The sequence below is a fragment of the Oncorhynchus gorbuscha genome, linkage group LG14 (genome assembly GCF_021184085.1).
Source record: "Oncorhynchus gorbuscha isolate QuinsamMale2020 ecotype Even-year linkage group LG14, OgorEven_v1.0, whole genome shotgun sequence".
Taxonomy (NCBI): Eukaryota; Metazoa; Chordata; class Actinopteri; order Salmoniformes; family Salmonidae; genus Oncorhynchus; species Oncorhynchus gorbuscha.
Genome location: NC_060186.1, coordinates 49672716 through 49913065, shown reverse-complemented (window position 1 = coordinate 49913065; position 240350 = coordinate 49672716). Strand labels below are relative to the sequence as shown.

At 44.0% G+C, this 240350-nt stretch overlaps 4 protein-coding genes across 11 annotated transcripts; 2 read left to right on the top strand and 2 right to left on the bottom strand.

The window, feature by feature from the left end:
• The first annotated feature begins 11556 nt into the window (after positions 1-11556).
• On the top strand, positions 11557-32160 carry arhgap18 (Rho GTPase activating protein 18). The gene is given in 16 exon segments (XM_046298283.1): positions 11557-11580; positions 11582-11676; positions 17261-17457; positions 21672-21907; positions 22229-22289; positions 22968-23134; positions 23813-23978; positions 24091-24182; positions 24545-24622; positions 25041-25200; positions 25476-25558; positions 25657-25863; positions 27420-27566; positions 28026-28153; positions 30094-30149; positions 30701-32160. Coding segments are annotated over 16 exon segments (1989 nt in total). The 3' UTR covers positions 30793-32160.
• LOC123995038 (enoyl-[acyl-carrier-protein] reductase, mitochondrial) lies at positions 31811-45394 on the bottom strand. Of its 2 annotated transcripts, none has more exons than XM_046298284.1 (10): positions 44572-45394; positions 38831-38928; positions 35534-35665; positions 35204-35347; positions 34909-35011; positions 34718-34820; positions 34544-34617; positions 34331-34391; positions 34133-34205; positions 31811-32352 (listed from the first exon to the last, which is right to left on the bottom strand). In XM_046298284.1, exons 1-10 carry the CDS (start codon positions 44724-44726, stop codon positions 32189-32191), a joined length of 1107 nt encoding a protein of 368 aa, XP_046154240.1. In that variant the 5' UTR covers positions 44727-45394; the 3' UTR covers positions 31811-32188. The 2 variants fall into 2 exon arrangements, with proteins under 2 accessions (XP_046154240.1, XP_046154241.1); XM_046298285.1 differs by having other exon boundaries at positions 31811-32349.
• A 140-nt stretch (positions 45395-45534) lies between these two features.
• Positions 45535-198205, bottom strand: lama2 (laminin, alpha 2). 7 transcript variants are annotated; one of them, XM_046298275.1, is made up of 66 exons: positions 198055-198205; positions 172461-172631; positions 168831-168943; positions 160896-161138; positions 159244-159423; positions 158583-158672; positions 158223-158340; positions 157721-157899; positions 157413-157512; positions 157133-157293; positions 155010-155150; positions 141627-141803; positions 127096-127197; positions 122103-122314; positions 121703-121814; positions 119529-119642; positions 115172-115299; positions 114433-114519; positions 104303-104514; positions 102697-102803; positions 102118-102381; positions 99534-99714; positions 99168-99304; positions 98535-98771; positions 96314-96457; positions 93841-94017; positions 93159-93344; positions 89455-89573; positions 89127-89244; positions 88257-88391; positions 87087-87211; positions 86919-87005; positions 86572-86765; positions 78319-78461; positions 77187-77285; positions 69241-69352; positions 66124-66286; positions 65167-65377; positions 64919-65035; positions 64386-64549; positions 64149-64287; positions 63218-63320; positions 62933-63049; positions 62317-62499; positions 62058-62063; positions 61195-61349; positions 60534-60677; positions 59769-59902; positions 59407-59566; positions 59187-59311; positions 58829-58991; positions 58506-58650; positions 58205-58343; positions 56569-56689; positions 55453-55647; positions 53735-53886; positions 53388-53564; positions 52169-52376; positions 50850-50927; positions 50132-50244; positions 49792-49981; positions 49295-49453; positions 48896-49049; positions 48521-48660; positions 48060-48282; positions 45535-46379 (listed from the first exon to the last, which is right to left on the bottom strand). In XM_046298275.1, exons 1-66 carry the CDS (start codon positions 198119-198121, stop codon positions 46189-46191), a joined length of 9741 nt encoding a protein of 3246 aa, XP_046154231.1. In that variant the 5' UTR covers positions 198122-198205; the 3' UTR covers positions 45535-46188. The 7 variants fall into 7 exon arrangements, with proteins under 7 accessions (XP_046154231.1, XP_046154236.1, XP_046154235.1 ...); XM_046298280.1 differs by having other exon boundaries at positions 86710-86765; XM_046298279.1 differs by lacking the exon at positions 198055-198205 and adding an exon at positions 191182-191314.
• A 774-nt stretch (positions 198206-198979) lies between these two features.
• On the top strand, positions 198980-201353 carry si:dkey-126h10.1 (vesicular inhibitory amino acid transporter). The gene is made up of 2 exons (XM_046298002.1): positions 198980-199283; positions 200205-201353. The coding sequence occupies exons 1-2, from the start codon at positions 199017-199019 to the stop codon at positions 201351-201353; spliced, it is 1416 nt and encodes a 471-aa protein (XP_046153958.1). The 5' UTR covers positions 198980-199016.
• The last annotated feature ends 38997 nt before the right edge of the window (positions 201354-240350 follow it).

The window sequence follows — 240350 nt, the reverse complement described above, 5'->3', positions numbered from 1 at the left end:
GGGCCAGAGAAGCAGATCGTTCTGAAGAACTGTGTGTCCTATTTACATTTAATTTACCCAGAGTCAAGTCTGGCTTGCCTCCTGGTGCTCCAGCAGCTGTTACAGTATATACACCCCAACAGGCCAACAACACATTAATATTCTAAACAAAAATATGGCCCGGTGAATATGCATGCACTGACATCACAGTGTGTGAAGACAGGTTGGTTGTCATACCACTCAGGTGTATTTCTAGCCATTGTGGGCTGGCGCTGCTGTAGAAGTGGTCCGGGCCTTGGGTCGGGCTTTATCCAGAATGGATTGAGATAGGAAGCTTTTTGCATGTGTTTAAGACCATTAAGAACAGTCCTCATCCCCTGCTTTGTTTGCTCTAGGTAGGCTACCTTTTAACAACTCCAATGATAAAAGATAAAGGCGGCCATTCATGTTGTTGGACTGCTGTTGCAGGTATTGTGGGTATTGAGGTTATTCTCTGAAGCGCTATAAACCAACATCAATCAAGATCAAGACCAATGTCAGTTAAACATGGGTAAATACGTTGGACTCCAGTTTTGGATACCACAGGAAGTGGAGTAGTAGGGAACTAAATGTACGTGTTTACCTGTCAACTTAGTGTGGTACTGTGTACAGTCATAACCAAAATTATTAACAAGTATATATATATATATATATATATATATATATATATATATATATATATATATATATATATATATATATATATTATTTATACTAATACAATCGCTCAGAAAAAATAGATTTTGTTTAATAAAATAATATTTGTTTTTTTCTCAAAAAGATTGGGGTCAAAATGATTGCCACCCCTGTTTTCAGTCAGTTTCAAGTCCTGAGACTGAGACGGTTCTGTGGCCAAGTAACCATTTATTTTTGGATTTTGTTGTGTGCTTGGGGTTATTGTCTTGCTGGAAGATCCACTTGCAGCCAAGTTTCAGCCTCCTGGCAGAGGCAACCAGGTATTTGGCTAAAATGTCCTGGTACTGGGTAAAGTTCATGATGCCGTTGACCTTAACTAGGCCCCAGGACCAGTGGAAGCAAAATAACCCCATACCATCAAAGATCCAGCCCCATATTTTACAGTTGGTATGGGGTTCTTTGCATCGATCCTTCATTCGATGCCAAACCCACCACTGGTGTGTGTGGCCAAAGATCTCTATTTTCATGTCATCTGATCATAGCACTGGTTCCGATCCAAGCGCCAATGCCGTTTATCAACCTTCAGGCCTTTACATTTGTTGAATGACATGAACATTTAACTCATTGGTCACGCACACCAGTAGTGGGTTTGGCGTCGAAAGCAGGATGCGAAGAGCCCCATACTTACTGTAAAATATGGTGGTGGATCTTTGATGTTATGAGGTTATTTTGCTTCCACTGGTCCTAGACTTTACCCAGTACCAGGACATTTTAGCCAAAAACTTGCTTGCCTCTGCCAGAAAACTGAAACTTGGCCGCAAGTGGATCTTCCAGCAAGACAATAACCCCAAGCACACAACAAAATCCACAAGGAAATGGTTTGTTGACCACAAAAACAACATTTTGCAATAGCCATCTCAGTCTTGACTTGAACCCCCTTGAAATCCTCTGATTTGAATTGATGACGGCAGTCCAAAGATTCTGTATGGAGGAATGGTCTAAGATCCCTCCCAATGTGTTCTCCAATCTCATAAAACATTTTCGAAAACGTGTCAGTGCCGTTATGCTCACAAAGGAAGGGCACCTGAGTATTGAAAACAGGGGTGTCAATCATTTTGACCCCTATCTTTTATAGAATATTTTTAATTACTTGTTAAATAAATAATTTCTCACTGAGTAATTGTATTAGTATACAATAATATAATTTCCCTTTTTTTTAGCACCCAATATAACTCACTATTTTTGTATTATTTTTTTATACAATCTTTTTGCTCATTTTTATCAAGGGTGCCAATCATTTCGTTCATGACTGTAGGTCATGTGCTGCTGCTGCCTATTGTAAATATCACAAAACAGCTGACTAGTCAATTTAGGGCATTTGGTATGGACTTCTAAAACCTCCCATTGAAATTATTGAACCTATCTGAGTATAGTTTAAGCAAGTATTTTAGTGTGTAATGCCTACATGGCTTTCCTTTTAGTAGTTTTGTGGTGACAGCAATGGTTGAATGACTCCATATTATTATGGATCATATTATAGGTTTCATTAGGAATGAACGACTGAACTTCTTGGGGTCTTGTGTGATGGAGTCTTATATAATGTAAAAATTGTTCTCCAGAAGTTGCTGATGATGTCCTTCTATTCTGTTTACTACATTTTGGTCAGCCTTCGCATTGGTATTTTCAGGGTCTAAAATAATAGATATTTTCCACAATATTCAAATGAAGTATATCCTGTCTTTCATATATAGTAGTTCCATTGTCATATGTTGTGGTACATGATTGACTTGTACTTCCTTTCTCGTGAACACAGAAACTACCCACAAAAACATGCACGATGTCTGCATGGAACCCACATTTTAGCTTTCTGCCAAAAAGCATCACATATTATGTCCCTAGTCCTACCTCACACATTTACTGTAACTACAGTTAATGGCAAATGTATCATTTATGACTTAAGTTTCACTTGATTAATATTCAGGGTACATGAGGACATGAGGTTGACAGCCTTTTAGCACACTTTGACTACACAACAAAACCATCATGGCAAAGTCCAAAATAGGTGAGTTGATCCAAGGCTTTATTCTTGTTATTCAGTAGTTGGAAACATTACCCTTTTTCAGATTGACTACCAATTATGTGTGCTCATGTTGGTAAGCATGTTGGCTGGGTTTCTTTATAGCACTTTGTGACATCTGCTCAGTGGTGTACAGTACTTAAGTAAAAATACTTTAAAGTACTACTTAAGACGTTTTTGGGGGGTATCTGTACTTTACTTTACTATTTATATTTTTGACAACTTTTACTTTTACTTCACTTACATTCCTAAAATAATGTACTTTTTGCTCCGTACATTTTCCCTGACACCCAAAAGTACTCGTTACATTTTGACAGGAAAATGGTCCAATTCATACACTTATCATGAGAACATCCCTGGTCATCCCTACTGCATCTGATCTGGCGAACTCACTAAACACAAATGATTCGGGGTTGTAAATGATGTCAAAGTGTGCCCCTGGCTATCCATAAATGAAAAAAATAAGAAAATGGTGCCGTATGTTTTGCTTAATATAACGAATTAGAAATGATTTATACTTTTACTTTTGAAATGTAAGTATGTTTTAGCAACAACATTTACTTTTGATACTTAAGTATATTTAAAACCAAATACTTTAAGACTTTTACTCAAGTAGTATTTTACTGGGTGACTTTCACTTTTCCTTTTCTATTAAAGGTATCTTTACTTTTACTAAAGTATGACAATTGAGTACTTTTTCCACCACTGCATCTGCTGATGTAAAGACGGCTTTATAAATACATTTGATTTGATTTGTTAGTCCAGGTGTGTAGTTTGGATTCCCTGCACAGTGACTGTGATCTCCATGGAGCTGACTTATCTTTCGGGAGGCTTGATATTTGCGTGGATTGTGGAGGAGTGGGTATGGGACTACGCCATCCCAGTCAAACTAATACACATCGATCTGACGGTAGAAGGTAAGCAGCAAGAGATTGAGGCAAGGGGAGAAGAATCTCATTGTCCAAGGGTTCATAAATGTAAGCTTTTCTGAACAAACCTGACATGACCCAAACCATCAATGTCTTATATTTGGCATATTTACTCTTTAGTTAAATCGACAGATTATTACAATTATGTATCTATGGACAGCCCACTGCCTGCTGTCTACTTTGCATTCAAATCTGTGTCAAGCACCATGCTTCAAAGGTCCCTCTTTCTATTGTGTGACATCAATTGGTGTTGATATTGTATAGCAGTCAGCCCACGTACTGTAATGATATCTGGGTGCCTGGTGCTGCCTGTGCTCTACAGTAATGCCAGGTTTGATAATAGCAAACACATTAATGACTCCACATGAGTCTACTCCGCACCTGAGCCACATTTTTCACTGCATGTTTAAGTAGGACTTTCAGTAACGGATTTCACTAATGGATTTGATTAGAAGAACAAACAATGTCCATGTTAATTCTATCGCTGAATTGATGGGATTTCAATCTAGGTTATGTTAGGCATGGTTGTAAGGCTGCTTTAGTATAACGATGGCTGTCACAATAACATCATGTTCATACATGCTGGCTCATTAGTTTCACAAGCTGACAGAAAGCATGATTTTATTGATTTATTTGTTTATTATGGTTGAAAATGTGTCATATTCAATTACTATCCTGTGCGTTTCTTTCATCCAGTTGTTCCATCTCTGGATTGCTATTGGTAAGAAATTATACTTGATGTCAGGCAATTGGGAGCCAATAAAAATATAATTAGCTGTCGTGTATTATCGCATGAATTAGTCATTCTACATTTATTTTGCAAGGGATTCAATATTTAGGTTTATGATTAAAAATGGACTCTCTCACTAATCTTATCCATTCTGTGTTTTACAGGTTCTGAATTGGTAATGGTGATGGAGGCCAATGATGATGGAGGCTAACTTCTATCATACAAGCTTTTCAGGAATCATTTTCTGTATCGGGAAGAGCTCCAAGATTTCTGGCAAAAAAAAACATTTACACTAGCTTTTCATCAACAACAAAATATACAGTTGAAGTTGGAAGTTTACATACACCTTAGCCAAATACGTTTAAACTCATTTAATCTTAGTAATCCTAGTAAAAATTCCCTGTCTTAGGTCAGATCGGGTCACCACTTTATTTTAAGAATGTGAAATGTCAGAATAATAGTAGAGAGAATGATTTATTTCAGCTTTTATTTCTTTCATCACATTCCCAGTGGGTCAGAAGTTTACATACACTCAATTAGTATTTGGTAGCATTGCCTTTAAATTGTTTAACTTGTGTCAAACAGTTCGGGGTGCCTTCCACAAGCTTCCCACAATAAGTTGGGTGAGTTTTGACCCATTCCTCCTGACAGAGCTGGTGTGACTGATTCAGGTTTGTAGGCCTCCTTGCTCGCACATGCTTTTTCTATTCTGGCCACAAATTGGGATGGTGTTCTTCGGCTAGCAAGCCTCCCCCTTTCTCCTCCAAACATAACGATGGTCATTATGGCCAAACAGTTCTATTTTTGTTTCATCAGATCAGAGGACATTTCTCCAAAAAGTACGATCTTTGTCCCCATGTGCAGTTGCAAACCGTAGTCTGGCTTTTTTTATGGCTGTTTTGGAGCAGTGGCTTCTTCCTTGCTGAGCGGCCATTCAGGTTATGTCGATATAGGACTCGTTTTACTGTGGATATAGATACTTTTGTACCTGTTTCCTCCAGCATCTTCACAAGGTGCTTTGCTGTTGTTCTGGGATTAATTTGCAATTTTCACACCAAAGTACGTTCATCTCTAGGAGACAGAACGCGTCTCCTTCCTGAGCGGTATGACAGCTGCGTTGGTCCCATGGTGTTTATACTTGTGTGCTATTGTTTATACAGATGAACGTGGTACCTTCAGGCGTTTGGAAATTGCTCCCAAGGATGAACCAGACTTGTGGAGGTCTCCAATTGTTTTTCTGAGGTCTTGGCTGATTTCTTTTGATTCTCCCATGATGTAAAGCAAACAGGCACTGAGTTTGAAGGCAGGCCTTGAAATACATCCACAGGTACACCTTCAATTGACTCAAATTATGTCAATTAGCCTATCAGAAGCTTCTAAAGCCATGACATAATTTTCTGGAATTTTCCAAGCTGTTTAAAGGCACAGTCAACATAGTGTATGTAAACTTCTGACCCACTGGAATTGTGATACAGAGAATTATAAGTGAAATAATCTGTCTGTAAACAACTGTTGGAAAAATGACTTGTGTCATGCACAAAGTAGATGTCCTAACTGACTTGCCAAAACTATAGTTTGTTAACAAGAAATTTGTGGAGTGGTTGAAAAACTAGTTTTAATGACTCCAACCTAAGTGTATGTAAACTTCCGACTTCAACTGTACAGTCAATGATATTGTTTTATGTTCAGTTTTTTTACTGCACACTTTTGGTACTCTATGAATCTACATATTATAGTTTGCAATTATAGTCCGTTTGGAAGGAATTGTTTAGCATTTTAAACACTTCTTGCAAAAAAGGCTTTTTGTTTCGTGAGTCTGGTCCATATCCTCTTCCATGCCATTGAAATTAATAAGGAATCACGTGATCTTTTTTATTTTTTTTATTTCACCTTTATTTAACCAGGTAGGCTAGTTGAGAACAAGTTCTCATTTACAACTGCGACCTGGCCAAGATAAAGCAAAGCAGTGAGACACGAACAACAACACAGAGTTACACATGGAATAAACAAGCGTACAGTCAATAACACGATAGAAAAAATCTTCACACAGTGCGTGCAAATGAGGTAAGATTAGGGAGGTAAGGCAAAAAATAGGCCATAGTGACGAAGTAATTACAATTTAGCATTTAAACACTGGAGTGATAGAGGTGCAGAAGATAAATGTGCAAGTAGAGATACTGGGGTGCAAAGGAGCAAAAAATAAATAACAATATGGGGATGAGGTAGTTGGATGGGCTTTTACAGATGGGCTATGTACAGGTGCAATGCTCTGTGAGCTGCTCTGACAGCTGATGCTTTTTAGAGGTGAAATAAACACAATTGTTATTACTGTATTATTACTGTAACAAAATGTTATTACAAAGTTATTACTACTGCATTATTACTGTAACAAAGTGTTATTACTGCGTTATTAATGAACCGAAGGGTTATTACAATGTGTTACTACGGCATTATTACTGTAACAAAGTGTTATTACTGCGTTATTAATGAACCAAAGGGTTATTACAATGTGTTACTACGGCATTATTACTGTAACAACGTGTTATTACTGCGTTATTAATGTACCAAAGGGTTATTACAAAGTGTTACTACGGCATTATTACAGTAACAAAGTGTTATTATTACTGTGTTATTACTGTAACAAGTGTTATTACTGTGTTATTACTGTAACAACGTGTTATTACAAAGGGTTATTACTGCATTATTACTGTAACAACGGGTTATTACCGCATTATTACTGTAACAAGGGGTTATTACAAAGGGTTACTACGGCATTATTACTGTAACAAAGCGTTATTACTGTAACAAATGGCTATTACAAAGTGTTACTACGGCATTATTACTGTAACAAAGCGTTATTACTGTAACAAAGTGGTGTTACTGCATTATTACTGTAACAAAATATTATTGGAAAGTGTTATGACTGCATTATTACTGTAACAAAGGGTTAATACAAAGTGTTATTACTGCGTTATTACTGTAGCCAAGTGTTAGTACTGCGTTATTACTGTAACAAAGTCTTATTAGAAAGTGTTACTACCACATTAATTACTGTAACAAAGGGTTATTACTGTAACAAAGTGTTATTAAAAAGTGTTATTACTGCATTACTACTGTAACAAAGGGTTATTACAAAGTGTTACTGCTGCATTATTACTTTAACAAAGTGGAATAAACAAGCGTACAGTCAATAACACGATAGAAACAATCTTTACACAGTGTGTCCAAATGAGGTAAGATTAGGGAGGTAAGGCAATAAATAGGCCATAGTGGCGAAGTAATTACAATTTAGCATTTAAACACTGGAGTGATAGAGGTGCAGAAGATAAATGTGCAAGTAGAGATACTGGGGTGCAAAGGAGCAAAAAATAAATAACAATATCGGGATGAGGTAGTTGGATGGGCTTTTACAGATGGGCTATGTACAGGTGCAATGCTCTGTGAGCTGCTCTGACAGCTGATGCTTTTTACAGGTGTTTTATGCATTATTACTGTAACAAAATCTTATTAGAAAGTGTTATTACTGCATTATTACTGTAACAAAGGATTATTACAAAGTGGTATTACTGCGTTATTACTGTAGCCAAGTGTTAGTACTGCGTTATTACTGTAACAAAGTCTTATTAGAAAGTGTTATTAAAAAGTATTATTGCATTATTACTTTAACAAAGGGTTATTACAGTGTTACTACTGAGTTATTACTGTAACAAAGTGTTATTACTTCGTTATTACTGTAACAAAGTGGTGTTACTACATGATTACTGTAACAAAATCTTATTAAAAAGTGTTATTACTGCATTATTACTGTATCAAAGGGTTATTACAAAGTGTTATTACTGCATTATTACTGTAGCCAAGTGTTAGTACTGCGTTATTACTGTAACAAAGCGTTGTTACTGCGTTATTGCTGTAACCAAGGGTTATTACAAAGTGTTATTACTGTGTTATTATTGTAACAAAGTCTTATTAGAAAGTGTTATTACTGCATTATCACTGTAACAGAGGGTTATTACAAAGTGTTACTACCACATGATTACTGTAACAAAGGGTTATTACTGTAACAAAGTATTATTAAAAAGTGTTATTACTGCATCACTACTGTAACAAACGGTTATCACAAAGTGTTACTGCTGCATTATTACTTTAACAAAGGGTTATTACAAAGTGTTGTTATTGCATTGTTACTATAACAAAGTGTTATTACTGCGTTATTACTGTAACAGGGTTATTACAAAGTGTTACTACTGCGCTATTAATGTAACAAAATGTTATTGCTGCGTTATTACTGTAACAAAGGGTTATTACAAAGTGTTATTAATGTAACAAAGTGTTATCACGGTGTTTTCACTGTAACAAAGTGTTATCAGAATGTTGTATTACTGTCTTATAACACATCACCTCATTAACACTAAGAAATCTTTGGGATAGCATAGTGATGAACGTGATTAAGCCTGAGCATCTGTTGTCTGTCAAAGCGCTTTGGATTAAGCATGCTTAGAATTACCGAGGCAGTGGTGAGCAGTCAGTCAGTCACTCCTCCTCGTTACCTTGATTGGTGTCATTTCAGTACAGAAACCAACATCCTTCAGTCTGCTGATCACTCCATTCTGCAATACTGACCCACGTCACAGTTGTAATCCCAGTGACCCCACATTTACACAGGCACACCCCAGACAGGGAAGAAAGACTGAGAGTAAAACTAAAATGATTGAAAAGCTACATCAGGAAGTACAAAATCTGCCCCTATATATGGTTGATTTGCATCACACAACAAACACAACTGTCAGACCCACAGTTTGATTTTCAACTGTCCCCTTCCATTTACTTTGAAGACATGAATAGCAGCATGTTCTTTGTAATGGATTTGTAGTTGGAATGAGAGCACAGGAAAGAAGGGCATTAATCATTTAATGAGATTACGCAAAGGTGCTGGAGGGTGTATGGGAGGGGACCCAAGGGCAGGTCTTCGGGGGCTGATTGCCTACAGTGTGTATGCTCTCTGTGAGTGTGTGTGCGCTGTGTGTGTGTGCATATGTTTGGCTGTGTGTGTGCGTTAACACCACTCTGCAGCACATGGCAAGGTGAGCCATGGAGTCGAAGAGGTCCTCCCCTCACATGGGATAAGGGGGTTCTCCTCCTCTCTGCCAATAGAGCGTTGGACCTCAACAAAAAATGGTTACCATGGTTTCCAAATTCGTCTATTATCTTCATCTAAGGTATGGAACCGATTTTAGGGCTTGCTTTACTGAATGTGTGTCACACTATCTATTATGGGATATGGACTTGAGTGACTTATGTGTCGACTGTGTTGCAAGATCTCTGCAAACACATGCGACCCTCTTTTTTTTCTGATTTGGTTCTGTGCGTTGAGACAGGGCAGCTTGGTAAACGCTGGGACTTTATAGATTATAGCTACTGAGGTCATTCTTGATAGTCCTTCAGCCACGGGAGATATAAAGTTGACAGAGCTTTCAGAGGGAAATGCTCTCAGGAATAAGAAATGTAAATAATCAGGAATAACAAAATAGTAATCTATGGGTGTTATATCATATGAAGGCTGACTGTTCCGACAGAATAAACATCTGAAACCTCGTCACCAAAGAACATGACAAATATTGTGTTGACGTTCCTAAGCTTGTGCAGGAAGCCAAGCAAAAACACCACTGTCATGTGCAGATTCAGTTTCACTCCATTCTTGTACCTGCTGGTGTACATTTCACCTTGGTAAGAGCTTTTCTCATGTCATAGTCCACACCTGTCCAGAAGGACTGAGGTGGGGTGTTATTCGTCTAATATCAAATTTATATAAGGGCTAAAGTGTAACATGCCAAGAACATAAATTTGTCTGTTTAGTGAATTCTCACAAGGTTTTGTTAAGTGTTCTCACAGCAATGGATCCAGTCCCTTTTGAGCATCATTGCCAGTGATTCTTACACAAAGGGAATTCCTCTGCTGCACCTGACAGACAGAGAACATTGTTGTAACTAACCACCAGATGGCAGTATAGAGGTAGCCTACTAATTTGCTGTTGTGTGGGAGGCCTTTGTTGTAATGGCCAGTGCTGCTCAGATGTCAAGCCTATGAGGCGTGTTGGAGCTGGTCTGATAACTTTCCACACCATTATAACCAGAAGAGAGGTCTTCCGATTCAGCCTGCCAGACTAATAAATATTCACTAATTGATTGGAACAGAATCTAACCGTTTTTAAGTGTAACATAATGTATTTGTCTTCTGGCACGCGCCAACCAGCGGCCCACATGTAAATATCTAGTTCTTCAACAAATAGTCATTTGGAATATGGACATTAACATAAATCTCACAAAATGTTGTACTGCCACTATTACCGTGTTACTACTACATTATTATATATTATATTATATATTAGGTATAAGATCAACGTAATTCATGAGTCCATATTATTAGATAGTCACAGAGGACCTCAGATCAATAGTGATTAGACTAATGCATTTTAATTCACAAAGTACAGGTGAAATGACAGGGAATAAGCTATTGTTGTGCATTATAATGCATACTACATCATGGTTCATAACAATATAGGCCAAATATGAGCTATAACATACTGTAACTTGGAATATTACGGTAGCAAAACATTGTGCTGTTTTCAGGTTTATGCCTAACATATGCCATTTAGCAGACGCTTTTATCCCAAGCGGTTTACAGTCATGCGTGCATACATTTTACGTTACTCGACAAATGTATGACCCAGATAGGATATCAGTTGTGCTGGGGCCAATGGTTGGGGGACCATATAAAGTAAGTTGATAAGATAGATGGCTAAAACAAGAAAAAAAGTGATCTTTCATACAGTCTTACAGGTCTGGCCCGCCCAAATTACAACGCCCAACAGCATTCTGGGCGGTGCGTTCAGGCAGCTGTTGATTATCCATGTTTGAGTTCGTTTTGCATGGCTCGGTGCACCGGGTGTTCAGAGTTGATATATTTTAGACCATTACATTGGTGCTTAAGAAAATGTACACCCGGAGCACCGGGTCATGCAAAACGAACTCTCCCCATGTTATTAGAGGAGGCGGTGAGCTCATTGAAAAAGACAACTCCCTCACACACAGAACAGCTCTCCTATTCCTGGAGGCTGTACATTCAAAGTTAACTGCGAACTTACAATAATAAGGCATGAGTCGAGCAACATGAGTCGCCAGCAGGACCCCAAGGGGAGTCATCTTGACCGGTTATATTAGCAATATTGAAGTTGTATCGCCTGCCTCGGGTGTCAATAGTGCCGAAGAGATCGAGTCTTCATCGCTGAGGTGAGCGTATAGTCTGTTATTGACCACAGCCCACACCCTACTGTAAGTAACATTGTAACATTGCCGCTTGAATAGTTAAGAAAAGGTGCAAAGGTCTTCCAGTTGCCCCGCATGTAACCTCTAACAGAAAGAACACTCCGTGTAACGTTAGTCCCCAAGTCGCCCCTGACTTTTCCATGTGTTGATACATTGTTACCATGTTGACACATTGTGTGAAATGAAATAAGCTCTAGACTAAACAGGCAGAGGAAATACAGGCGTGCGTATGATTAAGACGATAGGTTTTCTGGATTCAACTTATTTTATTTTTAAATATCGTATGTAAATCACAGAAGTAGAATATAAGTGATTTTTCATATGTAGGCTACGCTACGTCACCGTGCCGAAATTAGACTGTCCAAAAACACCTCGTTTTGTTAGGGTTAACGCTCAAGTTCTCTAGCCTAACGCAACATATATATTCTATTTACACAAGCTTTGTTTGTTCTGCACATGTTTTAAATAACCGTAAACACTATCCAAGAACAAACCCCACGCATACAGGGTGAGGACACACACACGAAGACCGCACTGGCCAGTTGAAACTCGACGCTGGTTTTCCAGTTCAAGTGGCCATCTGTAAAAGCCCGTGTCTGTTCTAGGCTGCAGCTACAGTGGAGGAGCCCCTGGCTTGTATGCAGGTGCCTCCACTCACCAGCTGGGTCCGAGGGTCCCCAGTGGCCCGACAGAGGGCTGTCCCGGCCAAGGCTGTTTTGGATACAACGTACAGGGGTCTGTCTGTACTACTGTGCCGTAGTAGCACCATCCCTATTTGGCATGGTGTGGTAAATGTGGCACCTACATCCCTTTGTTGGTCTCATGTGCCAGTTGAGTTGGTCTTGCTTCTGCATGGGAACAGAGAGATAAAAACCAAAGTCCAACTGTGTGCATGTTGTGGTCAATGAATGTTGCCCAGTTTGTTGGAATAATGGCCTCCAGTTACACGTGTTTAAGTTCTGAGAGATTTTGCCACCAGCTTACAGAGTCATTTTGGTTTTACTGTACAAACAAGTCACCAGCGGTACATGGTGAACTACTCGCCACGGCGCTTTTGTCTTTCCACTTGTATTGACTTATTACATAACTATTCATTCCACGGAGGCAAATAGAAAGGACAGAGTGCAGCACTTTAAATGAGTTGATAACGACACAGTTTGTACAAAGAATGTGGTATGCAGGTAGGTGTGTTGGGTGTTTGTGCCTGCATGTCTTATTGAGTTAGGATGTAGGTATTCGTGTTTTGCCCGGAAACATATTCTTTGACTTGTTACATACATGCTATATAGAAGAGGCATTAATTAATAATTGATCAAGTCATTTTTGTATTCTTTACATCATGTGGTGGGTCAGGTTGTACCCAATCAATAAGCTCCACTGGTAGTGTGTTCGCTGTTTACTCTGACTGGAGTTTCTAATGTTCAAAGCATTTCAGTAACTTAGCAGATGCTCTTATCCAGAGTGGCTGTATACACATTCATACTGGTCCCCCGTGGGAATCAAACCCACCACCCTGGTGGGTTCAAGTGCCGCGCTCTACCAACTGAGCCACGGAACAGTGGGGTTAACAGGTACAAGTCAAGGCCAAGTGAACAGCCTGTGTTATGATTTCCATCGAATCGGGTGAGCCGCTGAGCTTTTTGTGAGTGAGGTATAATATTGACTCGGGGACGACCTACCTTTAAAATGCCTCCAGCAATGTAAACATTATGATGTTACCACATGGAGTCGGTGCACAAAATCAACACGGGTTATCATCATGGTGTTATTGCTGCTGTTTGTGTTTTTATTGTTTTTCCATTGACACAGCAGCACTCTTCACATTCCCTGTTGTTTCCTGGTGTTGAAAATGTATTTCCACTTCGGGTCGAGATTATTCTGACTTGTGTTCATTTTTAAATCCTTTATCACTAAACTGCCAACGACGTCTTTTGAACGTTGTATGTAATGAACATTCCGACCTAGACATTTCCTAAATAAGTATAATTAACACATTGACGTTTATAGAATTTTGATTGACACAAACATTTGTGTTATAGGCAGTTTTAGGAGAACCCCCCCCCCCCCCCACACACACACAATTGTGAATAAATAGACTGACGCACTGTGCAGTCTCTGACAAACACAATAACTCTTCTTTGAACAGGGTACGGTTTGAAAAGTGTTCTTGACCTTCTTTTTTTTCTATACGGAGGAACATACACTATCTCAAATCCCAGAACCCATCACTGGGGGCTTTCCCATGCAGTCTGTCCAATCCAGCTGGCCCATATGACTACAGAACGTTGGCCTCAGTTCTTTGGAGCTGTCACCATTGTGGATACATTCATCAAGGACCACCGTATCTGCCCCCCACATCTTGTACACGTGTTAAACCCAGCCTATTCTCCAGTCAATGACATGTCATTTGAGAGTGTACTCAGGCAGTAAGTATTATACAGGAGAATGGAGGGTCAGACAGTCAGACTGAACCCCCAGCAGTAACGGTCCATGACTCTGTTGGGGTTGTCACAGCATTCAACCGGCTTGGGCCCATGTGTCGCTGTATTACATGTAGTGGATGTTTGGAATGTGCCTTATGAGTTAAGTCAAACTTGATTGCTAGTGCATGTGATTAACAGTAGTGTAATCCCCTGTTTCCGTTGCGGTGCTAAACCATGCATGTTCTGCTATGTATTTTAGACACCTGTTGTCACCACACTTTGCCCCACAGTACCACACTCAGGTTAAGGTTTAGTAAGCCTTCGAGAAGGTATAGTATGCCACAGCCCCTGAACTGCACGGCCAGTTCTTCTGTCTGAATGCATCTACATGATAAACTGGGTGGTTCGAGGCCTGAATGCTGATTGGCTGAAACCTGAGGTATATAACACTGTATACCATGGGTATGACAACATGTATTTTTACTGTTCTAATTACGTTGGTAACCAGCTTATAATAGCAATAAGACGCCTTGGGGGTTTGTGGCATATAGCCAATATACCACAGCTAAGGGCTATATCCAGGCACTCTGCGTTGCGCCGTGCATATGAACAGCCCTTAGTTGTGGTATATTGGCCATATACTACACCACCTCATGCCTTATTGCTTAAGTATACTATGACCCCCTCTCCTTTGTGTCTGTATGCAAAATGACCAGGCACTAAACAGCAGAGAAAGACTGTTTACCTTTTTGTCCTTGAGCACTGGCAGTTTGTCACTCTTGGAGCCAGCAAGATAGCTGACCTTTCCATGCGACTGGGTCTGGCTGTGGGGTAACGTTGGTGGTGTGTACATTGCTGGGATACTTGACTTTCCTTGTTCTCTTGAGTTCAAACCTTGCATGTGCTCCTAATGGGGGAGATTGTGTTTGCATTTCTCTCTTGGGATGGAATACAAACTAACATTGGCGCACATTCCGCTTTTCTCCTTTATTGGCAGTCTATTCCCCTCTAAACCAAATGTTTGTGCCGTGTTTTAGCTTGTTCCCCATAAAGGTTTGAATAAATATAATGTTTTCCAACCCTCGGATTCTTCCAGAATTGTTCAAACATTGTGGCAATATTATCTAGAAAACAGACAGCGATTGATTTGTGAAAGCATTTCCTCAACAACCTCTCTGAATTTGCGATGGCGTGTTGTTTATCCAGGGCCAGAAATGTCAGGCGTTACTGATACCCTGTGTATTTCCTGTGGCTGGGAAGGAGCTGAGGGCTGACTCATTTTACAACCTCCACAGACCTCAGGTGAGGCCTAACAGGCCTGCTGCTCATTTATATTCTGTCCTGTCTATGACCATGGAGGGTAGTGTGTACTGCCAGTACATTACTGGGGCCACGCTTCCTGCCATCCAGGACCTTTATACCAGGCGGTGTCAGAGGAAGACCCTAAAAATTGGCCAAAGACTCCAGCCACCCTAGTCATAGACTGTTCTCTCTGCTACCGCACGGCAAGCGGTACCGGAGAGCCAAGTCTAGGTCCAAGGGGCTTCTATACAGATTCTACCCCAAGCCATAAGACCCCTGAACAGCTAATCAAATGGCTACCCGGACTATTTGCATTATGTGCCCCTGCACATTGACTCTGTACCGGTACCCCCTGTAATATAGCCTCGCTACTGTTATTTTATTGTTGCTTTTTAATTATTTATTTTTCTATTTTACTTCAGTTCATTTTAGTAAATACTTTAACACTTATTTTTCTTACAAGCCCTTAATCAACAGTGCCTTTTAAGTAAGCATTTCACTGCAAGGTCTACACCTGTTGTATTCGGCGTATGTGACAAATACAATTTGATTTGAACTCTTCACTGCGAGAAATGGACCAGGAAGCCATGAAGAACACTCTGTAGCCCATAGAGCTGGTATTTAAGCTCATTTGTACTCTTTAGTTTGAGGTTATTATTTCTGTCACATTGGTTGTGTAAAACAAACCTTTTACCCCTAAGCTAAGGTGTACGTTAGCCTGGCCTGGCTTGACCCAGATTGACTGTGTTTAGTATCAAGTGCGTAAGCAGAAACCGTCATTTGGGAGTGTGGAACCGCTGAGGTTTCATGATTTATTTTTGCCACTCTAGGTGTCCCTTTAAAGTTCAAATGCAGCAGTTTTTATCTCAATATCAAATCATTTCTGGGTAACCATTAAGTATCTTACTGTAATTGTTCTCAACTAAATTGGTCAAAAAGAAGCAACAATAGCTTCTTAGCGAAGAGCAATTTCTCAAGCAAGTATTTTGCTAGTACTGTCTGTGTGGTTTGAGTGGGAAGGGGAAAACTCAACATTACCTATTATTGGCAGAGGTTTGTAACTGTCTTATTGGTCTAACTAATTTACTATGTGGTGATGTCACTGTGGAAGGCCCAAACTCCCTCACACCAAAACAGGATGAAATGTCAGGCAGTCTTTTCAAACAGCTTTTACACTAAAGGGCATTATCATAATTTCCACAGTACTATTCCAACCTCATAGCATTGGAATGTATATAAAACACAAGCAAATCACATTTGTTGACTGCACTGGCCCTTTAAGTGCAACCACCATAACTATTTTGCGGGGGGGAGTGTAGCAGCTTTCTGATGCCCATCAGGAGTCCTCTTTGTGCTTTTCCCAGGGTTCACTCACACGGAGAAGCCGATCTGGAACAAGCCTTCGCCAAGCCTGCAAGCCCACACATGCGTTATCCTTAAACAAGTAACTTGGCGTTCCTGTAAAAGGGTCTAGGCTGTGGCCAGCGAACAGCAGCTGACAGCAGGGGTTTGCACAGAACTACGTGCTGTAAGTGTGACGCGGCCAGAGGAAAGCAGAACTGCCGCACTGACTGACTGACATGAGTTAACCCTTCACGTTCATGCTAATCCAAGTCCTATGTGGAACATACAACCACACTCTTGTGAAAACACCGCGTTCGTAGAGTTCCAATCCTAAAATGAGTACCAGACAGCCACCCAGTTTGTTTACTCATTATTAGTATGGTCTGACTTCTGGTCTGACTTCTGGTATTTATAACTCCCTTTAACCCTGATAAAATGATTGAAATAGTACTCCTCATACTCTCTCCTTTGTCCACCAGCCGCAGGACAGGCCACTACAGTGTCCAGAACCGGGCCAGAAATGCACCAGGAAAGCCCCCGTACCACCGCTGCAACTCCCAGGACTCGTTGGATGAGCTGGCCATGGACGACTACTGGACCGAGGTGGAGAACATCACCCTGAGTGGAGAGGGGGACGCAGAGCCACAGGAAGAGGTGCAGCTGAAGGTGCCTGATGGTATGGAGCTCTACTCTATAGCAGGAGTGTCCACTGAAAGTAGAGAGGACCCTTAAGTTGTTGAACAACTGCTTCAGGGTAACATTTTAGTCTGAGATTTAAGGTGTAGTACAGAATTCACTATGTACATTATATGACTAGTGATTTACCTAGATCACTGTCTGGCAGGATTGTTTTTTTTTACTATAAACGCAAAATGAAGTGTTGGTCCCATGTTTCATGAGCTGATTCCAGAAATGTTCCATATGCAAAACATTTCTCTCATTTTGTGTAGAAATTAGTTTACATCACTGGTCGTGAGCATTTACTGCAAGATGGCACCAGAGAGGAGGGCTGCAGTCTTAACGGCTCTTAACCAACCATGCTATTTTGTTTTTTGAAGTTGTTCGTAACTTATTTTGTACATAATGTTGCTGCTACCGTCTCTTATGACCGAAAAGAGCTTCTGGACATCAGAACTGGGATTACTCACCTCAAATTGGATGAGGAGTTCTTCAATGAGTCAGACTAAAGGGATATACTATAGACACCTGACCAGGCCCAGATCCCTGTGATTCGCTGGAAAAGGAAACGTAGGTTTCGCGAGAGACCAGGATGCCTTGTGAGGATCAGGTGGTCAATCTGCGCTTGCCTTCCGTCTTGCTAGCTAATGTTCAATCGCTGGAAAATAAATGGGACGAACTGAAAGCACGTATATCCTACCAATGGGACATTAAACTGTAATATCTTATGTTTCACCGAGTCGTGGCGGAACGACGACATTAAGAGCAAATAGCTGGTGGGTTACAAACTCAATAGGCAGGATAGAACAGCAGCCTCTGGTAAGACACAGGGCGGGGGCCTATGCATATTTGTAAACAATAGCTGGTGCACAATATCTACATTTACATTTACATTTAAGTCATTTAGCAGACGCTCTTATCCAGAGCGACTTACAAATTGGTGCATTCACCTTATGACATCCAGTGGAACAACCACTTTACAATAGTGCATCTAAATATTTTAAGGGGGGGGGGGGTGAGAAGGATTACTTTATCCTATCCTAGGTATTCCTTAAAGAGGTGGGGTTTCAGGTGTCTCCGGAAGGTGGTGATTGACTCCGCTGTCCTGGCGTCGTGAGGGAGTTTGTTCCACCATTGGGGAGCCAGAGCAGCGAACAGTTTTGACTGAGCTGAGCGGGAACTGTACTTCCTCAGTGGTAGGGAGGCGAGCAGGCCAGAGGTGGATGAACGCAGTGCCCTTATTTGGGTGTAGGGCCTGATCAGAGCCTGGAGGTACTGAGGTGCCGTTCCCCTCACAGCTCCGTAGGCAAGCACCATGGTCTTGTAGCGGATGCGAGCTTCAACTGGAAGCCAGTGGAGAGAGCGGAGGAGCGGGGTGACGTGAGAGAACTAAGGATCTAAGATCTAAGGAAGTCTCAAGGTTTTGCTCGCCCGAGGTAGTGTGGTCTACAGCTTATCATGAGATACTCTATCTACAGTTGAAGTCGGAAGTTTACACACACAATTAATAAGTAAAAATTCCCTGTCTTAGGTCAGTTAGGATCACCACTTAATTTTAAGAATGTGAAATGTCAGAATAATAGTAGAGAATTATTTCAGCTTTTATTTCTTTCATCACATTCCAAGTGGGTCAGAAGTTTGCATACACTCAATTAGTATTTGGTAGCATTGCCTTTTAAATTGTTTAACTTGGGTCAAACGTTTCAGGTAGCTTCCCCAAATAATTTGGGTGAATTTTGGCCCATTCCTCCTGACAGAGCTGGTGCAACTGAGGCAGGTTTGTAGGCATCCTTGCTCGCACACGTCTTTTCAGTTCCCCCATAAATTTTCTATGGGCTTGAGGTCAGGGCTTTGATGGCCACTCCAATACCTTGACTTTGTTGTCCTTAAGCCATTTTGCCACAACTTTGGAAGTATGCTTGGTGTCATTGTCCATGTGGAATACCCATTTGTGACTAAGCTTTAACTTCCTGACTGTCTTGAAATGTTGCTTCACTATATCCACATAATTTTTCTAGTCTATCAGAAGCTTCTAAAGCTTCTATTACATCATTTTCTGGAATTTTCCAAGCTGTTTAAAGGCACAGTCAACTTGGTGTATGTAAACTTTTTTTAAATACAGATTTTTTATATACCTTTTTATTTAACTAGGCAAGTCAGTTAAGAACACATTCTTATTTTCAATGACTGCCTAGGAACGGTGGGTCAACTGCCTCGTTCAGGGGCAGAACGACAGATTTTCACCTTGGTCCTCCAATAATCAGTATCGGCGTTGAGAAATCATAATCGGTCGACCTCTAGTCCAAGCACACTAAGACAGTCGTGAAGAGGTCACGACAAAACCTATTCCCCCTCAGGAGACTGAAAATATTTGGCATGGGTCCTCAAAAGGTTTTACAGCTGCACCATCGAGAGCTTCCTGACGGGTTGCATCACTGCCTGGTATGGCAACTGCTCAGCCTCTGACTGCAAGGCACTACAGAGGGTAGTGCCTATGGCCCAGTACATCACCGGGGCCAAGCTTCCTGCCATCCAGGACCTCTATACCAGGCGGTGTCAGAGGAAGGCCCTAAAAATGGTCAGACTCCAGCCACCCTAGTCATAGACTGTTCTCTCTGCTACCGCACAGTACGCGGTACCGGAGGGCCAAGTCTAGGTCCTAGAGGCTTCTAAACAGCTTCTACCCCCCCCCCCCCAAGCCGTAAGACTCCTGAACAGCTAATCAAATGGCTACCCATACTCTTTGCATTGCTACCCATACTCTTTGCATTGCTACCCATACTCTTTGCATTGCTACCCATACTCTTTGCATTGCTACCCATACTCTTTGCATTGCTACCCATACTCTTTGCATTGCTACCCATACTCTTTGCATTGCTACCCATACTCTTTGCATTGCTACCCATACTCTTTGCATTGCTACCCATACTCTTTGCATTGCTACCCATACTCTTTGCATTGCTACCCATACTCTTTGCATTGCTACCCATACTCTTTACTGCTGCTCTTTAATTCTTTGTTGTTCTTACCTCTTTCTTTTTTTTTGTGTGTGTATTTTCTTAACTGTATTGTTGGTTAAGGGCTTGTAAGCATTTCACTGTAAGGTCTACACCTGATTTTTATTTTATTTCTCCTTGCCAAGATGGTCCATCCACCTTACAGGTGTGGCATATCAAGAAGCTGATTAAACAGCATGACCATTACACAGGTGCACATTGTGCTGGGGATAATAAAAGATCACTCTAAAATTTGCAGTTATGTCACAACTTGACACATCTATGGTATTGTGTTTTGAGGGAGCGTGCAATTTGCATGCTGACTGCAGGAATGTCCACCAGCGCTATTGCCAGGGAATGTAATGTTCATGTCTCTACCATAAGCCACCTCCTACATTGTCTTAGAGAATTTGGCAGTCTGTCCAACCGGCCTCACAACCGCAGACCACTTGTAACCACGCCAGCCCAGGACCTTCACATCTGTCTTCTTCACATGCGTGATCATCTGAAATCATCTGATGAAGCTGAGGAGTATTTCTGTCTGTACTAAAGCCCTTTTCATGGGGAAAAAAATGAATTCTGATTGGCTGGGCCTGGCCCCCAAGTGGGTGGGCCTAGGCTTAGATTAGGGCCTAATTAACTTATTTAAATTGAGTGATTTCCTGATATGAACTGTAACTCAGTAAAATTGTTGCATGTTGTGTTTTATATTTTTCGTTCAGTACATACAGTAGAGCTGAATAGGATAGCCTGGTCTGTTGTCCAGCCCATGTTATTTTGCAATACCACCACATAATGATCTCTTAATGCTTTCATCCACAGAAGACAATAGACTTGCTTGATCCTACAGGATCAGGAAATGCCTATAAAAAGCACTGCAAAAGTGTATTGTTTAAGTTGACATTCATTGTTTTGTCTGGAGAACTTAAAGCAGGAACTTCCTTTTTGTTTCCGTTCCTTTCTATAACAAGATGGTTGGTTAGGAGTGAGGTCCTTCCCTGTTTCATGTCTTTCTCTATTCCCACACCTCCGTACATAAAAATGGCATAATACTAATTGCACAGTAATAATCTATGAATTACTTGTTTGTTTCTTTATCATTCAGTAAATGACTGTCCTCTCACTAGTCTTCAGGCCTACGCCCATGTCTTTTCCATTAACATACCACTGCTCTTTTGGTGCAGCATCAATTCATCCCTAACTCGTCTGTCTGTAGAGGGGGAACAGGAGGAGGCGTGGCTGACGGAGGCTGGGCTGGCCACTCTGTTTGACGAGTCTGCGTCGGACCCCGAGGACATGATGGGGCTGTTGTCCACGCTGACGCGCACCCAAGCCGCCGCCGTGGAGAAACGTGTTGAGAAGCTGCAGCAGACCCTCAGGAAGAGGAACAAGCAGCACCAAGTACCTGACGTCAGAGACATCTTCAAACTCCCGGGCACGCCAGAGTCAAAGGTCAGCCTACCACCGGTCCCGTTTCACTTGCCAGCCATGCCTGAGATGCCTCGCTACATAACAAACCCAGTGACTTGTTTACCGTAGTTGTTAATATAATTACTAATCACAATATCTGTTAATGGACACCTGAATGTGAAGTAATACTTAGCTGTATATCTTAATATTATGCAAAAGGTCTTATACTCACAATTGGGGTGAAAAATATGACTTTCTACAATATCAGCAGTTACTCTTAGTAGTTTAAATCATTAATTGATAAAAAAATGACCTATATTAAATTCTGATGAGAGCCTGCTTCTGTTTTATATTATGTTGCAGGAGGATGAAGCCAAGTCACCAGAGAGAAGTGAAAACAGGAAAAAGGATATTACGACAGATGGCATGTACCACAAGTTCTACTCACAAAATCTTTGTCTGGGCATGTTGGTCTATACCTATAGAAAACATCACTGACTCGCCACAAAAATGAACTGCTATTTCTATCCACTGTTTTCATGTGATACTGTAGATTTCCTGAAATGGTTCATGATCACAGGATGCAGAAGTGAAGATTCTACGGAAGAGCTGTTGAGTTGAGAAGATAACTCTGCAGTACACGCGCGCGCACACACACACACAGGAAGCAGGGACATTGCCTATCTTGTCTGTTCGCGCCACCCCTCTGACCTTAACACGAAGGCTGTCAGGAATCCGCTCCCTATCTTCCATTATACACTTGCCTGTTTTCCTATTAGTGGAGATGGCAGGGTGGCACTGCAGATCTGTGTCAGGGCCAAGGCCTTACATGTCTGTTTGACATGTCTGTCTGACATGGGTCACAGAGGGCAGACTGGCTCTCTGGCTGTTGACTTCCACAGGACTAGTCGTTGTCCCTTAGTTTCCCTTCAGTGGGCAGAACAGTCACCACCACCTAGTTCTAATCTCCCACCTGCTGACTTTGTCCCATCTGTGGACTTTCACACATCTCATGAATTGCCTGTGTTATCTCTTGCTATAGGTGTAGCTTACAATATGACCCAATAATGTCCCAATAATAACTCTGTGTGTGTGGGTACAGGTCAGGCGATGGGGCTGGGGAACAGGGCAGGCCCTGCTGAGCAGAGTGTGTCTGAACCTGAGACAGACATCAACCTAGAGGTGTCCTTCTCTGATCAGGCCCTCAGCTATAAGGAGGGTTCAAAGGGCAGCAGCGAGGCTCTGACGGACGCAGATGACAAGCTACCTGTGAGTACCCTTTTTAAACATTAACACAGCCAAACGGATTGACTGAGCCGCTCATCCAGAGCAAAGTTTATATGCCAAAACAGGAAGTGTCACTCGTCAAAATAGCAGGATCCCATAGGCCAGTTTGGGACAAAGGATTTCAAATATTTATGTTTTTTTGGCAGAAGCAAGAACTTTGCCCTGTGGTGTTTATGGATTGAAACATGTTTCTGTTTTTACTTAGCCTACATCATTAATGATTGACCAAATTCTGATTTGATATTTATATGGGCCATTATTTAAAGCGTTATTGAAGGCCTAGACCTGCTGCTTGTGTACTAGTGTAAGTTATGACGTTGAATGATGTCATTTGCACTGATAACATTATCTATCAATCAACCTTTTTGAATAGAGTTTTTGCATCATATAATACATTTCAGTCAAAATACTGTTCTAGACTCCTGGTGTATCTGAGTTCTGTCTCTGGTTCTAGGGCCACCTAGTGGTTACAGATACTCCAATACTATGTCAGGGTCATATTCAATATGCATCAAACAGACCCTGTTTTTGTTCTGACAAGTCCAATAAGAAGCGCTTGTTTTCATCTTCCATTGCAAAATGTTTTGCTACGGTGTGCAATAATGAATATAACCCAGTTTTACTAACTCCTAATGTAACCTGTGCTTCGCTGTATGACAGAACTTCAAGTTGAGCAGAGACAAGACAGGGCTGACCAAGGTTGGGGACCTGTCCCCCCATGACATGAAGAAGGTGCACCGCCTGGTGCTGATAGAGATGACCGCTCTGTTTGACACGGCAGGCATCGACCTCAAAGCCCACAAAGCAGTTAAACTCAAGGTCAAAGGTAAGCCAGTATGCTAGAACTGGAACACAACTGTATAACATTATATCTAAGAACCCTGAGGACTGTCCCATCAAGCTCTGACACAATTAGGTTTGTTGTGTTTGTGTTCTAGAGTCTGGCCTGTTTGGAGTTCCCCTGGCCGCCCTATTGGAGCAGGACCAGAGGAGACAGCCAGGGACCAAGGTGCCAATCATACTGCAGAGGGTGAGCAGCACAACCTCTCATTAACCACCGATCCTGGTTCTCTTTAATCATACAGTACGTCTGAATGCTCTGCAGTAGGAATCTCCTCAGTTTGCTGTAGTGGTAATGGCATTGTCATTTTGGGGCGGCGGGTAGCCCTGTGGTTAGAGCGTTGGGCCAGTAACCGAAAGGTTTGTAGATCGAATCCCCGAGCTGACAAGGTAAAAGTCTGTTGTTTTGCCCCTGAACAAGGCAGTTAACCCACTGTTCCTAGGCCGTCATTGTAAATAAGAATTTGTTCTTAACTGACTTGCCTAGTCAAATTAATATGTGCTGTTGATTTTGGTGGTTTAAAGCTTATAAGTGTGTTCTCTTTTTTCCAGCTAATCTCTCACATAGAGGACGAGGGTCTGGACACAGAGGGGCTTCTACGGATACCCGGAGCAGCCATAAGAGTCAAGGTCATTGTTCGTCATTGTTGATAGATGTAGTCCTGCTTCATTCAATGTCTGGGGAAGTATTTGCATGCTGTAACAACAGCTTAATGTAGCCAAATTCTTATATCCCTAATGGAAAGGTTAGTGTGGTGACCGACTGTGGAAGATATGATTAGTGTTGTACTGTAGGATGGTGTGATAAAGCCTCCAGTGTGGATGTTTAACTATGCTTGTGGGCACCAGAAGTCCCCACAAGAATAGTGAACAAACAAAAATTGGGGGACATTTTGTTGGTCCCTACAAAGTCAAATGCTATTTCTAGGGGGTTAGGGTTAGAATTACGTTTAGGGTTAGGAGTTAAGGTTTAGGGAAAATAGGATTTTGTGCCCCCACCAGGTTTGTGTGTGTGTGTTAACATGTGACCTATGTGTTCGGCTGGCAGGCGGTGTGTGTGGAGCTGGAGGGGAAGTTCTACGAGGGCCTGTTCCCATGGGAGAGTCTGAAGCAGCACGATGCAGCCAGCCTGCTCAAGCTCTTCATCAGGGAGCTGCCCCACCCGCTGCTCACTGTGAAGTACCTCAGCGCCTTCATCGCAGTGCTTCGTCAGTCCCCCTATACATTATGAACCACACTTTCTATACATACAGTGGTGCACTGACTGTATACTCGTTTAGAATGTTGTCTCGATTCTGTTTGATTTTTGTCTCATGTTGACTCATGTTGACTCATGTTGACTCATGTTGACTCATGTTGACTCATGTTGACTCATGTTGACTCATGTTGACTCATGTTGACTCATGTTGACTCATGTTGACTCATGGATTAGTAAAGCGATCCCGTTGAGGTTGGGTTTTTTGTTCGTTTGCCTTCCTCACAGGACTGCCCACAAAGAAGCAGCAGCTGCAGGCTCTCAACTTGCTAGTCCTGCTACTTCCGGAGTCCAGCCGTGATACACTAAAGGTAGGTTGGCTCTTTCCCTGTGCTCGTTCTCTAGCCAATACAGTATAGTCTCATGTTGTCTGTTGGACACATTGTAATGTATTTTGTGGTGGTTTCAGGCACTGATGGAGTTCTTTCAGAGGGTCATAGACCACAAAGAGCAGAACAAGATGACCTTGAACAACGTTGCCGTGGTGATGGCGCCAAACATCTTCATGTTTAAAGGCTTCCGCAACAAGATCAGCGAGCAACAGGAATTTTCCCTGGCCACGGAGACGGCCAACATCGTCCGACTACTCATCAGATACCAAAACCTGCTCTGGACGGTAGGCTCAAGTCAATATTGCGTAGAAACTAAAATACTACTTTTGAATGGAGTTTTTGAATGTTTGTATGAATATAAAAAGTGTGATTTAACAAGCAACACACACACACACACACACACACACACATTGATAAATACCAATTGTTCTCAGACCTTGGCTATTCTAATTTTGAAACACCTCTAACCATGTATAGTCAAAATCATAAAGCCTGTGGGGAAATTCAGCTCCGTGTCATGAAATACAACGTCGCAACCCAAAAAAGTGCGGTGCGAGTGTCAGAGATTGAGTACAACCAAAATGTTTTATTTGGTTGCTCAGCTGTGGCTTGACCAGTAAAAAATGAAAACATGGCTACAAAGAGAAGACTGTTAAGACCATTAGTTTCTTTTGCAATGGCAAATGTACTGCACATGAGTAGGCCATCCATCCTCAACTCCCTCCTGTAGGCGTTATAGGCCAACATTACTGTTCCGCCAAATGAACGAGTCGTGCGTGCCACCTCATTCAGCAGCGTCTTTTGCGAATCACATAACCTATCCTTAAGGGGGGCAGAGCAGTCAGCCCCCTGAACATTTAAAAGTGGAGGCCTTTTCTGTTCAGTCTTTTTGGGATATTTTTTATGGCGACGTGGGTGCAGTCTGTTGCTTCGTTAGTATTGGATGTCAGTGGAGGCTGCTGAGGGGAGGACGGCTCATAATAATGGCTGGAACCGAGTCAATGGAATGGTATCAAACACATGGTTTTCATGTGTTTGCTAGCATTCCATTGACTCTATTCCAGTCCAGCCATTATTATGAGCCGTCCTCCCCTCAGCAGCCTCCACTGTTGGCTGTGCATCTGAATGTCATGTGTTTACTTTTGATTTAATTTATTTTTTATTAAGTGGGTCTTAAATCCTGTCAAAAATCCTATAAGATTTGAGAAATGATATCTGATGAGCCAATCTGTGCATTCTGGAGAGAAAAGAAAGCCCCACCTGTCTCTAAAAACGTGCTCTCTGCCAAATGCAGCGTTTGCCAAATCCTCCAACAGAGCAAGATCATTCGATTTCCCCATTGTTAAAATACTATAAAAGACAATGGTTTCACTTGAACTTTGTGCCTATAATTTAACAAATGACTGTACTTTGTATGGATTGTTATCGTAACAAATGCGCTGATGTGGTCAAATGATATGCCTGTCAAGATATGTTGCATGATTTCACATTGGAAATACAATGAAATTGAAAATTATTTATTTATTACTCGCATAAATTCAGACATTTTCAACATGTATTTTCCCCCATTCTATGCTTGACAGGAAGTTTCCTTATTCACCAAGTGTGCGTACGCATGTTCATAGCTGTGCGTGGATTTACAGACACTCGAGCAAATGTTCATATTGAAAAATGTCACACTTTGCGTGGAAATGATCCCACGCATGGTTTACACACAGATTTGTGCCTAGGCATGATTGGTAAATGAGGCCCCTGTACTTGATGTATCGGGCAACTGTATGTAATTGGTATGGCTCTTCAGTGGCACAATTTGTAATTGAATCAAACATTTTTTTCACAGATTCCTAAATTCATAATGAATCAAGTCAGAAAACAAAACACGGAGAACCAGAAGAAATTGAGCAAAGACCGCGCCATGATGAAACTCTTAAAGAAGATGGCCTATGAGAGAGAGAAACACGAGAAACAGGAGAAATCCCTCTCTGAGGTGAGGGCAGCAGTAGCAAACAAAGGTGTCTGTCTGTCTGTAGCACCTGTATACAGTATTCCAATTGGCTCTGCGACTGTACTGAAAAGCAGTTATAGCTGAGGGCAATACCCATGCTGTTGAATGAATCAAGAGGAGAATATGTGAATGACTCGACTCAAATGCCTTCTGCTCTTCCTGGTTCAACTGATGAAAGAGGGGGAGTGGCACCCCTGTGACACCTAGTGGCAATATGTAGAACTGCAACTCCGTTTTTTATTGTTCGAAAATGACTAAATGAAAGAAATTGCATAATAGAATTTAAATACCTCAAATAATATTTATATTGAATTTTTCAGTAAATGATTTTTGTATAACTGCTGTACATTTTGTATTGGTTTTGTATGGAGTACAGTAGCGACCGACACTAGTATTATGTTGGTTAGCTGAGACATGTCTGTGTTGTCTCTCCCCATGCAGGTGGACAGTAGTTCTCAGGGCTTCATCAGGGTCCAAGCCCCTCAGTTCTCTAAGGTCTCCATGGCTGTCCAGCTGACTGAAGAGTTGCAGGCATCTGATGTCCTCAGCCGCTTTCTCAGCCAGGACAGGTGAAAACCTCAGAGGGTCATCCCGTTACACACAAAGCTTGCAGTCACCTAATGATTACTCTCAGCCCACTCTCTCACACCGGGTATTCTGAGTGCAGTTAAATTACACTACAGAGACATTTACACCCTGGGTGTGTTAGAAATGAGCAGCGTATGGGAGCTGTTATTTCTGTGACACTGCACGGCGTGGCTCTGATTTCTCTGTATTTGTATACTGCCCTAGAAAGGCAAAATGATGCTGATTTTGACTGGCTCAGAAAAGCTGTCAGCCTGTCTGTCTGTCTGGTCCCGACTCCCGACACGGTCATTACCAAAGGACAGTTGGAGATCTAATTTCAATGTTGCAAATGTCGGCGAGACAGACGGCAGTGTTATTACAGATCTCTGCTGTTGAAACCCAAATGCTACTCTTAAAAAGAATTATGAGATAATGTCTTAATGCTTTTTACAGTGTAGCTCTAGTATATACATTGCCTGGCTGGACTGAGACAGTGGATTGTGTAGTCACATGGAACAGAGTCTATAGGCATTTCAACATCATAGATTTAGCCGGTACTAACTTGTGGAATAGACATCGTCTGCAATGCGGTTTTAACCAATCAATGGCCAGGATTAGACCCAGCCGTTGTATAAATAAGTGATAATGCATTATCTTATTATGACGTAATTTGATTTGACCTACAGTGAGCTCCAAAAGTATTGGGACAGTGACAATTTTTGTTGTTTTGGCTCTGTACTCCAGCACTTTGGATTTTAAATTATACGATGACTGAGGTTAAAGTGCAGACGGTCAGCTTTCATTTGAGGGTATTTTTATCCATAACTGGTGCACCGTTTAGAAATGACTGCACTTGTTGTACATAGTTATCCCCCCTCCAGTTTAGGGGACCATAAGTATTGGAACAAATTCACTTATGTGAAGTAAAGTAGTGTAACGGTAAGTATCTTGTCCCATATTCATAGCACGCAGTGACTACATCAAGCTTGTTGGATGCATTTGCTGTTTGTTTTAGTTTATTTGTATTTTGTGCCCAATAGAAGTGAATGGTAAATAATGTATTGTATCATTTTTGGAGTCCCTTTTTATTGTAAATAAGAATAGAGGTTTGTTTCTTAACACCTCTACATGTATGTGGATGCTACTATGATTACGGATAATCCTGAATGAATCGTGAGAAAGTGTCAGATGCACTATTATCATACCCCCAAGACATGCTAACCTCTCATTATAATAACAGGGTAAGTTAGCATTTTTTTTTTTGGGGGGGGGGGGTGTATGATATTTGTCCCAATACTTTTGGTCACCTAAAATGGGGAGACTATGTACAAAAAATATATAACTAAAGGGTTCACCCGATATGGATGAAAATACCCTCAAATGAATTCAGACAGTCTGCGCTTCAACCTCATAGTCATTGTATCATGTCAAATCCAAAGTGCTGGAGTAGAGCCAAAACAACAAATTGGTCACTGTAACAATACATTTTTTTGGACATGGGTCATAGGTCAAATCAGTGGTCATGGTTGATATGCAGAAAAAAATGACGTAATAATAAGATAATGCCCCGATGTATTATCACTTATCTACCGATGACATATTTGGCTGGACAGCAAATAAACGTTAAAGCCATTTTCTCCTGTTTGCGTAGTTTACTGCTCTTTGCAGTGAAAACATGGTGGAACACAGCCAAAGTGCAGTAACTTCACATAATGCTATTTGCCTTGGTTTTTACTTGGATTTTGTAGTTACTGCAAATGTCACACTCAATTTTCTCTAAAACGGAACATAATTGAACCAGGACACTTTGTCACAAGATTTTAACAGATACTACAAAACCTTTTGTAGGGAAGTATAAAACTCAACTGTTTTGGAATGTTACTCTTTGTAATTAGTTTTTTTGTTTATCCCTCAGTATGTTGTCTGTGTGTGTGTGTTCTAGCTCTGTGTCTGTGAAGAGGGAAGATCTGTGCCTTTATGAAATCGGAGGGAATATCCGTAAGTATTGCACACAGTCATTTAACACACAAACCATCTCGTATATCTTAGGTGGCTTTTCTAATTTCTCAAACAGGATGATTCTATTACAAAGTTTTATCTGGAAAAAAATAAAAGTGGGGGGGGGGGGAGAAAAGCGAAATGTCAACATCCTGCAGTAGACTATGTATTCAGACTATATTCTGCTGTAAATTCATAGTAGTACCATCCAGTAAGTCATTAAAGGTGTTTTAAGGACATGGTTCAAATCCCACTTTCCCTTAATTGGAGCCAGTTTCCTGCAGCAACAGGAAATGTTAGTTATTATGAGTATTATAATTAGAGGGCATTTTTGTAGAGGTTGATACAGTGAAAATCAAATCATAAATGTCAAAGTAGGAATTACAAACTCCAGAAGCTTCTTTTTTATGTATTTATTTTAAACCTCAAATACACTACAAGTTTTGAATTTCCTCATGCAACAGGGTGATCACATTTAAGAACCTAGATCATATCTGTATGTCAGACATGACCCGATTTGAGTTATTTTGCTGTGTGTTGTTCCTGAACAGAGGAGCGCTGTCTGGATGAGGAGACCTATATGAAAGACCTGTTGGAGCTCAACCCCAGTGCAGAGTGGTTCATCAAGTGCATCCAGAGATAAGATATCCTGACTACTCGCACCCTGCAAGGAGAACGGACGGACCGACGGGGGGTACCGCAAGAGAAAATATTTCTATCTACTTCACCATGACATGCTAATGTTAAGGCTGACCACTGGACCAAAGGACAGGTATTAGTGTTAATGTTGTCGTTTGTGGGGCTGTAGTTTAGAATGCTACTGGAAGTCCAACTGTCAACGCATGAGGAGTTGGACAGTTATGACTGAGGAGAGCCACTGAACAATAGTCTGTGATACGTCTGTGTGTTGGTGACGATAAGGGCAATTTACTATACCGTCAAGGTCCTAGATTAGTTGATCGTAATGATCAATACAGTAAATGGTCAACCCAAGAACAGTAGTATTATAATGGGTATAAAAATGACAGGTTTGTCAGACATTGTATTTACATTAAATAATAGACATGCAAACACTAATATGATTTTTTACTTTGTAGCTCATTCTCTCTTGTAAGATGGTGAGTGCATGCCTCCCCTAACTCAATTTGTGTTTTTACTGTAGTTCTTTGTAAAGGTTATATTCACTGACTCATTCCATTTCACCCAAATACTGTCCAGCGATGTCTGTAATCAGCAATGTCAGTGCTCAATATTGCAGATAAATAGGCAAGTTACTAATTTTGTGATATTTCTAAACAATTCTTCCCTGTTACTACTTTTAAATTCACTGCCAAATCATAATGTAGGGTGAGCTGAAGTAGTTGGTGGATATAACACTCCTAGAAGGTATTCTAGCCCCAGTTTGCTCTTCGCCACTTATCTGTGGCGTCCCTCTGAGCAATCCCTCTCCACTGTGACTTCTGTCCGTTTCATGTTGACCATGTAGACCGAATATGACCAGTGAACGAGACAGCCAATGAGAATCAAAGGGATAGCGTTAAGTCCATTATTTAAAATGTTTGTTAACATCAGTTCTCAAGCTGTGGTCCTAAACTAGCATTTCAGGTTGCTTCCTAATAACATTTAAAGTGTGGTTCTCAAAAGATGCTTTCAATGGAGGAAACGGTTTAAAATAATTTAATGTGCATGTCTGAACATTTCAATGTAGAGAGCAAAAATGGTGAAACTACAGATATGACTGTGCTGTATGAGCTGTGCTAAATGATGTGCTGTGTATACTCCCTGCCCTTATGTCGTGCTTTATACTGTAAATATGACTGTTGAAAGATGTCCCTTTTTGTTGTTGTATACTATATGTTCTACAGCTTCTAAAATGACCACTAAACATTTTGTAAATAATTGCGTAATTACTCCTTTTTGGTGTGTGTGCGTGCGTGCTCATTTGGTATAATGCAACGGACACAATAAGATAAATGACAAAAGGAAGCAAAATAAAGTTTCCCCGATGGAGGATACTGCGTTTTTGTTTTTGCTTGTGACTACATGAGCAGTACATGTTTCCTTTGATGCGCCTGTATTGTGGCCTGGAGGGCTTGGCTGTAGTGGTGGAAGGGAACCTGGACACAATGAGGTGGCTGGAGCTGGCCAGACTTCACGAGATCACACACAGAGGTCACCATGGCCTGTAGCTGCGTCACATCTGCTGGGGACAGAGAGACACACCCATATGGGACAATATATAGATGAATGAAACAATAGTCTGCTGTTCTACCTGGAACTTGTAATGCATATGGCAGCAAATACACTGCGAAGATTCATAGGTTCTTGTAATATCGGACCGTTGCTTAACATTTAGACGTAACAAATGTTGCATGTCTTGTTTATACAGACGAGACAAGCTGAGCCTTCTAAGGTCTCATACATAGGACATACACATTTCAAAGCTCTTGAATACCACTGTCTCACATCACTTATTGAAGAACGTCTGCCATGAGTAGGTGGAAAGGGAGAGGTGAGCATGGTGTTGGATGAAGGAGAGGAGGGTGAGGAAGATAAGAGGAGAAGGAGGAATTACTTTTATAGAAGCAGTGAATCAATTTCGTTATAAAGTGGAGATCCCTCAATCATTCTCACAATAGCACATTGGTAGCAGCATCCAGGTTTCCATCCAACCATTTCATGGGAATGAATTATCTGACACGTGAAAAAAGTCACGACCGGGCTTGATGGAAACATGAAATGCCGACAATTTTATAAATGCCGACAATTTGTTCGTTCGACATGATGGGATCTGTTTGTGTTGGTCAAATTAATTACGCTACAAATGGCGGTGGAAACGCCTATATTGATATAATAACCATAATATCGATTTAAACTTGAAGCCACGCGAGGATATGTTGTGAGGATATGTCTGTGGTCCTCCCACTACGACTAGGGAAAGCATGCAGTTTATTAGGATCAGATTAAATAAATCATGAGCTTGATGCTCCTTTCCAAATAAAATCGGGGGTCTAATTCTGTTGACATGATGATCGGTGCTTGACTACCGTTTTACAAATACAAATCATATCGCTCGTATCCATAATATGTAGGTAGCCTACCCGGACCGTATCTGCAAGCTGTTGGCTAGAGCGCATGTACCAAGACCGGAGTGGGCCTATTTACTATATAACGCAACAGCTTTTATGACAAAAACATCAGTTGAGTTGAAAAAACGATACGAAACCCGTTTAATTGTATTTTTAATTTGGTACATGGGAATTTAACAGCAAAAGTGAGTTATGTGCACTACGTCATCACGCACAGCATTTTATCCACACAAAGTCAGTTTGATGGAAACCGCTCTGGTGCGAAAATGCGCATATTGTTTTATAGAGATTTTTGAATGTTCGCATGAAAATCTGTTGCAAATTGGATGGAAACCTAGCTAGTGACAAATATCAAGGGTTTGGTTAAAACCCTGAATGGAAGACCAAAGGCATAGCTGTATATAAATGAACTGTCCAGTAGGTGGTGCTGACCAGCCTTAACCATAAAAACTAAAATCTGAAAATGTATAGTAATGCTCATGTTTTTGACTTGTAAAAACAATGTGAAACCTATATGCAAATAATTTATTTTGTCGAGGTTACATTGTCAGAACATACACACTTTTATTATAAGATTCATAGATGACTGATATAATTCATATATTCTGCCTCAAATATGTCACAATCATGTATTCAATTGTGTATGTCATATAAGGAATATACTGTAAGTCAACACATATACACCGTTGACATATAAGGACAAATATACAAAATCTTACCAGATACTATGTAATTACATTAATTATTTTATTTTATTATTTTCTTCTGCCATACAAGATTCTTATTTGTTTTTCATGATTCTTTTCCATATGGAGACATGGTTCAGTCTTTTGAAAGTTGGATAAAGTGTTCACTCGAAGGTTAAAGTGAGTGAGCTTTGTGCAGCAAGTTTACCTTTACTGTTGTTTCTTTTCCACTGCGTCATCCAGAATCCTTGTAATGTTATATTCTTAAAAATGAGAGATTTCTTTTTTCGGGAGCCAAAGAAAACAGAAATGTCAAGGATGTGCTGTCAGCAAGGTTACATATGGTGCAATTTACAGTGCAATTTGAGAATCATTTGCGATTACGTTAAACAACATATGAACTCACAGCTGGAATCTGGAGAGGCTTTTTGGCCATCCCACCATATGTCACTAAAGTTGCCCCATCACTGTGAGGGCATTCAAAAAGAGGGATTAGCTTTCACAGAGAATCAGTCCTTTCAAAGCCTAAGTTAACATGATGGATTACATTAGTTATGCAGACCATGTTGCAGTAAAGATTTTGTCTAGAACCCCCCCCCCCCTACCCCCAGAAACCTACCAAAGACTAGAGAGGACAAGTCCACCACTCCGGCCTCCCACACAGTTCAAACCCAGGATGGGCTTTGGGAGCTCCTAAAATGACAATACATTAGTGTAGTTTACAGTTGACTGTTGGAAAGAAGCCAATACCTCTAATCTCATCATACATTTGATGGTGTATCTATTCTCTTACCTGAATTACGTTATCCAGACCCAGACATTGCAGCTCTTCTTCAGTGATAACAAAATCAGCTCCCATCGATTTTAGTTCCTCCTCCAACTCTTGTCGATTGGGTCTGAGAGAAAACATGAAAAATGTACTCATTGAATTTGAATACGAACACTATTGTTATGGTCTGGGTCGATACTAGACAGAGTCCCCACCTGTCTCTGATGATGTTGATGGTCTTCACCCCCAAGGCAGCAGCTATTTGAATGACAGCCTGACCCACTGCACTGTTGGATCCATTCTGCATCACAGTGGCCCCTGCAGACAATGAATAAATGATTGAATTAAGTAATTATTTATTCATGAATTAATACTTGTTTACTGCTTTCGAAGCACCATTTCATACAACGTTTCCCACTTGAGTAACAGTAGCTTGTACGGGCAACAAGAATAGACCAAAAGGACAGGGTGTCCCACAGAAATAATGTTTATCGAACTACTGTTGTCTACCTGGTTTGAGTGTAACAAAGTCCTGCAGCATCCTGTAGGCAGTGCAGGGGTTCACCCCGATGGTAGCAGCCCCCAGCAGAGGGATGTCCTTGGGGACCTGGAGAAGGTCATCAGCCTCACACACTGCCTCTGTCCTCCATGTACCTTTAAACAGAACCCCACCCAAACGCTGTCTCACAACACACATACAACAAGTAGTTTGAGACTCTTGTCTCAATCATTTCATATCACTAGGTCTGGTCAGGGTAACACGGAAGGTATCCACATGGCCCTCCCATCACTGTGGTTTTACAGACAGAAGAGGAATGTACTGATGTACTGTTTTCTCACCAAAGCCAGCATCCCACGGTATGGCCCAGTCTCCTGGTCTCAGAGAGGTGACCTTCCGACCAACCTCCACCACCACCCCCACTCCCTCATTCCCACCCACAGCAGGAAATACTGGAAGGATTGGGTATGTGCCTGTGGATAACAATGCAAATAACTGTTTTATACCCTGCGGAGTCTTGAAAACCCGATCCCTAGGCAACAGCAGTGGGAGGCGAACTGAATGTCTAGAGAGAATCTATGGTAACACGAGGTAACCGGAGCCAGGCTCCATCACTTTATGGGGGCAAAAGGAAAAGTAGGATAATCAGCAGGATAAACCAAGGTTATGCCAAAATTAGGGTGGTTGAGGCTGGGGTTAGGGATGAACTGGAATGTTGACACGCAGGTAGGGTTGTGGTTGAGGCTGGGATTAGGGTCGTGGTTCAGGCTGGGGTTAGGTTTGAATCAGGACGTGGACATGAAGCTAGGGTTAGGGTTGTGGTTGAGGCTGGGGTTAGGGTTGTGGCTGAGGCTGCGGTTAGGGATGTGGTTGAGGCTGGGGGTTAGGATTGTGGTTCATGCTGGGGTTAGGTTTGAACCGGGACGTGGACATGAAGCTTGGGTTAGGGTTGTGGTTGAGACTGGGGTTAAGGTCGTGGTTGAGGCTGGGGTTAGGGTTGTAGTTGATGCTGGGGTTAGGGATGTGGTTGAGGCTGGGGTTACGGATGTGGTTGAGGCTGGGGTTAGGGTTGTGGTTGAGACTGGGGTTAGGGTCATGGTTGAGGCTAGTGTTAGGGTTGTGGTTGAGGTTGGGGATGTGGTTGAGGCTGGGATTAGGGTTGTGGTTGAGGCTGGGGTTAAGGATGAACTGGAATGTTGACATGAAGGTAGGGTTAGGGTTGTGGTTGAGTCTGGGGTTAGGGATGTGGTTGAGTCTGGGGTTAGGGATGTGGTTGAGTCTGGGGTTAGGGTTGTGGTTGAGGCTGGGGTTAGGGTTGTGGCTGAGGCTGGGGTTAGGGTTGTGGCTGAGGCTGGGGTTAGGGTTGTGGCTGGGGTTAGGGTTGAGGCTGGGGTTAGGGTTGTGGTTGAGGCTGAGGTTAGGGTTGTGGTTGAGGCTGGAGTTAGGGTTGAGGCTGGGGTTAGGGTTGTGGTTGAGGCTGGAGTTAGGGTTGAGGCTGGGGTTAGGGTTGTGGTTGAGGCTGGGGTTAGGGTTGAGGCTGGAGTTAGGGTTGTGGTTGAGGCTGGGGTTAGGGTTGAGGCTGGGGTTAGGGTTGTGGCTGGGGTTAGGGTTGTGGTTGAGCTGGGGTTAGGGTTGTGGTTGAGGCTGGAGTTAGGGTTGTGGTTGAGTCTGGGGTTAGGGATGTGGTTGAGTCTGGGGTTAGGGTTGTGGTTGAGGCTGGGGTTAGGGTTGTGGCTGAGGCTGGGGTTAGGGTTGTGGCTGAGGCTGGGGTTAGGGTTGAGGCTGGGGTTAGGGATGTAGTTGAGGCTGGGGTTAGGGTTGTGGTTGAGGCTGAGGTTAGGGTTGTGGTTGAGGCTGGAGTTAGGGTTGAGGCTGGGGTTAGGGTTGTGGTTGAGGCTGGGGTTAGGGTTGTGGTTGAGGTTAGGGTTGTGGTTGAGGCTGGGGTTAGGGATGTGGTTGAGGCTGGGGTTAGGGTTGTGGTTGAGGCTGGGGTTAGGGATGAGGCTGGGGTTAGGGTTGTGGTTGAGGCTGGGTTAGGGTTGTGGTTGAGCTGGGGTTAGGGTTGTGGTTGAGCTGGGGTTAGGGTTGTGGTTGAGGCTGGAGTTAGGGTTGAGGCTGGGGTTAGGGTTGTGGTTGAGGCTGGGGTTAGGGTTGTAGTTGAGGCTGGGGTTAGGGATGTGGTTGAGGCTGGGGTTACGGATGTGGTTGAGGCTGGGGTTAGGGTTAGGGTTGTGGTTGAGACTGGGGTTAGGGTCATGGTTGAGGCTAGTGTTAGGGTTGTGGTTGAGGTTGGGGATGTGGTTGAGGCTGGGATTAGGGTTGTGGTTGAGGCTGGGGTTAAGGATGAACTGGAATGTTGACATGAAGGTAGGGTTAGGGTTGTGGTTGAGGCTGGGGTTAGGGATGTGGTTGAGTCTGGGGTTAGGGATGTGGTTGAGTCTGGGGTTAGGGTTGTGGTTGAGGCTGGGGTTAGGGTTGTGGCTGAGGCTGGGGTTAGGGTTGTGGCTGAGGCTGGGGTTAGGGTTGTGGCTGGGGTTAGGGTTGAGGCTGGGGTTAGGGTTGTGGTTGAGGCTGAGGTTAGGGTTGTGGTTGAGGCTGGAGTTAGGGTTGAGGCTGGGGTTAGGGTTGTGGTTGAGGCTGGAGTTAGGGTTGAGGCTGGGGTTAGGGTTGTGGTTGAGGCTGGGGTTAGGGTTGAGGCTGGAGTTAGGGTTGTGGTTGAGGCTGGGGTTAGGGTTGCGGCTGGGGTTAGGGTTGTGGCTGGGGTTAGGGTTGTGGTTGAGCTGGGGTTAGGGTTGTGGTTGAGGCTGGAGTTAGGGTTGTGGTTGAGTCTGGGGTTAGGGATGTGGTTGAGTCTGGGGTTAGGGTTGTGGTTGAGGCTGGGGTTAGGGTTGTGGCTGAGGCTGGGGTTAGGGTTGTGGCTGAGGCTGGGGTTAGGGTTGAGGCTGGGGTTAGGGATGTAGTTGAGGCTGGGGTTAGGGTTGTGGTTGAGGCTGAGGTTAGGGTTGTGGTTGAGGCTGGAGTTAGGGTTGAGGCTGGGGTTAGGGTTGTGGTTGAGGCTGGGGTTAGGGTTGTGGTTGAGGTTAGGGTTGTGGTTGAGGCTGGGGTTAGGGATGTGGTTGAGGCTGGGGTTAGGGTTGTGGTTGAGGCTGGGGTTAGGGTTGAGGCTGGGGTTAGGGTTGTGGTTGAGGCTGGGTTAGGGTTGTGGTTGAGCTGGGGTTAGGGTTGTGGTTGAGCTGGGGTTAGGGTTGTGGTTGAGGCTGGAGTTAAGGTTGTGGTTGAGGCTGGGGGTAGTGTTGTGGTTGAGGCTGGGGTTAGGGATGTGGTTGAGGCTGGGGTTAGGGATGTGGTTGAGGCTGGGTTTAGGGTTGAACCTTGACATGGACATGAAGCTAGGTTTAGGGTTGTGTGAGACTGGGGTTAGGGTTGTGTCTGAGGCTGGGGTTAGGGTTGTGGCTGAGGCTGGGGTTAGGGTTGAACCGGGATGTGGACATAAGCCTAATGTAACCCTAGCCCTGTTCAACCACCTCTACATGCTTTAGTCTTAGTTATTATGAAGTGTTATCAAATCTCTTAAAGATACAGTCTCTATTAACTGTTTATCTATCATGTATGATTGATTCATGCAGTATGAATGTTACCTTGTAGCATGTTAATATCAGCTGGATTCACTGGTGCTGCCAACATCCTCAGTCTGACACTGTGTTGACCCAGGGCTGGCAAGGACATCTCCTCCATTCTATTATACGGACAATAACACAATCACGTAAACTACAAATTGTCAGCCACATTGATGTTAATGTGTTTCTTTATTCATATTGAAGAATCAAGTTTATAGCTACAGCAATGATAGACTTAAAACTGGGGAAACAGCACATGGCCATAATGTCTTTGACAATATTTTTAATGTATTTTTCAATTCGCTTTAGGGCTATTTTCACAAGTATGTGGTGAATTTTCAAAACTCTTAGTACAAAACTACAAACGGGTAAAACTTGTAACGCAGCAAGTCTTATATGCAAATCCTTTTTATTGTGCCCTCATTGATCCAGTACACAACCATTGATCCAGTATACAGTGAAACATTGGTTTAAATCACCCAAAACACAACGTAATGACATCTTCTCAATTGAATTGTTTTAACGCCCAGTTAATCCAACGAGGAAAAATGCAATTTCAAAATAGCCCTGTGAATGTAATTTGCTACAGCACTCTAAGTTACAGTACATTACACTGTTTTCACATTAGGAAATGCACTTGCTTTAGTCCTCAAAATATCCTCTTTCTAGCCCCATGTCTGATCAAAGGCGTGATCATTGAAGGTGTGATCATTTCACAATCATTGATGAAAAAATATATATATATTGTTCCGATATAATTACAAAATAGGTGTACTGTAATCAAATGAAATAAATTGAATTAATGAAATAAACATAACGTTTAGTATGGCACTAGTTTTCATCATGCCGGTCTTGAAAATTTGGCCATAGGCTCTCATTGACATCACAGTAAATATTCTCACTGTTTATGCACCTGGGGGGAAAAAACTTTTGGCAAGGCAAACTCGACTTGAGTGGGTTGAGTCACTGAGGTTATCTTCCTGTCCGGTCTTGTGCCCCCTCGGGCTCGTGTGGCAGGGGAGATCTTCTCTGCCTTGTCTCAGGGTAGTAAGTTTGTGGTCTGTTCATATCCCTCTGGTGTTGTGGGGGATACGCTTTGACAAAGTGAGTGGGGTTATATCCTGCCTGGTTGGCCCTATCCAGGGGTGTCTTCAGACATGGCCACAGTGTCTCCCCACCCCCTGTCTCAGTCTCCAGCATCTATGTTGCAATAGTCTATGTTCTCACTCTCACTCTCAGCCCTAGGACCATGCCTGATGACTCCTGGCTGTTCCCATCCCCAGTCCACCTTGTCGTGCTGCTGATCCAGTTTCTACTGTTCTGCTTGCGGTTATGGAACCCTGTCCTTTTCACCGGATGTGCTACCCTATCCCGGGACTGCTGTTTTGACCCTCTCTCTCCCTATCTCTCTCTACCACACCTGCTGTCTCGACCTCTGAATGCTTGGCTATGAAAAGCCAACTGATATTGACTCCTGAAGTGCTGGCCTGTTGCACCCTCTGTAACCACTGTGATTATTATTTGACCATGCTAGTTCTATGACCGTTTGAACATCTTGATGAACGATCTGGCCTTAATGGCCATGTACTCTTATAATCTCCACCCGGCACAGCCAGAAGAGGACAGGCCACCCCTCAGAACCTGGTTCTCTTTAGGTTTTTCCGAGCCACCGTGCTTCTACATTTGTATTGCTTGCTCTTTGGGGTTTTAGGCTGGGTTCTGTACACGACCTTTGTGACAATCTGTTGATGTAAAAAGCTTTATAAATACATTTGATTGATTGATTGATTGAAGTGGATTTAACAGCTGACATCGATAAGGGCTTTCACATGGATTCACAGCAGTCTCTAAGGTGCAGGGTTGAGTACCGGGATGTAGCCGGCCAGTAACAGTGATTAAAGTTCAGGGCATGGTACTGGGCAGAGGCCAGCTGGTGGTGACTATTTAACTGGAGATAGAAGCTGTTTTTCAGTCTCTCGGTCCCAGCTTTAATGTACATATACTGTCTCCGCCTGTCAGATGGAAGCGGGGTGAACAGGCCGTGCCTCGGGTGGCTGAGGTCCTTGATGATCTTCTTGTCCTTTCTGTGTCACTGGGTGCTGTAGATGTCCTGGAGGGCAGGCAGTTGGGCTGACCGCACCATCATCTAGAGAGCCCTGCAGTTGTGGACGGTGCAGTTGCCGTACCAGGTGGTGATACAGCCCGACAGGATGCTCTCAATGGTGCATCTGTAGAAGTTTGTGAGGGTCTTGGGGGCCAAGCCACATATCTTCATCCCCCTGAGGTTGAAGAAGAGCTATTGGCTGTATAGAGAAACCATTTCAGGTTGTCAATGATGTGCACGCAGAGGAACTTGAAGCTTTTCACCCTCTCCACTGCAGCCCTGTTGATGTGGGGGAGTGCTCCCTCTGCTGTCTCCTGAAGTCCACGATAAGCTCCTTCGTTTTGTTGACATTGAGGGAGAGGTTATTTGAGGGGGAGGAGTTATTGTCCTGGCACCACTCTGCCAGGGCCCTCACCTCCCCCTGTAGGCTGTCTCGTCATTGTTGGTAAATAGGCCTATCACTTTTGTGTCATCTGCAAACTTTATGATTGATTTGGAGGTGTGTGTGGTCACCGTATGACCTGGCGAAATCCTGCACGGAGCCTTCACCGTGCTGCCACTTTAAGAGCGCATCAGCAGTAAGGAAGGAGGAAATAAAGATAGCTCCGCCGGCTCTCTGTGCGAAGCGCTCGGTTGGCGCGCAGTTTGACAGTGTGTGCAACTCTGCAGAAGTCTTGTTTATTTTCAGCTTGCTTAGTTGTATAGTCGATCCGCCGGTGTTAGGTTGTAATATTTTGGCACCGCTCCTGTCATTGTTCGCATGGCGTAGTAGCAACATTGTTGCGAAGCTTTTAAAAACAAACAGTCTTGTGTATCAGACGGACAGACAGTGCAACTTCAAGCCTGAAGTCAACTGCTAAGAACACCCCCTCTCTCTCTTACTCTCATTTCCCCTCTATCGCTCCAGTGCTTTACTCTGCAGCAGACTGTCCTTTTTTGTTAGGGCGCTCCCTTTGGTGTTTAGTGTGACGTTTTAGTTAAGAGAGTTTCCGCGAGTTTTTGTTTATTGTTGTTTGAACTGTATTGATTTTGTGTGGGACTATTTACATTTGGCCGAGAATATTTTTTGATATTTTAAGGCCTTTGTTTGGTCTGAACCCCCCCACCCCACACATCCACTCATATCTCCTGCACTCCTCCCCTGGGAGGTAAATGCAGATTATTACAAATAATTTTATGTTGATGACTGGGTTCTTGTCAATTGCTTCTAAGAAGTTGCAGTTAAATTGTTCTGCCATTAAAATTGTATAAGGTATTATTGATTGGGTTACTGGCAAACAGGCAGTGTTGCCAACTTAGCGACTTATTCAAAACCCTCTAGCGACACATTTTTTTTTCAGCAGCAGCCCCTCCCAGCTGCAGTCAGAGCAGTAGATGTTCACCCCTCCGTGTCCAGACTGCAAATGAATCAGGCATGCGGGAATCCGCCACTGGCTGATCCCGCCCTGGCTTACATTCAGGGCGGGATGTAAATGTAAAATGTTCTTAAAAAAAAAATCCCTGCACAAAAATAAATCACTTTATTTGACTCACACAGCCTCAGTCACTTACTCACCTTGTCCACTGCATCTCTGTGACATAAGCTAAACATCTAGCTGGCTAGCTCATCATGTCTCAGTCTAAACTGTACACTAAAAAATACAGAAAGGAGTGGGAATCAAACCCTGAATTCAAAGGCTGGTTGAAGCTGTTTATTGGAGATGATACACGGGCATACTGCCTGTATTGTAAGGCTGATTTCTACACCAAACTTAGTGATGTAAAATAAACACATGACAACTCAAAAACATGCTCAAGGCAAAGCCTTATAACAGTTCCACCCAAAACAAGTTGGCATTTATGGTTAAAAATTTGACTCTGCAAAAAAGGCGCTATCGCTGAACATTGTTCCATGCTGTCATGTGATCACATTGGAGAAGCAAGCTGCTTTCTCAGACTCCACTGCGGCTACCCGCTTCAAAATGCACAGGACAAAGTGCACAGAAATTATTAATGCTGTTCTAGCACCATACTTTCTGAAAAAGTTGGTCGCAGATGTGGGTGAGCAGCGTTTCAGCCTCCTCCTTGATGAGTCCACGGATGTAAGTGTTTCTAAGTACCTGGGGGTTGTGATATGGTACTTTAGTGACACCAAGCAGACAATTGTATCAACATTTCTGGGGCTTGTTGAGTTGGAGGGAGGAGATGCCAAATCTATAGCCCGTGCTGTTGTGGCTTTCCTCGAGAAGTGTTGTCTTAAAAAAGAGAAACTCCTGGGGATAGGGACTGACAATGCCTCTGTTATGACGGGGATTAACAATGGGCTCCATAAAGTGATGGAGGAGGAGTAAAGCCTCAAATATCTGGTTCTTATTCGCTGTGTGTGCCACTCTCTGCAGCTTGCTCATTTACAGTTCTAAACATATTTAGGGTGGTTTTTTTACTCACTTTTTTGTCTCTCCCACAACGTTATTCCTCTCTCCTACAGCGTCCATCACAATTACATGCACATGGCCAATTATGCAAATTAGGCGATGCAGTCATTTCGCGACTTCTTGTGACGTTTAGGACAGCCAATAGCTACTTTGCCTTAATGAGGAGGTGGCAACACTGCAGGCTACACTCAGTCTCTTCTGCAGATAGATGTGTGTGCGTCTGGTAGTGGGTCTCTATCTATCCTACTCTTTTCCTTTCGGCAGGGTTAATACCTGCCTGGAGTCCGAACAAAAATCTTTATCTTTACCCTCTCTAACAATACCACTACAACCTTAAACAACTATATGGGTAATGCAAAAGGAAACTGCACTAAAATCTAAACGTGTTCATCCAACTGTCTTGGCTGTCTCATGGTATGTTATAATCAGGAATGCCTGAACTTGGAGTCCGATAGAAAACCAAGGCAAACTGCAGTAACTGCAGTCAAAACACAGTGGAACAAAGTGCAGTACATGCATTTTTTAATGCTATTTGCCTTGGTTTTTACTAGGATTTTGTAGTTACTGCAAATTTGACTCTCCATTTTCTTTGAAACGGAACATAATTGAACCAGGACACTTTTTGCCACAAGAAAAAAAAACATACAAAAATTAAAAAATATAAAATAAATGGTCACAAGATAAAAATGACACCGAGCCTGATTTCAGTCTTAACTCAATTTGACCAAATGCGATGTTACTGCTGTTTTCAATTGTATAGCAGAGTACATCTATTAAAATTAGAATAGTCATTATAATAGTACATTACAGTATATATCATACTATATGATATACTTTACAAATGTACATTTTCATTATGTAGTTCTTAATCTGTAGTAGAAAAAAATTTATAAGTAATTCTAATTTTAAGTAATTATAAGTAATTAAGTTTTAAGGATTAAGTAACAGTAAAATGTATTTTAACAAATGAGAAGACAATCATATTGAAAGTAATGTCAGCATTGCAATGTGAAACATGTATTTCTAGATGAAATACTGATTAGGTTTGGTGAAGAAGTGACTATGATTTTGTGTGTTGTACTGCACTTAGTCAATTGAAAATGTGCTTAGAGTTTTGAAACATGTACCTTTTAATGATCTGTTTTGAGCAGAACTCTTTTCATTTCACAGTGATCATCTCGAATTCCCTCGCAGGTTGTCTTCCAATCGACACACAAGTATGGCAACATCATATGATCCCTTACCTGACTGTGTCGTAGTGATGTCCGTGCTTTCTGTAGACCAGTGCTGAGCAGGAGTGGAGTTGCCGTAGAGCACCAGGGGCCAGGGTGGTTCTGCTCTCTCTCTGCCACAGGGGCAGCACTCTCTTCTGGGTCAGTCTGAACAGAGGCCTCCTCATGACGATTGATGCAGCAAAGGCCACACTATGGATGAACAAGTTCTACTTCTACATGGCATTAATGGGACACTGCCTCTCAGTAATCTCACTTCCTTAAACCTGAAAGTCCTAATGGACTGGGAGGGTGAAGAAAGTATGTGTTTTCCCGTGTCTCATCTTCACTGTGGTGGTGACCCTGAAGCGAAATATTTCATGATTGTGTAACAGCCTTCTAAAAATCGTAAATTCCCAATGTTCCTCATAAGAACGAAAGTCGGGAAAAGGTCAAATTGTAATAGCACAGAAGACATTCGTAGAGCTGAATTGAAGTTCAACCAAATGACAAAATGACCCACTGGTTGGTTTCCTTACCTTGAAAGCAGTCTGTGTACAAGGTATGGTTTGGTTTTGGTTTCCAATTGCAAACGTTTTAGCATTTGTGGCACAAATCCCATTCAAGTCATGGTACAGATACTAGAATTTTTCGCTCATGTCCAAATCATCCAATATTATCTAAAATTGAATGTGAAGCTCAACAAAGTCACTCAAAGATGATTTGAACATGATGCACAAAAAATGCTAATATCGGTACCATGACTTGAATGTGATTTGTGCCACAAATACACAAACGATATATTTGGAAACAGTGGCAGGGAAACTAAACCAAGGCATGGATTGCTGTCATACCTTGTCCATAGACTGCTTATAGTGTGAGGAAACCAATATATAATTTTGTAATTTGGGCAAACTATCCCTTTAAGCATTTATACATCATGGTATTATAAAAACATTCTATTTAAATGCACTTCCAAATCAAATTGCAAACATATCTGTTGCTTTGCATTTTATTGTCACAATTCTTCCCATTTGAGTCCAGTTCACTGTTTGCTGCAAAGATAATAGACATAGACTACTGTAAAATAATTTATAATAAAATGTGTGTGTGTGTACCAGATTGATAGTAAGTGTTCCTCTGTTTCTAGAAGGTTAGGCAGAGCGGTAGACTAAGGCAGAAATGTTGCTAAATGAATCTATGGGAAATGAATCAGATGACAACGTGTGGCAATCCTCAAGATCCCGAGTGTAAGTTAAAAGTCATGGTTTGACATTGTAATAAAAGCCGAGAAAATGATTTGAATGCCTTCAAAGCATATATTTGAAAATGCTGCCTGTTGTTAAACAGTACAAATTCCCACCACACCATGCATACGGTGTGCTAAATCACCATGTAGTTGAGACAGACAGGGGGCTTAAGCCATACAGGAGAACAGAAGGTGATCCGTAGTTCTCTAAATGAATCATGGTTGTATACTATGTCATCCTATAGGTTCCACTCACTTTGGAGGGGGTCGAGATACTTCATACTCTAAAAAAGCTATCCAAACTCTGGGTATAAAGCTGGTTGGCCATCTGATTTAGCATGAGGGAGAGGTTACAGTCCGGTAAATTGTGTTTCCATGTGTTTTGGTGCTGCTGCTGTGCTTCAGGCAGTGACAGGCTTTGGTAGTCCGTGTTTAGGCTGCATTGGCTGGGCAAGTGAGGGGTTGAACCCCTTGAACTCCAGGCCCTTGTTGAATTGAACCTCCAACACCTTGGATGCCTTGGTTATCTTCAGGTTGCGCATGCAGCCTTTGAATGAAGTGCTGGAAGTAAGGCCAAACTGCTTGAGCCCCTCTGGAAAAGGGAAAAAAGAATTGATTTATGACTGCTATTTTCTGCCCCACTAAGCACATTTATGCTTCTATTTCATAAATCAGAAAGCCGATGACTGCTTGACGTTATAACTTTGATTATATCCCGAGGTTTAAATAGGAAGTAAATCATACATTTCCAACATCATAGTGGAGCACGGTTTGCTACACAATATCCAGGGTCGTGTATCCAGGGTCAACTGTGTTTCAGGAGTTATACAGGAAACCTGATTCCACAGGCATCCCACGATGCACAGACATCAATTAAACGTCTATTCCACGTTGGTGCAACTTAATCTAATTGAAATGACGTGGAAATAACGTTGATTCACCAGTGTGTGCCCAGTCAAATCAAATCAAATGTTATGTTCACATGCGCCGAATACAACAATGCAGTTTTAAGAAAAATAAGTGTTAAGTTAAAAAAAATAGATAAGTAAGAAATTAAAAAATAAAAGTAACAAATATTTTTAACCTTTATTTAACTAGACAAGTCAGTTAAGAACAAATTGTTATTTTCAATGACGGCCTAAGAACAATGGGTTAACTGCCCGTTCAAGGGCAGAATGACAGATTTGTACCTGGTCAGCTCAGGGATTTGAACTTGCAACCTTCCAGTTACTAGTCCAATGCTCTAACCACTAGGCTACCCCTAAAGAGTAGCAGTAAAATAACAATAGCGAGGCTATATACAGGGGGTACCGGTACATAGTCAATGTGCGGGCACACCGGTTAGTCGCGGTAATTGAGGTAAAATGTACATGTTCTACATGATACATTTCTAACTGAATATTCAAGGTTTGATAATGTTGCCTCTACTTAATGTGTTCCAGGTGTGAAACGCTTGGTGGGTGGTGTCCAGGGGAGAACGACTGGCCGCTCTCATCGAAGCCATGAAGTTCAAGGTCAACTGCGGTACTGCAGGCATTGTTTACAGAAAACAGGGTCCCCCATTATAGGGGAAAATGGCAATCTTAATAGCAATGAAATATATTTTTAAAGACAATCATAATTGCTTCTATTACACTAGATGTATGGCCTTGAACCGATTATTTTAGAACTTCTTCTGTGTGAGGTGAGATTTTAAGTGTAATTTAGTAGCTCATGGCAGCCTGCAGTACCTCGGTCGGCCTTCAACTTGAGAGGGGGCAGCACTGAGCTAGCCTGCAACGTCACTTCCTGGGCTAGCTCAAAATGCACATGTTATGTCTACATAAATCTCCCACTAGACGCCATCTTAATTAAAGGGATACTTCGGAAATTTGGGATTTTGGCCATCTACTTCCCAAGAGTCAGATGAACTTGTGGATACAATTTCCATGCCTCTTTGTCCAGTATGAAGGAAGTTATGTTGTTTTGCGAGCCAATGCTAACTAGCATTAGCACAATGCCTGGAAGTCTATGGGTATCTGCTAGTTAGCAATTGCACTAGTTGGCAACTTCATTCCAGCTGCCCGCAGAGACTTACAAATAATATCCACAAGTTCATCTGACTCTGGGGAAGTAGATAAAGGGAATCATTGTCAAAATCCCAAAGTATCCCTTTTAACCGGCTTCCTGGGATTCAAATGCGCTATTGAGTCTTCACATAGGAATGAATGGTGTCACGTGATCGATGGCTTTGTCCATTCATATATGCAGTCATTGGTGGTGTTGTACGAACCTGGGTATCCACCGACGTAGATGGGGTCGTTGGTGTCAGCGGTGTTGGACCTGGCGTTGGGGCTCTCTGCTTCCTCCTTCCTGCCGTCCACTATGATCTCCAGCCTGTGGCGAAGCTTGTGGGCTGTGACCGAGTGCCACTGACCATCACAGAGGCCTGCCTCTACTTCAGGCTGGTACTCCGCTGTGATCCGGCCCGCTCCGTTGTCCACGTGGAACAGCAGCTAGGGAGGTAAGAAGACATACTCAGAATACACCTGATCAATCAGTAGTTTGTAACAAAACATGACTGTTGGTTATGAGCAACCATGATTCTGTTGAACCCCATTCATTCATTTATACAGTACAATAGCTTTGCATGCTCATGGTTGCTATGCTTTACAGTAAGAGATTGTAGAGTCTGGTTAGAATGAAATGTGTGTGGGACAACAAAGCAGTATTGTATTCTGTGTTTGTGTGTACCTTTCCATTGTGCAGTTCGATGCCCAGGCCCTCCATCTTGGTGTCCACCTGGCTGCTGACCGCCAGCAGAACCCCGTTGCTCTGGGACGTACGGAACTCCAGCTCCAGAGACACGTCTAGACCCACCCTGTAGGAACCCACTGGACCAGAGGACAGGAGATACAGGAAGCAGTCAGAATTGATACAACAACTGCCATGAGATTGAAAAATAACTTTGAAAAGTTGGTGTACCATTCGGCATCAACGTGTATTGTTCCGCGTTATTATATTACGTGATTGTTGGGATATATTGCATTGTGGGGTCAGGAGTTTTTCCTGGTCAGGTCACATGTTCAGGAACAACTCCAGTTCTCCGTTTCGAGTGTCAGAATGTACCTGCTTTGACATATCCAGAGCCATCAAAGTAGGTTCCCTTCTCAGTGCTGATGAAACAGCTGCCCACGTGGTGGCTGGAGGTGGGCGCGTCCATGTCCAACACATTACCCAGCATCTTGAAATTCCTGATGCAGCCATTGATACTGTACAAGACCTAGTAGTGGAACACAACCAACACTATACGGTCACACATGACTTCTACACCGAAACCACTCATTGACCTTTTGAATGAGTCCCACAACTTGGAAATGATTACTGTTAACGTCAGCACTTTAAGCTGATCGCATGTAATACAAAACAATTGCAGCAACACAGAGTCCACAGCGAGGCTCGTGTTTCACTTCCTACAAAATGAAATACAACACCAGGCCAAATGTGAGGACGCGGGTATGAACGTACAGGTCCGATCCTCTTGGTGGTGTAGTTGACGGGCAGGCCACCTATGTACAGCATGCCAACCACATCCAGGATGTCAGCCTTCTTGGGGCTGGTGGTGTGCTTGGTGTAGCGGTTGTCTATCACCAGTACACCTCTCTGTTTCTCTCTCATCACCCGGATCTGAGACAGCAGAAAGGAAAATCATTTTTCGGGGGGGGGGGGGGGGCAACAAGGACAACAACAATCTTTAATACACGATGAACATAAAGTACTGTAGTTTCTGGTTACTTTGCTTGCTTCCTGTTTTGGCCAATTAACTAGTCAGAGTGGTTTTATAGTGTCATTGTGACAGAGTATTTAGCTGTCTGCTCTCACCATATAAACTCACTCAGTGAAGTAGACCCGATGGTAACTGCCTACAGACTCTGTACACCATGTTAGGGGTTATACATGACGATTCATATTGGCTTCATTGTTGCTATGAGGATTGTTTCACCAGCTGACTCGAGATCCCAGACCTTATGCCAGTGTCCGTCGTTGATGATGCGTGGCACGCTGACCGAGGTGTTGCCGTGGCCCAGGTCGTAGCCGAGGTGGGCCATGCCCTCCTTCACCTGGACGGTGGCGAAGTCGGCGTGGTTGATCCTCGCCATGTAGAACACCAGGCCGGACTCTGCTGTGGTCCGCAGCTCAAACTCTATGATCAGTCTGCAAGCAAACAGATTCACAACACTCTCAGTCCAACATGACGTGTACAGATGTTACCCATGTCTTTGATAACATTACTATGTGTACGTTAGATAAGAAAAGGTCTCATTTGGGCTTTACTGTTATCAAAGCCATTCGAAGTCGACATACCTGTTCTTAACCTTGGTGTCATCGAATTCAAATGCAACATGGCTGTTTTTGGAGAGCCCAAACTGTTTGGCTTTCTCTAAGACCACTGGAGATGCCTCGGCAGCACAGGAAAGCTGTTGAAATAGGGGGGGTAGCAGTCGTCTTAAAAACATCACATTAACATGATCTCATTCGCAGAGTGCATTAAGCGACAATGCAAACCTTCCATTTAATATGAATATACAGTAGTTGACTTACTTTTTGTCTAAAGTGCTATTTTAACATGTGCCACTAGATGGCGCTAATGAAAAAGACATGGAGTTGCTATTATTAAGACCACCTGAAAATTGACATTTGTTTTTGAATCTGAATCACTTATTTTGTACACTTCTGTACATGAATACATTTCTATGCCATTTTCTTCTATATTTTTGTTTAGACACAAAGGCTCCCATTGCTTAAAAGGGTATTTATTTAACTTATGGACTTACTTAGAAAGTACATCTCATCTAAAATAATCCCTACTGAAAGTAAAATGTCAGCTGCCAATACTAAGAATATGGACATGGAATGTATATTTCACATGAGCAACACATCTTCACACAGGCGGCATGGTGTTGAAGGTCTTTGGCTGAAATCCAATGGGATGAAGGTTCAGCAGACACGTACTAAGACGGCTCGGGGGGGGGTAAGAACGTGGACACGTAGGGAGAAGTGAGTGAGAAGTGTAGAGTGGTACCGGTGGGACTGTGACAGCACCGTGGTCAGGTTCCTCTGTGGCGGGGCTGAGCTCTGGAGGTACGACAGGGGGCGGGTCCTAAAGCACCGGCGGGGGGGGTTGAAAGGGTTAAGCTGTGTTACACACTGCCAATTGGCTACAGCATTCGTGACACAGGCAGTCCACCAATCAGGCTGGGGCACTGATGTTGTGAATGGCTAAAGTCTGCACAGCAGGTAGCTAGAGGAACAGTGCTAAGGAAAGCATCACAGTAGTATTATAGAAATGCACATTGTTTCTGCAAGCCAAGAGAGCTACTACCAGTGACAATACTGTCGCAATCTATACATTTGCCTACGATGATGCATCCATGGATATGTATCATGAAAATATATGAGGAAAATACAGGTGGGGTAGGCCAATGCAAGGCAACTTGGTTAGATATGAGAGAGAGAGAGAGAGAGAGAGAGAGAGAGAGAGAGAAAGAGACAGAGAGAGAGAGAGAGAGAGAGAGAGAGAGAGAGAGAGAGAGAGAGAGAGAGAGAGAGAGAGAGAGAGAGAGAGAGAGAGGACAGAGAGAGCGCTGCTACACTACCTCAGCTGTCAGCCAGAGAGGATATATTGAGCACAGGAGCTATAAGAAAGAGCCCTGTCAACACTGCAGCTTTACCTATAAAGCAGACCTAATGGATTGGAAAACGACCCATTCTTTATTCCAGCCACATCAACCTCTCTGATAGTGTATTTAGACTCAGGGCCAACCGGCCTGCCTGGCTGAGCATTGCTGGGGATGGATGTCCACTCTGTATGACTCATGGGGAAAATGTATCACGCCATCATAGGGTGGGAAATGAGTAATTTAACCTGATACCCCTCAAGTGGGAGTGGGATATATCACTAGCCACTTTAAACAAGGCTACCTAATATAATGCAATATAATGTTTACATACCCTACATTATTCATCTCATATGTATAAGTATATACTGTACTCTATCATCTACTGCATCTTTATGTAATACATGTATCACTAGCCACTTTAACTATGCCACTTTGTTTACATGCTCATCTCATATGTATATACTGTACTCGATACCATCCACTGTATCTTGCCTATGCTGCTCTGTACCATCACTCATTCATATATCTTTATGTACATATTCTTTATCCCCTTACACTTGTGTGTATAAGACAGTAGTTTTGGAATTGTTAGTTAGATTACTTGTTGGTTATTACTGCATTGTCGGAACTAGAAGCACAAGCATTTCGCTACACTCGCATTAACATCTGCTAACCATGTGTATGTGACAAATACAATTAGATTTGATTTGATTTGACCTACAGTGGGAGGTGGAGGGCTCTGTCTGGGTGTCGGGGTGGGTGGTGGTACAGCAGGAGCCTCAGGTTGGAGCGGCTGGGACACATCTTCTCCCTTGGTCCCCTCCTCCTCTTCTTCTGGGAGGGGCAGCGGGGGAGGGGGAGGAGCCAGGTCGGGACACTGGCCGATTTCTGCGTTCTTAAAAGCCACGGGCTGGGAGAAGTCTGTGAGGCTGTAGGGCATAACCAAGCGGTCAAGAAAACATACACACACAAATGCACAGACGTGCGCGTGCACACACAGACACGCAGGGCGACACAGACACACAGACACGCAGGGCGACACAGAAACACAGACACATAGGCACGCAGGGCGACACAGACACACAGACACGCAGGGCGACACAGACACACAGACACGCAGGGCGACACAGGCACACAGGGCGACACAGACACACAGGGCGACACAGACACACAGACACGCAGGGCGACACAGACACACAGACACACAGACACGCAGGGCGACACAGACACACAGGCACACAGGGCGACACAGACACACAGACACGCAGGGCGACACAGACACACAGACACACAGGGCGACACGGACACACAGACACGCAGGGCGACACAGACACGCAGGGCGACACAGACACACAGACACGCAGGGCGACACAGACACGCAGACACACAGGGCGACACAGACACACAGACACACAGACACACAGGCACGCAGGGCGACACAGACACACAGACACGCAGACACACAGACACGCAGACACACAGACACGCAGACACACAGGGCGACACAGACACACAGACACGCAGGGCGACACAGACACACAGACACGCAGACACGCAGGGCGAGAAAGAGAGAGTGTGTAAATGGGTGATGATGGGGCTTGGCTATCAGTGTAATCAGTTGAATTATGATCATGGTTATCAGAAAGGACAGCCCCATTAAAGCCAACTAAATATGGGTCAAATGTGTTTAGCCCACTGGCGAGAGAGAAAGAGCGAGAGAGAGAGAGCACTGATTCCTAATGATAGGATTGTATTATCATCTGTAGAGAGAAACAGTTGAGTGACAGCATTTACAACCTCTTTAACTGGGAGAAACAAACTCGCCATGAAACAGCAACTACTGCCTTCCATCAATAATATCTACGATCAGGATAACGAATGGTGGTGGTAGATAGACATAGATGTACTAGGGAGATAACAGGAGATGGTGAGAGACGTACATAGTATTGATCATGAGGTTCCAGATGCAGCCTTCGAAGGGGTCGTTGGGTCTCTGGGAGCTGAGCTCTACATCAGGGGGGATACCCCCGATGAACAGTCTCGTGATGCCCATGGGTTGGTCGTTGGGAAGGGCCTGCTCCCTCTTCAGCTCCTCGTCCACCTGGACGGCAAACGACCTGGACAGAGAACCACGCAGGTCAGTGAGACACTTTGAGCCAGCTCGGGCTAAACATGAATGGCTGGGAACTCGTTTTTTTAAGACACCAGTTATTGTGCTGAACTGTTAGGACGCTGTTGTTCAGTGTATAGCAATACCAATGTGCGTGTGTCGGTGTGTGTTACGCACCTGCCGCCCAGTCTCTCGATGCGCAGTGTGTGTTCTCTCCCGTCGTGCAGGATGCCCTGGTCAGGCTTGCGGACCACCCTGCGTGGGCTGTGGCTGCCTGTGAACACCAACACCTCCAGGGACCCCTTGTTCAGCAACACGGCCAGGAAGGGCTGCAGGGGAAACGAGAGGAGATGAAAGGGGGAAGAACCACAACAACATCCAATCTCAATGACCAACACCACCTCAGGACAGACTCAGGGACACAGGGTTATACATGATGGCATTATCGCACATAAACACCATGGCTATTAAACACGGGCTTTATGCGCTATCTGGGACAAGTCAGGACAGGCTTCATGGGCTATCTGGGACAAGTCAGGACAGGCTTTATGCGCTATCTGGGACAAGTCAGGAAGGCTTTATGCTATATGGAGCCCTGAAGACAATTAGAACTGTATACCCTTTGCACAGAAACATGAACAAAAACAAATTCATGATGAAACCTCACAAACTTTGAGAACGGAAGTAAACTTCATGTAATTGCATAAATGATATGCTTTTCAACCCTGAGGGCCTATAGCATTTATGTAAGTCCTCTATTTCTCTACACGGCTTGATTCGATTCTGTCTGGGCAGAACTTCAGAGAAACTGCGTCCCTCTCTGAAACATACCAGGCAAGAAATAGATAGATTTAAGTGCCTCTTGTTATGATTAAATTCTCTGTAATCAGTCCAGCGCGATGGTGAGCACATCCCTCGACAGCGTAGGAATTGCAGACTAGCATGCACAGAGGGAGTTTGCCTGGGGAGAGCGAGGAAGCGCTACCGTCACAATACCTCTGGTCTGATTCAGCACGCGCTCTTCCTGTCCCCCTGCGCAAATTGGCAGAATGAATGACGCGGACACGGAGACCCGGCGAGGCCGACTTGTACTCATTCGAAATGACATCCACTTCATTTACCAGGCCCTAATGATTTTCAAAGGTGACGGTCTGGACCTTTCCCGAGGGTTATCGCCGAATTGGACGTGATCCATCAGAGGCCTGTTGTATAATCTATTTCTTACTAACGGCACATGAAGGGGGAATGCTAGAGGTTAGACCCACTATCATTTCCTGCAGCCACGGGCCATAATTGATGTGCTGGCCCACAGAGGTCTGCAGGCGAAGAGAGAGGGAGAGATTGAGAGAGAGCGAGACGAAGAGTGCCCTAAAAGAGACGCAGAAAGCCATATTTTAATCAAAGCTGTCGTCGCAAATCTCCCAAGCCTTTAGCCCTCTGTGAAAGATGATCAACTTTTGTTTGCTGTCGGGCGAAGGCATAATGATTACAGCTTACAGGCAATCCATCTCCTTTATCGTTCATTTAATAAGGAGCCGTGCACACAGCAGGAGTTGATTATCAATGTGCTGTTAGTTTTTCAAAGCAACTCAGCCAGACAGCACAGAGCCCCTTATTAAATTACAGAAATCTAGAAACACCTCCAACAACCACTCCAATTCTACTGGGAAATAGGATGCAATGACTTATAAAGAACATGGAGGCGACATTATAGAGGACTAGGTGCCTAGTTAGGAGGCAGTGAGAGTGTGTGTGTGTGTGTGTGTGTGTGTGTGTGTGTGTGTGTGTGTGTGTGTGTGTGTGTGTGTGTGTGTGTGTGTGTGTGTGTGTGTGTGTGTGTGTGTGTGTGTGTGTGTGTGTGTGTGTGTGTGTGTGTGTCATCGTCCTCCTCTTACTTCCCCAGACTGCCTGCGTCTCCTCTTGGGGAGTTGGAACTGGGAACTGGCTCCATTGGTGCTCCCACTGCCAAACAGGATGATCCCCTTATCGCTCTTGGTTGCGAAGGACAGGCTGATCTCTGTGCCGACGTCGAAGGACATGGACCGTAGCTCCATGTGACCTGGTTTGGAGAAGCTCACTGTGTGGAGGTTCTGTTGGGGAGAGACCAAAGATCCCGGTCATTCCCAGCACAATCAATTGAGAGTCATCAGTCATTTTCAGGGTTCTTTTTTATCACCTGAATACTGTATAAGTGTACAGCAACAGTATGAAGCCTGTTGCTTTCTTTATAATGTTCTTATCAATTTCAGACTTATGTCAAACATAATAATGAACCTTCTTTGTTAAAGTACAGTTTGTTAGAGTACCACAGTGTGCATTTGCATCATCTGCCATTGACACAGCGTCCACGACAAATGAAAATGCTGAATTGAGCGTGAATTCTTGCAAACATCTTCCAAACGTACAAACCGGCCTTTGTTGAATTCAAAATGACCTCTCTCTCTCTCTCTCTCTCTCTCTCTCTCTCTCTCTCTCTCTGTCTCTGTCTCTGTCTCTGTCTCTGTCTCTGTCTCTGTCTCTGTCTCTGTCTCTGTCTCTGTCTCTCTCACTCTCTCTCTCTCTGTGTCTCTCTGTCTCTCTGTCTCTCTGTCTCTCTCTCTCTGTCTCTCTCTCTCTCTCTCTCCCTCTCTCTCTCTCTCTCTCTCTCTCTCTCTCTCTCTCTCTCTCTCTCTCTCTCTCTCTCTCTCTCTCTCTCGGCATTGTTAAACTCTTTTGCGCTCCGTGTCTGCATAAATATTCTTTCCCGAACAAAAATAACACTTTCAGAAGCAAGCGATTCCTCTTCTTTGTGTGCCCTATCAATCTCTCCTTATTCCGCTTATTCTTTTTCAGTTTCTTCACTTCAGTTTTCTGACCTCACTCATTCATATTCTCCCTCGTGTTTTTTTTTCGGGATGTTCGGCAACGTGTCGGGGCATGTTTCGTGAGCAGGCCTCTAATGTGTAAGTAGTTAAAGGGGGCGGAGGAAAGAACAGGAGTATGAAAGAGGAGGAGGGCTCATATAAACTGACCTCCACAGCGCAGCCTTTGGTCAGGCCGGTGTAGTCGGAGCTGCTCAGCAGGTTATAGGGTGTTCTGGAAACCTCTATGTCTCTCATACATCCAGCATACCTCTTCTTGGTAACCTCTGACCTGCAAAGAGAAGAGAGCGCTGTCTCCATTGCCGTTCTGACCTCCATTCTGTTCATTGTGGAAGTGCTGTCCTCCTCTCAGGAGCCAATGACTTTGAGACGTCGACCAAATTGAGACTGCGTTCACTCTACATGAATAAAGTCGGGCTTCTTTTTTTTTTGAAGGTGTTTGAAGAACATTCCTTTGGCATACCTTTTATCTGGGGTTTATTCTAAAGTCATGAAACAATTTGATAGCAGCGGCTGCATAGCAGACGCAAATGCTACCGAAGAGTACCACATTGTTAAAAGTTTATTTCAAAATTTGCAACAAAAGTGCCAGCAAATTCCATTTCCATGAACATGCAAGACAAGTGGTGGGGGTGACAACACAGCAGCTATTGAATAAAAAGGAGCTATTGAAGGGGCTATTAAAAAGGAGCTAATGAAGGGGCTATTAAAAAGGAGCTATTGAAGGGGCTATTAAAAAGGAGCTATTGAAGGGGCTATTAAAAAGGAGCTATTGAATAAAAAGGAGCATCCTGCTGGTCTTCAGAATTTAGTTCTCACGTTCAGTTGGACTAATATCTCAGACCTCCATTGAGAAATGGAGGGCTCTATACCGGCTCCATTCTGGTGACCAGCTTGCTGCGTTAAAGCATCGACAACTTAAGAGCATATGGTTCTGAACTAAATGCATGGTAACTTGCATGGTAAAAGCCAAGTCACAAGAGAGGCTTTAGAAAGTCAATGGGTATGCTGGTGCATGCCGAAAGGTGATACAGTAAACTTTAACAGTACGCGTTTTACCTTGACTTGATACTGTAAGAACAAAACATAAAAAGCACATGAGCGTTAGCACAGCGTACGAACCACAAATGAAACACTGTCAAAACAGGTAGACAGGAGTCACAATCACAAGTGAAGAAAGTACATTCAGTTCTCCCTGTGCGTGTTGAAAGGGCCTATAAAGGCCTTTAGAATATACCTTGGATGCTGCCGGAGACTGTGAAGGTCTAACATTCAACGTTCACAATGACAGATCTATATAGCCCATTGCTAGCGTTCATGTTATCTATTGTTAGAGCTCAAACGGGAGCTGACACCAGAGAGGGCAGTGACAACGTGACACACTGACTCGAGGTCCGGCAGAAGACAGTGGTGTTCTAATGGAGACTGTCTGTCTGTCTGCCTGGCTGCCTACATCCCTTGTCAATCCTCAACTTTCACCGCCAAATGTGACAATATGAGAAGAATAGGAACAGTGGGTAACAGACTGTACAGTACTGAGTGTCTGAGCAAAGAACAGAGCAAAGGTGTAAAGACAAGCTATCCGAGGTGTACTTTAGTGTGTGTGTGTGTGTGTGTGTGTGTGTGTGTGTGTGTGTGTGTGTGTGTGTGTGTGTGTGTGTGTGTGTGTGTGTGTGTGTGTGTGTGTGTGTGTGTGTGTGTGTGTGTGTGTGGGTCCGCATCATAAACAGACATGTAGCATAAAGGCCTTACTGTGGAGGTGATCGACATCCTACAGAGTACATACCTGTAGTTTCCAATAGTTGGCAAACCCCCGAAGTAAATCCTCTCCCCCTCCTTGAGGTTGAGCCCGGTGGCAGAGCCTTGGGATGACACCACCAGCTTCTCCTCTTCATTGGTGTCTATGTCCACGATGGTCACCGTGGCTGGGGTGGAAGGAGGGTAAACGGCTGTTCCGCAAAAATCTCTGATCAAGCTACCAAGGCTGTAAGGCTCTACAAACTACGCAGTCTCTACAAACTACGCAGTCTCTACAAACGTCAGCTGGAGTGGAATGTTGTGCGTGTTATGATGAGTGTGAGGGTCACCTTGCTTCTTCACGCGGGCCATAGTGAAGGACTTCCACCTGCCGTCGTTGTGTCTCTTGATACTGAGCACTGAGCCGGTGCCTGAGCCCAGGTCAAAACTCACCTTCACTAGACCATCACTCAACTCAGCACTCATGAAGTCCTTCTGTCTCAGAGAGAGAGAGAGAGAGAGAGAGAGAGAGAGAGAGAGAGGGAGGGCATATTGAGTAACATTGGTAACCGATCAAAATCTAACACACATTTCACCGTTTTCATCACTATTGAACTTGAAGCGTTTGCTAGTCCTCGTTACGAGACAGGTGTGTGTATATGAGTGAGGTTACCGTATCCTTGGTGGCGAAGTACATGAGCAGGGAGTCGGTGGAGAAGGAGCGGAACTTGAACATGACGGTGGAGACGTTGGGGTTCCATCTGGTGGGCCGGCTCACAGCAGCATAGCCCTCCCCATCAAACTGTACCGTCCCCTCTGTGTCTGATGGCTGGGGGCTGGAGAACACCCCCCCCCAAACACTCAGCGGCAATCACACAGCCAAGTGAACTTTTAGTGCATACAATAGTGTATGGTGAGCTTATAGAGTAAAACATTTGTGAACGTTCACGAGATCGACAACAGAAGTGAACCGAGTCCGTACACTTACATTCATATCAGGTTCTCAATGTGATGTGAACATGCAGGCCTACCTAACCACACATCCTTTGCAGTCTCCTTCTCTCTCTCTGTAGTTCCACAGGCCAATAGGTTTGTTGTCCAGGTATGTCTCTCCCATACACCCGGAGAAAGTAGTAGTTTTGACCGCGTCCGCTTTCTGCAGGACAAACATTGATACATAAACAACGGTACGAATAAATCTGGCAAAAAAAAAGAAAGAAAGAAGCATCAAAGGCAAAAAGGTGATACTACCTTCACACTGCCCAACATGCCGCCGACAAACAGGTAGGCATTCTGGTCCACATCCAGGATAGTATAGCCCTCAGGAGAAGTGCCACTCTTAGAGGTGGGCATGATGCCAGCTTTGGGACCCTCCAGTGCATGGACAGAGATAGTGCCATTGATACCATTCCTTGGGACCAATACAGAAATGATCAGATGAGGAATTAAAACTTTGTGAACTTTTCAATGAGGAGAGCCCTTCCTGGCACAATCAATGTTAAACGAGGAACTAATGAATAAACTCATAGACGAATCCCTTTGAATAATCTTTGCTCTGGAAAAAAAAAAGAAGGAAGATCTGGTGTAGAATATGTATAACAATGGCATTCTACCGTGAGGCCTCGATGCGATGCCAGTTGCCGTCGTTGACAGTCATGTCAGGGTACTCAACCTTGCCCACTCCAGAGCCCACGTCCCACAGGAAGTTGACCTTGCCCTTGCGCATCTCAATGGCCAGGAAGTCAATCTAGAGGCAGACAGATGACGAGCCAATAAGATGCAGTGCCGCAATCTCCTATCTGATACCATTACAGGTCCATTACCATTCTCTCTCTCTCTCTATGGGTCTAGGCTGCTGTAGTGTAGCACAGTGCAGGACACATTAGAATAGGATCGCGAGGAATTAAGAGTCACAGGAAAATCAGGAGAGGAGCAACAGGACTGTGATTTCCCCAGGGAAATCAGTGATGAAACCAGATGAAATAGTCTGATTTGAGCGGCCCGGTTAATTGCTGCGCTCGCTGTTGCAGTACATAGACGCAATATCACCCACTCTCTCCTGAGGATCTCACAGGGAAACAAATAACCTTTTATTATTTTCTCTCTGACTTTAACATGATTGGTATTTATCTTACATGTTGAGAAATATCCACTGGTGGAACGATTTCCAGTGAATTGGTCAACAACACATTACACATCCCAAGCTAAAGACAAGCCCAACCGAAACAGTGAGAAATGGCCCTAATAATGTCAAGTTCCATACACAAATGTATTAGTTGCCCAGAGGTTTACCATATTAGGGTTAAGTGATTTACTTAGTGATTGTATCCACAAACACACACATCCATCCCAGTGTGGTGCTATCTCCTCTGACTCACGTATTTGGCACTGCCCAGGTAGAAGAGTAGGTTGTCAGGGGAGGTGGTTTTCACATTCACAGTGATGGTGTTGTAACGACCTTTCTTGATTTCTGGTCGATAAGCACGGATACAGTCTCCCCCGGAGGACACGGACACTTTAATCTTTATACGGAGACACCACATGGATCTTTCACCAGACAGACTGAAAAGGCCCAACCCACTGGGCACACACTGGTAGAATCAACGTCCTTTCAATGAAATGACAGTTGAACCAAAGTCGAATAGACGTTGAATTGACTTCTGTGCCCAGTGGGAAGAAACGTTCAGGAAAACACAACTGTGTAGTAACAGAAGTACACGTGCAAGAGCAACAATTTGTTATTTTACTCTTTTTGTACCGAAAAGAAAATAAAAAAAACTTTATCAAAAAGCCTTGAGTGTAAGAGACTGTGTGTGGAGGAAGGAGCAGAAAACATTTTCTTTGATAGAATGTTCTTTGTTTTACAGAGGCTTCCCTCAACCTGTGGCGATGCATGTGCACCGCAGGCTAAAGAGAACGAGTCGTAGATCATGGTTCCCGTGATGATGGCACAATTAGCCGAATGGCCGGCTTAGAAGCCACTGATCAAAGCAGTGGAAACAGAGGAGGTGGGAACGAGAGAGGAGGAGTGTGACTCACAGAGTTGGCCTGCTTGCGCGCCTGGTTGATCAACTCTTTAATCTGAGAGATGTTCCTCTTCAAGTTGTCCTGCAACTCCTTGATGGGCTTCAGCTTATCCAGCAGTCGGTCTGCCTCGTCCTCCAGGTCTTTCACCTTGGCCCCCGCTGCATGGACTGACACACACACACACACACACACACACACACACACACACACACACACACACACACACACACACACACACACACACACACACACACACACACACACACACACACACACACACACACACACACACACACACACACACACACACACGCACACACGCACAAGAACAAACACACACACACACGCACACACGCACAAGAACAAACGCACACAAGGGACGGACAGACACGCACACCAGGGTAGAGGGAACGTCAGTCTAAAAACGCCAAAGATCGCACTTCCTTGCTAAGTGCTCTAGAAATTCCAGAGCCACTGCTTTCTGTGAGCCAGGCCTATTAGTTAGAGAGATCAGCGGAGAGATGGCAGCATCATAATCACTTATTGAAAGGTAAAGAGCTGAAAGCGGTTATGCAAAAGAATAGGATGACATCGTAAACGGCTTGCCACGCGCTCATAATTAGCCACCGGTAATCATTCCAAGGCATACATTAGGATAACAGGCGTAGTGAAGCTCTAAAATACACGTTTTAATCCCGTTGAAGTGAAACAAAGAGATGGAACGCTGAGGAAGACAGAACGAAAGGAAGAAAGAGCCATTTAAAAAAAAAACTATTTTTCCCGGCAGCTATGGTACAGCCCATGCAGCACTACTGGGTACTCTCTCTTGTCGTCATGCAGGAGCTTTAATCAGGTAATATGAAAGGTATACATACTTATTGCTGTTGGGGTTCAAAAGAAAAATGGGACAGAAAGAAAAACATATGTGAGGTACATAATTATACAATGCCATTGTGTGAGACAGAAATGAGCCAGAGTAATAGCTTTCTACACTAAATTGAACCCAAACCCCCCCCCCCGAACAAATGCATTTTAAGTCATGACTTGGCGCAGACAATACATTTAGTATAGAGTAGATACTACAGCTATGGCTTGCCTACCCTTAAGAACTACAACACCCAGAGGATCTCTTACTGTTTTTTTCAGGGTCCTGGATCATGTTGTTGGCCTTGTTGACGTCATCCTCCAGCTTGCTGTAGTTCTTCTTCAGGCCCATCAGGCTCAGGTTCATGTCTCTCAGTCTGGCCAGAACATCGTTGGCTGTGTCGTTGGCATCTCCTGCCTTAGCCTTGGTGGCCTGGAGCTTGGCTGCGGTATCTGGACAACACAGTTGGTATCCAGTATGTAGTAATCTAAAGTTTCAGAGAGACTAGTAATCCAACATGGAACGGACTATCGGAGGTCGTCTGTCCTACATGATGTCTTAGCAGCCTTACAGAAAGCGTCACGTCAACTCTGCTGTCAACCTGTCAGATGATTTAAACACCCCCCCCCCCCGCTGCCTCGTCTGCCTGATACCTTCCCATATTTAACCTGGACTGTGCCGCATTGACTTCTGTCACGGTGGATCTACAAGAGCGGGTGGCCTCTCACCTCCTAGCTACACCACTATCGATCCATTCTGTTCCAAACATCCTGGGCTCCGCCTGACAAAATTGCTCCAGCAGCAACACACATCAACCAGACGTATTTCATTTGCAGCTTTCTTTTTAAACAAAGGTCATTCCCTACTGTTGTTCCGGTGGTTTACCATTGGGGATCGCGTTCAGCTTCCGTAGCGTATCGTCCAGATCCTTGAGCAAGCCCTTGTTCTTCAAGCCGCCAGCTTCCACCCTGGCCTGGAGACGGCCCACACTCTCAGCGTTCTCTGAAACACAAAGATGATCCATTTGGGTTCCAAAACACATATCCACGCCAATTCTCCTCAGGAAAAACACAGCTCTTTGAAATATGTCTGCCGCTTATTATCACAGTTGGTGGGTGTTGTGTGGGGAGAGGATCAACGTGATTTTTGTCTCAGTGGAACTGGGTTTACCTTTCACATCGTTCTCTAACTGCTTGGCTTCGTTCCACAGTTGAGCGCTCTTCCGAACAGAGTTCTTGGCGTTATCCTTCAAAGAGCCTTTGGGTCCTGATGCCTGTGTGTGTGTGTGTGTGTGTTTGCACCAAGTACGTAAGCTTGAATAGCAGAACAGTGCATTCTACAATGACCGAATAATGTAGTAGAAGAATTACATAGTGTACATACAAAAATAAAATAGTACAAGATACTCATATGTATCTTGTACTACACAAACACTGTTTAATATAGAACTTATAATATATTTTATCCATAGAGAACCTTAGGTGCACATGACTTAAGATCGTAACTTAACACATTAAAGTGCATAAATTAATATTTTGTATATATTTTTTATATATTGTTACAGTACAGTAATAGTGTATGGAGAGGAAAAGCAGTGTTATTGAACAGAGGACACACGGGCTGAGGAGCCTCTCAGCCAGCTGAGCCTCTCCCTCTCTCTTTCAGAGAGAAGAAGGGAAGAAGAAAGAGAGGGCGAACAGGTTTGTCGCCACCTCTGCTGGCTGCTGCTGCAAGAGGCAGAGTCATGATCATAAGGACGACAGTGCTGGAACTTTGATCTCTCCAGCGTTACAAATGGAAATGAATAAGGAAATGCAAAACGTTTAAATGCCAAATCTCTGCTGCTCAGCACATTAGAGAGAGAGGTCCTCTTCGAGTCCTTGTACGCACACACACACACACACACACACACACACACACACACACACACACACACACACACACACACACACACACACACACACACACACACACACACACACACACACACACACACACACACACACACACACACACACACACACACACACACACACACACACACACACACACACACACACACACACACACACACACACACACACACACACACAGATCTCACCAGCTGAAGGGCCTCTGTCCCACGTGCCCTGGCCTGCATTGCCTCCTTGTCAGCCTCCTCGATGAAGTCCTTGATGTTGCTGTACGCGTTGAAAGCTGCCGTGGCATTAAAGGACAGGTTCTTGGCTTCCGCCAGGATGCTAGGAGGAGACAGCAAGAGACTTGGTTAGGACACCAGCCAATACACTGTCTGTGAGCCAGCCTCTGTGTCTGCCTGTGTATGTCTGTCTGTCTGTACCGGTCAAGTATGTTTGAGGACTCGTTGAGCTCAGCAGCGTGGTTCTCAGCGTCCTGCAGCAGGTCAGTCAGGGTGTTGCCACTCAGGCCCTGGGTCAGACGGCTCACCCTGTAGTCCAGCTGCTCATGGAGAGGACCCAGCTCATGCTCCATCTCCTCCAGATCCTACACACACAGAGAGAGACAGAGAGAGAGAGAGAGAGAGAGAGAGAGCGGTAAAAGGGGAAGACAGAAAGACAGACGGACAGAGCAGGAGGGCAGCACAGGCAGACAGAAGAAAACAGAAAGAGCGAGAAAGAGGGAGAGAGATCAAGCTGAACCCCCTCGTTGATGCAGGTGGGACGTACCGATGTACAAATAAAGTCCTGGACAGAAGAAAGGTCTACAGTAAAGTCCAATAGTGCTGCAGGCTACATCTGTCTGACATCACAACAGCAACCCAACAGAGTAAAGGTGTGTCTTCCTTCCACAATGACGGACTTGACAGGCCTAATTGGAGTTGGGATATGTGTGTGAGCAAAAGAGTGTGTATACCTCAATCTCCTTATTGATGCTGTCTGAGAGACCATTAGCTTCAGCCAGAATGCGCTCTCCGTCTGCCAGCACGTCTTCAGTTCCTTTCTTCACTGAGCTCACAGCATCCCTCTTCCTCTGCAAACAGACAGACAAGAACAGTCAGCTCCAGTAACTTTACAGAAACAACCACCCACGTTGTGAGCGATGGTGCATACATCGCTATGGGATAGTTAGTATGTGTATGTATGTGTGACCAGGCTGCTGACTTCCAGGGTGGTGAGGTTCCGCTGGTTCTGTCCGGACAGGGCCCCAGCCTCCCTGCTCTTCCCCTGGGCGTCCTTCATCAGGGCCTGGGCGTCGTCCAGCTTGGCCCGGTGGTCACCCATCTTCTCTGTCACCTCTGCCTTCAGGTCCTCCGTGGCCTGGTGTGGGTCCCCGAAGAGACGCTTCACCTTCTGGTACAGGGCCTCCGCCAGTCTGGAGAGAAAAATAGACAGAGGATGAGAGAGAGAGAAGCGTTTAGAGAAAAATAGACCGAGATTAAGAGAGAGAGAGAAGCGTTTAGAGAAAAATAGACAGATATATATATATAGAGAGAGAGAGAGAGAGAGAGAGAGAGAGAGAGGGCGATTGGGAAAGGGACAGGAAGAGGGGAAGAACACATCAGAGCACTGTATGGTGTGAGAAGGAGGTAAGATATTCTTTGTCTCTCCTTTCGGTCTTCTTCTCCTGACACAGGATCAGACCAGCCACAAGATGTCACTCTTTCTTCTTGCGTGACTCTTCCAGGCCTCAGCCAGAAGGAAGCCGGTTGGATTAGAATAATATCCCTATCACCCACCTCAGGCCACTTTTAATTAGTTCATTAAGATTTTGCATAAGAAAAGTAAACTTTATTTATTCAGCTGAGATTTGCTGAAGATTATTTCTGGAATATAAAAAAATGGAGAAACAAAACACACATGTGAAAGTTGGTACAGAATACCAGTATGTTTTTAAAGGGATCGCCTCTCCGTTTACTAGGATATGAAAGCATTCATTTAGCTGAGATTATGATGACCCAGGAAATGCAGGGGATGCCTTGCTAGAAATATGACACAGGAGTCATTCAGTGGTGTATAACATGTGTACGTATGACTGGATGGTTCCATCCCTGTGTGGACCATAATAGCTAGACATCTCTCATGCTATCTGTGATCTGAGGTCGACTAGTCAGGCCTTACCCCAGCTCCTCCTCTGAGATGTGCTTCTTGCCTCCCAGCTGGCGTTTGCGGAGCTCGGCTAACATGGTCTCGATCTCCTGGTGCATCTCGTTTAGGCTCTTCTCTGGAGCTCCGTTCCTCCTGCCCAGAGTCTCATTCAGCTCTTTAGCCTTGACCTTCAGAACTGGAGGATAGAGGACACGGGGAAGCCATTCTCATTTTAACACACACACATACACACTGCCATAAGGCCCAATCCTCCATCTCCTGATAGTGTCCTATACTGTCACCTCTAGCTGAAAGCCTGAGAACATAATGTGTTGTAGAAATCAAACAGAGTTTGAGACATGTCTCCTCTCATCAAAACACACTGCTGCTGCTTTGACATGCCATGAAGATTACCATTATGTTGGAGGCAGACATCCAGACTGACTACCACATGTTAAAGTACAGAGAGAGAGACAGAGAGAGAGAGAGAGAGAGAGACAGAGAGAGAGAGAGAGAGAGAGAGACAGAGAGAGAGAGAGAGACAGAGAGAGAGAGAGACAGAGAGAGAGAGAGAGAGAGAGAGAGAGAGAGAGAGAGAGAGAGAGAGAGAGAGAGAGAGAGAGAGAGAGAGAGAGAGAGAGAGAGAGAGAGAGAGAGAGAGAGAGAGAGAGAGAGAGAGACAGACAGACAGAGAGAGAGAGAGAGAGAGAGAGAGAGAGATAGGCAGAGATACAGAGAGAGAAAGAGAGAGAGAGAGACAGACAGACAGGCAGAGAGAGAGAGAGAGAGAGAGAGAGAGAGAGAGAGAGAGACAGACAGACAGACAGACAGACAGACAGACAGACAGACAGACAGACAGACAGACAGACAGACAGACAGACAGACAGACAGACAGACAGACAGACAGACAGACAGACAGACAGACAGACAGACAGACAGACAGACAGACAGACAGACAGACAGACAGACAGACAGATAGATAGATAGGCAGACAGGTAGAGAGGCAGACAGGTAGAGAGGCAAACAGAAAGACAGAGACAGAGCAGGAGGGCAGCACAGGCAGACAGAAAAAAACAGAAAGAGAGAGAAAGAGGGAGAGAGATCAAGCTGAACCCCCTCGTTGATGAGAGAGAGAGGGGGGGGGGGGATCTGAAAAGGCTGTGTGTCTGTTCGCTAGGCTGCTAACATCAAGGAGCCATGCTGAATCCACCCTGGCCTCTCAACCTTCCCAAGGGCCAGTTAGTTAGTACAGGAAGTGTGTACTGCTTTTGACCGACACTAGATGCCACGATTAGCAATGAGCTCATGCTCATATGCGTGTCATGTGTGCACAGCCAAAGCTTTGTGTGCGTGTTCTCAGAGCACAGACGGATGCGCTACAGAAGCAGCTAGCTGGCGCCCAGATTAGATGAGCGGCTCAAAGGCAGAACAAAGTGACTGACAACAAAAGCAGAAAAGTTTCACTTTTTTTTACATCCCATTCAATGGCAATTGGAGACTTCTTTTTAGGTTCAAAGACATTCAAATTCTGCTTGACAAAACAATGTACTTTAATCAAATGAATGTGGTCTTTGAAATCAAAAACCCAATCAGTTCAAAAGAGACGGGGAGAGAAGTTGCTCCGGCTGGGTTCTAATTAGAAAACAGATCATCAAATAAAAGATGAAGATGAGACGTAATTGGACGCGTTGTTTACATTCCTGAAGAGTTCCAACATAAACATTTCACAGCATTACAAAGACAGAATATACACCTATTAAAGGAGCCCGGTGAGGAATAATGACATACCATGTTTCAAAGGCAATTAAACACAAACGTTCCCGTGGATCGCATCATCAGATTGATTCGTTTACGAATGCATCGGCATGGGAAAAAAACTATCCAATCTCTTCCTGACCGCTTTCACGAGCTGCTCGATGTGCTTATGAAAATCTGTGGGGAAGTTAAGTGAGACATGCTCTGTGAATTTGACTTTCAGTGTGTTCATTGCATTTTGGAAATCTTTCAGAAAAGACTATTTTAATGTAAATGAGGATGGCATCGGTTAAGCGCTCAATCAGTAGACATGTCAATAGCCCATTTGAACCAGTCCAATCCTGTGAAGGGTCAGAGACTGTGTTTGAGCTTCAGTGAAGGTTTGGGTGCATGTTTGTGTGTGTGTGTGTGTGTCTCTATGTGTGTGTGTGTGTTTCTCTCTGTGTGTGTGTGTGTGTGTGTGTGTGTGTGTGTGTGTGTGTGTGTGTGTGTGTGTGTGTGTGTGTGTGTGTGTGTGTGTGTGTGTGTGTGTGTGTGTGTGTGTGTGTGTGTGTGTGTGTGTGTGTGTGTGTCTCAATGTGTGTGTGTGTCTCAATGTGTGTGTGTGTCTCTATGTGTGTGTGTGTGTGTGTCTCTATGTGTGCGTGTGCGTATCTGTATGTGTGTGTGTGCGTGCGTGTGTAAATCAAATCAAATTGTATTGGTCACATACACATATTTAGCAGAAGTTATTGCGGGTGTAGCGAAATGCTTGATGTCTATGTCTATGTCTATGTGTATGTGTGTGTGTGTGTGTGTGTGTGTGTGTGTGTGTGTGTGTGTGTGTGTGTGTGTGTGTGTGTGTGTGTGTGTGTGTGTGTGTGTGTGTGTGTGTGTGTGTGTGTGTGTGTCTATGTGTGCCGTATAGATCTGGCAGTACCAGTCCCACCTGCTGTAGAGTGTGGAGCGGGGCTAGTCCATGCTGGCGAGGCAAGCGAGGCTGGGTGGAGAAATGTTCCCTGCTGACACTAATCACGTTGCCCACAGTGAGGAGCCACCACGTGCCAGTCCACTCTGATTATACCGCCTTCTCCAGACCCCATCCTTCATCCCTATTAATTAGGATATTACATGGCTCCACGGCTACAGCGACTAGGCCCTTTATCAACTGATTCATCTTCCAATTTCAACCCAGAGAGAATGTCACAGCACAGAGGCGCCTAATCACAGAGCAGAGGACACAGCACAGAGCCGAGGCACTAATTCCCTCAACATCCTGACCCTCCGGCCTTTACAACACTGAATTAGTACTCTGCTCTCAGACACTAAGCTAGCATTATGGCAGGAAAGTCATTTAGATTTAACCATTTTTTTTATTTATTATGGGAGAATCTTATAGGAATGTAGATGCAGTACCTTCTGCAGCCAGTAGGGTGTTCTTGACGAAAAGTTCCAGGTCTTCAGCTCGTTTGTGGATTCTATTAGCATCGTCACCTGTTTGCTCGCCGTCTGCCGACACTTTGGTCGCCTGAGCAAGAACACACACACACACTCAATCAGTTGGATGGACATGAACTGATGGCGAGAGATAAACGAATCCAGAATGGGCCAGTGTTCTGTGTTCATTCAAGATGCACCCTTGATTGCCCGTTTCCAATCCTGAATCCCGTGGCCCCCTATGGTCTAACAATGGACAGCCTCAGAGTACCTGGTCAAACAAACCTATTTCATAACCATCAGTCAGACCTTTCAGAAATGCTCTATAGATTAAAAGATAATGATTGAGGGATTCAAGCAGCCATAAATGGAATGAATGGTTGTATAAACATATTTTACTGCAAAAGCTGTTATGTTGTGACGTACCCCCTTAACTCAAACAGTGCAGAATTATACCTTGCTAGAGGAAGAGGAGGAGGAGGGGGGGGGGCAACATAAGCCCATGTAACCCAATATTGCAAGCTCTGATATTGCTAATATGTGAAATACAAGTAGTTAATTGTCTGCCCTGCATACACAAACAAACATTAAAGTAGTTTGGAAATATAGGCCTGTAAACACACAGATATAATCGGCAGGAAATATCAATGATTAATATTTAAGATGAATGAAAACTTCAGTCTGGTAATATGTTTCTGGTAAACCGGCCCATAGCAGGTTACACATTTCCAAGCTCTCAGTGCTGTATGGTCCTGCCTGACAAATATACATATATTAAAGCGTGTTTTTTTGATGATGGCTGGCTATTGTAATTGGCTCTAAGGAAAACACCCCCTAAACTCAAAGTGCAGAACAATGCTCATGCAACCCAAAATGGCTAACACTGATATTACTAAAATGGCTAACACTGATATTACTAAAATGGCTAACACTGATATTACTAAAATGGCTAACACTGATATTACTAAAATGGCTAACACTGATATTACTCAAATGGCTAACACTGATATTACTAAAATGGCTAACACTGATATTACTCAAATGACTAACACTGATATTACTCAAATGGCTAACACTGATATTACTCAAATGGCTAACACTGATATTACTAAAATGGCTAACACTGATATTACTCAAATGGCTAACACTGATATTACTCAAATGGCTAACACTGATATTACTCAAATGGCTAACACTGATATTACTAAAATGGCTAACACTGATATTACTAAAATGGCTAACACTGATATTACTCAAATGGCTAACACTGATATTACTCAAATTTGTATACAGTTGAACATGTTGTGTATGTTGTTATCAGCTCTAAGGCAAGTGGGCTCAGACACTGAAAACTGTCTTTTTTTTCCAGTCAAAGGTTCCTCTGTGGATTTGATATGTTTCGCCTCCACTCTTGCAATTACATTAGACGGCCCCGCTAGACTTGACTCCAAATCAATATGGCATCCAAATTCCCAATATGGCTGCCACATTACCATGAAACAGTGGTTTAAACACGTGCATATCTGTGCATGTTTAAAATGAGATACATTTTTCTGATTTGTGTACTGTACATGTACTCAATAATATGTGTGTGTACTTTAACTATGTTAAGAAGCCAATATGCCCACCATACACATTTGTCTGGATATACAGTATAAAAAGGAAGCATTCTGCTTGGCATGGCAACACAAAGCATTCCAAGACACGAGCATCTTTGAGAATCAGTGAGGCAACAGGGAGGCTCCAACGAAAGGAAAGAGAATCCAACCCTGGACTCTGATACCCTCTCCCTAGCTCGACAACTTGCCCCCACTCTGATATAACTTGCCCCCACTGTGATATAACTTGCCCCCACTGTGATATAACTTGCCCCCACTGTGATATAACTTGCCCCCACTGTGATACAACTTGCCCCCACTGTGATACAACTTGCCCCCACTGTGATATAACTTGCCCCACTGTGATATAACTTGCCCCCACTGTGATATAACTTGCCCCCACTGTGATATAACTTGCCCCCACTGTGATATAACTTGCCCCCACTGTGATATAACTTGCCCCCACTGTGATATAACTTGCCCCCTGTGATATAACTTGCCCCCACTGTGATATAACTTGCCCCCACTGTGATATAACTTGCCCCCACTGTGATATAACTTGCCCCCACTGTGATATAACTTGCCCCCACTGTGATATAACTTGCCCCCACTGTGATATAACTTGCCCCCACTGGTGATCTCGACCAAGGAGAGGGAACGGAGGATACCTTGCCCCCACTGTGCGGATTTGATGGACTTTGTCAATTCATCAGTAGGCCATCATCAGTAAGACTTGCCCCACTGTGATATAACTTGCCCCCACTGTGATATAACTTGCCCCCACTGTGATATAACTTGCCCCCACTGTGATATAACTTGCCCCCACTGTGATATAACTTGCCCCCCACTGTGATATAACTTGCCCCCACTGTGATATAACTTGCCCCCACTGTGATATAACTTGCCCCTGCAGTGAAAACTCCACCCCATCATTAGTCTATTATTGATACACTATATTTCCATTTTTGTATGTCAGCAATCAAAGTTTTCAAGATATGTAACTTTCGAAATACAGAAATACAGCTGGTATGATGCATTTTGCATCATATTATGCAAAATGCTGCACTGATTGCTAACACGCAAAACACTTTTGGTACTACACTGAGTGTCTAAAACCTTAGGAACACCTGCTCTTTCCATGACATAGACTGACCAGGTGAACCCAGGTGAAAGCTATGATCCCTTATTGATGCCCCCTGTTAAATCCACTTCAGTGTACTGTAGATGAAGGGGAGGAGACAGGTTAAAGTAGGATGTTTAAGCCTTGAGACAATTGAGACATGGATTGTGTATGTGTGTTTTTCACGCTCATCAGTTTTCTGTATGAATCAAGAATGGTCCACCACCCAAAGAATATCCAGCCTACTTGACAAAACTGTGGGAAGCATGGGGTCAACATGGGCCAGCATCACTGTGGTGCCCGTTTTTGCCCCTTAGTAGAGTCCATGCCCCAACAAATTTAGGCTGTTCTGAGGGCAAAAGGGGGTGCAACTCAATATTAGGAAGCTGTTCCTAATGTTTTGTACACTCAGTGCATATCAACAATGGACTAATGAAACAAGTACCAAAATATCGTTTTTGGGTGAAGTTCTCCTTTAAGTCGCCTCCTTACCATTCAGAATTGAGCTTTGATTAATTGCTAGTCCAATATGTCTGCCTGAATCCAACAAGGCCTTCTGCTGGCTCACTGCATTTGTGATGCACATTGGAATGGTTCGATGCACTCTTATCGTGTTTGGGTTGAGCCGGCACATTGCTTCTTCCCGACAATCATTTCCACCGTCCTGGCTGTCTGCCCTGGAGTTGCAGTGTTGACTTGGCGTCATCACGGTGTATGGGTGAAGGTGCAAACCACACACGGCAAGCGCATAAGGCAGGTGTTCACTACAATGAACCAACCCAACAGTCAATGCCATCTTATTGGGCCTTCATATGTCATAGGAATTGCACCTCTCCAATGTCAGTGCCATCCTTAACCTCCCAGAACTCTCCTTGATAAGCCCACTCCACAATCAGTCCTCTTCCCAGGCAGTTACTAGAGACAGAGACACCATGGAAATAGACTGCCACATGTCAGTAGGCCATTCAATAGCCAAAATGTCGTTCATTGTCCTCATATGTACCCATTTTGCTACCAACCCTGGCTGGCCAGCCCATTTGACACCTGTACTGGGCTTTCCTGCTGGGGTGACTCATGCATTGGTCTGGGAATCTGCAGTATTCCCAACATCTCTATAAGGACATATGCCATTTATGGCTTAACAAGATGCACATTGGGATGGTAAAACGTGCTGTATATATGATAGTTTATGTTGGCTGGGGATTGACTGTGAGACAGTTGCTTGATCATCTCCACCTCCTCTGCAAACCTTTGACTGTCCATCGACGCCCAGGGATCATCTTCAAATGTATATGGGTGTGGAGCTGTGCTATGTCCCTCACAACCAACGCTTCTCAGTCATAGTCTATGATCCAGCTACACTCGAACTAACCTCTAAGTAACCTGAGGTCACTGTCACAGGTGCTGTTACTCATCACATCTCCTGCTGGGCGTGCCCCAGTCTATAACGGCCATACTAATCATCCTACCTGACTTCCAAATGAATATAAAGCCTAGCATGTAGGACGTGACCTGCAGGAGTACATCCATCATTTAACATGAAGAACATGACAGCTCTTTCACAACCAGACAAGTAACCATTCCACTACTGGAGTATCCCCGGCATCATTCAGGTAGGGATAACATTCCAGTTGTTAGTCAATGGGGTCTCGTTGGTATGCAAGCTGCATCTGCTGATTGCCTACAGCGAAATGGAAACGGATCATCTCAAAGCCCCAATACTCCGCCAGACATACGGGAAGGATAATACCATTGTCGCTACAGCTTGTCCCGAATGACCAGTTAATTGTGCAAACTGGTCAGGCCCCAGAACTACAACCACCACTTGCTACTTTGTCTCCTCACCCTGTTAGGGCACACTCATGTCCTGGTCACCTCAAAGACTTTGAATCAACCTTGCACACTTAGTTTCAGTGAGGAAAATGAGGGATGTATAGTCCCAGTCAAAAGTTTGGACACACCTACTCATTCAATGTTTTTTCTTTATTTTTTACTATTTTCTACATTGTAGAATAATAGTGAAGACATCAAAACTATGAATTAACACATATGTAATCATGTAGTAAACAGAAAAAAGGTGTTAAACCAAAATATATTTTATTTGTTAGATTCTTCAAAGTAGCCACCCTTTGCCTTGATGACAGCTTTGCACAATGTTGGCATTCTCTCAACCAGCTTTATGAGGTAGTCACCTGGAATTAATTTCAATTAACAGGTGTGCTTGTTAATAGTTCATTTGTGAAATTTCTTTCCTTCTTAATGTGTTTGAGCCAATCAGGTGTGTTGTGACAAGGTAGGGGTGGTATACAGAAGATAGCCATATCTGGTAAAATACCAAGTTCATATTATGGCAAGTAGAGCTAGAAAAAACAAAGAGAAATGACAGTCCATCATTACTTTAAGACATGGGACCTGGGACTAAACACCTCCCTCTGCAACTGGATCTTGGACTTCCTGATGGGCCGCCCCCACATGGTGAGGGTAGGTAACAACATATCCGCCATGCTGATCCTCAACACGGGGTCCCCCTAGGGGTGCGTGCTCAGTCCCCTCCTGTACTCAATGTTCACCCATGACTGCACGGCCGGGCATGACTCCAACACCATCATTAAGTTTGCCGATGACACAACAGTGGTAGGCTTGATCACCGACAATGATGAGACAGCCTATAGGGAGGAGGTCAGAGACCAAGTTCCTCTTTGTCCACATCACCGACAAACTATCATGGTCCAAACACACAAAGACAGTCGTGAAGAGGGCACGACAAAGCCTATTCCCCCTCAGGAGACTGAAATGATTTGGCATGGGTCCTCAGATCCTCAAAAAGTTCTACAGCTGTACCATCGAGAGCATCCTGACGGGTTGCATCACTGCCTGATATGGCAACTGCTCGGCCTCCAAAAGCAAGGCACTACAGAGGGTAGTGCGTACGGCCCAGAACATCACTGAGGCCAAGCTTCCAGCTATCCAGGATCTCTATACCAGGTGGTGTCAGAGGACGGCCCTAAAAATTGTCAAAGACTCCAGCCACCCTGTTCTCTCTGCTACCGCACGGCGAGTGGTACTGGAGTGCCAAATACCCCCAAGCCATAAGACTCCTGAATAGCTAATCAAATGGCTACCCAGACTATTTGCATTGCCCCGCACCCTCTTTTACACTGCTGCTACTCTCTGTTTATTATCTATGCATAGTCACTTTAACTCAATTACCTCGACTAACCTGTGCCCCTGCACATTGACTCTGTACCGATACACCCTGTATATAGCCTCGCTACTGTTATTTTACTGCTGCTCTTTAGTCATTTGTTACTTTAATTTTTTTTAAATGTACTTATCTATTTTTTACTTAACACTTATTTTTCTTAAAACTGCACTGTTGGTTAAGGGCTTGTAAGTAAACATTTCACTGTAAGGTCTACTACACCTGTTGTATTTGGCTCATGTGGCAAATACAATTAGATTTGATTGATTGTTGCGGGTGTAGCGAAATGCTTGTGTTTGTGTTGCTCTACATCCATAGAGTACGACCCTGCATCACACAGGAAGCGGTACAGGTCCTATACCAGGCACTTCATCTCCTGTCTGCACTACTGCAACTTGCTGTTGGCTGAGCTCCCCTTCTTGTGCCATTAAACCCCTGCAATTTATCAGGAACGCTGCAGTCCGACCTGGTGTTCAACCTTCCCAAGATCTCCCATGTCATCCCGCTCCACCCCACACTCCACTGGCTTCCAGTCGAAGCTCGCATCAATTACAAGACTATGGTACTTGCCTACGGAGCAGCAAGAGGAACTGCCCCTCCCTACCTTCAGGCTATGTTCAAACCCTACACCTCTGGTCTCTTGGCCCTCCCCTACGGGAGGGCATCTCCCGCTCAGCCCAGTCAAAGCTATTCTCTGTCCTGGTACACCAATGGTGGAATAGCAGAAGCTAGGACAGCAGAATCCCTGCCCATCTTCCGAAAACATCTGAAACCCTACCTCTTCAAAGAGTACCTTAAATAATCCCACAGCATCCCCCTTCGGATCCCCTCCTCAAAAAAATATGTTTTGAGAACTAAAACTGTCACTTAACCCCCCCCCACTAGCACCGACTTTGCTGATAGTTGCTTTATTGAGGAAAAATGTACTTACTATGACTGAGATATATGGTTGTCTCACCCAGCTATCTTGGACTAACTGTATGTCGCTCTGGACCCTCACTGAACTTCTGGAGAGAGTTTGCTGCACTGATAGTAAAGGGGCTGAATAATTTTGCACGCCCAATTTTTCAGTTTTTGATTTGTTAAAAAAGTTTGAAATATCCAATAAATGTCGTTCCCCTTCATGATTGTGTCCCACTTGTTGTTGATTCTTCACAAAAAAATACAGTTTTATATCTTTATGTTTGAAGCCTGAAATGTGGCAAAAGGTCGCAAAGTTCAAGGGGGCCGAATACTTTCGCAAGGCACTGTATATATACATTTTGTATTTTTGTAAATATATTAAATATATTTTCCTTCTTTATTAATTTCTCGTAACCCTACCACCCCTCCCCTAATTAGGGTAAACTAATAGACAACAATACTTAGGCTTATACTTTTAGCTTACACATAATACAGTATATACATTTTACAAACACAGTATATTTTACATTAGATATATTTTCTTTCTTTTTTTGTCTATCCAAGGATCTTTCTGCAACAGAACATTCTATGTTCTCAGACACAAAGAAAACCTTGCTGGAACCGGTATCTCAAAGTTAAATACAAAAGTATTCATCTGTTTTCAGTCCTCGGGTTCCTGTCCTCACTTGAAGTTGATATCTTTATTTTAATGACAGATTCATTTGAGAAAAATTAACAAACAATCTATTGTCGTAATGCTCACTTTTTTTTGTGACTGTATGTATCAATTGAAAGCTGACGTATGACCTAACATCAATCAAAATATTGATTGACTAACCTTGTCATTCCAATTGTTTTTAGAAAATAAATAAAAACCTTCACTCACAACTGCCTATATCTTTCACACTAATTATTGTAAACGTACATACAAGGCTGTCTTTTGACGGCTTTATGAATTGGGATGGTCCAGTTTCAGTTGACCCCTTTACTAGACTGTGATGAGGGAGCCAGGACAGCCACATAGTGGCCACAGGGACAGTAGTGCCCGCCCCTGGGAACTCAGAAGTGGACAGTGTCAGACTGGCCTGAGTGTCCTACCTACCCGACTCAGCAGATCGTCCATCTCTGTCACCAGGCTGCCCAGGTTACTGTCGGCCAGCTGCAGGCGCCTCTCCGGCGAATTCTGTGGCGAGAGCATGTGCTGTGTGGAAGACACGTGCGCGCACACACACACACACACACACACACACACACACACACACACACACACACACACACACACACACACACACACACACACACACACACACACACACACACACACACACACACACACACACACACACACACAGGGGAGAATGTCAGAATGGGGCATTAGGCAGAAAGGTCATCTACTGTTTAAATCACCATGGGTCTGGGGAGTGAGGTGCGAGCAGAGCCTCGATACCCTGTATTTAACCATCCACCCCAGCCCAATTCATCAGTGTTATGCCAGGAGGGCTCCTGCCAGACATCTCCTCACAGGCCTATAAGGAGCAGAGCACCAGCAGCTGGAAAAGGGCATCTAGCTCAGTGGACTCCAAAAACGCAGCTTGAGCCAATGATCTGGCTTTCCACATGAGGGTAGCAATCAAGTGATGTCTTCATTGGCCCCCCTCACGATGCCCTTTAGCAATAATCTGCATCTTTGTTGTGCCTTATATCTCCAGCTCCATCTCCTCTGCTTTCTGAGGATTTGAGGGAAAAGCACTATTGTTATCGCACCGCTGAGATGCGTTTGAGTGCCACTGTTTGTGTAATATATCACTGTTATATCACTGTTACAGAGTGTGGTGTTTCTGTCTTTGTTCTTTGTGTGTGAGAGAGAGGTGGATGCCGTTAGCTGAACGGAGTGGAGCTATGGTATTGTCTGGAGGGGATATGAGGAGTGTTTGAAACCGGGGTGTGAGTCGGCTCCACGCCCCCCCGAGACACTAACAGCTGAGAGATATTTACACAGCACCTTGTCCATGTGGGCAACTTAATCACAACTGATTCTGTTCATCTTAGCAATTCAGTCAGGTACTCACTAGTGTGAGTAAACAAACACGCCAAATTGAATGTAGGCCTCCAGAGACAAACGTGATCTTAGGAATCTAGATATCGTAGATTTGTCTAATACAGGAATATTGTAGTACTCGCTCTTTGGAGCGAAGGTGAACACTAAAGGAAGTGTTTGGGTGCCTTCTATTCACCTTGAGTTCCTGCGTCATGTTCTCAAACCGGTAGAGGACTTTGTAGGGCGGTGGCAGAGGGGTGGTGAGGTTGACACTGGTGATGATACGATGCAGTCTATCCATATCTCTGATGAGGAGCCCGGCACAGTCATCATCGCAGGCTGTAACACACACACACACCGACATCAACACGCACACACACACACATGGCAGTTAGAAACCTCTAATGAGTTTTTCCTAACCACCGTGCTTTTACACCTGCATTGTTTGCTGTTTGGGGTTTTAGGCTGGGTTTCTATACAGCACTTTGAGATATCAGCTGATGTACGAAGGGCTATATAAATAAATTTGATTTGATTTGATTTTGATTAATGCCGAGTGGTCTCTAATGACACCAATTAAAACCATTAGAGAGCGTTCAGGCTCGTTCAGAGAATCAAATAATAATCCCAGCTAACGTGTGTGGTCAGGGTGACACTGAGCTCTGAAGCTGTGTGTGGGTGTGTATATGGGGGACACTGGGACAGTCTCTCATTGGGACACCAAGACACTCTACTTGGGGTCAAAGGGTCAACCCCAAGGGCATGGGGATGCTAATGGTAGCTTGTTGCCTGGCAGCATCTCTACCAAAGGGACATGTACTGTCAAGCATTTAAAAAATACTAGTTTACTATATTTACTATATATTACTATATATATATATTCTACAGCACTTACTATAGAATTCTGTAGTAAATTTTAGTATACTGTAGAATACTATATTACACACTGTAGTATCCCTCAATCATGTGTAGTACTTAGTATAGAATGTATAGTAAGAATAGTATAGAATAGTATAATAAATACTACAGTAATGTCTGCAAAAACACTACAATCTGCAAAAACACTACACTTTTTTAGTAAACACTACAGTATTTAATTTGGGTATACTTTGCCCATTCCAGTTCTCCATATCCCAATTTGTGCCACCCGTAACTTTACATGCCAAGTATATACCATATATTGTGTTCCCTACAGGCTATAGAAAAAAGCAGAAGCTCTGAACTATCTGTTCAGACCCCAGTCCTACCTGCCTACAGTTTATGGAAAATGTGCTATTTTTGTATTTTTCCAGTAGGCCTCCACTTCTATGTCAAAGATAGTCAAACAAAAACACTATAGTAAATACTATAGTAATGTCTGCAAAAGCACTACAGTAAATATGACAGTAAACTACAGTATGTAAAACTATTACATGAATTACTACAGTATATACTACAGTTTTATTTTACTATAGAATTTATTCTATAGTTAACTATGAATACTACAGTATACTACAATAAATACATGTCCACAAAAACATTACAGGGGATACTACACTAAAGTCGGCAAAACTTATACTGTGAATACTATAGTATTTATACCATAGTATACTATACACTTGCATGTGGGGTATGTACAAGGGCGACTATGTTAGCACTGGAAAAGAGGACAAAGTCTAGGAGAAGTGCTTTTTAAATCTGAGCGACATGGTGGAACGAGTTGAACCCCAGCTTCCTCCTCCTCCACCTTGTTTAGTTTAGTTTCATCCCATTCCCCCACACACACCAGCGCTCTTTCAAAAGACAACCACTCTTTGAAAACCCTTCAAGGTAGCCGTCCTCTATCCTCTACGCTTTAGGCTTTGGAGAATCCTGGAGTTTCTGTGCTGGTTTGAGATTAGACAAGAGCAGCACTGGGGGAAGGGATCTCGAGCGTGAAATTTAACACAGTGTGAAACGGCTTTTGGCAGCCCATTATGAGTGTTCGACATGCCACAAGCGACGAGAAACAAAACACACACAGTACACACACGCACACACACCACTACAATCAACAAGCCATGTGTGAATTTATAATATTCTTCAAATTTCTCCTGAATTTTGCCACATAAAAAATGATTTGAGAAATTAACATGTCAGAAAATGATTTTTTTTTATAGACCCGCTGTTATACAGGAGGAAGGCCTGACAATCCACACAGTAAGAGAGCACACATCCTGTGAATGTGAGAGTTTGTCATAAAACGATCCAAAATGCACACACTGCATGAAATACATGCAAATCCTGTTACCCTCCCCAAAGGCAAGACAACATGCAGCAAATCAGTTTCACCTGAATCATCTGACATACTGTATCTAACAAGCAATGGACTCCTACCATCACTGCTTCAGGAAACCTGCTAGAGTCCACGACTGGGAACAGTTAGACATTATTTCAGATAGTCAGCTTGCCAGGTTAGTTTGCACCGTAGCCTACAGAATTGAATCTAAAACATACAGTACAATTAATGGCCTGAAGTATGATAACATGTAGTCTCAAAGAAATTACAATAATTCAAGCGCAAACAATGTTAAAAATGAACCTTTGATAACTTCGACTTATTTTTTGACAAATATAGTGACCACCCTCTTTGTTTACTTTGGGATTGGCGCTTGGGATAACATGTTGTCTGCCGTGGGATATATATATAATATAGCCTGTAGTACATTGTCTCCCTCGGCCCTGCCAATTGCTCAAAGCAAATGATCGGATTTTAACCTGGATTGGTTGATACCAGTATCAGATACCAGTATCAGATACACTGAAATATATTTACACTGAGCTAAATTGAACTCAACTGATAACTAAACCAACCTGGCCCAACTTAAAACAGCCTGAAAAATCTACTCTTTCTGACAAACGCCCCTCATAAGTATACAGCCATTGGAATCTTTGCTAACGAGCTCAGTGACCATTGTCTTCATTAGAGATACTAAACTACCAACATTTTGTTTGCGCATTATTACAAAAACACATTTTTGAACTTTCAATAAGCAACATTTCCTGTATGACCTGGGGTTGCATGATTGGGTGTGGCCTCTCTTTTTAACTCTGCTGCAGATAAGCATGCCCCATATAAAAGATGAAGGGTAAAGGGCAGATCTAACCCATGGTTTATGCATGAATTGTCTGAAAGATTTGATGAAATAAACTTAGCTTGGGCTAAGGCTACTATTGACTGATTCTATCTCTGACTAGCAGTCCTTTAGACATTTGAGAAATAGATGTCTTACTCTGGTTAGAAAAGCAAAGTCAACATTCTTCTTGGATGGTGTATCTGAAAGTGGAGAAAATTCCAGCTAAATTCTGGAAAGTGCTAAAAATGTAATTCCACCTCCTCATTACCCCAGCAGGTTATGACAGCCTCTGGTACCATAACAGACAAAAATGAAAGTTGTGGTGCTTTTTATGACCATTAGGCCTCAGCTGGCCACCTATTTGAAATAATATTTTTTGAAAATACCTCAAGTTCCACTAAAGAAAGTCCTTTATACACCTCTACACAGATAGCAGAGAATGATGCACTTCCAGGCACTCACTCTTAAAAAAAGTGAACCATTTTATGACAATGCTGTACTTGTACTAAGTGCCTTGCAAAAAATGTATGTACAAAAATTCACAGGAGATGAATAGCTTGATCCCTTTTTACTGCAGCTTTCTGCCCCCATCATTATATAACCTTTGACCCACTTTTTTTTATTCCAAAATTGCTTCTGGCGCTATCTCTAAGATCTGGAAGGCGACACATGTCCTCCCCCTTCACAAAGGCCTTCTGACCTAGATAACTTTTGCCCATATCTAAACTATGTTGCCTTGCAAAAATATTACAATCACTGGCAAACGCTCAGCTAATTCTTTACTTTTTTACTTCAAATTATATTCTTAATGTCTGGTTTTAGACCGAGACATAGCACTGTTTCAGCAGCTACACTTGCCTTTGATACTGTCAACCAGCACCTACTCATTCCAGGCATCTTGCAATTGGTTTGGGAACTATCTGTCAGACAGGACACCATGTGTGCTTTCTGATGGTGTCAAGGTACCTTGATATTACTAAAGGTGTCCCGCAAGGGTAGATTTCAGGACCTGTTTTCTTTACTATTTATATAAATAATACTGGTCTATCTGCAAAAACCTGTAACATTCATCTGTATGCTGTTGACCCTACTGCTGTTGACCCTACTGACCAGCTGCAATCTGATTTTGTTGCCTTGCAGAAAGCCCTTGTTGATTTGAAATTTATACTTAACACAGGAAAAACTGAATGCATGTCTAATTCTCTTCAGGTGGTTTACACACAGATGGCATTGGAGGATTATCTGGGATTTTGGATTGACAAACATTTGAAGTTTAAACAACATATGGATGAGCAAGTTAAGAAGCTGAGATTTAAAGTAGGCTTCTTTTATAGATCTACATCATGCCTCTCTAAACAGCAGGAAACAGGTTGTACAAGCAACCTTCCTGACAGATCTTGATTATGGTGGCACCTTTATTCAGAATGCAGCAGCCACTAACCTAAAAACCTTGGATGCAGTATACCATAGCGCACTTCGCTTTATCACAGGTGACAGGTTTAATACTCGCTGCACCCTTATTCAGAAGGTCAGCTGGCCCTCTCTAAGTTTCCATAGATCACTTCATTTCTCCTTTTTTGTTAACAAAGCTCTGCTGCACAAGCTTCCAAAATACACTACATTACCAAACGTATGTGGACGTCTGCTCGTCCAACATCTCAGTCCAAAATCATGGGCATTAATATAGTGTTGGCCTCCCCTTTGCTGCTATAACAGCCTCCACTCTTCTGGAAAGGCTTTCCACTAGATGTCGGAACATTGCTGCAGGGACTTGCTTCCATTCAGCCACAAGACCATTAGTGAGGTCGGGGACTGATGTAGGGCGATTAGGCCTGGCTCACAGTCTGCGTTCCAATTCATCCCAAAGGTGTTAGATGGGGTGGAGGTCAGGGCTCTGTGCAGGCCAATTAAGTTCTTCCACACCAGTCTTGACAAACAATTTCTTTATGGACCTCGCTTTGTGCGAGTGGGCATTGTCATGCTGAAACAGGAAGGACCTTCCCCAAACTGTTGCCACAAAGTTGGAAGCACAGAATATATATATAATATCATTGTATGCTGTAGCGTTAAGTTTTCGCTTCACTGGAACTAAGCTGAACCATGAAAAACAGCCAAATTCCTCCTCCACCAAACTTTACAGTTGGCACTATGCATTTGGGCAGGTAGTGTTCTCCTGAAATGCGGCAAACCCAGATTCGTCCATCGGACTGCCAGATGGTGCAGCGTGATTCATCACTCCAGAGAACGCGCTTCCCATGCTCCAGAGTCCAATGACAGCGAGCTTTACACCACTCCAGCTGTTGCTTGGCATTGCGCAGGGTGATATTAGGCTTGTGTGCGGCTGCTCGGTCATTGAAACCCATTTCATGAAGCCCCCCTCGACAAACAGTTATTGTGCTAACGTTGCTTCCAGAGGCAGTTTGGATCTCGGTAGTGTGTTGCAACTGAGGAAAGGCGGTTTTTACACGTTACTCATTACTCGTTACTCAAGGCCCTTCTACTGCCAGTGTTTGTCTATGGAGATTTCACAGCTGTGTGCTTGGTTCTATACACCTGTGTCAGCAATGGGTGTGGCTGAAATAGCCGAATCTATCCATTTGAAGTGCTTGGTTCTATACACCTGTGTCAGCAATGGGTGTGGCTGAAATAGCCAAAACTATCCATTTGAAGGGGTGTCCACATACTTGTATATACACTACCATTCAAAAGTTTGGGGTCACTTAGAAATGTCGTTGTTTTTTAAAGAAAAGCACACTTTTGTCCATTAAAATAACATCAAAACGATCGGAAATACAGTGTAGACATTGTTAATGTTGTAAATGACTATTGTAGCTGGAAATGGCTCATTCTTTATGGAATAGGCGTACAGAGGCCCATTATCAGCAATCATCACTCCTGGGTTCCAATGGCACGTTGTGTTAGCTAATCCAAGTTTATAATTTTAAAAGGCTAATTGATCATTACAAAACCCTTTTGCAAATATGTAAACACATCTGAAAACTGTTGTTCTCATTAAAGAAGCAATACAACTGGCCTTCTTTAGACTAGTTGAGTATCTGGAGCATCAGCATTTGTGGGTTCCATTACAATCTCAAAATGTCCAGAAACAAAGTACTTTCTTCTGAAACTCCTCAGGCTATTCTTTTTCTGAGAAATGAAGGCTATTCCATGTGAGTAATTGCCAAGAAACTGAAGATAGTATAGACTCAGAGCTAGAAAATGGTATATCATACACGTATTATACAAGTAATTCTGCTTTGAAAGTTGCTAAACTTGTAACCTCACTTTTGAGAAAATGTCCCTTGAATGTTTTGGTACCTACTGGAGAGCTCACCTTTGTCTACACCCATTCAGCATCGTTCAGTTTTAAGCTTTAGCCCCACCCATCTCTTTAAGGATTCACATGTGAGGCTATGTTCCAAATATTTCAAAACTAAAGGTTGGCCTATACTACGGGTGTGTTCGTAAATGTAACGGGTGTGTTCATTAACTTAATCTGGTGTGCCAAGAGTGTGCTCTGGGAGTTTATAAACTGAGAGCGTTGTCAGATTGTCCGTTCGTTAATTCAGAGCATTTCGCTCTCGCAGCGTTCAGAGCGCGCACACTGGATGCTCTGGGTGAAAAGCAGGGTTGATCCAAGAATTCTAACTTAACAACAGCAGTCAAGCACCCGAGCTAACTGGCTAACATTGGCTAGCTTGCTAGCTTATTCCAGACACAAATAAGATAACAGCTCCCTGACCATTTTACACGCCCTAGCAGAGCTGGGTAGGCTGTTTTTATGTTATCCAGAGCATTGGTGACTGCAACTGTGCTGCTGGAAACTTTTTAATTACACTTTTTTTGCAACGTTTACTGATACCGGCCATACTCAACGTGTGTTGAGCGTTCGTAAATTCGTCAGTTATTCTGGCACACTCAGACGAGAGTACTCTGAAATCGGAATAGATAGCCAGAGCTAATTTACCAGCTACATCTATTGACAGTTGTTGCAGTGACATCATAAACAATCTATTGAAATAGTTACTTGCATAGTGAAGTCTTTTGTTTAGCCAAACAGTGAACCATGATCCCAACTCATAAAGTTACTACCATGCATGAATCTGCAGGGAGATAACCAACCAGGTTCAAAGTTCACATGTTCCAGAAGGCATTTCTGCCCAAAAACGCATTTTGATGAAAAAAAATTGCGTTAAGTGTGCATTCAAATGGCACTCCTGTGAAGTAGTAACGCGCGACATACGCCTAGTTTCCTGAAACAAGTCACATACTGCAGAAAGCTCAGTTTTTTTTTTTTTTTTTACCCATATTTAACTTTTTGGGGCACTAAACTACTTTCATAAATATTTCCATAAATTATTTTAACTGGTACCGGGCTACCTTCAGACGAGTCTTGTGAAGCTTGTGGGCTTTCTAGAGCAACATGTACGTGTTCACCAGAGTCTCATCTAGCCATAAAGGGGTCATATTATACCGTTCGTAGGCAACAGACATTTTTGTGAGAAGACACATTTTCAAGATGTCTCCTGGTCTGACAAACACCGCTGTCGCTCTGCCACCTGCCAATGCAGATGCGGTGGATTGAGACACAGCTCATGTAAAACAACGGATATCTCTAGCTTTAACAGATGATTATTTTTAACAATGCAAATTAGATTTACGCGGGGCACGGACGTCGACTCAAAAACAAGGTACCAGACCCGCTCACAAGGTTTGTTAACTCTTAAGGTCCCTAGGTAAATCAGCCTTTATGTTTGCAATCATCCTCATTACATCTTGGTTCTCTGGTGCCAATAGGGCAGTTTAGAACGCTGATGAGGAACACATTCACAGAGGTTTGTGAGTGTTTTGGTTGATTGCAATAACTTATCTGTGTTGTTGAAATGTAGTGTATCTGTTGTATGTTGTAGTGTATTTCTTGTTGTTGCTGTTTTATTGAAATATCATGTTGATTTGAGAATTGCTTGTTCTCAGGGCACCATTAAGAATGAGACCCTGGCTTCAATTGGGTTCGCCTGAATAAAGAAATTATAATAATTTGTAAAAAAATCACTACAAAGTCTTTGAATTCAATAATCTCTAAATTCCCTTTTATGAAGATTATAATCCTCAAGAAGGCCTGGATAACTAAGCAGTTTTACAACTGTCCCCTAAGTAATTTCCTACCACTTTAGACTCGCATAAAAGGTTAAAATAAAAATAGAAAAAATAAAAAGGATAAGTCTAGAATATTGAATGAACAAAAAACAACCAAGAAAGTCCTACAAAGAAACCTTGCTGATTTTCTGTACTAGTAATTGTGTTTGTGTGTGTATTGAAAACAGTGCAACAGTAAGTTATATTAGTATACGTACACACAATCCCAGAGGGCCCACACACATGCCTCTCCATGCACTGGCTGCAGGTGCGTCCAGTGGCCCCGGGCCGGCAGTGGCACTGGCCTGAGCGGGGGTCACACGGTTGGGGCCACGCCCCGTACGGGTCACACTTACACTCCTCACACTTCCCGCCGGGGGCACGGGGGTCGCCATGGTAACCCGTGGCACATCTAGAGGAGCGACAACAGGGTTTAGTGTAGATTACTAACAGAAAGTGATGTTCAGTTAGCAATGTGGGGCGGCAAGGTCCCTGATGAGGTGAGTTCAGTATGATTCACAAAGAGCATGTTGGGGTTTGTAAATGTTGAGGAGAGAGTTTGTACCTCTCACAGTACTTTCCCTCATAGCCCTCAGGGCAGGCAGTACAGTGGTAGTCGTTGAATCCCTCTGTTACACAGGTAGGGCTGAAACTGAGAGAACGAGAGAGCTACAGATGAGAGCTGCTTTATTGTACAGTAGTAGAGCCATGCACCTGTGTCTGTGTGACCTACTTGTTCTCATGGTTGGTGAGGGGGCAGGCGCAGGGCTTGCAGTCGTCAGGTCTGCCCCTCACTACACCATAGTATCCTGGGGCACAGCGTTCACACCTGTCCCCCTCTGTGTCGTGCTGGCAGTTCTGTAGAGAAGACACCCGTCCCTTCACTAATATCATATCCACATTCACAACCATTCACTTCAAATAGGCTACACCTGCAGAATCAAACTAAAACCCAGTGGCTGTCGAGGTGGAGGGTGGATGTATTTTAGCTGTTGTTTTGAAGTGAGGGCCCTTCCAGAGTGTGAGCTCTGTCAGCCCAGAGCTGTTTTCCTCTCCTCTCTCAACCACTCTGCTCTGAGAAAAAGTGCCAAACTGACAATTGAGAGAGGCAATACTAATCAGTCAGCGGAAGTTGCGGCCTACTGAGCCGTGGTATTCCAAAGACGTTCATTAACTTCCTGTGTACCTCAATTAACCAAATTACGCTGTACAAACTCATTTAACATTTTCAATTTGCCTGCTTCGTAAAATGCAAATGATATTGTTATTAGAACAAATACAAATGAAAGCTGGGATTGCTTTGACAACATAGAGTTCCAGTTCCACACTATAACACGAGGCAGGGCTGGCTTCCATGTGCTCTAGGGGAAGATTTGGGAAGCAGAGAATAAGAGCTTTGTTTGTCATTAACTTGACCAAAAGGCCCTGTTTTATATTTGAAGGGCACATTATGTTCCACATTAAACAGCATGGACTTCTCTCCAGCGTAACATCTCTGTTAGTATTTCCAAGTAAAATCTGCCCCAGACACTAACCTATGCTCTACTTCCTGGTGGCAGTGGACCATGTGGCCAATCAAATTGCTTCTGAACAAATCTGCTGATCCTCTACACTTGGAGAAAGTGCAACTGTTTAGACTGAGAGCTAGTTTGAAAACCAGGGGAGCTGAGAAGATAGAGGATAAAAGGAGGAGAGTTTTTCATTGGCTAGATAAAGGTCTGGGCTGATGTAAATGTGAAACGGAGGTGAAAAGTAAAGCGTTGGGCTAATTACCCATCTATGGCAGAAAGTAGAGTAGAGTAGAGTAGAGTGGGCGGGTATGGGTGCAGTCACAGGGCAGCCTGCCAACCAGTGCCCACGACACCCTTCTCCTCAGGTCATGGGGACTTTGTAAAGACCTTACCTGGCAGATGGATGTCTCTGGGTCACAGGCCTCACTGTGCCTGTTGCACTGGCACTGCGCACAGCTCCCGATGCCTGCTCTGGAGGCTGCGCCACCGCTGCGGGCAGACAGGCGGTAAAACCCGGCCCCACATTCCTGCCGATGGGCGAAACAGAGACAGACACACGTTTACTGGTTAGGCTGTTACTCCCCCCCCCCCCCGAGCCGCTCACGGTAGTGCCAGGCTCCACTGGAGCTCCAACGAGACACACGTACTGAGAATTAATCGGGTCAATTTGAGAAGCCATCTGTTCCCAGCAAACACGATAAACGCCTGTTTAAAAATACTTTATTAACTATGTGGCAGCTTCAAATACGTGCCATCTGTCTGGTTTGTTTATAGCCACCTTTATGAGGAATCCAGTAGGAGACACATCAGTAACACTCAGGTTTGGATGGAAGTTGTCGTAGTAACACAAGAGTTAATTAGGAGTGTATTAGAGCCGCGCTAAAGAGTGGGGGAGCTTTGGACGTGTCTGGATGGAGCTGTGAGAAAGAGAGGGAGAAAGAGAGAGAGAGCTGGCAGTTTTGATGAGAAGGATTGTCTTGTGGAGGGTTTCTAACAGCTGTTTCCTCCTGTCTCCATGTCTGTGGCTTTGCTTGGACTGTGACTGACTGCCACACACACACACACACACACACACACACACACACACACACACACACACACACACACACACACACACACACACACACACACACACACACACACACACACACACACACACACACACACACACCCCCCCTCTCTGATGGATGACCCTGTAGCCATGGCTGATGCTCTGATGGGAGACACAGAGACACAGCTGTCTCAGTGGCTAGCTAGCTCACCTCACAGGACAGGCCGGAGTAGCCCAGGGGGCAGTCACACTTCTCTATCTGGTGTGCCCGCTCACTCTCCACGGACGGCCTTCCCTCCTCTGCCACCTCCATAGAAATCTCAGAGATCCTGTGTTTTAGTAGAGCGAGAGAGATAGAGACAGGGAGTGTGACAGCCATGTGAACCAATGTCAACGATACAACTATACTTGAAACATGATGTGATCAAACGCTATTGCCCTGACCATGACACTAAAAGAAAGAGTGTAGCGTAAACAGCCCTCTAATGTTTTGGTCTAGCCCATTGTGTGTTCAGACAAAGACAGAGAGGAGAGCTCGCCTGCTGTGTCTCATCATGTTCCCATGGGAAGCCTTGATGAGGACGTAGTCAACATAAAACAGCACGTCCATGAAGTCCTCGCGTGTCATGGCCTTCTTGTCTTCGTACTTCCACTCGTGCTGAAAAACAAAACATGTTGATGACATCACTGGCATCGAGATCCTATTCAATTACTCGAGAGGCTATGTCATAAACCCTCAAAGTTCCAGAAAGTAGTGAAAATGGCAGTCACCAGTCTAATTGGAATGAATGGCAGTGGTGGCATAATCCTAAAATAAAAGTAAGGCATGTGATATATCAGAAATTGTGTAAGATAATTATTTTATATGCAGTACCAGTCAAAAGTTTGGACACTATTTGGATCTATTCACTACAGAGTTTTTCTCTATTTTTTTTTACAAATTTCTACATTGTAGAATAATAGGGAAGGCATCAAAACATTGAAATAACACCTACAAAAAAAGTGTTAAATTATCATATATTTTATATTTGAGATTCTTCAAAGTAGCCACCCTTTGTCTTGATGACAGCTTTGCACACTCTTGGCAATTTCTCAACAAGCTTCATGAGGTAGTCACCTGGAATGCATTTCAATTAAAAAGTTAATTTGTGGAATTGTGTTGTGACAAGACAGACAGAAGATAGCCCTATTTGGTAAAAGACCAAGTACATATTATGGCAAGAACAGCTCAAATAAGCAAAGAGAAACAACAGTCCATCATTACTTTAAGACACAAAGGTCAGTAAATGCAACATTTCAAGAACTTTGAAGGTTTCTTGTGCAGTCGCAAAAACCATCAAGTGCCAAGTGCTATGATGACACTGGCTCTTATGAGGACCGCCACAGGAAAGGAAGACCCAGAGTTACCTCTGCTGCAGAGAATAAGTTCATTGGAGTTACCAGACTCAGAAATTGTTGCCCAAATAAATGCTTCCTTCAGTTCAAGTAACAGACACATCTCAACATCAACTGTTCAGAAGAGACTGTGTGAATCAGGCCTTCATGGTCAAATTGCTGCAAAGAAACCACTACTAAAGGACACCAATAATAATAAGAGACTTGCTTGGGCCAAGAAACACAAGCAATGGACATTAGACCGGGGGGGGAAATATGTCCTTTGGTCTGATGAGTACAAATTTGAGATTTTTGGTTCCAACCGCTATGTCTTTGTGAGATGCAGAGTAGGTGAACGGATGTGTGATTCCCACCTTGAAGCATGGAGGAGGAGGTGTGATGGTGTGGGGGTGCTTTGCTGGTGACACTGTGATTTATTTAGAAATCAAGGCACACTTAACCAGCATGGCAACCACAGCGATACTGCAGCGATACGCCATCCCATCTGGTTTGCACTTAGTGGGAGTATCATTTGTTTTTCTACAGGACAATGACCCAAAACACACCTCCAAGCTGTGTAAGGGCTATTTGACCAAGGAGAGTGATGGAGTACTGCATCAGATGCCCTGGCCTCCACAATCACCTGACCTCAACCCAATTGAGATGGTTTGGGATGAGTTGGACCGCAGAGTGAAGGAAAAGCAGCCAACAGGTGCTCAGCCTCTAACTCCTCTTTCTATTCTGGTTAGAGACGATTTGCGCTGTTCCATAAAGGGAGTAGTACACAGCATTGTACGAGATCTTCAGTTTCTGGGCAATTTCTCACATGGAATAGCCTTAATTTCTCAGAACAAGAATAGACTGACGAGTTTCAGAATAAAGGTCTTTGTTCCTGGTAATTTTGAGCCTGTAATTGAACTCACAAATGCTGATGCTCCAGATACTCAACTAGTCTCGTGAAGAAGACCAGTTTTATTGCTTCTTTAATCAGAACAACAGTTTTCAGATGTGCTAACATAATTGCAAAAGCGTTTTCTAATAATCAATTAGCCTTTTAAAATTATAAACTTGGATTAGCTTACACAACGTGCCACAGGAACACAGGAGTGATGGTTGCTGATAATGGGTCTCTGTATGCCTAAAGTATGTATATATTCCATACAAAATCCACAGTTTACAGCTGCAATAATAATTTACAACATTAACAATGTCTACACTGTATTTCTGATCAATTTTATGTTATTGTAATGGATCATTTTTAAAATGTTCTTCCAAAAACAAGGACATTTCTAAGTGACCACAAACTTTTGAACTGTAGTGTATGTGAGGACTCCTTCAAGACCGTTGGAAAGCATTCCAGGTGAAGCTGGTGGAGAGAATGCCAAGAGTGTGCAAAGCCGTCATCAAGGCTACTTTGGGTGGCTACTTTGAAGAATCTCAAATATATATATATATTTTTTTGATTTGTTTAAACTGGTTGCTACATGAGTTGGTTGCTACATGAGTTATTTCATCGTTTTGATGTCTTCACTATTAAAATAGTCAAAATAAAGAAAAGCCCTGGAATGATTAGGTATGTTCAAACTTTTGGATGGTACTCTAATTATAAATACAGTTTATACACGTTTTATACACATGTTCGGTATAAATAGCCTCTAAAATATATGCAAACAGACCATAAATGTCTCAAAACATTTTTAATTGGAAAGCTGTTAGTGCTATTATATGATACAATATCACAACCTGTTGCATTTACAACTTGTCTACAGTAAGTCCTATCATCAACTGATTTCAGCCAGTGTATGGCTGTGGATAGACTGCATTGTTTGAATGAAATGTTGGCATAGCTTTGTAGCAAGTACGATCTGTACGCGTAGGCACATACTGCATGACTGCAAGGTGTCCCGATATCTTTTCCAACTGTCCCGTTATCTGGTTTTAATGTCTATTCTCGAATGCCCTTCTTATCAATCAGAAACGCTGTGGTATAAAGTATTTGAATTCCTAATTCTATGATCACTTCAAAGTCAATTTCTCATACAACATCTCCAGAGGTTAGAATCTAGCTTTGAAGAGTTTTTGGGACAATGACAAGAGATGCACTTGCATGGCATCCACCACAAAAGGACCATAAATTGTTTAACAACACAAGCGAGTTTCCGTGGCAAATGGATCATGACTGCATCCTTAGACATTAGGAAACGGTAACAACAAGACAAGAGACGGTCCACCATGTAAGCCTATGCCATGGGTGTTCCCAAACTAGTTTGGCCCTTGACCCCATATTGACATTAAACATTTTTCGCGACACCCACCACGTAATCCAAAGCCAATATTGACTTTTTAAAATGTGGCTTATGACAGTCTATTACAAAACAGTCTGACAGTACTTTTGACCGTATTTCAATCTGAAAGTATGGTGTGAAGTGACTGGAATGCATCCGAAAGGTATTGGGAAGTTCAGAAGATCGTCAGTCAATAATGTTGTATGGATGGATGGATCATCGTTGATGACGTTCTTTTTCCTCCAGTCTGATTTAGTGCCTGGTCTCGTCCAATCGGTTCTAACGACTTGTGGGCATAGCAGAGAGAAATGGTGTGTACTGTATGTACATGTTCCAGAGTGTCTTATCGTTCATAGATAGGGTCCTCATGTTTTGTAGCTTCAACCGTTCAAGAGCCACATTTGTAGGAAGTAAACAGAAACCACTCTGTTTATTACAACCTCATCTGACAGCTACCGGAGGTTACTGGCGTAACCCCAGTTCTATGAAGCGCAACTTTTCTCACGCAACCCCATTTTCAAATTAGGTGACCCCCACATGGGGTCACGACCCCTAGTTTGGGAAACACTGGCTTATGTCCTTACCTCTGTCATGTCGATCTCGTGCCGGGTGAGTTGTCCAATCTGCAGTCCCTGCATGTGGCGGACCATCACCTTGTCTCTGTTGGGCCCTCCCTTTATGATGACCTGGGGTTCGTAGGAGGTGCGGCCTGTCTCGTCACGCCCCTCAAAGTAGATGGCATACTTCAGCTTGCCGCCGTAGGCTGTGATCTAAAGAGGAGAAACCACATCCAAGTAAAGAAGCTTGTTAGTACTATTCACATCTCTGAACAGAATACAGTCAACTCCTGATAAGTGCAAGTTAGAAAGTATTTCAAAACAGTATTGTTCACCAGGTCTTAAATAATACATGTATTGTCACTCCGGATATGTGCATGGGTTTGGGTTCAGTGTAAGCATAGTCTATACGTAAAGCAGTCCCGAGCAACTACATACAGTATATTTTTTAATTACATTTTTTATTTTACCTTTCTTTAACTAGGCAGGTCAGTTAAAGAACAAATTCTTATTTTCAATGACGGCCTAAGAACAGTGGGTTAACTGCCTTGTTCAGGGGCAGAACGACAGATTTTTACCTTGTCAGCTCGGGGATTCGATCTTGCAACCTTTCGGTTACTAGTCCAATGCTCTAACCACTATAAGGATTCAATTGTACACCTGTTATCAACTTGGGGTTTAAATAACATCGAAATGAGGGTGCTCTCACCATGGAACCATGGAATTGTTCAGGCAGTCTCCAGTAGTAGAGTTCGGTCAGCTTCTGGGTGACCAGGTCAGCATTAGCGATGATCTCTGGGTGCTGGAAGGTCACTCCGTTTGTGGTTTCTTGCAGGTTGGCTTTGTCCACTAGGGGCAGCTTGGTCTGCTCTGGTTTCAGGGACAGCTACAGCAGCACAGACACAACAAACAAACAGCATCACTTATTGGCCTTAATGTCACACAAAATACACAGATAATGGGTTGTATTTGGGTTTAAATGGCCTATGTTGCGAGAGAGCGATGCAAGTGTTTTTCAAAAGGGAAACAGCCTCTGTGACATTGAACAACTGTATTCTCCGATAACACACCAGGACTCAGCCTCTCACATAGTTGTAGATTAAAATGCATTTCACATCCTGAGGGCAGGCCAGAGATGTGCTTAATTGGGCAAGTAGAACATGCATATATTTAAGAAGCCACTTCTCTACAGTAGACTATGCCTCTGAGGCCCCTGTTTTAAATTTGCCCTCCCTTCCCATCTAAATATCCAGCAAATGGCTCACTAAAGGCTCCAGGGGGGGCAGGCTGTGCCCCTCACCTCACCATGCAATCTCATGACTCACTGACTTAGAGAGAATCTCCTGACTTCCAATGAATGAAGGAGAGGATTCTCAACTGTCTGTCTTTTTTCTCTCTTCATTTTAAAGCAAACAAACTTAGATTAACTTTGGGACGGCAACCTTTATTTAATTTGTTTGTCGTTTCCATTTATATGAAAGAAGGGTCCCTCTTCCGATGTCCTCAGCCGAGGTCTCCATGGACACAGCGGATGGAGGGTTATCAGGTCTGAGGCGCTCTGGCAGAAAATCCTTATTAAAAACAAACAGGGAAGCTGCAGCTCCCAGCCTCTGCCTGCTCCAAGCCCCCAATAAACCCTCTCCCACCCACTGTACGAGGCTATAATATATATTATCCTTCTGTTTGTGCTTGGTCCCCCTGGTTCTCACTACGTTCCATAAATTACAGGGAAATAAGACGGAGAGTAAATACCTGGTTGGGAATGAATCAATGGAGGAGAACCACTTTCATGAAATTAATATTTACCCTGTTTCCCATAAAATCATATAGCTGTGGCATTTCTCTCTAGGCTATTTCAGTACTTGTGGTTGCACGTACAGTAAGTTGTAAAGTGTTAACTGTTGCATGAGAACAAATGTTGTTTTATCATTGCGCATATTAGGTAGCCTATATCAAGAAAGCATAGAACAGTGGTCACCAACCTTTTCTGTGCCGAGACCCCTTTCTGAGTGAAAAAGCAGGCCATTTAAACATGACTTCAAGACAAACGTACGCCTACGCAACATTAACCTATTAAAAAACACTTCCGTAGCAATGAGGTTTATGCAGTAGGCTCAATACATCACTGCATATTGGCTATCCTTGAATTGCCCTGCCAATGGTGTTCTTCTCAGACCATTTTAAAATGATATTTTCAAACGGAAGGTATATGATCACACTGGTAATATATAATTTGTTATAGGCCTCTTACTTGTGAGCCATAAATTGAAATCGTTAGCATTTTTTTTACATGTATTTTATTGTGATGGTCAGTCTCAGCGGATGGAGGGAGGGAGAGCGCGAGCGGGGAGAGGCTGCCTCTCACTGTTCATCAGCTCTTCCTCCTCCTGCTGACTGACCAAAAATGGGACACTGTCTTCCAGCTGACGGGTGAAACTCGATCGCATTTAATTTATTTCTGAAATACGCTACTCCTCGATTTTAGAGAGACTCAAGTCGCTAACAACAACGCAAATATATTGATACACTTTGCAGCGCGAGTGGAAAGGGACAGGGCGTTTCACGGCTTATAAAAGTGTTGAGTGAAGTGTTGACAGTGCTGAATAAAAATGTGAATATGAAATCATTCCGAAAACAGCAGCAGTCTCTCTGTAAGTCATGTTTTTGTTTAGTTTTGAAATCTCACACAGTAGAGTCCGCAAACAAATTCTCAGTGGGCTTGTGAAAGCTGCAGACACGGTGATCTGAGCTATCTAGTTAGCCAGTGGTAGGCCTATAAATTGACTTTGCTCTCCGGGTCCGCCGGGTAGACGGGAACAGTTTGCCTACCCGGCGCGCAGGGAAGCTGAATCAATTGCACCTTCCTCAAACAGCGCGAAACGAATAAGAAAATAGGAAAGGAAGGCTTTGTCATTTGGCCTTTTACAGAAATAAATGGCCATCGAGTAGGAAAGCCTTGGAGATCGACCGGTTGGTGACCACCGGCATAGAACATTATTCATATTATATGCGTTTGTCTGTGTGTGCGTGTTGCGTGATGTGCGTGGGTGCACTCGCAGTTGCTGTACGTTTGTGTATGAATACAGTACCCGTGTGTGGGTGGACTTGCATGTGATGGGAATACATGTGTAGATGTGTGCTGCGTGTGGATTTCTGTCACGTTTCTTCATGACTTGACTTACCCACATGCGGATGAGGCCCTGTGCCTCAGTACAGGTGCTGGACATACCAAAGCAGTAACACTGACTGCAGCCTAGTGGGTTGCTTGTGCTCAGGCCGAAAGTCCTCGGCTTACACTGGTCACACTTCAGACCCTGTATATTCACCTGGGGACCGAACACTCAGGAATTAAGACACAGTCCAAGTCCAAAATGGCTGATGACCAATATTGTGCACACACACACACAAAAAAGGACGTTTTCAGTAAAGTATACATAAGAACAAATATAAAATCAATCTGAACAGATTTGCAAAGATAATATAGGCCTAGAGAGATATTTGATTTCAGACAGAGCCAAGCTATAAATAACAGTGGCGGAAAAAGTCATATCTCTTGTGCTCTTCGCCTATTCTGCTCTGGACTGATCAAAGAAGGTGATATTCACAAGAATCCAAAGGCAGCCATGTGTGTAGATACAGTAGGTGCATGTCAAAGGGGCTACTGTGCATGTGTACCACAGTGACATGTGTCTGAGAAGGAATGATAAGGGGCATACCCCCGCGTACAGCAGACAGCACACAGTGACATGTGTCTGAGAAGGAATGATAAGGGGCATACCCCCGCGTACAGCAGACAGCACACAGTGACATGTGTCTGAGAAGGAATGATAAGGGGCATACCCCCGCGTACAGCAGACAGCACACAGTGACATGTGTCTGAGAAGGAATGATAAGGGGCATACCCCCGCGTACAGCAGACAGCACACAGTGACATGTGTCTGAGAAGGAATGATAAGGGGCATACCCCCGCGTACAGCAAACAGCACACAGTGACATGTGTCTGAGAAGGAATGATAAGGGGCATACCCCCGCGTACAGCAGACAGCACACAGTGACATGTGTCTGAGAAGGAATGATAAGGGGCATACCCCCGCGTACAGCAGACAGCACACAGTGACAGCCCTGATAACAGTGCATCACACCAAAAACACTATTTCATATGGAACTTTTCCCTTCTATTTTATCTGATGCTTAACCCTAGCTAATACACTCCCAAAGCATCCGGAACTGAGAAGCAGCATTCATAACAGACATTGGCTGTGCCATGAACTACATATTAACGCTTTGTTTACACACCAGTCTGTGGGTTTAACTTTAAGGAGGATGCTAAGGATGCCAGAAATTCTATTGCCATGGCTTCATGGAACACACAGAGCCGCGCCACCCCATCACCGTGTCCATCACCCCTCCAGTCAGTCTCCATCACTAACAATCCCTAAACCCATCAACCTCTTATCTCTATCCTTCCATCCCAGTAGTCTAAAATAAACATCCAGCGAGGGAAGACGCTCTCTCTCTCTCTCTCTCTCTCTCTCTCTCTCTCTCTCTCTCTCTCTCTCTCTCTCTCTCTCTCTCTCTCTCTCTCTCTCTCTCTCTCTCTCTCTCTCTCTCTCTCTCTCTCTCTCTCTCTCTCTCTCTCTCTCTCTCTCTCTCTCTCTCTCTCTCTCTCTCTCTCTCTCTCTCTGTGTGTGTGTGTGTGTGTGTGTGTGTTAATGAGAGTCATCACCTCTCATAGGTGGCCCCTATGTGACAGCCTGTCACAATGTCACAGCACTGTCACTGTGAGGCACGGAGTCGGGGATGGCGACGCCTGCCTGACTGCCTGCCTGCCTGGCGCTAGCTAATCTGAATGCCTTCCCCCCACGTCAGGTCTATTTCCATCTCACACTTCCTCCCCCACACAGACGCTACCCTGCCTGCCTGGGTTTTGTTTGCCTGGCTCCGGGTTTGTTCGATGCTGGCAACCAGGCAGAGGATGGCGACAGGCCCCTATGCTCAGCCCAGATAGGGAAGGTATGGAGAGCTAGAGTGCTGCTGTTGAAACACAGGCTATATGGAGCAATCTGCCTTAGTCATTCTAATGGGACATTTCCAGGTAGTTGCAGTGAGGCTTAGAAAATACAGGCCTAGTTATGCTATGTAACTCCAAGTTTAAAATGTGAAACTGGCAGTGAAAGCTACTTAGATTAAGTCAGTGCTGGCTAGACATCAGGGAGGTGCCAGGAGAGCTGGCTTTGGTTTCTTTTGGGAGAATTTCATTGTAGTTTCTTGTCGTCACTTATTTGGAGAGGTCTGATGCAATCACTTGACACAGCATCCTATGATGAATATTCTAGATGAGAATAGTAGAGTATATAGATAGTAAATAGAGTAGACAACAATCAACTGATGGTTGTGGGTTACCTTGCAGCTGCATTGTCCAGTCCTGTCTGCACAGGCGCACACATCCTGGTCTGCATCACAGGTCTGGCTGTCTGAACCTGCCACGTTGCATTTGCAGGAAATGCATTGTGGGAAGTCCCGGTAGCCCAGTTTACACTCGCTGCACTTCTCTCCCTGGAACTGGTCCCGGCACATGCAGCAGCCGGTGTTGGGGTTACACTGCTGCGTCACTGAGCCCACCTGGTTACAGCCACAGGCCTGTGGAGGAGATGGTCAACTATTCATAATCAATGTACCATTATATTAATCAATACCCAGTCACAAAGGGTTAATCCATTGGCTTCACATAGTAAACATTTCACAGACCTTCCACAAAAGCGGGTTAAAACATTGGCTGCAAAATTAATTATACAATTATGCATATCGTCACAGCAGTAATCCCATGATGTGTTTCTCCATTAAATCTCAAAGCACTTCTGTGCGGTTTTCATTTCTATTTTGTGAATGTTCCGAACTATAAAAGTTGAAGTTATTTTGCTAAATCTTTTTAATGAGCATTTTTTATCAACAAAAGAATAGGCCTAACTCCAGGAAAGAGCCAGACAGGACTAGTTTGGAGGGGAGTGGCGTGAGATGAGGTGAAGTAAGGTGTACCTTGCAGCCCGCCATGATATCATGACCCCAGTGATTGGGGGCACATTTGTCACATCTCTCCCCCACGGTGTTGGGAGGGCAGACACACTGTCCTGTGTTGGCGTCGCAATTATTCCCCACATGGGCGCACTGGCACGCTGGGAAAGAGGCAGGAAAAACAAACTCTACTCAAAACAGCAGAATAGGCTCAGCACCACAACTTTCCATTAAACCTGGAAGAGAGTAAATACCCTTTTTGGTTTGAGGTCATCCAGCATTTAACATCAAGGAAAGCGGTAATCAAATCTAAATAAGATGTATTCATGTGTTGTATTGACCAAAAGTTCTTTGCAGACATCAATCAGTTAGATGGCAGTCAGTTCTTACGTGCGCAGCCACCCTCCTGGAAGTTGAAGTGTCCCGGAGCGCATCGGTCACACTTGGGCCCAGTGACACCAGGCTGGCACCGGCACTGGCCCGACTCGTCACAGTCAAAGGACTTGGACCCAAAGGAGTTACAGTTGCAGGGGGCACAGACTCCAGCGGACTGAATGCCGTAAGTCTGGGGCTGGGAGACAGCACAGAGATACTGAGGTCATTCAGGGACGCCAGAGAGCTGTCATAGACAGACACAGGGTGCTATTACCACAGCAAACAGGCACAGCACACAGTGACACACCGCAAACACTGTAAAACACACAGCTCAATACTTCAGACTAAGTTTTCAAGAACACACAGCATACAATAACGTCTCTGTACGAGAAAACATTATTTGAACCGTAGTAACAATAGTAACAATTCAATTGATATTTAGAAGTCCAAAACATAATCTAATATAAACTAATTTCTCCGTGCGTCGGGCAGAGGAAATGCCCATGTCTCACTATAAATGCAGCAACATGTGGTGAATAAGTAAATGGGAATTGTAACTATAGGAGGCGAGGCGACGGGGAAAGGAGGCAGCCAGAGACAGATGGTTCGATATGAATCTGATTATATGAGGAGCCAACAGCTCCTGCCTGGCTGGCAATCTGCATTATTCTCCCTTCAACAGGAAGGAATGGTGACGGTGGTACGTAAGCACACATCCCTGGGCTTCTCCCCCAGACTACCTCACCCTCCGGGGAGTTCTCTCTGGGGGTGCTGGGAGTCCTGGTGGGATGCTTCCACCAACCCATGTGGATCCAGCTGTCTCGGAGGTGGGAGTGGAAATGGATGGCTGATTGATTGACAGAGAGCGGTTAGCGCCTGAGCAGCAACCAGGTGTTGTGTTAGGGATGACTGACGTCTGTGTGTGAGAAGTGCCTGCTTACTCTTGTCAGCACAGCTAAAGAAAAATGCGTGTATGTGTAGCGTGTTTGTGTGTAGCGTGGTTGTGTGTAGCGTGGTTGTGTGTAATGTGGTTGTGTTTAGCGTGGTTGTGTGTAATGTGGTTGGGTATAGCGTGGTTCCAGCCTGGTGTGTTAGCGTTGCACACAATATGAGTGAAGTAGGCAATCATCGCCTTGGATAATTCTCACTTGAAACCTAATTTTTGTGTTTAGTAGGTTAAATTACACATTCGGTTAACATAATATACTATAGTGATCTGTTCTTGCAATTTGTAGTCTATGACATTTCAGATTTACATATGATAATTTTTCACTAAGTAATTTGGAGCAAACTACTTTTTATCAAAGTAACTTAAGGTAAGTAAACCATGTTTTCCTTAAGGGTAGCTTTAGTGTGTCTTTAGTGTGAAGTAATTGGTAGCTTGGTACACTATATTTTCAGAGTAGCTTCCCGAACACTGCCACTGACCAAGGTGAAAAAAACAAAACTTTTAAATAAGAGTTCAATTAAGATGAATGCCGTAAGAAAGGCTGAATAATTAACTATCACAACATAAAGGGCAGGCTTGATAAGTGGGCAATATTATAGAACAACAACTTATGAAGAGATCTCACATCAATTGAAGGGTCTAGTGGGGGCTGGATATTTCCAAGAATCCTCAATCACCTCTTTACAATGTAGATTACTATCTGACTTAATCACACTGTGCATTAAAGTATTTCTTCAACGCCTCAAGGATTTACAATTACATCTAGCTGCGCAGTACAAACGTAGGATCTTAATTGGATCACTCTTTTGCTGCTGAGAATTGCATTCCTACACCTGCAGAAAATGCAGATGAGCTTTGTGATTTACACAAATTCACTAAAAACCTGCACTAACACACAATTATATTAATAGTATTTCACATTTCATGTTATGGACTAAACGTTCAAATCCTGTTGCTGGAGGATTATTTTGCTGCGACAATATGGGTCAAATTAAGATCCTACATCTGTATATCTAAAGAATGCTGTTCTGCGCCTATACCTTATCTGCAACCAGTATATGGATATTCACATACGGTACATAATAGTTCATATACGTACAATTCTAGCTCAATTAAAATATGCGTTAGTATGTGCAGCCTGTATCACACAAGGCTACTCAGTGACAGATCCAGGTGAAACCTGAGCAGAAAGCAGAGGCTAAGAAGAGTGGAGCGCCAGGCTGTTTCACATACAGTCATTAAGGTCAGAGGCTTACTGCTGACCAGGCAATGTGTCATGTCAGCTCAGGTCAGGTTAGAGTCATGCTGTGGTCCAGCCAGTACACATCAGATCTGTTCTGTTCGGAAGATGGTGAGTGGTCAGTTGTGGTCGGTCAGAGAAGGCCTATATGGTCAAGTTTGAAGTGGGGTCAGGTTGCAGTCACATATAGTCAGGGTCTGGGATGGACATGTTCGTCGTGGCTAGGTGAGGCAAAATTATAACTATGGACCCTGTGGGTTGGTTGGGCAGGCTTGGTTGGTTGGTTGGTGGGTGGATGGGTGGTCGGCGGATGGGTTGGTGGGTGGGTGGTTGGCTGGGCAGGCTTGGGATGCATCACAGCACACTAACACACTAAAACACTCAGTGCTGCAAATCTTTACTGTCTTTACCGCTGAGGTGCGGTAGGCTGCCCTGGGACAGCCCCCAGAGCGGGACGAGCCCCAGCGCTGGACCTGCTGCAGCCGGACCCTCTCTATTGGCCTGCGCGTCTCCCGACGCTCGTAACCCTGGCGACCCAGGTCGCAGCGATGGCCCACGAAGCCGGGCTTACAGATACAACGTCCCTCCAGGTCGCAGCGCTGGGACATGGCCCCTGTACGGCTGCAGGAGCACGGCTTACACACCTGCTCCTCTGCATCCCACCAACAATTGGGCTTCATTCACCAGGAGCAGTGAGGGGCAGGAAGTTAGTTATCTGTGAATGTCTGAGGTACTGAGTATAAATGAGTTCGTCACCCTAAAACTTTGGGAAATATTTAGATGACAATATATTTGTGAAACCAAACACCGGAGTGAAAAATTGGATCAACTTCAGACATCAGCGTTACTAATCAACAGTATCTGACGCAGTAACTGATTTGAAATGTCCCCATAGATTGTCCACCTTTTTATGGGTATCCCAATGATAAAATGACATAGTGACCGAATTGACAAGATTCGGAATGACAACTGATACTTTGGTGACCTACCATGCACTCGTCACACTGCCGTCCCACCACATGCTGCTTGCATGGGCATTGCCCATTCTCCTGGTGGCAGACCTCCGACACAGAGCCATTGTTGTGACACTGGCAATCTGTAGACCAATGAGAGGGGTGGGGAGGAGAAGAGGGGAGGAGGGGATATCAGTTGAATGAATCAGATTTAGAATAACAAGGATCAGTCTAAGTTCAGCCCCAACAAGGCCCTCTCAGATAAGGGTATGTACTGTACAGTACAACTATATCCTCTTGTTGTCTTCGGTCCTATTGCTGTGCAGTACTACTGTCTATTGGCATCAACTCATACAGAGTACGCAAATCCAACCGCTTTCAGATTGCTAGACACAGGAACACATTTGCATTGTATAAACGGCTCATTATTTACTTTAAAAAGTCCTAGTGATCTGCAAGAGAAAACACAGGCACAGATGGTTTCCTATAGGACTGGTTGGAGGGGATATTTGCTGTTTTTTCTGTCTTTGTACTGTGCTCAGTCACCCACGTAAGGTTTAAAAATGCCTGCATTTATTCAATGTTTAACAGGTTGGAATGAGTATGAGTTGTAAGACTCCCTTTCTCACCCTGACAGCATGGAGTCCAGATGGGATCTAAAGTGGGTCAAGTTTTAATTCGGGCTGTCTGAGAGAAAGAGAGAACGAGTCGGGCTGATGGCACACTGAAACCAGCAACGAGATTACACTGTGCGTCAGCCACATTAAGTTGAAGAGATCTGTGACAATGATCATCAACTTGTTTTCCCTGCCACCGTGATAGCATGGGCAATTTCCATCAACGACGGCCCTGTTTCCGCATTCCTAATGTTGATTACTCCATGTCCGCCCAAAATGCCCCACCACCACAATAATCAGTTAGGACAGCCAGACTAAGTCAGCGAAAATGGACTTCTCACCAACCTACTTTTTTCGTTCGACAGATTTCATTCAAACGGAAGTCGTGCACCTGCCTTTTATCACTGCAGATGAAGGCAGCTATTCCATTCTATTGTAGAAGTCTATAGAGGCATTAGCTGCATGTTTAACTATTGTGCTTTACCAGTCTATAGTCTTAATGTACTGTCAATCACTACCAATACCTCAATCATTTCTTTGTTGTCTTTATCGCAGCTGTATATCAAGAGTTATAAATCAGGAATTAATTTGGCTATGAGCCGTGATAAGCTGTAATGCATTTTTAATTATCTTGGCATCATCGTCAAATGGGTCGTTTTGGTAAACTGAGACTAATTAGTTATCTTCATCCAAACATTGTCAACGTCGCAGACTGTACAGCTGAGAACAGAGAGGCAGATGAATTATAAACTTTTATAGGGTGAACATTGAAGTTTGCAAGTCAACACAGGTTGTTTATGTGGATTTACACAGACAGTCACCATCTGCACACATTCTCATATTCTCAAAGCCAAACATTTTCAAAGACACCGCCACATCTGGCATGCAGGCTGTCTGTCAGGCAGGCAGACAGGCAGCGCTCGCATAACATTACAGCAACACTCCACTCTTCAAAGGAGACTCAGACAGGGACAGGGGCTTTAACGTACTGCAGGCTCTGATACTCATGTACTTCTTATACTCACGTTGGCAGTTTTTGGCCTTGATGGCGTCCCCGTAGAACCCCTCGGCGCAGGTGTCGCAGGTGGTTCCCCCGTAGCCATCCCGACACCTCAGACAGGAGCCGGTGATGGGGTCGCAGCTCCGCGGTGAGGCCAGGTCCAGGTTACCGTTACACTGGCAGAGCTGGCACGAGCCTCCCTTAACCGTCGGCTGACCAAAGTAGCCATTCGAGCACCTACAGTGACCAGAGAGGAAGAGGGAAATCATGACTCATGGCTAAGGCCCTGAGTTTTACCTTACCATACTGTACGACATGGCCAAGAGAAACTCTGGGCAAGTTTTTTTCTTTCCTGACCTTGTGTATTGACCAGGAATAACCGCAGTCCCTAGTTACAATATAGCCCTATCATGACTAATTTGAGCAGGAAGGAGCGAGGCTATGGTACGTAGTGGACTGAATGTTCACTGCTCAGCTATGAAGAGAATGTGTTTCCCATGAGGGGAGTCACAGTACAAATGACAGAAATGGACATATGGTCACTGTGCCTCTGTTCTTTTTCAAGTCCCTAGAAAGGCTAAATGTCTCAGTGAAACTGGATAAAAAGCGATCACACTCAGCATGCACAGCTGTGTATCACGGACACTTCAGTGTTTCACTAAAATTACTTCAACGATGAAACTGGCTTCAATTATGAAATTGCCTTTTCAAACATGAACACTTAGTTTATGTATAATTCACATATTCATTTACATTTACATTTACATTTAAGTCATTTAGCAGACGCTCTTATCCAGAGCGACTTACAAATTGGTGCATTCACCAGTGGGAACAATAAGGGGGCAGTGGACGGTATCATTGGCAGTCAAAACACAGAGAAAGAATCTGAAAAGGCAAACGCGCGAAGCCACAGAAAATATCGCTATTCACCCTACCAACTCTTATCTGCACTGTCCTGCTTTTCCCGCCATATATCTCCTCAGAAGCGAGTCGTGTTCTGCCCTGATAAAGATATACATTCTAGTGCCTTCTTGTTAAATGGTTGCTACAATTCTTATCTCCACACCGCCCTTCTATCTGCATGATAGCAAAATGGGAAAAGTAATCATTCCATATCATGCACAGCGGATTCCTTTAGTCGCCGGAGAGTTATTAATTTAATATGTTATTGCTTCTGACTGTCTTATGTGAGAAGGAGCCATTGGCGTGGAACAGTGAGTACGTGTCTGTAATTTAATTTCAACCATCAAGCGGGTGTCTTGGGGAGTAGACAGCACTAATGCAGATATCATGACCAAACATGCAAAATGTAAATAAGTACAAATTATTGAATCACTTTACTTTGGAATCTGAAAAGAAAGAGCCTCCACCCGTAACATCCTATCCCATTTCCCCAACCACACCCATCCAACATGTCTCCATCCAACCACAACCACCCACCACCCTTCACCCCCCCTAAACATCCCTTAATAACACCCCTTCCCAGTGGGAAGGAAAGTATATATATTATGAAAATAGGTATATACTGTATATATAGTTTGTATGTGTTAAGCGTTCTAGATTGTATATTTGTATACTGAACAAAAATATGAACAATTCTCAGTCAATTGAAGAAGAAAGAAAATTGGGACCTAATCTATTGACGTCGCATGACTGGGAATACAGTCGTGTTGTGGGTTCTCAATGGACATTTGGGTGCTTTCGTAAATCCACACTCGCTATCTACTCCGATTTCAGAGCACTCTCGCCTGAGTGTACCAGAACGCAGAATAATGAATTTACAAGCGCTCAACGCCCGTTGAATATGGCCGGTGTCAGTAAACGTTGGCAAAAAGTATAATTAAATTGTTTCCAGCAGTACAGTTACAGTCAACAACGCTCTGGTTAACACGAAAACTGCCTAACCAGCTCTGCTAGGGTGAGTGAAATGGTCAGAGTGGTCTCATTTGTGTCTGGAAGTAGCTAGCAAGCTAGCCAACGTTAGCTTGGGTGCTTGACTGCAGTTGTAAGCAAAACGGTCTGTTTACAAATTTACAAACGGACAATTTGACAACGCTCATAAATGCAGCCACTCCAGATTGAATTTAAGAACACACCCAAAGTCGAAAAATCTCTAACTTGTAGTTTGTTATGCTAACTAGCTAGCAAGAGGTTGCATAGCAAAAGCATCAACTTCCAGTAGAGAAGACAAAGAGCAAATACACTCAACTGAAAGTTTGGTTGCACTACAATTAGGGTGTGGAAATGTTATGCCCCTTAGATATTAATTTAGAATCCTCCAATCCACTTATGCTGTAGCCTACTCTCGACCGTCACGCTGTACAGCACCATATTTTCCATTCCATCCTAACGGAAACCCTGAGGGTTTTGTTTTTCTTGGAATAGAACCACCATAATATTAATACAATTAATTAAGCCAAATTTTAAAAAAAATCAATCTCATATACTATGTTATGTTAAAAAAACGTTTTAAATTCTCAGTCTTCCATATTGGCATTACCAATCAAATGCTTCTCAAAGATGTTCCATCTGGTTTGCTTAATATAAGCAATTTGAAATGTTTTATACTTTATACTTTTATACTTTTAGTTTTGATACTTAAGTATATTTAAAACCAAATACTTTTCAACTTCTACTCATTTTTCATTAAGGTATCTTTACTTTTGACAATTGGGTACTTTTTCCACCACTGTATTTTTGTTCAGTGTATGTGTTGGGCTTTAGCTGAGATTATTCTTTAGAGTCAAGTACATTTGTCCAGGCCTCAATTGTTCCTTGAAGAGCACCATTCATTCTCGAGGTCGACAATTCTAATGTTATAACATCTAATAATAACTGCACCCACTGGCAAATTGGGAGAGAGTGAGGTGATTGCCATCTAAGAGCCAGCATATTGTTTTTGCGGCAATGCTGCCTGCCAGCTGCAATGATCTCTGATTGATTGAGAGATTCAAGAAGCTGTCATTATCCCTGTTCCCACTACAAGGTAAGGAGAGTCTGAGGAGCCGGGTGACGAAAGAGAATTCTACTTTTCAATTCACAGTATGGCCTTGCCTTACCTTTCGTTGTGGCTGGCAAAACAACATTCTTGGTCCGCAGCTCAAATTGACCATAAATATCACAGTAGCCACTAGACAGTAAGCACAAACTATTCAACAAAAACATATTACACTTTTGAATAACGCAGCCAAACCATATGGCACTCTTGAATAATGCAACAGTTCACAAGCATGAAGGCCTATGTGCAGAAAATTAAAGGGTTTCACTTCTTGGGGCGGCAGGGTAGCCTAGTGGTTAGAGTGTTGGACAAGTAACCGAAAGGTTGCAAGTTCAAATCCCTGAGCTGACAAGATACAAATATGTCATTCTGCCCCTGAACAGGCAGTTACCCCACTGTTCCTAGGCCGTCATTGAAAATAAGAATTTGTTCCTGACTGACTTGCCTAGTAAATAAAAATTGTCTGTAGGCTACACACATTAGGCTACATTTCAGCTTCAATAGAAAAGCACAGAGCTCCTATAACAGCATGTCTTCATCAAGTAACATTAGCCTATCAAAACATTTTGCCCATGCAAAAGCGTGTAAACATATAGGAGGTCACGGTATAATTTGCACTGGTCCTGATCAACACATTTCATACAAGTCTGTCACGTATACTCCCTCTATCCGGCACTCGAGGTCACCAGGCTGCTCATTATTACGCACACCTGTCACCATCGGTCCGTGCATTAGTGCCTCATTAGACTCACCTGGACTCCATCACCTGCCTGTTTACCTTCCCTATATATGTCAGTCCCTTTGGTTCTGTCCCTAGGTCTTATCGTTTCTGTTCCAGTGTTCATGTCTGTACGCTACCTGTGTTTCTTGTTTTGGTCGATATTCATTGTATCTCTGAACTTGCTTCCCGACCACCCAGCGTACACGTTACATAGTCTGGGTGCTGAGATTCTATGCATACAAACTGTACACTGCACAAGTATACTGAGTGTACCAAACATTAGGAACACCCTCCTAAAATTAAGTTGGACCCCTCTTGCCTCGGGAACAGCCTCAATTCGTCGGGGCATGGGCTGACTCTACAAGGTGTTGAAAGCGTTCCACAGGGATGCTGGCCCATGTTGACTCCAATGCTTCCCACAGTTGTGTCAAGTTGGCAGGATGTACTTTGAGTGTTGGACCATTCTTGATACAAACGGGAAACTGAGCGTGAAAAACCCAGCAGTGTTGCAGTTCTTGACACACTCAAACATGTGCCCCTGGCACCTACACTAACATGCCCCGTTCAAAGGCACTTAAATATTTTGTCTCGCCCATTCACCCTCTGAATGGCACACATACACAATCCATGTCTCAATTGTCTCAAGGCTTAAAAATCCTTATTTAACCTGTCTTCCCCCTCCATCTACACTGTTTGAAGTGGATTTAACAGGTGACATTAATAAGGGATCATAGCTTTCACCTGAATTCACCTGGTCAGTCTATGTCATGGAAAGAGCAGGTGTTCCTAATGTTTTGTATACACAGTTTATTTCTCGGTACACTTGTAACTTCATGCATAATAACCATTCTACTGTTTACATAGACCCAGGTGGCTAGGACGCTACACCACAGCCATGCGTTAAGCAGTGAGCTTTTTCTTTTGTAATGAGTAAAAATAGGGAAATATGAAATGTAAAATGAACCTTTCTTACCAATTATATAGAATATGATTATGAAGATGTCATCCGGTATATAATCCACCCTGATCTCATTATATAGATAGGCCAGAGGTGGGCAATCATTTTCACTGAACGATTTGTTAGTCAAAAGCAATTTGCGGGCCAGAAAAAGGGCAGTTATTTGAAAATATATAGGTCCGTTATAATTTATATAAATATATAGGTCAATTATAAATTATATAAATATATAGATACATTATAATTTATATAAATATATAGATCCATTATAATTTATATAAATATATAGGTCCATTATAATGTATATAAATATACAGGTCCATTATAATGTATATAAATATATAGGTCCATTATAATGTATATAAATATATAGGTCCATTATAATATATATACAAATATATAGGTCCATTATAATGTATATAAATATATAGGTCCATTATAATTTCAACATCCTTTCTATCGAGTTTTAGCCATTCAAGAGTGACCTGGAGTGTTTTTTAACCCAAAATAATAATCCCCCCCACCACCCCGGGCTGTATGTTGCCCAACTCTGAGATAGGCCTACTGTATATTCTGTATTTCCCTGACGACTTAAACTGAATTCTTCCACTGCTCTATGTTCACTACATACTTCAGTCTGAGACTGCTGTCGGTGAAGTCGTTTGTGGTGACGACAAAACGAGGGCTGGTGTACGGAACAAAGTCATCATCGATTTAATCATCTTTAACCAATCAGTATCAAAGCCAATTATGCATTTCTAAAAGGAAGCTTTCCCCATGTGAGTTCTGACTCTGGTGCAGCAACCCATTGGTTTCTAGGACCAATCAGAATGGTTAGAATGTGTTTGAGTTCGAGAAATAGTCAGGGAGGTACTCAGATCCAGGCTCATTGCAGAGAAAAAACTATCATCCGTGGGCATGGCGTAGCGTTTGGTCGGAGCAAGGAGTATGGGTAGCTTGGCAACTACAGCATATCCGCTAAGAAAACTCCTATTACCCACATCCAACTCAGTCCAGTTCAGTTGGGTCTGTGGTTCCTGACTGGGTGAGGGTGAGGGCGCTATTCTTGACCAAATGTGCCATCTGATGTATTTACACACCCACGAACTCTCCCTGGCAGCCTGGCCGCCCTGCTCTCTCGGACAGACAAGAAGGATCCGTCTTTAACACTGATGTCTCCCGCCAGGTGTCTGCCTTCCCTATCTATAAATACATCTGCAGCTTTTCCTCTTGGCTCTAAGCAGACGCCTTTAAAACAGGAAACATTCTCACCCCAGCCTGGCAACGCACCCCGCTCTATCTGTCAGGCCCTTGTGGATCAGATATCCATGCCCACTCGCTGCCAAACTAAACGTAAACGCTAATATGTTTCAAGGAGCTCAGAGGCTCAGACAGAGAATAGGCACAGGATTGGAGGTCTGTGTCTATCAATCGAAAGCAGAGTCTGTTTCTATCTATCTTTCCATCAGCCAAGCTTATGTTGTGTTTTCTCATCGACAGCTTCCCTCTGTTCGCCTGGCCACTCAGATCAGCTTCCAGAAAATGTGAAGTGAAACCTCTTTCCCTGCTCTAGCTGGCTGATTCCTCAGGATAGACTCTTCTTCCCAAATCAATAATCTTATTACTGGAAACTCTGCACTTGATTGGGAGAATGTACTCCTGGCCCCTGCAGAACGGCTTCCCAGGGAGGGAGAGACCTCTTCACGCGCCTCTTTTAACTCCGACTGCCAATTTGTTTCCAGGAATTGCAGTAGTTTGATGGCGCTGAGGAGAAAGCTATTATTACCAACTAACCCTCTTTGGTGCTGCAGCAGGGCACTTGTTATCAGGCAGACAGTGCTCCAATTCCAGAGTTCAGTTCACTCTCTAGACTAGAAAGAGGTATTGTAGGTCCAGGTGTGGAGAGGGACATTATGAGAGCACACCTCTGTAATGTCCTTCACTTCACCATTTCTCAGAGAGCTCCTGGGAGAGAAGCCGGGCCCCGGGGCCCCCTTCACAGGCAGCCATGATAGATGAGGCCCCATCCTGTCTGTCTGTAGCGTAAATGAGATCCTGTCCCCCATGTCCCCCGTATGGCCCGCAGAACCCAAATCCGTCCTCACCCTACCTCTTGCTTTATAGATCAAGAGAAGAGCAGAGTGGGCAATCTGCAAGGCAGCGCAGCACAGGGATGGCATGCGTGCCCACAGCTGCCTGTCTCCATCTGTCAGAGGGTATGGGTCAAAGAGAGGGGTGTTGCCTCGCCCCATCCCCTTGGTAGTTTTCTGACTCTAAGCCCTGCAGCAGTGCCAGAAGGCCTACCATCAAACCCACACCTACCACACAGCAAGTAGAAATACCAACAATCCATCCCTCCGTCTCTCTGTCTCTGAGATAGAGAGAGAGAGCGAGGGAGCGACTGATGCATTTATGTCGCAAATGAAATTAAGAGACCTCAGAACAGAACTGCGGGCACCGACTACTAAGTGATCAATCTTTCCGCTGGTCCAGAGAGGCTGGTCCTTTGTCTACCGATGCCTCTGGGAAAGATCCCACCGCTCTGAAACATCAACTAAACCCATCTGTATTCTCCACACTTTTATGAGTGGCTTTCATAGGCACACAGTACCATATGGCGACCGAACTGAACAGACAAACCGGAAAAGACCACAGTGGCATATGGGCTGCTTTTGAAATGCACGTGCAATGAATAACAAACACTAAAATGCACTAGCCACCAGTGTGAGAACCATACATAATCTAAAACTGCCAATAGTCATGAGCGTAATTAAATCAGAAGATATCCATTTAATTAAATGAAATACAAGACTAATTATGGACTATCTATAACCTATTGACACAGTTCTCTCTTCATGCGGATAACATGTGTCATCTTGCACAGCATCACATACCGAACATAGACCTGGGGTGCATTCGGGAAGTATAGACCCTTTGGCTTTTTCCTCATTTTGTCGCGTTACAGCCTTATTCTAAAATGGATTAAATAAATGTTTTTGTCTGCACTCTACACACAATACCCCATGACAACAAAGCGGGGGGAAAAAAACGTTTTTTTTAGAAATGTTTGAAAATGTATTAAACATGAAAAACAGAAATAGCTTACATAAGTATTCTGACCCTTTGCTGAGATATGAGATATGAAATTGAGCTCAGGTGCATCCTGTTTCCATTTGATCATCCTTGAGATGTTTCTATAACTTGATTGGAGTCGACTCTTTCCAAATCGTGTCCAATAAATGGAATTTACCACAAGTTAACTCCAATCAAGTTATAGAAACATCTCAAGGATGATCTATGGAAACAGATGCACCTGAGCTCAATTTAGAGTCTTACAGTACCCGTCAAAAGTTTAAATACCTACTACATTCAAGAGTTTTTCTTTATTTTTACTATTTTCTACATTGTAGAATAACAGTGAAGACATCAAAATGATGAAATAACACATATGGAATCATGTAGTAACCAAAAACGGTTATATTTTATTTTCCTCAAAGTAGCCACTTTTTGCCTTGATGACAGCTTTGAACACTCTTGGCATTCTCTCAACCAGCTTCATGAGGAATGATTTTCCAACAGTCTTGAAGGAGTTCCCACATATGCTGAGCACTTGTTGACTGCTTTTCCTTCACTCTACAGCCCAACTCATCCCAAACCATCTAAATTGGGTTGAGGTTGGATGATTGTGGAGGCCAGGTCATCTGATGCAGCACTCCATCACTCTCCTTCTTGGTCAAATAGCCTTTACACAGCCTGGAGGTGTGTTTTGGGTCATTATCCGGTTGAAAAACAAATTATAGTCCCACTAAGGGCAAACCAGGTGGGATGGTGTATCGCTGCAGAATGCTGTGGTATCCATGCTGGTTAAGTATCCCTTGAATTCTAAATAAATCACAGACAGTGTCACCAGCAAAGCACCCCCACACCATCACACCATTCTTCACTGTGGGAACCACATATGCGGAGATCATCCATTCACCGCAAAGACACGGCGGTTGGACTCATATGACCAAAGGACAGATTTCCACTGGTCTAATGTCCATTCCTTGTGTTTCTTGGCCCAAGCAAGTCTCTTCTTCTTATTGGTGTCCTTTAGTAGTGGTTTCTTTGTAGCAGTTCGACTATGAAGGCCTGACTCACGCAGTCTCCTCTGAACAGTTGATGTTGAGGTGTCTGTTACATGAACTCTGTGAAGCATTTATTTGGGCTGCAATCTGAGGTGCAGTTAACTCTAATGAACTTATCCTCTGCAGTAGAGGTAACTCTGAGTCTTCCATTCCTGTGGCGGTCCTCATGAGAGCCAGTTTCATCATACTGCTTGAATGTTTTTGCGGCTGCACTTGAAGAATCTTTCAAAGATCTTGACATTTTCTGGATTGACTGACCTTCAAGTCTTAAATTAATGATGGGCTGTCATTACTCTGCTTATTTGAGCTGTTCTTGCCATAATATGGACTTTGTCTTTTACCAAATAGGGCTATCTTCTGTATACCTTGTCACAACACAACTGAAAATATATTTTGATTTGTTTAACACTTTCTTGGTTACTACATGATTCCATATGTGTTAATAGTAAACATAAAGAAAAACCCTGGAATGAGTAGGTGTGTCCAAACTTTTGACTGGTACTGTATGTAAATAAGGTATTTCTGTTTTTTATTTTTAATACATTTGCAAACATTTCTAAAAACCTGTTTTCGCTTTGCCGTCATGGGGTATTGTGCGTAGATTGCTGACGAAAACATTTATTGAATCCATTTTAGACAACAAAATGTGAAAAAACTCAAAGGGTCTGAATACTTTCTGAAGGTGCTGTACATACAAAAACACATTCACATTTCTCAAGAGAGTTGTCAACAACCCTTTGAAGAAACAGGTAATCTACCAATACCTAACAGCAGGTAACAAAAGACACTGAATCTCTCACACCGAGTAAAATCAACCAGAAAGCAGCTGTGTTATGACTGTGGTAGTATTGCTAAGACTGTGGTGGTATTGTTATGACTGTGGTAGTATTGGTATGACTGTGGTAGTATTGGTATGACTGTGGTAGTATTGCTATGACTGTGGTAGTGTTGGTATGACTGTGGTGGTATTGTTATGACTGTGGTAGTATTGCTATGACTGTGGTAATATTGTTATGACTGTGGCAGTATTGCTATGACTGTGGTAATATTGTCATAACAGTGGCAGTATTGTTATGACTGAGGTAATATTGTTATGACTGTGGTAGTATTGCTATGACTATGGTAGTACTGTTATGACTGTGGTAGTATTGCTATGACTGTGGTAGTATTGCTATGACTATGGTAGTACTGTTATGACTGTGGTAGTATTGCTATGACTGTGGTAGTATTGCTATGACTATGGTAGTACTGTTATGACTGTGGTAGTATTGTTATGACTGTGGTTGTACTGTTCTGTTTTGACTGTGTCTAGGAGGGTTAACTCGTCTTCCTTTTGTCTTTGGGCACTCACCTGTCACAGCGTGGTCCGGTGTGCCCCGGCTGGCATCGGTCACATATCAGCTCCCCTCGCGGGTCCACATGGCACGTGGGGCTGAAACTATGATGTTTTTGAGTAAGAAAAACAGGAAGTAGAAGAAAAAGAAAAGGAACACGTATCAACAACCCCATCCTTCTGTCCCCCATAAACACAACAACATCACTGAGTTGAAAAAGAGGGAAACTCCAGCTCCTGTCCCCCTCCTGATCCCAAAGATAGAGTAAGAGTTGGGCTGGGTCAGGGATAGGTTCCAGTGTTCCTGACAGAGGGCTGATGGAATGACTGGCCAGTCTATTTCAGAAGACACTGGATCCCAGGGCAGGAACGGTGGGGTAGCACTGCCTTTTTCGAATGTCTGGGGGAAGAAGCTTTCTTTAGCCGCTGGTTCTGCTACTTTGGCCTAGTGTAGAGGAATGCTCAGCTGCTCAGTTCCTGGCCTGGGGGCACGCCGCTCCACTCTAGCCACCAGGGGATTACCACCCATTACCAGTGATTGACTGGAGCTATTGTCTCTGGCCCTGTTCACAAGTAAATGACCTCAACATGGTGGAAACACAACAGATCTAGGTGACAGCACCGCCAGTCACGGTGGTGGATCCCCCCACCCCCCCCATGAAAATGAATTATAGGTAGGGAGAGGTCAGTATGGCTAGATAAGGATTCTGATTAAGTGTCATATAAACTTAGTTCCATGTGAGATGTGATGACATACTTGTTGGACGGGATACTGAGGGGGCAGGCGCAGGGCAGGCAGTCATTGGCTGTTCCCTTGGTAGCGTCCCCATAGAAACCAGGGATACATTCATCACAGTGGAATCCAGTGGTGTGGTCAGTGCAGTCCTAGAAATATACAGTAGGTTTAGTTAGGTTAACAACCATTCTTTCATTCTAGAACAATACCAGTACACACTTTTTGGGGGGTATACATCCACTATAAACCAGTTTTTCCAAGTAAAAATCTGGTCTAGAAAAAAAGAGAAGGAAGGGAAGTGCTGCTAAGGTACACAATGGTATGTTTTTGTAGACAGAAGCTGCTAAGGTACACAATGGTATGTTTTTGTAGACAGAAGCTGCTAAGGTACACAATGGTATGTTTTTGTAGACAGAAGCTGCTAAGGTACACAATGGTATGTTTTTGTAGACAGAAGCTGCTAAGGTACACAATGGTATGTTTTTGTAGACAGAAGCTGCTAAGGTACACAATGGTATGTTTTTGTAGACAGAAGCTGCTAAGGTACACAATGGTATGTTTTTGTAGACAGAAGCTTCTAAGGTACACAATGGTATGTTTTTGTAGACAGAAGCTGCTAAGGTACACAATGGTATGTTTTTGTAGACAGAAGCTGCTAAGGTACACAATGGTATGTTTTTGTAGACAGAAGCTGCTAAGGTAGACAGAAGCTGCTAAGGTACACAATGGTATGTTTTTGTAGACAGAAGCAACACATGGTATGTTTTTGTAGACAGAAGCTGCTAAGGTACAAAATGGTATGTTTTTGTAGACAGAAGCTGCTAAGGTACACAATGGTATGTTTATGTAGACAGAAGCTTCTAAGGTACACAATGGTATGTTTTTGTAGACAGAAGCGACTAAGGTACACAATAGTAGGTTTTGGTAGACAGAAGCTGCTACGGTTCTTGAATGGCGCAGCGGTCCAAGGCACTGCTTCTCAGTGCTAGAGTTGACACTACAGATCCTGGTTCAATTCCAGGATGTATCACACCCAGCTGTGACTGTGAGTCGCATAGGGAGGGGCACAATTGGCCCAGTGTTGTCTGTGTTTGGGTTTGGCCAGGGTAGGCAGTCATTGTAAATAGGAATTTGTTCTTAACTGAGTTGCCTTGTTGAATAAAGGTATAAAAAAACAATAGTAGATTGTTGTAGACAAAAGGTGCTCTTGGGTAAATAAAGGAGGACCAAGGCACTATTCATATAATTCATTAAAATGCCTTTATTTGTATCGCGTGTTCAATGGAAACAAAGCTTTGGCCATGCAGCAGAAATGCGTCTGAGTTTTGAACCTTTGTTTCCATTGAACACGCCCCAGACACAAAGGCATTTGAATGACTTATATGAAGAGTGCCTTGGTCCTCCTTTCCTTTTGATAAAAATCTGGTGCATTGTCAGAATTTGTCTGAGTAGCAGCTGTGCTTGATTGGCAGTGCAGTCACACGTGCGAACGCATGCACGTTCAACATTTGAGTCTAATCTACAAAGAAACCCAAAGTTTTACCTGTCTCGTCTCCATAGCGTTGTCTGACTGGGATGGTCTGGTGAATAATTGGGAGAGACTTTGAGAGTCTGATGTTGCCAAATTAAACGTAATGCATTTCCCCATAGATTGGCATTAACCCAAACACCGGTAATGCACCGCTAATGAAATGAGAGCATTTTTTTGGGGTCCACGCATCGTCAGCCCCAATAAAACCTAAACGCTCTTGAGTCAATTGCAGATGTCTACTCAGCATAATCACCAGCATAGAGAAGATCTCTTGATTATGGGGGTGGGGAGGCTAATAATGGGTAATGAGGTTGATGTGATAGGGGGGAGGGGGCTGTGCTTACCCCCTTCCCCACACAAGACTGGCTCTGCCACTTGCATTGGCCTATTTGTTTCTCCAAATCATTTCCTGTCTCTGATAAAACGTCCAATCCCTGGTGGGATCAATCCTGAGAGCGTTTCTAGATGCAAGGAGGGCAGGCACACTCTCCTGAGCAGGATGAGGGTGGCCAGGGTTTAACTCACTCTCATGACATCATTTACAGGCACTAACCTGCCTGGGAGGAGACAACGCCAGGCGTCAGGGAAGTAGCCTACCGTAGACACCACACCACAGCTGACAGATTACTGCGCATGATCGCTCCTGACCTACAAAAGTACAAAATACCTTATTCTCTCACAGCAATGGCGAACTCTTGAAATTCCTTTTGTCGCTACTGATTTGGACGATTAGACATTTTAGGGTGTTTTTTAGAATATTTTGTATTTTTGTATTGTTGTATTTCTCATGCTCCTGCCTTCAGTTTGTGTCATTTGTATCACTGCATTTTTGTGAAGCAGGGCCTCACCTGCTTGAATAAAGATGAAATCAATACAAATAAATAAACATCCCATCAACATCCCCATCTCCCTTCTACCTGCTCATAGCTGATATATAATAAAACATCCCATCAACATCCCCATCTCCCTTCTACCTGCTCATAGCTGATATATAATAAAACATCCCATCAACATCCCCATCTCCCTTCTACCTGCTCATAGCTGATATATAATAAAACATCCCATCAACATCATCTCCCTTCCACCTGCATCCATCCATCAACATCCCCATCTCCCTTCCACCTGCTCATAACTGATATATAATAAAACATCCCATCAACATCCCCATCTCCCTTCTACCTGCTCATAGCTGATATTTAATAAAACATCCCATCAACATCCCCATCTCCCTTCTACCTGCTCATAGCTGATATATAATAAAACATCCCATCAACATCCCCATCTCCCTTCTACCTGCTCATAGCTGATATATAATAAAACATCCCATCAACATCCCCATCTCCCTTCTACCTGCTCATAGCTGATATATAATAAAACATCCCATCAACATCCCCATCTCACTTCTACCTGCTCATAGCTGATATATAATTAAACATCCCATCAACATCCCCATCTCCCTTCTACCTACTCTCATAGCTGATATATAATAAAACATCCCATCAACATCCCCATCTCCCTTCTACCTGCTCATAGCTGATATATAATAAAACATCCCATCAACATCACCATCTCCCTTCCACCTGCTCATAACTGATATATAATAAAACATCCCATCAACATCCCCATCTCCCTTCCACCTGCTCATATATAATAAAACATCCCATCACTGTTCTAGCAGTCCGTCTGTTTAATCCTGAAGGAGTTCTAGTCTGTCTGAAGGCAGCTCAGACAGTGAGAGCAGAGCGGTGGGAGTGGTGCGCCAGAAGAAGGTGAGAGAGGTCAGAGAGCGCTAGCTAGCTGTTTGGATGAGGACAGACAGACAGCTGAGACTGGCCCCGGGCCCTCGGGACACAGCCCTCCACTCAGCTCACGTCTATCTGAACACAGAGTCATGACAAATCTCCACAGGGTACACCCTGATATCTGTCTCCACCGACACAGTCCTGAGCGAAACACGCACAGGCTATGAATGAAAAGAGGGAGCAGAAAGTCAATACGATAGAAAATTGTATCCTGGTTGGGAACCAACCAGCAACTCTCTTCAGGTGGAGGCTTAATCATCACAAGAATCTGTGCTATAAGGATTTAACAGTGGTAATATTACCAAGGGTGGGATTGTTACAACACCTGGAGCACACGTATGCAAATATGACGTAATGCCATACGATGCCAGTAGGTGATGTCAGGAATAGTCTTCTGCGAACTATCAAACATGTCCGTCCAACAAATTGTCGCTGTTGATTGGCCAAGCTTCAAACACACAATAAACACTTTTTACTATCTCCAATGGTAGCATTTGCCATGCGCTGCTTCTTTAGGAGAGCACAGCTGTGACCTGTTGTAAGGTGAAACTCGGGAGCAGGTGCTGTGTCCACCATTAACGAGGGAGGAAGGAACATGTTAAAGGAGCTCAGTGGAATGAGACAGCTCTGAGAACTCACACCCCTGCGACTGACAGGGACATGAATTTATGAATTTGTATATGAATTGAACCTTTATTTAACTAGAGCCAGTTAAGAACAAATTCTTATTTACAATGATGGCCTACCCCAGTCACACCCTAACCTGGATGACACTGGGACAATTGTGCGCCACTCTATGGGACCCCCCAATCACGTCCGGGTTGTGATACAGCCTGGAATCGAACCAGGTTCTGTAGTGATGCCTCTCGCACTGAGATGCAGTGCCTTAGACCTCAGCGCCACTCAGGGGAAATAAGTGTATATTATGAGAGGATTATCATAGCCAATTGAAACACTCTAATGAGAAATGTGTTCATGTGAACTCTCCATTTCCTCCTTACACCCCCCCCCCCCCCCCAACCACATAGTTTCTTGTACAACGTACCAAGCATTGTCCGGTGATGTCATCACAGTTTGTGGCATGGCCTTGGCAGTCGCATGGTTCACACACTCCTTTGAACAGGGTGCTGTTGACCCTTCGATGACCCGATGAACACATCTGCAACACAAACCGTCACCAAGGCATATCATGACTATGAAAAACCGGGTACAGAATTTTGACAGTTTAAAGACACTGCTTTGTAGGTGAATTCAAATGTAACGACGTAAAAACAAACTCAAATGTCTCCAAGCTAAAGTGGAAAATGTGGAAATACAAAATGACTATTTTTAGTCAGTGAGATTTGGCGTTTAATTGCCTCAGAAGCTGTTTTGCGGTTCATGATTAGACCTACAAAGCCGTAATTGATGCATCAATTTTGCTGCACTAAGTGCTTTGATTTGTACAGTTGGAGAGACATTTTTTATATTATTGTTTATTGCTGTGCATCAGGAATAGTAATACAATGAATTTGAAATGCTACATTCAGATCTTCAACCCAAATCATTGCCACTTTATATAATGTTTACAGACCCTACATTACTAATCTCATATGTATATACTGAACTCTATACCATCTACTGCATCTTGCCTATGCCGTTCGGCCATCGCTCATCCATATATTTTTATGTACATATTCTTATTCATTCCTTTACACTTGTGTGTGTATAAGGTAGTTGTTGTGAAATCGTTAGGTTAGATTACTTGTTAGGTGTTACTGCAAGGTCGGAACTAGAAGCACAAGCATTTCGCTACACTCGCATTAACATCCGCTAACCATGTGTATGTGACAAATAAAATTGGATTTGATTTGATTTGAGTAAATTGTCAAAAAAATTGAAGCAAGAAATTTCAGGTGAACAATGGCTGTTTTTTTTTATCTGAGTAGGTACACATACTAATCCAAAAGCAAAACATTAGTTCAAATTACAAGTAAGAGAATAGGGAATGCGCAAGCTTCACAATAGTACAACAGCCTTAAAATAAGCCTTAGAAACACAAGCTTTAGAAACGCAAGCTTTATCAGCCATTTTGTCAACTCTCAGTAGATACTGTGTAGTTCAATGCACTCGTGGACATTGATCGGACACAACACTCCGTCGGGCATCGCTTCAAAACTTTTCCTACGAGGCTGAAAACAACGAGGTACACCCAGAGGAAAGACAACAACAACAAACATGCCCTGTGTTTTGTCTCGCTCTGCACGTTCTCTCTGTACTGACCTTAGTCAGAAGTGCTACCCTGTCATACCTCTGCAGAGAGGAAGAAAGGAAGAGAGGAGAAAGAGACAAGGAAAGAGAAAGGTGAAAACTACACTGAAGAAACAAAAGACTTGCTTGGATAAAGGAATGCCTACGAACAGCAAGAGCATAACGGTGAGCGTAGAACAGCAAGGGCGTTTTTCTCAAAGGATAAGGACAGAAACAAAAGCACAAGGGAAAAACATTTGAAACACAAAGAACATAGAACAACAACACATATAAATAGATATTAGACCCCTGGGCATTGGGTGAAGAGAGTATAAAACAATCACCAGTACACATACTATGAAGATTTACCCTTTCCATAAAGGTTATGCTATTGGATTTGTAGATATGAAACCTCGGGCAGCATCTTTCTTAGTACTCTGTACGTTTAATGGTTTTGCTGAGGGAGAAAGGATTAGTGCTGAGCCGCGAGGCCACACAAGTGTCACCGCACACTTCACAGCACGCCACCACCGCTATTCACAGAGGTCACTTCCAGCATTCTCTCCCTCTCCAGCGCCTATCAAGACTTGATGATAACCGTGCATTATACTTCATTCCCCCTCTCCCTGCCGCCTCCCCCACACACATTTGGTGTCAGCACAAAACGCCACATGCAGAAATCAATACCCATCGCTTTTTTAAATAGAAAATACCGTTTTCAACCGAGAGTACAGATTTGCTGTAATAGCATACCCTTGTTTGTACCTGTATGTCAGCTTCTCTTTACACTTACAAGCCAACTACGCTCCCGTAAGCATGCACTCCCGCACACACCCAAACCTACCAATCACACACACTTCACAATGAATGGAAGTGAAAATGACACAGCAGCAGAGAGCCATTCTCACACAGCCACTTTTCACGTTCTTTTATTTTCCTATCCCAAGAAAAACCACATAAAATCGTGGGGAAATGAAAGCTCTGTTTTACCTCACAAGACGTTCCACTGTATCCAGGGGGACATTGACACATCTCCACGGCATTGGCCATCTTCTCACTGCTGGAGAACTCACTGGCCACCTCCAGACTGACAGAATGTAGCCTGGTAAAGAGAGGACAGATACAGGAAGAGAGAACCAGAACATCACACCATTAGAAAAGAGCATCAGGTCAACTTTTCAAATACAATCTAGACAAGATCAAATGAACTGTTGAACATGAGAACGCAGAGATCTGAAACGTTTCTCTACAATCGGTCTTGCCAGACCTCATAACGACGTTCTCTAACATACAAATAACATCAAGCACAGAAAACTCCAGCTGATTTTGGCCTCTTGTGCCAAAGAGCGGATGTCGTGGCAGATCAGTGTGGTGCAGTGTGTGTGGTTACCTGTAGATGGCGACCCGCTCATTGCTGTGTGAGGCTCTGATGAGGAGGCTGCTCACATTAGTTAGAGCCATCATGAAATCTCTCTTGCTGACAGGCAGGCCTGTCTCCTGATTCTCAAAGTGGTCAGGGTAGAGCAGAGTTCTCTTTGTGCTTTCCGAGAAAGGGTACACCGGCAGACCGAACCGACTGTCAATCATTTTTATCCCGCCGCCCTGCAAGAGATGAAATGTCAAGAGTTTTTCCCCCCTCGTTTGAGAGACAGCATCCATGTTGGTGCATGTATTTAATCCCCTCATGCCAGAATGCGAAGTCTTGGCTCTCACTGTCAATATGGGCCATAAATGGTGCATGAGTACCACACATGAATAATACTCTATTCTGAGACACCATGAATAGCCCAATTGTATAAAGAGTGACATTTCCTGAAATGAGACTTGTCTTTGTGTCCAGATTGTTCATTGACTCAATAAGTGTGCGAGTTATTTTTCAACGTATGCATAGTAATGTATGTGTAGGTGTGAGCTGAAAGGAAATAGAGAGATCTGTGTGAGTATGTGTGCAAGAGAGAGACGGCGAGACGGAGTAGAAAGGGAATGCTGATTGCATACCGCCGATGGATGCATTGCCAGGTAGAATTTAAGGGTAAGATCTCCAAACACGCTGGTGGGAATCATCATAGAGGATTATTAGATGTTATTCATCCCGCCTGCTTATTTACTGTTCCAATGGCTGCTGGGAAATTACAATTTATGGGTGCCGGCCACATTATTTGCACTGAATTAATGGAGTGTACACATGCAAAGCAGGGTTTAACTATCAATAATGACCTGTCATATATCCAGGCTCTCCCCCATATCACGTATCACATGTGCTCTCCTCTCTGCAATATATGAATAAATCCCAGTGACTGAGCTTAGGTGGCTGTCATCTGACACTAATGGGGCTGGGAATCTCTCCCTCAGACTCATAAAACAAACATCTGTGTACCGACACCAGTATAACAAATACACACTGAAGGTGAAGAGGAACGTCTCTCTGACCAACCTCTGATATCATCCGATAATCTGTAAACACAGGATATTTTGAATGGAAAAGGGTTGAAATTGTGTTGTCAGAATTATAGTCTTTAGCATTTTATCATTGATTGCACGAGAGAGCAGGCTCTCTCGCTGGTTTCCAGATCCCCTGGATAAACTACTTCTTCAGGCTTAACTCTGAGCTTGTAATCACGATCTGAGTTCTCCAGCTCTTGTAAAGAGGCCAAGAGGACATATCAATGTCAACATCGGATTGGTGTGGCTGCATTTGGGTTTTGAATGATATCACTTATGTGTGTGCGTGACTGTGCATGTGTGTGTGACTGCGTGTGCGTGACTGCATGTGTGTCCCATTATTCAGAGTGCTTTAAGGGAGAAAATCTTAAAGCATTCCTCATGGATCACAGACACACACACACACACACACACACACACAAATAAAAGACAGCGAATGCATCCTCTCACTGCACTCGGCTGACTGAAGATGGAAACGATGACAGATGAACCGCTGGTCCACAACGGAGCGTTAGTAAAAAGGACACCTCGCTAGCGTAATAGCCTCGAGAAGACAGAGAGAACAAACGGCGGGGAAAATGTGCACATCGAGCATCACTCCCAAGGTCAGCGCCGATCGTCTCCTCCATGCCGGGAATGATTAAACAACGCTAAAATGAATCCTTTAATTGATTCGCAAACAGCTTCGACAAAGTTGTGTGAACGACAACAAACAAAGAAACGGTGGTGAGCCAGCTTCAAAGCGGGGTCTTCTATTGGCTGTTTCGCCGACTGAGGGGCAGAAAGCGAAGTAGGCCTTGTCTTCGGAGCAGCGTAACAATCGGAAAGGCCTCAGAGAGCCTTTACTGTGAGATATATGCTGAGCGCTGCACAAACTAACGCAGATGCTTTGCAAATTTAGTATAGAGCTAGACCAACTGAATAGATACACTCTTCTCTGGGGCCCACTCTATGTTCATGATAATCAACAGCGGTTTTGTTATATGTTGTAATAAAAAAAACACAAGCAGTCCTTGCTGTCTTGTTGGATGATGCAGCTTCGTCAACAGAGTGCTTGTTAGGAGCATTAATGTCTTCTCTGAGAAACATCTTCCTCGCTTAATTTGATGGAAGGATCCTCACTTTGAAGAATTTTATTTTTATTGCCGTCTCATTCTTCTCTTATTCTTGTCTAATTTGCAAGCTTGTATGGATTTCAGTAGACAACTCTGTAGATATTTAAACATGTATTTTGTCTTTTACTATTCCATCCTAGCCGTCTTCTCTGATTAACCTCTTCATCTAAGTTACCCTTCAATGTCATGACGAATGAATATTGGCAAAATGTATTGCTCACAGAATTAGACAGGTCTGATCAGACGGGATTCTTAAAAGGAAGATATATTGGAGACAACATTAGACAACTTAAGAGAAAAAAATGGAAAACTATGAGAATTCATGTAAACTGGGTATAATCTTTGTAGTAAATTTTGAGAAAGCCTTTGCTACAGTACCTCAGTACCTCTGAATCTGATAATACGAGCCTGGATTTTTTTTTAGGATCTCTCATAAAATGGGTAAAAGTCATGTACAATAACCTTATGTAAAATAATAAATAACTGTTACTTCTCGGAAATGTTTTAGCTGTCGAGGTGTAAACCAAGGTTGCTCTCTATCACCATACCTATTTATTACGGCCATTGAAGTGTTAACGATAAAAATCAGAACCAGTGATAACTTTGAGGGCCTAAAAATTATGGATTAGAGACAAAATGACCAATTTACACAGATAATTCAAGTTTTCACTTGAGTCCTCAATCTTCAATCTTGAAGGGCCTTATTGAGTACCTGGAAAATGTCTCCCAGTTCCTCTGGACTAAAACCCAACTATGATAAGTGTTACGGATGGGTCTCTAAAAGATACAAACTTTTAACTGCCATGTGGTCTCCCGATTAAACGAGCAAATGGTGAAGTTGATGTGCTTGGTGTACATATCCCCTAAAAATGTTATGTTGTTGCAAATATTAACTTTGGTAGAAAACTTGGTAGAATAGATAGGATATTGAAACTGTGGAGAGGGAAACACCTGTCCATCTACAGAAAAATGATCCTAATTAATCCCGTAGTGATTTCATAGTATATGAATCCAATCATGGCTCTACCGACTCCAGGAGAATCTTTTATCAAGTCGAGAATTTAATTATATATATTTTTTTTGCCTGGAATGGCAAACCAGTTAAATGGGCATATTTATCTAATGAACATGAGTTTGGATTTTTAAAACGGCTTAAAATAACTAGCAGAAATCATAACATTTATTAATTTCACTTAAGGTCAAGAGGTTTGACAAGAGGTTTGATTTTTTATGTCCCAATACCATGGCAACCGGTTTATGAACTGATATACAAAACAACAGTTGACGCATCAATCCGTTCATTTCAATTTAAACCGTTATATAAAATTCTCATCACAAAATTAGTGCTCAATAAATGGGGCATTGAACAGTCAGCCCTGTACAGACTGCAACGAAGAAACAGAATCAATAGATCATCTCTTTTGGTACTGCACTTCGGTAGCTCATGTTTGGAGTCAGGTTCAGGAGTAGATATTGAGTCATAATGTCTGTGTTCAGACGGACCTACAAATGGGAAATATGATTATACTCTTAGGTAAAGTATTTATTTTTAGGGTAATCTTGGTAGAAATTGTACAAATAGAGAGGCTCAAGGCACATTTGAGACATCGCACTAAAATAGAAGAACGTATTTCAAAGGAAATAGTAAATGGTGGTGTACTGGGAAGGATGGATTAGTCTTTGGACATGTAATGATGTTTCTCTTTGCTTATTTGAGCAGTTCTGGCTATAATATGGACTTGGTCTTTTACTAAATAGGACTATCTTCTGTAAACCACCCCTACCTTGTCACAACACAACTGATTGGCTCAAACGCATTAAGAAGGAAAGAAATTCCACAAATGAACTTTTAACTGGGCACACCTGTTAATTGAAATGCATTCCAGGTGACCAGGTATACCTCATGAAGCTGGTTGAGAGAATGGCAAGAGTGTGCAAAGCTGTCATCAAGGCAAAGGGTGGCTACTTTGATTTGATTTGTATTGATTTATATTTTGATCTATATTTTGATTTGTTTAACCCTTTTTTGGTTACATATGTGTTACTTCATAGTGTTGATGTCTTCACTATTATTCTACAACATAGAAAATAGTAAAGCTAAAGAAAAACCCTGGAATGTGTAGGTGTGTCCAAACTTTTTACTGGTACTGTATATACAGTATATATAATTTTTATGTTTTCCACTTGGTCCTCCAACCAGCGCTGGTGTTGGGAAATAAATAAAATGGAGATCAGAAATGTGCAACTAATGTTATTTTATAGACTAAACTGTCTGTTAGTTTCATAGCTGATCTATCCTCATAATTATTTTTTTTAAAGATACCCTCTGTGAGAAAGATAGAGCTCTGCCATGGTGACCAGCAGGAATGTGTAAAACAACGCATATGGGACACAAAAGACTGCAGCGCTACTAAGCTGAGCTCATTTCTGGAGGATCAGCTAATGACAGCCAGATGCTGTCAAACACTACGAGCCCACACGTACGCATACGCACACACACAGACATGCACACACATACACACACACACACAGACACACACACACAGACACGCACACACACAGATTATCCACAACACATTACTTTGCGCCGAACCACTTTTTAAATGAAACCAGACATAGCATTCAGACATGTCTGGAGTGAACTTCAAAAAACGCTGAAAGGATCTTTGAAACTGAAAAGGGACATGTCACATGATCAGTCTAGACCAATCAGGTTGAACATTACTTGGAACAACATTCTCTATGGGAGCACTTGCTCTATGAAGGAGTTCGTGTTGGCACCTAACCTAACACATGTAATCACATAATGAGGCTATTAGCTCTTACCTCTATTATGACATTAGGAGAAGAGTTAACCCTGATGTCCTGGTCTTTCTCCCCTGCATCATATGAGACTGTATAGACAAGACTTCCTCCATAGGCTGGGAGCTGTAAACAAACAGAAGTCAACATTTTATGTACTGTGCACAGTGAAAGTTTACACACCCCTTGCACAGCTTTCAAATTTTGTCACCGTAAAATAAATCACATTTTTTTCTACTGATCTACACAACCTGCTCCACATTTTCTAAATGAAAAAAGTATTACGGAACATTTTCTGAATTCATTAAAGGTAGAAAACAAAGATGTCTTGATTGCGTATTTCTTCACACCCCAGAGTTAATGCTTGGTGGAAGATTTTGAATAAGATTATACCAACTTTCCACAACTCTTAGGGCAACATATAGTGTTGTGATGCAAAAAAATCTAGCAAATAAATAGTGCATAGGATTAAAAAGGTATTGTCAGATATTATTCATCCTAATCAGACAGATTTTTTACATGGACGATAATTTGAGATGATATTAAACAAGTCCTGGAAACAATAGAACACTATGAAAAATCCAAGAAACCAAACCTGGTATTCATAGCTGACTTGGAATATATATATATATATTATATATATTAAGTACGACTGGAATTTATATGCTGTATAAATGCCTGGAATATTTCAATTTCGGAGAATGTCTTATAAAAATGGGTTAAAGTTTTAAAGTTATGTATAGCAACCCTAGATGTAAAATAGTAAATAATAGCTACTTCTCAGAAAGCATTATACTGTCAAGTGGAGTAAAACAAGGTTGTCAACTATCTGCATATCTATTTATTATAACCATTGAAATGCTATATAAATCAGATCCAACAGTAATATCAAGGGGATAGAAATCCAGGGCTTAAAAACAAACGTGTCATTGATGATGATTCATGTTTTCTTTTAAATACACAATTGGAATCCCTCCACAGCCTCATAGAGGATCTACATAATGTTCTAATTCATATCCTGAAAGAATAGATAAGATCTTGCTACCTTGGGAAAAAATACCTATCTGTTTGTGGAAAAATCACCCAGATTAACTCTTTAGTCATATCCCAGAAATTAGGTTTGCAGAAGTCTAAGGAGGGTTTTCCCCCTAACTTTTTACCTGGGCTTTTGCTCCTTTCAGATTGATTTTCATCCTGACATTCTCCCCAGTCCTTGCCAATGACAAGCATACCAATAACATCATGCTGCCAACACAATACTTGAAAATACAAAGGGATCAATAACATTGCATTCAGTCCATATTACTGGCCTGCATGACAAAGTGAAAATAACAAAGTCTGTGTTAAAAAAATCAATTTCAAAACATCCATTCTGTTTGCAACAAGGCTGTTAAGTAATACTGCACGACGACATGGCATATAAATTAACATTTTGGCCTAAATTAAAAACCACTGGTTTGGGTTAAATCCATTACAAGACAACACAGAGTAAAAATCCCTTTCTTTTCCAGTATTGTGGTGGCAGAATCATGTTATGGGTATGCTTGTCATTGGCAGGGACTGAGGAGTTAGGATGAAAATGAATCTGAAAGGAGCAAAGCCCATGTAAAAGTTAGAGGAAAACCCTCCTTAGACTTCTGCAAACCTAACCCTGGGATAAAGTTGTATTTCTCAGCTAGACAATTACACTTAATGTAATGCCAAAGACACGCCAGAATGGCTTCTCAAAGGTGTTGAGTGTTCCTGAATGGTCCAGTCTCAGTCCTGTTTAAATTTGCTTGAAAATCAGAGAAAGGGTTCGAATTTTGCTGTCCATCACTGATTCCCAACCAAATTTTACGAGCTTGAGCAATTTTGACAAAAACAATGGATATACTGTCATGTTTTGTCTTATATTGTCTTGTCATTTTGCTTTTCCTTCTGTTCGTTTTCCCCCTGCTGGTCTTTTTAGGTTCGTTCCCTTTTTTCTCCTCCCTCCCTCTCTCTCTTCTCTCTATCGTTCCGTTCCTGCTCCCAGCTGTTCCTATTCCCCTAATCAATCATTTAGTCTTTCCACTCCTGTTCCCTATCTTTTCCCCTGATTAGAGTCCCTATTTCTCCCCTTGTTTTCCGTTTCTGTCCTGTCGGATCCTTGTATATTGTTCACCGTGCTGTCTCTTTGTATCGCCCTGTCGTGTCATGTTTCCCTCAGATGCTGCGTGGTGAGCAGGTGTCTGAGTCTGCTACGGTCAAGTGCCTTCCCGAGGCAACCTCCAGTTTATGATCGAGTCTCCAGTCTGTTCTCGTCATTACGAGTGGAATTGTTTTTTATGCTTTATTTACCGCTCCGATTTGTCTAGGAGCATTGCATATTTCCTTTACTGGATTAAAGACTCTGTTTTCGCCAAGTCGCTTTTGGGTCCTCATTCACCTGCATAACATATACTGTATGTTGTCGTAACAGTTGTGCAGTTTATAGAATCTTATTCCAAATTATTCACAGCTGTAATGGCTGCCGAAGGTGCTTACATCAAGTGAGTGGAGACTTATCCAATTATGATATTCTGGTTCTACAACTTTCTTTCACTTTGAATATGTGAAGTAGGTTTGTAGATATGTAGGAAAATGTGAAAAATGTGAAAAGGTTCAAGGGGGTGCAGACATTCGATAGGCCGTAAGAGTTGTGCAAGGTTTGTACACATTTTTTCAAAATAATTCACAGCTGTAATGGCTGCCAAAGGAGTTTCCACCAAGTATTATCCCTGAGGTGTGAAGACAATGCAATAAATACATCTTTATTTTTTATTAACTTGGAAAAACATTTTTTTTATGATTTCACTTAGAAAATGGGGAGTAGGTTGTGTAGATAGGTACGGAAAATAAAATGGTATTTTCTTGTGAAGATAGTGCAAGGGGTGTTCGTACAGTCGAAGTCAGAAGTTTACATATACCTTAGCCAAATACATTTAAACTCAGTTTTTCACAATTCCTGACATTTAATCCAGGTAACAATTCCCTTTCTTAAGTCAGTTAGGATCACCACTTTATTTAAGAATGTGAAATGTCAGAATAATAGAGAGAATGATTTATTTCAGCTTTTATTTCTTTCATCACATTCCCAGTGGATCAGAAGTTTACATACACTTAATTTAGTATTTGGTAGCATTGCCTTTAAATTGCTTAACTTGGGTCAAATGTTTCGGGTAGCCTTCCACAAGCTTCTCACAATAAGTTGTGTGAATTTTGGCACATTTTTCCTGACAGAGCTGGTGTAACTGAGTCAGGTTTGTAGGCCTCCTTGCTAGCACACCCTTTTTCAGTTCTGCCGACACATTTTCTATAGAATTGAGGTCAGGGCTTTGTGATGGCCACTCCAATACCTTGACTTTGTTGTCCTTAAGCCTTTTTGCCACAACTTTGGAAGTATGCTTGGGTTCATTGTCCATTTGGAAGACCCATTTGCGACCAAGCTTTAACTTCCTGACTGATGTCTTGAGATGATGCTTCCCTATATCCACATAATTTTCCTCTCTCATGATGCCATTTATTTTGTGAAGTGCATCAGTCCCTCCTTCAGCAAAGCACCCCCACAACATGATGCTGCCACCCCCGTGATTCACGGTTGGAATGGTGTTCTTCGGCTTGCAATCCTCCCCCTTTCTCCTCCAAACATAACAATGGTCATTATGGCCAAACAGTTCTATTTTTGTTTCATCAGACCAGAGGACATTTCTCCAAAAAGTACAATCTTCGTCCCCATGTGCAGTTGCAAACCGTAGTCTAGCTTTTTTATGGTGGTTTTGGAGCAGTGGCTTCTTCCTTGCAGAGCAGCCTTTCAGGTTATGTCGATATAGGACTAATTTTACTGTGGATATAGATACGTACCTGATTCCTCCAGCATCTTCACAAGGTCCTGTGCTGTTGTTCTGGGATTGTTTTGCACTTTTCGCACCAAAGTACGTTCATCTCTAGGAGACAGAAGGCGTATCCTTCCTAGGTGGTATGACAGCTGCGTGGTCCCATGGTGTTTATACTTGCGTACTATTGTTTGAACAGATGAACGTGGTACCTTCAGGTTTTTGGAAACTGCTCCCAAGAATGAACCAGACTTGTGAAGGTCAACAACAAAAAACTTCTGAGGTCTTGGCTGATTTCCTTTGATTTTCCTATGATGTCAAGCAAAGAGGCATTGAGTTTGAAGGCAGGCCGTGAAATACATCCACAGGTACACCTCCAATTGACTCAAATGTTGTCAATTTGCAGAAGCTTCTAAAGCCATGACATAATTTTCTGGAATTTTCCAAGCTGTCTAAAGGCACAGTCAACTTAGTGTATCTAAACTTCTGACCCACTGGAATTGTGATATGGTGAATTATGAGTGAAATAATCTGTCTGTAAACAATTTTTGGAAAAATGACTTGTGTCATCCACAAAGTAGATGTCCTAACCGACTTGTCAAAACTATATTTTGTTAACAAGACATTTGTGGAGTGGTTGAAAAACACGTTTTAATGACTCCAACCTAAGTGTATGTAAAACGTCCGACTTCAACTGTATGTGTATAACGACTGTATATGATAACTTGCACTGTATAGAACAGAACGTCTTACCGCCATCAAATGCACTTTTACAGTTTAATAGCATGTAAAGACAAGGACCGAGATTAGGTCTGCATGCATAGTGAGGGTTATAGGAGTTATTGCTTTAGTACTTAGCTTGGATATAATACTTAGCTAAAATGATCTAGAGTCCCCTTTAAAACCCAGTGAAGTGTGAAATGACCCAACACCACCAACAAATCTCCACTCCTCTTCGGTGACATTACGAGCTGTGTGTAATGATCGTTAAGGGACAGGTTTTTATAGCGGGACACACTACCCATGCCTGGCAGTAATACTGACGAGGCTGTACTAGACAAGACGCATTACAATCAGCTTTTCAACAAAGATCCTTAAAGATGGACACAGTTACAGGCACTGTGCTCTTGAAGATTAGGATGCCTAGTTTGCCACGGCCACAAGTGTGTTTTGTTCCAATGATGACTGCATTCCTAAAATGTAGGCCGTCTTGTCTGTACAGTTGAGCACACATTCTCGGATCCAGGACAGCCTAACCTCCTTTGTATTTGTGTATCTTTGTTTTTCTTTCTTTCTGCTTCATCTTCTCTCCTCTGGCTCCAGCTCTCCAAACAAAGCAGAGGTGTGTGTTGTGTTTTTCCTACTAGAAAGGGGCCCTCTTATCTTGGTGTTATTGAGCTGCTCTCTTTTCCTCTCCTGGCCCCCTGCTGAGGCTGTAGCAGGGAGCTCGTGGGGCTTTGCTGTGTTGAATGAAAGGCCCTGTCGTTATCTGACCTGGGAGAACCTAAGACTAGACTGGACCTGGAGGGCAAACCACTTCCCACTCAGCACTTATCAGAGGGGCCCTGAGTTTTCCCTGACCAAGAGACCTGTATAGGATATAACTAGGGACCAGAGTTGTTCCTGGTTAGAAGCCTATGGGGCTTCCGAGTGGCGCAGCAGCCTAAGGCACCGCATCTCAGTGCTAGAGGCGTCACTACAGGCCCTGGTTCAATTCCATGCTGTATCACAACTGGCCGTGATTGGGAGTCCCATAGGGCAGCGCACAATTGGCCCGGGTTAGAGTTTGGATGGGGTAGCCCGTCATTTTAAATAATTTGTTCTGAACTGACTTGCCTAGTTAAATAAATAAATAAAAGCACCATCAACACCCTGGTTAGAAGACCAGCCACAGCAGGGAGCTACATACACCCAGAGCTCACTTCAGCAGCACCAAAGCACAACATCTATTCATTTGTGTTGTCAAACCATTGGTTTTGGCATTGCTGATGTCTATCCATTTAGGATATAATTCATGCATAGCTGGGCAGACAACCAACAAAAATATTAAATGTTACTATTGTATCTAAGCATGGGGTTTTGGAGAAGGTTTGAGCTAAAGCCTTATTTCACATAAATCCAATTCACATTGAGAACACTTCATCCTCTGTGGAACAAAGAGGCTGGTCTATGAAGGTAAAGTGCATTGTGGGTGGGAGGAGCAAGGGAAATCAAACCTTTTGTTTGGGAGCAAAAGCATGCGTCAGCACACCACTCGTGGCAAAGTTATAATCCTCCTCTAAATAGCGTCAGAAACACACAACAGGACACACATCAATAAACCATCCATGTCACAGTAGGATGTCTTTGTCTGGGACAGATAACGAGCTCCTCAGATACAATCGTATATCTCACAATCCTACTGGAGCACAGTGGCTGATTCTGAACAACCATAGTAAATTGTATTTTGCGACACGAGGACAGATTGAGTTACAGGACAAATAAAGAGAGCGCTGCGAAGAGAGGACTTTGGGGTTCGGATACACTTTCATACATCATTTACATTACATTTACATTTAAGTCATTTAGCAGACGCTCTTATCCAGAGCGACTTACAAATTGGTGCATTCACCTTATGACATCCAGTGGAACAACCACTTTACAATAGTGCATCTAAATATTTTAAGGGGGGGGGGGTGAGAAGGATTACTTTATCCTATCCTAGGTATTCCTTAAAGAGGTGGGGTTTCAGGTGTCTCCGGAAGGTGGTGATTGACTCCGCTGTCCTGGCGTCGTGAGGGAGTTTATTCCACCATTGGGGAGCCAGAGCAGCGAACAGATCACAGGGGAGGCCGTGTAAAAACAGAGGACGAGAGACAGAGTTGCCAGCCATCCCACACCAAATATGCCCAGACAAAAGATGGAGCGAGAGAGCGGGAAAGAGAAAAACAGAGGAGGGGGTAATCAGGGCCCATCTTTCAGGAAATGAACAACAGACCATCCAACCTTCCGCTGAGCTTCTGAAAACAAGAGTCGCACCGTGACCCCGGGAAGAGTCGCACCGTGACCCCGGGAACCCGTAGATCCTGACATCTGTTCCCCCATTACGAGCTCTGGCTCTGTTGACATTAATATCCAGGAGGCATCAATGTGTGTTTTCCTACCGGCCACCCACAGGAATGCTCTAAAGAGGGGGCTCTGCTCAGATCCTCTGACTGCCTCCAATATGGGGTCCTGTTTTGTTTGTGCATAGTGGGTGATGATCCAAAACTAGGGCTTGGAAACACGGACATCTGGGGAACACTTTAACTGGCCCCAATGAGACAGTCCAAAGTGAAAAGATCTGGGGCAGAGACTAAATGCTGACTCAAAAGCTACAAGAATTTCCCTACTTGCGTGTCCATCTGTAACCAATACCATTTGTTTGGGTTGCTGTGCTTTATGGAAACATTTCCGCCATGTTTTTCTAAAGTATTTGGGGTAGACGTAGATCAGAAGAACTAAGCAATTTAACTAAAACAGTTGGAGTATCATTAAAATAATTGGCAAGTACTGTATAAGCAAGCACACATCTTGTTTCTAAGCAACCCACACATTTATAATAGAGTTCTGTTCTAAAGAAAAAACTCTAAACAAACCCACAAACAAAAGACGATCCACTTGTGAAAAAAGCTCCAGTATCTCTGAATGAGCAGGCAGCTTTGAGGCTTCCTTGTTGCAGTTCATCAGACATTTAAGTGGCAGAGCCTGGAAATGGGGCCGTTTGTGCCCTGCAGCCTCTGCCCCTGCAGTGTGGAGGGAGTAGAGGGAGTGGAGGGACGACCACGGTGTGTTAGCCACAGCATGCAGTCTGGAGCTGCAGTCTGGTACAGGCTAGGAGTGGCTGAATATCCTCCTCTCTACTGTCAAGTGGGACAGAGGAGCACAGTATAAGTGTCTACTCAGAGCTCTGTTAGAATCCTATAGGTGGCGCTCTCTCAGTCTCTAGTCTATAGGTCCCCAGTCAAGACTACCTCGTACAGGGGGCCCAGCCCACAAATGAATCCCCCCCCCCACACACAGTAAATAAATACATTCATATAGGTAAAACAATCATTGGCACCCACCCATGCATATTCTCTTGGGCACTCGGCGCTCCGTCGGCCTTGTCAATCTGAAGGCGAGGGGTAATGGCCCCCGCTCCTCACTGGGAGAAAGTGCTGAAGTGTGTACTCAGGCAAGCGCTACCGAGATGGGTTCATTTATCATCATAATAGTCTATTACCCATGATAGGTCACAACTCAGTGAAGAGGCAGCCGCCGTAATTGGTGCTATTCCTTTCACTTTGCTTGGCCAGGGGAGGCAAGGAGGCAGCCCTCGGCACAAGGGCAATAGTCAATCAACACGTGGAGATTTCTGTCTAAAAAAGTTAATTTGAGATTTGTTTGCAGGTTTATGGGTTTTATTATCTCCTGTAAATGTGTCACCACATCCCCTGTTAAATGGAGAAGCAGGATATATGTGGTCAAGAATCAGTTCTAGAAGTTAAAGGAATAGGCAGCAATTAAGATGAATTTTTCCACTGATATGTCAAACAAGTGAATATACAGCTGTACACATTTCTTTTATGGGGGCTATATTTGTGACGTGGTAAGTTTGGACCCAGATGCAGAGAAGCGACCAGACGAGGAATCAGTGGTTAAAGATAAACATAATACTTTACTGAGATACGGTAACCGTAGGATCACAGTACACTTGAAAAAACAACAAACACCAAGTCTCGAAATAAATCACGCAGGAAGTGAACACACACGGTAAACAATTCAAGCTTCTGCAAAGGACCACATAAACACACCTCTCTTAACAGGGACACAATTATTAAATAATAAGACACACCTGAGTCCAATAAAAGTCTCTAGGGCGGTCTCTGTCGCCCTCTGGTGCCAGGAGGAACCATGACAGTATCCCCTCCTCTAGAAGCGGCTCCAGCCGCAGAGTCATGACGACCACCACGTAGTTGTTTGAAGTCTCTAACAAGACCCAGCCCAGGATGTTCCGGCAGGCACCCACGCCCGCTCCTCGGGACCGTAGCCCTCCCAGTCCACCAGGTACTGTAGGGTCCATCGGACCTGACAAGCTTCCAACAGATGCCGGACCATGTAGGTCAGGCAGCCATCCACAAGTCAAGGGGGCGGAGGAGCAGGTGTGGGGGGAGAGCATGAACTGGTCCTTACCAGCTTGAGACGGAACCTGTTAAAAAACAGAGCCCACCTAGCCTGCGAGCGTTCAACCTCTTGGCTTCTTGAATGGAGACCAAATTCTTATGGTTCGTCCAGATCACGAAAGGATGAGGTGCCCCCTCCAAAAAGTGTCTCTACCCCTCAAGAGCCCACTTAACTGCCAAAAGCTCCTGGTTGCCTACATCGTAGTTGCATTTCGCTGGCGAGAACAACTTGGAGAGAAAGGAAAATGGGTTCAGTTTCTTGTCCTCCTCGTTCCGCTGTGAAACGACCACCCTTGCTTTGGTGTCCAAGGAATCCACCACCACCACAAAGGGACGAGTTGGATCAGGATGAACGAGGATGGGTCCAGAGGTGAAATGTACCTTGAGCTCCATGAATGCCCTGTCAGCCTTGGGGGTCCAGCAAAAACGAGTCTGGGACTTGCAGGTCAGGACCGTGAGAGGTGCCACCATACCAAAGTTGCGTATAAAACACCTGTAAAAATTGGCAAACCCGAGGAAAAGCTGGACCTGCTTGAGTGAGGTGGGACAGGGCCATATATGAACAACAGCTGGTGCACAATATCTAAGGAAGTCTCAAGGTTTTGCTCGCCTGAGGTAGAGTATCTCATGATAAGCTGTAGACTAGACTATCTACCTAGAGTTTTCATCAGGTATTTTTCGTAGGTGTCTACATACCACCACAGACCAATTCTGACACTAAAATCGTGCTCAATGAGCTGTATTCCAACCATAAGCGAACAGGAAAGAAGTGGTCAGATGAAGCAGATACTAAGCTACAGGACTGTTTTGCTAGCACACACTGGAATATGTTCCAGGATTCTTCCGATGGCATTGAGGAGTACACCACATCAGTCACGGGCTTTATCAATAAGTGCATCGAGGACGCCGTCCCCACAGTGACTGTACGTACATACCCAAACCAGAAGCGATGGATTTGAACATTTGCACTGAGCTAAAGGGTAGAGCTGCCACTTTCAAGGAGTGGGACTCTAACCTGGAAGCTTATAAGAAATCCCGCTATGCCTCCGACGAACCATCAAACAGGCAAAGCATCAATACAGGACTAAGATTGAATCGTACTACACTGGCTCCGACGCCCGTCGGATGTGGCAGGTCTTGCAAACTATTACAGACTACGAAGGGAAGTGCAGCTGAGAGCTACCCAGTGACATGAGCCTAACAGATCAGCTAAATAACTTCTATGCTCGCTTCAAGGCAGGTAACACTGAAACATGCATGAGAGCATCAGCTGTTCCGGACGACTGTGTGATCAAGCTCTCCGCAGCCGATGTGAGTAAGATCTTCAAACAGGTCAACATTCACAAGGCCGCAGGGCCAGACGGATTACCAGGATGTATACTCCGAGCATGCGCTGACCAACTGGGAAGTGTCTTCACTGACATTTTCAACCTCTCCCTGTCTGAGTCTGTAATTTCAAGTAGACCACTATAGTCCCTGTACCCAAAAACACTAAGTTTACCTGCCTAAATGACATGTCTTTAGCCATTAAATACTTTGAGAGGCTGGTCAGGACTCACATCAACACCATTATCCCAGAAACCCTAGACACACTCCAATTTGCATACCGCACCAAACGATCCACAGATGATGCAATCTCTATTGCACTCTACACTGCCCTTTCCCACATGGAGAAAAGGAACACCTATGTGAGAATGCTATTCATTGACTACAGCTCAGCGTTCAACACCATAATGCCCTCAAAGCTCATCAATAAACTAAGGATCCTGGGACTAAACACCTCCCTCTGCAACTGGAATCTGGACTTCCTGACGGGCTGCTCCCAGGTGGTAAGGGTAGGTAACAACACATCCGCCACACTGATCCTCAACATGGGGGCCTCTCAGGTGTTGTGTGCTCAGTCCCCTCCTGTACTCCCTGTTCACTCATGACTGCATGACCAGGCACAACTCCAACACCATTAGTTAGTTGATGACACAACATTGGTAGGCCTGATCACTGACAATGATGAGACAGCCTTATAGGTAGGAGATCAGAGACCTGACCGTGTGGTGCAAGGACAACAACCTCTCCCTCAATGTGATCAAGACAAAGGAGATGATTGTGGACTACAGGAAAAGGAGGACCGAGCACGCCCCCATTCTCATTGATGGGCCTGTAGTGGAGCAGGTTGAGAGCTTCAAGTTCCTTGGCGTCCACATCACCAACAAACTAACATGGCCCAAGCACAGCAAGACAGTCGTGAAGAGGGCACGACTAAACTTAATGCCCCACAGGAGACTGAAAAGATTTGGCATGGGTCCTCAGATCCTCAAAAGACTTTACAGCTGCACCATCGGGAGCATCCTGACGGGTTGCATCACTGCCTGGTATGGCAACTGCTCGGCCTCTAACCGCAAGGTACTACAGAGGGTAGTGCGTACGGCCCAGTACATCACCAGGGCCAAGCTTCCTGTCATCCAGGACCTCTACACCAGGCGGCGTCAGAGGAAGGCCCTAAAAATGGTCAGACTCCAGCCACCCTAGTCACAGACTGTTCTCTCTGCTACTGCACGGCAAGCGGTACTGGAGCGCCAATTCTGTATATAGCCTCCACATTGACACTGTACCGGTACCCCCTGTATATAGCCTCCACATTGACTCTGTACCGGTACCCCCTGTATATAGCCTCCACATTGACTCTGTACCGGTACCCCCTGTATATAGCCTCCACATTGACTCTGTACCGGTACCCCCTGTATATAGCCTCCACATTGACTCTGTACCGGTACCCCCTGTATATAGCCTCCACATTGACTCTGTACCGGTACCCCCTGTATATAGCCTCCACATTGACTCTGTACCGGTACCCCTGTATATAGCCTCCACATTGACTCTGTACCGGTACCCCCTGTATATAGCCTCCACATTGACTCTGTACCGGTACCCCCTGTATATATCCTCCACATTGACTCTGTACCGGTACCCCCTGTATATAGCCTCCACATTGACTCTGTACCGGTACCCCCTGTATATAGCCTCCACATTGACTCTGTACCGGTACCCCTGTATATAGCCTCCACATTGACTCTGTACCGGTACCCCTGTATATAGCCTCCACATTGACTCTGTACCGGTACACCCTGTATATAGCCTCCACATTGACTCTGTACCGGTACCCCCTGTATATAGCCTCCACATTGACTCTGTACCGGTACCCCCTGTATATAGCCTCCACATTGACTCTGTACCGGTACCCCCTGTATATATCCTCCACATTGACTCTGTACCGGTACCCCCTGTATATAGCCTCCACATTGACTCTGTACCGGTACCCCCTGTATATAGCCTCCACATTGACTCTTTACCGGTACCCCTGTATATAGCCTCCACATTGACTCTGTACCGGTACCCCCTGTATATAGCCTCCACATTGACTCTGTACCGGTACCCCTGTATATAGCCTCCACATTGACTCTGTACCGGTACCCCCTGTATATAGCCTCCACATTGACTCTGTACCGGTACCCCCTGTATATAGCCTCCACATTGACTCTGTACCGGTACCCCCTGTATATAGCCTCCACATTGACTCTGTACCGGTACCCCTGTATATAGCCTCCACATTGACTCTGTACCGGTACCCCTGTATATAGCCTCCACATTGACTCTGTACCGGTACCCCCTGTATATAGCCTCCACATTGACTCTGTACCGGTACCCCCTGTATATAGCCTCCACATTGACTCTGTACCGGTACCCCCTGTATATAGCCTCCACATTGACTCTGTACCGGTACCCCCTGTATATAGCCTCCACATTGACTCTGTACCGGTACCCCTGTATATAGCCTCCACATTGACTCTGTACCGGTACCCCTGTATATAGCCTCCACATTGACTCTGTACCGGTACCCCTGTATATAGCCTCCACATTGACTCTGTACCGGTACCCCCTGTATATAGCCTCCACATTGACTCTGTACCGGTACCCCCTGTATATAGCCTCCACATTGACTCTGTACCGGTACCCCCTGTATATAGCCTCCACATTGACTCTGTACCGGTACCCCTGTATATAGCCTCCACATTGACTCTGTACCGGTACCCCCTGTATATAGCCTCCACATTGACTCTGTACCGGTACCCCCTGTATATAGCCTCCACATTGACTCTGTACCGGTACCCCCTGTATATAGCCTCCACATTGACTCTGTACCGGTACACCCTGTATATAGCCTCCACATTGACTCTGTACCGGTACCCCCTGTATATAGCCTCCACATTGACTCTGTACCGGTACCCCCTGTATATAGCCTCCACATTGACTCTGTACCGGTACACCCTGTATATAGCCTCCACATTGACTCTGTACCGGTACACCCTGTATAGAGCCTCCACATTGACTCTGTACCGGTACACCCTGTATAGAGCCTCCACATTGACTCTGTACCGGTACCCCTGTATATAACCTCCACATTGACTCTGTACCGGTACCCCCTGTATATAACCTCCACATTGACTCTGTACCGGTACCCCCTGTATATAACCTCCACATTGACTCTGTACCAGTACCCCCTGTATAGAGCCCCGCTATTGTCATTTTCTGCTGCTCTTAAATGATTTGTTATTCTTATCTCATTTTTTATATATTTTTTTCTTCTGCATTGTTGATAAAGGGCTTGTAATTAAGTATTTCACTGTAAGGTCTACTACACCTGTTGTATTCGGCTCATGTGAGAAATAAAATTGGATTTGATTTGAACTCTATTTGGAGAGGGAAGGACATAGTAAACAGCAACAAGCCTCCCCAAATACATAAAGCCCGAAAGACCCGTGTGCCGTCATAAACTCTGGTAGGAACTGGAGCGAAATGTAACAATTTCTCTTTTCCATTAGAAACGAGGCTGTCACTTTTAATGCATGTCACAATGGTGATAATTCACGAGATGAAACATGGCACCACGGACGTACAGGAGTAATTGTGTTGGGCTTTGAGCGTCACGTTAGCATGAGAGAATTCTCTGCTTCAGTGTCTGATCCTTTTACTGAAATCCTGCTTGACTGCCTTACACACACACACACACACACACACACACACACACACACACACACACACACACACACACACACACACACACACACACACACACACACACACACACACACACACACACACACACACACACACACACACACACACACACACAAACATTAGTTCCCTATTGTGGACCCCTATATAAAGCTCATAATGATGTGATGTGCCTTTTTGACATTAGGGAGAGCAGAGTAAATCGTCATGCCTGAAGACGTTTGTAAGAGAAAAAATATATTATTACAGAGTTCATGGAGCGAAGCATTGCTTTCCCCCAGAATGCAGTGAGGGGAAAATAATGAGTTAGAAACAATGGGATGGGAAGACATGCAAAGGCTTTGAGGAGAAGAGGGAAGAAACTAATAAAGAGTCAAACTTAAGACTGAACAATAGTTTGTGTGTGTGTGTGTGTGTGTGTGTGTGTGTGTGTGGTGTGTGATAAAGAGGGCTGTTGTGGGCTGACCTTGTTGCCCAGGTACTCTCCAGGTGCGCTCCAGTAGTAGATAGCAGGAAGGTGTCTCCTGGCTTCCTGGTTATCGATCCTGAGTGTCTGGGACCTGTCTCTGTCTCTGCTGGTGGCGGGCCACACCTTCCCCTCCCCATCCTCTGCTGTGAGGGACCAGCCGGCCATGGATGTCTCCTGAACAGAAACACATAGCATATGGGTTTGATTCTATCAATGCATGCAGAAAGCATCTCACTGTTTATGACACTATGATATGTCCTTGTTATGGCAGTGTTATGTAACCCTTATGATGGAGGAACGTTTTTCTCTCTGCATTGTTGGGAAGGGCTCGTTAGTACGCATTTCACTGTTAGTCTACACCTGTTGTTTACAAAATAAAAGGTTTCTTTGATTTGTGATTTGTCCCTTTAAATATTGAGATATTCTGCTTCTGGCTTTACCATGTAGTGTTGCCTACGTATTGCCATCAACTGTCATTAAAACTGTGACAATCCCAAAAAACTAATTTGCTATTTTTTTCCCCTCCAATGAACACAGAGGCGACTCTTCCTGGGTCGAGATAAGTATCGAGAAACATATTCCACGGTCCGATTTTGGTTGAGATATTTTCCGGTGATTTATATTCTTTATGTGCGAGGCAGAGGAAAATACATCATGGTTTGACACCACTCGGCTTCCCTCTTCCTTAAATCACAATGAACACTCTTGTCTGGCAGCCTGCGATTTATACGACAGACGCTTCCCCTTGCCAGGATATGATCATGTTTTTTTTCTTCTAGTCGCTCTCATTTTTTTCTTCAATAGATCTGCCAAGTGAATATCCTCAAATGTGGAATAAAGTGCCTTTTCCTCATGTTTTTTACATTAACCTTGTGTGTGTGTTCGTGTGTAATGACCTGTACCTCTCTCCATCCTAATGACCTGTACCTCTCTCCATCCTAATGACCTGTACCTCTCTCCATCCTAATGACCTGTACCTCTCTCCATCCTAATGACCTGTACCTCTCTCCATCCTAATGACCTGTACCTCTCTCCATCCTAATGACCTGTACCTCTCTCCATCCTAATGACCTGTACCTCTCTCCATCCTAATGACCTGTACCTCTCTCCATCCTAATGACCTGTACCTCTCTCCATCCCATCCTAATGACCTGTACCTCTCTCCATCCTAATGACATGTACCTCTCTCCATCCTAATGACCTGTACCTCTCTCCATCCTAATGACCTGTACCTCTCTCATCCTAATGACCTGTACTTCTCTCCATCCTAATGACCTGTACTTCTCTCCATCCTAATGACCTGTACCTTCTCTCCATCCTAATGACCTGTACCTCTCTCCATCCTAATGACCTGTACCTCTCTCCATCCTAATGACCTGTACCTCTCTCCATCCTAATGACCTGTACCTCTCTCCATCCTAATGACCTGTACCTCTCTCCATCCTAATGACCTGTACCTCTCTCCATCCTAATGACCTGTACCTCTCTCCATCCTAATGACCTGTACCTCCATCCTCCATCCTAATGACCTGTACCTCTCTCCATCCTAATGACCTGTACCTCTCTCCATCCTAATGACCTGTACCTCTCCATCCTAATGACCTGTACCTCTCTCCATCCTAATGACCTGTACCTCTCTCCATCCTAATGACCTGTACCTCTCTCCATCCTAATGACCTGTACCTCTCTCCATCCTAATGACCTGTACCTCCTCTCCATCCTAATGACCTGTACCTCTCTCCATCCTAATGACCTGTACCTCTCTCCATCCTAATGACCTGTACCTCTCTCCATCCTAATGACCTGTACCTCTCCATCCTAATGACCTGTACCTCCTCTCCATCCTCCATCCTCCATCCTAATGACCTGTACCTCTCTCCATCCTAATGACCTGTACCTCTCTCCATCCTAATGACCTGTACTCTCTCCATCCTAATGACCTGTACCTCTCTCCATCCTAATGACCTGTACCTCTCTCCATCCTAATGACCTGTACCTCTCTCCATCCTAATGACCTGTACCTCTCTCCATCCTAATGACCTGTACCTCTCTCCATCCTAATGACCTGTACCTCTCTCCATCCTAATGACCTGTACCTCTCTCCATCCTAATGACCTGTACCTCTCTCCATCCTAATGACCTGTACCTCTCTCCATCCTAATGACCTGTACCTCTCTCCATCCTAATGACCTGTACCTCTCTCCATCCTAATGACCTGTACCTCTCTCCATCCTAATGACCTGTACCTCTCTCCATCCTAATGACCTGTACCTCTCTCCATCCTAATGACCTGTACCTCTCTCCATCCTAATGACCTGTACCTCTCTCCATCCTAATGACCTGTACCTCTCTCCATCCTAATGACCTGTACCTTTCTCTCCATCCTAATGACCTGTACCTCTCTCCATCCTAATGACCTGTACCTCTCTCCATCCTAATGACCTGTACCTCTCTCCATCCTAATGACCTGTACCTCTCTCCATCCTAATGACCTGTACCTCTCTCCATCCTAATGACCTGTACCTCTCTCCATCCTAATGACCTGTACCTCTCTCCATCCTAATGACCTGTACCTCTCTCCATCCTAATGACCTGTACCTCTCTCCATCCTAATGACCTGTACCTCTCTCCCTGTACTTCTCTCCATCCTAATGACCTGTACCTCTCTCCATCCTAATGACCTGTACCTCTCTCCATCCTAATGACCTGTACCTCTCTCCATCCTAATGACCTGTACCTCTCTCCATCCTAATGACCTGTACCTCTCTCCATCCTAATGACCTGTACCTCTCTCCATCCTAATGACCTGTACCTCTCTCCATCCTAATGACCTGTACCTCTCTCCATCCTAATGACCTGTACCTCTCTCCATCCTAATGACCTGTACCTCTCTCCATCCTAATGACCTGTATCTCTCCATCCTAATGACCTGTACCTCTCTCCATCCTAATGACCTGTACCTCTCTCCATCCTAATGACCTGTACCTCTCTCCATCCTAATGACCTGTACCTCCTCCATCCTAATGACCTGTACCTCTCTCCATCCTAATGACCTGTACCTCTCTCCATCCTAATGACCTGTACCTCTCTCCATCCTAATGACCTGTACCTCTCTCCATCCTAATGACCTGTACCTCTCTCCATCCTAATGACCTGTACCTCTCTCCATCCTAATGACCTGTACCTCTCTCCATCCTAATGACCTGTACCTCTCTCCATCCTAATGACCTGTACCTCTCTCCATCCTAATGACCTGTACCTCTCTCCATCCTAATGACCTGTACCTCTCCATCCTAATGACCTCTCTCCATCCTAATGACCTGTACCTCTCTCCATCCTAATGACCTGTACCTCTCTCCATCCTAATGACCTGTACCTCTCTCCATCCTAATGACCTGTACCTCTCTCCATCCTAATGACCTGTACCTCTCTCCATCCTAATGACCTGTACCTCTCTCCATCCTAATGACCTGTACCTCTCTCCATCCTAATGACCTGTACCTCTCTCCATCCTAATGACCTGTACCTCTCTCCATCCTAATGACCTGTACCTCTCTCCATCCTAATGACCTGTACCTCTCTCCATCCTAATGACCTGTACCTCTCTCCATCCTAATGACCTGTACCTCTCTCCATCCTAATGACCTGTACCTCTCTCCATCCTAATGACCTGTACCTCTCTCCATCCTAATGACCTGTACCTCTCTCCATCCTAATGACCTGTACCTCTCTCCATCCTAATGACCTGTACCTCTCTCCATCCTAATGACCTGTACCTCTCTCCATCCTAATGACCTGTACCTCTCTCCATCCTAATGACCTGTACCTCTCTCCATCCTAATGACCTGTACCTCTCTCCATCCTAATGACCTGTACCTCTCTCCATCCTAATGACCTGTACCTCTCTCCATCCTAATGACCTGTACCTCTCTCCATCCTAATGACCTGTACCTCTCTCCATCCTAATGACCTGTACCTCTCTCCATCCTAATGACCTGTACCTCTCTCCATCCTAATGACCTGTACCTCTCTCCATCCTAATGACCTGTACCTCTCTCCATCCTAATGACCTGTACCTCTCTCCATCCTAATGACCTGTACCTCTCTCCATCCTAATGACCTGTACCTCTCTCCATCCTAATGACCTGTACCTCTCTCCATCCTAATGACCTGTACCTCTCTCCATCCTAATGACCTGTACCTCTCTCCATCCTAATGACCTGTACCTCTCCATCCAATGACCTGTAATGATCCTAATGACCTGTACCTCTCCATCCTAATGACCTGTACCTCTCTCCATCCTAATGACCTGTACCTCTCTCCATCCTAATGACCTGTACCTCTAATGACCTGTACCTCTCTCCATCCTAATGACCTGTACCTCTCTCCATCCTAATGACCTGTACCTCTCTCCATCCTAATGACCTGTACCTCTCTCCATCCTAATGACCTGTACCTCTCTCCATCCTAATGACCTGTACCTCTCCATCCTAATGACCTGTACCTCTCTCCATCCTAATGACCTGTACCTCTCTCCATCCTAATGACCTGTACCTCTCTCCATCCTAATGACCTGTACCTCTCTCCATCCTAATGACCTGTACCTCTCTCCATCCTAATGACCTGTACCTCTCTCCATCCTAATGACCTGTACCTCTCTCCATCCTAATGACCTGTACCTCTCTCCATCCTAATGACCTGTACCTCTCTCCATCCTAATGACCTGTACCTCTCTCCATCCTAATGACCTGTACCTCTCTCCATCCTAATGACCTGTACCTCTCTCCATCCTAATGACCTGTACCTCCTGTACTCCATCCTAATGACCTGTACCTCTCTCCATCCTAATGACCTGTACCTCTCTCCATCCTAATGACCTGTACCTCTCTCCATCCTAATGACCTGTACCTCTCTCCATCCTAATGACCTGTACCTCTCTCCATCCTAATGACCTGTACCTCTCTCCATCCTAATGACCTGTACCTCTCTCCATCCTAATGACCTGTACCTCTCTCCATCCTAATGACCTGTACTCTCTCCATCCTAATGACCTGTACCTCTCTCCATCCTAATGACCTGTACCTCTCTCCATCCTAATGACCTGTACCTCTCTCCATCCTAATGACCTGTACCTCTCTCCATCCTAATGACCTGTACCTCTCTCCATCCTAATGACCTGTACCTCTCTCCATCCTAATGACCTGTACCTCTCTCCATCCTAATGACCTGTACCTCTCTCCATCCTAATGACCTGTACCTCTCTCTCCATCCTAATGACCTGTACCTCTCTCCATCCTAATGACCTGTACCTCTCTCCATCCTAATGACCTGTACCTCTCCATCCTAATGACCTGTACCTCTCTCCATCCTAATGACCTGTACCTCTCTCCATCCTAATGACCTGTACCTCTCTCCATCCTAATGACCTGTACCTCTCTCCATCCTAATGACCTGTACCTCTCTCCATCCTAATGACCTGTACCTCTCTCCATCCTAATGACCTGTACCTCTCTCCATCCTAATGACCTGTACCTCTCCATCCTAATGACCTGTATCCTAATGACCTGTACCTCTCTCCATCCTAATGACCTGTACCTCTCTCCATCCTAATGACCTGTACCTCTCTCCATCCTAATGACCTGTACCTCTCTCCATCCTAATGACCTGTACCTCTCTCCATCCTAATGACCTGTACCTCTCTCCATCCTAATGACCTGTACCTCTCTCCATCCTAATGACCTGTACCTCTCTCCATCCTAATGACCTGTACTTCTCTCCATCCTAATGACCTGTACCTCTCTCCATCCTAATGACCTGTACCTCTCTCCATCCTAATGACCTGTACCTCTCTCCATCCTAATGACCTGTACCTCTCTCCATCCTAATGACCTGTACCTCTCTCCATCCTAATGACCTGTACCTCTCTCCATCCTAATGACCTGTACCTCTCTCCATCCTAATGACCTGTACCTCTCTCCATCCTAATGACCTGTACCTCTCTCCATCCTAATGACCTGTACCTCTCTCCATCCTAATGACCTGTACCTCTCTCCATCCTAATGACCTGTACCTCTCTCCATCCTAATGACCTGTACCTCTCTCCATCCTAATGACCTGTACCTCTCTCCATCCTAATGACCTGTACCTCTCTCCATCCTAATGACCTGTACCTCTCTCCATCCTAATGACCTGTACCTCTCTCCATCCTAATGACCTGTACCTCTCTCCTATCCTAATGACCTGTACCTCTCTCCATCCTAATGACCTGTACCTCTCTCCATCCTAATGACCTGTACCTCTCTCCATCCTAATGACCTGTACCTCTCTGTACCTCTCTCCATCCTAATGACCTGTACCTCTCTCTATCCTAATGACCTGTACCTCTCTCCATCCTAATGACCTGTACTTCTCTGTACCTCTCTCCATCCTAATGGCCTGTACCTCTCTGTATCCTAATGACCTGTACCTCTCTGTACCTCTCCCCATCCTAATGGCCTGTACCTCTCTCCATCCTAATGACCTGTACTTCTCTCCATCCTAATGACCTGTACCTCTCTCCATCCTAATGACCTGTACCTCTCTCCATCCTAATGACCTGTACCTCTCTCCATCCTAATGACCTGTACCTCTCTCCATCCTAATGACTTGTACCTCTCTCCATCCTAATGACCTGTACCTCTCTCCATCCTAATGACCTGTACCTCTCTCCATCCTAATGACCTGTACCTCTCTCCATCCTAATGACCTGTACCTCTCTCCATCCTAATGACCTGTACCTCTCTCCATCCTAATGACCTGTACCTCTCTCTATCCTAATGACCTGTACCTCTCTCCATCCTAATGACCTGTACCTCTCTCCATCCTAATGACCTGTACCTCTCTCCATCCTAATGACCTGTACCTCTCTGTACCTCTCTCCATCCTAATGACCTGTACCTCTCTCTATCCTAATGACCTGTACCTCTCTCCATCCTAATGACCTGTACTTCTCTGTACCTCTCTCCATCCTAATGGCCTGTACCTCTCTGTATCCTAATGACCTGTACCTCTCTGTACCTCTCCCCATCCTAATGGCCTGTACCTCTCTCCATCCTAATGACCTGTACTTCTCTCCATCCTAATGACCTGTACCTCTCTCCATCCTAATGACCTGTACCTCTCTCCATCCTAATGACCTGTACCTCTCTCCATCCTAATGACCTGTACCTCTCTCCATCCTAATGACCTGTACCTCTCTCCATCCTAATGACCTGTACCTCTCTCCATCCTAATGACCTGTACCTCTCTCCATCCTAATGACCTGTACCTCTCTCCATCCTAATGACCTGTACCCCTCTCCATCCTAATGACCTGTACCTCTCTCCATCCTAATGACCTGTACCTCTCTCTATCCTAATGACCTGTACCTCTCTCCATCCTAATGACCTGTACCTCTCTCCATCCTAATGACCTGTACCTCTCTCCATCCTAATGACCTGTACCTCTCTGTACCTCTCTCCATCCTAATGACCTGTACCTCTCTCTATCCTAATGACCTGTACCTCTCTCCATCCTAATGACCTGTACTTCTCTGTACCTCTCTCCATCCTAATGGCCTGTACCTCTCTGTATCCTAATGACCTGTACCTCTCTGTACCTCTCCCCATCCTAATGGCCTGTACCTCTCTCTATCCTAATGAACTGTACCTCTCCCCATCCTAATGGCCTGTACCTCTCTCTATCCTAATGACCTGTACCTCTCTGTACTTCTCTCCATCCTAATGACCTGTACCTCTCTGTACCTCTCTCCATCCTAATGACCTGTACCTCTCTCTATCCTAATGACCTGTACCTCTCTGTACCTCTCTCTATCCTAATGACCTGTACCTCTCTGTACCTCTCTCTATCCTAATGATCTGTACCTCTCTGTACCTCTCTCTATCCTAATGACCTGTACCTCTCTGTACCTCTCTCCATCCTAATGACCTGTACCTCTCTCTATCCTAATGACCTGTACCTCTCTGTACCTCTCTCTATCCTAATGATCTGTACCTCTCTGTACTTCTCTCCATCCTAATGACCTGTACCTCTCTGTACCTCTCTCCATCCTAATGACCTGTACCTCTCTCTATCCTGATGACCTCTACCTCTCTCCATCCTAATGACCTGTACCTCTCTCTATCCTAATGACCTGTACCTCTCTCTATCCTAATGACCTGTACCTCTCTCTATCCTAATGACCTGTACCTCTCTGTACTTCTCTCCATCCTAATGACCTGTACTTCTCTGTACCTCTCTCCATCCTAATGGCCTGTACCTCTCTGTATCCTAATGACCTGTACCTCTCTGTACCTCTCCCCATCCTAATAGCCTGTAACTCTCTCTATCCTAATGACCTGTACCTCTCTGTACTTCTCTCCATCCTAATGACCTGTACCTCTCTGTACCTCTCTCCATCCTAATGGCCTGTACCTCTCTGTATCCTAATGATCTGTACCTCTCTGTACCTCTCTCCATCCTAATGACCTGTACCTCTCTCCATCCTAATGACCTGTACCTCTCTCCATCCTAATGACCTGTACCTCTCTCCATCCTAATGACCTGTACCTCTCTCCATCCTAATGACCTGTACCTCTCTCTATCCTAATGACCTGTACCTCTCTCCATCCTAATGACCTGTACCTCTCTCCATCCTAATGACCTGTACCTCTCTCCATCCTAATGACCTGTACCTCTCTGTACCTCTCTCCATCCTAATGACCTGTACCTCTCTCTATCCTAATGACCTGTACCTCTCTCCATCCTAATGACCTGTACTTCTCTGTACCTCTCTCCATCCTAATGGCCTGTACCTCTCTGTATCCTAATGACCTGTACCTCTCTGTACCTCTCCCCATCCTAATGGCCTGTACCTCTCTCCATCCTAATGACCTGTACTTCTCTCCATCCTAATGACCTGTACCTCTCTCCATCCTAATGACCTGTACCTCTCTCCATCCTAATGACCTGTACCTCTCTCCATCCTAATGACCTGTACCTCTCTCCATCCTAATGACTTGTACCTCTCTCCATCCTAATGACCTGTACCTCTCTCCATCCTAATGACCTGTACCTCTCTCCATCCTAATGACCTGTACCTCTCTCCATCCTAATGACCTGTACCTCTCTCCATCCTAATGACCTGTACCTCTCTCCATCCTAATGACCTGTACCTCTCTCTATCCTAATGACCTGTACCTCTCTCCATCCTAATGACCTGTACCTCTCTCCATCCTAATGACCTGTACCTCTCTCCATCCTAATGACCTGTACCTCTCTGTACCTCTCTCCATCCTAATGACCTGTACCTCTCTCTATCCTAATGACCTGTACCTCTCTCCATCCTAATGACCTGTACTTCTCTGTACCTCTCTCCATCCTAATGGCCTGTACCTCTCTGTATCCTAATGACCTGTACCTCTCTGTACCTCTCCCCATCCTAATGGCCTGTACCTCTCTCCATCCTAATGACCTGTACTTCTCTCCATCCTAATGACCTGTACCTCTCTCCATCCTAATGACCTGTACCTCTCTCCATCCTAATGACCTGTACCTCTCTCCATCCTAATGACCTGTACCTCTCTCCATCCTAATGACCTGTACCTCTCTCCATCCTAATGACCTGTACCTCTCTCCATCCTAATGACCTGTACCTCTCTCCATCCTAATGACCTGTACCTCTCTCCATCCTAATGACCTGTACCTCTCTCCATCCTAATGACCTGTACCTCTCTCCATCCTAATGACCTGTACCTCTCTCTATCCTAATGACCTGTACCTCTCTCCATCCTAATGACCTGTACCTCTCTCCATCCTAATGACCTGTACCTCTCTCCATCCTAATGACCTGTACCTCTCTGTACCTCTCTCCATCCTAATGACCTGTACCTCTCTCTATCCTAATGACCTGTACCTCTCTCCATCCTAATGACCTGTACTTCTCTGTACCTCTCTCCATCCTAATGGCCTGTACCTCTCTGTATCCTAATGACCTGTACCTCTCTGTACCTCTCCCCATCCTAATGGCCTGTACCTCTCTCTATCCTAATGAACTGTACCTCTCCCCATCCTAATGGCCTGTACCTCTCTCTATCCTAATGACCTGTACCTCTCTGTACTTCTCTCCATCCTAATGACCTGTACCTCTCTGTACCTCTCTCCATCCTAATGACCTGTACCTCTCTCTATCCTAATGACCTGTACCTCTCTGTACCTCTCTCTATCCTAATGACCTGTACCTCTCTGTACCTCTCTCTATCCTAATGATCTGTACCTCTCTGTACCTCTCTCTATCCTAATGACCTGTACCTCTCTGTACCTCTCTCCATCCTAATGACCTGTACCTCTCTCTATCCTAATGACCTGTACCTCTCTGTACCTCTCTCTATCCTAATGATCTGTACCTCTCTGTACTTCTCTCCATCCTAATGACCTGTACCTCTCTGTACCTCTCTCCATCCTAATGACCTGTACCTCTCTCTATCCTGATGACCTCTACCTCTCTCCATCCTAATGACCTGTACCTCTCTCTATCCTAATGACCTGTACCTCTCTCTATCCTAATGACCTGTACCTCTCTCTATCCTAATGACCTGTACCTCTCTGTACTTCTCTCCATCCTAATGACCTGTACTTCTCTGTACCTCTCTCCATCCTAATGGCCTGTACCTCTCTGTATCCTAATGACCTGTACCTCTCTGTACCTCTCCCCATCCTAATAGCCTGTAACTCTCTCTATCCTAATGACCTGTACCTCTCTGTACTTCTCTCCATCCTAATGACCTGTACCTCTCTGTACCTCTCTCCATCCTAATGGCCTGTACCTCTCTGTATCCTAATGATCTGTACCTCTCTGTACCTCTCTCTATCCTAATGACCTGTACCTCTCTGTACCTCTCTCCATCCTAATGACCTGTACCTCTCTCTATCCTAATGACCTGTACCTCTCTGTACCTCTCTCCATCCTAATGGCCTGTTCCTCTCTCTATCCTAATGACCTGTACCTCTCTGTACCTCTCTCCATCCTAATGACCTGTACCTCTCTGTATCCTAATGATCTGTACCTCTCTGTACCTCACTCTATCCTAATGACCTGTACCTCTCTGTACTTCTCTCCATCCTAATGACCTGTACCTCTCTGTATCCTAATGATCTGTACCTCTCTGTACCTCTCTCTATCCTAATGACCTGTACCTCTCTGTAACTCTCTCCATCCTAATGACCTGTACCTCTCTCTATCCTAATGACCTGTACCTTTCTGTACCTCTCTCCATCCTAATGACCTGTACCTCTCTGTACCTCTCTCTATCCTAATGAACCTGTACCTCTCTGTACCTCTCTCCATCCTAATGACCTGTACCTCTTTGTACCTCTCTCCATCCTAATAACCTGTATGGAGAGGTACATGCCATTAGGATGGAGAGAGGTACAGAGAGGTACAGAGATGTGCAGGTCATTAGGATGGAGAGAGGTACAGAGAGGTACAGGTCATTAGGATGGAGAGAGGTACAGAGAGGTACAGAGAGGTACAGAGAGGTACAGGTCATTAGGATGGAGAGAGGTACAGAGAGGTACAGGTCATTAGGATGGAGAGAGGTACAGAAAGGTACAGAGAGGTACAGGTCATTAGGATGTAGAGAGGTACAGAGAGGTACAGAGAGGTACAGGTCATTAGGATAGAGAGATGTACAGAGAGGTACAGGTCATTAGGATGGAGAGAGGTACAGAGAGGTACAGAGAGGTACAGGTCATTAGGATAGAGAGATGTACAGAGAGGTACAGGTCATTAGAATGGAGAGAGGTACAGAGAGGTACAGAGAGGTGCAGGTCATTAGGATGGAGAGAGGTACAGAGAGGTACAGAGATGGACAGGTCATTAGGATGGAGAGAGGTACAGAGAGGTACAGAGATGGACAGGTCATTAGGATGGAGAGAGGTACAGAGAGGTACAGAGAGGGACAGGTCATTAGGATGGAGAGAGGTACAGAGAGGTACAGAGATGGACAGGTCATTAGGATGGAGAGAGGTACAGAGAGGTACAGAGATGGACAGGTCATTAGGATGGAGAGAGGTACAGAGAGGTACAGAGATGGACAGGTCATTAGGATGGAGAGAGGTACAGAGAGGTACATAGAGGTGCAGGTCATTAGGATGGAAAGAGGTACAGAGAGGTACAGATATGGACAGGTCATTAGGATGGAAAGAGGTACAGAGAGGTACAGAGATGGACAGGTCATTAGGATGGAGAGAGGTACAGAGAGGTGCAGGTCATTAGGATGGAAAGAGGTACAGAGAGGTGCAGGTCATTAGGATGGAGAGAGGTACAGAGAGGTACAGAGAGGTACAGAGAGGGACAGGTCATTAGGATGGAGAGAGGTACAGAGAGGTACAGAGAGGGACGGGTCATTAGGATGGAAAGATGTACAGAGAGGTACATGTTCATTAAGGCCCAGGCTGATTAACCTTTCCTCTGATAATGTCCCACTTTGGTCTTAATATGACTTATTCCTTTGTGTCATATAGGTTGAAAATGGTCTTCTCCACAAACAGATTAGACCTCACACACACACGCACACACACACGCACACACGCACGCACACACACACGCACACACACACACGCACACACGCACGCACGCATGCACACACCATGTCCTCTATCTTCCATCAGACACATGGTCGCACACACACACATGGCCAAGTACACACACGCAAACGCACGTCCTCAAACCATCCCCCCCACACCACCCTCACCACAAATAGTGGTTAAAGAATGGTGGTTTGATGGGAGAACTCAAGGTCAGGTTAATTGCGTAGACAGATGTGTGGCTGTCTGTCACATGCAGTATCCCACCGTAGATCAGGCCCTATAATCCAGTGACCGGTCTGCCTCCACTGCCCCCTCCTCTCTACCTCCCCCGCCTGTCTATATCGCCACCCTACCCACCACCCTGTTACCCACAATCACCCTCCGCAGATCATTAACCTCTGACCCTCGCCAACCTCATCCTGCCAACATGTCAGAGTGTGTGGGATTTACGGCTGTGTGTGTGTGTGTGTGTGTGTGTGTGTGTGTGTGTGTGTGTGTGTGTGTGTGTGTGTGTGTGTGTGTGTGTGTGTGTGTGTGTGTGTGTGTGTGTGTGTGTGTGTGTGTGTGTGTGTGCGTGTGTGTGTGTGTGTGTGCGTGTGTGTGGCTCTGCCTCCTCCACCACTGCACCCTGTCATCAGCCCAGCCATCAGCACCCTGTTTTAATAAGGCCGGCCCGTAGAGGGTTAACTCTGCAGCACAGCGCCAGGCAAGAGGCACTAATGAGTTGTGTTTGTGGGGGAAAATGAGAGAGTGAGGCCTGGCGTAGTCTCTTACATTATGGTATGTCCAGTGGGAATCGGAGCAGTCACTCGCCACGCCGAAACAGTAGCACTCCTCACAGCCGTGGAGACGCTCGCCCAGGAGATGATAGAAACCCAGTTTGCAGCGGTCGCAGTTCTCCCCCTCTACGTTTTCCTGGAACACACACACACACACACACACACACACACACACACACACACACACACACACACACACACACACACACACACACACACACACACACACACACAAACACACACACAAAGACACACCCAGACACACACCCAGACACACCCAGACACACCCAGACACACCCAGACACACCCAGACACCCAGACACACCAGACACACCCAGACACCCAGACACACACACACACACACACACACACACACACACACACACACACACACACACACACACACACACACACACACACACACACACACACACACACACACACACAAACAAACACACACACAAAGACACACCCAGACACACATACAAAGACACACCCAGACACACCCAGACACACACACACACACACACACAGACACACCCAGACACACACACACACACACACACACACACACACACACACACACACACACACACACACACACACACACACACACACACACACACACACACACACACACACACACACACACACACACACACACACACACACACACCCACCCAGACACAGAGCATCTGGATGAGAAGGATGTGCTATACAGGCACTCACACACTGTGACAGCCCACACACCCCTGGGACAGACGTTCCCTCTCTCCCAAGATCACATACTACAAGCAGAAGTAGAGAAAAGTCATTAAACAATAAGCTAAGCGATGCCAGAAACATTCTACAAAGTATGACCACACATTGAGGGGTAACTCTTCGAACAAACATCACATGTACCAACTGGTAGCGATTATTGTCTGGTTGAATATTGGATTATTAAACATGCACAGATAGATAAACACTTGGCAAAATCAACATTTTATATGCCATCATCCCTGAGCTTCGGCTAACGAACCGCAATGCACATTCATTTGGCATGCCCGCGTAGCCAAGCTAGGTTCCTGTGGTTCTGAGTGGCTAGATACTTTATCTCGCCTGGGGAAAAGAAAGAGGACATGAAAGCATTATGCTTCACAAGGCCAATTCAATTCCCCTGTTGTTTCTCACCGTGTCTGTGTATTGTAAACAGTGACTTCGTGTCTCATAGTCAACCACTAATAGAAATTGCGTTGCCATTCTGGAATTGTGCCACTTTCTCTTGTAATGTCATTTACAAATGTTATATTCCACCTACATTGGCTGGCTGCCTGCACAAAGCTATCACTGCTTGGGCACTGTCAAATGGGAACTGGCACACCCCAAATTACATGATTTCTGAGGTAGGGATTTTCCAATAATTTAATTGGTAGAAACTGGTTAGCGTGTCTTTGTTTAAACCTCTACAGAATATGACCGAGAAAAAAACACGATAAGGTATATGAGACATTTTTTCAAGACGCTATCAAGGGAAACAAAATGAGGCACTTGAGAAATGATTAGCTATCCTAAATGTTACATTGAACCAGTGCTCTCCTGGGGCCATTTCTCTAACTGGAGAAAGTGATGATGTGTTCGTTAGATACCAACTGTCTTTCTCTGCCTGTGCACTTAAGTTGGAGAAAAGTTTCAGTAGCGTCTGACTCACTAAGAGACAGAAGGAAATGCAATGTTTGACTGCACATCATCCCCACAGCTCAATAATTAGACGAAGAGAGCAAAGTTCCCCGCTTCTCCTTGACATCCCTGCGGTCAGACAGTATAATTGGCTAGTGAAAGGGTGAGTTTGCCCAGGATAGGACATATGTGAGACATGAGTGTGCACAATAGCAGCGGCGGAAGTAGCCGGCTAATTTGAACAACAAATGACAAGTCACATTTTCTACGGGAGCAATTAAGAGAGAAGAACTCGAGGCCACTCGGAGCGGTTGGCCCTACGAGGGTCGTGAAGCGTCGCGGCTGATGTGTCCACCCCTGACACCGAATGGATTGGTTCTGGTGGTGTGGGAGGAGAGGGAGAAGGGAGGATAGAGATACAGGGAGGAGGAGAAGGAGAAGGAGGAGAGCGTGACCTACCTTGCAGACACAGGGCAGCAGGCACGGATCCTTGTTTCGGCTTCCGTCTAGACTGCAGCTACAGCGGATACAGTTGGGGTAGCCGCTGTAGCCAAAGGTACACCTGTCACACTGCTGTCCCCCGTAACCCTGCTTACAGTGGCAGGATCCAGCCGTGAGGTCTGTAGGACCAGACAGGAGGAGAGACGCAGGCTTTAGCACTAAACAGGGAGACCGGGGGTGGGGGGGGGGGCATATGACAGCTAGATCAGCGGAGGGGGGAGAACAGAGAGGAGCATACCTCCTACAGCCTGGGACTGGTCTGGAACGCATGCTGGGGACAGAGAACCTTCTGGGTCACAGGAACAGGGCTGACACGGGTCGGAGTCCTCTGGACTCAACTGAAGGGAAGAGGAGAGATGGAGACCCTGACAAGCCGTCTTTGCTATTGGGAACATAGTGTATCATGATAGGGCCCAGAGTATTTCCTGCTCAGGCCAGGAAAAACTCATGGCCCTAGTCACGATACAAAGCTATAGATATGGAGTCACTATTGATTATTCACTTCTTGGCTCCTAGTCAACTGGACTATACAGTCCTGGTACATACCCCAGTGGCTCTGTAGTAGCTATCAGCACAGGTCTGGCAGTTGACTCCGGCTGTGTTCCTGGTGCACCCTACACACACCCTTCCCCCTACGTACTCCCCCTGGGAGTTCAGGCTCTGTTTGTTGCCTGCCACTGTCTGGTTGAAGTAACACTCCTCAGATTTCCCATGGCAGTTACACTCTGTAGACGGCATCAAATCAAATCAAAGGAAAGATCCAGTAAACAAATGGAATTATCACAGTACGTCAAGTGGGAAAAAAAGAACTGTATTAAAAACATTGTTTTAGCGCTGTTTACCAGGTGTCTCTCAAGTTGAGGTCCATAAGTTTTTTTAAAAATTTAACAGACATTTTTTTTCCTCCATCAAGTTTACATAACATCAAAATAAGGTAGCAAGATAAAACCAAATCACATAACATAGGATCATACTAAACAATTCAATATAAAATTGGCAGTCGTATGTGCAGTATGTATTGCTGTGTTGTATCACTGTGTGATCTTACTCTCACAGACGTGGCGAGTGAGGAAGGTCCCAGCCATCCAGGGTTTCTGGTTGTATCCGGGGCAACAGCGGTCACAGCTCTCCCCACACGTGTTGTGTTCACACTCACAGCTGAATTTCTGACAGGGGATGAAATTACGCCACGTTACAGTGTCATCGTCGCTCAAGGGACGACTCAGATCTTTTCACCCAAGAAACAACTGGAGCGCACTTCAAACGAGGGCCCCGGGTCAAAGAGTATCACGTCTCCCTTCTGGAGTTACAATCAAATGAGAAAATGAACTGTGCCCAGGGAGAGAAAATCTATCTCACAATGTAGAGAAGGGGTCATGGATGGAGACTTGTAGGTTGATTGACATACCTTGGTCTGGTTGTTCAGAGGACAGGCTTTAGCATGGCCATAGCAGATACACATCCCTCCAACTGAGATGTCTTTGATAGAGTAGTAATACTGCGGAGGGGAAAAAAACACACAAAAAACACATAGGAGACAGCAACAAGTGGAGAGAAATGGAGAGGAGTATTTCAACCATCAGACACTGGCTACTTCTACAAAAAAATACATCACAGTCTAGTTTATTCAAAGACACTTATTTCTCAGCGAGGGAGAGCCAATTTCATCCACAATTTCATCATTTAAGTCCCTTTTGTATGACTAAATTGAGCAGTATTTTATAAACGAAAAATTCCTTCGCTCAAAATAAACCCTGCAATCTGTCCGGTAATTATGCGTCACACAGAAGCTCGCTGGGTGACTGATAGTGTAGGCCAATGTCAACACATGATGAGGTGGACGTTGCTCAGAAAGGAACAGATTTCTTAATTATAGACATTTTTAATTAAGACCCATCTGTCTGGTGAGCGCAATGTAATCAACGTGCCGCACGGCCATTTGACTGATTCGGAAAAGGGTGGTGGGTAAGAAAATGAATACGGTCGGTCGTGGCTCACAGATGGAATACATGAGGCTATATGAAGGTCGATGGTAATGCGTAGCCACCGACATGTTGGGTCGTTCTTACCCGCCGGGTCACGATGGGGTCAACATCGCGGGGGTCGTTGAAGGCCAGGGTCATGAGGTCAGCGTTGAGAGTTCTGATTCGCTGGAACTGCAGGCGGATGTAGCGTGCGGAGGTGAAGTTCAGTAAAGTCGGGGAGGGGTCATCAGCGCTCGGCCTTCCATTGATCAGAGAGGTGTGGATCTGTGCCCCGGGTGCAAATTGAGACAAAGCACCGAATGGTACAGATTCTTAGTAATTGATTGATACATTCAAAAAGACGCCAAGTCTGTTATAAAGTAAAAGGGAGATATTTAATGACCCCTGTTCAATACTGTATTTAACAAAGACTCAATTCAATCTCTACACAGACAATCCATTAAAAAACAGCACCATTGCAACATTCAGAGCACACCACTGCTGAGGTAAGAAGACAACACATTAATGGACCTGGAAAAAAAAAAATGTGGCTGCAGCTGTGAAGGGTTAACCGTGTCTGCCTGCTAATTAAGGCGGTGTGGTTAGCTTGGCTGTTTTTGAAGAAGTCAGAGAGAGTGACATTTCAATATGAGATCTGCGATGTGTTGACACCGGCCTACGACTCACTTAGGATTTCGCTGTGATCACGCTTCCTGTCACAACCTAAAAGGAGCCGGCTGACAAGAGCTCCTAGGGGGGCCTGGGCGGGGTGGGTGGGGGAGGACGGGGGCTCTGGGGGTTAGGTGGAGGAAGGAGGAGGGGGGAGGGTGCTAGAGAACTGAGTTATGTAGGTGATAATGCAGTATGAACTGGCTCGACGGTGGTGCTGTGGACTGGACTGGTTAATTACCGTCAGAGAGAGCACACTGCAATCGGCTCTCACAATTAAAAGGAGTTGCTCCGATTCACAACGGATCAAGGCAGTGTCGCTGTCCTTTGTGGAGTGTGTGTGGGTGGGTTGATTTCTGTGTGTGTGTGTGTGTGTGTGTGTGTGTGTGTGTGTGTGTGTGTGTGTGTGTGTGTGTGTGTGTGTGTGTGTGTGTGTGTGTGTGTGTGTGTGTGTGTGTGTGTGTGTGTGTGTGTGTGTGTGTGTGTGTGTGGGTGGGTTGATTTCTGTGTGTGTGTGCGTGTGTTTCTTCTTTGTGTGAAGTAGACTTTCTTTATTCCAAATCCTCAATGAAAACAAACATGGAAAAAAGCATTTCTTGACATCAACAAAGCACACCATGAAATCAAATGTGGTACGTGCCTAGACTGTATGCCTAACTCCTAAACAAGATGTCCACTATTAGGGCAACTGTGCTCACCACAACTTTAATTAGGTCCATTTGATTGTGAGCAGCTGGTGAGTGATTTCAAAGCTGACTCATGTAATTGAACTAAACCACCAGGGCACTTAAATACTACTGTAGCTGGCAATCAAGTCAGCAGCAAATGGCTTCAATACATTGCCCATTAAAGCAAGTGAATGAAAGTGCTGGTGGTCTTATTTCATGTGGGCCATGGGTGAATCTAATATATTATCGTGAAATGGAATCCACGTATTTACGTTGTGCATTTGAATTGAAATTGGATTTCAGTTTGAAGTGTTCAACAAACAATCACATCTACCATAGAAACAAGTCCCTGTAGCTGTTGCGCCACAGCGGACCCCTACAACCTTTCAGTGACCCTACCCGGACCCCCTGACCCCTCACCTCTCCATTCTCCAGGGGTTGGATTTTGGAGTAGAAAGAGGTGCAGATGACCTCGTCGTCGCGTGTGTAGGATGGCGGTCCGGTGCGGGGAAGGATGTTGAAGCGAGTGAGGCACTCTGTGTCTGTGATGGCATAGTACTGCCAGGGGGTAAAGGTCACCCCATCCAGGGAACGCTCCAGCACCCAGTTACCTGGCCTGGGGGAGTTGGCAGCCTTCAGAATCATATAGGCTATCTGGAACACCTGGTAGGGCAGAAACAAGAGTGTTACAGCAGTCTATTTCAGATATAACTCAGGAGCTTAGCTTACAATAAGAAACTGAATCTTGACAGTCCTCCCTTTGGGTCTTGTGAAGTAATATAAGAAGTTTCATATTCAGGTTAAGGAAACACTTTCGATAGACACCGTGACACGTTCATAGACAAGGGTAAGTCAGATCGGTGAGGTTTGATGGGAAAACCGGAGACACTAAAATAACGAATCCTGTCAGGGAGCAGGGTCAAGGTTGTGCCTCAGGTGTTTGTCATTACGAAATCTCCACTCCTGTACAAGATTCACTGCAATATGGAGTCTCTTCTTTGAAGTTTCCAATGAAACAGCACATGTATTCCCATGCTTCAGTCTTTTCAGCTATTCAGCATTGGAGTACCTGAGGGCAGATCAGCTTTGGCTGTCTCTGTATGTAGCAGGACAGAGATAAAGTTGCATCTACAGTACTATACCCTCGAAGGCCAGATTTGAATTTCACCAAGCCGTAAATACAACACTTTGACAGCTCCTCGAGAAAGACAATGAGCACAGGGGCAAGGCAACATTCCACCTTGCATGACAACAACACAGGGGCAAGGCAACATTCCACCTTGCTTGACAACAACACAGGGGCAAGGCAACATTCCACCTTGCTTGACAACAACACAGGGGCAAGGCAACATTCCACCTTGCTTGACAACAACACAGGGGCAAGGCAACATTCCACCTTGCTTGACAACAACACAGGGGCAAGGCAACATTCCACCTTGCTTGACAACAACACAGGGGCAAGGCAACATTCCACCTTGCTTGACAACAACACAGGGGCAAGGCAACATTCCACCTTGCTTGACAACAACACAGGGGCAAGGCAACATTCCACCTTGCTTGACAACAACACAGGGGCAAGGCAACATTCCACCTTGCTTGACAACAACACAGGGGCAAGGCAACATTCCACCTTGCTTGACAACAACACAGGGGCAAGGCAACATTCCACCTTGCTTGACAACAACACAGGGGCAAGGCAACATTCCACCTTGCTTGACAACAACACAGGGGCAAGGCAACATTCCACCTTGCTTGACAACAACACAGGGGCAAGGCAACATTCCACCTTGCTTGACAACAACACAGGGGCAAGGCAACATTCCACCTTGCTTGACAACAACACAGGGGCAAGGCAACATTCCACCTTGCTTGACAACAACACAGGGGCAAGGCAACATTCCACCTTGCTTGACAACAACACAGGGCAAAGCAACATTCCACCTTGCTTGACAACAACACAGGGGCAAGGCAACATTCCACCTTGCTTGACAACAACACAGGGGCAAGGCAACATTCCACCTTGCTTGACAACAACACAGGGGCAAGGCAACATTCCACCTTGCTTGACAACAACACAGGGGCAAGGCAACATTCCACCTTGCTTGACAACAACACAGGGGCAAGGCAACATTCCACCTTGCTTGAGAACAACACAGGGGCAAGGCAACATTCCACCTTGCTTGACAACAACACAGGGGCAAGGCAACATTCCACCTTGCTTGACAACAACACAGGGGCAAGGCAACATTCCACCTTGCTTGACAACAACACAGGGGCAAGGCAACATTCCACCTTGCTTGACAACAACACAGGGGCAAGGCAACATTCCACCTTGCTTGACAACAACACAGGGGCAAGGCAACATTCCACCTTGCTTGACAACAACACAGGGGCAAGGCAACATTCCACCTTGCTTGACAACAACACAGGGGCAAGGCAACATTCCACCTTGCTTGACAACAACACAGGGGCAAGGCAACATTCCACCTTGCTTGACAACAACACAGGGGCAAGGCAACATTCCACCTTGCTTGACAACAACACAGGGGCAAGGCAACATTCCACCTTGCTTGACAACAACAACAAACAAAAAAAACTTCTTCAACTTCTTCAAGTTAATGTCTCCCATCCTGGGAGAATGACTCAACATCAAAAATGACTCACAGTTTGCCTCTTTCATCTACAGTAGATAACGGTGTAACGTTTCAACGTTTACAATAGAGAGAGCGCCACTCAACCCAGCATTCATCCCTTTCACTGAAACCCAATAGGATTCTGCCCAGGTAGCAGGGGAAATCTCAACAAAGCCTCTTTGTTTCCTTGATTCAGATGAAGCAGGAAGAAAGGAAGGCTGGTGGATGTTGTCCTCACACAGCATAAGGGGTATGTAGGGGGGATGTTTACCTAAATATGATGATTCAAGTGTAGATTGGAGTCCGGAGGGAAAGGGAAAAGAGAGCTCTTCAGTGCTCGACATGTGTTTGCAGGGCAGAGCGTGACCTGGTAACCACGGTCCCGAGTATTGGAGTCGCGACCTGACCATGTGGATTCCAGGCCAGGGACAGTTTAGAGCTAGAAGTCCAATGACATCAGTGGCAATAGTCTCAACGCCTGCTCTGCTGTGATTCTGTGTCCCTAGTGGCTAAGCTCTAAGTTCTGGGTCATTTTAAAAACGGATAAAAATTGCCAGATATATTTGTTTGTTGGGATATATTTGTTTGTTTGCACATATTTCTTTGTGTTTGTTTTGATCAAAGTTAAGTCAGAAGAGATTTGCTGTTCCTAAAGAATCCGCGGTCGGCTATAAAGAATATGAATGTAGAGCACAAGTCGGACATGACAAGGTGAGAGCACTTAGTGTGTAAGGTAGCAAAGGAAAAGTTCCACTTGGAAAACAACAAAATAGAAAGGCCAAGGCCTGGGTTCAGTGATAGATAACCTGTAAACATCAACCATTTAAATTGCTCTGCCGAATTAAAGCACAGAACTTTGATAACCTACCTACCTACGCTCAATCATCTATTTTCCACGTATCACAGGAAGTGATAAAGAATCTCCGTCAAACACTCTCTTTAATTACTTTGAAATAAGGCCCATGACTCCAGATAATTCGAGAGGCAATATCTATAGGTCAATTTTTGTTTTTTTTAAATCCACAACTATGTAGGCTAACTCTCTGAGCTCCAACTATAGATAAAGCCAGGTCACATCACTGTCCTTCTCAACTGGAGGCTGAGGTGCCAGAGCTCTATGGTGTGGGCTTTGATTTGTGTGCCCTAAAGTGTTGAGAATAATCCATGCGGTATGTCGACTGACACCCGCTTCATATTATATTTCACACTAAGTCGAGCGCCACTCACTGACAAACACCTCCATGTCTATGAATAGCATACCAAGCTAAAGTATCTGGCATGTATGTCATTAATCATCAGCTGTCATATAGAATCTAATTCAAACATGCTCAAATGTCCTGTATATGAACAACACGCTTTTTTCTCTGACTTAGACATGTAGCATGATCAAAGTAGTAAAGTCTATGTGGGGCGTCTCATTTCCCATAGTATTTATGTTCCTGTTCAGATCCCCCTCTGTGTCTGTGCTAAAGTCTTGGGAGCATTGTACTAATAACTGATTGGACCACGTCAGTCAAACTGGGAAAAAATGATTTACAATTTTCGGTCCCATCAAAAAGTGGCCAAGAAACACATGCACGCAGACACGGACACGGACACGGACACACACACACACACACACACACACACACACACACACACACACACACACACACACACACACACACACACACACACACACACACACACACACACACACACACACACACACACACACACACACACACACACTGCCCCCTCCGGCAGGTAGCCTACTGGTTAGTGCGTTGGGCCAGTAACTGAAAGGTGGCTGGATTGAATCCCCGAGCTGACAAGGTAAAAATCTGTCGTTCTGCTCTTGAGCAAGGCAGTGAACCCTCTATTCCCCCAGGCGCACGAAGACGTGGATGTCGATCAAGGCAGCCCCCCCGCACCTCTCTGATACAGAGGGGTTGGGTTCAATGCGAAAGACACATTTCAGTTGAATACATTCAGTTGTACAACTTGACTAGGTATCCCCCTTTCCCTTTCCCATCAGTGTCAGTCATTATTCCGATTTCCACTCCATTAGGAGCTCCCGGATAACGGGGGGGGGGGTAGAGCACTGATGTCACGGGCGATAACAATATGTTCACACACATCATCGACAGCGCCAACAGCACAGACTCATTTATCGCAGGAGACGACAGCAAGCACAGTGACTGGCCGCCAGGGGAAAGCGCCTGAATGGAGCGCAAATAGGATTCCATTTTAAAGGGCACTGATGGCGAGAACACTTTGCATACAGGGCCATGGGCAAAGCTATCTCAACCATGAGGGAGGGTGTGACAGAACTTAATAGGTAATTGTTCCTTCCCACTGTGCTTCCAAGCTACTGCGTAGCACTTTGTGACAAATGTTGTTGTTAAAAAGACCATAAAGGCTAAATACAAATAGTGTAGTTTGTTCGCTGTTCACTGTCAGCGTCAGTATACATCAATTCAATTATTCTCAATGCATTTCTACTGCATACAACTACTGATTAATTGTTCTTCATGGTGAAATAGCAATATTATAACCTTGGTATATAACCCTCAATATGCCATTACATCTAATTAGTCGAACAGATGGTTTGGCTGAACAAAAAAAAAAGAAGCAATTTCCAAGATGTGTTATCTCTGGAATTGTTTACTGTTCATGTTGTAAGAGAGACATCAATATACCATTTTTTACTTAAAACCAAACTCCCTAATCTGCCAAACAGTTTGAGCTGGGACAATGTGTGTAGCTAAAGTAATTCCATCACCACGGTGACAGGCCGGATAGAGATGAGTGATGGGCCAGTTCACATTAGCATGGAAAAAATGGCTGCCTAGGCACTTCTCGGTGTCAGATTTAAAACGCTAATTAAACACAGGAAGGTATGATTTATGAACGCTTGATGACCTCAGTGAGACTCTGTCTGCATACTTACCACTGAGATACAGTATTTGGGTCACTTTCACATGTTTATTATGTACAGTACATTAAATAAATTAAATATAAGCTATACTTTTTTTTTTAGCTATTACAAATTCAGTCTTTGCTTGATGCTTACAGTCTTAGAAAAAAAGGGTTCCGAAAGAGTTCTTTGGCTGTCCCCATAGGAGAACCATTTATAGTTCCAGTTAAAAACTGTCAGGATTTGGCCAGGGTTGTTCCGGTTTTTGGTCACTAGATGCCCCCATTGTGCCTTTTGACCTTTTGTTTTCCCTTGATCCCCATTATTATTTGCACCTGTGCCTCATTTCCCCTGATTGTATTTAAACCCTTTGTTTTCCTCTGTTCTTTGCTCTGTGTTTGTATGTTAGCACCCAGCCCTAGTACTCTGAGAACTCTTGTTGATCCCGGTGGACTCTCTTGTGGAATTCTGTTTTTTGTTCTTGTTTGTTTGTTTTTTGAGTATCTTTTGAGGCTTTTTGTGCTTTACCTTCCACCTTGTGGATTGACCTTTTTTGTCTTGGAGGATTACCTTTGTTCTTGTAGGATTCCTTTTGAGGTTGTGGAGTTACATGTTTTCCTGAAGAACTTCACTTTTTACTTCATTAAATACACTGTCTCAAGTACTGCTGTGTCTGCCTCATCTTCTAGGTTCTGCCGACTGTTTGTGGCTCAGTTGGTTAAGTGACTGTTTCTCACTCCGGAGACCCGGGTTCATAACCGGGTCCTGACAAAAACCTTTTGGTTCCAGGTAGAACCCTTGTGGGTTCTACCTGTAACCATAAAGGGGTCTTCAAAGGGTTCTCCTAGGGGGACAGCCAAAGAACCCTTTCGGGTTCTAGATAGCACCTTTTTTCTAAGAGTGTATTCCTGGTTGAATAACCAATGATGGGCTCACTGAACTGGAGCCAGCGAGGAGATAAAAAAAGAAAAAAATATTGATCCCCTTCATCCCTCTTGGATTTTTTAATTTATTCCAGTGTCCCAACTTTGTATCATTGTATATTTAATTCAGCAGTGTGAGTGACATGGTCATTAATTCCGGATTGACCCTGCTCTGGTCTCCTGTGTAATATGACAGGCTGATATTAATGAAGGAGATGTGCTTGCATCTCTATTTCCTGGAAGGGAGAGACCGACACAGACTGGAACCCTTCGCCTGGGTCTACAGAGAGCCACCCTCTGAACCTAAGCATAATAACTCAGGGACAAACTCCCCATGAATCACCAGCCGCGGAGGCCCTAGGAGCGGAGCCACGTCTTCACGTTCACCCTTGATCATATCCGAGGCCTTGGGAGGAAGCTGAGTTACTGTACCACCTACGAAACCAATCACAATCTAGCCTCAGGATCCCCTCTTCCTTGATTCCTCTCTCCCTCTTCCACCCTCACATACACACACACACACACACACACACACATTCACGCACGCCGCCAGCTCTTGAACCCAGAACCCACAGAGACCCAACACATTGCTGAACTTTATTAACAGCGAGTCTCCATTGGGTTGAATCATTTCCTGTTGTAGGTCAATAGTAGAGGAGTCATTACAGATGCTCTGATAGTCAGAGATATCAGGTGTACCATGCTGATACGAGGCAGTACAGTCTCCTACAGAACACACATGCTTGAAGGAGGAAGTCAGCAGTCCAGACACCCTCTCAAATGGGCCAATTTAAATAGTGCTTTGTGGGCATAAATGCAACTACCTTCATGCTACGGTTCCTCTAGGGTTAATCTCAAATTGTTCTAAGGATGGCTGCACTCTTCTCACTGCAACGGAGATATTATATTGAGCAAGTGAGCAAAGTGAAAAAAAATATCAATTTTAGAAAGTAATAGCTACAGTGTCAGTGCCCAAGAAAAGATTTGTATGAAACTTTTTCTTTCTCAGAAATTGACAGAGGGAACAAAACTGATGTTGGTGAGAAGCAGTAGTACATTTCATCTGGTGGGATGCAGTAGTACAATTCTTCTGGTAGGATGCAGTAGTACAATTCCTCTGGTAGGATGCAGTAGTACATTCCTCTGGTAGGATGCAGTAGTACAATTCCTCTGGTGGGAAGCAGTAGTACAATTCCTCTGGTAGGATGCAGTAGTACAATTCTTCTGGTAGGATGCAGTAGTACAATTCCTCTGGTAGGATGCAGTAGTACATTCCTCTGGTAGGATGCAGTAGTACAATTCCTCTGGTGGGAAGCAGTAGTACAATTCCTCTGGTAGGATGCAGTAGTACAATTCCTCTGGTAGGATGCAGTAGTACATTCCTCTGGTAGGATGCAGTAATACAATTTCTCTGGTAGGATGCAGTAGTACAATTCATCTGGTAGGATGCAGTAGTACATTTCATCTGGTAGGATGCAGTAGTGAAATCCATAACAGTCTTTTCAGACAGTTCAAGACAGAGGTCAACTACAACCCTCCTCCAAGTCAGGCCACCTGTGCATCTCACATGACGAATTACACATAATATCTCATAGCAAGTCTTCAGCCAGCATATTTACACACACTCTTTCCAAACCAGACTAAACAAACGTGTGAGAATGTGAAACCCCAGACAAGTGTCACATCAGGCTGCCAAGTGCATTACACTGTTGACCGGGGCTTGGCTGCGAGTGGCTTTAAAGTTCCAATGGGGTTTACAGTTAGCCTGGTCCCAGATCTGTTTGTGCTGTCTTGCCATCTCTTATGATTATTATGATGCCAGGCAACAAACACAGGAGTTGGCTATACACCACAAACAGATCTGGGACCAGGCTAGTTTAGTATCACCCTCATCTCCTACCTGCTGTAAGTCCAGAGTGACTGTGACGTAATGGTAGTCCATGCCGTTCTTAATGCTGGGGCTCTGCCACCATCTGTTAGTTCCATCGATGGCATATTCAATCGGGTGGCGCTCTAGGAATAAAAATGAAATGAAAGAAAGCATTATGCTTCAGGAGATAAGCAGTGTTTGAAGATAGGAGATATGAGTTGCATGTGACTGCTGGATATCAGATGATTGAGCACTGTCAATATCTCACTGATCATCCCTAAAGCCAACACCTCATTTGGCCGCCTTTCGTTCCAGTACTCTGCTGCCTGTGACTGGAACGAATTGCAAAAATCGCTGAAGTTGGAGACTTTTATCTCCCTCACCAACTTCAAACATCAGCTATCTGAGCAGCTAACCGATCGCTGCAGCTGTACATAGTCTATTGGTAAATAGCCCACCCATTTTCACCTACCTCATCCCCATACTGTTTTTATTTATTTACTTTTCTGCTCTTTTGCACACCAATATCTCTACCTGTACATGATCATCTGATCATTTATCACTCCAGTGTTAATCTGCTAAATTGTAATTATTCGCCTACCCCCTCATGCCTTTTGCACACATTGTATATAGACTCCCCTTTTTTTCTACTGTGTTATTGACTTGTTAATTGTTTACTCCATGTGTAACTCGGTGTTGTCTGTTCACACTGCTATGCTTTATCTTGGCCAGGTCGCAGTTGCAAATGAGAACTTGTTCTCAACTAGCCTACCTGGTTAAATAAAGGTGAAATAAAATAAAATTAAAATTAAAATCATAGGCTACTTATTTCCGGACATTTCCGTGCTAGTTAGAAACCATGGCAACAGTAAGGAGCCTGCTAATGAATAAGCATTGCTTATGGAGGCCCCCCACTGTCTCTGTGAACTACTCCCCACTCATTATCATGTACGGACAGAAACAGCCTTTCAAAACCTCTTTATCTTTGCAAATGAAATGTTAAATGCTTTAAAAATACCACTTTATCGACCTCCAAAGAGTTGTCCTCCTCCGTATAGTGTTTGACGATCTCTCAACCAAGAGTGATTTTCAAGCAACAGTAAAAACATTCAAATGTGGTGCTTAGAAAAGACTGGAACTGTACACATCTTAAGGTACTTTAAGATTTACTGCATCAGAAAATCAGTCTTTTCGGTATGCATCATTTCCCAATCAGAAAAAGATAATTAAAGTTGCCCTCTTGATTAAGCAGTTTAATAGTTTTCCTACCATTTACGAGAGAAATAATTCATTTAAATCATTCCCAATTGGTTCACAATCAAGTTTCCCTTTCAAAAGAATTGTCTCTAATTAGAAGTTATGCTAATCACTGTCACCTTAATTCTTACATGTATGCGTTGAAGGGCATTCCTATGACATTTCAGCGAAGATTAGGAGCCACACAATGTTTTGGTTTCAATGGGAATTAAAGAACAAGTCAAGTGATTCATTGGCTGCTGTACAGGCTAGTGGCAGAAATGGCAAGACATTTGTAACAGTCATCACCAGAAGACTTGCAACAGGTGGAAAGCACAGATGTTATTATAAGGCTTGTGAGTCTCCTTCTAAAATGTGTATATTTTTTTGCATGGCTAGTTGCTCACCAGGCACACAGCTGTAACATGTGGATGGGTAAAATATGGACTCAAACATTGTCTCTCACTCGTGGTAAAACAAAGAAACTAATGGCATACTAATATGGTGGGAATGTACAGTATTTCATATCATGAGTGCCTGCCATGACAGGCTAAATGTGAATGAACAAAAAAGACCGTTCTAGTCAGACCTGAAATTACCAGAAATGTGAAAGACTCATTATTGAACGATGAGACAAGATAAATGATGACGAGTCCATTTCTTCTTCTCTTTACCGTCAAGGCAGGAAGTCCTCTTTTCCGGTAATTGTCTGCTAAAAGCATTTACAGTACCCTCCCGCTTTGATTCAAATTACTGGGAGGGAATTGTAATGACCTCTCTGAGAGACTTGTCTAATTACTGAACAAGGTCGGCCTGTGTTTGTCTGTCTGTCAGGCCGATCAGTCTCTCTGATATCTGTGCTGCCTGCTCCCTGGACTCTAACATATGCTGCTCAGTTGGTACATGGAGCTCTGGGATGCGCCCCAAATGGCATTTTATACCCTACATAGTGCATTAGCTATGGGTCCTTTAAGGCTGTGTCAGGATTACACTCAGTGGCCAGTTCATCTAGTACTGGGCCCCCCCTGTGCCTCCAGAACAGCCTGAATTCTTTGGGGCATAGAAACGTTGCTCACACCATTACACCCTTGCCACCAGCCTGTACCGTTGACACCAGGCAGGATGGAACCATGGACTCATGCTGCTAATGCCAAATCCTGAATCTGCCATCAGCATGACACAACAAGAACTGGGATTTGTCTAACCAGGCAATGTTTTTCCACTCCTGAGCTGTCCAGTGTTGGTGATCGTGTGTTTTTAGCTGATAGGAGTAGAATCCAGTGTGGTCAACTGCTGCAATAGCCCATCAGTGACAAGGACCGACGAGTTGTGGTTCCGAGATGCCGTTCTGCACACCATTGTTGTGCCGCGCCTGCAGTTTGTGGCCCCGCCTGTTCGCTTGCATGATTCTTGCCATTCTCCTTTGACCTCTCTCATCAACGAGCTGTTTTCGCCCACAGGACTGCTGCTGACTGGATGTTTTCTGTTTGTAACACCATTCTCAATGAACCCTAGACACGGTTGTGCGCGTTAAGCCCAGGAGGCCGTCTGTTTCTGGGATACTGTATCCGGCGCGCCTGGCACAGACAATCATACCACGCTCAAAGTCGCTTAGGTCACCCGTTTTGCCCATTCTAACGTTCAATTGAAGAGTAACTGAATGCCTCGATGCCTGTCTACCTACTTTACATAGCAAGCCATGGCTACGTGACTCACTGTCTGTAGGAATACAAAAGATTTGTGAATGGGTGATGTACCTAATAAACTGGCCTCTGAGTGTATATTTAAACAATAAGGTCCAAGGGGGTGTGGTTATGGCCAATATACCACGCCTAAGGACTGTTCTTAGGTACGACGCCATGCGGAGTGCCTGAATACAGCCCTTAGCCTTGGTATGTTTGTCATACTTTCATCCAATCAGCATTCAGGGCTCGAACCACCCCGTTTATAATTGAATGTATCTTTGCACAGTTTACACCCACACCAGTTTGTCTTAGGTGAATCTCTCAGTCAGATAGACAGTGAGTTTTAATTACCAGCAAAAGTGCCTGTCAGAAGATGAAGCATGGCTCCTGTCTGTGTACACACAAGGAAGATGTGTCCTCTGTTAGATAGTGAGATATGCTCACAAACGCAGGCTGTGTTTACAGACCCACAAGTCAGAACTCTTCAAAAGTCCCTCCTCAGCAATCCCAGGCCATGTATATTTCATAGGCTGAGCCCATTGATTTTGGAATGGATAAATGATGAGGAGCAGTGATGCACTTTGATGAGAGCAACGTGCAAGTGGTTTCTCTAAATCCTTGCTGCATGTGGTATACAGCCCTCCACACTTCTCGTCCTACCGTGTGAAGCATGCTGATACAATACAAAGTAGAGGTGTACTGTAATATGCAGTAGGTACGGTATAATATTGATAGTTACCAAATTGCCTCTCGCTGTTGTCATTACAGATACGGCACTGGGTGTTCCTGACTTGCTGTCCGGGGACGTGCTCCACCAGTTTGCAGTACATCTCTGGTCCTGTCTCTCCACAGGTAGCGTTGGTGCTGATATCTGCCATAGAGGCCAGGTTCAGCACCGCTGGGAACAGACCTGAGGGAAGAGGATCGGGAAACATAAGATACTTAATACTACACACTTCACATGCGGTACCTCTAGCTGATATACAAACAATACAAGGTTGTCTGACCAATTCTGTAACATTTTTGTCACTTCCTTCACTGCCGTTGCTGTACTACGAGTGGAGTCCTACGGTGAATAGGCCCCAGAGAAAGAGAGGGATGTGTCCCAGGCCAGTGTGACAGGTCTGACTCAGAGTTCACAGAGAGGAGAGTGAGCCTCCGCAGGTATGAGATTGTAGCGTAGAGCCACGGTCCGTCAGGTTTATACCCGCAGTCTCCCCCTAGCTCACGGTCCTGTAGAGGAGGCAGGGACAGCATCCTTCATACATACAGAACTGTTGATTTCAAGCAATGGCAGAAATATGACCCCAATGGTACATATCTGGCAATGGTAGGAATAGCTGAGACTTCACAATCAGGGCTGGTGTCTGATCTCTCTCTGCCCCTCCATCAGAAAACGTAAACAGACAACAGTTTCTGGTTTCAAATGAAATACTGTACAGAGCTGTTGGTTCAGAGAGCTTCAATGGGAACGTAAACAACAAGTGTCCATGGGGGATCCGATAAAAAGGAACTGTATGTGTCCTTAGTTCTGAGAGAGAGGGAGGGGATCTCATCACGTGCTGAGCCAATGTTGCCCCCTTGTTCTGTTATGGCTCTGTATGGGAAGGAAACACTGACTGAGTGTATCAAAGACTGGGCCCATTGCTCTGAAATGGCTTCCAGCTGTTCCTCCAGATGTCCAGGCCAAATGAACTGTGAAGAACATCTGAAAACTGCAGAAAATTAAGTTTTACGGATGCCTATGAGGAACTCTGTGGCGCGATAGCACTGACATTCACCAGCTGATGAAGGTCTAAGAACACTGGCCTAACTGTTAAAAGTCAAATGGTGAACCTCTAAAATACACTGTGCCCTAAGCTCTGGAACTCGAAGCACTACTTGGTTAAAGTCCGTCCGAATCTTCATACCACCTATAGGTGTTTTCCCCTCACTCACCCAGCCACTAACACAGGCTGATTAATAAAACAGTGTCTAGCTCCATTTGCAGCACCACATTTAACACAGCAGGGACTGTGAGCGGAGCAGTTGCCCGAAAGCATAGGGGTGAATATCAGTACTGGAGCAAGGCATTTGACTAGGTTTGAAGAGACATGAAATCACTGTATCGTGAGGCTGATACTTACAAAGGGACCTTAGAAGACGCAACAGAGCTCTGAATGAGGACGGTTCCACTACGTTCTATTCAAGTTTTTCTCAACAGACGGCAATTTCTCTTCGCTTTGTACCGAGGTCAAGATTTCAAATTCTCATCAGAGGCAACAGAGGGAGGAATAGTCACGGAATAAGAAAGGACTATCATCAGCTACTATCATACTTTACATTATTACTGTATAATCTAAATGTCAATGGTTATGGCTAAGTACCTCATCCTGGTACTAAATTACACTGGCCTTTTAACTGACACAAGGTGTATTTTTAGGCATTGATGTTCACATACAGACAGTTGTGTCCCACATACTGTTGCTCTATTGATTTCCAACAGTGATAAGCCAAACAGGCTACAGTATGTATGCTGCTAGGGGACCTGCTACTGCTTTTGTACGTTAGTATTTTATTGAATAAGGAGAGGGTGGGTTTCTGATCGTGGGCCTGTGTTTGATATACGAAGGATGGATGACAAGGCTGGGCTGAGTCTATCTCTCCGTGCTCTCTCCAGCCTCGGATCAATACTACTGTGGATGCAGCTCCCATTCACATCATGCTTCTGCTGATTCTTCATTCAAGTTGATAAAACAAATGATTGTTTCATGCTGACTCTCCCGCCAGAGTTGTCTGTCAGATTCTTAGAAAGAGATGGATCTTTCTCGCCTATCATCTAACAGTTTCCCAAGTGTGGTTCTTTTCCCTTCATTCAAAATGAATGCCTGGCCTACAAAGTCTGACCGGCTCAATGTCAGGAATAAGAAGTACTGTAGATCTACTTACTCTACAGTACTGTAGATCTACTTGTAAGATTTCTAGTTTGTCATGAAACATCTGCTTCACATTTAGAATACTCAGTTGATATGCAACACTACTTGCTTGTCGCGTAATGCATTGTAAAGCTTCATTTCATCCATTACACAATAAACATATACAGTATCACCAGAAAAATGAAAAGCAACCAAAAACGTAGCTGATTCAACAGATTATTATTAAGTAACTAGTTCCACAGCGTTTTATTTGGTTTATTTTGTCTCATATGTTCTTTTAATTAAACTCAACAAAAATATAAAAGCAAAATGCAAACAATTTCAATGATATTACTGAGTTGCAGTTTATATAAGGAAATCAGTCAATCCAAATAAGAAAATTAGGCCCTAATCTTTGGATTTCACTTGACTGAGCAGGGGCGCAGGCATGGGTGGACCTGTAAGGGCATAGGACCACCCACCGGGAAGCCAGGACCTGCCAATCAAAAGGAGTTATTCCACACACCAGGGCTTTATTACAGGCATAAATACTTTTTTAGTATCATCAGGTGTTCGGGTGGCTGCTCTCAGACGATCCCGCAGGTGAAGAAGCTGGATGTGGAGGTCCTGGGCTGGCGTGGTAACACGTGGTCTGCAGTTGTGAGGTTAGTTGGACGTACTGCCAAATTTTTAAAATGACATTGGAGGCGGCTTATGGTAGAGAAATTAACATTCAATTATCTGGCAACAGCTCTGGTGGACATTCCTGCAGTCAGCATGCCAATTGCACAATCCCTCAAAACTTCAGAGGCATTGTGTTGTTTGTCAAAACGGCACATTTTAGAGTGGCCTTTTATTTCCCCCAGCACAAGGTGCACCTGTGTAATGATCATGCTGTTTAATCAGATTCTTGATTTGCCACACCTTTCAGGTGGGTGGATTATCTTGACAAAGGACAAATGCTCAATAACAGGGATGTAAACAAATTTGTGCCTCAAAAATTAGGGAAATCATTTTTGTGCATATGGAACATTTATGGGATCTTTTATTTCAGCTCATGACACATGGGACCAACACTTTACATGTTGGGTTTATATTTTTGTTCAATATATAAATGATTAACTACTATTAACTACAGAAGGCTGTTCAACTGGTTACACACACAGAGTGCTTTAACCTCTAATGTTTTCAACTTATATAGTTGACATACATGATTACATTGTGCATGTTCATTTATACAGCAATTATTATTCAATCATGTCCTCACTCGGGGATTTGAACTCACAACCTCTTTGTTCATGGCATTCTGAGCTTCCTGCTACACCACCATGTCTGTGTCAATTATCAGTTAATCAGACTATTCTATTCTATTACTATTAATCAGACTATTCTCTTTGATTTCCTTATTTAAGCAATTCTATGTTTTTCTGTATAGTTGTCTAATGTTGGTGGGGCATATTACTTTTAATGTTACTCCTTAATCACTATGATCAATAAAATATTTGTCTTGAGTATACCTTTAACAGAGCTGAGATTTACTTTGAAGTGCAAAGTGTAGCAATACAGGTGAAATCAGTTATTGATACAGACATGGGGGCGTAGCAGGATGATTGGAATGCTGTGAACCAAGAGGTTGTGAGAACAAATCACAGATGAGAGGTTCAATCATTTTTCCTCTATAAATTAAGATGCACAATGTAATCGTATGTCAAATATGTAAGTTGAAAACATTGTATGATAAAAGCACTCTGTGTAACTAGTTCCGCAGCCTTTTCATAAGGTAAGTGTCATGCAGGTGAAAGAGGACCCAAAAGCGACTTAACAGAAACAGAGTTTATTTAAGTCCAAAACGGAATAACAGAAATCCTCTAGACTTGTAGAGGGGAAACAACTGGAGAAGCGGCCACAGACTGCAGGTCGCTTCGGGTAGGCGCAGGCCGTAGTCGACAGAGACACCTGCTCACACGCAGCATCTGATGAAGGCAAAAACACGACAGGACAGGGCGATACACAATCACGGCAAAAACACGACAGGACAGGGCGAAACGCAATCACAGCATAGTGAATACAATACAAGGAACCGACGGGACAGGACGGATCACAAAGGAATAAATAGGGACTCTAATCAGGGGAAAGGATCGGGAACAGGTGTGGGAAGACTAAATGATGATTAGGGAATAGGAACAGCTGGGAGCAGGAACGGAACGATAGAGAGAAGAGAGAGCGAGAGAGTGAGAGAGGGAGGGGGAGAGAGAGGGATAGAAGGAGGGAAAGAACCAAATAAGACCAGCAGAGGGAAACGAATAGCATGGGGAGCACAGGGACAAGACATGATAATAAATGACAAACATGACAGTACCCCCCACTCACCGAGCGCCTCCTGGCGCACTCGAGGAGGAATCCTGGCGGCAACGGAGGAAATCATCGATGAGTGAACGGTCCAGCACGTCCCGAGACGGAACCCAACTCCTCTCCTCAGGACCGTAACCCTCCCAATCCACTAGGTATTGGTGACCCCGTCCCCGAGAACGCATGTCCATGATCTTATGTACCTTGTAAATAGGTGCGCTCGACAAGGACGGGAGGGGGAGGGAAGACGAACGGGGGTGCGAAGAAAGGGCTTAACACAGGAGACATGGAAGACAGGATGGACGCGACGAAGATGTCGCGGAAGAAGCAGTCGCACAGCGACAGGATTGACGACCTGGGAGACACGGAACGGACCAATGAACCGCGGAGTCAACTTACGAGAAGCTGTCGTAAGAGGAAGGTTGCGAGTGGAAAGCCACACTCTCTGGCCGCAACAATACCTTGGACTCTTAATCCTGCGTTTATTGGCGGCTCTCACCGTCTGTGCCCTGTAACGGCAAAGTGCAGACCTCACCCTCCTCCAGGTGCGCCACAACGTTGGACAAACGCTTGAGCGGAGGGAACGCTGGACTCGGCAAGCTGGGATGAGAACAGAGGAGGCTGGTAACCCAGACTACTCTGAAACGGAGATAACCCGGTAGCAGACGAAGGAAGCGAATTGTGAGCGTATTCTGCCCAGGGGAGCTGTTCTGCCCAAGACGCAGGGTTTCTGAAAGAAAGGCTGCGTAGTATGCGACCAATCGTCTGATTGGCCCTCTCTGACCGTTAGACTGGGGATGAAACCCGGAAGAGAGACTGACGGACGCACCAATCAAACGACAGAACTCCCTCCAAAACTGTGACGTGAATTGCGGGCCTCTGTCTGAAACGGCGTCTAACGGGAGGCCATGAATTCTGAATACATTCTCAATAATGATTTGTGCCGTCTCCTTAGCGGAAGGAAGTTTAGCGAGGGGAATGAAATGTGCCGCCTTAGAGAACCTATCGACAACCGTCAGAATCACAGTCTTCCCCGCAGACAAAGGCAGACCGGTAATGAAGTCTAAGGCAATGTGAGACCATGGTCGAGAAGGAATGGGGAGCGGTCTGAGACGACCGGCAGGAGGAGAGTTACCCGACTTAGTCTGCGCGCAGTCCGAACAAGCAGCCACGAAACGGCGCGTGTCACGCTCCTGAGTCGGCCACCAAAAGCGCTGGCGAATAGACGCAAGAGTGCCTCGAACACCGGGATGACCAGCTAACTTGGCAGAGTGAGCCCACTGAAGAACAGCCAGACGAGTGGAAACAGGAACGAAAAGGAGGTTACTAGGACAAGCGCGCGGCGACGCAGTGTGCGTGAGTGCTTGCTTAACCTGTCTTTCAATTCCCAGACTGTTAACCCGACAACACGCCCATAAGGAAGAATCCCCTCGGGATCAGTAGAAGCCACAGAAGAACTAAACAGACGGGATAAGGCATCAGGCTTGGTGTTCTTGCTACCCGGACGGTAAGAAATCACAAACTCGAAACGAGCGAAAAACAACGCCCAACGAGCTTGACGGGCATTAAGTCGTTTGGCAGAACGGATGTACTCAAGGTTCTTATGGTCTGTCCAAACGACAAAAGGAACGGTCGCCCCCTCCAACCACTGTCGCCATTCGCCTAGGGCTAAGCGGATGGCGAGCAGTTCACGGTTACCCACATCATAGTTGCGCTCAGATGGCGACAGGCGATGAGAAAAATAAGCGCAAGGATGAACCTTATCGTCAGACTGGAAGCGCTGGGATAGGATGGCTCCCACGCCTACCTCTGAAGCGTCAACCTCGACAATGAATTGTCTAGTGACGTCAGGAGTAACGAGGATAGGAGCGGACGTAAACGTTCTTTTAGAAGATCAAAAGCTCCTGGGCGGAACCGGACCACTTAAAACACGTCTTGACAGAAGTAAGAGCTGTGAGAGGGGCAGCAACTTGACCGAAATTACGAATGAAACGCCGATAGAAATTAGCGAAACCTAAAAAGCGCTGCAACTCGACACGTGACCTTGGAACGGGCCAATCACTGACAGCTTGGACCTTAGCGGAATCCATCTGAATGCCTTCAGCGGAAATAACGGAACCGAGAAAAGTAACGGAGGAGACATGAAAAGAGCACTTCTCAGCCTTTACGTAGAGACAATTCTCTAAAAGGCGCTGTAGAACACGTCGAACGTGCTGAACATGAATCTCGAGTGACGGAGAAAAAATCAGGATATCGTCAAGATAGACAAAAACAAAAATGTTCAGCATGTCTCTCAGAACATCATTAACTAATGCCTGAAAAACAGCTGGCGCATTGGCGAGACCGAACGGCAGAACCCGGTACTCAAAATGCCCTAACGGAGTGTTAAACGCCGTTTTCCACTCGTCCCCCTCTCTGATGCGCACGAGATGGTAAGCGTTACGAAGGTCCAACTTAGTAAAGCACCTGGCTCCCTGCAGAATCTCGAAGGCTGATGACATAAGGGGAAGCGGATAACGATTCTTAACCGTTATGTCATTCAGCCCTCGATAATCCACGCAGGGGCGCAGAGTACCGTCCTTCTTTTAACAAAAAGAACCCCGCCCGGCCGGAGAAGAAGAAGGCACTATGGTACCGGCGTCCAAGAGACACAGACAAATAATCCTCGAGAGCCTTACGTTCGGGAGCCGACAGAGAGTATAGTCTACCTCGAGGAGGAGTGGTCCCCGGAAGGAGATCAATACTACAATCATACGACCGGTGAGGAGGAAGGGAGTTGGCTCGGGACCGACTGAAGACCGTGCGCAGATCATGATATTCCTCCGGCACTCCTGTCAAATCGCCAGGTTCCTCCTGAGAAGTAGGGACAGAAGAAATGGGAGGGATGGCAGACATTAAACACTTCACATGACAAGAAACGTTCCAGGATAGGATAGAATTACTAGACCAATTAATAGAAGGATTATGACATACAAGCCAGGGATGACCCAAAACAACAGGTGTAAACGGTGAACGGAAAATCAAAAAAGAAATAGTCTCACTGTGGTTACCAGATACTGTGAGAGTTAAAGGTAGTGTCTCAAATTTGATACTGGGAAGATGACTACCATCTAAGGCAAACATGGGCGTAGGCCTGTCTAACGGTCTGAAAGGAATGTTATGTTTCCGAGCCCATGCTTCGTCCATGAAACAACCCTCAGCCCCAGAGTCAATCAAAGCACTGCATGTAGCACCCGAACCGGTCCAGCGTAGATGGACCGACATAGTAGTACAAGATCTAGATGAAGGGACCTGAGTAGTAGCGCTCACCAGTAGCCCTCCGCTTACAGATGGGCTCTGGCCTCTTACTGGACATGAATTAACAAAATGTCCAGCAACTCCGCAATAGAGGCACAGGCGGTTGGTGATCCTCCGTTCCTCTCCTTATTCGAGATGCGAATCCCTCCCAGCTGCATGGGCTCAGTCTCAAAGCCAGAGGAGGGAGATGGTTGCGATGCGGAGCAGGGAAACACCGTTGATGCGAGCTCTCTTCCACGAGCCCGGTGACGAAGATCTACCCGTCGTTCTATGCGGATGGCGAGAGCAATCAAAGAGTCCACATCTGAAGGAACCTCCCGGGAGAGAATCTCATCCTTAACCACTGCGTGGAGTCCCTCCAGAAAACGAGCGAGCAGCGCCGGCTCGTTCCACTCACTAGAGGCAGCAAGAGTGCGAAACTCAATGGAATAATCCGTTATGGACCGTTCACCTTGGCATAAGGAAGCCAGGGCCCTAGAAGCCTCCCCACCAAAACTGAACGGTCAAAAACCCGAATCATCTCCTCTTTAAAGTTCTGGAATTTGTTAGAGCAATCAGCCCTTGCCTCCCAGATAGCTGTGCCCCATTCTCGAGCCCGGCCAGTAAGGAGTGAAATGACGTAAGCAACCCGAGCTCTCTCTCTAGAGTATGTGTGGGGTTGGAGAGAGAACACAATCTCACACTGCGTGAGAAAGGAGCGGCACTCAGTGGGCTGCCCGGAGTAGCAAGGTGGGTTATTAACCCTAGGTTCTGGAGGCTCGGCAGGCCAGGAAGTAACAGGTGGCACGAGACGTAGACTCTGGAACTGTCCAGAGAGGTCGGAAACCTGAGCGGCCAGGTTCTCCACGGCATGGCGAGCAGCGGACAATTCCTGCTCGTGTCTGCCGAGCATGGCTCCTTGGATCTCGACGGCAGTGTAACGAGCGTCTGAAGTCGCTGGGTCCATTCCTTGGTCGGTTCCTTCTGTCATGCAGGTGAAAGAGGACCCAAAAGCGACTTAACAGAAACAGAGTTTATTTAAGTCCAAAACGGAATAACAGAAATCCTCTAGACTTGTAGAGGGGAAACAACTGGAGAAGCGGCCACAGACTGCAGGTCGCCGGGTAGGCGCAGGCCGTAGTCGACAGAGACACCTGCTCACACGCAGCATCTGATGAAGGCAAAAAACACGACAGGACAGGGCGATACACAATCACGGCAAAAACACGACAGGACAGGGCGAAACGCAATCACAGCATAGTGAATACAATACAAGGAACCGACGGGACAGGAACGGATCACAAAGGAATAAATAGGGACTCTAATCAGGGGAAAGGATCGGGAACAGGTGTGGGAAGACTAAATGATGATTAGGGGAATAGGAACAGCTGGGAGCAGGAACGGAACGATAGAGAGAAGAGAGAGCGAGAGAGTGAGAGAGGGAGGGGGAGAGAGAGGGATAGAAGGAGGGAAAGAACCAAATAAGACCAGCAGAGGGAAACGAATAGCATGGGGAGCACAGGGACAAGACATGATAATAAATGACAAACATGACAGTAAGATGCCCAAATAATAATTTCTAGTTAAATGAACACATGAGACAATTTGAGCAAACACATTTTAAGTTGACTGAATTCTTGCCTACATTTTCTCATGTTGGAGCTAAGTTTGGGCTAACTAAAAATGCTATGTCCAGCTAACACTTTGACTGAAAAGTTGAGTAAATAAAAAAAAACCTGTGGAACCAGTTACTTAATAATATTTAGTTGAAACAAGTAGATATTTTTACAGTGTACAACAACATATAGGCTCGGGACAATAGGCTACTTCCGGACTCCCTGCTCTCCCAGTTTTCACACCCTGATCGGTTGCACCTGTCCTTGTGATTGTCTCCACCCCTCTCCAGGTGTGACCCATCTTCACAATCATCCCCTGTGTATTTATACCTGTGTGCTCTGTTTGTCTGTTGCCAATTCATTTGGTTTGTTAGGTCAACCAGTGTTTTTGTTCTCAGCTCCTGCTTTTCCCGGTCTCTCTTTTTCTAGCACTCCTGGATTTGACCTTTGCCTTTCCTGACTCTGAGCCTGCCTGCCTGACCACTCTGCCTGCCTCTGCCCCTGAGCCTGCCTGCCGACCTGTAACTTTGCCCCACCTCTGGATTGTTAACCTCTGCCTAAACTGACCCTGAGCCTGCCCGCCGTCCGGTACCACTGCCCCACCTCTGGTTTACTGGCCCCTGCCTACATTGACCTGTCTATTGATTGCCCCGGTTGGAATATTAAACCATTGTCAATATGACATGTCTGCTACTGGGTCTTAACTTAATTCGTGATAGTAGTTGAAACATATTGAACAGTGAAGAAGGCCCTGCTCTGACATATGCCAGCAGACTGTTTGGTTGTCCTTGAGATCCGTGTCCACATTAGACAGTTTAATCCTGATGCTTAATGTGTCTGGTAAAAAATGAGTACATCTTAAAGGGGTCACCCAGCTGCCCATTGATTGATACGGCAGTATTTATTTTTCAACTTGCCTGTATTCATCATCGTGGCAGGGTGCACCTTTAACACGCTACATTATATCTGCTCAATGCCAAAGCCCAGTGGTGTAGCACTCAATCACTCCTCTAGATGGGTCACCTGTCCAGTCCAGCCCAGTCATCAGCCTTAGCCTCAGACGTGTGTTTGTGCGCTCGTGTGTTTGTGTGCACTCTCCAACACACATCAGTCTCACACTGCACACGTACTGCAGGGAATTGATACAGGTCTGACACAAGGACAGCATCACCTCGACAGCCCCAAAGACGGATACATATTCTCAAATAGAAATCCAACTAAAAAAATCCATCCATAAGATGAAATATACATTTTGGCATAAATGGTGATGGCTAGCAAAGCTCACTATGACATATGGATTAATGCAATGCAAGGTGGCCGCTGCTTTTCTTGCTGATAGCAACATTCTATTCCCAAAAAACAACAAAAAATCCATTAGCTATTGTTTATACCCTTTCTTCTTTCTCAAGGGCTGTTAGTGTGATCACATCCCACACTGGGTGATGAGGGATTGAGAGTCCCACCAGACAATTATGGAACAGTTAAGACCTCTGTAATGCAATCTTGAGAGGGAGGAGAGGGGGTTTGGAGCCCCCACCACTGACGAGCAGGCTTTGATGAAACAACATGCCGTTTCCTTAGTAACTACATCTGTGGACATCCGCTAAGAAATGAATGACTTCCTTAGTAGAGGATAATGACACTTGTAATTTGCAATTGGACAAGATTTTTTGTTGTTGTTTTTTAGTTTTTTTTTTAGCAATCAGTCATTTATTAGCATGTTTAAAGGCAGGATGAGTGTTCTTTGGTTTCTTTCCTTTGAACCTGGATTCAGACAGAGACGTCCAGGGAGGGAAAGAAAATATGAGGCAGGCAGGCAGACAGACAGACAGGAAGCAGGATGTTATACTCTAAAGGCCACATCCATGTCCTGAAGTGCTCTAGGATTACACTGAAAACACAGATCCTGACTTCCTAGACTATCAACGAGTGAAAAACAGAAATGAAACCATGCATGGATATGTAGCACGGATGGGATCAAGGCCGAATAAAGACCGGTCTGATGTCTTTGAGCAGCAGGCAAATATTCTGCAAGCTACAAAAACAGAACTCAAACAGCTATCTCACTCCTTCCATAAATAGCCATAAAAAATATCCCAACGGATGAATCAATAAAAAACGGACCTTTCGCATCAAGTTGGAATACATCCACATCATTGATGTACATTTTCTCTGTAGTCGTAGTCCTATACGTCATTGTCATTGCATTCTTCATCATAATCAACACCATCATCATCATCCCAATTAGGCCCTATTTCAATTATCGTCATTTCAGCATAAAGCAGCTGTAAACACGGGCATTTGTTTCAGTTCACGATACATTATATTATCTGAATTCCCTGTTTGATTCTAAAAAATGAATAAAAGCAAAAAAATGTTTTTAAAGACAACATGAATCCAACATGGTGAGAATGAAGGTGAGACGTCTGAACTGTGAGCAGCATCTGAGAGCCTTTCAAATGCCTGCTGCACTTCAAGAAGAAATCCACTCATGGTGCCTTCAATCAATGTTTGATTTACTGCCTTGAACAATACACTGTCACCAGATGTAAGATTCATCATATTCAAGGTTGCACCATAACAGAAACAAACCATAACTAAACCCAGTCTTCTTCCGAGAACACAAATACAAAAAGGATAGAGCTCTTAGAGCGCACAATCTCAGGTTTAGTACACAACACATAAGAAATGAAGTGTCTTTATTGAACAGTTATTTGACTGTTCTAGATTCATTTTTCTCTCTCTAAATGGAGTCATTGTAATCATGAGCATAGCGAAATGTTGCTGTGTGTGAATTTAACCTAAGTTACATTCCTTTACAAGTCCTCCTATAGTTATAACTAACTATTGTATAAAACGGTACATTATCCTATCCTTATTCAGGCTACTTTTCTTCAGTCTATAAACATTTACAAGTTCACGTAAGACCGTCAATTGATCATTAGAACCTATTTCAAATGTAACACATGTTGATTGGAAGTGTGTGAGTGTTTAGGTTCGTGATAAATACAGACCCAGACCAAATGTTTTCCTGAAAGTGTTCACAAGCTAACCTCAGACTTGTAAACAGGAAAGCACCCGGTTTAGACCTTAATCTTGGAAGCAATACAAGCTGTCTAGACATGGCGAAGTTCACTGGGTTCCTCATGCAGGTCAAGACTATTCATGAGATCGCAAAAGACCCTGATGGCAGGCAAATGGACAACACACACACACACACACCCATAGCACTTGTACATCCTCAGCGATCACTCAGGTCGAGTTTGATTGAACGTGAACACACATACACACCACAGGAGGCTGGTGAGAGGTGGACAGCTCATAATAATGGCTGATATCATTACAATGACCCCAGTCCTTCCCATATAAGGTACCACCAGCCGCCTATGACACACACACATAAACCCACAGTGCATGCACCAATCTCAGTTTAGTAGGATTCCAATGTACAGTATCGGAGAGGGAATAATTGGGAAGCTCCACTTGGGTTGTTTAATCTGCTCTTTCACTATCGAAAACACAATTCTCTTAAATTACATACCACCAAAATGAGGTTGCATTCTATTTCATTTCATGTCAAATAAAGAGGTGCAGTCAATCTGCAAAGTCATTTCACTCGACATTGACAGAAGCACAGAGTAATTTCAGTTAAATTGGCACTGATTAGCTGCCATTACTAAGTAATCATTCAGTCAGAGAAACCCAGGGTGTGTTCAGGGCTAAAAATGTAAGAATTTCATTTGAAATTCATATCGAAAATTATAGTAAAAAGGATGTGTCAGACCCAAGTGCATACCACACAGCTAAATATATATATTTGAAATTCATGACATTTCAAAGATCTTAAAGGGATACTTCTGGATTTTGGCAATGAACTTCCCCAGAGTCAGATAAACTCGTGGATACCATTTTGTGTCTCTGCGTGCAGTTTGAAGGAAGTTGCTAACCAGCATTAGCACAAGTTCTAACTAGCACGCTAGTAGATACCCATAGACTTCCAGTCATTGTGGTAACGCTAGTAAGCCTCGGCTCACGAAACTACCTCTAACTTCCTTCATACTGGACACAGAGACATAAGAATGGTATCCACAAGTTCATCTGACACTGGGGAAGTAGTATCCCTTAAAGAATCCCTTTAATAGGAATCTTAAGAAAGCGCTAGATCATACGCTCATTCCTCAAATGTTCTCTCCCTCCTATGGTTCTAAAACAAAACATATTAGTCAAGCTCCTGCGGAAAGTTTACAAGACTATAGTCCCTCTACTGTAGTCATATTCTATACATAGTGACAGGCATTTCCACAAGTCAACTGGATAGAAACAGATTTGAAGATCAACCAGTGCAACAAAATGATTTGATATGAGCTCGTAATGGTGCCGATGTGACATTCCACCAACTGTGATTCTATCGCAACTGCCATCAGGAGCTACGTCTCTGACTGAGAGAGAGAACACTCTTGAGACTTCGTTACTTCATCAAATTCACACGTACACTTTTCTATGACAATAGCTCTTCTCTCAGAATTCATGTCTGAAAGTGATTTTCCCAGTCCCCCCCTACACCCCACCGCCCCTCAAGACTGGGGCCCACTGGAATGTCCTATGACAACAAGTGTGTCTTTCCCAACAGCTCTGAGACAACACTACCCACAGTCCTCGTCCGTCAGTGACAGCACAATCGTAAAATCATCTGAATACCTTCTCTTCTTCTATTAATGGACGATATTAGCCAGGCAGGTCACCCTCCTCCCTCCCTCACCTTACCCTAGCTGCTCCTCTCCTCTCCCGTCCCCTCCACAGTAAGTGGTCACTGTGATTTAACGCGGTGCGGCCCAGTCATCGGTAAATCTCCCGTGAAGCAGCCTGTGTCCGGCAGTAGGATCCCCAGGGTGATTTAACATGGTAACCATCCCAGTTTCATTAGGACTCGACCTCTTACAGGGCTGAAGCACTTCCTCATGACAAACCCAGCCAAGGCCAAAGCAAACAAGCCAATGCTCCTTACATGTTTATAAAAGGAAGTAGTGGATATCTCTCCCTCTGCTGATTTACAATGTTACGAGCATATAGATATGACTCAAACAACATCATTAATTCCAACGGATGTTAGTTGTTTGGTTCTTCTTCAATTCAAATGAGAGGGATTGTAGTTTGGTTCAAATGCGAATAGAATATACTGTAATACATGATCAATGACACATAGGGCAACATTTGTATTTGTAGTTTTATTTGATGTCCTATTAAGAGCAAGATAGACATGGGCTAGTGATGAAACTCCCCTCAATTTCAACATGAATGATGACAGCATGAATGAGGTATGGCAAAGCAAACAGGTTTCTACACTACAGTAGCCCTACAAGCCAAATGAGAAAGATATATAAAGATATACAGTATAAATTGTGCAGTAAATTCCTAGGCCACACAACCTGCAGTATTCCCTGCCCTGTTCTGGAGAGCTTGTTTCCCACTGCAGTTTACTGTGTTTTCCTGATGGAGATTAACAATATGTAGTAAACTGCTATAAAGTGCAGGTTTTACTGCAAGTAAAGATGCTGCGAGTCGTAATTCACATATTCCGTTTGACATCTTTTTAGCAGATTTCTGCCCATAAAATGCTATAGTTCATAAAAGCGACCAGACTGCCTTTATGGTGAGTCCTTTCATCAAATGAGAAAATGTAAGAAAATATAATTAGAATAGAACATCTGTTCGCTCTAAAGACCATTTTGTTTAAAGCGTTGAACACTGCAGTTAAAGGTCTGACTCCTAGATACTTTACTTTATTGCTTCTAAAGCGGTGTGCATGGCCCTGAAGGGGCCCATCCTGGTACTCTGAGGTGGATGGTTTGGGCCCCTGGAAGAAACACCTGTCAAAGTGCCTTTAAAGGAGGAGCCCCAGCCCCACCTCCAGCTCTGGTTCCAGGGATCACCTCTATCTCTGTCCCCAGCCCCACCTCTATCTCTGGCCCTAGCCCCAACTCCAGCTCTGGTCCCAGCCACACCTCCAGCTCTGGTCCCAACCCCACCTCCAGCTCTGGTCCCAGCCCCACCACCAGCTCTGGTCCCAGCCCCACCTCCAGTTCTGGTCCAGCCCAATTTCTATCTCTAGTCCAAGCCCCACCTCCAGCTCTGGTCCCAGCCCAACTAATATCTCTGTCCCCAGCCCCACCTCCAGCTCTGGTCCCAACCCCACCTCCAGCTCTGCTTCCAGCCCCACCTCCAGTTCTGGCCTCAGCCCCACCTCCAGCTCTGGTCTCAACCCCACCTCCAGCTCTGTTCCCAGCCCAACTTCTATCTCTGGCCCCAGTCCCACCTCCAGCTCTGGTCCCAACCCCACCTCCAGCTATGGTCCCAACCCCACCTCCAGCTCTGGTCCCAGCCCCACCTCCAGCTCTGGCCTCAGCCCCACCTCCAGCTCTGGCCTCCAGCCCCACCTCCAGCTCTGGCCTCAGCCCCACCTCCAGCTCTGGCCTCAGCCCCACCTCCAGCTCTGGCCTCAGCCCCACCTCCAGCTCTGGCCTCAGCCCCACCTCCAGCTCTGGCCCAGTGAAAGTCCAGCTGTCTAAACGGTAAACAGAATGTGGTCAGGGGGCTTCTGTTTGGCTAAATAAATAATGCCATGGAAGAAGAGGTGACTCAGACTGTCTGAAAGGACAAGACCAGGAGAAAAAGTGTGTCTGCATGTGTGCATGTGCGAGCGTGTTGTGTATTGGATAATTATGTTCCCAGACATAGGATGCACATCAGATAGTGGGAACAGAACAGCAGTACCACAGTGGAGGGGAGAGAACATTTGGCGGTGTACCTTCCAGAAGTTCTGTTCCTGTTACTTTACTCAAGTCTGGGCTCTGGCCTGGGAGGGGCCTCACTGTTTCTCCACCTCCCACACCCTTCCTATCTCTGCATGGGTCAGTCCAAAGGCCACATGCATTTTTCCAGTTTTACATTCCAAGTATTCTGTTCCAGTCATCAATCAAACAAGACATCTATTTACCACAACATTTACAGGACACAAATGAAAAATGGTAAAACCATTTAGTCCCCCCCCCGCCCCCCATTTCTCTCAGTCTCAGCAGCATTGTGAACACTGTGTACTCTCTACTTTCCCCTACAGTAAAGTTTCTCTTCCAAGAACAGCATGCACTCACATCTGTATTTTCAATTACACTATAGAGTTCCCAGCCTGGAGAATGTTGTTATTTCCTTTGATTATGGCCAGAAAGCTTTTAAACAGTGTATCCCAGAGAATATTCACTTTCTACCTTCCCCTTAGTAGACCTCAGTGGAAAAAAGTACTGATCATCTCACTTTACCAGAATCTCCTCTGTACTACGGCCCTCAGAGAGTACAGCAAATCCACTGAACAATCTCAGCCATCAGAATCTAACTCAATTCGAGTGAGTTACAAAAATACAGTGGGGCAAAAAAGTATTTAGTCAGCCACCAATTGTGCAAGTTCTCCCACTTAAAAAGATGAGAGAGGCCTGTAATTTTCATCATAGGTACACTTCAACTATGACAGAAAAAATGAGAGAAAAAAATCCAGCAAATCACATTGTAGGATTTTTAATGAATTTATTTGCAAATTATGGTGGAAAATAAGTATTTGACAGCTCTCCTTTGACAGCTCTTTGGTCTTGGCCATAGTGGAGTTTGGAGTGTGACTGTTTGAGGTTGTGGACAGGTGTCTTTTATACTGATAACAAGTTCAAACAGGTGCCATTAATACAGGTAACGAGTGGAGGACAAAGGAGCCTCTTAAAGAACAAGTTACAGTTCTGTGAGAGCCAGAAATATTGATTGTTTGGAGGTGACCAAATACACATTTCCACCATAATTTGCAAATAAAAAAATTAAAAAATCCTACAATGTGATTTTCTGGATTTTTTTTTGTCTGTCATAGTTGAAGTGTACCTATGATGAAAATTACAGGCCTCTCTCATCTTTTTAAGTGGGAGAACTTGCACAATTGGTGGCTGACTAAATACTTTTTTGCCCCACTGTATGCTCTGATCTTCATCTTCATGGCCAGGTCTGCTAATCAAAAATACATTCTAATTTAGTCATAGTATACCATTAGTTGATGAATCTACTAGTTAATTGGATAATTGTTTTATTCAATAACCAAGCATTAGCGTGAAGTTGACAAGTCAGTGGTGTTTTCTGTGCATCATAAATGTGTGCAGTATGCTGTTGATAGGTAAAGGCATCTAAAGCTGAATTAGTCTACCGTTTCCATTGAAGGGACCTCAAACAAGACAATGTAATTTCTTAGATGAGTTTCAGAGTAGAAATAGCCCATAGAATAAGTTAAGAGTATGACAGTGAGTAAAATACAGACTGCCCGCTGTCATGGTGGTGGTGCTACTGTATTTCATCCTCCTAGATTAAATTACATCCAAACTAGAGAGATAAACACGCGCGAAGGACAGTGTTCAAACTTCCTTTACATCAAGGACAATTTCATTTTCGGCTCACAGCTCTGTAATATCAAATAACAACTCATCTATTAATTACAGCAGCAATTGATGTTATTAAGGTTAGAATATCAAAACTTGAAAGTGATTAAACAATTAACAGGTTTAAATGGTAGTCAGGCTAAATAGTCTGAAGTCCGACAATATGTGGGACAGTTGGTAGGTAGCAGAGAGATCAATAAAGGCTATGACTTAATATACCGTAAGGCATCCCTTTAGTAAATGTGTAAAGTTAGCTTGTTTCTCAGATGCTTATTTCATCCTGGCAATCATGTAACTGTGATATTTATAGCTTTGCCAAAAGAAATAAGACCGGCGATATTCCAAAGATCTAAATCACAGGAATGTGACGGCAAAAAGGAATGGTCATGATTCAGTGCGATGCTTTACCTAATGTCAGCGCTCATTCGAAATATAGGAAGACATTTTTATAATTCATTGGCTGGCAGGGAAAGAATCCTGCCGAAGCCCTTCCTCCTATTGAAATGAAGGCAGAGTGAGAATGGGGCCCCACGGTGCAATGCATGTTATACATATGTTAAAAGCCCATTCCACTTGTCGAGGTGCTATTTGTTTCCAATGAATCACAGCTAAGCACCTCCAACAGACATCTCAATAACACCGTATTTGCTGGTACAGCAATATGTGTAACAGGAAACAAATGGAAATGGGATTCAGGCACGGGAAATGGGATTCACGCCTCTCAGACGACAGGCACAGGGAAGCCAAATAGCCATTAGCTTGGGAGGCATACGTGGGACTTAATCTCCTCTGCACAGAGCAATCTCAGGCAGGCCAGTGTGGGAACAAATACAAACACAAGGAAAGAGAAGAGACTACATACTGACCTGTGGCTACTTGAAGGATCTCTGTGACACTTCAGCACGTTGAGTTGATCCTCATTACGTTGTCTGTGCCATATGTTGTGGGTTCAACTCGCGAATGTGCCACAGTCTCCTTTCAGCCAATTGAAAGGAGGCGTGACGGAGATCCCTTGTTGGTTGCAGTGGGGACAACTGGATGGAATGCACACATTAGCAATGCAAGCCAAACCTGCTGGTGTAATACCGTGTGTAACGTCTCCCCTGAGACACGGCTGGCTATGGGGTTAGGCCGTGATGCATGGGAACTATGGGTCGGACAAATAGTACGGTGCATGTTTCACGGTGCCAATGCACAAGGCAGAAGGCAATGACCACAACGTGATTCTAATATGTCTGTATAACGCACCTATTGACAGATAACGGAAAATACCCGATATCGCAACCTGTGTAATTATCCACTTTTCACGCAAGATATGTGGAGAAATGTGAACTGAAATACAGACTATAACATGATTTAGACTCGCTATAGATTAACACAGAGATACAGGTAGGCTATAACACAGGAGAGCATCCAGATGGCCTTAGGACTACTGGAGGGGGGCAACACAGAGATACAGGTAGGCTATAACACAGGAGAGCACCCAGATGGCCTTAGGACTACTGGAGGGGGGCAACACAGAGATACAGGTAGGCTATAACACAGGAGAGCACCCAGATGGCCTTAGGACTACTGGAGGGGGGCAACACAGAGATACAGGTAGGCTATAACACAGGAGAGCACCCAGATGGCCTTAGGACTACTGGAGGGGGGCAACACAGAGATACAGGTAGGCTATAACACAGGGCTTTAGCAAAGTCACAATGAACCTAGCTTGAAGATGTTTTTTTTTTGGAACGAGTGACTTGAGGCAAACGAGTACAGACGGCTCTAAAAATCCAAGTCCCTTCTGCAGAGCAGAGTTAAGAGTTAGCGGGTGACTGTTGGCAATACTTCGTGAAGTTGCCCTCCAAACAAGCTGCCCACGGGTTTCAAATGTGACAAGAGAATCCATTTAGTGCGATACAATGGAAGCTGAGAAAACATCCAAGGAATCTCCTGTCATTCAAGCTCCCTAGAAAGGAGAAAGAACTGACTTTGTCATTCATACACACTTAGAAAGGAATACCCATTTTCTCCTTTATTAGGTGGCATGATCTGGAAGGAAATGAGGAATTCCAGGCTAAATTGGTAGCCTTGCCGATAACAAACCAACACCTCTATTCTGTTGCTTCTGAGAGCAAAAAACATAGTTATTACATCCAATAGTCCAATAGAAGACTAGGATGCTGTCATGACAGAAGCCATTTTATTAGAATGGATCAGTTCAGGAAAAGTAGGCCCTACTAATGCAGGATTCAAAAGGATGTTGAGTGTAATGTCTCAGGTAGATGACCCCAGGTTTCTGTTCTGCTAAGTCATAGGGGACACTACCCTTTTGATTAGTATTCTTCCTATTTACCTACTGTCCGGTCACAGCCAGGCCTGAGAATGTCACCTGTGAATAATGTATTCCAAGACATCGTTCAATCATATTCTAGACCCCCAGAATCCTCAGAGGTTATGTGTCTATTTCAGGGGGTGTGAATGGTCAGACCCCTTCACCAAAATAACATATCGGCTCGGCACAGACAACATTCATATTTCATGTGCCCCTGCCTGCTAACATTTACTCTGTAGCCTGCTCCAGTGTGGTTCACCCAGAAAATCTGTAATGGGAAATATGTCACCCAACATAATAAGCATTTTATTTATTCCCAAAAATGTCTTCTGTCCCATCTGTCTTTTGATGCATTATGAATTCAATCACATGTATTTTTTCTCTCGGTTGGCTGTGGCTTTGTTTGTAATGTAGTAATCTTAGAGGTGCTGTGAATGTGTCTGCCTGGCTGGTCTGAAGTGCAGAGTTTTGTGGGGTTTTCTCAGAGCCACACAGTGTGCACTAGAGAGGAGAGGCACTGGACTGCACTGAGGTCAGGGGCCATGACCCTGAGAGGTCAGCTGAACAATGAAGGCAATAAAAGAACAAAAACACTAGTGGCATCCCATGATCGTGGAAAGGGCTATTTTTGTGTTCTTATGCTCAAACATGATTACAAAACCAATGGGGATCCCAAACGGGGGTCCCTGGGCATGTATCCTGCGTGCCCCCGTCAGTAATCCAAAAATACTAGTTCTCTAAGATTATATCATTTCAAAATGTATATACAGTACCAGTCAAAAGTTTGGACACACCTACGCATTCAAGGGTTTTTCTTTATTTTTACAATTTTTTACATTGTAGAATAGTAGTGAAGACATCAAAACTATGAAATAACACAAATGGAATCATTTAGTAACCAAAAAAGTGTTAAACAAATCAAAATATATTTTATATTTGAGATTCTTCAAAGTAGCCACCTTTTGCCTTGATGACAGCTTTGCACACTCTTGGCATTCTCACGACCAGCTTCATGAGGTAGTCACCTGGAATGGATTTCAATTAACAGATGTGCCTTCTTAAAAGTTCATTTGTGGAATTTCTTTCCTTCTTAATGTGTTTGAGCCAATCAGTTGTGTTGTGACAAGGTAGGGGTGGTATACAAAATATAGCCCTATTTGGTAAAAGACCAAGTCCATATTATGACAAGAACAGCTCAAATAAGCAAAGAGAAATGACAGTCCATCATTACTTTAAGACACAAAGGTCAGTAAATGCGGAAAATGTCAAGAACTTTGAAAATTTCTTCAAGTGCTGTCGCAAAAAACATAAATCGCTATGGTGAAACTGGCTCTCACGAGGACCGTCACGGGAAAGGAAGATCCCTGCTGAAGAGGATAAGTTCATTAGAGTTACCAGCCTAAAAAATTGCATCCCAAATAAATGCTTCACAGAGTAACAGATACATGTCAACATTGACTGTTCAGAGGAGACTGAATCATGCCTTTATGGTTGAATTGTTGAAAACAAACTACTAAAGGACACCAATAAGAAAAAGAGACTTGCTTGTGTCAAGATACATGAGCAATGGACACTAGACAGGTGGAAATCGGTCCAAATTTGTGAGAAGCAGAGTAGGTGAACAGATTATCTCCGCATGTGTAGTTCCCACACTGAAGCACAGAGGAGGAGATGTGATGGTGTGGGGGTGTTTTGCCTGTGACACTGTCTGTGATTTATTTGGAATTCAAGGCACACTTAACCAGCATGGCTACCACAGCAATACTCCATTCCATCTGGTTTGCACTTAGTGGGACTATCATTTGTTTTTCAACAGGACAATTTTATTTATTTATTTTACCTTTATTTAACTAGGCAAATCAGTTAAGAACAAATTAGTATTTTCAATGATGGCCTAGGAACAGTGGATTAACTGCCTTCTTCAGGGGCAGAATGACAGATTTTTACCTTGTCAGCTCAGGGATTCGATCTTGCAACCTTCCGGTTACTAGCCCAACGCTCTAACCTCTAGGCTACCTGCCGCCCCAATGACTCAAAACACACCTACAGGCTGTGTTAGGGCTATTTGACCAAGAAAGTAAGTCATGGAGTGCTGGATCAGATGACCTGGCCTCCACAATCACCCAACCTCAACTCAATTGAGATGGTTTGGGATGAGTTGGAGCGCAGAGTGAAGGAAAAGCAGCCAACAGGTGCTCAGCATATGTGGGAACTCCTTCAAGACTGTTGAAAAAGCATTCCAGGTGAAGCTGGTTGAGAGAATGCCAAGTGGTGCACCACTGCTAAATGAATACAGGGGAAACACTGCACCAAATCATTTAAGTATATTGACAGACTTTCTATCCCAAAACCTCACTGAATCTCTTATTTCTGCCGCAATTTCAATCTAGGATACAATGAATCTCATATATTTTTACACTCCCTGTTGGAACGGTCAGGGAAATTACAAAACACCGTGACTATGACTAAACTTCTCATCTCTCTAAGCCGTGTCACAATGACACAACAAGAAGAAATCACTAAGCATCCTCTATGATCTCAGTTACAATTTCAACCATGGATCCTTCTACCTAATAGTAACACGCTAACTTCATCTCTGTTTTGTTGACACTGATCTGAAGAACACTGTAGAAATGCACTACTCAAAACTGCCAGATGTCAGGTCAGATTCCAGTCCAGGATCAGGGCAGCATGGGTGAGGTGAAATTGACACCATGTGTTACCACAGGCCCATCCCTGAGATACAAGGCTGTGGTGAAGTGACCATGAGGGGGAGAGAGAGAGAGAGAGAGAGAGAGAGAGAGAGAGAGAGAGAGAGAGAGAGAGAGAGAGAGAGAGAGAGAGAGAGAGAGAGAGAGAGAGAGGGAGCGAGAGAGAGAGAGGGGGAGAGAGAGAGAGAGAGAGAAAGAGAGAGAGAGAAAGAAAGAGAAAGAGAGAGAGAGAGAGAGAGAGAGAGAGAGAGAGAGAGAGAGAGAGAGAGAGAGAGAGAGAGAAAGAGAGAGAGAGAGAGAGAGAGAGGCCTCCTGCAGAGACCAAAGGGTACAGTGAGAGGTCAGTCTTACATCACTTAGTCAGGAAAGACAGGCCCACATCACATGAGAGCAGTGTCTCAGTGCAGCTGCTGAGTGGGGAGTATGCCATCAGGGTCAGAGGAGAAATCCCACAGTTCTCTGAAGGACTGCATATGGGGCCCATGTGTGAGGCAATAGTAGTCAAAAGGTTACCGGTTCAAGTCCTGGCTGCAGGCCCTGTGCTGTGTTTAGTTGTTTATATTTATTTAAATACACAGAAATGTATTTAAACAGGGAAATCCCATTGAGACCAAGGCCTCTTTTACAAGGGAGCCCTGCACACAATCATACAAGTTCACAATATTTCCAATTCCAACGTAATAAAACATTTACACTGAACGTCGACTGAATGATTCGATTTTCTGATATTTAACCACAGTGTCCTTCTGTAAGGTCAATACTCAGACTTGTTTACTGTAGTATCGGATGCAACTCGGGGACACATAACAGTTTTAGCACGCATGAAGTTCTATACACATACTCACGCAAATATGCTAACCAAAAACAGCCATTCAAACAGTCAGACTATTGTAAATACATGATAAACATATTTTATAGTCTCATTACCAGGAAATCTACACTTACAATTATCTTTTCTTTGACAATAAAAAATACTCAGTGCTGTTTAATGAACAAGGCCCTTCTTTCTACTGTAGGTATTTCTTCTTTTGCTATTATGCTCCCACATTTTTGTCTTCAAACAAATAGGTACGGTCAGCCATTCATGTTTTTGACAAACACAGCCATTTCAAATGATTGCCAAAGCACCCACAATTGATCAAATCATACTCTTGGCATCTTTTCATCAGTATTGACTGAGATTAATTCAGACTACAGTTGGACCCAGTTTTCATTGTCACTGTGGCAGAATGGAGTATTGATTTTTCTCCTCTACGCTCCTTTTCTCCCACAAAAGCAGTCTGCCAACAACTCCGCAGGGAAAGGTACGACCACAAAGAAAAGACGCGTTACGTCTTTCACGCACAAACAAACAGAAGAAAAACCTGAGAAAGTGAAAAGTAGTCCATGTGGCATTATAATACTGTTGGTGGCCTGCCAAACAGGGATGTAAACAGAAGTAGCTACAGTATCACAGAGGAATATCGCAGGCCTGAGAAACCTTACATGTCTGTTACAGGAGCTTCCTCTCCTCTCTCATGTTGAGTGGGCTTATGTTGTTGCTTTTGCCTATGATCATCCATCCCAAATTCATCCAGCATCACCATCTGGACATACTTGGAGCGCCCACTAAACATCTGTTGGGCTGATTTGGTGATGCTCTAAATGACCACAAAATAACCAGCATTGGAAGAGAGACACGCTGACCTCAGTCCGCTCAGCTCTGTTATAAAACACTCCTGATAACTGATCCAAAGGGGATTATCATGATGATGACACACATAATGTCTCTCCTTCCTGTGCCTCCTTCCTGTGCATCTTTAGAAGACAGGATGAGATAGCACTATTTTTGCTTAACACCTGGCTAAATTTAGAGTCCCCGCCCCCCCCTGCCTTGGATTCCGTTAACAAACACAGTGACACCTGTTAATGGACACGTGTCCCTTGCCTTTGACAGGAGAGGACACAGATCCTGCCTATCACTAACCTAGAAAACAGCCACTGAACGAAGCTCTATGTGACAAAGAAGAGGGATATGTCTCAGTCATACACTGACACAAGGCACACACCTACAGTGACAGCCAATGGTTACATTTCAACACATTTAACTCAGATTAAAAAAGAACATGGTTTGTATAGATAGCATCAATGTCCTATCGAAGCTGGAATCAGCATTTAAAATGAGGGAAAAGCTCTAACTTAAATCAATGGGGATCTTTACAATTCATATCTAAGCTTAGATAGACATCAAAACACAGTTGATGATTCCAACTGATATTTCTGATAGAATCCCTTTCTGTTTTGACACTGAATGTAATGATGTGGGTACCCCATACAGTGGTGGCAGAACAAAGTTGAATGGCTAAACAATTTCTGTTGGTTTACAGCTGTCCAAACATGAACATTCTAGAAAGAGTCTAGAATTCTTCTTTAAACTGTTATTCTAAAGATATGGTTCAGAGAAGACTAATTAGAACATAAATTATATTTTCTCTACTTTTGTCACCCAAACCAATATTCTAACGTAATTAAAAAATATATATTAATGTGTCTGTTTAATGAAAATAATAGAATAAGCTAAAAAATAAAAGGGTTAATCTAGCAAAGGAAAATTAGTATTAATTATTATTTAAAAAAAAGGATTGGTCAAACCTCTGACTAATTCACAAATCAGAACGAAATATTTCAAATTGTGAGTAAAGCGATTTCTTGGCAAACGATCCACTCACCCCTTTGCTGCGCTCGGCTGCATTGCCATAGCAACGCTATGAGTGTAAAAAACGATAGACCTTTCATTTTCAAATCTCTTCATCAGCGTGCAGTCTGGAAGAGTCGCTTTACGTGCGACGGACTCGGCGCCTGAAATTGAGGGGAATGTCAAAGAGTGACTTTTGCAAGTTCAAGAAACTCTCCCACTCCCCCGCGCCCAATGGGAGGGGGCGTCACAGAACAGAAGTGAAGGGATCATATGTAATGGGATTCAGGGAAGAATAATACTTTTACTAAACTTTACGATGATAATGGTCTTATAATAAATAGTAAGATACAAACTAACCTAAGTGCTGAAAACAAAATGTAACTTTCCAAGCTTTACAATGTAGGTTTGTCATTGATGCTGAGACCAGTGCAAACATGTAGGCACCCATGCTTTTGGTCCTCTATTGCTCCCTCTGGTGTTAAATCTAACTGCCATAGTTGAACTAAGGGCAACTATTTAAATATAAGTCATCTGCACAAAAGCCTTCAGCTGTTATCATATCTTATTGTTTCAAAATAGAAATGACAACTTACAAATTCAAATGGGCCCCTCTCAGGACCTTTGCAGAGGCAAGACATTCAATTATATCTGATTATTCTTGCACGATGGACTCATTCTTCATCTTAAAAGCCGGAAGCTATTATCCTTTGTCACAGTTCAACAGCCTGTCAATCGCCCTCATAGTGTCTCACCTGTTAGACCATTTAAATGTCAGGGAGAGCCAATTTAGCCTCTCAGGTTCATGTTGTGTGCAGTGGTCATTAAGTCTGTATGGGGTTGAGCCCCCTTAAGATTGACACTGCTGTCTGCTGGCGGTTAGAGTTTGTGATGGGGAGGGAACCATCACCTCAACAGGTAGCCTCTCTCGTCTGACCTGAGTGGCTGTTTACCGTATCCTTTGCTGAAGACAGAGCCCTCTAAACACACACTAAAATGTCATTTCTAAGACTAGACTGGTTGGGGACGCAGGCAGAGCTGCTGTGGACCTCCAGGTTCCTCCATGGGGATGAGGAGAGCCTAGGGTTCGCCCAGAGGGATGAGTTGAGCAGGACCTATGGAGAGGACCAAGAGGAGTCCAGGGAGTCACCCACCACCTCCAGCCCAGAGGGGGGAAATGAGACACCTACCAGTCCCTCCAGCAGGACCTGTCTTAAAATCACCACCTGGGAGGCAGGATGGAACGTGACCAATGCTATTCAGGTAACCTCGTTTTTTTATTTATTTTTTACTTCAGACCTTAGGAATGATGCTTCTCTATGTTTAGCTTTTATGTGTTTTTTTCACATTCTCAAGAAATAATTATGGTTATGGAGGAAAATGAATGTTAGATAGTGCACTAGGTGAGCATTATCGATATTGCATTGTTGTTGTTGTGCTTAGAGGATGCATTGAAATTACAGTATATTTAATAGAAGGAATGGAAGAGCTGAGAATAATCCTTTGTAAACAAGGCCATTTCAATAACTACAGCATATTATTAGTATGTAAGTAAATATACATTTCAGCAGTTGTTCCCCCCCATTAATATTCAAATCAACAGTGTCCCAGCCTTTTTTACAAGATAATCAGGCTACTAACTTTCATTTGTGTTTTCTACGCCAGAGTATGATTAATTGTAAACAACTACATCTGTTCAGTTATTACCTTGTCATTGCATCATCATAATCCCCAACACCATGTACTTTTCCAGCAACACTGTGTCCAGTGTCCTATTGTCTGGACTGACTCTATCTATGTAGAGCATCTACATATTAACTCAGAATCACATTATAAACAGAGTTTGTTTATTTACATTGTTCTGCATTGCAATTTGACTTAAAGCCTGACGTTGCGCAGACTATCCATTTAGGAATTTGTTGCAAGATAAGATTTTTGTGTGGTCTACTGAATAGTTTACAGCACGGGAAGAAATTCAGTTGCACATTTGTTAAGATTGAAGCAGAACGTTATCTTAAATGATTAAGTTTAACATCCTCTAATGTGTGGTGGTTTTCAAACAATCAAGTCTCAGGCAAAGAGCAGTAATTTACACTCTCCTTGGTGATGACTTGTACTTAGTTTGAGGAAACACTGTGTGTTCACACTCTACGTGTCGTTCACTTGTTTTCTTCTTTCTCCTAGGGTATCTTTGTTCTGGGGTTGCCTTACGCTCTCCTTCAGAGTGGCTACCTAGGATTGCTACTGCTCATTCTGGCTGCTGCCATCTGCAACTACACAGGTAAGATCCTTGTATCCTGCCTGTACGAGGACAACGAGGAAGGCCAGCCCATACGAGTGCGGGACACCTACGAGGACATCGCCAATGCCTGCTGTAAGCGCCTGTGCCCCCTCCTGGGCGGGCGGGTGGTGAACGCAGCACAGGTGATAGAGCTGATGATGACCTGTATCCTCTACCTGGTGGTCAGCACCAATCTAATGTGTCACAGCTTCTCCTTCCTCCCGCTCCCCCCCGCCGCCTGGTCCGTGATGACCTTCCTGACCCTAGTGCCCTGCATGCTGATCCGGGACCTGAGGGTGGTCTCCAGACTCAGCCTGCTCTGCTCCCTGGCCCAGTTCCTCATCACCTTCATCGTGGTGGCCTACTGCCTGCACCAAGCCCACCGCTGGTCCTGGAGGAGGATGGTCCTCTTGGTGGACTTTGAGAGGTTCCTGGTGTCCGTGGGGGTCATCATCTTCAGCTACACCTCCCAGATCTTCCTGCCCACCCTGGAGGGAAGCATGGAGGACAGGGGGGACTTCTCCGACATGATGAGCTGGACACACTCCCTGGCTTGTGTGTTGAAAACCACCTTCTCTGTGCTGGCCTTCCTCACCTGGGGCGAGGATACTAAAGAGGTGATCACTGATAACCTTCCCATTGGCCTACGCATGGTGGTCAACCTGTGTCTCCTGGCTAAGGCCCTCCTCTCCTACCCCCTGCCCTTCTACGCTGTGGCTGAGGTCCTCCAGAGCAGTGTTCTAAGGCTGGAAGGGGCGCAGGTGGGTGTGGACATGGGGACTCTGGTTCTGCGGGGCTGTCTCCTGTTGATGACCTTCCTCATGGCACTCTACATGCCCCACTTCTCCCTGCTCATGGGGCTGACGGGCAGCGTGACGGGGGCGGCCATGACCTTCATCCTGCCCTCCCTCTTCCACCTGCAGCTCAAGTGGACCACCATGAGCAGCAGGCTCAAGGCCCTGGACCTTCTAATCTTAACTCTGGGATCTCTGTGTAGTTTATCGGGGTTGGTTTGCTCCATCAAGGGAATGATTCAGGCTTTTGGGCGTTGATAAGCTCAAGCTCTGCATGAAGACTTCAAGACTTAGTGATGGTCCTCTATTTAAGTTCCCTATATCAATGTTCTGGAACCTGTAAGTTGCCTACAGCTAAAGCATAGATATAACATGTTGTATGATAGCATGATCAACCAAGCTATTGTTTGTGTGTTTGATTTTAATTGAGTTGATTTGAGTGATTAACACAAAGGCAGCTTGTAAAATAAAGATTGTGGTAAACAATATAGTGTGACCAGATGTTTGCTTTGCTACTTATCATGGCAAAGTCACTATGATTCCTTACTGGTTTTGTTGTCTATAGCATGAACTGGAATCTGTTGTTAATTACTATTACACTTGAAAATGAAAAGTATGGTAATAAATATACCTATGTAGGAAAATATAGCTTTACAACAGCATGAGAAACATTATTGTTTATCTGTTTTGCAGACAATATGGAACATAATTACATTTTAAAGAAACATTTCAAATTGATAATATATTAAATGTAACCGTTTGTGCAAGGATTTGCTGAAATAAAAAACAAAACATTTTAAAGGATGTAAAATGTCGTCTACGCCTCTAGTTCAAGAGACCAGCATGTGGAAATCAAAGTAATAAAAAATAGTGGGCACAAATGTAGGCCTATACCAGAGAAGAAGAGGTGAAGCAAGAGAGACAACTGGGCCGAAAATCTGTCTTCTCCAGCAGGTGGCGGTTTCCCCTGTTTATTTTGTATAGAGGTCAATGAACAAGTGTCAAATTTGGTTAACAAAGAATTGAGTGGCTTATTTTCTACATGTGGCTTATATGATCAAATATAAGTTTCGTAATGATTAAGCTGTTACGAGTGTACTGATATAAGTAGGACACATGACATACCGGTAACTTTGAGAAAAAAACACTTTAGTTACAACAGCCACAATACAACAGGCACTATGCATTGGGGCAGGTAGCGTTCTCTTGGCATCCGCCAAACCCAGATATGTCTGTCGGACTGTCAGATGGTGAAGCGTTTCCACTGCTCCAGAGTCCAATGGCGGCGAGCTTTACACAACTCCAGCCGATGCTTGGTATTGCGCATGGTGATCTTAGGCTTGTGTGTGGCTGCTCGGCCATGGAAACCCATTTCATGAAGCTCCCGACAAATAGTTATTGTGCTGGCGTTGCTTCCAGAGGCAGTTTGAAACTCGGTAGTAAGTGTTGCAACCGAGGACAGACAGTTTTTACACGCTACATGCTTCAGCTCTCGGCGGTCCCGTTCTGTAAGCTGTGTTTGTCTATGGAGATTGCATGGCTGTGTGCTCAATTTTATACACCTGTCAGCAACGGGTGTGGCTGAAATAGCCGAATCCACTAATTTGAAAGGATGTCCACATACTTTTGTATAATAGTGTATTAACATTTTATATTCATCCAATGTCTGCCATGTTTTTGGATGACATGATGACATCGTCACTGCTCACGTTTCTCCCTGTGGGCACTGCGTGGTAGTGAGCATGTGATGTTTGTCCATGAATTGGCGCATGCAAGCCTGAGCAGATTACCTTGAAAACAGAGGTTGGACATCTTGGAAGCAGTCTCCAGTTCTTATTGGTGCCTATTAGTCATGAAAGTGGTTCTTCCTGGTTCCTCCTTTTGTAGGCTAAGAATTGGCTTCTAAAATACATCATCAAATTCATGAAAATGTTGCCATATAAGATATACATTCAAATGTTGTGTTTCTGAGTGAATTTATTTACCACATGCTGGGTTTCAACGTATTTAACAGCCAAAAAGAAGCATGAAGCCAAAAAGTTGTAACAGTTTTATTAGAACTACAACTCTCACCAGCTGCATATGTCTTACTTTCAACAGCTTGCCGTTCTACATTTTTAATTTAAATGTTATAAAATCCCCAGTGTAATCTAATATAAAACCCATCAAACATACTGTAACTAACATATTTTTAGCATCCTGTGATTCCTCAACTCTTCCAGGAATTCTAACAAGGCTGCGGGAATTGTAGTTCAAATGAGACTTTTCTAACATTCGCCGATGTATCTTACTTCTTGAGCATCAAATATTTTGATAAAAGGCATCGGGTATGAGCAAATCAATACACATATAGGAATATCATTTTATATACAGTATATTATATTACATACATTTTATGATATAAGCTTGAAGCCCATTGCAAAACTGAGGTACTGGAACCAGGAAGTAGGCGGCACTTTCATAGGGTATTGTTGTCTGTCAAAAGGACAGCTCTTCAATGTCAGTTGCGGCCAACCAATCCAAACAGCAGAATCAACAAAGAGGCGCAAGCAACCAAAAATATCTGTTTTAAATATGCATGTTTGGTTTTCTGAATCATACTTACAGTTTTGGAGTGTGTGTGTGTGTGTGTGTGTGTGTGTGTGTGTGTGTGTGTGTGTGTGTGTGTGTGTGTGTGTGTGTGTGTGTGTGTGTGTGTGTGTGTGTGTGTGTGTGTGTGTGTGTGTGTGTGTGTGTGTGTGTGTGTGTGTGTGTGTGTGTGTGTGTGTGTGTGTGTGTGTGTGTGTGTGTGTGTGTGTGTGTGTGTGTGTGTGTGGTTAACTCACTACCTATTAGTTTTGTATTTTATGTTTACACATTTCTTGTTAACCAGTTAGCTAGCCATATGCTTAATTAAAACATACCATATACTTTATTCTACATTAAAATGGACAAAGTTTAAAATGTGTGATACAGTATATGTGAGGTAGGCCAAGCTTTCATTTGAAATCTAATACCTACCCTTAGGCTATTGAGAGATCCTTGCCCAGCACTAAATTAAATTAGCTGGAAGGCAGATTTAACCTACAGTACTTTCACATTTACTTTGTCTTGCTGAGTCTCTGTGAACCTCAAAAGTGATGGAAAATGCAGAAATGCGATAGATAAAACACTATACTTGCTGTGTTGTTTCTTAGAGCTGTGGTGGTATTTCCTTTCTTCAGATTTCTGTAGGTGACCTTTTGATCCGTGCAATTTTATCTCAGCTTATTTGCATGAACATGAGCGAGTGCTGCCACTCAATAACATGACTTGAAACAAAGGGATACTCAATATTGGATGGACAATTTATAACATCTGTGTATACAGTCATGTTTTTCCCATCTGCATGCTTTGTTCCTCACCTCCCTCCCTTCCACCCACCATCTCTTCCCATCCTCCGCTTAGTCTGTCACCCAGTCACTTCCTTTTCTAGAGAAAGGAGAGGAGACAGAAGTATTGTGATATGCTGAAAAAAAAGAAAATGCATTTGTAGAGTTGTATACTTTAAAATGACCAAAAGAAAATGAAAAACTACATTCATACAGTTTCTTGACTGCGTCCAGCTTGCTAAAAATAACTGAAAATCCTTCTTTAACTGCACCCCTTTTGTTTTAAACCAAACTTTCCATACATACATGCCCATGGTAGAACTGGTCAGAAAGTGACATTTTGGACCTGAATGCCAAAACATTCAGGAGATAAAGGTGCTCAAAGTTTTGCATACCCCACCATACCATGAGACATCCATGTCTTCATCGTTGGAAAAGATGAACAGTTGAGTTTGAGATCATATAACAGCTTAAACATACAGCTTTCAAACAGTTTAATAAAAAAAATATACAAGAATATTAATTTGTTATTATTTTTGAACCTTTATCATTAATTATCTAAAAACGTCTAAACTCCCCAAAACCTTTTCATTTTTTGATATAGCTTAGATCCTATTTGACATAATCTGAGGTGTTTTCATTGCACCCACCATCGATTGATATATACAGAAAGCACTCTCACTAACAGGTGGCATAAATGTAGGCTCTTTACAAGGCACGCCTCAAAACATGTTAATGAGCCAGAAACAACAATACCATGAAACCACTTGTGGTCAAAGTGTTTTTGTCGCTCCAAAACGATGTCATGGTGCTGTATTCTGTGGGGTGGAATTACAGTACCATTCTTTCCCTGCCCACAACATTGTCCCACAATGCACCATAATTTTCAGTACCCTGTAGGATAATGCACCACAGTATTTTACTGTTAATAAATGTACAAATGTACCATATACAGTGCATTCAGAAAGTATTCAGAACTCTTGACTTTTTCCACATTTTGTTACGTTACAGCCTTATTCTAAAATGTATTAATACCCAACAATGACAAAAAATGTTTCTACATTGATTTAAAAAAACGGAAATATCACATTTCCGTAAGTTTTCAGACCTTTTACTCAGTACTTTGTTGAAGCAACTTTGGCAGCGAGTACAGCCTTAAATATTTTGGGGTATGAATCTAGAAGCTTGCCACACCTGTATTGGGGAAGTTTTTTCCATACTTCTCTGCAGATCCTCTCAAGCTCTGTCAGGTTGGATGGGGAGCGTCGCTGCACAGCTATTATCAGGTCTCTCCAGAGATTTTCTGGCAGGGCTCTGGCTGGGCCACTCAAGGACATTCATAGACTTGTCCCAAAGCCACTCCTGCGTAGTCTTGGCTGTGTGCTTAGGATCGTTGTCCTGTTGGAAGGTGAACCTTCAGCCCAGTCTGAGGTCCTGAGCACTCTGGAGCAGGTTTTCATCAAGAAAATTTCTGTACTTTGCTCCATTAATCTTACCCTCGATCCTGACTAGTCTCCCAGTCCCTGCTGCTGAAAAACATCCCAACCGCATGATGCTGCCATCACCATGCTTCACCGTAAGGATGTTGCCAGGTTTCCTCCAGACATGATACTTGGCATTTAGACCAAAGAGTTCAATCTTTTTTCATCAGACCAGAGAATCTTGTTTCTTTTGGTCTGAGAGTTCTTTAGGTGCCTTTTGGCAAACTCCAAGCAGGCTTTCATGTGCCTTTCACTGAGGAGTGGCTTTCAACTGGCCAAGCTACCATAAAGGCCTGATTGGTGAGGTGCTGCAGAGATGGTTGTCTTTCTGGGATGTTCTCCCATATCCACAGAGGAAATCTGAGGCTCTGTCAGAGCGACCATCGGGTTCTTGGTCACCTCCCTGACCAAGGCCATTCTCCCCCGATTGCTCAGTTTGGCTGGACGGCCAGCTCTAGGAAGAGTCTTGGCGGTTCCTGTAACGATCATCGTATAAAGGAGTGGACCAAAACGCAGCGTGGTAAGTGTTCATGATAAATGTAATACTCAAAACACCTGACCAAAATAACAAATAGGGAAAACCAAAACAGCCCTTTCAGGTGCAGACACTAAACAGAAAACAACTACCCACAAAACCCAAACGAAAAAGGACAACTTATATATGATCCCCAATCAGAGACAAAAGTAGACAGCTGCCTCTGATAGGGAACCACACCAACATAGAAATAAAGAAACTAGAATGCCCACCCTAGTCACAACCTGGCCTAACCAAAATAGAGAATAAAAACCTCTCTATGGCCAGGGCGTGATAGTTCCAAACTTCTTACCATTTAAGAATGATTGAGGCCACTGTGTTCTTGGGGACCTACAATGCTGCAGACATGTTTTGGTACACTTCACCAGATCTGTGCCTCGGCACAATCCTGTCTCGGAACTCTACAGATAATTCCTTCGTCCTGATGGCTTGTTTTTTGCTCGGACATGCACTGTCAACTGTGGGACCTTATATAGACAGTTGTGTGACTTTCCAAATCATGTCCAATCCATTGGATTTACCACAGGTGGTATCCAATCAAGTTGCAGAAACATCTCAGGGATGATAACTGGAAACAGGATGCACCTGAGTTCAATTTCTAGACTCATAGCAAAAGGTCTGAATACTTATAAGGTATTTCAGTTCTTTTTTTTTAAAATACATTTGAAAAATGTCTAAAAACCTGTTTTCCTTTGTCATTATTGTAACGTTCGTCGTTGGGAGAAAGAGAGGAGGACCAATGCGCAGCGTGGTAAGTGTTCATAGCTTTTAATGACGTACTAGAACACTGAACAAAACAATAAATAACAAACGAACAGTCCTGTAAGGCAAAAGACAAAAACACTAAACAGGAAATAAGCACCCACAACTCAAAAGTGAAACCCAGCTACCTAAGTATGGTTCTCAATCAGGGACAACGATTGACAGCTGCCTCTAACTGAGAACCATACCAGGCCAAACACAGAAATCCCAAATCATAGAAAAAGAACACAGACAACCCACCCAACTCACGCCCTGACCATACTAAAACAAAGACATAACAAAAGAACTAAGGTCAGAACGTGACAATTATGGGGTTTTGTTTGTAGTATATATATTTTAATATAATACATTTTAGAATAAGGCTATAACGTAACAAAATGTGGAAAAATGAAGAAGTCCGGATACTTTTCGAATGCACTGCAAATCACCGTATTCCATTACAGTGTAATATTCTGTATAATACATTTTGTAAATGTTACGGATAATTTCCTCCTCTTCGTCTGAAGAGGAGGAGTAGCAGGGATCGGACCAAAATGCAGCGTGGTTATTTTGATTAATCTTTAATAAAGATAATGACGAACCATACAAAAACACTAAACGTAACGTGAAAACCCAAAACAGCCCAATCTGGTGCAAACAAACACCCACGAAACACTCAAGGAATATGGCTGCCTAAATATGGTTCCCAATCAGAGACAACGATAAACACCTGCCTCTGATTGAGAACCACTCTAGGCAACCATAGTCTTATCTAGACAACTATACTACACCACAATCCCATAACCTACAAAAAACCCCAAGACAAAACACACCACATAAATACCCATGTCACACCCTGGCCTGACCAAAATAATAAAGACAACACAAAATACTAAGACCAGGGCGTGACAGTAAATCATATAAATGTTGTACACACCTTGTTTGGTTGGTTCACTTTAGACCTTTAGTCACTCCTTGAGTCACTACAAAAAGTCTATTTGTCAATAATAGCTGGTGCGCGATGTCTAATATTAAGGTAGTCTCGAGGTATTGCTCGCCTGAGGTAGAGTATCTCATGATAAGCTGTAGAGCACACCATCTACAAGAAAGTTTTCATCTATATTTTTTGTAGCCATCTATTTACCACCACAAAATGACGCTGGCATTAAGATCTCACTCAACAAGCTGTATAAGGCCATAAGCAAACAAGAAATGCTCATCTAGAAGCGGTGCTCCTAGTGCCCAGGGACTTTAATGCAGGCCAACTTATATCCGTTTACCTAATATATTTTTAAAATGTATTTTTAAAAAATCAGTTACCTCATTTCTAACAGCATGTCACAAGTGCAGCCAGAGGAAAAAAAACTCCACACACAGAGATGCTTACAAAGCTGTCCCTCACCCTCCATTTGGAAAATCTGACCATAATTCTATCCTCCTGATTCCTGCTTACAAGCAAAAACTAAAGCAGGAAGTACCAGTGACTCGCTCAATACGGAAGTGGTCTGTTTTGCTAGCACAGACTGAAATATGTTCCGGGATACATCCAATGGCATTGAGGAGTATACCACTTCAGTCACTGGCTTCATCAATGAATGCATCGATGACTACGTCTCCACAGTGAACGTTCGTACATATCCCAACCAGAAGCCATGGATTACAGGTAACATCTGCACCAAGCTGAAGGCTAGAGCTACCACTTTCAAGGAGGAGGGACACTAATCCGGAAGAGTATAAGAAATCCCACTATACCCTCAGATGAACCATCAAACATGCAAAGCGTCAATACAGTACTAAGATTGAATCCTACTACACCGACTCTGACGCTCGTTGGATGTGGCAGGGCTTGCAAACTATTACAGGCTAAATGCCTTTTATGCTCACGTCGAGGCAAGCAACACTGAAGCAGGCATGAGAGCACGAGCTGTTCTGAATGACTGTGTGATCAGGCTCTCCTTTGAAAATGTGAGCAAGACCTTTAAACAGGTCAACAATCACAAGGCCGCGAGGCCAGATGGATTACCAGGACGTGTTCTCAGAGCATGCGCGGACCAACTGACAAGTATCTCAACTGACATTTTCAACCCCTCCCTGATTGAGTCTCTAATACCTACATGCTTCAAATAGACCACCATAGTCCCTGTGCCCAAGAAAGCTAAGGTAATCTGTCTAAATGACTATCGCCCCGTAGCACTCACGTCGGTAGCCATGAAGTGTTTTGAAAGGCTGGTCATGGCTCACATCAACACCATCATTCCAGATCTACAGATGACGCAATCTCAATCGCACTCCACCTTGCTCTTTCCCACCTGGGCAAAAGGAACACCTATGTGAGACTGCTGCTCATTGACTACAGCTCAAAGTTCAATACCATAGTGCCCACAAAGCTCATTCCTAAGCTAAGGACCCTGGGACTAAACACCTCCCTCTGCAACTGTATCCTGGACTTCCTGATGGCCGCCCCCAGATGGTAAGGGTAGGCAACAACACATCTTCCACGCTGATACTCAACACCGGTTTCCCTCAGGGATGCGTGCTTAGTTCCCTCCTGTACTCCTTGTTCTGTCATGTTTTGTCATATATTGTCTTGTCCTTGTGCTTTCCCTTCTGTTCGTTTCCCCCTGCTGGTCTTATTAGGTTCGTTCCCTTTTTCTATCCCTCTCTCTCCCCCTCCCTCTCTCTCTTCTCTCTATCGTTCCGTTCCTGCTCCCAGCTGTTCCTCATTCTCCTAACTCACTCATTTAGTCTTTTCACACCTGTCCCCTATTTTGCCCTCTGATTAGAGTCCCTATTTCTCCCCTTGTTTTCCGCTTCTGTCCTTGTCGGATCCTTGTATGATGTTCGCTGTGCTGTGTCCTTGTCTCGCCCTGTCGTGTCTTGTCTCCTTCAGATGCTGCGTGTGAGCAGGTGTCTTAGTCTGCTACAGTCGGTGCCTTCCCGAAGCAACCTGCAGTCAATGGTCGAGTCTCCAGTCTGTCCTCGTTACTACGAGTGGATTTAATTTTTTTCCTGTTTTGTTTTCTTCTTGAGTTTTCCAGGATTATTACTTTTGCCATATACTGGAATAAAGACTCTGTTTTCGCTAAGTCGCTTTTGGGTCCTCATTCACCTGCATAACAGAAGGATCCGACCAAGAATGGACCCAGCGACTACGGATTCTCGTAACACTGCCGTCGAGATCCAGGGAGCTATGCTCGGCAGACACGAGCAGGAATTGTCTGCTGCTCGTCATGCCGTTGAGACCCTGGCCGCTCAGGTTTCCGACCTCTCAGGACAGTTTCAGAGTCTTCGTCTCGTGCCACCAGCTACTTCCTGGTCTTCCGAGTCTCCGGAACCTAGGGTTAATAACCCACCATGTTATTCTGGGCAGCTCACTGAGTGCCGTTCCTTTCTCACCCAGTGTGATATTGTGTTCTCTCTCCAACCCAACACATACTCAAGAGAGAGAGCTCGGATTGCTTACGTCATTTCACTCCTTACTGGTCGGGCTCGAGAGTGGGGCACAGCTATCTGGGAGGCAAGGGCTGAGTGTTCTAACAATTATCTGAACTTTAAAGAGGAGATGATACGGGTTTTTGATTGTTCAGTTTTTGGTAGGGAGGCTTCTAGGGCCTTGGCTTCCCTATGTCAAGGTGATCGATCCATAACGGATTACTCTATAGAGTTTCGCACTCTTGCTGCCTCTAGTGACTGGAACGAGCCGGCGCTGCTCGCTCGTTTTCTGGAGGGACTCCACGCTGAGGTTAAGGATGAGATTCTCTCCCGGGAGGTTCCTTCCAGTGTGGACTCTTTGATTGCACTCGCCATCCGCATAGAACGACGGGTAGATCTTCGTCACCGAGCTCGTGGAAGAGAGCTCGCGTTAACGGTGTTCCCCTCTCCGCATCGCAACCATCTCCTCCCTCCGGCTCAGAGACTGAGCCCATGCAGCTGGGAGGTATTCGCATCTCGACTAAGGAGAGGGAACGGAGGATCACCAACCGCCTTTGCCTCTATTGCGGTTCTGCTGGACATTTTGTCAATTCATGTCCAGTAAAATCCAGAGCTCATCAGTAAGCGGAGGGCTACTGGTGAGCGCTACTACTCAGGTCTCTCCATCAAGATCCTGTACTACCATGTCGGTCCATCTACGCTGGACCGGTTCGGCTGCTTCATGCAGTGCCTTGATAGACTCTGGGGCTGAGGGTTGTTTTATGGACGAAGCATGGGCTCGGAAACATGACATTCCTCTCAGACAGTTAGGGAAGCCCACGCCCATGTTCGCCTTAGATGGTAGTCTTCTCCCCAGTATCAGATATGAGACACTACCTTTAACCCTCACAGTATCTGGTAACCACAGTGAGACCATTTCCTTTTTGATTTTTCGTTCACCTTTTACACCTGTTGTTTTGGGTCATCCCTGGCTAGTATGTCATAATCCTTCTATTAATTGGTCTAGTAATTCTATCCTATCCTGGAACGTTTCTTGTCATGTGAAGTGTTTAATGTCTGCTATCCCTCCTGTTTCTTCTGTCCCCTCTTCTCAGGAGGAACCTGGTGATTTGACAGGAGTGCCGGAGGAATATCATGATCTGCGCACGGTCTTCAGTCGGTCCAGAGCCAACTCCCTTCCTCCTCACCGGTCGAATGATTGTAGTATTGAACTCCTTCCGGGGACCACTCCCCCTCGGGGTAGACTATACTCTCTGTCGGCTCCCGAACGTAAGGCTCTCGAGGATTATTTGTCTGTTTCTCTTGACGCCGGCACCGTAGTGCCTTCTTCCTCTCCTGCCGGAGCGGGGTTTTTTTTTGTTAAGAAGAAGGACGGTACTCTGCGCCCCTGCGTGGATTATCGAGGGCTGAATGACGTAACGGTTAAGAATCGTTATCCGCTTCCCCTTATGTCATCAGCCTTCGAGATTCTGCAGGGAGCCAGGTTCTTTACTAAGTTGGACCTTCGTAATGCTTACCATCTCGTGCGCATCAGAGAGGGGGACGAGTGGAAAACGCCGTTTAACACTCCGTTAGGGCATTTTGAGTACCGGGTTCTGCCGTTTGGTCTCGCTAATGCTCCAGCTGTTTTTCAGGCATTAGTTAATGATGTACTGAGAGACATGCTGAACATCTTTGTTTTTGTCTACCTTGACGATATCCTGATTTTATCACCGTCACTCGAGATTCATGTTCAGCACGTTCGACGTGTACTCCAACGCCTTTTAAAGAATTGTCTCTACGTGAAGGCTGAGAAGTGCGCCTTTCATGTCTCCTCTGTCACATTTCTCGGTTCTGTTATTTCCGCTGAAGGCATTCAGATGGATCCCGCTAAGGTCCAAGCTGTCAGTGATTGGCCCGTTCCAAGGTCACGTGTCGAGTTGCAGCGCTTTCTAGGTTTCGCATAATTTCTATCATCTAAAACTTAGGGGGTGGGGTGAGAGGGATTACGGTATTCCTTAAAGAGGTGGGGTTTCGTAATTGACTCGGTCAAGTTGCTGCCCCTCTCACAGCTCTTACTTCTGTCAAGACGTGCTTTAAGTGGTCCGGTTCCGCTTCAACTGGAGGTGGAGCTTTTGATCTCCTCAAGAAGCGTTTAATGGCACAGGCAGGGAGCCCAGCCAACAGCGAGTCCCAGACTCCTTTTGATCCTCAAGTTACTCCTGACGTCACTAAACAATTCATTGTCGAGGTTGACGCTTCAGAGGTGGGCGTGGGAGCCATTCTATCCCAGCGCTTCCAGTCTGACGATAAGGTCCATCCTTGCGCTTATTTTTCTCATCGCCTGTCGCCATCGGAACGCAACTATGATGTGGGTAACCGCGAACTGCTCGCCATCCGCTTAGCCCTAGGCGAATGGCGACAGTGGTTGGAGGGGGCGACCGTTCCTTTTGTCGTTTGGTCTGACCATAAGAACCTTGAGTACATCCGTTCTGCCAAACGACTTAATGCACGTCAAGCTCGTTGGGCGTTGTTTTTCGCTCGTTTCGAGTTTGTGATTTCTTATCGCCCGGGTAATAAGAACACCAAGCCTGATGCCTTATCCCGTCTCTTTAGTTCTTCTGTGGCTTCTACCGATCTCGAGGGGATTCTTCCTTATGGGCGTGTTGTCGGGTTGACTGTCTGGGGAATTGAGAGACAGGTTAAGGAAGCACTCACTCACACTGCGTCGCCGCACGCTTGTCCTAGTAACCTTCTTTTCGTTCCTGTTTCTACTCGTCTGGCTGTTCTTCAGTGGGCTCACTCTGCCAAGTTAGCTGGCCATCCCGGCGTTCGAGGTACACTTGCTTCTATTCGCCAGCGGTTTTGGTGGCCTACTCAGGAGCGTGACACGCGCCGTTTCGTGGCTGCTTGTTCGGACTGCGCGCAGACTAAGTCAGGTAACTCTCCTCCTGCCGGTCGTCTCAGACCGCTTCCCATTCCTTCTCGACCATGGTCTCACATCGCCTTAGACTTCATTACCGGTCTGCCTTCGTCTGCGGGGAAGACTGTGATTCTTACGGTTGTCGATAGGTTCTCTAAGGCGGCACATTTCATTCCCCTCGCTAAGCTTCCTTCCGCTAAGGAGACGGCACAAATCATCATTGAGAATGTGTTCAGAATTCATGGCCTCCCGTTAGACGCCGTTTCAGACAGAGGTCCGCAATTCACGTCACAGTTTTGGAGGGAGTTCTGTCGTTTGATTGGTGCTTCCATCAGTCTCTCTTCCGGTTTTCATCCCCAGTCTAACGGTCAAGCAGAAAGGGCCAATCAGACGATTGGTCGCATACTACGCAGCCTTTCTTTTAGAAACCCTGCGTCTTGGGCAGAACAGCTCCCCTGGGCAGAATACGCTCACAACTCGCTTCCTTCGTCTGCTACCGGGCTATCTCCGTTTCAGAGTAGTCTGGGTTACCAGCCTCCTCTGTTCTCGTCCCAGCTCGCCGAGTCCAGCGTTCCCTCCGCTCAGGCGTTTGTCCAACGTTGTGAGCGCACCTGGAGGAGGGTGAGGTCTGCACTTTGCCGTTACAGGGCGCAGACTGTGAGAGCCGCCAATAAACGTAGGATTAAGAGTCCTAGGTATTGTCGCGGCCAGAGAGTGTGGCTTTCCACTCGTAACCTTCCCCTTACGACAGCTTCTCGTAGGTTGACTCCGCGGTTCATTGGTCCGTTCCGTGTCTCCCAGGTCGTCAATCCTGTCGCTGTGCGACTGCTTCTTCCGCGACATCTTCGTCGCGTCCATCCTGTCTTCCATGTCTGCTGTGTCAAGCCCTTTCTTCGCGCCCCAGTTCGTCTTCCCTCCCCCCACCCCGTCCTTGTCGAGGGCGCACCTATTTACAAGGTACGTAGGATCATGGACATGCGTTCTCAAGGGGACGTGGTCACCAGTACTTAGTGGATTGGGAGGGTTACGGTCCTGAGGAGAGGAGTTGGGTTCCATCTCGGGACGTGCTGGACCGTTCGCTGATTGATGATTTCCTCCGTTGCCGCCAGGATTCCTCCTCGAGTGCGCCAGGAGGCGCTCGGTGAGTGGGGGGGTACTGTCATGTTTTGTCATATATTGTCTTGTCCTTGTGCTTTCCCTTCTGTTCGTTTCCCCCTGCTGGTCTTATTAGGTTCGTTCCCTTTTTCTATTCCTCTCTCTCCCCCTCCCTCTCTCTCTTCTCTCTATCGTTCCGTTCCTGCTCCCAGCTGTTCCTCATTCTCCTAACTCACTCATTTAGTCTTTTCACACCTGTCCCCTATTTTGCCCTCTGATTAGAGTCCCTATTTCTCCCCTTGTTTTCCGCTTCTGTCCTTGTCGGATCCTTGTATGATGTTCGCTGTGCTGTGTCCTTGTCTCGCCCTGTCGTGTCTTGTCTCCTTCAGATGCTGCGTGTGAGCAGGTGTCTTAGTCTGCTACGGTCGGTGCCTTCCCGAAGCAACCTGCAGTCAATGGTCGAGTCTCCAGTCTGTCCTCGTTACTACGAGTGAATTTAATTTTTTTCCTGTTTTGTTTTCTTCTTGAGTTTTCCAGGATTATTACTTTTGCCATATACTGGAATAAAGGCTCTGTTTTCGCTAAGTCGCTTTTGGGTCCTCATTCACCTGCATAACAGAAGGATCCGACCAAGAATGGACCCAGCGACTACGGATTCTCGTAACACTGCCGTCGAGATCCAGGGAGCCACGAGCAGGAATTGTCTGCTGCTCGTCATGCCGTTGAGACCCTGGCCGCTCAGGTTTCCGACCTAAGTCGCTTTTGGGTCCTCATTCACCTGCATAACATGTTCACCCACGACTCCAACACCATCATTAAGTTTGCTGACTACACAACGGTGGTAGGCCTGATCACCGACAACAATGAGATAGCCTATAGGGAGGAGGTCAGAGACCTGGCAGTGCCAGGACAACAACCTCTCCCTCAACATGAGCAAGACAAAAACACACCCCCATTCACATTGACGGGGTTGTAGTGTAGCAGATTGAGAGCTTCAAGTTCCTTGGTGTCCACATAACCAACAAACTATCATGGTCCAAACACACCAAGAAAGTTGTGAAGAGGGCACTACAATGTCTTTTCCACTTCAGGAGACTGAAAAGATTTGGAAATATAGATCCTCAAAAGGTTCTACAGCTGCACCATTGAGAGCATCCTGACTGGTTGCATCACCATATGGTGTGGTAACTGCTCGGCATCCAACTGTAAGACTGTACAGAGGGTAGTGCATACAGCCCAGTACATCACAGGGGCCAAGCTTCCTGCCATCCATTACATTTACATTTGACATTTAAGTCATTTAGCAGACGCTCTTATCCAGAGCGACTTACAAATTGGTGCATTCACCTTATGACATCCAGTAGAACAGTCACTTTACAATAGTGCATCTAAATCTTAAAGGGGGGGGGGTGAGAGGGATTACTTATCCTATCCTAGGTTAAGTATAGGATGACCTATATACTAGGTGGTGTCATAATAAGGCCCAAAACATTGTCAAAGACTTCAGTCACCCAAGTCATAGACTGTTTTCTTTGCTACCGCACAGCAAGCGGTACTGGAGCGCCAAGTAAAGGCTCCTTAGCAGCTTCTACCCCCAAGCCATGACTGTTGAACAATTAATGAAATGGATACATTTCATGTTCTGACCTTAGTTCCTTTGTTTTGTCTTTGTTTTAGTATGGTCAGGGCGTGAGTTGGGTGGGTTGTCTATGTTCGTTTTTCTATGATTTTCTATTTCTGTGTTTGGCATGATATGGTTCTCAATCACAGGCAGCTGTCTATTGTTGTCCCTGATTGAGAACCATATTTAGGTAGCCAGTTTTCTATTGTGTTTTGTGGGTGGTTATTTTCAGTCTTTGTGTGTCTGCAACAGACAGAACTGTTTTGGTTGTTTCTTTGTTGTTTTTGTTATTCAGTGTTCAGTTTCGATTATTATTAAATAATATGAACACTAACCACGCTGCGCTTTGGTCCTCTCCTTCTTCCACCCAAAACAACCGTTACACTACCCGGACTATTTGCATTGACACCACCCCTCTTTGTTTTTTACACTGCTGCTACTTGCTGTTTATTATCTATATATATATTTTATTAACTCTATTTTCTTAACTTCATTGTTGATTAAGGGCTTGTAAGTAAGCATATTCGCCGCATGTGACAAATAAAAGTTGATCCGATCAATCCTATCACTGAGAGATGTTTTTAAAAAGTTGCCAGTTGCAATCCTACAATGCTGTGCGGTTAAAGTAATGTACTGTTAAACCAAAGTTTATTTAGAATTTACAGGGTAATTGACTGTTTACGCCTAAAATCACCCGGAGTGCATAGCTATTTACAGCAATTTACTGTAAATATTTAATACAGTACTTTACTGTTCATTTTATTTTATAACACTGGTGTTTGGTCACCTTTCCTGTGATAACATTATCATCAACAATCCAGAGCAACGCATCTGGGCCTTTAAATGTATTTCATCCTAAGCCAATATGTGCACAAATATTCAGAGAAATGCGTCGACTGATTTGCATCATTGGCAGACAGCACCAGGGCTATTGCTGGAGACAAATCCACAGCATAAAATTCAATGCGCTTTGGTTTACATGGCAAAGTGCCTGTAGGCCTACCTCCAATACATTAGATTAGAGTTTTTCCCCCCTCCTACCACAGTACCTCTAATCGGGCTACCCACGTGTTGGTACCATTAAATGCCAGACGGGTTACCAAATTATCCTCGCGTCCATGTGATGTGGTGTGATAGGGGAGACACCCGGTTGTGCAGGGCTCTGCAGAGGGAGATTAGGGGACCTGTGAAGCAGCAAGAAATGTCAAGAATCGGCTTGTTGGAGCTGCCACGTCTCAGCTGCTCTCAGAGCTGAGATTTATTCCTAAAGCTGTCTGAAAGGCCCCCTCACGCAGCGTGGCTTGGGCTCTGGGCACTCCACTTCAGTCCACAGTAGAGGGCACAAAGGCAAGAGGAACCAGTAATTATATAGGTTTTCTGGAGGATACAAGACAATAATATTGAGGTAGTAGAGGTTTTTAATTTCTACTACCTACTTCAACTTTAATCTCCTTTAAAAAGAAAATAGTACTGAAAACCAAAAGCATGGAAACAAAATGCACAAAATGAATGCATTTATGGTTATTTGGTTGCTATTTGGGTAAAGGCAATTGGAATACTTATCAGAATAACATGTTTGTTTTCTTGTTGCTGTGACAACAGAGTGGACCACCAATTCAATCTATTTCCAGTCAAAGATGCTTCAGTCTGTACAAAGAGACTTTGGATTAGGCTGTTAGTATTATAATTACTGCGCAAACTACCTTACTGGAAGCATGAATTATGACACGCTAAACATGACTCCCAGACCAATGTTTATCTGAGAAGCAGGGATCTGCAGCTGTGCCTTCTAAAATGTTCCTGAACAATATCAAAATAATTCAAGATATGGTCAAATATTTGTTAAACCATTTTATGATTACTAAGTGAAGGCAACACATTCTGATGATGTGAAAATACACTATACTGTATATGCAAAAGTACGTGGACACCCCTTCAAATTAGTGGATTAGGCTATTTCAGCCACACCCGTTGCTGACAGGTGTATAAAATCGAGCACACAGCTATGCAATCTCCATAGACAAACATTGGCAGTAGAATGTCCTTACTGAAGAGCTCCGTGACTTTCAACATGGCATCATCATAGGATGCCAATTTTCCAACAAGTCAGTTGATCAAATTTCTGCCCTGCTAGAGCTGCACCGGTCAACTGTAAGTGCTGTTATTGTGAAGTGTAAACGTCTAGGAGCAACAGCGGCTCAGCTGCGAAGTGGTAAGCCACACAAGCTCACAGAACGGGACCGCTGAGTGCTGAAGCACGTAGCGCATAAAAATAATCTGTCCTCAGTTGCAACACTCACTACCGAGTTCCAAACTGACTCTGTAAGCAACATCAGCACAATAACCGTTCATCAGGAGCTTCATGAAATGGCTTTTGTGCGGCGGAGCGGCCTCACACAAGTCTAAGATCACAATGCGCAATGCCAAGCGTCGGCTGGAGTGGTGTAAAGCTCACCGCCATTGGATTTTGGAGCAGTGGAAATGCGTTTTCTGGAGTAATTAATCATGCTTCACCATCTGGCAATCCGACGGACGAATCTGGGTTTAGCGGATGCTAGGAGAAAGCTACCTGCCCGAATGCATAGTACCAACTGTAAAGTTTGATGTAAAGTTGTTTTTCATGGTTCAGGCTCCTTAATTCCAGTGAAGGGAAATCTTAACAGCATAAAATTACTTTTTAGATGATTCTGTGCTTCCAATTTTGTGGCAAAAGTTTGAGGAAGGCCTTTTCCTGTTTCTGCTTGACACAAAGCGAGATCCATACAGAAATATTTTTTCGAGATTGGTGTGGAAAAACTTGACTGGCCTGCACAGAGCCCTGACCTCAACCAGATGGAACACCTTTGGCGTGATTTGGAATGCCGACTGCGAGCCAGGCCTAATTGCCCAACATCAGTGCTCGACCTCATTAATGTTCTTGTGGCTGAATGGAAGCAGGTCCCCGAACCAATGTTCCAACATCTAGTTCCAACATCTAGTGGAAAGCCTTCCCAGAGGATTGGAAGCTGTTATGACAGCAACTCCATATTAATGCCCATGATTTTGGAATGAGATGTTCGACAAGCAGGTGTCCACATTCTTTTGGTCATGAAATGTAGCTTTTAAAATATGTCCATATGACAGAGCAATGTAGGATATGTCGTAAACAATGTTTTTCCCATCACGTAATGGGTTTCCATCAACATTATGCATCTTGCCATGAGAGAAACTGAACAATGAGCATCATCATTAATCAATTAGTTAGGCCTTGGCTTCTGTATATCCTGGAAAGGTCCCTGACGCTCCCGGAGGACTGGAAATGATGACAGGCTTGTGTGGGCTGGCATTGTTATGTCCTGATACATTGGCCTTTCCGAAAGAGTTGGTACAGCTGGCATAACAACAACTGTGGAAAACAGCTCAACTTGTTTTCCGAAACATGAGAATTCACCAATGCTTCTGAACATGGATCCTTGACAAGAGGTGTAGACATTACATTTTGGGATTGTTTCAGGGGCTTGCTCTGTGCTGTGAGATCAGTGTTAATTTTGGCACTCTTTTTAAAATGTAGTCTCGTCAACTAAATACCCTTTTTGTCACATTTGACCAACATCACATTTGTGTAGCCTCATTAATTTATAGTAAACATAAATCACTGACTTCCATATGCACAAACATACATATCCTTGTCCAATCAACATATTTCTCCCCATAACATTCTATTCTCTTCCCAACAGCAGACATTTGACAAACCTACTTGTGTATAAGAATATATCAGTAAATTCTTAATTTAGCCTACATATACTGAAAAAAAATATGATCACATGTAAAGTGTGGGTCTCATGTTTCAAAAAGCTTATTTCTCTCAAATGTTATGCCCAATTTAGTTTACATCCCTGTTAGTGAGCATTTCCTCTTTGCCAAGATAATCCATTCACTTGACAGGTGTGGATGATCAAGAAGCTGATTAAACAGCATGATCATTACACAGGACAATAAAAGGTCACTCTAAAATGTGCAGTTTTGTCACACAACACAATGCCACAGATGTCTCAAGTTTTGAGGGAACGTGCAATTGGCATGCTGACTGCAGGAATGTCCAACAGAGCTGGTGCCTTATAATTGAATGTTAATTTCTCTACCAGAAGCCACTTCCAACGCCGTTTTAGAGAATTTGGCAGTACATTCAACCGGCCATCGCCACTGCCATGTTGGAGAAGTGTGCTCTTCACGGATAAATCCCGGTTTTAGCTGTACCAGGCAGATGGCAGATGGTTTGCTGATGTCACAGTTGTGAACAGAGTGCCCCATGGTGGTGGGGGGGTTATGGTATGGGCAGGCATAAGCTACGGACAACAAAAACCATTGCATTTTATCTATGGCAATTTGAATGCACAGAGATACCGTGATGAGATCCTTTTATTTATTTTTATTTTACCTTTATTTAACCAGGCAAGTCAGTTAAGAACAGATTCTTATTTTCAATGACGGCCTAGGAACAGTGGGTTAACTGCCTGTTCAGGGGCAGAACGACAGATTTGTACCTTGTCAGCTCGGGGGTTTGAACTCACAACTTTCAGGTTACTAGTCCAACACTCTAACCACTAGGCTACCCTGCCGCCCCTGCGGCCCATTGTCGTGCCATTCATCCGCCGCACGGCCACATGTCACAAGGATCTGTCGCAACGCTCTGTACACAATTCCTGGAAGCTGAAAATGTCCCAGTTCTTCCATAGCCTGCATACTCACCAGACATGTCACCCATTCAACATGCTCCGGATCGACGCGTACGACGAGAGGGACAACATTTCACAGGCCACAATCAACAGCCTGATCAACTCAATGTGAAGAGTTGCACAAGGCAAATGGTTATCAGACCAGATACTGGCTGCTTTTCTGATCCAAGCCCCTACCTTTTTATTAAAGTATCTGTGACCAACAGATGCATATCTGTGTTCTCAGTCATGTGAAATCCATAGATTGGATTTATTTCCATTGACTGATTTCCTTCTAAGAACTGTAACTCAGTAAAATCTTGAAATTGAAATTGTTGCATGTTGCTTTTATATTTTTGTTCAGTGTAGATATTGCATATTAAGAGAGAGTGTGAGAGAGATAGAGTAGCACAATCACCAGATGGTGATTAGCAAAGTAGTATGGGTTGTACTTCTGTCACTCGGTTATCAACGTTCCACAGACGCAGCAACCTCATTGATGTCCAAAAGTGGGGCTAATGACTTTGAACGGGAGCAAATGATTGTTTCACCCAGTGATGTAGTCAAGTCACTTAAAAACTTCTCAGGGCTAGGCCCCTTTTTTCTCAATTTCCGCCTGAATTATGTACGCAAAGTAAACTGCCTGTTGCTCAGGCCCTGAAGCCAGGATATGTATATAATTGGTGCCATTGGAAAGCAAACACCTTTATGTTTGCGGAAATGTTAAAATAATGTAGGAGAATATAATAAAATAGATATGCTAGGAAAAAATCCAAAGAAAAAACAACCAGAATATTCTTTTTTTAGGAACCATCCTCTTAGAATGGCAAATATAAGGTCATACTGAAGATTAGCTCCCTGGATGCAATTCATATGGCTTCCACGGGTTGTCAGTAGTCTATGTTCAAGGTTTCAGGCTTGTAATTTAAAAAACAAAATAAGAAATATCAGTTTTAGTACAGGGACACAGTCTTGGATATTCGTGTTTGCGCTTGCAATGAAGACAGGATGCACCTGCTAAAATTGGTTTCCTATTGAACCTACTTCTTTCTGTAATAAATATTATAGTTTGATTACATTTTAGGGTATCTGAGGAGTAAATAGAAATGTATTTTGAATTGTTGAAACAAAGTTTAGGGGTAGATTTTTGCATTCCTTTCTCTGCATGTTGAATGAGTGGATTACATAAATCGATGGCGCCAAATAAACAGACTTTTTTGAATATAAAGAAGGATTTTATTTAACAAAACAACACTACATGTTAAAGCTGGGACCCTTTGGATGACAAATCAGAGGAAGATTTTCAAAAAGTAAATTCATATTTAATCGTTATTTGTGAATTTATGAAACCTGTGCCAGTGGAAAAATATTTTGATGTGGGGCGCCGTCCTCAAAGTAATAGCTACTGTAAATCAGACTGTGCAGTTCGATTAACAAGAATTTAAGCTTTCAACCGATACAAGACACTTATATGACCTAAATGTTTCATATCCATATTTTTTTATGATTATTTATATGAATTGCGTGCCTTCCAGTTAGCGGGACGCCTAGCCCAAACAACCTCGAGTCTGAATTGCGTCCCAACTACCCCGTGCTCGAGTCCTAGTCCAAGTCCAAGTCACCATTGGTCGAGTTACGAGTCCCTATGACTGAAGTCCGAGTCCCAGTGCTGGCATCCTGGTCCAAGTGCCGGTCTGAGTCACTGGTACACATTAAGTCAAAATAAAGTCATTTACCCAGTCAGATATAGTGTAGTGGCAAGAGGAAATTAGTCAATACATGTTTTGCTATCCCTTTTCCTTTCTTCTGTGCCACTAAATGTTTTCATGTAGGCTACTGGTAATGTTACCAGGGGCACGTTCCTTTGTAAAAATGTTCTCAAATGTTGCAGATAGAAATTCCATGAATAGAGCCAACCTTTTACCTTATTCAACATGTGAGGCATATTTGTTTTACATAGCAATTTTCTATCTGAACGTTCCAAAACGTTGCATCCTGCTGAATTGCCCCCCAGGTTGTTAGCTATATCTACCGAATGAGGTAACATGACTGAACAACACGTAGCCTAAACATATGGTTGCTGGTCCGGTCCACAAGTATCCTAGCTTTAGAGCAACCCGATATATACTTTATAATTTTCAAATACGTCCCGCCAATGCATGACAGAAAGAAAACAAATGTGGCTATGAAATGCAGTGGGGAAAGTAGGAGGGTTGAGCGAGACTACAAATTAAAAGACAGCCTACTTTTCTATACTCAACGAGAGAAACACAGAGCTACACTGTTGTTTTACTATTAAACTCAATACTGATATAGTATTTTTTCCGTAAGGCAGCTTGTGTTTCTAATAACCAGGCAAAGGGTAGCTAAGTATAAGGCTGGTGGTGTCTGGTTAGCTACCGGGAAGCAAGAGTCGCCTACGTGATGTGTATAATCGGAGGCGGAGGTGGAGTCGGAGCGGAGCCTGTCTGCCTGTCTGCCCACACTCATCTCTTGCTCCCCCACAGCTCACCAGTTGATATAGGCTGTGTGTGCCGGGTGTGCGTCGTCCTTCCCACTGTTAAACAGACCTACGCTGCGCGTCTGTGCTGCTAATATTAATAGTGCTTATCGCTGACAAGCTCTCAATCTCTCCAAAAACTCTTGTCTTGTGTACTTAGTTGTCAGATTTCAGTCACAAAGATAAAGTCTCGTTTTGGTCAACTGAAATGAAAAATAATTGATTGTTTTTTAGTCCTTGTTCTTTCTGGGTTTATTTAGTCAGTTCGGTTACAGTCTCATCAATTGACACTGAAAAATAGGTGTTTGATGAATATTTTAGTCAATATCGTTGTTGACCAAGTGAACACTGTGTGAGATAGCTCCAACAGAGGGCACCAGGCCTCATTCTAACTCCAGTCTACTACCCCTCACTATGCAGACACTGGGAACCAATTATCTGTGCAGTTTAGAGTGAATGAATTGTGTGTTTTTTAAGAGACTGCATTAACCAAATTGTAAGGTATTGATTGGGGTCCCTAACCAAAGAAAGGGGAGAGCAGGTGAGCGCTGTTTTCAATTCACCCCCTCTTGGCTGCATCTCTTTCCATTCCACTACAATCTGCAGTCATAATGAGGCCATTAAGAGTCTTCAACCCTGCAGCCCTTACTATTTATTGTCTTCTCTTTGGGACAATGCTTTTAGAGCAGGATGTCTTTCAGTTGGGCCCTGAACTTTTGGAAGCCCTGTCTGTTCTGAACCATATATATATATATATATATATATATATATATATATATATATATATATATATATATATATATATATATATATATATATATATATATATATATATATATTATTTTATATTTATTTTAAATCTGGTATGTAATAAAAAGGGCCTGCAAAAGGCAAAGGTGACATCCTCAACATCTGTCGGTCTGGCATGTCTGAATCCAGCCGGTCCGTCTTTCCCCTGAACACCCAATCCCCATGAATACACAGAGGATCTCCGACAGGAAGCATGCCTGGTGACTGACCTTCACCAATGTAGTCTCACAGATGACAATCTAAGTAAGAGTGAAACAGGAAGTCAAGAATAATGCATATATTGGGAAATATTGATCCATGAACAACATGTTTGATACCATCAAAAAACATCCCAAAATGTATTTGTCCCAGATCTGACAATGATGCTCTCCTTTCATGAGATTAAAAATATGGGACACATATTTTTCAGGGTCTGTCTATATTTGAGCCAATTCTGCAATTAGAGATATTGGTAGCAGCAGATGTCAGAGGATGGTGAATCCTAACCCCCTGGAGCATAGTGGAGCCTAACCCCCAGGTGACACAGCAGGACCAGGAGGGACACATGTGGCCTGTTTGTTGTCTGCAGCAGGTCTGCATCACTTCTGGTCAAAACAAGTGCACTATATAGGGAATAGGGTGCCATTTGGGACACATAACAGGTCTCACTGCAGCTCAGTGACCCCAAGGTGATTATCCTCTCTCTGTGCCAGCCAGGAGGATGGACTGGGTGGCTCTAACGCTGCCAGGAGTTTTCTATGTTGGCACGGTCAGACACGGGCTGCTGCTGTACCAGCTCAGCCTACACTCATACCATGCCATCCTAGTAATACCTCACAGCGGTGATGATGATACTTACTGTATATTGGCATAGATTTTAATAAAGCGAAAGTAGTACTGTGATGTAATGTCCATGCCATTATTGGTAAGAGGGCTTACTCACGGATATTAGAATTTCATATCCAATATAACATTCAAAAGGATGGATAATAATGGATAATAAAGGCGTCAGGTAGCCTAGCAGTTGAGAGTGTTGGGTCAATAACCGAAAGTTCACTGGTTCAAATCCGGCAAGGTGGAAAAATCTGCCGTTCTGCCCTTGAGCAAGGCAATTAACCCCCAACATCAACGAGTCCCTGGGTCCGGATGATGTAGACGTCAATTAAGGCAGCCCCCAACCCCCCCGCACCTCTCTGATTCAGAGGGGTTGGGTTAAATGGGAAAGACACATTTTGGTTGAATGCATTCAGTTGTGCAACTGACTAGGTATCTCTTTTCTCTTTATAATGTTCTAATGGTATTCCAATTTTCCTTATTTAGCATTTTCAGTATTATAACTGCAAAAAAAGTCTGTCCACATAGGCCAAACTGTATAATCTCTTAAAAGCACACATGCATATTACAGGGCCCTCCACTCATTGAGCCATTAAAAAAAGTAACTCTCCTATCCAAATGTCATTTGCAGTTCACACCTACAAGATTAACCACAGCATTTGACTAACTGAAATGCCAACCAGGAAAACAGGACATGTATTCAGTCCCATAATGCCCTCCGCTGAGAGACATGGCAGTTTGTGCTGTTGTCACGATCAAACCTGAATAGGCTTATTGTGTGAAACAGAAGATAAAATACAAACCATCGAAAGGGGAGAAACATTAACAATGCCAAGATGAATCTCTGTAATGTTTGATGAGAATAAACAACAAACAATTATTCAATGGAGGGGACGGACGGACAAGAGATTGAAAGTTATGTGACGTTACAGTTTTGCCAGTGTTTGGGATTTCTGAGTTATTCCAGTGTGTTAAGTAGAACATAAACAATGGATGCATTGTGATGTTGAAAACAAAAGTCTCTCAGCTGTAAACCTCCATTATGCGCAGCATCGTTCATTTCGCCAGAGGAAAATCGCTAGGCATGGAGCAGATTTCACTGCTATTCAATCTCTTAACTAAAGCCTTTCAGTGTGTGTGGGTATAATTAACGGGACATTTCTTATTGTGATTAATTCCGTTGTGATGGTAGAGGCTGTCTGCTGGCCTCTTCTTGGTTTGTAAATACAAACATGTGCTCCATGTTTATTATTATATTTTATTTTATGTTTATATGTTTATTATTATTTTTTAAATATTTTTTTTAATATTCATTGTACATAAGAATTTTTTCTTAACTGACTTGCCTAGTTAAATATGCAAGCTAGTCCATGAAACTACTGTGCTTCCTGCTGGGAAGGGGCATTCCCTGTTTATTGTGCTACTCTAGCTATTCCCTGGATAGTTTTTCCTGCTACGCTGTCATGTAGTCTTTGTGTTACAGTAACAGACATACTAAAAATGATTGAATACCGATCACCTTGTGGGGTTTCAACTTGAATTTAATTACACACTTGGTGTGGTGTTGGCTTGAACTCTAGGGCCTGTAGGTTTTATAAAGAGAAAATAGGCACAGTAGCGTGGCTTTTAGCATGACCTTTCTATATGTTGAAGAACAGGTCACCTAAAGCAAACCCAACCGGCCACTGGATGATAATCGGACATTAAAAGGTTACATGCCGACAGTAATATGTTCGTTTTTTTTCTCCTCCCTCTCTGCTCATTAGCAAGAGGACATGTTAGTGACACTTTAATTTGTCACGTTAAAGGGCTTTTTATTATCACCTTTCATAAGACACACTCATTTTGTCATCGTTCTGGTACCTGGGAAGATAATTGTCTGCCTAGTTAATTATTACGGAATAAAAAAAGCGAAGAGGGCAATTGGCATTTCAAACTATGATTTAAACAAGAAACCTGCTCCTGGTTTCAGCCTTGGGAATAAAGATGGCACAAGGGTTATGTGGGTATTTTCTCCAGTGTCCTCTCAGCCCTTATATATGCCCCATGGCATTTCTAGTTAATGATTTGCCAAGCGTGGGAGACACTCTCCTGCTTTTTTTCATTGAAGTTCAGTTTGATCATATTTGTCAGCACTGCTGTGTTCAGGAATAACGAAGCACCGTTTTTTTAATTGACTGAAGAAGCAATCTGATAAAGGAAGGCAGCAATAAGTGAAGATCTTATTAACATGACTGTGTAGCTTTATCGTAATCGAGTTCTGAATACAGCCAAACCAGTCATACTCACAAATGGAATTAGCAGAGTTAAAAGGTCTACATAATTGGATTATGATTTCCATTTTCTGGAGTCTAAAGCATTTGCCAACCTTTTAATCAATAAGCGAGCTGACATTTTGTCACAATTCATTGAAATGGGGATCCCATAAAATTAGGCTACTATACTGTCAACAGAGACAAAATGTTCATGAAAATAATTCATAAATAATCAGCCTATGAAATGCCAGCAGTTCCTTTCACTGACAATGTTATAGTAGACATACACATCTACCAGGGTCAAGTATTTCCTTTGATTCCATTTATATTCACATGCACAGGGGGAATAGGGAATACGCAGGATGCATTCTGTATTTACATTATCATAGTGAGATTCAAACTAGATATGTGCAGTGTTGTGGTTCTCACTTAGTCTAATGAACGTCATGGAGGATGTCTTGTAGTATTTCTTACACTCTTAAATACTTAAAACCCAGACAATTGGAGGGATCTGTATTCCAATTCTGTAGGATATGATAGGAAATAAAGCTAGCCATTTTTTACGTAAGATGAATCTCACTACTATTGCTCAATATACACTGCTCAAAAAATAAAGGGAACACTAAAATAACACATCCTAGATCTGAATGAATGAAATATTCTTATTAAATACTTTTTTCTTTTACATAGTTGAATGTGCTGACAACAAGATCACACAAAAATGATCAATGGAAATCAAATGTATTAACCCATGGAGGTCTGGATTTGGAGTCACACTCAAAATTAAAGTGGAAAACCACACTACAGGCTGATCCAACTTTGATGTAATGTCCTTAAAACAAGTCAAAATGAGGCTCAGTAGTGTGTGTGGCCTCCACGTGCCTGTATGACCTCCCTACAATGCCTGGGCATGCTACTGATGAGGTGGCGGATAGTCTCCTGAGGGATCTCCTCCCAGACCTGGACTAAAGCATCCGCCAACTTCTGGACAGTCGGTGGTGCAATGGTGAATGGAGCGAGACATGATGTCCCAGATGTGCTCAATTGGATTCAGGTCTGGGGAACGGGTGGGCCAGTCCATAGCATCAATGCCTTCCTCTTTCAGGAACTGCTGACACACTCCAGCCACATGAGGTCTATTGTCTACTCCAGCCACATTGTCTTGCATTAGGAAGAACCCAGGGCCAACCGCACCAGCATATGGTCCCACAAGAGGTCTGAGGATCTCATCTCGGTACCTAATGGCAGTCAGGCTAGCTATGGCGAGCACATAGAGGGCTGTGCGGCCCCCCAAAGAAATGGCACCCCACACCATAACTGACCCTCCACCAAACCGGTCATGCTGGAGGATGTTGCAGGCAGCAGAACGTTCTCCACGGCGTCTCCAGACTGTCACGTCTGTCACATGTGCTCAGTGTGAACCTGCTTTCATCTGTGAAGAGCACAGGGCACCAGTGGCAAATTTGCCAATCTTGGTGTTCTCTGGCAAATGACAAACCTTCTGCATGGTATTGGGCTGTAAGCAATACCCCCACCTGTGGACGTCGGGCCCTCATACCACCCTCATGGAGTCTGTTTCTGAACGTTTGAGCAGACACATGCACATTTGTGGCCTGCTGGAGGTCATTTTGCAGGGCTCTGGCAGTGCTCCTCCTGCTACTACTTGCACAAAGGTGGAGGTAGCGGTCCTGCTGCTGGGTTGTTGCCCTCCTACGGCCTCCTCCACGTCTCCTGATGTACTGGCCTGTCTCCTGGTAGCGCCTCCATGCTCTGGACACTACACTGACAGACACAGCAAACCTTATTGCCACAGCTCGCATTGATGTGCCATCCTGGATGAGCTGCACTACCTGAGGCACTTGTGTGGGTTGTAGACTCCGTCTCATGCTACCACTAGAGTGAAAGCATCGCCAGCATTCAAAAGTGACCAAATCATCAGCCAGGAAGCATAGGAACTGAGAAGTGGTCTGTGGTCCCCACCTGTAGAACCACTCCTTTATTGAGGGTGTCTTGCTAATTGCCTATAATTTCCACCTGTTGTCTATTCCATTTGCACAACAGCATGTGAAATTTATTGTCAATCAGTGTTGCTTCCTAAGTGGACAGTTTGATTTCACAGAAGTGTGATTGACTTGGAGTTACATTGTGTTGTTTATATATATGTATTTCAGTATTCATTTCAAAAGACACACTCCATCAATTCCATGTCAATGGTCTCAATCATGTTAAGTGGTCATGATGATGAAACGGGGATTTAGAAACAGTTACAGTACATCACAAAAGTGAGTACACCCCTCACATTTTTGTAAATATTTGAGTATATCTTTTCATGTGACAACACTGAAGAAATGACACTTTGCTACAATGTAAAGTAGTGAGTGTACAGCTTGTATAACAGTGTAACTTTGCTGTCCCCGCAAAATAACTCAACACACAGCCATTAATGTCTAAACCGCTGTCAACAAAAGTGAGTACACCCCTAAGTGAAAATGTCCAAATTGGGCCCAAAATGTCAATATTTTGTGTGGCCACCATCATTTTCCAGCACTGCCTTATAACCCTCTTGGGCATGGAGTTCACCAGAGCTTCACAGGTTGCCACTGGAGTCCTCTTCCACTCCTCCATGACGACATCACAGAGCTGGTGGATGTCAGAGAACTTGCACTCCTCCACCTTCTGTTTGAGGATGCCCCACAAATGCTCAATAGGGTTTAGGTCTGGAGACATGCTTGGCCAGTCCATCACCTTTACCCTCAGCTTCTTTAGCAAGGCAGTGGTCACCTTGGAGGTGTGTTTGGGGTCGTTATCATGTTGGAATACTGCCCTGCGGCCCAGTCTCTGAAGGGAGGGGATCATGCTCTGCTTCAGTATGTCACAGTACATGTTGGCATTCATGGTTCCCTCAATGAACTGTAGCTCCCCAGTGCCGGCAGCACTCATGCAGCCCCAGACCATGACACTCCCACCACCATGCTTGACTGTAGGCAAGACACACTTGTCTTTGTACTCCTCACCTGGTTGCCGCCACACACGCTTGATACCGTCTGAACCAAATAAGTTTATCTTGTTCTCATCAGACCACAGGACATGGTTCCAGTAATCCATGTCCTTAGTCTTCTTGTCTTCAGCAAAATGTTTGCGGGCTTTCTTGTGCATCATCTTTAGAAGAGGCTTCCTTCTGGGACGACAGCCATGCAGACCAATTTGATGCAGTGTACGACGTATGGTCTGAGCACTGACAGGCTGACCCCCCACCCCTTCAACCTCTGCAGCAATGCTGGCAGCACTCATACGTCTATTTCCCAAAGACAACCTCTGGATATGACGCTGAGCACGTGCACTCAACTTCTTTGGTCAACCATGGCGAGGCCTGTTCTAAGTGGAACCTGTCCAGTTAAACCGCTGTATGGTCTTGACCACCGTGCTGCAGCTCAGTTTCAGGGTCTTGGCAATCTTCTTATAACCCAGGCCATCTTTATGTAGAGCAACAATTCTTTTTTTCAGATCCTCAGAGAGTTATTTGCCATGAGGTACCATGTTGAACTTCCAGTGACCAGTTAGTATGAGGGAGTGTGAGAGCGATGACACCAAATTTAACACACCTGCTCCCCATTCACACCTGAAACCTTGTAACACTAATGAGTCACATGACACCGGGGAGGGAAAATGGCTAATTGGGCCCAATTTGGACATTTTCACTTAGGGGTGTACTCACTTTTGTTGCCAGCAGTTTAGATATTAATGGTTGTGTTACATTGTAGAAAATTGTCATTTCTTCAGTGTTGTCACATGAAAAGATATACTCAAGTATTTACAAAAATGTGAGGGGTGTACTCACTTTTGTGACATACTGTATATTATTGGATATCAGAAACTGGGAGCTACCCTCAAAAGATAACCAGCTACAGCTCATGGAAGGACAGGTTGAGATCGTCAACAATGGGGACAATGGGATCGTGGACAGTTGCTCCTTATAGGGAGGCATTGGAGGCAACCATAGACTCTTCGAGCATAATGTGTGGATTTCTTCTGCAAAAATACAATCTTTATGGTTGATGCACTGGACTGGGGTAATGAGTGTTAGCTGAGGCTATGGTCAGGTTTGTAGATGCAAAAGGAATTCCAGTGTGACTCACTCACACAGTTTGATTATCTGGTCAGCATTTATATTCCCTGTAAAGCAATGCTGTTTAATCAATTATGTGTGATGAAAGGTTTGGCCATGAATTGTGCTATCTGTGACGCTTTGCACTGTTGCTGAAATCAATAAAGTGCAGAGAGCTAACAACTTATCTCAGCATCCAATTACCTACCAATGCTGTGGGTCTCTAGGCCTGTCTTGGGCAATTCCTTCAGCCCTGCGTGCTGTGGATTGGGGCAATTCTCACTCAGCATTATCATCACAGACACATATATTCCAAGATCAGCTGGTCATTGTTATTCACCATCAGCTGTGTCAGTTGCCAGACAGGATATTTAAGGAATCTTGATTTCTCTTACGACACCATTCCTCATCGGAGGGACTAACACTGCCGACACCTCGCCTACTGTATAGTGACTACTCAAGGATTACAGGAAGAGAACTATGGGCAAGTGAACTTGTCCAACTTTTGGAAAACCAGATCAATATAACATGCAAATATAGCTACGAGCAGCAAGGAACGGGGTTCACAGGATGACAGAATGGACACAAGATCAGTTGGATAACAAAGCAAGCACTCTATCATGTAGGAACTACCTTCCTGTATGTTCATTCGTGAGTCAAAATCCCAAAATCTGGAGTGAATCTGAAGTATGGTTCATGAGGAGAAGATGATTTTGAGCATTAGTGTTAAATATGCAAAGAATGAGTTGCGACAGTGGCTTGCAAAAGCATTCACCCCCCTTGGCATTTTTCCTATTTTGTTGCCTGACAACAATTTTGGGGGGGTTTGTATCATTTGATCAACACAACATGCCTACCACTTTGAAGATGCTACATATTTTTTTTATCATGAAACAAACAAGAAATTAGACACAAAAAAACAGAAAACTTGAGCGTGCAAAATGATTCACCCCCTCAAAGTCAGTACTTTGTAGAGCCACCTTTCGCAGTAATTACAGCTGCAAGTCTCTTGGGGTATGTCTCTATAAGCTTGGCACATCTAGCCACTGGGATTTTTGCCCATTCTTCATGGCAAAACTGCTCCAGCTCCTTCAAGTTGGATGGGTTCCGCTGGTGTACAGCAATCTTAAGTAATACCACAGATTCTCAATTGGATTGAGGTCTGGGCTTTGACTAGGCCATTCCAAGACATTTAAATGTTTTCCCTTCTGACCAGTTTTCCTGTCCCTGCCGATAACAAACATCCACACAGCGTGATGCTGCCACCACCATGCTTGGTGTTCTCGGGTCGATGAAAGGGGCTGGGTTTGTGCCAGACATTTTCCTTGATGGCCAAAAAGCTCAATTTTAGTCTCATCTGACCAGAGTAGCTTCTTCCATATGTTTGGGGAGTCTCTCACATACCTTTTGGCGAACACCAAACGTGTTTGCTTATTTTTTTCTTTAAGCAATGGCTTTTTTTCTGGCCACTCTTCCGTAAAGCCCAGCTCTGTGGAGTGATCGGCTTAAAGTGGTCCTATGGACAGATACTCCTATCTCCGCTGTGGAGCTTTGCAGCTCCTTCAGAGTTATCTTTGGTCTCTTTGTTGCCTCTCTGATTAATGCCCTCCTTGCCTGGTCCGTGAGTTTAGGTGGGCGGCCCTCTCTTGGCAGGTTTATTGTGGTGCCATATTCTTTACATTTTTTAATAATGGATTTAATGATGCTCTGTGGGATGTTCAAAGTTTCGGATATTTTTTTATAACCCAACCCTCATCTGTACTTCTCCACAACTTTGTCCCTGACCTGTTTGAAGAGCTCCATGGTCTTCATGGTGCAGCTTGTTTAGTGGTGTTGCAGACTCTGGGTTCCTTTCAGAACATGTGAATATATACTGAGATCATGTGACATATCATGTGACACTTAGATTGCACACAGGTGGACTTTATTTAACTAATTATGTGACTTCTGAAGGTAATTGGTTGCACCAGATCTTATTTAGGGGCTTCATAGCAAAGGGGGTGAATAGATATGCACGCACCACTTTTCCATATTTTTATATTTTTTATATTTTGAAACCAGTATTTTTTTTCATTTCACTTCAGAAATTTTGACTATTTTGTGTTTGTCCATTACATGAAATCCAAATAAAAATCTGTTCAAATTATAGGTTGTAATGCAACAAAATAGGAAAAACGCAAAAGGGGATGAATATTTTTGAAAGGCACTGTAATAGTTTCCTTGTTTTTCAAGATATAAATAACAATGTGCTCATCTTAGGAACATCTGCTTCAAATGGACATGTAAAATCTGCTTTTTTGATTGGTCAATAACTAAGTTAAGACATGTACCATGGGTCTACATTCTAAATGTGGTGTAATCTGGTCTCATGGAACATTAGAATATTTTTTTGTGTGCATATTTTAGCATATTAGCGGATGTGCTAATATGCATCGAATCTAATCAAATCAAATTTTATTGGCCACATACACATGGTTAGCAGATGTTAATGCGAGTGTCGCGAAATGCTTGTGCTTCTGGTTCTGACAGTGCAGTAATATCTAACAAGTAAACTAACAATTCCCCAACAACTACCTAATACACACAAATCTAAAAGGGGTGAATGAGAATATGTACATAAGAATATATGGATTAGTGATGGCCGAGGGCGAGCGGCATAGGCACGGTGCAATTAGGTGGTATAAAATACAGTATATACATATGATATGAGTAATGTAAGCTATGTAAACATTATTAAAGTGGCATTATTTAAAGTGGCATGGTTTAAAGTGACTAGTAATCCACTTGTTAAAGTGGTCAGTGATTGGTTCTCCATGTAGGCAGCAGCCTCTCTGAGTTAATGATTGCTGTTTAGCAGTCTGATGGCCTTGAGATAGAAGCTATTCTTCAGTCTCTCAGTCCCAGCTTTGATGCATCTGTTTTGACCTCGCCTTCTGGAAGGTAGCAGTGTAAACAGGCAGTGGCTCGGGTGGTTGTTGTCTTTGATGATATTTTTTTGCCTTTTGCCTTCCTGTGCCTTCCTTTGCATTCCTGTGACATCTGGTGGTATAGGTGTCATGGAGGGCAGATAGTTTGCCCCTTGTAATGTGTTGTGCAGACCACACCACCCTTTGGAGAGCCTTGCGGTTGAGGGCGGTGCAGTTGCCGTACCAGGCTGTGATACAGCCCAATAGGATGCTCTCGATTGTGGATCTGTAGAAGTAAGTCAGGGTTTTGAGTGACAAGCCAAATTTCTTCAACCTCCTGAGGTTGAAGAGGCGCTGTTGCGACCATCTTCACCACACTGTCTGTGTGGGTGGACCATTTCAGTTTGTCGTTTGTTGTGTATGCCGAGGAACTTAAAAATGTCCACTTTCTCTACTGTTGTCCCTTTGATGTGGATAAGAGGGTGCTACCTCTGCTGTTTCATGAAATCCACGATCAACTCCTTTGTTTTGTTGACGTTGAGTGAGAGGTTGTTTTCCTGACAACACACTCCGAGTGCCCTCACCTTCTCCCTGTAGGCTGACTCGCTGTTGTTGGTAATCAAGCCCACTACTGTTGTGTCGTCTGCAAACTTGATGATTTAGTTGGAGGCGACCATGACCACACAGTCATTGGTGAACAATGAGTACGGGAGGGGGCTGAGCACACACCCTTGTGGGGCCCCAGTGTTGAGGGTCCGAAAGGTGGAGATGTTGTTTCCTACCTTCACCACCTGGGGGCGGCTCATCGGAAGGTCCAGGACCCAATTGCACAGGGCAGGGTTGAGGCCCAGGACCTCCAGCTTGATAATGAGCTTTGAGTGTACTATGGTGTTGAATGCTGAGCTGTAGTCAATGAACAGCATTCTTACATAGGTATTCCTCTTGTCCAGATGGAACACGGCAGTGTGCAGTATGATGGCGATTGCATCGTCTTTGGACCTGCTAGGGCAGCTATCTTTGAATGCATCAATGTTATTTTCTAAAACTAGATCAAATTTTAAAAAGACCAAATTTGGAGTGAATCTGGCTTTTAGTCCATGATAAAATTTCATATGGTTATTGTAAGCATTAGCATTACATAGTTAAAAAAGGGAATTGTTAATAGTTCATTTTTCAAGTTATTGATGCCTCATGTTTAACATGGTTCAACATGATAATGTCTTTGATGGCCCTAAAAAGCTTCAAGTTGATAGGACATGGTGAAGTGGATTTACAAAAGATTTAAATGGACCTGTAAAATCTGATTTCCGACAATACGTCTGGACAGGGCCAACCAGGCAGGATATAATCCCACCCACTTTTCCGAAGCACAGCCCCCACACCACGAGAGGGATGTCTTTAAACCACCACCAACTTCCTACCCTGAGACAAGGCCGAGTATAGTCCACGAAGATCTCCCCCACAGCACGAACCAGAGGGGGTGCCAACCCAGACAGGAAGATCACGTCAGTGACTCAACCCACTCAAGTGATGCACCCCTCCCAGGGATGGCATGGAAGAGCACCAGTAAGCCAGTGACTCAGCCCCCATAATAGGGTTAGAGGCAGAGAATCCCAGTGGATGAGGGGAACCGGCCAGTCAGAGAAATCAAGGGCGGTTCGTCGCTCCAGTGTATAACTCAGCACTCTCTTACCCAATCCCTTAGCTTTTCTCAAACTTAAGATATGTACCATGGGTCTACATACCGAAGCTAGTGTTATTTGGACTTGTGGTTCATGAAAATATGTTTTTCAAAGGTTTTCCAAAATGTCCAAAATATAGGAAAATCTATCCTAATGAACCTTGTGTGTCCTTGAGGCAAATTTGTTCAGTATGAAGAAAGACACCTGCATACAAAGTTTCAAGTCTTAAAGTTTTTAGGTAAAACAGGGAGGTGGATATGAGGGTTTAAGTGAGACTGCTTGTAACAACGCCACCTATAGGCCAAAAGTTACTTGTGGCTTCTGGTTTCTGTGTGCCAAATTAGAAAAGTTATTGAGCTTTTTGACTATGTCAAGAGGGAAAAAATATCAGCTTAGCTGTGAGCCCCTGATTAAAAGCTGAATTAAAGACAGAAAAACATATTACACACGCCAATATATAAAGGGTAGAGCTGAGCATACTTTTTAGTGTGATAAATTGTTTACAATAAAGTCAATGGTATATAGGCCTAATAAGATCATATATTTCTGCAAGTATAGTTGCCGTCATAAAGTCTGGTGCCGCTGCAGGCGAGAGCAATTAAGCCTGTTTTTAATAACCCCCATTTTATTAGATTTTTTAGCACTTTTATGCCGCCACAATAATTTCTGAGAATGTTAGATAATGCAAATACAAATAATGCAAAGAGATACAAATGCATTTAGATCTGATCCAGGGTTGCAATTACAGCATAGAAACCACGGCTCCGTGAATTACATTGATAAGGGAAAGCTTGACACAGAGACACACAAGGGGACACAACAGGCCTTTGTGTTTTTATTCTCTGTTTCACTGTGACACTGTTTGTCTTCTTTATTACTCCTATGTCTACCTGTCAGGTCTTCTCCTGGGGGTTCTCAGAGACTTGGATCAAGTGTGATTGATGATAGAAACAGTGGCTTGGTTTTCATTAAGAGACCGAGAGGTGGATGAAGTATTTTCAGGGGACCGGCCATTGAGGACTTGAGGTCAAGTCCACTCAAACTACAGCACTAGAGAGTAAAGGAGAGAGGCTTCATAAAAATATTTGGCTGAATTTAACAGTATCCCTGTTTGATAATAACCATTGATAACCTATTTAACTAAATCATAATCATTCTAACTAATTACTCACTTAATAGCACTGAGTAACACTCAGAAAAATGCATTCTAAGACAATCGACTTCTACTTATCTGTAGTAACCAGCTACTGATTTGACTGAGAGTGCTTGGTTTTTGCAGTAGCACTTGGCTACCTTCCAGTGTGCCATATCCTCTCCTCTCACACTCCCACAGTGGTTGATTCCCAGTTTCTGGGCCTGTGTTATTCTCTTCATGGCTCGGTTGTGGGGGATATATCTCTGTTCCTGGTCCAGGTTCGCCGCCATGTCTCCTGGCTGTGGTCACGGCTGTGCACACCACACAGCCAATACCAAGGGCCTTGACTACACCTCCAATATTTCAGGTGGCATGAGACACACAGAACTCTGAGCAATCCATCACAGCAGGGTGGATGTTTTTTCCATTCCCCTGGATGAGGAAATGCACTATAAACACTTGGTAAGACTTAAGTGTAGAAATCCTTAGAAATTAAACAGCACCAACAACAGTATGTTTTTTTTCTCTCTATTTTGGTTAGGCCGGGGTGTGACTAGGGTGGGCAGTCTAGTTTCTTTATCTCTATGTTTTCTATTTCTTTGGCCAGGTTGTCACGCCTTGGTCATTGTATCTTGTGTTTTTGTTATATGTTTGGGTAGGCCAGGGTGTGACATGGGTTTATATGTTGTATTTCGTATTGGGGTTTGTATTAATTGGGAGTGTGTATTAGTAGGGGTGTGTCTAGTTAGGCTTGGCTGCCTGAGGCGATTCCTAATTGGAGTCAGCTGATTCTCGTTGTCTCGGATTGGGAACCGTATTTAGGCAGCCTGAGTGCGCGTTGTATTTCGTGGGTGATTGTACCTGTCTCTGTGTTAGTCACCAGATAGGCTGTAATTAGTTTCACTCGTTTGTTGTTTTCGTATTTTCAGTTATTTCATGTACCGCTATTTTCTTCATTAAAAGTCATGAGTAACCTACACGCTGCATTTCGGTCTGACTCTCTTCAAACAACAGATGAAGTTCATTACACTGGTGTGGTTATCAATCAGAGGCAGCTGTCTATCGTTGTCTCTGATTGAGAATCATACTGATGCAGCTTTTTCCCACCTGTGTTTTTATTTATTTAACCTTTATTTAACTAGGCAAGTCAGTTAAGAACAAATTCTTATTTTCAATGACGGCCTAGGAACAGTGGGTTAACTGCCTGTTCAGGGGCAGAACGACAGATATGTACCTTGTCAGCTCTGGAATTTGATCTTGCATCCTTCCGGTTACTAGTCCAACGCTCTAACCTCTAGGCTACCCTGCCGCCCCTTTGTGGGTAGTTTTCTGTTTTGTGTTTGCACCAGACAGAACAGTTTTGTTTTGTTCCACTTTGTTATTTTGTTTCGGTGTTCAGTTTGAATAAATAATCATGAACATGTACCACGCTGCGCTTTGGTCCTCTTCTTCAGACGAGCATGACAGAACTACCCACCACCAAAGGACCAAGCAGCGTGGTAAGGAGCACTGGACATGGTAGGACATCCTGGACGGTAACGGATCCTACACGTAGGAGGAGATCCTGGCCGGAAAAGATCGCCTGCCATGGGAGAAGGTCGAAGCAGCCAGGAAGGCAGAGGCAGCTGGTAAAAGGGCCAAAGATTACACAGGGATAAGGCTGGCACTAAAGATCGGGAGGCCACTACAAAAAAAATTGGGGGGCACATGGGGAGATTGGGTGAGCCAGGTTGGAGACCTGAGCCAACTCCCTGTGCTTGCCAGAGGGAGCGTTGTACTGGTCAGGCACCGTGTTATGCAGTGGAGAGCACGGTGTCTCCAGTGTGCGTGCACAGCCCGGTGCGCTACCTTCCAGCTCCCCGAATCGGCCGGGCTAGAGTGGGCATCCAGCCAGGTCGGAGGACGCCGGCTCAGCGCATCTGGCCGCCAGTACGTCTCTACGGCCCGGGATATCCTGCGCCAGCCCTGCGCACTGTGTCTCCAGTGCGTCTGCACAGCCCAGTGCGTCCTGTGCCTACACCCCGCACGTGCAGGGCCAAAGTCACCATCCAGCCAGGACGGGTTGTGCAGGCTCTTAGCTCGGGACCTCCAGTGCGCCTCCACGGCCCAGTCTATCCGGTGCCTCTGCCAAGGACAGGGCCTCCTGTATGTCTCTCCAGCCGGGTGAGTCCTGTGCCTGCGCCCAGAACTAATACTCTTGTATGTCTCCCCAGCCTGGTGAGCCCTATGGCAGCTCCACGTACCAGACTGTGCAGGCTCTTAGCTCGGGACCTCCAGTGCGCCTCCACGGCCCAGTCTATCCGGTGCCTCTGCCAAGGACAGGGCCTCCTGTATGTCTCTCCAGCCGGGTGAGTCCTGTGCCTGCGCCCAGAACTAATACTCTTGTATGTCTCCCCAGCCTGGTGAGCCCTATGGCAGCTCCACGTACCAGACTGTCCATACGTCTCGCACCAGAGCCGCCACTGTAAAGGAGGCCCACCCGGACCCTCCCCTTTAGAGTCGGGTTTTGCGGCCGGAATCCGCACCTTTGGGGGTCTACAGTCACGCCCTGGCCATAGTCGTCTTTATTCTCTATTTTGGTTAGGCCAGGGTGTGACTAGGGCGGGCAGTCTAGTTTCTTATTTCTATGTTATCTATTTCTTTGTGTTTGGCCGGGTGTGGTTCTCAATCAGAGACAGCTGTCTATGGTTGTCTCTGATTGATAATCATACTTAGGCAGCTTTTTCCCACCTGTGTTTTGTGGGTGGTTGTTTTCTGTTTTGTGTTTGCACCAGACAGAACTGTTTCGTTTTGTTCCACTTTGTTATTTTGTTTCAGTGTTCAGTTTGAATAAATAATCATGAACACGTACCACGCTGCGCTTTGGTCCTCATCGTCAGACGAGCGTGACAATGCTGTTAAGACAAGCGTCTCGGGACTTTGACTACTTGACCTTGTGTTGCTGTGAAAACATACAGCATATCTGACAAATTTGTTACGTATTTCCGTGACCTATTGGGGCGCGTTGAAATGTCTCCAAACATGATAGTGTAGATATACAGTATGTACCAGGGTAGATGTGTTTAACAGACACCTCATTTAAATCACGTGTTTCAACTGCTGTCACCTCTCATTGGTTTTCTGAACACACCAGTCAGTCACTGTAGAATGTAGGGAGTGGGTAATCATCACTAGGCTGTGTACATATGTAAACCTGTG

Bases quoted from the DNA above. Each gene is read 5' to 3' on its own strand.
- LOC123995038 (XM_046298284.1), bottom strand. From the start codon at position 44,726: ATGAGGAGGCCTCTGTTCAGACTGACCCAGAAGAGAGTGCTGCCCCTG. The intron at 35,666-38,830 runs GTAACATTCATA...TGTTATCCACAG, and splicing joins TGATATTAACATGCTACAAG to GCACATACCCAATCCTTCCA. The intron at 35,348-35,533 runs GTGAGAAAACAG...TTCTGTTTAAAG, and splicing joins ACCGTGGGATGCTGGCTTTG to GTACATGGAGGACAGAGGCA.
- lama2 (XM_046298275.1), bottom strand. From the start codon at position 198,121: ATGAAAGGTCTATCGTTTTTTACACTCATAGCGTTGCTATGGCAATGC. The intron at 158,341-158,582 runs GTATGTCAATCA...ATCCCCTGTCAG, and splicing joins CTCTGAACAACCAGACCAAG to AAATTCAGCTGTGAGTGTGA. The intron at 49,050-49,294 runs GTACGTTCATAC...TTCCACTACTAG, and splicing joins CCACCAAGAGGATCGGACCT to GTCTTGTACAGTATCAATGG.
- si:dkey-126h10.1 (XM_046298002.1), top strand. From the start codon at position 199,017: ATGTCATTTCTAAGACTAGACTGGTTGGGGACGCAGGCAGAGCTGCTG. The intron at 199,284-200,204 runs GTAACCTCGTTT...TCTTTCTCCTAG, and splicing joins ACGTGACCAATGCTATTCAG to GGTATCTTTGTTCTGGGGTT.